A 207,729-nucleotide genomic window follows, 5' to 3' on the forward strand; every position below is an offset into this window, starting at 1 on the left:
GGGTGCATATGTTTTCCTGTGACTTTTTTTGTTCAACAGTATGTTCCTGAGCTTCATACTTGTTGATCTATAGAGTTCTAATTCATCATTTTCTTGGCTATGTAGCATTCTGTTTTATGAATACATTATAATTTATGTATCCAGTGAATTGAAGGACACTTAAGATGGTTCCAGTGTTTTTCCAACACACACAGTGCTGCTAGGAACTTTCTTGAGTATGTCTCCTAGGACACATATGCTGTGGAATTGATGGAGTTCATTCTTTACAACAATCGTATAAGGTATGTATAATTAGCCTCATTTTATAAAGTAATTGAGGTTCAGAAAATTTAAACGACTAAAGATAGGGCTCTAATAAGAGGTGCGAGGCTTTTATATGTTGAACCTCCCGTCTCTGAGAAGAGAAACTCAACCTCTGACCCATTTCCTTAGCAAAGAGCTCCTCTCTGGTCAGCTTCTACTCCCTGCCCCCTCTCCCCGCCCCCAATCCCTTCTCCACAGCATCCAACCAGTCCCTCCCTCCCAACCTCATTTCTCCTTGTCCCCTTCCTGTCCTCCCCACTACTGTCCATGTTTCAAACTGATGCTGACCATCCCCTGAATTAGAAACAAGAGCCAAGGACCTTATTTCCCACCTACTCTTCCCACCTTCCCTATCTCTCTGCCTCTTGCCCCCAGGCAGGCATCTCCCCTCCCCTTCTGACCACTCACACCTCTGCCCTACTCTGAGAACCCTGAATACTCTGTCTAGGATGCAGCAGATCCCTCTCCCAGATGGAGCTCTTTGAGCAAGGGCCTGGGTCTTTCATGTCTAGTTCCACAGCACCTCCAGAGGATTTCTCTGAGTGATGTTTATTTAGCACCTTCTATTTCATGTTACTAAGGACCTGTTTTATTCTCCTTTATCTTCTCTGGACCTTGTACAGAGTGAGTAACAAATATTTAATGAAAGGATTGATTTTCACCTAAAGCACTTCCTGTGCCAAGCCTGGATTAATTTCAGTTAATGTTTACCGACCCGTTTTAAAGTACCAAATGCTGTGCAAAGCCCTCCTGCTCTGGGCGAGTCGAGCCATTCTCTTCATCTCATCTTTCTAGTCTCAAGCAGAAGTTCCTACCCTGCATCTGTATCAACCCTACCTTGCTGGCAACAGCCTCCTCTGAGATATCCTCAAATTCTTTGTTGTTGGTTAGTCGCTAAGGCCTGACTCTCTTGCAACCCCATGGACTATAGCCAACCAGGTTCCTCTGTCCATGGAATTTCCCAGTCAAGAATCCTGGAGTGGGTTGCCATTTCCTTCTCCAAGGGATCTTCCTGATCCAGTGATCAAACTCATGTCTCCTTCTTGGCAGGTGGATCCTTTACCAGCTGAGTCACCTGGAAAGCCCATCCTAAAATTCCAGCCCCTAATCAAAAGCACTAACATTCCCACGACTCTTTCAAGTTTAGGCAGCACTGTCAGCCCCATTTGATCTGTTCAGTCATTCAGCACTACAGGTTTCATGATCTCCATTTTGCAGATAGGAAAACCAGAGTTAAGAAATATCAAGTCCTGGTCCACAGAGAAAGTCTCCAGAATTGAATCCAGCTTTTCTAACTTGAGAGCCCTTGCCTTTCCACTTTATTTAGCCATCTTTGCTATGAAACCTTTGTCGAGGCAATGGGAAGTTGACATGATGGAGAGGTGTGATGGGAAAAGATGCCAGCTTGGGGTAGATGCCAGCCTTTGAGTTTGAGTTTGAGTTCCCTTGGCGGCTCAGATGGTAAAGAATCTGCCTGCAATGCAGGAGATCTGGGTTGGATACCTGGGTTGGGAAGATCCCCTGGAGGAGGGAACAGCTACCCACTCCAGCATTCTGGCCTGGAGAATTCCATGAACTTACAGTCCGTGAGGTCACAAAGAGCTAGACAGGACTGAGCCACTTTCACTTTTCCATCATTTAGTAACTGTGTAATCTTAATCAAGTCACCAACCTCCCTGATTCTGACTGCATCATCTGCAAATGGGGCAGTAGCACCTACCTCTCAAAATTACAAGGATTCAGTGAAAAAAAATGTGTATAAATTGGCTTACATGTAGTCAGGCTCAGTAAACCTTAGTCCCTTACCTGGCCCTTCCCCCAATCTCTGTGACAAGTAACCCAATACTCCAAGTTCTGAGGTCTTTAGTATGTGCATACAGGGGACTGCTCACCCACAGAAGATGGGGACACTGAGTTCAAGACAAAGGACAAGTGCATATTAACTTCCTCACCCTTAGGTCCAGCTCTTTATGTTCCTCTGGTTGGTTGGTTGCCTTTTGAGACTTTTGAGAGCATACACGTTTGGGTTTGCCCATGGCTTTATGCAGTGTGGTTTTGCTACAGAGCACAGTCTTAGCATTCCTCCTCCCATAATGAATACTTCACCCCACCCACCAGCTACCAAGCTACAAAGGAGTTTGTGGTTCCCCGAAGCCCACATCACCTTCAGGGGATTTTTTTTGTAGCTGCTTTTCATCTCAGAAATTATTCCCTGCATCAGTCCATTTTTGAAGTCTTTATCTAAGTGCCAGTTCATATACCACACACCAGAAATGATGACTATCATGACTGAAGTTGGCAGTTACTAGGCATTTATATGTATGCAATGACTGTAAGTGCTTTATACACATGATCTCATCTAATCTTGATAAAATGTTGGATGGGTGGTTACTCCATTTCAAAGATGAGAAAACTGAGGATTATAAAGGCTTGGTGACCTGCTCAAGACTACACTAGTTGCAGAACTATGGTTCAAAACCTTGTTTGATTTTGAAGCTCAGAGTTCTTTCTTGGCCCTAAGAATCTCCCAAGTCTCTTAGAAACTCAGAAACAAACACCTCATTCATTACAAATGTCCCGTTGTTGTTTATTATAAAAATTACTTCTGGGGGCTTCCCTGGTGGCACTTTGGCTGTGGGTTATTTTAAACTGAAGGCAATCAAGACCCAGCACTTAAGACAGCTTTTTACCTCTCCCTTACCTGCATAAAACACTTTAGAAAGGGGGCATGTACTAAGAAGAGAGCTATTATCAGAGACAAGTATCTCATCTGCAAGACATATCTGCATGGCAAAGCAAGCACTTGTTTGTTAATTATTTGCTCTTCTTACCTTTCTGTGGATTGCTTCTGCCTGCCATACCACCACTTCTTTGAAGACCCAGATTCCTGTCCCTTTCCTTAGCTCAGGATGGTAGATAAACCTCAATTACCTAACTGCCTTTGAGTCCCATATATTTGCAAAATTTTTTTTTATTCCATTAATCTGCCTTTTTATTGTGGGGTTCTCAGCCAAGAACCTAGAAGGATAGAAGGAAATTTATTTTTCCTCCCCTACACCAGTTTTTGAAACCAGTCAAAATGTGTGTTAATTGTTCAGTCCTGTCCAACTCTTTGCGAGCCCATGGGCTGTAGCCCTCCAGGCTCCTCCACAGAATTCTCCAGGCAAGAATACTGGAGTGGGTTGCCATTTCCTTCTTTCTCCAGGGGATCTTCCTGACCCAGGGATTGAACCAAGGTCTCCTGGATTGCAGGCAGATTCTTTGCCATTAAGCCACCAGGGAACATACTGGAATATTTAGAAAATATAGCCAGTAATAAAAATCATTTCTAATCCCACTTTACACAGATACTTGTGTTAGGTAGTTAGAATAGGGAAAAGGAGTCCAGAATGGCAGTGGCTAAAAGACCTGGAAGGGAAAAGCCCATGAAAATAGAACAAAGGAAGGTCTGAGGACTGGAGTGAGAACCTCAGGTAAAACAAACAACAGTCCTGGCTGGCCCAATTTACATAAGACAGGCCCAGGGACAGAAAAACGTACAAAAAAGAGGAGCCAAAGCCCTCTTCTCTCTCTCTCTCCCACGCGATGGGGCAACCCACCGAGGTGGCTTTAATGTCCGTCACTCCAAATTTTTGTTGTGATGAGACAAAGAACCGAGGAACATACACTCGCCTGACATCTGTGGTGCCATGACTCGGATTTAACCTAGCTGAAACAACCTCCGCGCAGAAGAGGCCAAGCGCAGCAGGAGCCCAACTCAGTGAATCTCCCATGGTAGAAGTGGAACGTTAAGAAAACCCAGCGCAGGGGAAGGCCCATCATGCTGGAAACCGGGGCAGTGAAAAAAGAACTCAGCAGAAAGCCCATGCGGCTCAGTCTCAGATTCCAGAAGACCTCCGGTTAAGGTAGGAGGTCCTCGCTGCTATGGCTGGAGGGACATGCCTAACAAAATCTTAACTCCTTTACAATCTCACATTTCTTGTTTCCTCGAACCCCCTGCGAACAGGCTGGCGGCAGTGAGCGCAACTGAGGGACTCTGGAGAGGCTACTCTTCGGTATGTCCCAAAGGCACTATCTGCTGGGCACCAGTAGTGGTTACCCAAGCCAGTGGGGTTTCTTCTGTCCCTTCTCGTCTCTGTGCCAAGAATCAGGCCAATGGAAACTGTGAGCACCGGTCAGATATCTAGCAAATTTTCCAGCAGGCTATGAAGGGGATTCCTTGGCACGTTTTTCCCACTGCTTTTTCCCCCTGTCCTTCAGCTCTCTCTCCCGGGACACGAGCCCGACCAAAACCCAGGATGCCCGGCTCAGGCTCTGAGGTCTTACTGCAAAAATTCAGTGAGAGACAAAGCGATAAGTGGGAGGTGGATTTGCTAAGATTCAGAGAAAAGCGCCCATTCTACAGGGTACGGCCATGGAATGCAGCCTAAGTTTTGCAAGCGGGGCGAATTCATATGCTAATGAGCGGGAGGATCATCCCAGCCATTGGGGAACCACCCACGCCTCCCTCTTTCAACAGTTCCTTAGAGTTCTGCCACCTTTGGGTGTATCTTTTGGCTTATGGATTGGGGATTAAGGTTTACTCGAATTTGACTTGTCATGTTGGACCCAATTGATTTTAATCGGTTTACATTATGCCCTTGTGCTATGTCATTCTTCCAAATGTTGTGCTCTGCCCCCCACCCCCCCCCCCCTCCTGTTTCATGCTCCTTTCCTCAGCCCCATCCGGGCCTACAATGTTGCCTCTACAATCTACTAGAGGGATAACCAAAAAATAGCTGGCCTTGGGAGGGAAGAACTGTATAATATCCAACCCCTTAGTCCTACCTAGCACTGGTCACGCTGGAGACCTTGGGGACCCCCAAACTCCAGCCCGGGGGTCCCAGGAGGTCATCACGCCTTGACCTGCCTAAGGATCTGGTCCTCGAAAGGTTGTCACACCTCAGCCTTTTGGGGATCCGCTAGTCCCAAGGGTCCCAGGAGGTCATCACGCCTCGACCTGCCCAGGGGCCCAATTCTTGGGAGGCCATCACGCCTCAACCTGCCCGGGGATTCGATCTCTAGGAGGCTGTCATGCCTCAGCCTGCCTGGGGATCTGCATCCTGACCCGGGGATGCCTGGCTCTCAGGTTGCGACAGTACTGGGTAGGATAAGCTTCAAAAAGCCTATTAGCTTTTTCTTTTCCTTTTCCTCCCTGTCATGACTGTCTTTCAGATGGGAAATAACCGATCCACTTCCCGGCAGACGCCCTTGAGATGCATCCTTGATAACTGGAAGCTGTTCGATCCTCTAACTCTGAGGAGGAGTCGTTTAAAATTCTTTTGTGCCACTGCGTGGCCACGGTATCCACTGGGGGACGAGGAACACTGGCCCGAGGATGGGACTTTAAATTACAATACCATCCTGCAATTAGAATTATTCTGCAAAAGACAAGGGCAGTGGACAGAGATCCCCTATGTCCAAATTTTCTTCAGACTGAGAGATATGAAGGAACTCTGTCTTAAGTATGGGATTGTTGTACGCCTTAAAAGTGAGCCCCCTAGGCAAATGGTATTAGGCATAGGCAGCCAAGAGAAGGAACCCCCCTGTGGAGGCTCACCTCCCACAGCTCCCAAGTTGCCTGGTGCTTCTTCCTTGTATCCAAGCGTGCCCCCATACCCAGGAGCACCCCCTCCACAAAAGCCAGCTCCAGTATGTCCCTTAGTTGAAACTGGAGGAGAATTCGGACCAACCTGAGTCCATAAACCCTTCTCCCTCTTAGAGCTAAGACAGATCAAACAAGACCTGGGAAGCTATACAGATGACCCAGGCAAATATATAGATACGTTCCAACATATTACCTTGGCCTTTGACTTGACGTGGAAGGACATCATGGTCATATTTAGTCTGACACTGAACATACTAGGGTCTTAAAAGAAGCCCGGAGGTATGCAACAGGGCTTTACATGTCAAGCGATAGATACCCAGTAGGGGAAACTGCAGTCCCCTCCTCCGATCCTAACTGGAATTATAATGACCCTGAGCACATCTGGAAAGAGATCATTTTCTAATCTGTGTAAAGGCAGGACTGAAAGCAGCCCAGCAAAAAGTAATCAGCTATGCCCGGGTCTCAGCAATAACTCAGGAGCCCAACGAGAACCCCATTGCCTTCCTGGAAAGGCTAAAAGAGGCCCTCCAAAAGTTTACCAATTTGGACTTGGACTCTTACGAGGGATGGGTGATTTTAAAGGACAAATTCCTGTCCCAATGTGCATCAGATATCAGAATTAAGTTACAACAGCTACAGCAGCAGGACTCTGCTGCCTCTAGATGAGATGATCCAGACAGCCACCAATACCTTTTATAACGGCGAACAGGAGGAGGAGGCCAAGGCCCAGGAGAGAGAGAGAAGGAAAGAGACAAGGCATGCCCAGATGCTGGCCGCCCTCCAGGGAAGCCCTATGGCACACCCCGAGCCCTTGAAGGACAAGGCACGAGGCAAATGCCTAATCTGTAGACAGGCGGGACATTGGGCCAGAGTGTCCTAACCTTGACAAGTCTCCTAAAACGGCTTGCCACAAATGCCATCAACTGGGACGTTGGGTGGCACTCTGCCCTTGGGACCCAAGAGCCTCAAGGTCAAGCGCCAAGCCTTCCCTCATGATGGTTCAAGAGGACTGAAGCGGCCCGCTCTAGCCAGCCCGCCTGTCACAGATAACCATCACGGGGCTGGAGCCAAGGGTACAACTGGATGTGGCAGGTAGGTCCAAGAATTTCTTGGTTGACACAGGGGCTATCTACTCTGTCTTGATCTCCTACTCCGGAGCCTTCCCCTCCCAAACCTGTACCATTTTGGGTGCTACAGGAAAAGCAACTACTAAAAGATTCACCGAAGTACTTCTTTGTTGCTGGGATGGACAGATGTTTTCCCACGAGTTCCTGTGGTCCCTGAGTGTCCTACTCCCTTAATGGGAAGAGACATACTCACCAAACTGAGGACCACCCTTGTGATGGGAAGCTTTTCAGCCCCTAGGGCCCTACAGCTTCTGATTACTACTGAGGAACCCATTGCACCTCCAATAAAGAGAGAACAAAGACTATGGGAGGACAAAATTAGCCCCCAGGTGTGGGACCAGGGGATTCCTGGGTGAGCCCACCAAGCTGAACCGGTCATCATTGTCCTCCGAGATCCCACTCGGTTTCCTAACTGGAAACAATATCCTCTCAAGGAGAGGCTCGGGAGGGACTACAGCCTTTAATAAATAAATTCCTTGCTTTTGGGCTATTGGTCTTCACCAGTTTGCCATGTAACACCCCAATCCTCTCAGTAAAGAAAAAGGCGAATGGTTCAAGATCTCCGGATCATAAGTGAAGCTGTAGTCCCCCTCCATCCCACAATACCCAATCCCTATGCAATCTTGGGAGAAACCCCACCCAGTGCCAAGTGGTTTACAGTCTTGGATCTCAAAGATGCATTTTTTTTGCATACCACTGGCTAAAGAATCCCAATATCTTTTTGCATTTGAGTGGGAGGCCCCAGGAGAAAAACATCAACAGATGACTTGGACAGTATTACCTCAGGGATTCAGAGACAGCCCCCACTTGTTTGGACAGGCCCTTAGCCAGGATCTCCTAGATATGGACCTGGGACCTAATGGGAAAATATTACAATATGTAGATGACCTACTAATCCGCTCTCCAGATGAGAAAAGTGCCCAACAACATGCAATTCAGGTTCTAAACTTTTTGGCAGAAAGGGGATATAAAGTCTCCCGTGCTAAGGTACAGATGGTCGAGACAAAGGTCATTTACCTGGGAGTTCAGATTACACATGGGTCCAGGAGGCTGTCCTCTGATCAGGTACAAGGAATCCTCCAGTTGCCCTCCCCCACGACTCGAAAACAATTTCGAGCTTTCCTGGGGCTAACTGGGTATTGTTGAATCTGGATACCCAGATTCTATGGTCTAATTGCCCAGCCCTTATATAAAAGCTTAAAAGGACGAGATGATTCAATCCCACTGATGCGGGGAACTCCTCAAAAGGAGGCAGAGGCTACACTAAAACAGGCCTTAACTCAGGCACCTGCCTTGAGGTTGCCAGATCCAAAAAAATACATTCCAACTTTATGTCCCTGAAAGAGAGGGAGTAGCCTTGGGAGCGTTAACTCAAAGGTTGGGATCTGAGCCCCAGCCTGTAGCTTACTTATCCAAGAGACTTGATCCAACCACCCAAGGCTGGCCCCCCTGCCTTTGAAATCTTGCGGCTATTGCAATCATGATAGAAGATGCTTTAAAACTCTCCTTTGGGGGCAAACTAACTATTTTTACCAGCCACCAAGTAAAACAACTCCTAAATGGGAAAGGCCATTTATGGACGTCTGATCAAAGAATCCTCAGATATCAAGTAATACTGATGGAAAATCCAGGCCTCACTATATCCCCTTGTGAGATTCTTAACCCAGCCACCCTCCTGCCTACCCCTGAGGGCTCTCTCCCCTTTCACTCCTGTCTAGAAACCTTGGACCACTGGACAAAACCCCGAGAGGGATTGTCAGAAGATCCTCCGACCAATCCTGAGGAAATCTGGTACACTGACGGAAGCAACTTTGTCTTGGATGGAAAAAAAAGAGCCGGATATGCAGTAGTCTCCAATTTTGAGATCATAGAGGCTAAGCCTCTGCCACCAGGTACTTCAGCCCAATTAGCTGAGCTCATAGCCCTGACTCGAGCTTTAGAGCTGGGAAAAAGAAAAACAATAGCCATTTACACTGACTCCAAGTATGCCTTTCTGTAGCTACATGCACATGCAGCTATCTGGAAAGAAAGAGGCCATTTGACCACCCGAGGGTCCCCAATCAAATATGGCGATCAAATCCTTAGACTCTTAGAGGCAGTCCATCTGTCCACTGAGGTTTCAGTCTCCCACTGTAAAGGGCACCAAAAAGGGAGCACAGAAGCAGCACGAGGGAACCAAGCAGCTGACCAGGCAGCTAAGAGAGCAGCATAACAGAACCATGATCTAATAGGGACTGCCACCTTAGTTCCACAGACTAACTTGCCAAAAACTCCTTCATATACTGAAGGTGAGACTCTTAAAACTAAAGTGAGGGCTTTCAAGGAGATCATACGGGGTGGTTCCAAAAGGAGGGGCTCCTTTTTCTGCCTGGGAACCTCCAATGAAAGTTGGTTAATTCCTTACATGCCACCATTCATTTAGGGGAAAAGGCCCTCCAAAGATTACTAGAAAGGTCTTTCAGAGGAACAGGCTTCCAAACAACTATAAGACAAGTGGTCTCCTCTTGTCCTACTTGCCAATTAAACAACCCCCAAGGAGCTCAAAGACCCCAGCTGGCCCAGCCCGTCCAACGACGTGAGGCCTGTCCAGGAGAGGACTGGCAGATGGACTTCACTCAGATGCCAGTTTCACCTATTAGTCATGATAGATACATTCACAGGTTGGAGTGAAGGCTTTCCCACCCAAACTGAGAAGGCTGAGGAGATAGTAAAAAAAAACTACTCCATGAACTCATTCAAAGATTTGGTCTGCCCAGGTCATTACAAAGTGACAATGGGACATCATTTACTTCTAAGATCACCCAAGGAGTCTCTAAAGCATTGGGCATTACTTATTATCTCCATTGTGCCTGGAGGCCTCAGTCTTCAGGAAAAGTAGAAAGAGCCAACCAATTCTTAAAATCAGTGATAAAAAAGATAACCCAAGAGACCTCCCTAGGATGGAAGGAGGCTTTACCAATAGCTCTCCTCCGTACATGTATTGCCCCTAAGAAACAGGTTGGTTTTAGTCCTTAGGAGATGCTATATGGGAGACCTTTTGCTTATGTCAATGACCTCTTCCTAGATCCAGAGGTTCAGACCCTCCAGTCTTATACCATGGCCATTGGGCAATTCCAACAGGATATACGCTTATGGGGTATGAATCAGGACCCAAAAGACTCTAAGGAGTCACCACTATATGCTCCAGGGACTCAAGTCCTAATTAAAGTCTGGAAAGATGGGTCCCCAAAGGCTCAACTCCAGCCCACATGGAAGGGCCCCTACCCTGTAATACTTTCTGCTCCCACAGCAGTCAAGGCGCCAGGACATGACTCCTGGATTCACTACTCATGAGTCAAGCCATGGAAGAAAACAGAAGAGGACACTCAATACACCTGTGAGCCCCTGGGAGATCGCAAATACCTATTCAGAACTACAAATGAGTGCCCTTCTAATAAACAACCCCAAAATCTGGTCCCTGGGGATAAGATTTCTCAAGACAGCTCTAAAGAGCCAACACAGCTTGGCAGAAATAGTACTCCAAAACAGACAGGAAATAGATCTTCTGATCTCTGAACAAGGAGGGACTTGAGCCATCCTGGCGATGTGAATTTAGAATTGGCTAATACCCCTACTAGTCCTTGTTACACCATACTGATGCTGCTTATGATTGTTCCATGTACTGTCAATTGTCTAGTCTGTCTTGTCTCTGCTCAGGTCAAGCTATGATATGAAGCGCCAGTTCAACAAAGATATAAAACTACAGCCAACCATGGAAAACATCAGCCACCCTTAGATGGACACCGCTATAAGGACTCTGAGGCTTGAGACTAGCAAGAGGGGGAGGCCCAATGCCCCTCGCCATCCCAGTTCAGCAGGAAGTAGCCAGAGAGACCTCGAGGCCCCTATTCCCAAAGAATTGGGCCTCCCATCTCTTGAGGGGGGAATGTTAGGTAGTTAGAATAGGGAAAAGGAGTCCAGAATGGCGGTGGCTAAAAGACCTGGAAGGGAAAAGCCCGTGAAAATAGAACAAAGGAAGGTCCGAGGACCGGAGTGAGACCCTCAGGTAAAACAAACAACACTCCTGGCTGGCCCAATTTACATAAGACAGGCCCAGGGACAGAGAAACATATAAAAAGAGGAGCCAAAGCCCTCTTCTCTCTTTCTCTCCCGCGTGATGGGGCAATCTTCTCTTCGCGTCTTTGGATCGACGTGCCCTCATGCCTCAAAGATGGATTTTCCTGTTATTATCTAAATAAAATTGAGCTGTAACACTGATTTATTTAAGAGCTAAACACAGTCCATTCGAGACCTGAGAGCTATAACACAGTCTGTCCAAGATCTGAGAGCTGTGACCTGCCAAGGTGGCTTTAATGTCCATCACTTCAAATTTTTGTTGTGATGAGACAAAGAACCGAGGAACATACACTCACCTGACACTTGTATCTGCCTTTCTTTTCCCCCTGCCCACACGCTAAGAATGGGCTTTTATTTATACATACCGTTTTTGTAACCTGTTCTTTTTCTCATATTACAATCTTAGGACACATTACTTTTCGTGTCTATGAATATAGCTCTGATAATACTATCTGAAGCTCAGGTGGTTTCCAAGCCCTTTATATTTGGAGAATGCTGAGATGAACTTTCCTGAAGCGGGATTTGCAGCATCCTGTTGCAGCAGGAGGCAGCGACAGCGAGGGGTTCACGGCAGCACATAAGGGCGCTGGGAACCTAGAGGCCAGGGAGGGTCCCGGGCCAGGAGGCGGGCCGATGCTGGGCCTGGGCCGGGGCGGGGTTGGTGCCCGCTGGTCTCCCCACCACCAGCAGTCTGGCATGGCCAGAGCTGAGGTGGTTCCTGACTTGGATGGGTTCCTGGTGGGGAACTTTGGTTCTCCTCTGGCTCTAAACTCCGTGGCACCAGCAGGCAGGTGTCCCCGCTTGGGAGAGTTGCTCTCCCAAGCATGACCAGAGCTTGCTAGACTTCAGACGTCGGGCACCCATGGTGCAGGTCAGTCACTTTGTCGCTGAGGCCCCCAGGCTTACCAAGAGGCCTGGAGAGGCAGCCCTCATCAGTGAAGGTGGTGGACTGATCCAAGGGGACACTTAGGATGTTTCGGACCCCACAGTCTCTATTCTCTGTGTTCTCGATGACATCTTTTAAAAATATTGTAAAATAAGGCACTCACAAAAATAGAATAATATAACCAAATACCAGTCACAGCGTAGAACTTTCCTGCATTTCTTTCAGCTGTCTTGTTCTTTAGGCAATGAAGCAATAATATATATAGCTAAATGTCTCTGTTTAATCCTGCCTGATTCCATTCTATTCTCTCCCGACAGGTCACTGCCATCTTGAATTGAGACTCACCAATTTATCAACTCAATGTGTGTTTTTACACTTCTAGTACGTATGTATTTATCCACAAAAACAGATAGCTTGTTTTGCGTGTTTTAAGCTTTATATAAATGGTATTCTCCTGTAACTATTCCTGTATTTCCGATTTTCCCCCTTCAACTTTATGCTTTGAGATTCATTCAGTAGAACTCATGTATAATATTTCATTTTGTGATAATATTCTGACTCATTTAAATATCCTTCTGTTCAATAAACAATCACACAATGAACATTCTTAAATATGCCTCCTAATACCCAGGTGTGCTAATTTTTAGGATATAGTCCTAGGAGTGCATTTGCTGAATCATGGTGTATACACAGCTTCATTTTTGCTGTACCATACTCTCCAAAGTGATAATAAACCATTTTATATTCCTACTAGCAATGTAAAGTTCATACTGTTCCATGTGGTTGCCAAGCTTGATTTATTTTAATAAAGCCTTAAAAAGTTTCTTTTTTTAACCAAGTTCAAATTTCATCTCTTCCATTTTCTCTCAGTACACCTAAGTATGAATTATTTTGCCTCTCTAAGCCTGGATTTTCTTATCTGTAAAATGAGGATAATGATACTCATCTTGCTATAATGAGTAGGAGGACTGGATAAAAAAATGCATACTCAAATGCCTGGCTAAAATTTGATAGGTACTCTGCGAAGAATAGTAATAGTAATAATAATAAATGGTAAATTTGTGTTGAATTCTTGCTATGAGTCAGGCGTTGTCCTAAGTGCTTGAAGTTCGTTATTTCAGTTACTTGTAATAGCAACCATATGAGGTTGGTATAAGTATTAGCATAGTTTTTCAAGTGAGGGAGCCAAAGCAATACCAAACTATTGCTTATTGCTTGCTATAGTTCAAGTAAATAGCTCAAAATCACAGAGATAGTAAGAGTCACTGCTGAGAATCACTGAAGGGGAATCATTCATTCATTTGCCTGACAGCAGTTTGTGCTACCCTGTAAATAGTAATTGCTATTATTATTATTATGGCTTCCCTGGTGGTTCAGATGGTAAAGAATCTGCCTGCAGTACAAGAGACCTGGGTTCAGTCCCTGGTTTGGGAAGATCCCCTAGAGGAGGGCATGGCTACCCACTCCAGTATTCTTGCCTGGAGAATTCCATGGATGGAGGAGCTGTGTGGGCTGTAGTCCAGGGGGTTGCAAAGGGTCAGAGAAGACTGAGCAGAGTGACTAACATATGCATGCATTATGTCCATGAGGCAATGTAGAGGAGACAAAGGAGAAAAGGTCGGAGTGAGGTGACTTACTTTGTTCCTGGCCCCATGCTCGGCATTAGGGATGCACTTTCCTTGAGGTTGCCTGGAGTGTGGTTCAGTGTTTCTCAAGATTTGGTTTCTGGACCACTTGTCTGACAATAATGCTTGCTGCTTCTTCAACATGCAGATTCCCAGCTCTCTCCTCCTCAGAGAATTTTATTCTCTAGGTTTCCGGAAGAACATTATGAGCAGAGAATTCTGACTTTCTTGTGAGTTTGAGAGCCACTGAACTTGCTGGTGAGAAAGACAAGTAATAGATGACTACACTATAGAAACATAATAGTTTAAAAGGCAAGTCCTGGAAGATTTTCTGGAGGAAGTTTGGTCTGAGCTGAGATCTGTCAGATAAGAAAAAGTTATGGGCAGAAACGAAAGGGGAGATTCAAGCTGAAAGGAAAATGAGAGAAGTGGCTCTCTTAAAGAGTGCTGTAGGCTGTGCTTTGTCGTGTCCTACTCTCTGCCACCCCATGGGCTATAGCCTGCCAGGCTTCTCTGTCCATGGGGATTCTCCAGGCAAGAATACTGGATTGGGTTGCTATGCCCTGCTCCAGGGGATCTTCCCAACCCAGGGATTGAACCCAGGTCTCCCTCATTGCAGGTGGATTCTTTACCTTCTGAGCTACCAGGCAAGCTCAAGAATACTGGAGTGGGTAGTCTACCCCTTCTCCAAGGGATCTTCCTGATCCAGGAACAAACCAGAGTCTCCTGCATTGCAGGCAGATTCTTTACCAGTTCATTTAAAGTATTTTAGTGTGAGTGGAATTCATAATGAAGCAATGAGGCTGCAGAAATGGGCAGAACAGCCGCAAAGGTCACAAAGAACCTTGTTGGTCACATCAGGGAGTTTAGATGTTACCCTACAGGTAGTGGGAAATTTATTTTTTGGGGAGAGGGCATCCATAGTTTTGAATTTAAGAAAGAACCCTATGGCAGACACAGTGTAAAGAATAGGCTGTGGGACTGGAACAGAGCAAGACTTTGCTCAGAGCAATCAGGAAAGGCACAGGCAGTAATAACTAGGACTGAAATAATGGCAGGGAGAGAAGGTGGGAAGTAGACAGATAGAAGAATCCATATTCTTCTGTCAATGTATCAAAACACAATTTGATATGTCTGGATGGGGATAGGAAGGAGTTAAGACTTTCTTTAGCAAACTGGGTCAATGGTTGTGAATTTCATCAAAGAAAAAGAAACACCAGAAGAGAAACCAGTGTGGAGAGAAAATGACAAGATGGCTTTAGCACATAACGAATTTGAGATCCTTATGAAATACCCAAGTAGATAGGTGAAAATCCTGCTAGTTACTCACTCATTATCCTCTTCCCCTTCTTCTCTCCTAACAAAAGCCAGCTTTGTTTGGGACAGTGAAGTGCCCAGTTAAAACATCCACCCTCCTAGACTCTTGCTAGTCTTCCCAGACTGTTTATGGTTGGCCATACAATTCAGTTTTGACCAATAAGCTCTAAGTGGACATTGTTAAGTGAAGGTTCTGGAAAAACTATTGTTTTCCTGATAACAGTGTATGGCCCCAGCTGGCATTTGCCTTTCACCCTTGTCCTTCCTTCTCCCTGACTAAACTGACTGTGATGCTTGGACAAGATACGACCACTTTGTGACCATGATGATGAAGGCTCTGTGCTACGGGAGACAGAGGAGAAAGACAGGAGGATTTGGGCTTTGTAGAGCTGTTGTATGGCCCTGGGCTGTCTACCATCTGAGAAAGATAAACTCTAATTTAGTTAAGGCCCTGGGATTGGTTTTCTGTCACCTGCAGCAAAACATGATCTTAATATGATTCAAGGACTAAGGCTCTGGAGATAGATCTGGGTTAGAGATAACTATTTAGGTCAGCATCTGGATAGTAACTGAAGAGTATTTGGGTAGATACAAGAAAAGTAGGCACAAATAGGCACAAGTAGGCACCCAGATGGGCACAAATGTAAAAGGAATTCTTATGAGTTAAAGGACTGAGAGAGCTCAATTTGTGGGCAGTGCTGAAAGCAGGCATTCCTGTTCACAGTTCACTTGTTTGTTGTTGATGTTTCCATAGCCTCGTTCAAAACAAAACAATCAATTTAGGGCTACTCAATTCATACTTAATCCACATGAAATTCTATTCTGTAACAACTTTCAAGGTGCTTAAGCAAGGGCTGATGACTCTGGTCATAAGCATGGTGACTTCCTTCCCTGGGAGTGGCATGTTTGGGGCTCAGGAGTGGACTTGGTAAACCTCCATTGTCCTGTTTTCCCTGGAGCAAGTACCCCTGGAATTCCTTTTGGGAAGTTTGGAGCGAGGATGGCTGGCCCAGGGTCTGTGTTGCAATTTAACTGGATTGTCCTATCTTTTGTCAAGATTATTTGCTACAGTCTCCTAATTGATTTTGAGGCCAAACAGGTTAATTTCCTGATTTCTCTCTTCTCCTCACCCTGCCCCAAACAACAGCAACAAAATTCCCAAACCAAAAATCTATTCTCCCTAATACATGCAAACATGTTATTCTCACTCTTGAATACTTTTGTGGTCTCTAGAATAAAGCCTGAATGTCTTATCATAGCATAGTAAACTCCAATCTTTCCTTCCTCAATCCCTGATAATTGCTTCCACCACTCCTCCATCTCTGCACACATGGGCAGCCACCATGAATGTCTCATTCTGCCCACATTCCTCTTGCCCTTTCAAGCCTTGGCAGGCTATTTTCTTGCCCAATAATGCTTTCTCCATCTCCTGCACTCCGTCTCCCACACATACTCACTGTAACCAGAATAATTTGCTGGTCTTTCAGCAGCCGTGAATGGCTGGAAACCCAGGAGCAGGGTACTTCCTACTTCTCCCTCTATGCCTCCTCCCCATCCCCAGTCGCTCTTCAAATCCTGTTGGTTCTATCCCCTAAACATCTGTATATTTGTTCTCTCTTCTCTATCACTCCTGCTACTAACCAAATCACTGTAAATCTCTTAGGAGCCTCCATGTCTTCAATCTTTCCCAGTTCAATCAATCCGTCTTCCCCTCTGCACATTTACTCAGGTTGATCTCTTCCTTAAAACCTTTTTGCTCCCTAAGGAAATCATCCCAAGAGAACTCTCAATCCTCATTTTCTACATTCCAGGAGCAGAGAGAATTCAAATCCAGTGTTGGCCCACATCCCTTTCTGTCCTACACGGCCCCTCTGCTGAACGCCTGCAGGACCAGCCTGGCATGGGATTTAAGAACATGGCCTCTGGCACCAGAGGCCTAGATTCCAGGCTCTCCTCAGTTGATACAGCTGGGTGCCCTTGGGTGAAACAAATTTTTCAGATGTTTAGGGGATAGAATTTACAGATGTTTAGGGGATAGAATCAGTAGGATTTGAAGACAGTGTCCATTTCATTACTGGTGAATGAGAACTAAAAGTAGCTTTCATTCATGGGGTTGTTAGATTTTAGAAGGTAATGCTGAAAGTACTCAGAACAGTGTCAGGAAGAGCGTAAACCTTTTATGTGTTAACTACTGTAAGTGTTACACTTGACTTTGATTCTTTAAATGTGTCTGTTTTGTCCTCTTCTGTTGTCTAGAATAGTGCAGGACATAGGGCAGCAGATGGCTGTGGCCAGGGTATGGGAGCAGGGGACAGACTGTGAGAGGAAATACTGGGGGATTAGGGGCCAAGGAAGTTTAGCTACGTCAAGAAGTATGAAATTGACTTTTTGTCCTCTGTAATCCAAGTTTCGTTTTAGTGTTATGGGAAAATCGAGCCCAAATGTTCCCATCTCCCCTGTGCATGGTGGGCACTATACTGTGCTTCACCAAGGAGGCATTCTCTTCCCTTCAGAGTAATATCCTGAGATGTATTGATCTCATTCCATTCCCAGATACCATATTTAACAACTATTTTTTGAATTTAATCTAAGTGTGAAGTGGGTACTACTGCTTCTTCATTTGATAGGTGAGGAAACTGAGGCTTAGAGGGTTAATAGGACCAAATCACAACTTATTAAGAGATGAGTTTGAGATAAAAAATCATGTTTGCCACGTTGCAGAGCCAATACCCTTGACTGCTATGCCAGATTGCTTCATAAAAGTGGATTTTTTACTTAATCTGAGAAATATCCACAAATTTGCTCACATGCTAGGCCCAGTAATTGAGAGTTCCTTGGACTGAAAGGAGATCCAACCTGTCAATCCTAAAGGAAATCAATCCTGAATATTCATTGGAAAGACTGATGCTGAAGCTGAAACTGCAATACTTTGGGCACCTGATGTGAAGAACTGACTCACTGGAAAAGACCCTGATGCTGGGAAAGATTGAAGGCAGGAGGAGAAGGGGACGACAGAGGATGAGATGGTTGGATGGCATCACCGACTCAATGGATATGAGTTTGAGTAAGCTCCAGGAATTGGTGATGGACAGGGAAGCCTGGTGTGCTGCAGTCCATGGGGTCATAAAGAGTCGGACATGACTGAGTGACTGAACTGAACTGAAGGCCCAGTAATGGGCACTGGGAACCTAAGTTGAATATAAATGATCCTTTCTTTCCTTTGTTTAGTCGCTAAATCATGTCTGACTTTTTTGCGACCCATGGACTGTAGCCAGCCAGGCTCCTCTGTCCATGGGACTTCCCAGGCAAGAATACTGGAGTGGGTTGCTGTTTCCTCTTCCAGGGTATCATCCCAATCCAGGGACTGGACCCATGTCTCCTGCACCGCAGGTGGATTCTTTCCCACTGAGCCACCTGGGAAGCCCAGGGAACTCATAACTGCCTAACTAGTCAATAGGCAATGAGATCAAGTGTGGGAAATGCACCAGAAGGCAGAAAGCAAGGGAAGCACTAACTCTGTCTGAAGAGTGGGGCCTGGGGTTCCCACAGAAGTGTCCGTTAATTCTCAGTGTCTAGGATTGAGTGTAATGATTACAGTAATGATGCTCCTGGAAGCATAAGCATCAGCATGTGCGTAAAGCATTTATTAATTCTTATCATGTATTGTAACTGACAACATGAAGCTCCAAATTGATCTGTATTTTTAAATTCTACTTTGACAAAACATATACATGTCTATGGTGTAATAAAGCATACACACACACCCACACAGAGAAAAATGTTTGGCCATTTATATACTAAAATATTATCAGTGGTTGCTACCAAGTGATGAAATTTCAAGTGATTCCTTATATTTTTTATTTTTTATCCATTTTTTATTGTGTTACATTTTTATTTGTATAAATAAATTTTATATTATGAAACATAATTTTATTGTAGAAATGTAGATTGGTACAATCACTTTGGTAAATTATTTGGTGTTATCCAAGAAATTTGAAGATGCAAAGACACTTCCATTCATAGGTAATACATTAAAGAAATTTTTGCACATGTGTCAGATTTGTAAAAATGAATGTTCAGGGTAGAACTGGTTAAAATGGCCAAAATAGGAAACAACTTACATTCATCCTAGGAAAATGGATAAGTCCACTGTAATACCGTCATATAAGAGAAGACTTTAAAAAAATTTTTAAATTTTATTTCTGCTACCCACTAGTCATGTATATTCAGGCAAGTAATTCAACTTTCTTATACTTCAATTTCCCTAACTATGAAATTAGGGAGAGAATAGTATCTACCTCATAGGGTTGTTGTAAGATTCCAGTTCAGTTCAGACTTTAACTAAGTTAATATATATAAGGACTCAACAGAACCAGGCCCATGTAAATGTTTAATAAATGTTACCTTGTTATTATTGTTGTTATACTTTATTATTGTTATGATATTACTATAAATATTCCCAGAACACCAATTTTGTGTCAGGCCCAAGTGAGAGATTGGAGACACAAAAATAGAATGAGACAGGTTCTGTCTGGAAGATCAACTCCTAAACAGACTACCGTGAAGTGTGAGAAGAGCTATGGTGGAAGGAAACCCAGGGGCTGCAGGAACATAGAGGACCCAACCCAGGCTGGGTGTCTGGGGACTCTTCCCAGGGAAGCCTAGGGCTGTGTCCCCAGGTTGTGGTTTGTTGCACCTGGGCAATGCTCTAATATCCCCTACAGATAGGGGCTAGGAAGTGTTGATAGACAGTGACAGCCATGCCTGCACCTCAATGTAAGAGAGGCTAAGAGGTAGCATGTAGATCATAAGATCACTTAATCTGGTGAGCCTACACACTTAGTATTTGTAGGTTCAAATTTTCCTTTGCAGTTATGAAATTATGGCACAATTTGTATCTCATGTAGGAAAAATGAATAACAGTTGGGATTTCTTTAGTTGTCTTGGGAACTAGTACAAAGGTTTCTAGTAGGAATCTGGTTAAAGCTTTCAAAATTTGGATTCTCATTTGTTAGTTGAAAAATAAATGTAGGCATTGAAAATAACCTAAATATCCTGTAGTAAAGGGACCAGTAATATGGATATTTAATAATTAAGTAAATTGTGGTATATCTATGAAATTGAATATAACTTTTATATTTGGAGATGGAAATGGCAACCCACTCCATTATTCTTGCCTGGCAAATCCCCTGGCCAGAAGAGCCTGGCAGGCTACAGTCCATAGGGCCTCAAAAGAGTCAGACATGGGTTAGTGACTGAATGATAATATTTACAAGGGTTTTTAGCGGCATGAGAAATGCTTCTGAAAAAAATATAGTGTATAAAGTCATTGTTAGCACCAAATGAAAAAAATCCATACATAAAATGCTCAAAGAAAATATACTTCAATGTTGACAATGGTTATTGCTGGTTGGTGAGATTATAATGATTTCTTTTTTATTTTTTAACACTTTTTTGTATAGTTTCTAAATTTTTCAACATTAAAATGTATTTTACAGAAAGGTGTATTAAGATACAGCTCACACACCACACAGTTCAGCTATTTAGAACACTTATTGTGCAATTTAAAATATACAATTCAATGCTGGCTTTTTTTTTTTTCATATTTACAGAATTGTGCAACCATTACCACAAAATAATTTTAGAACACTTTCCTCATCCCCAAAGAAAACCAATGTGTAACTTTTAGCAGTCACTCCGCATTCCTACCCCCTTTTCAGCCGACAACTAATTTATTTTCTATCACTAATAGATTTGCCTACCTTGGATGTTTTGTATGAACAGAATCATACAATACGGACCCTTGAGTGTTTGACTTCTTTGGTGCAGTATGTTTTCAAGGCTCATCCATATTGTATCATGTATCAGTGTTTTGTTTCTTTTTATTGACAAATAATATTCCACTATATGGAATAATACTCCATTATATGGGTATTCTATACCCATAGGAATAACCAGCAGTTCCAAGAACCACCCCTTTAAGTTCAATCTGTAGAAAACAAGAGAAATGGGTAGATGTACCATATGTGCTGCTCGTCATCTCTCTGTGAGACATGCCAGACTTTCGTCTTAAGGGTGCAGATTTGGGTGTGAAACCTTCAGCTCCCTTCTGTCCTCTTACTTTGCTCCTGTATCTGGGGCTCCCAACTGAACAGACTGAGTCAGGACACCCTTCCAGGAGGGGTTGCCTCAGTCTTGGTAGAAATTCAAATAGTCCCAATTGCAGATGAGACTATTTAGAGGATCCAAAAAGTACATGAAGACTTTATGGGACTAACTTTCCTTTATGACCTTACTTGGAGAGATGTAATGTACATCTTGGGACATACGCTGACTCCTGACTCGAAGACTCGAGTTTTGGGGGTAGCTACCACTTTTGGAGTTGAATGGCTTGAATGTGAGTCAAGGGGAAAGAGGAAACACGAAATAGCCCTCCTCCCTACTGGGAGCCAAACATTTCCCACAACAGAAACACTTTGCCAGATATATTATTGAAGGACTCAAGTGAGCATGTGTTAAGACTTTAGACTATACTAAGTTGGCTGACATTGGAGGAGGAAATGGCAACCTACTCCAGTATTCTTGCTTGGAAAATCCCATGGACAGAGGAGCCTGGTGGGCTACAGTCCATAGGATCGCAGAGTTGGACACAACTGAGTGACTGACACAAATATGGGTAGTCATTTTATTAATTTATTCATCAGTTAATAGAATTTGCTTTGTTTCTACTCTTTCGTTATTGTGACTAATGCTGCTATGAACATCTTTGTACATTTTTTGTGGACATGTGTTTTCAATTCTCTTAGTATATACCTAGAAGTAGAATTGTTAGGTAACTCTGCTTAGCATTTTAAGGAACTGTTTTTCAAAGTGGCTGCATCATTTTACATAGCAGCAATATATGAAGGTTCCAATTTCTCCACATCTTTCTTAAATATTGATTTTATTAGAGTGTGTAAAGTAGTATCTGATTTTTATTTTTTATTTGCATTTCTAGTATGGCAAACATGACCATCTTTACATGTTTGGCCACTTGTAGTTTCAGTGCATGGACAAAGTTGCTCTGCAGCATGTGGGATCTTCCTGGACCAGGGGTCAAATCTGTACCCCTGCATTGGCAGGAGGATTCTAAGCCATTGGGCCACCTGGGAAGTCACAACAAAGATTTACTTTTATGTATATTCCTAAGAGTTTATAGTTTTCAGTTCAGTTCAGTCACTCAGTCATGTCCAACTCTTTGTGATCCAGTGGATTGCAGCATGCCAGGCTTCTTTTCCATCACCAACTCCCGGAGCTTGTTCAAACTCATGTCCACCGAGTTGGTGATGCCATCCAACCATCTCATCCTCTGTTGTCCTCTTCTCCTCCTGCCCTTAATCTTTCCCAGTATCAGGGCTTTTCCAATGAGTCAGTTATTCGCATCAGGTGCCCAAAATATTGGAGTTTCAGCTTCAGCATCAGTCCTTCCAATGAATATTCAGGACTGATTTCCTTTAGGATGGACTGGTTGGATCTCCTTGTAGTCCAAGGGACCCTCAAGAGTCTTCTTCAACACCACAGTTCAAAAGCATCAATTCTTCAGTGCTCAGCTTTTTTTATAGTTCAATTCTCATATCCATACATGACTACTGGAAAAACCACAGCTTTGACTAGATGGACCTTTCTCTAATGGCTCAGCTGGTAAAGAAGCCGCCTGCAATGCGGGAGACCTAGGTTCGATCCCTGGGTTGGGAAGATCTCTTGGAGAAGGAAATGGCTACCCACTCCAGTATCCTGGCCTGGAGAATTGTTAATCCATTTATAGTTTTAGCTCTTACATGTAAGTCTATGATCCATTTAAATTAATTTTTTAGGGCATCTATAAAAAAAGAATTTTTTAAGAAGGAATCTCATTTCAATTAGAAGGAATTAGAAGGAATCTCATTTCATTCTTTTGCATATGGATATCCAGTTGTTGGGCTTCTACGGTGGCTCAGTGGTAAACAGTCTGCCTGCCAATGCAGGAGACATGGATTCAATCCCTGGGTGGAGGAAAAGGCAACCTACTCCAGTATTCTTGCCTAGGAAATCCCATGGACAGAGAAGCCTGGTGGGCTACAGTCCATGGGGTCACAAAGAGAGTTGGACATAACTTAGGACCAAACAACAACATTTGGTTGTTACAACACCAGTTGAAAAGACTATTCCTTCTCTTAGCATCCTTGTTGAAAAATCAACTGACCATAAATTTATCATTTATTTCTCGAGTCTTGATTCTGTTCCATTGATCTACAGGTTTATCCATATGCCCGTACTACACTGTTTTGATTGGTGGAGGTTTGTAGTAAGTGTTGAAATCGGGAACTGTAAATCCTCCTTCTTTTTTGAGATAGCTTTGGTTGTTCTGGTTCCTTATATTTTCACGCATTGCATTAATACTGGGCTGAGGGGAAAGTTTTTTAGAAAAGAGAGAAAAGAAGATAGATATTGCTGAAGGATCTATGAAATCCACTTTGTGTTTTCTCAGTGATACTACTGCAGTTTACTTTTTCTCTTTATTGATTAGTTAATATTCCTTTTGGGCTTCTCTGGTGGCTCAGTGGTAAAGAATTCTGCAATGCAGGGGTTCAATCCTTGGGTCGAGAAGATCCCCTGGAGAAGGAAATGGCAAACTACTCTAGTATTCTTGCCTGGGAAATCCCATGGATTTCCATGGGTTTCCATGGATTTCCATTGGGTTGCAAAAGAGTTGGACAGGACTTATTGACTAAACAGCAACAACAACAAATAATTCTCTTAATTAATTGATTTTTCTCTCCTAAATTTTGTCCTGATCATGGTAGGTCCCCTCTGCCCCCAACTGTTAATGTGCTAGGTATTGATGTAGCCAAGGCCTCATCTTCTGCTTTGGGTCACTTGGCTGAGTTAGAGATTCTTTCCACATAACAGCTCCCACAACATCTTAATTTTTGCTTTACTTCTAGCAACAAGTATTAACACAGTCTACAGTTGTGGTATCTACAGTTTTTATTGCAATCTCAACAACAAATCACTTGTAGTATGTATTTCTGCATATTCATTTTGAATATACAAATATATATATTCATTTATAAATTATATATACTTATGATTATTATATATATTAAGAACATACTTGAGACAGAAATTTTAAAGGACAAGATAAAAAATGACTAGAAATAAAAGTTTTCCCACTCCTCAGTATTATTTCTCTCTTTAAAGACTGCCATCTTAGATGTCTTCTATTTACCTCCATGTGTTCCTGCTGTTGTTAAGTCCTGTCCGATTCTTTACAACTCCATGGATTGTAGTCTACGAGGCTCCTCTATCCGTGGTATTTCCCAGGCAAGAATACTGGAGTGGGTGGCCATTTCCTCCTCGGGGGAATCTTCCTGACCCAGGGATCAAACCTGGGACTCCTGCATTGTCAGGCAGATTCTTTAACACTGAGGCAGCAGGGAAGTTCCCATGTGTTCCTAGCATTCAGCCAAAGGCTGAGTACATAGCAGCTCAATGTCTGCTGTTCAAAAGAAAAATTTCGACACCCTACTATTTCTATGAAACACTCAACCTCTAGATTTGCACACTGCCAGTAAAGGTTCTGCATCTATTATCTGCTACAGACATTTTGTAGAGAGGCTGTAATATCTTTTACCTTTGATTACATCTTACATGACTTATTTCTTTAGAAAATATTAAATTGCAGTTGTGCCATCCTTAACTATACTCTGTGTTGCAAAGTGCATGGTCAGGCAGAATCCTGGAGGTAAAAATGGAAATCAGATTTTCAGATCAGGATGTATCCTTCACTGGAGGATAGGAACAAAGGTCAAAGGAGCGACTGGGGGTAAGAGTCAGGAGGGTTTCAGGAAGCCAGGTTCTAAAGGACCAGCGGAAACTTGTCAATGGAGAAGAGAGGAAGGCCGGCATTCCCAGCTGAAACGCAGGTGCAAAGGCAGGAAGATGGGAGTGGACCCCGTACATTCTGAGCTAGGGAAGAGTTTGGTGTAGCTGAACTCTAGGGGCAGGGGGCGTGCATTTGTGTTTTAAAAAGATCCCTCCAGCAGCTCTGCGAAGTATTAAGGTCTTGAAGCTGGTAGTAGGGGAGGCTGTGGGTTGCCTGAAGAACAGGGCACAATTATAGATTGCTAGATGGTGGAAACTTCTCGGCTTGGAAGCCCAAAGGGAAGCAGGCTTTAGCGTTCTGGCTGCACTGTTGTTTCAGGATCTCAAAGTGCCCCCTCCCCCTTCATTTTTCTGGGACCAGGATTTGTTGTTCCCGAGTGGCTCATATGGTAAAGAATCTGCCTGCGATGCAAGAGACGTGGGTTCGATTCCTGGGGTGGGGAAGATCCCCTGGAGGAGGAAATAGCTACCCACTCCAGTATTCTTGCCTGGGAAATCCCATGGACAGAGGAATCTGGCGGGCTACAGTCCACCGGGTCGCAAAGAGTCGGACACGACTGAGCGACTGAACTGACTGACACTTATACCTTTATCAGAAAATTACTGTTTGTTTCCTGGGAGTCCTCGGCGGGGCTGGAGTAGTCGGTTTCTGAGCTCCTCTGGAGGCCTGTGACCAAGTAAAGACACTGAGGCGCATCCCTGCACAGGTTTTATCAAGCCAGGGCTTGATTGAAGCCTTCATCCCACCCCCGCCTCAATAAAATCAACCGCCCCTCCTACAGAAGCTCAGAGGTTCGGATGGAAAACTGCCTCGGGGATGTCAGGAACGCCTAACCCACAGCCAAGGGCGTGTCTAGGCGGGGCCGGCGGCCCAGGTCACACCCCTTCCCGAGGAAGGAGGGGGCAGGGCAGTCCCCGGCCCTCGGCCTGGGCTCTGCGCCGGCCGCGGTGGGCGGGGTCTGTGGTCCGGCGGGTCGCTGACGGCGCCGGGCCCCGCCCCTCGGGGACGGAGGGCGGGCGGGACGCTAGACTAGCGCGCCAGCAGGGCCAGAGTCGGCCTGGGAGCCCGCGGAGCCGATCGCAGCCAGTGGAGCGCTTGGGCGGGGGCGGCGCGCGCGATGGCTCCCGCCGGGGACCGCGAGGGCTACTGGGGTCCAACGACCTCCACGCTGGACTGGTGCGAGGAGAACTACGCGGTGACCTGGTATATCGCAGAGTTCTGTGAGTGCGGGTGCCGGCCTGAGGCGGGAGCGAGGGAGGGAGGGCGCCGGTCTGAGGGGGAGACGCCGCGTGAGGAAGGCAGAGGGCGGACCTGGCCGCCGGGGGAGGCACCGGGCCTGGCCGGGGGAGGTGGCGTAGGGGAGACCGGGCCAGGGGACTGGAACGGGAAGATTGCGGAGGAAGGCAGCAGCTAGAGCGATCCAGAGTGGCGGGTGGGGAGGGCCAGTCTGGACGGGTTGAGGGTGGCCTTGAAATTGGGGGGCGGAAGAGAAGTGGAGAGCCCCTGCTGGACCTAAGGGGAAAGCCTGAGGGGCAGGGTTGGGAATGGGGATTCCGCTGCCTGAGGGGCGAGTGGGGACAGCCCGAGAAGAGCTCGGGACAGTGGGGGACTCTGCTCGTTTGAATGAGGGCCCGGGACACCTGCTCCTACTGTTGCTGTCACCACCTTCGTCATAAGGGCACAGGAGAAGGGAACAGGTCCTAGCTCAGTCTTCCCCCAAATACGTGAAAATACGGTCTTTGCCTTCCTCTTTCTCTGTTCCTGTGAGACCTCTTCGGTCACTTTACAGGGAACGGTTTTCCCCGTGTCAGATCCCGACCCCTGTCTGTACCCCCAGCCCACTCCCACCCGGGGTATCTTCGGTACCAGAAATCACCTCCTCTCGGAGTACGATCGTTCGGCTCTCTCCTTGCATCCGGAGGTAGACGGCAGCCTCTAGTCAGTACCTTCCGGCTCGTGCCAGGCTCCTAAGGGCACAAGGGTTCCAGTGCCGACTCCACCCTGCCTCCTCTCCGACTACCTGACAAAGGTATAGGTTCTTCTGAGGACAGTACTTGCACTGATTGCACCTACTGAGGACTTGGGAAGAATCTTCTTCCAGTTGCTGCCCCTGACTGGTCCTTTGGGGCTCTGCGTGTGTATTTCCCCAGATGGACGTTCTTGCCAGGCAAGGAGAGCTCAGGAAAAATCTGCCACTTCTTTTTTGTAGTTTACTTTCGTTAAGTTTTAAGAGCACAATATTTGATCCTTCAGGTGCCTGCTTCTGGCAAGGTACAGAGAATATTTTTTGGCTCACTATTACTGCCTTCTTTTAATTGGCTCAACTTTCTCAGGACAGGAAGCAAAACCCTTTTTTAGCTAACCTTCCCATTGTTGGGTCTTTTTCTCCCAGGCATGTGTTTGGCTTTGTGGGAAAGAGACAAGACTTTCATGTCAGCCAGCTGATCCTCCTTTATTATGTTCCCTGGTAATTGACTAGCATTTAAGAAAAAAAAAAACACAAGAAAACTGGTTGTTTTTAAGACTTTCGGTACCATTTTCTTTAAACTGTGATTTAGGCTGAGAGTTACTTTTCCCGAACTACTAGTTAAATTAATAATTTTTACATAGTAATAGATGGATATGGACAAAGGGATCATTTGTAGTGTAATTATTTGGCAGCTCAAATGTTGGAGAAGGAAGTGCTTTACATATTTGTTGTTAGATCACTTTGACAAGTCTGTACACGGTCCAGAGGAGGTCCATGAGAGAAGGGGCTTAAAATGTGCTTTCTGAACTAGAAATGTGTTATGTGGAAAAGTGAAACTCAGGAATCTTCAAATGTTGATTGGGCTGTAGTATAGAATAGATAAACTTCCTGTATTTTTCTAGAATGTGAAATTAGAGCCTATGGGTGGAAACTACTTGAAAGGGGAGAGATTTTGGTTCAACATAAGGAAAATTTTAAAGTTATAATCATTGAATGGATTGAATCGAGAGGTGGAGGGCTTTCTGTCACTAAAAGTGTTAAAACAGACCTTGCTAGGCTAACTCACATAGAATAGTTTAGAGGGAATTAATTGTTTGGTGGGCTTCGCTGGTGGCTCAGTGGTAAAGAATCCGCCTGCCAATGCAGGAGACTTGGGCTTGGTCTCTGGGTCAGAAAGATCTGGGGAGGAGAAAACGGCAGCACACTCCACTATTCTTGGAGTGTGGAAGAATCCTGGAAAATTCCATGGACAGAGGAGCCTGGTGGGCTACAGTCCATGGGGCTGCAGAAGAGTCAGACATGACTTAGCAACTAAACAATTGTTTGGTAGAGAAAAGGGATTGGCTTCAGTTGGACTTTAGGTCCTTTGCAACTTTATGGGTCAATATAGGTAATAATGACTGTTAGTTTAGAGTCAAGGATTAGAATCAAAAGAGAAAACTGACAGTTAAGTCATGTGAGATATGAGAGCGCAAGATACTGTTGTTCTGACAGATAGCTCTGAAAAATGGGAAATGGCTTTGGTTCTTAATGTCCTCAGAAGAGGAAACTCTGAGCAGACTAGGTATCAGGGAGTGCAGGAAGAGGATGAGTGAGTGTTGGCAGCCCTTTGCACTTGTACCATGGAAGAAAATGATCTGAAAGAATTTAAGGTCAGCCTTATTACCCAGTAAGTAGTGTGAATCTATTCATATCTGAATATGAGACTTTATCTTTGAAAAATAGTCTGATTAATAATGTGTTTGGGCTCCCCAGGTAGGAGCAGTGGTAAAGAATCTGCGTGCCAATGCAGGAGACATGAGCTTTGATCCCTGGGATTAGGAAGATCCCATAGAGTAGGAAATAGCAACCCACTTCAGTATTCATGCCCAGAGAATCCCATGGACAGAGGAGCCTGGTGGGCTACAGTCCATGGGTTAGGAAAGAGTTGGATATGACTGAAGCAACTTAGCATGCATGCACAATAATGTGCTTAAAGCGAAGCAACTTTATCATGATTAAAATATTTACAATAATGATAGAAATATTAATGATGATGATAATGGTGATAATAGCTATATATAAGTGCTTACTATGTATCACATTTTGCTAAGCACTTCATATATCTTATCTTTTTTGACATTTACTATAATTCCAAAAAGAAGGCATTAACCCTAATAAGTAATTTAAGGTTGCAAAAAAGTCAGGTAGAGATAATATTCAAGTTGAGGTCTGACTCTAAAGCTACTATACCATATTATTTCTATCATGTATTTATTGTTTTGCCCCAGCATGCAAGGGATGAGGACAAGCATGAAGTAGTATACTATCACAGATGACAAATAACTCTTCAGGAAGCCCATCTCTCAGCATTGGGTATGTGTGTTTTGGGTAATTTAAAAACAGGTTTGGGGAATTGCATGTAAAGATGGCAGCAGTTCTCAGTCACTAAAAAACTTTAAACACAATCTTCTTAACATCATCCAGTTTGAGTTCATGTTCCTTTTTTGTTTAAGTGGATTTTAACAAACACGGGAAAAGGTAGTTTCTCTCTTTTTTTCAATAGTTTTTTTTTTTTTTTAATTGATTAATTCGGTGGGGCTGGGTCTTAGTTGCTGCATGTGAACTCTTAGTTGAAGCAAGTGGGATCTAGTTCCCTGACCTGGGAGCAGACCCAGGCCCCTTGCATTGGGAGTGCAGAATCTTAGCCACTGGACCACTAAGGAAGTCCCTTTGATGATTTCTCTTCAGTTGTGAAATACTAAATACCTTGATGTGCCAGAACTTACAAGTACAGACAGTCCTCACTTTGCTTGTAGGGTGGGACAATACAAATGACTATGCAAGTTAAAACCTAGCTAATCAGTCTTAATACTCAATAAGAAAAGTTATGAGTGTTCTGTGACTTTTACATATTTTTGTCAAACGTTGTAAATCCTCATTGTTAGTCATAAATATATGAAAAAATAAAAAAAATATTAAAACATACTTTTTTCAGTCACTAAGTTGTGTCCGACTCTTTGTGATCCCATGGCCCCATGGACTGCAGCACACAAGGCCTCCCTGTCCTTTACTATCTCCCAGAGTTTGCTCAGACTCATGTCTATTAAGTTGACGATGCCATCCAACCATCTCATCCTCTGTTTAGTACACTGTAATTTAAAACATTAAAATCATTGAGAGTTAAAATGTTTTATTTCTTTGTCGAAGAACTTATCTAGAATAGCTTGAGTAGAACTTGCCTTCTTGTCATGTAACTTATGATACAGAATGAGTATTTTCTTCTGTGCCTTGGTGGATTGTCTTCATCCTTTCTAAGTTTGGATCACTTTCCAACATTTCATTCTTAGCACTTTCAATATTGTGGAATATTTCTGAGAGTTCCTTTAATGCACAGTTTTTGCTGGTGTCACTTCTGGTCCATCTTCATTCTTTTTTCACAACCAGTTTCTTTTGTAACTCCATTTATGTTTGAGTTTTTTTCTAACATGGTTACTTTTTAAAAAAATTATATTGAAGTATAGTTGATTAACAGTGTTGTGTTAATTTCAGCAAATGTGCAGCAAAGTGATTCAGTTATACATATGTACATTCTTTTTCATATTCTTTTCCATCATGGTTTGTCATAGGATATGGAATGTAGTTCTCTGAGCTATACAGTGGGACCTTGTTTATCCATTCTCTATATAATAATTGAAGTGAAGTCACTCAGTCGTGTCCTACTCTTTGCAACCCCATGGACAGTAGCCCACAAGGCTCCTCTGTCCATGGAATTTTCCAGGCAAGAGTACTGGAGTGGGTTGCCATTTCCTTCTCCTGGGGATCTTTCTGACCCAGGGCTCGAACCTGGGTCTCCCGCATTGCAGGCAGACACTTTACCGTCTGAGTCACCAGGGAAGCCAAGCCCATATAATAGTTTGCACCTGCTAATCTCAAACTTCCAATCATCCCTCCCCCACCCCAACACTATTACTTTTTTTTGTTTCTTTTCTGCACTTTCATCATTGTTGGCCTGTTCCATCTTTCAATTATCCGTTTTTGTAAAATGCCACGTATGTTCCTCACCGGGAGACTAGGAGGCAACTTAGCTACATGCTTTGCCCTCTGTACATGAACTGAAGAGCCAGATGTGCAGTGACTAAACACCAACAGACTTTGCCTTGGGCTAGGCTTATTCAAGCTAGATAGGTGTTGGCTCTTCTAACAGATTTGCTGCTCCTCTCCCCATCCTGTTCACAGGAACTGGGCAGAAGGGAAGCAGGGCAACCCTCAGTCTTTCACTGAGGGATGGGATTTATGATGGGATTCTCTTAGATCGGATAAAGGGATAAACTATCCTTTGTTGCCAGTGCAGCAGGAGACTAGAGAGGCTTTAACCAGCTGCCTCTGCCATACACATGTGCTCAGTTCAGTTCAGTCGCTCAGTTGTGTCCGACTCTTTGCGACCCCATGAATCACAGCACTCCAGGCCTCCCTGTCCATCACCAACTCCCGGAGTTACTCAAACTCATGCCCATCGAGTTGGTGATGCCACCCAGCCATCTCATCCTCTGTCGTCCCCTTCTCCTCCTGCCCCCCAATCCCTCCCACCATCAGGGTCTTTTCCAATGAATCAACTCTTCGCATGAGGTGGCCAAAGTACTGGAGTTTCAGCTTCAGCATCAGTCCTTCCAATGAACACCCAGGACTGATCTCCTTTAGGATGGACTGGTTGGATCTCCTTGCTACTTGTATCTTATTGCACACTTTTCCTTTCCTTTTTTCAGGCCCTTTCCTACTGTCTTCTCTGAATAGTGGCCTCTAGGAATTGAGCATACTTCAGGCTTCTTTTGGCCCTGGGGTTCTGTGGGCTTGGTGGAGGTGGTGTCCATGTCACCTTAAGGAAGATAGTCTTTTTCCTGAGTTATTGACAAGCAAACAGCACTGCCTCTGACTCGTGACTAAGAAACACCACTGAAGAATGAAGGCCAAATGGAGGGCCAAATTCATGGTACCAAAGGGTTTGGATTTAATGTATACAAGTCAGAGATGGCCAGTAAATTGTTTCAGTTGCTGTGATTTTGCTGTGATTTGTGTTTCAGTTGCTTCCTATTGCATAGGAAGCTGAATGTTAGGTCCATGAATCAAGGTAAATTGGAGGCAGTCAAGCAGAAAATGGTAAGAATAAACATCAACATCCTAGGAATCAGTAAACTAAAATGGACAGGAATTGGTGAATTTAATTCAGATGACCATTATATCTACTACTGTGGGCAAGAATCCCTTAGACAAAACAGAGAAGCCTTCATAATCAACAAGAGTCTGAAATGCAGTACTTGGGTGTAACCTCAAAAATGACAGGATGATCTTGGTTCTTTTCCAAGGCAAGCCATTCAATATCACAATAATTTAAGTCTATATGTATACATTGAATTGCAAGGAAGGGGGTACTTTACAGTGTTAGTGCTGGAAGAACAGCTAGCTGTTTGTATACTTATTTATTAATCATTGTGGAAAAACACATGTAACATAAAATTTACCATTGTAACCATTTTTCACTGTACAGTTCTGTAGTGTTAAGTACATTGACATCATTGCATAACCAATCTCTGTAACTCTCTCATCTTGCAGAACTGAAACTCCAAATCCATTTAACAGCTCCATTTCCCTCCTTCCTCCCTACCTACCCCTAGACCCTGGCAACCAGTCTTCTGCTTTCTGTCTTTATGAATTTATATAAGTGGGATCAGCAGTGGGGTTTTTTTTTTTTTTTTTGCAACTGGCTTATTTCATTTAGCATAATGCCCTTATGTAGCATTTTGTACCATGTATTAGAACTTCCTTCTTTCCAAAGGCTGAATAGTATTTCATTATGTGTACACTGCATTTTGCTTATCCATTCATCCACTGATGTACACATGGGTTGCTTCCACCTCTTTGCTCTAGTGAATAGTGAGGCTGTGACATGGGTGTACAAATATCTCTTTGACCCAAAAGTGGAATTTCTGGTTCATATGGTGACATTGCAGCTATTTTAACCTTTTTATTAGAAAAAAAGCATTTTATATCTTCTTATTTTCTTTTTTGGGCAATTTATTATTTTTCTTATATAAATTGTAGCTTAATACTTCTACATAAATTATGATTATTAGTATACTTTATCCCTATTTAAAATAGTCAAAAGCACATGTGACTCTCAATCAGAGGATATGTTATTGCACTGTATTGATTCATATGAGATATATAAGATAATATATTACCTTAATGTATTGATATAATTCTATTCCAAAGAAAAGCAGCATAATATTTTCATTGCAGCCTTATTTCAGATAAATTTGACTTTTGAGATATTGAAAATAGCCAATAGAAATAATAAAAGCTAACATTATAGGACACTTAATGTGCAAAGCTTTGTGTGTATATTATCTTATAAGAATGATTATTATAATCCTTATAACTCTTTTAAAGTTTAGGAAGGTTAAGTAACTTGCCCTAGGTCACAGACTATTAAGTGGCAGAGCTTAAGTGACCATCTAAGGGCTGTCTGATTCTAAAGTTATCCTCTTAACTCTCATACTGTCTTGCCTCCTTCCATTACTACTTTTTCAGACTTCAGTGAGTCCAGGGACCTCAGGTTCATAACTAGTGGTCTAACCTCATTTTATATATAAAGAGAAGAACCTTGAGAGGTGACATGATTTGCCCAAGATTATATTGCAAATTAGTTAGGAAACCTAGACCAGAATCCACATTCAGTTATTTCTCAGCATGGGAAATGGTAGAGCTGAGGAGGATGATGTCAGATGTTGTTGATGTCATATTGTTAATGAGTTACCAGGTCATAGGACTTCCTCAGAACAAAAAGCGTGCCTAATGAACTACTTTTTTTGTGGTGAAAATACCTAACAACTATAGAGTGCTTTACAGTAGTGCTGCTCAGATTTTCATGTGCATGTGAATTATCTAGAGGTCTTCTTAAAATGCATATTCCAGTATAGTAAGTCTGGAATGTAGCCTTAGATTCTGCATTTCTTATAAGCTATCAAGTCATTACTATCAAGTTTTATAAGCTATCAAGTCTGGAGATTATACTTGGAGAAGCAAGACTTTATAGTTCACAAAGCACTATTAATTCTTTTTTTCCTATGGGATGTAAGTGTTCTCCCTGTTTGTAGGTAAGAAATCAAGTTCAGAAGGATAAATGACTTCTTCAGGATCACAGGGCTGATACTGGAATCTAGGATTCTAACTTGAAAATCAAGTTAGGTGTTGATCACCACCCTCTTAACAGGCCAAAAACACTGCATGTGAAGAAAAGTTTGAAAATGATTGTTCTGGGTCATGAGCCAAATTGAATTTAAAATTGAACATATTACATTTTCATTTTGGAAACAATTTTCTTTTGTTCCTGATACCTAAGCCAAGCTCAAGCCAAACTATCTTTTAGACTTTGGTCTATATTTAGAAAGTTTTCTTAAATGAACAATGCAAAGAAGTAGAGGAAAACAACAGAATGGGAAAGACTAGAAATCTTTTCAAGAAAGTTGAAGATACCTAGGAAATGTTTCATGCAAGGATGGGCATAATAAAGACAGAAATGGTAAGGACCTAACAGAAACAGTAGAGATTAAGATGAGGTGGCAAGAATTCACAGGAGGACAATACAAAAAAGGTCTTAATGACCCAGATAACCATGATGGTGTGGTCACTCACACCATCAGAGACAGACCTCTTGGAATGTGAAGTCAAGTGGGCCTTAGGAAGCATTACTACGAACAAAGCTAGTGGAGGTGATGGAATTCCAACTGAGCTATTTCAAATCCTAAAAGATTATGCTATTAAAGTGTTGCGCTCAATATGCCAGCAAGTTTAGAAAACTCAGCAGTGGCCACTGGACTGGGAAAGGTCAGTTTTCATTCCAATGCCAAAGAATATTCAAACTACCATACAATTGTTCTCATTTCACATACTCTTAAGGTTATGCTCAATATCCTTCAAGCTAGGCTTCAGCAGTTATGTGATCTAAGAAATTCCAGATGTACAAGCTGGGTTTTGAAGAGGCAGAGGAACCAGAGATAAAATTGCCAACGTTTGTTGTATCATGCAGAAAGCCAGGGAGTTCAGAAAAACATCTACTTCTGCTTCATTGACCAGGCGAAAACCTTTGACTGTGTGGATCACAACAAACTGTGGAAAATTCTTAAGAGATGAAAGTACCAGACCACCTTACTTGACTCTTGAGAAACCTGTATGCAGGTCAAAAAGCAGCAGTTAGAACCAGACATGGAACAACTGACTGGTTCAAAATTGGGAAAGAAGTATGACAAGGCTGTATATTGTCACCCTGCTTATTTAACTTATATGTGGAGTGGTGGTGGTTTAGTCGCTAAGTCATGTCTGACTCTTGCGACCCTGTTGACTGTAGCCTGCCAGGCTCATCTGTCTATGGGATTCTCTAGGCAAGAATACTGGAGTGTATTGCCATTTCCTTCTCCTGGGGATCTTCCTAACCCAGGGATTGAACCCAGGTCTCCTGCATTGCAGGCAGATTTTTACCAACTGAGCTACAAGGGAAGCTCATATGTGGAGTATATCATGTGAAATATCTGGTTGGATGAATCACAAGCTGGAATCAAGACTGCTGAAGAAATGGCAACAACCTCATATATACAGATGATACCACTCTAATGACAGAAAATGAAGAGGAACTAAAGAGCCTCTTGATGAAAGAGGAGAGTGAAAAAGCTGGCTTGAAACTCAACATTCAAAAAACTGAAATCATGGCATCTGGTCCTATCACTTCATGGCAAATAGAAGGGGAGAAAGTGGAAACAGTGACAGAATTTATTTTCTTGAGCTCCAAAATCACTGTGGACAGTGACTGCAGCCATGAAATTAAAAAGATGCTTGCTCCTTGGAAGGAAAGCTATGACAAACCTAGACAGAGTAATAAAAAGCAAAGATATCACTTTGCTGACACAGTTCTGTATAGTCAAAGCTAAGGTATTTCTAGTAGTCTTGTATGGATGTGAAAATTGGACCATAAAGAAGGCTGAATGCCAGAGAATTGATACTTTTGAATTGTAGCGCTGGAGAAGACTCTTGAAAGTCCCTTGGACAGCACAGAGATCAAACCAGTCATTCCTAAAGGAAATCAACCCGTGTATTCATTGGAAGGATTGTTGTTGAAGCTGAAGCTCCAATACGGTGGCTATCTGATGCAAAGAGCCAACCTATTGGGAAAGATTCTATTGCTGGGAAAGATTGAAGGCAAAAGGAGAAGGGGATGGCAGAGGATGAGATAGATAGCATCACCAACTCAGTGAACATGAATTTGAGCAAACTCTGGGCAGTAGTGGAGGGTAGAGGAACCTGGTGTGCTGCAGTCCACAGGGTCTCAAAAAGTTGGATACAACTTAGCCACTGGACGACAACAACTATATTTAATAATTAGTTGTAATATAGTAGTCCTTCCTCATGTTCCGAGACCCTGAAGGGATGCCTGAAACAGCCCTATATAGTAGACCTTCCTTACGTTCCAAGACCCTCAAGGGATGCCTGAAATAGCTGTATATAGTAGACCCTTGAACAACACCAATCCTCTATATAGTTGAAAATCCACATACTGATTTACAGTTAGCCCTCCATATCCCTGGTTCATATCTGTGGTTTCAGCCAACTGTGGATTGTGTAGTATTGTAGTATGTATTTATTGAAAAAAATCCACATATAGTGGATTTGCACAGTTCTAACCTGTTTTTGTTCAAGGGTCAACTGTATATTTTATTTTTTTTCTTATATACATGTATGATAAAATCTAATTTATAAATTAAGCTCAATAAGAGATTAATAACAGCTAATAATAGAATAGTTATGATAATATACTGTAATAAAAATTATGTGACTGTGGTCTCTCAGAATATCTTATTGTACAGTACTCACCCATATTGTTGTGATAATCTGAGGTGATAAAATGCTTACACATGATGAGAAGGCATTGTGTCTTAGTGTTAGGTTACTATTAACTTCTGATGTTTCTGAGAATGAGATTTATTTGCTTTGCATGATCCTGGATCATTGAACCATAATGACATTGATGGTTGAGGATCTCAGGTGGGATAGAGCAGGATAGGGTGAGATTTCATTGTGCTACTCAGGTTGCTGCACAGTTAAAAACTTATGAATTGTTTATTTCTGAAATTTTCCATTTAATATTTTCAGACTGCAGTTAACTATGGATAATTGAAAGCTTGGAAAGTGAAACTGCAAATCAGAATACTGTATTTGAAGGCTAAAGTACATTTTGAAGTCTAACCTTGATTTAGCATTTACCTAGGTTGTCCAAGATTTTAACTAGGGAAAATTGTAATTTGGTAGCACTTGTTGGAAGAAATGATGTATTTATTTATTTTTAACCGAACAGTAATTGAGGTTTGAGTAAATAAGGAGAACAAATAACTCAAATTGTGATTTGGGGAACTTTATTAACTAGAATAAAGAGAATAGTAAACATTTAAAGTTTTGTTGAGTGCACTGTTATTTCAGGTTGAAATTTTAAGTTGCTTCTTTGATTTTGGGCTTCTTTCCTTTCCTTTACCAACTGTTTCATAGTGGGTGGGAGAAAAAAACCCTTACCTGGAGAGTTTGAGATAGTGCAAGAGAGTGTTTTAAAAGAAGTTAAGGCATGAAGAAACATTTTAGGACTCAGAAAAATGATTGATAGCAGAAGCAGTTTATGGTGACATGAAACCTTACATGTTTTACTGTGAGGAAAGTATTTCACCTGATAAAATGACTTGAAGTCAGAATCAAAATCCTGACTGAACTTTCTGCCACTGAACCTGTGTCTTTGGCAAATCACTTAATCATTCTTTCTACCATTTTTCTTTCTATAAAATGAGAAAATGAATATTTGGTAGGGTTATGAGAATTAAGTAGCATATGTGAAAGCACACAGGGAAGTGCCTGGCAAATACTAGGTGCTAAATAAGTATTAACTGAATTGGAATCTAGTCAAAATAAGTTTAAAAAATAAATCCTTGCTTTGTTATAGTTGTGACCTTCTTATCTGTGATGGTTAGTTTTATGTGTAAACTTGACTTGGCTAAGTATCCAGTTATTTAATCAAATACTTCCCTGATAGCTCAATTGGTAAAGAATCTGCTTGCAATGCAGGAGACCCTGGTTCTATTCCTGGGTTGGGAAGATCCCCTGGAGAAGGGCTGGGCTACCTACTCCAGTATTCTTGGGCTTCCCTCGTGACTCAGCTGGTAAAGAATCTGCCTGCAGTGCGGGAGACCTGGATTCGATCCCTGGGTTGGAAAGATCCCCTGGAGAAGGAAATGGCTACCCACTCTAGTATTCTGGCCTAGAGAATTCCATGGACTGTATAGTCCATGGGGTTGGAAAGAGTCAGACAGGACTGAGCGACTTTCAATTTCACACTGTTTAATCAAATACTGATTTAGGTGTTGCTGTGAAAGAATCTTGTAAATGTGGCTAACACCTACAGTCAGTTGACTTGAAGTAAAGATTACTGTTAATAACATGACTGGGCCTTATTCAAACTATTGATAGGCCATAATAGCAAACGCTGAGTTTAGGAATTAGGGTGGGGAAGTTAAGGGGCCCCCAGGTGGTGCAGTGGTAAAGACTCTGTCAGCAAATGCAAAGGTATTGATCTCTGGGCTCAGGAAGATCCCATGGAATAGGAAATGGCAACCCACTCTAGTATTATTGCCTGGAAAATTCCATGGACAGAGGAGTCTGGCAGGCTACAGTGGGTAGCAAAGAATTGGACATGACTGTGCATGTGGGGAAGTTAAACCTTTACTTGGGGATGAATCCTATTTGAACACCCACCTTGGAGGAACTTCCCTACTTAAACCCTCTTCCCTTTCTTCCTTTGTTTATTTGAATATTTTGTCAATATACCAAATTTTTAGATGTTTTCAGTGGGAAGGTTGGTTGGAGTATCTAGTGTGCCACATAGTCTTAACCCAATTTTTTTTTTTTAACCCAATTGCTTTTATATCTGCATTTCCTTTGTCATTTGTAGCTGCGTCCCAGTCAGTGGATACCCAGAATTAGATGCTTCTTCTGTTTCTATTTGAAGACTTTCTACTGACTGAAGAGTAAAGGCCAAATCGTAATACAGCATGAAAAGCCCCCCTTTTTAAAAAAAAAGTTAATATTTTCACAGGTACAGCAAAGTTAGAAGAATTTTGCAGTGAATAGCCTAGACCCTAACAATAATGTTTTAGTATACAGTACTTATTTTATCATGTTTATTTATCCATTCCATTCTCCATCTATCAGTTCGTTTTTTTGGGTACATTTCAAAGTAAATTGTAAACATCTGTACACTTTCCCCTAAAATACCTCAATATGTATATTATTAAAATTCAATTCTTACCAGAAAAAATAAAAGTGAATCTGTAGATCAAAAAAAAACAATTCAATTTTTTGTTTTTTCTTTAGATGTAAAATTTATATTCAGTGTAAATGCACAAATCTTATGTGTGTTTGCTATATTTTGAGAAATGCATATATTTGTATAATCCAAACCCCTATCAACATAGAGAACTTTACCATCAAACATGAAAGTTCCTCATGCTCCTTTCCTGTAATTTTCACTGTCACCTTCCTTCTTCTCCAGGGCAACCACCTGTTCTGATGTTTTTCTTCACCATTGATGAGATTTGTTCATTCTAGGACTGTATATAAGTGGAATTATATATTAAATATATAGGTATTATATACTATATATTTTATATATAGTATATATATTAATAATATTTGCTATTTGGTGTAAAGCTTCTTTTACTTCCATAATGTTTTTGATAGTCATTGTCTCGTTGCATGTGTTGGTAGTTCCTTTTTATTGCTAAGAATATTCCATTGTATGATATTAACACAGTTTATCTATTTTCCTGTTTGTGGACACCTGGCTGTTTTCAGGTTTGAAGTGAAGTGGAGTGCAAGTCACTCAGTCGTGTCTGACTTTTTGCGACCCCATGGACTATACAGTCCATGGGATTCTCTAGGCCAGAATACTGGATTGGGTAGCCTTTCCCTTCTCCAGGGGATCTTCCTAACCTAGGGATCTAACTGAGGTCTCCTGCATTGCTGGCGGATTCTTTACCAGATGAGCCACAAGGGAAGCCTGTTTTCAGGTTTGGGTAACCATAAAGCTGCTGTATACATTCTTGTACAAGTCTTCCTGTGGATATATTTTCATTTCCCAGAGGTAAATACCTAGGATTGTAATAACTGGGCCATAGGATAGTCATATGTTTAGTTTTATTAGAAAATTTCAGAACTTTCCTCAGAATGGTTAGTGTTTTTATTCACAGCATTTGATCCACATTTTTTTTTCTTCATTTTTTAAAAATTGAAGGTAGTTAATTTATAATGTTGTGTTAGTTTCAGTATACAGCACAGGATTCACTTATACATATATATTATCTTCAGATTCTTTTCTATTATAGGTTATTACAAGATATTGAGTACAGTTCCCTGTGCTATACAGTAGGACCTTGTTTACCTATTTTATGTATAGTAATGTGTACGTCAATCCCAAACTCCTAATATACCTTCTCTCCTTCCCCACTGCTATCCCCTTTGTTAACCATAAGTTTGTTTCCTATGTCTGTGAGTCTATTTCTGTTTTGTAAGTTCATTTGTTATCATTTTTTCACATGTAAGATTTCACATGTAAGTGGTATCCTATGATATTTGTCTTTCTCCTACTTCACTTAATGCAATAATCTCTAGATCTATCCATGTTGCTACATATGGCATTATTTCATCTTTTATGTGTGTGTATATATATACATATATGTGTATCATATCTTTACCCATTCATCTGTTGATGGACATTTAGATTGCTTCCACGTCTTGGCTATTGTAAATAGTGCTGCTGTGAACGTTGTAGTTTTCGTCTTTTCTGGATATGTTCCCAGGAGTGGGATTGATTCTGGATAATATGGTAACCCTGTTTTTAGTTTTTTAAAGAACCTCCATACTGTTTTCCATAATGGCTGCACCAGTTTACATTCCCACTAGCAGTATAGGAAGGTTCTTTTTTTCTCTACATCCTCTCCAGCATTTATTATTTGTAGACTTCTTGATGATGGCCATTCTGATCGATGTGAGGTGATGATACCTCATTGTAGTTTTAATTTGCATTTCTCTAATAATTAGTGATATTGAGAATCTTTTCATGTTCCTATTGGCCATCTGTTTGTCTTGTTTGGAAAAATACCTATTTAGGCCTTCTGCTCATTTTTTGATTGGGTTGTTTGTTTTTTTGATGATGAGATGTATCAGCTATTTGTATATTTTGGAAATTAAGCCCTTTTGGGGTTTGCAAACATTTTCTCCCATTCATTAGGTTGTCCCCCTATACACATGTACTTTTTCCAAGCAGACAAGAGGTCATTCTGGCTTTGTTGTCTGATATTCTATTGATCTGTTGATCACTGAAGTTGATTCAATTAGGCTTGCCAATCAAATGGATGTTCTTTGTTCTCGCTACTATAGGAATGCCCAATTTAAAGCCTGCCAGTTGAAGAGAATTATGACCTTGATTAAGGATGACTATTCTTTGGTTAAGAGCAACCATAATTAAGTAAACATTTGGCCCCGTTTTGCCCTTACCTCAGCTTGTCTTCTTTTTATTGAGAGGTAACCACTATCTTAATTCAGTGTTTCATTTCCTAGCCTTTTACCACTCATGCATTCCTAAAAAACACAGTTTAAGTTTGCTGGCTTTACTTTTTATGTGAGTGAAATTTTGCATATGTATATATATATATATATATATATATATATATATATTCTGCATCTTTTTTTTTTTTTACTCAAATTGTGGTCCTTAGTATCATCCATGTTCCTGAGAATTACTTACATTGATAAGTTAGATAGTTGATTTTTTTCTTAACTGTTGTTTAGAATTTCACTGTATGTGCACAAATCCTTGGCTACTTCTCTGTTTAAGAGGTAAAATTTAATTATTATATCTTCTTCTGAGTATGGGCCAAATTTAGTACCTTGCTTCTAATAAAATAAATTAGAAATAATGTGATGAAACTTTGCATACTAGGTTATAAAAGGCATGACTACTTCCCTCTTGTCCTCTTTCTTGGATCACTCATTCTGGGGGAAGCAAGCCCTCATGTCATGAAAAGTCTATGTAGTGAGGAGCTGAGGCCTCCAGCCAATAGCCAGGAGAATTAGCCATCTTGAAAGTTGATCTTCCATATCCATTTAGGCCTTCAAAGACTTTGGAGCTGGCCAGCATTTTGACTGCATCCCCAGGAAAGATCCTGAATCTGAACTGCTTCCATATTTTTGAAGCAAATTATGTGATGTAATAATTGTTTGATGTTTTAAGCTGCTAAGTTTTGAGGTAATCTGTTAAATAAGATAGATAATACATCACTTTTTATTTAAAAAGCCTAATGGGTTGTGTTATATCTGTAAATCAGTTTGGGGAAAACAGACATCTTAAAAATATGAGTCTTATAATCCACCATCTTTTATTTCTCCATGTATGTAGGTCTCCTTTAATTTCTCTCAATAGTTTTCATTGTGGAGGTCTTAAACATCTTGTTAAATTTATTTCTAAGTGTTTTATATTTTTTGATGTTCTTATAAATTGTATTTTTAAGATTTCATGTTTCTCATTGTTTGTTGCTAGCATAAACATATAAAATTGATTTTTGTTTATCATCCTTCTATCTGTACCTTGCTAAACTTGCTTATTAATTTTTTGTCTCTAAGTAAACAATCATGTGGAGAAGGCAATGGCACCACACTCTAGTACTCTTACCTGGCAAATCCCGTGGATGGAGGAGCCTGGTGGGCTGTAGTCTTTGGGGTCGCTAAGAGTCAGGCACAACTGAGTGACTTCATTTTCAGTTTTCACTTTCATGCATTGGAGAAGGAAATGGCAACCCACTCCAGTGTTCTTGCCTGGAGGATCCAAGGGACAGGGGAGCCTGGTGGGCTGCCGTGTATGGGTCGCACAGAGTCTGAAGCAATTGAAGTGACTCAGCAGCAGCAGCAAATAATCATGTAATCTGTGAATAGAAAGTTTTACTTCCTTCTTTTCAATCTTTTTGCATTTTTTTTCTTGCCTTATTACATGGGCTAGGTCCTTCCAGTACATTGTTGAGTAGAAGTGACATGAGCAGAAAGCTTTGTCTTTCCTCCTTTAAGGAGAAAAGCCTTAAGTGTTTCATTATTAGATATGATTGTTTTTTGTTGTTGTTGTTGTTGTTATTAGATAAACTCTAGGGGGTTTTTTGACCTCTTGTTGAGGAAATTCTTTTCTTTTCCTGACTTGCTTGAGTTTTATCATGAGTAGGTTTTGAATTTTGTCAAATAGTATTCTATATCTATTGAAGTGATTTTGTCTTCTCTGTTAACATGATGAATGACATTGATTTTTTTTTTTTTCACTGTTGGACCAACTTTGCATCTCTGGCCCATTTGGATATGATGTATTATCATCTACATCTATGTCTGGGTTTGATTTGCCAGCACAGTTGCCCCTTAAACAACATGGATTTGAACTGTGTGGATCTACTTTTATGGGGATTTTTTTGTCCAGTGAATATATGCTATAGGACTGGAAAAGGTCAGTTTTCATTCCAGTCCCAAAGAAAGGCAATGCCAAAGAATGCTCAAACTACCGCACAATTGCGCTCATCTCACACGCTAGTAAAGTAATGCTCAAAATTCTCCAAGCCAGGCTTCAGCAATACGTGAACCATGAACTTCCAGATGTTCAAGCTGGTTTTGGAAAGGCAGAGGAACCAGAGATCAAATTGCCAACATCCGCTGGATCATCAAAAAAGCAAGAGAGTTCTAGAAAAACATGTATTTCTGCTTTACTGACTGTGCCAAAGCCTTTGACTGTGTGGATCACAATAAACTGTGGAAAATTCTGAAAAAGATGGGCATACCAGGCCACTTGACCTGCCTCTTGAGAAACCTGTATGCAGGTCAGGGAGCAACAGTTAGAACTGGACATGGAACAACAGACTGGTTCCAGATAGGAAAAGGAGTACGTCAAGGCTGTATATTGTCACCCTGCTTATTTAACTTCTATGCAGAGTACATCATGAGAAACGCTGGGATGGAGGAAGCACAAGCTTGAATCAAGATTGCTGGGAGAAATATCAATAACCTCAGATATGCAGATGACACCACCCTTATGGCAGAAAGTGAAGAGGAACTAAAGAGCCTCTTGATGAAAGTGAAAGAGGAGAGTGAAAAAGTTGGCTTAAAGCTCAACATTCAGAAAACTAAGATCATGGCATCCGGTCCCATCACTTCATGGTAGATATATGGGGAAGCAGTGGAAACAGTGGCTGACTTTATTTTTCTGGGCTCCAAAATCACTGCAGATGGTGATTGCAGCCATGAAATTAAAAGACACTTACTCCTTGGAAGGAAAGTTATGACCAACTTAGACAGCATATTAAAAAGCAGAGACATTACTTTGCCAACAAAGGTCCATCTAGTCAAGGATGTGGTTTTTCCAGTGATCATGTATGGATGTGAGAGCTGGACTATAAAGAAAGCTGAATGCTAAAGAATTGATGCTTTTGAACTATGGTGTTGGAGAAGACTCTTGAGAGTCCCTTGGACTGCAAGGAGATCCAACCAGTCCATCCTAAAGGAGATCAGTCCTGGGTGCTCGTTGGAAGGACTGATGTTGAAGCTGAAACTCCAATACTTTGGCCACCTGATGCGAAGAGCTGACTCATTTGAAAAGACCCTGATGCTGGGAAAGATTGAGGGCAGGAGGAGAAGGGGATGACAGAGGATGAGATGGTTGGATGGCATCATCGACTCGATGGACATGGATTTGGGTGAACTCCGGGCGTTGGTGATGGACAGGGAGGCCTGGCGTGCTGCAGTTCATGGGGTCCAAAGCGACTGAGCTACTGAACTGAACTGAACGAATAATGTGATAACCTTAAATTGTATACTTTAACTTGTCTTATAGTACACTTCTGTTGGTAATAAATTTTGTCAACTTAACATTTGTCTGAGAATGTCTTTTTTCACCTTCCTATTTGAAACATTTTTGCAGGGTGTAGAATTCTTGTTGAATAGTTATTTTCTTTCAGCAGCTAACAACTTGTTAGATTGTCTTCTAGTTTGGATTTTATTTATTTGTTTGTTTAGGGAGTCATCATTTATTACTGTCTTTATTCCCTTCACCATTTTTCTTTATCTGCTTTTAGAGTTTTCTCTTTTATCTTTGATCTCAGTAGTTTATTGTTATGTTCCTTAGCGATAATGTGGTGATGTTAATGGTGGTTTGTGTGTGGTAATCTTGCTTGAAGTTTCTTCATCTTCTTAGGCCTGTGGATTGATTTTTAAAAAAACAAAATTTGGAGTATTTTAAGGCAGTATAGCTTTGATATTTTCCTACTTTGTTTTCAGTTTTCTCCTTTTTCTAGTACTTCAATTATACTTGTGTTTTTAAATAATCTTTTACAAATTTATTTATTTAAATTTTTAAATTTATTTATTTGGCTGCACTGGGTCTTAGTTGCGGCATGCAGGATCTCTGGTTGTGACACATGGGCTTGTACCCAGGCCCCCTGGGTTGGGAATGCAGTACTGGACCAACAGGCAAGTCCTATACACGTGTTAAATAGTTATTATCTTACTTGTCCTTTGATTCTTTTTTTTTCTTGCCTGTTTCTCTTTGTGCTTCAATTTGTATAGGTTCTGTTTCCTTAGTTTCGGGTACACTGATCCTTCTGTTAAGCACATACAATGAATTTTTAAATTTCAGATGCTGCGGTTTTCAGCTCTAAAAGTTTCATTTAATTTTAAAAAATAGTTTATGTATTTCTCTTTGTCGTACTCATGTTTTTTTTTTAAAATCCTTGAACACATTTGTAAGAGGTGTTTTAAATCCTCATCTACTAGTTCTGCTGTTAATCATGTCTAGGTCTGATGTTTTTCCCCTGGTGTTGGGTCACATTTTCCTGATTGTTTGCATGGAAAGTAATTATATAAATATGTTCATCTATAGCTATATCTGCTTAGGGAAAAAAAAAATACCTTGAAAGCAATCTCCAGTGTAAAGAATAGTTTCAAGTACAATACAAATAACTTCTTTTTGAGCCATTTGAAGGTATGTCACCAACATAATCCTCTGTTAACTACCCCTCATAATTTATTGAATATTTCCTTCAAAGAAGGATGTTGTCCTACAATAACCACAATACAGCCATTAAAATCAGACAGTTAACATTGATGTATTACTGCCATCTAATCCTATAATCCATTTAACTTTTTTTTTTTTTTTTCAGTTTTCCCAAAAACACCCTTATGAGCAAGAGTATCTAGTCCAGAATCACATGTTACATTTAGATCTCATATCTATTTAGTTTCAGTTTGTCTGGAATAGTTCCTAAAGTTTTTTTGACCATTATGACCTTGATATTTTTAAAGATGATATGCCAGTTTCCTTATAGAATGTTTGCTAATTTGCTTGCAGTCTAAGAACACCTCCCTTCACCAGGATTGGGTTAGTTGTAATTCTTGCAAAGGAAAAAACTCTTTCCTCAGATCAGATTAAGATTTTAATCTGATCAGACTCTCAAAACCAGAACCCTTGAATTTCTAGGTAGAAATTAACTCAGCACACATACTATGCATCTTAATAATCAATAGAACCTCAAAGTAACTGCAAGAGGAAAGAAATCCTTACAGTTCTGTTATGCAGTTGTCTTGCACGCCTTCTAATAACCTGAAGATTCTCTCAGTATAAACAGTTTGAAGTCATAGTTCTGAACAGTGTAGAAACAGGCAGGCTCCTCAGAGGGACCCCAGTGAAGGTTATTTTTACCTTTTTCTGCTTGCTGTTATCTGAGCCCCACCTTGAGCCATTCTTCTTCAGTTGCTGCTCTCATATTGGTTGATCTAAACACTAATTGTTGAATTAAGTAAACAGCAACCCTCAAAACTTTTAGAGTAAGAAATCCATTAGAAATCACAGTTTTACTTTTAAGTGTGAAGGGAGAAGGAGAATCCCAAAGCTCTTCTAACAGAGAAATATCTCAAGTATTTGTCTTTTAAAAATGAAACTCTAAACAAGTAACAAAAAATATTATCAACAGGACAGCAGACCAGTAGGTTTATCTCTGATGGTTGGGTATGGGTCTACCATTTTATTATTTTTATGTTAGTTTTCTCTGTTCTTTCTTATTTTAATTTTTTTTTTTTTTTAACTTTCTGAGAATTTTAACTTTCCTTTTCCTATTGGCATTTCATCTGTAGTATTTATTTAGTGGTTTCTTGAGGGATACAGTGTGTATCCTTAACTTTTCACTGCCCACTTCATGAAAAATTTAGGAATGTGTAGAATAAGTCAGTTGTATAGGTCCACATCCTACTTTCCTTGTTTTTGTGCTGCAGGTTTTTGTTTTTGTTTTTTATTTCTAATCTGTTATGGGCTTCCCTTGTGGCTCAGCTGGTAAAGAATCCGCCTTCAATGTGGGAGACCTGGGTTTGATCCCTGGGTTGGGAAGATCCACTGGAGAAGGGAAAGGCTGCCCACTCCAATATTCTGGCCTGGAGAATTCCATGGACTGTATAGTCCATAGGGTCGCAAAGAGTCCTACATGACCGAGCGACTTTCACTTTCACATGTGCTTTGAACAATATGTTAAAAGTAAGAAAGTTGCAAGTAAATTGAAAGAAAAAGGCATAATATTAACTTTTGTACTTAGCTGGGGGTTTACCATTTCTAATGTTTTTCTTTCCTATCTGAGGATCTGTATTTGCTTCTGGTATCATTTCCCTTCAGCAAGTCTAGCATCTTATGTCTATAAACTTATATCTTTAACCATATTTTAGAAAAGTTTGGTCAGTCTTTACATATTCTCTTCTGCTTCAGTCTCTCTCTCCTATCATTTGTTTCTAGTTCAAGTCTGTTGGACTGTTTGATGTCATCTAACAGGCCTTTTAAGGTCAGTTCATTTTACAAAAAATATTTTTTTCTCTCTCTATGCCTGTGCAGATTGGATAATTTTGATTAATCTGTCTTCAGGTTCACTTTTTTCCGTGTCATTTTTTCAGTGAATAATTTATTTCGGATATTGCATTTTTTCAGTTTTAGAACTTCCATTTAGTGCTTTTTAAAATCATTTCTACTTTTCTCCATGAATTCCCTCTTTTCATTATTGTTAGCATATTTTGTTTTGTCATTGGTTTAATCTATTGAAGATTGTTATTAGATCTGCTTTAAAGCCCTTGTCTGCCTGGGTGATCTGGGGGTTCATCAGTTGATACTCTTCTCTTAGGAATGTGTTTCATTTTCCTGGTTCTTCCTATAATAATTTTAGATTTTATTAAATTATTAAATAATTTAAAATAAATTTTTATTAAATTATATTTTAAACTATATATTAAATTAAATTTTAATTAAATAATTTTATTAAATTATTAAATAATTTTAGATTTTATTTTGGATAGTAAGAATGTTAAATTGTGGAGATTCTGGGTTTTTTGTTTGTTTTTTTCCTGGTGAGTATTGTTTCTTTGGTTTTATTTGACAGTTGTTTTGACTGATTTGAGTTGAACTGTAAATTCTTATTTTTTGGCCATTGTTTCTTTTGCCTTTAGCTGAACTTCTTTCAATCTGTCGCGTACATGTGAGGTTCTCTAATGGTACAAATATAAGCAGACAGAATTTGGAGATAACCTTCTTAGTGTTGTTCCCTTTAAGGATTTCTCCATTCTCTTCAGTGGTCATGTTTCTTCTGACTTCAGTTTCTTGGTTTCCCAGGCTAGAAAGCCTGTAGTGTTATATTCTACTGCTCTTTGTGTGTTGTACTTTGCCCAAGGCCGAAAGCTGGGTAAATAGGAACTCGCTTTGTACAGCTCCCCTTCTTTAAGTATATACTCTCCATTACAGTCTGCTTCTCTTGTACTCTCCAGTGCTTTCATGTAAAGTCTCTCTTAGTATTATTCCAGATTTTACCATTTTTATGAAGAATTAGACAGTAAGATCTTACTCTGTCATTACTGAAAACAGAAATGTATTATTACATTTCTCTCCTCTTTATTTTCATGTTTTTCTTTAGGTTCTTGAACATAGTTACGATAGCAGGTATAAAATTTTTGCCTGTTTCAGGGGACTTCTCTGGTGGTCCAGTGGTTAAGAATCCACCTTGCACTGCAGGGGATGTGGGTTTGATCCCTGGTTCAATTCAGTTCAGTCACTCAGTCGTGTCTGACTCTTTGCAACCCCATGGGCTGCAGCACACCAGGCTTCCCTGTCCATCACCAACTCACGGAGCTTGCTCAAACTCTTGTGCATTGAGTTGGATGATCCCTGGTGGGGGAACTAAAATCCCATGTGCCATGGGGCAGCTGCTCCTCCTGTGCCCTGAAGCTGCTGACCCTGTCTGCTCTAGAGTCCGTAACTCAAGCATGTGTGCTGTGACAAAAATTCCCATGTGACCTGATGCAGCCAAATAAATATTTAAAAAAAAAATCTTTGCCACTTTCGTTGTCACTGTCATTTCTAGGTAGTTTCTTTTGACTGATTTTCTTGCTTTTTAAACTTAAATAGCAATTTTTTTTGGATGTTGGAATTGTAACTTGATGTTGAATGACTAGACTGTTTTTGTTGTCTTCATTAGAAGGGTGTTTGACTTCTTTTTGGCCAGTGATTAAATTTCTGGTCAGCTTATCCTTTCATGGCTTGTTTTAAAACTTGTTTTGGGGTGGGTTTAGAGCTGTTGTCTTTACTCTTTAGCTAGTTTTGCTTCATTACTGAAAACAGGACATTTCTGGGATCCCTATTGAATGCCTTAGGGATTGAATGCATTCTGTGTGATCTCTCTTCTGTCTGTGCTTTGTTAGCTGTTCGTTTACAGCTCTATAGTAGTTTTCCCCCGAGTTGTTCTTTTCTCTGCCTAATGGAGTCTCACTCTGTGCATGTGCTGCTTAGTATTCAACAATAGACTCAAGAGGATCCCTTGTAGAGTTTTGGACCTTTTTCTCCGCAGAGCTACCTCTCTCCTTTGGTATTCTGTCCTCATAATCTTAATGTCTCTGTCTTTCTAAAGTCTAATCTCTGTCTCCTCAGTTTAATGAGATGGCTGTACTGTGTTTGAATTTCCTTTTCTTACACCATGGTCTGGAAAGTGTGTCCTCCAAAAAATTGGGGTAAGCTTAGCACTCACCTCATTTGCTTCCCTTTTCTCAAAGGTCACATTTCTGCACTACCTTGTTGTTCAGTGACTGAAAGAGTTTTTTTCCTATCTTCCGACCTCTTTTCTAGTTGTTAACAGCAAGGGAAAGTCCAGTCCCAGTTACTCTATAATGGCTAGATGTGAAAGACCCTTAAATTATTGTAGTGTCCTTATGTCTGTTAGTGCTAATGTTTACTTGTTCAAACCACTTGTGGTATTAAAATATTCTGGAACCCTGCTGATTTGGTGGTGAGGGTGGTGTGGAGAGTAGGATGAGAAAAGTTGCTTTATTTTTCAAACACTGAGATGGGTAGGTTGATGAATTTGATAATTTCCCCTATATTATTCTGTTAGTTTTTAAGTGTTTTGAAGCTCTGCAGTTAAATTAGACACATATGTGATTAGGGTTATGATATATTCCTGGTATACTGGATCCCTATTTTTATAGTACTTTTTATTTTAAAGTTCTATTTGTCTGATATTATGATAGCAATACCAGCTTTTTCTTCCCCTGTAGTAGTTATAAATTATCTTTTTCATCTTTTTATCAACTTTTCTACATTCTCATTTCTTATTTGAAACTCTTATGAACAGAGTGTATCTGAATTTTATTCATCCCTGTATCTTTAGTACTTAACATGATACCTATCTTTTATTGGGCAAAGAATACATGTTTTATAAATGATTCAATTGTTAAAGTGTATTAAAGAATGATGTGAGTAAACTCATTCATGCTAGGAACTGAAGGGAACCAAAGGAATTTATTTTTCAGGTGATATATTCAACAAATATTTGTCGAGCATGTACTTTATGTCAGACATTTATTTAAAGGTACATATTTGTTTAATTAGGGCTTCCCTGGTAGCTCAGATGGTAAAGAATCTGCCTGTAATGTAGGAAACGTGGGTTTGATCCCTGGGCTGGGAAGATCCCCTGGAGAAGGAAATGGCAACCCACTCCAGTATTCTGCCTGGGGAATTCCATGGACAGAGAAGCCTGGCAGGCTATAGTCCATGGAATCGCAGAGTTAGACACAACTGAGTGACTAAGCATTAGTAAGGTATTATAAGACACAAACATGAAAATGATTGCCACGAAGGAGGAATTTTTTTATTACTCACAGTCCCCTAGAAGCTGAAGACATAACACATTGTGCAGTACCACATGAGGAAGCACCAGGGTCAGTCTGGGGAGGGGAGGTTGTGGAGGCGGGGATGTGGGTGAGAGCACTTATTGTGGTTTAATTTTGTGGAATATTGGGGAAAGGAGTGGGCAAGGTAGGGTAAGCCGGTCTGGGATAGGTAGGTTTGAATACTTTCAATGGGCTCTGGGACTTAGGGACCATTTGTAGTTGTCTGGTGCATGGCCCTGAAGTGATTAAGGCTGGGGAATAGTGGCCTGGAGTCTGATAAAGGAGGTGGTTGGGGTTATTGGCTCCGGATTGTTTGCTTTGCATATAAAAGATATGCTTACAGGCAAATAGTATGCTAACTAGCCAGCCCTGCAGAGACGGCAATGGCAACCCACTCCAGTACTCTTGCCTGGAAAATCCCATGAACAGAGGAGCCTGGTAGGCTGCAGTCCATGGGGTCGCTAAGAGTCAGGCACGACTGAGCGACTTCACTTTCATGCATTGGAGAAGGACATGGCAACCCACTCCAGTGTTCTTGCCTGTAGAATCCCAGGGACAGAGGAGCCTGGTAGGCTGCTGTCTATGGGGTCACACAGAATCGGACACGACTGAAGCGACTTAGCAGCAGCAGCAGCTAGCCCTGGGAAGAACAGTCCTACCCAGGTCAGCAAGACCCCACATACCAAAGCAGAAATTACAAAAACCAGAAAACATGGCTATTACAAGTACTAATGCATTCTAATGAGGGAAGATGACAAATACATAAGTGAGTATATTTTAATAAATGGTTTCTAATTGTGATAAATGCTATTAAGAAATAAAACAAGGTAATAGGCATGCTGCAGTCCATGGGGTTGCAGAGTTGTCACGACTGAGCGACTGAACAACAGTATGAGAGAGAATGGCTCGAGGACTTCTTTAGAGAGGGTTATGAAGGAAGGGTTCCCTGTGTTGGTAATATTGGACATAATACCTAAGGAATAAGAAGGAATGTGAGGTTATCTGGGGTTAGTGACGTTCAAGGCAGTTTTGCTTATGGCCCTGAGAGTGGAATAATAGACTTGGTTTGTTTTGAGGAGCATTAGGAAGGCTAGTGTTGGAACAGATGGGCAAGAAGAATAATTAGAAGAGGTAGGCAAGGTTTTGACTTTGTAGTTTTGACTTTGTATTGTTGATTTTGTAGTCCACAATAAGGTGTTCAGCTTTTATTTTATTTGTGATCAAAACCCTTCAGAAGGTTTTAGCCAGAGAAGTAAATCTTTCTACACTCAGTTCAGAACAAATCTGTACAGTACCATGACAATGACAGTGTAACATGTGGGAGATATATTAACATGTTACAGTTACATGATTAAAAGTGAAGATGTTATTAAATTGGGAATGTTTTCATGAAACAGTTATTTTCTGAAGAGAATATTAATTATGGAGGGAGACTAGGATTGGTGAAGAATGAGGATGAAATCAGAAAGAAAAATCCAACAAAGCAGGCCTATGTGCTGTGGTACCCTTACTTTTTAAACATAAAGCTTGTTTTCAAGAACAACATATAGATAAAGTTTAAATTTTAAGAACGGTCAGAATAAACTGAGAGGAGATATAAAATAGCTATAAAAGTCAGAGAAGGTCATTGTCCTCAACTTCCTTTGAAATATTTTCAGTAAAAGATTGGAGGATTAAAGCTAAATTAGTTTTAAGAAAGTATAAACATTATGAGTAGGTGATGAGAAAGCAAAGGAAAACTCAAACAGATGTGCAGTAAATTTACATGCCTTGTATTAGATGCATCAAGAAAATCATCATAAAAAGTCATATAATTCATTGCCAACATTGCATTTTTAAATATTTCACATTCTGTAGGCAATATGTGTTTTTGTTGGTTTCTTAAAATTAAATTTTATTTCAGTAAAAGAAATGATTTTTATGAAATGGTTGGCCACATGTATTTCATATTAAGCTCTTTCGCAGAAAAGATATTTTAATCAGTGCCTTTAAAGACTAAGAGAAAAGTAATAAGCAAATTCAAAGACATGACAGTAAGCATAAGAATAAATCCTACTTGTATGAAGTTCTCTCTTTGTGTCTTGTTTCAAAAGTTTTTAAAGGATTCAAGCCTTTTGATTAGTTATACACTTAAGAAAAAGAAAGAATTAGTTAATGGGATTTTGAGTCACTTTTAAGCATTCTGATAGTCCTTACTCTTCCTTTCATGAAGGGAATTCTCTGGTGGTCCAATGGTTAGGACACACAGCTTCCACTGCAGGGGGCCCAGGTTCCACCCCTGTCATGTATACTGCCTGTCTTACTTGTTATTGTCCTCTGTTAGAATAATCTTTCTTAATTATATGGTAAGCATGCTGTGTAGGTATTTTCATGAAATTTTACTATATCGGCTGTGAGTTTGGTACAATGGTTTGTTTCTTTAAGAGGTAAGATCAGAAGGGTACTAATTCAAGAAATGACTTGAAACTTAAGCCGTATATTGAATTTATGCTTTAGAGAGAGAGAGAGTTTCTTTTGCCTGGCATATTTTTTTTCCAGGTTTTTACTTTCAGCTATTCTGTGTGTTTTAGGTGTTTGTAATGTAAATAGCAGGTAACTATTTCTGTTATTTTAAAAATTCAGTCTCATTCTTTTTCTACTATATTTACTCTGGTTACTGATACATTTTTTATTTCCACCTTTTTAATGCTGTTTATTTATCCTAATTTATAAGAATTTTTTCTTCCCTATATTTTTTCACTTATCTTGGCATTGGTAGGCTTTAAAAAAAAATTATTTCCTTCTTTCCTCTACTGTTTTGAGAGTTACTGGTTTGTCCCAGTTCTATTCTGAAAAGAAAGATCGATAGCACTAAGTCGTGTCTGACTCTTGCAACCCTATGGACTGTAGCCTGCCAGGCTCCTCTGTCCGTGGGATTCTCCAGGCATGAATACTGGAGTGGGTTGCCATTTCCATCTCCAGGGAATCTTCCTGACCAGGTCTTCAGCATTGCAGGCAGATTCTTTACCAACTGAGCTACGTGGAAAGTTTTTTTAAATGCATATTTGACTTAAAGGCAAACTTATCTCTTCTTTTTAGAGAACCTCCTTTAACTTTGAATATGCTCCTCTTAACTTATAGTCTGTTGTTTTGCAGTATTTAGTTCCACTTTGTATTAGTCTTCATTGCTGCATAACAAATTACCCACAAATTTAGTGGCTTAAAGGAAATGCATGTTTATCTCACAGTTGCTGTAGGTTAGTTGGGGCTGTAGTCTCACCTGAGGCTTGAAAGGGAGGACTCCATTTAGAAGAATCTGCTCCCTGTGGTTTTAGAAATGAGGTATCCGTTTCTTACTGGATTTTGAATAGTGGTTACCCTTAGCTCCTAGAGGCCATCCTTATTAATTTGTCAGATTGTTGTTGTTCAGTTGCTAAGTCATGTCCAACTGTTTGAGACTGCATGGAATGCAGCATGCCAGGCTTCCCTGTCCTTCACCATCTCCCAGAGTTTTGCTCAAACTCATATCCATTGAGTCACTGGTGCCATCCAACCATCTCATCCTCTGCTGTCCCTTTTTCTTCCTGTCTTCAATCTTTCCTGGCATCAGAGTCTTTTCCAGTGAGTTGGTTCTTCACATCAGGTGGCTGAAGTATTGGAGCTTCAGCATCACTCCTTTCAATGAATATTCAGGGTTGATTTCCTTTATGATTGACTGATTTGATCTCCTTGCTGTCTTAAGAGTCTTCTCCAGCATCACATGGGACCCCTTAAGATAAGCAACCCCCTAAATAGTAGCTTGCTTCTTCAATAGCAGCAAGGGAAAGAGAGCCTCTAGCAAAATGAGTGCTACAATCTTATGTAATGTTATCACATACACATAATCACATCTATCTTGTCACCTTACTGTATTCTGTTGGTTAAAAGCAGTTCACAGGTTCTGTCCACTTGCAGGGTTACCCAAGGGTATGGTATGCCAGGGGTGAGGATCATGGGACTGAGTTTCAAGTGATTGTCACACATCTTGTTTTTATATTTCCAAGTGTGGTAATTGTTTTTATTGTTTTATTTATATTTTTTTCTACATAGAAGAGCTTTCTTGTTTCTCTATGATAGTGGGCAGTTAATTTTCTGCTTCACTTAGCTACTGTGTGGGTTGTCTCTCAAGCATCTCAGATCCAGTTCCCACACATGTGTGGTCCAGTGCTTCATCTTTTATTCCTGTGTGATCATTGAAACTCAGCCTCTTATGGTACTGAGTCAGGCATTTCACTGTGTTACCTTTTTCCCTTGGTAGGAGAGTCGTACCCAAATACCATATTGATTTTCAATTTACTCTCATTTTTCCTCCTCTTGGAATTACCTTTTTATTTCTTGGGAGCTCAGCTGTGCATTTAAAAATACACCTAATTCAATATTATTCAGCCTATCTAGGTGTTTGTAAAGAGAGGATTTTGGGGTTGTCTGCCAAATTGCCCAATAGCTATTTATTTCCTTTTAACTAAGGATTTATATATTTAAAAACTGGAAATATTATTTACTGTATATGCATATAAATTTGTATATAAAATAAGAACTTCAGGTGTCAGTATAGGCACACATAGACTATAGAGTTGAGAAATATAGAGCATGAAGACTTTCACAATCTAGCTCTGGATGACTTTTCTGATGTAATCGCTTGCCTTTTTAAACACTTGCACATTATGCTTCAGCAATATAATTCAGCTTTTATTTCCTCAAACACAGAATTCAGCTTCATGGTTTCATGTTTTTGCATACACTGTCTTTTCTGTTTGGAATGTCCTGCTTTATCCCTCTCATCTCTCTTTACTTGGTTAATTCAGCCTTATTTTTTTTTCTTCTAAATTCACTTTTTCTCTTTAATGTTTTTAATTGCTATATATTTTCATTTTTAAAGGTTCTCTTATTTGTTTTTCAAATCTGTGTGGCAATTTTTGATGATTTTTTTTCCCTTGGTTCTTTTTGTTGCTTTTATTTCTCTAAACATACTAAATGTACTTATTAAATATTCTGTGTCCATTAATTTCAGTATCATTCATCTCTGCTTATTTGTTTTTGTCACTGCTTCTTTTACTCATTGATTTCTTTATGGGTACACTGCTTCATGTGTTCTTGTGATATTTGACTATGAGTTTATTTTTCTGGAGACTTGGGAAGTCTCTGAAGCCATGTTAAATTATAAAGTTTGTGAGGGCAGGGACCATAGAACCTTGTTCATTGCTGTATCCCAGGCCTTGTTACGTGTTTGTTGTATGAGGTTTTCAATAAACATTTATTGAATGATGTGTGTACACTTCATACAGTATTGTGATTATTTATTTATATGTCTATATCTTCTACTATTTTGATAATGCCTCAGGTTAAAAAGTTTTTTAACTCTAACTTTGTATCCACAGCACTTAACATAGTGTCTAATGTAGATTACATTTGCAGTAAATGTTTATTAAACGAGTATGGAATTGTTTGGCATATTCTGCCCATTGTAATCTATAGAATAAAAAAGATTTGTTTTGCCTGGTTGTCATTCTGAAGCCATTTTGATAAAATGAAGAATACTAGAGAAATGATAAATCAAGTCAGGTAACCGGTAATGTGTCATGATTGATTAAAATAGAACCCTTTTTCAAACTGAACTCCAAAACCAGAACTTTAAGACCAGTCACTGAAGGCTAATCATACCATCAGCTATTCAGATACTTACTGATTTCAAGGCATTATGAATATACAAAGTATTCAACCAACAAATATTTACTAAGTACCTACTATATGTGTATTTCTTGGCAATGTCATATGATGGATTTTTTTCCCAATAGGTTATGTATTAGCTAGAGTATAAGTTTTTTTTATTTTTTATTTTTTTTGAGTATAAGTTTTAAAATGTGAAAAGATAAATAGCAAAAAAGATAAATGATTCATTACACCAGTGAAGGAATTGTTTTTAAGATAGCATCATTTCTTTATTTTTATGGAGTACAAATGAATAAATCCTGTACAGGTTCAGATGAATCTAGGATAGTTGCCAGAATCAACGTGGTTTGCTTCCCTCTTAAAAATTGTTTGAGTAGACCAATGCTCATGATTGTGTGTGTTTTTTTAAAATCTTTTTCCTTCTTTTTTTCTTTTTGCATGATGTGGTATGAGGAACTGCTTTCATTAAAGAGAAATGGCATGAGATTTAATCTAGATATTCCTATTTAGGAGTAAATTGGGCAAGTTCTTATTCTTACTGTGTCTCAGTTTCTTGATATCTAAAATAAGAATGGTAATGCCCAGCTCACAAGGTGATAATTTATATTAAAAGAGATTATGTAAATAAAATCACCAGGATAATTCCGGATATACAAGTTTAATAGATTTTGGTACGCTGTTTTGTTCTTTTTCTTTTATTACCTAATTTGTGTGAATTTTTTCACTATTTCATTCTCTTTATTTTTTTCACATAAAATCAAAACCAAGTTTAAAAAAAATTAGTGTTTAGATTAAAGGTTAATGGGGAAAACCATAGAAATATTAGTTATATGTGTGTATGGGTATAACAGCACTGCTATTTTAGTTGGATCACAGAGAAACCTCTATTTGCTACATGGCACACTTGTCTTGGCTGACCTATCTCATTTTCTCTGGTTTTCTTTAAAGCAGGTTTTTTCAGACCTTTAAAAGCTGACACTTGGGCAATGAATACCCTGGAAAAAAGTCTAGTTTCAGTGGAACTTGGCCCAAAGGATTCAGATGGAACTAGAACAGTTCATTTGAGAGATTTGGGATTTAAAAAAGTTTTGAAACTTGTGTTTTACAGTGTTTATAATTTTTTCCTTACTGCTTAGGAATTTAGCTCAAACACTGAGAATTTTAAGTTAAATAAATTGAATTCATAAACTTATAGTTTTGATGCATTCTTTTTAAATTTTTTATTTTATTTATTTTTGGCTGTGCTGGGTCTTTGTTGCTGCTTGGGCTTTTCTCTAGTTGCAGCAGGCGAGGGCTACTCTAGTTGTGATATGCAGGCTTCTCATTGCTGTGACTTCTTTTTATTGCAGAGCACAAACTCTGGGTCCCCTGGAGGAGGAAATGGCCACCCACTCCAGTATTCATGCCGGAAAAATCTCATGGACAGAGTAGCCTGGTGGGCTATAGTACATGGGGTTGCAAAGAGTTGGACATGAGTGAGTGGCTGAACATGCATGCATGCACAGGCTCTAGAGCGTTGACTTCATTAGTTGTGCTCAATAGTTGCGGCTCCTTGGGCTTTAGAGCACAGGCTCAATAGTTGTGTCACAGGAGCTTAATTGCTTCCTGGATCAGAACCTGTGTCTCCTCCACTGGCAGGTGGATTCCTTATCACTGAGCCACTAGGGAAGCCTTACGTAATGTATTCTTTTGGGAAAAAAAAGGTTAGTTTCTTACACTGTTCACCATAAGATACTATTAAACATTAACAACTAATTATACATTTTCAAAAAATTCCACAACTCACATAGCTTTTCATGTTTTAGTTCAGTTCAGTCACTCAGTCGTGTCTGACTCTTTGCGACCCCATCAATCACAGCATGCCAGGCCTCCCTGTCCATCACCAACTCCCAGAGTCCACCCAAATCCATGTCCATTGAGTCGATGATGCCATCCAACCATCTCATCCTCTGTCGTCCCCTTCTCCTCCTGTCCTCAATCTTTCCCAGCATCAGGGTCTTTTCAAATGAGTCAGCTCTTTGCATCAGGTGGCCAAAGTATTGGAGTTTCAGCTTCAACATCAGTCCTTCCAAGGTACACCCAGGACTGATCTCCTTTAGGATGGACTGGTTGGCTCTCCATGCAGTCCAAGGGACTCTCAAGAGTCTTCTCCAACACCACAGTTCAAAAGCATCAATTCTTCAGTGCTCAGCTTTTTTATAGTCCAACTCTCACATCCATACATGACCACTGGAAAAACCATAGCCTTGACTAGACAGACCTTTGTTGGCAAAGTAATATCTCTGCTTTTTAATATGCTATCTAGGTTGGTCATAACTTTCCTTCCAAGGAATAAGTGTCTTTTAATTTCATGGCTGCAATCACCAAAATCAATTGCAGTGATTTTGGAGCCCAGAAAAATAAAGTCAGCCACTGTTTCCCCATCTATCTGCCATGAAGTGATGGGATCAGTTGCCATGATCTTAGTTTTCTGAATGTTGAGCTTTAAGCCAACTTTTCCACTCTCCTCTTTCACTTTCATCAAGAGGCTCTTTAGTTCCTCTTCACTTTCTGCCATAAGGGTGGTGTCATCTGCATATCTGAGATTATTGATATTTCTCCCAGCAGTATATTCCAGCTTGTGTTTCATTCGGCCCAGCATTTCTCATGATGTACTCTGCATGTAAGTTAAATAAGCAGGGTGACAATATACAGCCTTAGAAAATACTAAATTTAATTACTTGTTTCCATTTTATTGATTCACAAGCTGACTGAAAGAAATGAATGATTTTTGTTTCATTTGCCAAAACTGTTTAAATTTACCCAGAGGTTAAAGATACGTTATTCAATAGATGTTTAAGAAGCATATTTATAACCATCAGTTAGAAAGAGAAGTAGATCAACTATATTTCAATTTAAAAAAGAGAGAGGGAGAAAAAAGAAAACCTAGGACGTTTAAGTAATTTTACTTTAAATGATAAATTATTAATTATTATGATACCCAAATAATTATTATGGTACCCAATTATCAAATAATTATATGATACCCTTTACTTAATGATTTTCATCTTGTGGATTTTTAAAACAAAAGATGAAATAACACATGTAAATCCAAATCAACAGAAGAATAAGAGAAATATAGAGTAGAAAGAAAATAAGTTACTGTACCCTTGCATTTGAATACTGACTGCCTTATTATACAAGCTGCATGATTTTATATATATATTAGGACAAATTGCTTAATTTTAATTTTTACTTTCCTTAGCTGTCAAACTGAATTACAAATATCTCATAGCTTTGTTTTGAGGATCAAATTAGGCAAAGTAATAAATGATCTTATACACTCTAAAGTACTATTTAAACACTGTTTAATGGCTTCCTTAAGAATTTAGAATATCAAATTATGCACTTATTCAAGCTTTCTTTTCATCCATGAACTGAAAAAGTATTCATTTCTCCCCTTTAAACTGTCTCACTTTTTCACTAAAACTGTAAACTCTACCTAACACAGTGCCTAAGCCCTATAATAGATGCTTGTATATTTGTGGAGTGAAGGGATAAATATGTTCAGCTTCTTTATATCAACATTGTATGTTACTGTTAACCTCTTTAATAGATTAATGCTGATGTCTTTGTGACTTGTTTTAGGAAACATTTATCTCAGGATACAGAGATATTACCTTAAATCCTCAAATTACAGCATAGTCATGTACAGTTGACCCTTGAACAACGTAGAGGTTAGGGCTGCTGAGCCCAGCATAGTTGAAAATTCCTCTATAACTTTACAGGTGACCCTCCTTATGCAGAGTTCCTCATCCACAGATTCAACTAACCATGCATTGTATAGTACTGTAGTACCTATTTATTGAAGAAAATCAGTGAGTAAGTGGCCCTGTGAAGTTCAAACCCATGTTGTTCAAGGGTCAGCTGTGATTGCTGCAAACACTGGGGTCAGCCTCTTACCGCCAAGAGGCCTAGACTAGGCTTGAATCTAGTTCTGCCCCTAACTGGTTGAGCTCCTGTAGACAAGTCATTTAATCTTTTGTGCCTGAGTTTTTCTAGTATAAATGGTGAGACCACACCTCTACAGGGTCTCGGGATTTAGTGTTAGTGGATGTGAAAGTATTTATAAAATGTAGAAAATTTTGTTTTATAAAATGTTGACATGGATATAAGCTAGGTCCTGTGGCTTATTTTTATATACACAAAAGTGTGTAGAAAGTATTATTGCAAGATTTCACAGGTTTGGATAGTTGAAGGACTCGCCTGCATAGAGTGTATTTACCTAAGGCTTTTATTTAAAGGCAAAGGATATGGTGCAGCAAGAGAAAGACAGCAGACAAGCATTGAGGATGTGGGGAATGTCAAAGGAAAACTCAAGATCCTGATTTATACACATGTCTATTTCATCTCTGGATTGAACCACCGACATCTGTGTGATAAGTTTTGGGTTCAGGAGCACTCAAGGCAGAAGATCCCAGTGAGATATTTTTATGTCACTCTGGTCATATAGTCAAGGTAGGCAGACTAATGAGTTCTATCAGGTAGAAACCATCAGTGAACACGGATTCAGAGGCCACCAGAGCAGTTTTAGACTCTAAGCAGCACATCATTAAGTCCAACTGATCTTATCTTGTCCAAGATCCAGACATCCAGGTGTTTCCAGCAATAAGGGTAGAGCTTTCCTAGTCCTGCCATAAATTGACTCTGTCCTACACAGTTATGTTGGAGCACCCACTGTGCACAAGGCATATGCTGTGCCTTTGGCGTACCAGGAAGGGGAAGACAACTAGAGAGGTCGGAGATTAGTAAAGAAAAAAAATCAACAAAGTGATACTGGCAGTTAGAGGAACAAGCGGCTGATTCTGTTAAGGTGTCTGGTGGAGATTTATTTAAGGCTTCACAAAGGAAATAACAATGTAGATAGTTTTAAATGATGAATAGAATTTTTTATCCAAAAATGAATAATCATAGTTTACCTGTCAGTTCTTATAAATTGACATTTCATGGAAAAATTGAGATCACAACTCAAAATAGTGACACAGATATTTTTTCTTAAGATGACCATCATGCTTTAAAATCTTTAGTTCTTTATGCAGATTCCCATTTCATTACAGAGAATATTAAAAATTGCATGTTAGATTTAATGCAATTAGTAATTTTTATTATTTTTATCAAAGTAAAAAGCATTAAAGTCTTCATGTAAATGAAAGCCTTCATCAAAGACATTGCTGACTGAAACTGCTTTTTTAACACTCTCCCCCCCCGCCCCCCGACTTATTGAGGTATAATTGACAGATTGTATATATTTAAAGAAGTTCCCGGTTCAAATCCGGGTGCCCCCTTGCCTACTTTTGGGCTTCCCAGATGGCTCAGTGGTAAAGAATTCCCCTGCCAATGTAGAAACCCAGTAAACACGGGTTGGATCCCTGGGCGGGGAAGATCCGCTGGAGAAGGAAATGGCAACCTTCTCCTGTATTCTTGCCTAGGAAATCCCACCTGGTGGTGGGCTGCAGTCCATGGGGTTGCAAAGAGTCGGACATGACTTAGCAACTGAGCACGCACACATATGTTTAAAGTTCAACATGATGATTGGATACCCATATATATTGTGAAATGATTACTATGGTCAAGTTAATTAGCACAGTCATCACTGCACATGAAACTGCCTTTTTTGCAAAACTGAATGTTCAGTGGTGGGGAAGAATACAGTATGTGGTGGGGAAGAATATAGTATAGTTTGGTTGCTACTGCCCTGATTTGAGCAAAGGTGCCAGCAGGTGTACCCAGCATTGCCCTTGTGCCATCAGTGCAAATGTCAATACAGTGAATAAAGTAAATAACTTTCAGTATTATGAAAACACTCATGATCACTTATTTAGACTATTGCTAAAGTGTCCTCTTTGTCCCCTTCCAGTCTGTCAGGCATATCTTAAACTTACTTGTCTTTTTGTCATTCTTCTCCATCATTTGCTCCCTCTGGGATACAGTTCAAATTTTTTTACAGTTCTATACGGAGATCACAAACATGTTACCTATGTTTATATTGTTGTGCTGTGCTTAGTCACTCAGTCATGTCTGATTCTTTGCGACCCCGTGGACTGTAGCCTGCCAGGCTCCTCTGTCCATGGGGATCCTCCAGGCAAGAATACTGGAGTGGGTTGCCATGCCTTCCTAGTAGCTTTTTCTCCTTACCCAACTTGCCCCCTGAACATAAGTTATTTCTCCTGGTTTCATAGGCACACCGTGTTATTTCTTGCTTTTGCACATCCCTATATTATCTCTGCCCTGAATACTGTTTTATGCATGTGTCTAACTCCTATTCACCCTTTAAGGCACACTCAAATGTCTCTTCTGTGAATTTTTCATCAAGTTATACTAGGTCAAGGTTTAATTGATAGCATTTTTATCAACCTCCATTATGGTATGTTACATTTAAAAAATTGATGCTATGTTCATATGAATTTTCTTTGTGAAAACAGCTTTTCTTGTTTTTCTTATTAGAAGTAATTATTTTCCTATTGTAGAACATTTTTAATAGGTCAGTAGATATTGATTACTTTCAATATGCCATGCACAGTGCTAAACCTGAGAGAAACAATGGTAAAGTCTTTTTAAAAAAATTTTTATTTATTTATTTATTTATTTGTGCTGGCTATTAGTTGTCACACTTGGGGTCTTCAATCTTCATTACAGTATGTGGGATCTTTGGTTGCAGCATGCAGACTGTTAGTTGCAACATGTGGGATCTAGTTACCTGACCGGGATTGCATCTGGGCCCCTGCATTGGGAGCTTGGAGTCTTAGCCACTGAACCACCAGAGAAGCTCTTTGTGGAGCTCATAGTAGATGTGGGGAAGTATTCAAATATGTTAACTCTTCAAAATATTGTGAAGGAAAAAATAAAATACAGAGAAGCTGAAAAAAAGAAAATGAAAAGCACCAGTAATCATTGTAACCAGCATCATGTTATAAAATGAAATTGAGGGCTTTTCTGGTGGTTCAGTGGTTACGAATCCCTGCTCCCAATGCAGTGGGCCTGGGTTTAATTGCTGATCAGGGAACTGATAAATTCTGCTGCAACTAAGAGCCCACATGTTGCAACTAAAGTTTCTGCATGTCATAACTAAGACCAGGCACAGCCAGATGAATTAATTAAAAAAAAAAGAAATCGGTAAAAATGAGACCTTACTCAAGCAGGTCCATGATGCACAATTTCACTGCAGAACCAGGTGGCTTACATTCCATGGTACTAGCTCCTACTACTTTTCCACCTCACCCTCATCCCATACCTGTGGCCTTATGGAAAATTTCTTAAGACCAGTTAATTATTTGTTATATATTCTCCAGACTGTTCTATTTCTCTGTGTGTATATATATGTGCACATGCATATGTTTTAAATAAAAATGTGAATATATGTGATGTAATATTTTTGATGTGATTTTCTCACTTAACAAATTTATTGAACACTTGTTGTCTTTGCTCAGTTGTGTCTGACTCTTTGTGACCCCGTGAACTGCAGCACAGCAGGCTTCCCTGTCCTTCACTGTCTCCTGGAGTTTGCTCAAACTTGTGTCCATTGAGTCAGTGATGCCATCCAACCATCCCATCCTTTGTCATCCCCTGTTCCTTCTGCTTTCAGTCTTTCCCAGCATCAGGGTCTTTTCTGATGAGTTGGCTCTTCACATCAGGTGGCTGAAGTATTGGAGCTTCAGCTTCAGCATCAGTCCTTTCAGTGAATATACAGGATTGATTTCCTTTAGGATTGACTGGTTTGATGTGCTTGCAGTCCAAGGGACTCTCAAGAGTCTTCAACACCACAGTTAGAAAGCATCAGTTCTTCGACACTCAGCCTTCTTTATGGTCTAACTCTCACATCTGTGCATGACTACTGGCAAAACCATAGCTGGTTTTTTACATGTCTTTAAAAAGTAATTTAGAAGATACACTTTTTCCATTCTATAGGAAAGTGAATGTGAAAGTGAAGTCGCTCAGTCGTGTCCGACTCTTTGCAACCCCGTGCAGTGTAGCCCACCAGGCTCCTCAGTCCATGGGATTCTCCAGGCAAGAATACTGGAGTGGGTTGCCATTTCCTTCTCTAGGGGATCTTCCCGACCCAGGGATCGAACCCAGGTCTCCTGCATTGCAGGCAGATGCTTTAACCTCTGCTTACCTTTAAATTAAAAAAAATATTGAACCTGCATTTCTCTATCAAAAGTGAAACATTATCTATTGACTTACTGCTTGTGAAATAATACTCTCAGCATGCATTGTTCTTTAACTTTTCACTTACTATACTTTTTATCATACAAGTCAAGGTAAGAGCCTGAATCTGGCAGTGGTAGTGAGCATGGATGTAAGGGAACTCTACTCCAGTGAGCATTCCCATTCTTTGTCCATTGTCCTTCTGCTTTCTGTGATAGCTAGGATGCTTCTCCACCCCTTCATATTTTCCTTTCCTTCTACCCCGACTAGAAAGACTCTTTTATATATATGAAGCATGTATACAGCAAACACCTGTGTACATGTACATAAATAAGGATTTCACTGAAACACTGTTTAATAGAAAAACATAGGAAACAGCCTAGAATGTCCATTAAAATGAGAATAGATATGTAAAATTTAGTATATTCCTATAATAGCATACTGTACAGTAATTTAAAGAAATGAACTAGAGCATCCTTCAAACTGTCTAGTGGATCTCTCAGTTATAATTTTTCTTAATAAAAACTATTGGTGGGGGGCTTCCCTGTTGCTTGAGTAGTAAAAAATCTGCTGCCAATGCAGGAGACACTGGTTTGATCTCTGATCCAGGAAGATCCCACACGCAGCACAGCAATGAGCCCGTGCGCCACGACCACTGAGCCTGTGCCCTGGAGCCCGGCTCTGCCTCGCGAGCAGCACTGCAGTGAGAAGCCCACCCGCGGCACCTGGAGAGTAGCCTCTGCTGCCACAACTGGGTAAAGCCCGGGGAGCAGCCAAGACCCAGCATAGCCAAAAATAGCTAACTAAAAACTATATAAAGCAAAACAAAAACTATTGGTGGAATGATACATACAGAGTTATTCTATTTAGGTAAACATCAAAAACACAAAGCTTAAACTATGTTTATGGACATATATGTAAAATAACTTTTTAATGAATTTCAATAATGCATATCAAATTAACACCAGCCATTACCTCCGGAAGTCTGTAAAGGGAAATTGAACTGGCGAGATCGATGACTTTGACTTTATCTGTAATATTAATAGTTTATTCCCTTTATTAAAATAAAAACCTAGAGGCAGACAAGACAAAATATAAGCAGTGATCAGCTCTAGGCAGATGTGTTGGTGCCCTTATTCTTTTTTCTGCATTTTAAAGTTTCTGAAATTAAAGTTTATGCTGTGTAGCATGACTCCCTCTTTTCTTCACCTATTCCTAGAGAAGGAGTGGATCAATAATAATGTTTTTTATGATATAGATTGGGCCAGGAACCAGTTCTTATAAGAAATACCACTACTTGCTGTTTAGCAATTTTTGTGTTGTTACCCAGTAATTGCTTCTGCATTTGAAAGTCTTCTGTAAACTACAACTCATCAGATATGATTTCAAATGAATCTATTGTGAAACCTGTGATATTTATCTAACTTGCTGTGAGTGGACTTGCTGCTGGTATGATTATATCTGTTTCTGTGGTTACCTCTTTCATATTGTTGCCAACAAGGATAACAATCTCATGTGGTGACTTTGAGTGCTTTCATTTTTTTTTCTTTCTTCGTTTTTAACTGTTCAGATTTACAAGACTGTTTTCAAAGAAAATAAGCCAACAGTGTCCAGATTTATGAAATTATTGTTGCTTATCATGATACTGTTGTTTAGTCACAAAGTCATGTCCGACTCTTTTGTAACCTCATGGACTGTAGCCTGCCAGGCTCCTCTGTCCATGGGATTTCCCAGGCAGGAAGACTGGAGTGGGTTTGCCATTTCCTTTTCCAGGGGATCTTCCTGACCCAGGGACTGAACCCAGGTCTCTTGTGTCTCTGCATTGGCAGGCAGATTCTTTACCATGCATGATCAGGGAAGCCTTTAACCATGGTATACCAACTATAATTTTCACAATAAATATTAGAATAACCATTTCTTATTCCTATTTTTAAAGATTATATATAGATTCCAATGAATCTATTACTGTTTTTTCTAAGAAATGATTATAGGTGTATATTTTTCTAAATTCTTTCACATTATTAGAATAAAACTGTTATATCTTATTATAGAATAAAATCTTAGGGGAAGAGGTAACATTTGTTGTGTACCAACTCAGTGTACTTTTGCAGCATTTTATCATAATGATAGGTATTATGCCTAATGTACATATGAGGAGATTAAGCCTTAAGGTTGTTAAATGGGCTGAATAAACTTTTCATAAAATATATTATTAATAAACAACATGAAAAATCTATAGACAAAAATAGTTCAATAATCCAAAGAAATATAATGATATATAATTTTTCATCTCTTATATAAGAGATTGTATTGTTCAGTTTTAGGGTTTTATACTGTGACCATTCACCCTTACATACTGCTAATAGGAGAATACTTGTTCCAATCATTCTGGAAAGCGGCTTGGATATACTCTCTTAACAGCATATATAACATACAGCAGTGCTAATTATATTTATCATATGTGTATTACATTCCTATATGATTTTGCGCTAGTGGTAAAGAACCTGCCTGCCAATGCAAGAGATATAAGAGACTCAGGTTGGTTCCCTGGGCAGGGCAACCTACTCCAGTATTCTTGCCTGGAGAATCCCATGGACAGAGGAGCCTGGTGGGCTATACAGTCCATAGGTTCTCACAGAGTTGGACATGACTAAAGCAACTTAGCACACACATTATAAAACAGTCATCTTATAATGAAGTTTGTACCTTTTCTATTTTTTTTTTTTTGTACCTTTTCTATTAATTTGTTCTTAAAGTATAATTGATCTACAATGTTGTGTTAGTTCCTGGTATACAAACAACATAGTGATTTGATTACTAGACATTTCAAAATGATAAATCTAGTTACCATTTGTTACCATACAAAGATATTAAATAATTACTGGCTTTAATAATCACCACACTGTACATTTCATACCTGTGACCTGTTTATTTTGTAACTGGAACTTTGGACCTCTTGATCTCCCTCACCTATCCACACCCTACCTCTCCCCATCCTTATTCCTTCTGCCAACCGACTGTTTGTTCTTTTATCTATGAGTCTGTTTTTGTTTAGCTATGTTTATTCATTTGTTTTTTCAGATTCCACATGTAGGTGAAATCATACAGTATTTGTCTTTCTCTGTCTGACATATTTCACTTAGCATAATACCCTCCAAGTCCATTCATGTTGCACATGTCAAAATTGCAGTCTTAATCACTGTGTAGTAAGTAGTTCATTGGGTGTTTGTGTGTGCGTGCATCTTTGTGTGTATCTCACATCTTTTTTTTTTGTCCACACCATTCGGCTTGCCAGGATCTCAGCTCCCCACCCAGAGATTGAACCTGGGCTACAGAAGTGAGAGCCCAGAATCCTAACCACCAGCCACCAGAGAACTCCCACATCTTTTATATGGTTTGATTGTTTTGCATGTATTAATAGCTGTCCAATTTCCCCCAACACCATTTGAGAGGCTGTCTTTTCCCCATTATATAGCTTTGCCTCCTTGTCATAGATTGGTTGTCCACATAAGTAGGGATTCATTTCCGGGCTCTGTTCTGTTCTGTTGGTCTATGTGTCTGTTTTTGTGCTAGTACCATGCTGATTTGATTACTGTAGCTTTGTAATATAGTTTAAATCAGGGAGTATGATAGTTCCAGCTTTGTTCTTCTTTCTGAAGATTGTTTTGGCAATTCAGAGTTTTTGTGTTTCCATACAAATTTTGGAATTATATGTTCTAGCTTTGTGACAGATGCCATTAGTATTTTGATGGATGTTGCCCTACATCTGTAGATTGCCTTGAGTAGAATGGTCACTTTAACAATATTAATTCTTCCAACCCATGAGCATGGTGTATCTTTCCATCTGTGTTGTCTTTAATTTCTTTCATCAGTATCTTATAGTTTTCCAAGTACAATTCTTTTACTTCCTTAGTTAGATTTATTCCCAGGTATTTTATTCTTTTTGATCTGATTGTAAATGAGATTGTTTTCTTAATTTCACTTTCTGGTAGTTCATTGTTAGTGTATAGAAATGCAACAAATTTCTATTTATTAATTTTGTATCCTACAACTTTACCAAATTCATTAATGAATTCCAGTAGTTTTCTGGTGGTGTCATTAGGATTTTGTGTAGGGTATTATGTCATTTGCTAACAGTGACAGTTCTACTTCTTCTTTTTCAACTTTGATTCTTTTTATTTCCTTTTCTTGTCTTGATTGTTGTGGTTTGGACTTTAAAAACTATGTTGAATAAAAATGGTGAGAGTGGCATCCTTGTCTTGTTCTTGATCTTAAAGGAAATGCTTTCAGATTTTCACCCTTGAGTAAGATGTTAGCTGTGGGCTAATCATATATGGCCTTTATCACTTTCCTTTAGGGCATTTAAAGAAAAAGGTTATAGAACCCTAATCACTCATTTTTGGTGGAGGAAATCCCTGAGTCTTGATCAGAATAACTTGGAGGTAGTGTAACAGCCATTTTTTTCCCCTTGTGCCTAATATACATGAGAATAAGTTATTTTAAAAACATTGTTTGCATGTTTTAAGTCAGCTTAGGAAAATTTTTATGCCATTGTAAAAAACTTAAATCATAAATTATGGATGGGTGTCCTTGGTAAGATTTTAATAGTAATAAGTAGCTTGCATTTTTATTAAAGTTATAAAATGCAATTTTATAGGACTTGTACATTCATGACTTTTAAGAGATGCATTTCAACTCTAAGTAAATGAAAAATTATAGTGAAATTAGTCGTGAAGAATAAATGTTAAATTAATTTGAGGGTAAAGAATGGCTCCATTATATCATAGTTGAATTGCATCTAAAATAATGTCACTTTGGTTTTAAGCACCTTTACTCTTTTGTGAATTTGTTACTAGTTTGATTTGTGTGAGGGCAGTCTATCTGGTTTTCCTTTGTATTCCCTTACAGTGCCTTTCAGAGTAGATGCTCAGTAAGTATTTGCTATTGAATGAATGGGTAAATGTAAGGCAACTGCTCTTAAGAAATTTAACTTAAAGAGATAATACATAAGTATCTATATTCTGATTTAGTGAAAAGAGCTGTCTGTGGAAGACAGTTTATGCTAAGTGCCAGATGAAAGATTAGAACAGTAAGTGCTATAAGAAGAGAATGATCATTTTCAGTAGGATGATTAGGCAAAACTGACTTTATTGAGTTGAGCCCTGCAAAGAAACTTTTAATCAAAATGGAGAGGAAGTAGGGATTATAAAAAATCTTGATTTCATCAAATGTTTCTTGAATGAGTTTAAGACTATGTTATTTCCCTTGTCCTCCTGACTCTCTTCTTCTCTACCATGCTTATTTGTTAACTATTAATTCTCACTGTTCAGCTCTCATCTTTGACCCTTTTTGAAAGCAGTCTTGTGTACAAGTAATGCTCTTTTTGAGTTTCCCTTGTGGCTTAGTGGGCTTCCCAGGTGTCGCTAATGGTAAAGAACCCACCTGCCAATACAAGAGACGTAAGAGACACGGTTTTGATCCTTGGGCCGGGAAGATTCCCCTGGAGGAGGACACGGCAACCCACTCCAGTATTCTTGCTTGGAGAATCCCATGGACAGAGCGGCCTGGTGGGCTATAGTCCGTAACATCACAAAGAGTCAGAGAGACTGAAGCAACTTAGCATGCACTCACGGTGGCTTAGTGGTAAAGAATCTGCTTGCAATCCTGGGGACATGGGTTCAGTCCCTGGGTTGGGAGAGCCCCTGCTGAAGGAAATGGCAACTGCCTCCAGTATTTTTGTCTGGGAAATCCCATGGACAGAGGAGTATGGTGGGTGACAGTCCATAGGGTCGCAAAAGTTGAGCACAACTTGCCAACTGAACCACCACCAGCGCTCTTTTTGCTCTTCTTTCCCACCCTATAACCGCTGTCTTGTTAGGCAAGAGTTTACCTGAGCTATAATTGATAGGAGCTCCCCAGTTCTTCTCTCATGTCTTTACCACTATGTTTTTGGCCTTTCTTCCCAAATCTAAAATGTACTTCTTCTTGAATTTAATGTGATTATTTCCATTTTTATAATATGTAATTTTAAAATATTTTTGTTATAACTTAAATGCAATAAAGTGAAAGTATAACTGAGATTTTTTAAAAAATAATGTGAAAAAAGTTTTCATAAACTAAATAATGTTTTGAAGCTACTATATGTACTGCAGAGAAAATAAGGTGCTCTTGTATTGATAATGATAAATACTTACCTTTCCTTCTTTCAAGACAGGTCAAGTGCTACCTCCTTACTGAAGCCCTTCTTGGGTTCCCTCTGTATACTGTTTGTGCCCTTTCATCCTGCCATTCTCCATTACTAGCTGCTTATCTGTTTGTCTTTCCTACTAAATTGTGTGTGTGTGTATATATATATATATATATATACACTTTCTCAGGACAGGAACCAGGGTTGCAAACCTTTCTTCCTATTTCCTGACTCAGTGCTTTGCCCATAAAAAATTCTTAATGAATATTTGTCAAATTGAGCTTGCTTTGTGTTTATCACTTTTTAAAGTAAGACAGACCTGTATTGGTTTTTTGTTTTTATTCTGATATCTGTCTTAATTAAAAGCTGCTAAGAAGGGACTTCCCTGGTGTTCCAGTGGTTAAGACTTCGCCTTCCGATGCAGGAGGTACAGGTTTGATCCCTGGTCAGGGAGCTAAGATACCACATACCTTGTGGCCAAAAAACTAAAACATAGAACAGAAGCAGTACTGTAACAAATTTAGCAAAGACTTTAAAAAAATAGCTGCTAAGGAGCCCCTGTAACATACACACACACACACACACACACACGCACACATACATGTATATTTTAAACTTGGTGAATCAGAATACTCGGCTCTCCTTGTTATTGGTCTGGATTGGAAGACAGACTTTCTCCCTTGTGACAACTGTTCTTGAGCTGATTTAAGTACTAAGACAATTCCCAGGCAGCACTTAATTTTTAGCACAGCAAGATTGTGGAAGTTCCTATATAATGTTCCATGGATCTTTCTCGTATCAGAAATAATCTTTATAATGTGTTATTTGGTTGTATTTATTTTTATAATTTTAATTATTTAAATAGTATTTTCCTGTGTTTTATAGGTCAAGAAACTAAGACTTAAGCATAAATTGCCAAGTTCACACAGAAAGTGGTAGTAGGTATGAACAGAATGTTGCCTTCTATAATTGAGATTAAATGAGTTGATCTCCCTTTTTCCAGCTCCAAAGACTCTGAAGCTCTGAGAGTCTTTAACATTATTTGAACACTTGGATAGGCAGTAAAATATTTGACAAAATGAACTTGCTTTGAGGAAAGTATCGGGTTGCTTTCAGCTCAAACCGGTAACTGCTTTCATCTAGCTCATTTGCTGACTGCTCAGGAGGGCTCCTCGGCAGTGGCAGTGAAGCAGTATATATCACTTTTTAAGCTTCACCAGGTTTTAATGGTTCTATTTTTTCACCCTTAGCTCTGGGTGGTGGTTATACAATTGTAAATACAGCTGAGCTCTAAATTGTCTACTCCGTTGCCCCAGGACTCATGTATTTTGCTCAATTTAGGAGCCTTTTTAAGACTGCTGAGCACGCTGCCTCCACCTACTGTCATGCTGAAGCTACTGCATCTTCATTCAGCATTATTTCAAACTTAACTCTTTTGCACATTACCTGTTTCCCCTGACCTTCTTTCTTATACTTTTGATATTTGAGTTTTCTTATCATTTGCTAAAAGATGACTTTACCGATTAATAAATTTTGAAATTACTGAAATGTTGTCAGCCTCACCCATAATTTGTATTGAGAGGAGAATTCATAGATACTGTATTTCAGAGTATAAAAATACCACAGTTTTTAGAGTTTAAAAAATCCCTTTTGTCCGTATCCAAACAGGATTCCCTCTAGAAAAAAAAGGTTTTTCTTACTTTAATGTTTTAGTACACTATTGTGTGGTATATGAATGAATCTCTAGTTTTATTTCTGGGGGGAAAAACCCTGTTTTAATTGAATTTTCTGGAAGCACCTCAAGCTCAATTAAACTCTTAGTAGAAGAAATTTAGCCTTTATTTTCTATCATTTATTTATTTTATTGATATCTTAATTTTAAATTATAAAAACAGGAGATAACCACATTGTAGAAAATATGAAAAAAAAATTCATTGCCTTACTATCTTAAAACTCTCTTACTTTGGTGCTTGGAGAACCATCACCAAGCATAGTTTGGCCCAGCAATAATAAACATATGTTTTGGTAAAAACATAGTTTTATAATTGTTATCAATAATAGTTATCAGTATATTATCTCTTAGATCTAAATTCATCATTCATTGCGTGTTCTGTGAAAATGGACTTGTGCGCTTTAAATTTGTTTCCTTTGCCAACTAGCCAGATGTTAAATTTTGTCAGTAGAGGGCGCTGGAGAGACATTGCAAGAGGAAGATTTTCCCTTCCTGGTTCTGGTGTGCTGGCTTGGTGGCTTCTTAAGTGCCTGACCCTTGCACTGTAAGTGTTCATCCAGCTTCTGTCCCACACAGTGCCCAGATCCTAAAGCTTACGTGGCTTCTCCATTGCCAGCTCATTCACTACTGCAGTCAGCAGCACCAGTGGCCATTAGCTTCCCACTCCAGGTGATCACTTTTCCTTGGCATCCTAGAGGGCAGATTAAGGACAAGTTCCTAAGGGTGTTTGATAGTCACTGTTGCCATCTCCTGTTTGACAACTTCCAATTTACCTTGATTCATGGCCCTAACATTCCAGGTTCCTATGCAAAATTCAGACTTAAATTGAGGAAAGTAGGGAAAACCACTAGACCATTTAGGTATGACCTAAATCAAATCCCTTACTATTATACAGTAGAAGTGACAAATAGATTCAAGGGATTAGACCTGATAGACAAAGTGCCTGAAGAACTATGGATAGAGGTTCCTAACATTGTGTAGGAGGTGGTGATCAGAGCCATCCCCAAGAAGAAGATATGCAAAAAGGCAAAATGGTTGTCTGAGGAGGCCTTACAAATAGCTGAGAAAAGAAGAGAAATGAAAGACAGAGGAGAAAAAGAAAGATATATCCATTTGAAGAATAGTGCAGAGAGATAAGAAAGCCTTCCTAAGTGATCAGTGCAAAGAAATAGAGGGAAACAATAGAATGGGGAAGACCAGAGATCTCTTCAAGATCATTAGAGATACCAAGGGAACAAAGATAGGCATGATAAAGGACAGAAATGGTATGGACCTAACAGAAGCAGAAGATATTAAGTAAAGGTGGCAAGAATATACAAAGAACTATACAAAAAAAGATCTTAATGACCTAGATAACTACAATGGTGTAATCACTCACCTAGAGCCAGACATCCTGGAGTGTGAAGTAAAGTGGGCCTTAGAAAGCATCACTATGAACAAAGCTAGTGGAGGTGATGGAATTCCAGTTGAGCTATTTCAAATCCTAAAAGATGATGCTGTGAAAGTGCTGCACTCAATACGCCAACAAATTTGGAAAACTCAGCAGTGGCCACAGGACTGGAAAAGGTCAGTTTTTATTCCAATCCCAAAGAAAGGCAATGCCAAAGAATGCTCAAACTACTGCACGGTTGTGCTCATCTCACATGCTAGCAAAGTAATGCTCAAAATTCTCCAAACTAGGCTTCAACAGGACGTTAACCAAGAACCTCCAGATGTTCAAACTAGATTTAGAAAAGGCAGAGGAACCAGAGGTCAAACTGCTAACATCCATTGAATCATTGAAAAAGCAAGAGAGTTCCAGAAAAACATCTACTTCTGCTTTATCGGCTACAGTAAAGCCTTTGACTGTGTGGATCACCACAAACTGTGAAAAATTCTTCAAGAGATGGGAATACCAGACCACCTCACCTGCCTCCTGAGAAACCTGTATTGCAGGTCAAGAAGCAGCAGAACTAGACATGGAACAACAAACTGGTTCCAAACTGGGAAAGAAGTATGTCAAGGCTGTATATTGTCACCCTGTTAACTTACATGTAGAGTGCATCATGCAAAATCCTGGGCTGGATGAAGCACAAGCTGGGATCAAGATTGCCGGGAGAAATATCAATAACCTCAAATACGGAGATGACACTGCCCTTATGGCAGAAAGTGAAGAGGAACTGAAGAGTTTCTTGATGAAGGCAAAAGCAGAGAGTGAAAAGGCTGACTTAAAACTAAACATTCAAAAAGCACAGATCACAGCATCTGGTCCCATCACTTTGTGCCGAATAAATGGGTAAACAGTGGAAACAGTGACAGACTTTATTTTTTTGGAGCTCCAAAATCACTGCAGTTGATGAGTGCAGCCATGAAATTGAAAGATGGTTGCTCCTTGGAAGAAAAGTTATGACCAACCTAGACAGCATATTAAAAAGCAGAGACATTACTTTGCTGATCACGGTCCGTCTAGGCAAAGCTATGGTTTTTCCTGTAGTCATATATGGATGTGAGAGTTGGACCATAAAGAAAGCTGAGTGTTGAAGAATTGATGCTTTTGAACTGTGGTGTTGGAGACGATTCTTAAGCATCCCTTGGACTGCAAGGAGATCAAACTAGTCAATCCTAAAGAAAATCAATCCTGAATATTCACTGGAAGGATTGATGCTGAAGCTGAACCTTTGGTCATCTGATGCAAAGAGCTGACTCATTAGGGAAGACCCTGATGCTGGAAAAGATTGAAGGCAGGAGGAAAAGGGAACAATAGAGGATGAGATGGTTGGATGGCGTCGCTGACTCGATGGACATGAGTTTGAGAACACTCTGGGAGTTGCTGATGGACAGGGAAGCCTGGCATGCTGCAGTCCATGGGGTTGCAAAGAGCTGGACACAACTGAGTGACTGAACTGAACTGAGCCAATCTTTTGGACTTCCCAGGTGGCACTAGTGGTAAAGAACCCACTTGCTAATACAGGAGACACAGGAGACACAGGTTCAGTCTCTGGGTCAGGAAGATCCCCTGGAGAAGGGCATGGCAACCCACTACAATATTCTTGCCTGGAGAATCCCATGGACAGAGGAGCCTGGTGGGCTACATTCCATAGAGTTGCAAAGAGTCAGATGACTGAAGCGACTTAGTACAGCACAGCCAATCTCTCATTACTACAATTCCCTCTTATAGTTAATGATTCTTTATAGTAAACTTTCCCTGTTCAAATAACTATGGCTTGTCTCTCCTGATTGGACCCAGACTAATAGCATTTTTAACCCAAAATTTTCAGTCTGTGATAAGTTTTTGTACATTCTTTTTGTTCAGTAAATTTATATTAGTATGTATTTATCCTCTTATTTACAAAGTCATTTCATATCTATTATTCTTTAAATTATCTTTTTAAAAGCAACCTGTTATTCTTCTTGGTTTAAAGTCTTAGCTTCTGTTTAATCTTTTTGCTTTTGTGGTTAATTGTTTTTGTGTCCTATTGAAAAACTCTTTGCCACTCTAAGGTCATGAAGATGTTCTCCCATGTTTTCTTCTAAAATTATACTATTCTACCTTTCACATTTAGATCTGCAGTACATCTGGAATTTATTTTTTGTATAAGAAATGTGAGGTTGGGGTCCAGATTCATTTTTTTCCCCATGTAAATTAAATAGCCAGTTGATCCGTTTACCTTTATTGAATACACTGTCCTTTTCATACTGTATTCAGGGTCATGTTTGTCATAAATATAGTGGCTAAATTTTAGTTTGTTCTTGGAATCGTATTTGTTCTACTTCTTTATCTTCTTCTTAATAGGCCTTGATATCTAGTTGTATAAATATTCTAGTTTTGTTGGTACACAAGATGTCTTGAATCAAGTTTAGAATCAGGTTATCAATTTGTCCCCAAAAAGCCTGCTGGGAGTTTTATTAGTATTATATCTTGCACACCTTTTGTTAGATTTATACCTAGGTATATGACCTGTGTTGAGGTTATTGTAAATTATATCAGTAGCACCACAGCTGCAGTTAGATTGTCAGTCTAACTTGAGTCAGCAATGTCTTTAATTTAATACTGTATTTCCTTAGCTGTATATAGCGATAGGGTAGGTGTAAAATCTGTCTTATCTGGATGCCCATTTGTACTCAAATACACAGTCAAGTAGAAAGAAAGAATTCATCAGGAGTACAGACAAAAAAGGAAGTCACGTACAAAAAATTCAGACTAGCTTTAAAGTTCTTCATAGTAATATTCAGTCTGGAAGACAGTATAATAGTACTTAAAAACTTTTGAAAAAAAGACACCAAAATTTTATAACTAAGTTATCTTTTGAGTATAAAGCAAAAGACAATATTCTCAAGCGCTTAGGAAGTAAAGGAATACAGTACCTATAAATCCTTGAAGAAACTGCATGAAGATGAATGATGAAATCTAAACAAGTAAAATGTTTTTTTTAAAGGCAAAATGGACCGCTCTTTCAGAAGCATTGGTATAAGCTGCTTTTTCCGACTCAATTTTTGCTGTTATCTTTGAGGTTTATTCTGAGATACTTTTGCTTTTTACCTTGAGAATTTATTTCCTCTAGTAGATATTCTGGTTGAAAATTCTTAGTTTCATTTGTCTGAAGGTATCTTTATTTTGCTTCAATTTCTGTAAGAAATTTTTGTTGAGGAGAAAATTACTGTCCTTTAGCACCTTGTAAATATCTTTCCATCATCTTTCTAAGAAGTCACCTACTTAATTTTTGCTAAAGGCTAACTGTGTATCTTTAAGTGCATATGTGTGTGCTCAGTCACTCAGTGGTGTCCAACTCTTTGTGACCCCACGGACTGTAGCCCGCCAGGCTTCTCTCTCCCTGGGATTTTCTAGACAAGAATACTGGAGTGACTTGCCATTTCCTTCTCCAGAGGATCTTTCCAACCCAGGGACCGAACCCATGTCTCCTGCATCTTCTGCATTGGCAGGTGAAATCTGTAGCACTGAGCCACCTCCTTTTAATTTAAATTAATATTGATTAATCTCATTATCTTCTTGTGCTTTTTCTTTTTCTGTAGGGAATACAGTGAGTAACCTGATTATGATTTTACCTCCAATTTTTGGTGCGATGCAGAGTATTAGAAGTGGACTGGAAAAGCGGTACATTGCTTCCTATTTAGCACTCACAGGTATGTATAACACTTCATCTAAAAATGATGTAAAAAAAAATAATGTACAATATTCAGTTGGTTTTTCTTATTCATTCCTAAAATTGTTTCTTGATTTCGTGTTGTTTATTACACAACTTGAGCATATTCTGAAACTTCTGAATTAAATTACACAAATCTTGCCAGTATTTGAACTGTTTTGAGTAAATTAAAAAAAAAAACAACAAGATATTTCAAGCATCCAGAAAAGAACAAGGATAATATAACAAATATACCTATGTATGAAAAGGGAATGTAACCTTCTTTATTCAGAAGGGGGCAGTCTCAAACTAGGAATCTTTTAAGTCCCCCCAAACCTTTACTCTTTCCATAAAATAGACCCCATCAAAGTCAGTCTGCATCTATGCAGTTACTGTAATAAGAAAACAGAAAATGAGAATCAATACCTTTTGGCTCATGGTTATGCTTTTCCCACTACTAATTATAAAGCAGAAAGAAACTGCAGTACAATATTCCTAACTGAATTAGCCTCAAACCAAAAAATGGATAAAAATTTAAAAACTAATAAAATTAGCTTTAAACACCAATAAAAATTAATTAAAAAATATTAACTGAAATAGCTTCCTCACCTCCCCAAAGAAATAAAATTAAATTGATTAAACTTAGGAAAGAAATGAATCCTGAATTACAATGTGTTGAGTATTTAATAAAGACTATTTAAGAAAGGAAAAAGAAAAAGAAAGAGACACAGCAAGAGAATGAAAATGAGATAAAGAAATAAAGAGTCAGAGAAAAAGTGAGATGGAAGACAAGCAAAGAAGATTCAATATGATTGTAATTGAAGTTCCTGAAAAAGGAAAATAAAACAATGATACAGATCTTATATATAAAACTATAGTTTTAAAATTAATTTGAAAGATGACTTTTTGAAAATGGAAGACCTGAATCTAGATTTTGAAAGGTGCATTTTTGTATTGTAAAACTGACTTGGAATGGTCAACTCTGAAAAAGACTAGTAAAATTACTGGATTTTAAAAATAAAAATTAAAAAAAATTCTCACAGCTCTAGGGAAAAAGACCAGATTACTCATAAGGGCAAGAAAATTAGGCTGGCACTAGACATCAGCAACATAAAAAAGAAAAGCATCAGTGTAACTGCATTTTTAGTGCAAACCAAGGATTTTATATTCTAACCAAATTGTTTTTCAGGTATCCAGGTTGTGGAAAAACAGTTTTAAACATATAAGTACTCTTTGAAAACTGCACACATGACTCCTTCCAGATGAATCCATGAGTATTGCTCTGTTTAATTTAGTAGCTGCTAACCACATGTGGCAGTTTAAATTTAAATAAGTGAAAGTTAAATAAAATGTAAATTTCAGTTCCTCTGTCACATTAGCCATGTTTAAAGCACTCAGTATCCATATGTGGCTTATGGTCGCCACATTGGGCAGTGCAGGTATAGAACATCACCTTCATTACAGAAAGCTCTACTGACTGTGTTGACTGGAGAATGATGTTCATTCAACTAGGAGAAAACTAGGCAGACTTGGGCAAAATGTCTGATAATGAACTTTTAATACATTTAACTATAAATCTAAGATTAAAACAATGATGGGATAAGAACTGAAGAATAGTGTATGGACATTATATGGTCTAGTGAAATAGAATAACAGATTTTAATATGCTACATTCAGTACAAGACAAATGGGGTGAACAAAATATATCAACCATTATCTGGAAGACCTAAAGAGCATAACCGATAAACTCGATCTTATGGTTTTATGCTGAAGTTTACACCCTGATAACAGAATATACTCTCTTTTGAAGTACACACAGAACATTTATAAAAACAGTAAGTTCTATTAAGTAGAAATAGTAAAACAACATCCTCTGGTCACAGTGCATCCATGCTAGAAATTAACAACAAATTCAAACCATAAAAAAGATCTTGCTCTTTAAAATTTTAAATCTTCTACTAACTCTTGGTTGAAAGGGAATATAGAAATGGAAATTACAGGATTCCTAAAATACAGTTGCAACAAACAGTTTGCATATCAGAATCTATGGGGATTTATATAAAGCCACCATCAGAGGATAATCCATAGGCTTAAACAATAAATAAATAGGCTTAATAATAAAAGACAAAAATGAAAAGTGAAAAATTAATTAAAATCTCAACTCTAAAGGCAAGGAAAAAACCATAAAATAAAGATAAAAGCAGAAAGTGACAAGATAGAGAACAGAAAAACGTAGATCTAATTACTGAATCAAAATCTATTTTTTTTTAAGAAAAAAGTAGACAACTAGCTAACTTTAGAAGAAAGAAGCAGGGACTTCCCTGGTAGTCCAGTGGTTAAAACTGTGCTTTCAGTGCAGGGAATGCTGGTTTGATCCCTGGTCAGGGAACTAAGATCCCACATGCCATTTCGTACTGCCAAAAATAAATGAACCAATAATTTTTTAAAAAAGAAAGCAAACATGAACATTGAAATAAGAAATGGGGACTTCCCTGATGTTTCAGTGGTTAAGAATCTGCCTTCCAATGTAGGGAATGAGGGTTTGATCCCTGGTTGGGGAACTAAGATCCCACTTGCTATGGGTCAACTAAGCCCACATGCTACAACCAACACCTAGTGTAGCCAAAAATAAATAAATGAATAAAATATTTAAAAAAATAAGAAATGACAAAGAGGAAATGTCCACTGAAACAAAAGAATAAATTTCAAAACCTCCATGTAAATGAATAAATGTAGAATTGGCTAATTTCCTAGGAAAATGCAATTTGTCAGAATTGATCCAAAAGATAGAAAGCTTTATCAGACTAATTTTTATTTAGGAAATAGAGTAACTTATTAAGGAATTCCTCTGCAAGCATTGCTGTGTCCAGATAGTTTTAAAGAGTTCTAGTAAACTTTCAAAGACCAGATAGTTCCAATACTACATAAATTTTTCCAAAGCATAGATAATGAAAGAAGACTTCCAAATTCTTTTTATGTGGCAAACAACCTAATAAAATGCCATAAAGATAAATTTAAGGACTAATATCGTGATTATCAGTGCAAATATCCTATGTAAATTATTAGCAAACCAAAGGATCAAACTACTGATACATATAACATCATTAATGAACCTAAGAAACGTTGTGCCAAGTGAAAGGAGCCAAAAGATGCAAAGGACCACATTGTATGATCCTATTCATATGCAATTTCTAGAAGAAGCAAAATTATAGAGATAAAGAGCAAATAATTAGTTACTTGTGATTTAGAGTGTATGTTGACTGCTAATAGGCATAAAGAAATTTGGGGGTTGATGGAATTCTCACAGAACTGGACTGCGATGATGGTAGCACAACTCTTTAAATTTACTAAAACTTAAAACTGTACACTTACACTGAGTGAATTTGATGGTATATCTCAATTCTTGTTTAAAAAATAAAAACAAGTGGACACAGGACATGGAGGAATGTGCACACTGTGTGAGAGAAGAAGGGATGTTTAGTTCCTACATCTCAGAGGTGGTGTTGAAGGAAGAAAGAAAATAGTAGAGCAGAATAAATATATATAGAACATTTTAAGTCAGTGATAGCATGTATAGGTACTGAGACTCTTTTCCAGTAGGATGCAGCTACTTTTCCTCTTGTCCTTGACAAGTAGAATCCAAACAACCACTCCTAATTGTTCAAGATTAGGTAAATCTTATTTGTCTCTGATTTTGAGAATTTTTTATTCTCTCTTGCAAGGATCTGTGTCTTTTTTATATATAGAGAGAGGAAATCTATCCTTTAAAATTTTATTTATTTATTTATTTTTGGCTATGCTGGGTCTTCATTGCTGTGTGGGCTTTTCTCTAGCTGCAGTGAGTGGGGGCTACTCCCTAATTGCAGTGTATGGGCTTCTCATTGTTGTGGCTTCTCTTGTTGTGGAGCATGGGCTCTAAGCACGTGGGCTCAGTAGTTGCAACTCCCAGAGAACAGGCTCAGTAGTTGTGGCACACAAGCTTAGTTGTTCTGTGGCATGTGGGATCTTCCCTTATCAGGGATCGAACCTGTGTCTCCTGTATTGGCAGGAGAATTCTTTACCAGAGCTACCAGGGAAGCCTGGATCCATTCTTTATTAAGTGATTTCCTTTACAAGTTAAAGACCTCAAGTTATTGTTTGATCTCTGTACAGATATGATGATTTGAGAAACTATTTTACATACAGTAATCTGCCCTCTTCTAGTATTCTTGTGACTATGTGGAGGAGCATAACTTCCTAAATTATTTTTTCCTGTAACCTTCTTCTAACTGAAGAATGTTAGGGGATAATTTTTAGACAGATCTCTTTGTTATCAGTATCTCTTCATGGAAAGTCATCCTCATAGAATTCATTCTCTGAAGTTCAGAGAAAGCCCATGAGCTCAATTTCTTTCTTTTAATTTCTTTTCATTATATCACTAATATATGTTAACAGATCCTTATCCATATCCTTGGAACCAAGATTATTTCTGAACTCAGATTGTTTTTTAATTCTAGAAAATTAATAGACTATGTTTGCTAGTATAGTATACTAAGCCCGCTGAAACCTGGGACAGCACCCTGCAGATGAACATATCCATATTGCTGCTTAACATGGAAATATTCACACTAACTAGGCTTAATAATCACTATAAATAGCCTCATTTCCAATTACGTCAGGCTTTGCTATCAAATGAATTTGTGACAAACTTAAAGAACAAAACATCTTCTGGTTTTAAAAGTTTTTTTTGGAGTTGTGTTATTAAACAAGCTATGTAAATTTATCTCTCTGTTGTCTTCTTTTAAAAAGTAGTAAGTAGTAAACAGAATGTAGTCTCACATTAGGGAAATAATACACCAAGACAACTGGAGTTTGTCTCTAGAATGGAAGATAATTCAAATTTAAGAGATCCATTAATTCTATTTACTATATTAATTGATTTAAGAAGAAAAACTACATGATTATCTCCATAGATGTTGTAAAAGCCATTGTCAAAATTCAGCAACCATTTCTGATTTAAAAAGAAAAACTCAAGGAAATAAGAATTCACAAATCCTGTCTTAACATGATAAGATACACAGATCCATCTTGAAGCTAGCATTAGGAATAGAAGCATTCCTAGAAGGTCAAAACAAGGCAAGTATGTCTTTCTCCACCACTATTTAAAGAAGTATTAGAGGTATTAATCAATGCATTTCTGTGTGTATTTATGACCAAAAATCTATAATAATTACTTAATTGATATGAACTTTTTGGCATTGAGGGAGATTTTGCAAAAAGAATTGGGAACTTTGATGTTGTGTAGAAGTATATTAGGAGCAGATTGTCATGAGGGTCATTGTGTTCTGGCTCAGAGCCTATTTTAGTAATTTTTAAAATTTATTCAGCAGATTTTTACTAAGAATCAGTTATACCTAGTTATGTGTTAGGTATAACTCTGAAGCGTCCCAGGTGGTGCTAGTGGTAAAGAACCTGCCTGCCAATGCAGGAGATGTAGGAGACTTGGGTTTGATCCCTGGTTGGGAAGATCTCCTGGAGCAGGTCATGGCAACCCACTCCAGTATTCTTGCCTGGAGAATCCCATGGACAGAGGACCATGGCAGGCTACCGTCTTTGGGGTCACAAAGAGTCGAACATGAATGGCTGAAGTGACTTAGCACACACATAACTCTCAAACCATTGTTCATTGGAGCTTAGAGTTTAGCAAGGGAAACAAATTAATCTGATAAATTTATAATTAAGTGTGCACTAACAGGGGCTTTCCTGCTGGCTCAGCTGTAAAAGAACCCGCCTGCAATGCAGGAGACTCGGGAGGAGTTGCAGGTTCACTCCCTTGGTCAGGAAGATCCCCTGGAGAAGGAAATGGCAACCCACTCCAGTATTCTTGCCTGGAGAATCCCATGAACCAGCCCATGGGGTCACAAAAGAGTTGGACTGGACTTAGCAACTAAACAGCAGCAACAATGTACCAACAGTGTGGTGTTATGATGGAAAGGTACCAAGTACAGTGAGGAAGAATGAGGGAAGGTAAGAGTGAAAAACATTACTAACATCCCATGTCCCTGAGCAACTGCCTGGTCTTCTGGTAAGCCAGATTTCACTTTAGTCCACCTGCCTGGTTATAATTGCTTTGGAACTACCCAATCCCTTTATCTTTTTCTTTCTTTTTGTTTATTTTTCTACTATATTATATCCCAAATATGTACATTTTATGAAAGGAAGAGATATTCATAACAGATCAATGGAAAAACAAAAAAATGTCCTCTCATTATTTTTCTAATAGATCTCAGTAAAACTTGCTGTTAAAAAGAGAGGGATTAAGAACCTAATGCTTGTTTTAAAAACACTTTAAAAATCAGCCCTGTATTGGTTTTCTACTGCTCCTCTAACAAAGTACCAAAAAAAAAAAAAAGGGTAAGTTTATTATTTTGCAATTCTTTAAACTAGAATTCTGATACAAGTCTCAGTTGGCTAATGTCAACATTTCTGTCCTTTCTGAAGGCTGTCGGGGGAGAGCCTGAGTTCCTTTCTGAAGATTGTAGGGGGAGAGTCAATTTCCTTGTCCTTTCCAGTTTATGTGGCTTGCCCACATACTGTCTTCTGCATCTTGACTTGGTCTCTTTTCCTCCATCTTCAAATCTAGTAATTTTTACATCTCTCTGACCATTCTGCCGTAGTCACATCTTCCAAAGTTTCCTGCTTCTGAACACTCAGATGGTTAAGTTGTACACTGTTTCCTCACTGTGGTCAGACGTCAAATGGATCAAAAGAGATGTGTATCAGAACATATCTGTAGTCTGTTGTAACCTTGAAAAAGTATGGTAGTATACCAAAATATTTGAATCAAGAAGTTCCAACCTGGTGAAATTGTTTATATGCTTGAGAGACTCTTTAAACCATGGTAAAATGCTGTGAATATGAACATCTAGTTAGAAAATTCTAACTAGATACATTGGTGCATTTGACCTCTTTATCTGATTCCATTACTAATTTGACTGCCTAAGTTTTTACTACGTATAGCCATAACCATGTCGGCAAAGTTGTTTTTCCCTGTTATTTGTTTTTCGGAATGCTGTAGACAGTTCCTAAAAATGTGAATTTTATTTTCACTTTGATGTCTCAGACTTTTTAAGGGAGACTGCGATGAAATGTTGGCTGAATCACCCTTACATTAATTAAATATTTTATTCTCTGTGTGATTGAATCAATTAATTTGCAAAAGAAAGAAAAGGACAATGCTTAGATTCCTTTCTAAAATATTGTCAGAATTTCTAATGTGTATAATTCAAGGCTCAATGAGTATTGTTTTGCTTTAACACATTTAGCATTTGTTTCTTAGCTAAAAGAACTCAAGTTTCCTGACCTTGAATTTCTTATTTGTGTCAATTTGAATATGTTACAAAGTATGTACTTGCTGATAAATTGTAGCTTGTCACTGGTGAAAACTGACTTACTAGCTAAATTTTACCAGTGTTCTCTTTAGGCAGTGTGCCTCTTTTGATTCAACCATTTTTTCTCTTTGAATGAGATAACCTATTTGAAAATCTATATTCCTAGGCAAGTTGGTCCTAACCTGGACCCTCTGCCTTACTAGTCTCATTTTCCATAACTCTCACACATGTACCTTATACTTGAGCTGTATCAGCCTATTAGCTGTTTTTAGTACTGTATATATTTTTATATCTCTACCTTTAACCTCTTAGCTGGTGAACTTGGCATGTATGTCAGTCAGGACTCAGTTAAGTGTCATTTCTTCTAGAAAGCCTTCCTTTTAAACCTTCCTCAGCCCCTTGATAGAATTAGATGACCCACTGAATATGATGCATATCTTTATCACAGCACTTAATGCATCATATTGTATTATCTGTTTACTTTTTGATTTTCTCTTAATACTCATTAGTAGTTAAGAGGAAAAGTAGCAGAACATGATGTTGGAGAGATTTAGGCATGGGCCAGATCACGTCAGGTCTCACCATAGGCCAGAGTGAAGAGTATGGATATTATTCTAAAAGCCAGTGGAGGGTTTTAGCAAGAGAGTGACATGATCCTATTTGTGTTTTTTAAAACATCTCCCTGAGTATCTGGGGAGAATCTATTTGTGGACAGTAAGAGTGCAAGCTGGAAAACCAGTCAACAGAGACTACTGCAATGGCCCAAGTGAGAGGTGATAATGGCTTAGACTAGGATAGCATCAGTGGAGATCGGAGAAAAGTGGATATTCAATTCAGTTCAGCCGCTCAATCGTGTCCAACTCTGCGACTGCATGAACCGCAGCACGCCAGGCCTCTCTGTCTATCACCAACCCCCAGAGTCTACCCAAACCCATGTCCATAGAGTCAGTGAAGCCATCCAGTCATCTCATCCTCTGTCATGCCCTTCTCCTCCTGCCCTCAATCTTTCCCAGCATCAGGGTCTTTTCAAATGAGTCAGCTCTTTGCATCAGGTGGCCAAAGTATTGGAGTTTCAACATCAGTCCTTCCAATGAACACACCCAGGAATGATCTCCTTTAGGATGGACTGGTTGGATCTCCTTGGCAGTCCAAAGGACTCAAGAGTCTTCTCCAACACCACAGTTCAAAAGCATCAATTCTTCTGCACTCAGCTTTCTTTATAGTCCATCTCTCACATCCATACATGACCACTGGAAACACCATAGCCTTGACTAGACGGACCTGTGATGACAAAGTAATGTCTGCTTGTTAATATGCTGTCTAGGTTGGTCATAACTTTCCTTCCAAGGAGTAAGTGTCTTTTAATTTCATGGCTGCAATCACCATCTGCAGTGGTTTTGAAACCCAGAAAAATAAAGTCAGTCACTGTTTCCACTGTTTCCCCATCTATTTGCCTTGAAGTGATGGGACCAGATGCCATGATCTTAGTTTTCTGAATGTTGAGCTTTAAGCCACCTTTTTCACTCTCCTCTTTCACTTTCATCAAGAGGCGTTTTAGTTCCTCTTCACTTTCTGCCACAAGGGTGGTGTCATCTGCATATCTGAGGTTATTGATATTTCTCCCAGCAATCTTGATTCCAGCTTGTGCTTCCTCCATCCCAGCGTTTCTCATGATGTACTCTGTATAGAAGTTAAATAAGCAGGGTGACAATATACAGCCTTGATGTACTGCTTTTCCTGTTTGGAATCAGTCTGTTGTTCCATTCCAGTTCTAACTGTTACTTCCTGACCTGCATACAGGTTTCTCAAGAGGCAGGTCAAGTGGCCTGGTATGCCCATCTTTTTCAGAATTTTCCACAGTTTATTGTGATCCACACAGTCAAAGGCTTTGGCATAGTCAGTAAAGCAGAAATACATGTTTTTCTAGAACTCTCTTGCTTTTTTGATGATCCAGCGGATGTTGGCAATTTGATCTCTGATTCCTCTGCCTTTTCTAAAACCAGCTTGAACATCTGGAAGTTCATGGTTCACGTATTGCTGAAGCCTGGCTTGGAGAATTTTAAGCATCACTTTACTAGCGTGTGCACTAGAGTGCAGTTGTGCTGTAGTTTGAGCATTCTTTGGCATTGCCTTTCTTTGGGATTGGAGTGAAAAGTGGATGACTCAGGATGTATTGTGGAGTTAATGCCTATTGGACTCATTAATGGATTAAAAGTGGGAGTTGGAAAAAAGGAAAGATTTTCAAAGTTTCTTTTTAGGTTTCCAGTTTGGACAACTGTGGAAAGAGAAAATCTGGCATTGTTTTGATTATATTGAGTTTGAAATGCCTGTGAGACATTAAATGAAGAGCTAAGTAGGCATTTAAATACATGGCATTGGAATTTTAGAGGTGAGGTGTAGACATCATTGTTATAATTTGAAGCCATGGGAACTGATGAGATCACCAAGAGGATGAATATATTGAGAGAAGAAAGCCCAAAGAGAAACATAAATACCACAGGTTCATCACCCAAAGGCAGAATCTGGCATCCTGACATGTTTTAATTGCCATATTTAAAAATTTTAAATGCTTTAAATTAATTTCCCACATTTGAAAATTGAGAGTTCCCATAAAAATTCAGATTTTTGCTTTCTCTTGAATAATTTGAAAATGCAACATCACTAAGCCTATATTTCTATGTAGGGGCAATCAGTCTAAGCTCTGTTCTTTAGTATGGTCTGTCCAGTTGAGCACAGTCTCTACACCGTTTCTTGTTTGTTTTTTTAACTTAGCATGTTTTAGTCAAATATCTCTCTAGGTATTTGAATTTACAGACCCTGATTTACATGTTAAGCGTAGAAGGAGCCAACCAAGGAACCTATGAGGAAGCAACACCAAGATAGGAAAACCAGCAGAACAAGATGTTACAGAAAACTAGAGCGGAACATGTCTTGCTTATTAAATACTATTAAGAGATTGAGGAGGATAAAAGAAAGGCTTTTTCAGTGGTGTGAATAGTTTTGAGGAAGGGATCAGAAAGAGAGGTAAGGAAATAGAGGCAGTTCTTTTGAAAACTCAGGAAAGTGAGGAAGCACAGGTAAATGGGACAGGAGGTATTAGGGACTTTGTGAACAGTCCATTAGTCAGGTGGCGATGGTTGATACAGGAGAGAAAGGTGATAAATGACATGAAGTACTTAGAGACCAGGTGGTGCCCTAGACCACAAGAGCCCAATTGGCCTTTGCCTGGAAGCGGCGTGCTGCTGTGGGGACGGAGGGGAGGAGCGCCCTGGGCCTGAGGTGGTGGCAGCGCAGAACACTAACCCATAGCAGCGAGAATCAGCAGTGCTCACGCAGAATCAGAGTGTTGTTTTAGGGTAAATATTTAGACTCAAACTGTATGTGTGTACTGTGTTTATACAGTCTGCCTCACTCTCTCTGCCTGTGAATCTCTCTAACTCAGATGTTACCTTGCCAGGCAAGGCTTTCTGTTCTATTGTCCACATTATTCCCAAATAATATTTTTTTCTCTTTGGTACTCATTTATTTCTCCTGTTATATTTTATCAATTCGTTCCTAACATTTCCTCTACTAGTCATACACATATTCTTACTTTAATGCGAAATGCTGGATCATGGAGAAGGAAAAAGAAAAAAAGGAAGAAAGGAAAAAAAATCAACCAGTCACCAAACACTTAATAAGTGTTCTCTATGCCTGGTTCTGTGCTAGGTTCTAGAGATTCTATCAGTTCCAGTTCAGTTCAGTTCAGTCACTCTGTTGTGTCTGACTCTGCAACCCCAAGGACTACAACACGCCAAGCCTCCCTGTCCATCACCAATTCCTGGAGTTTACTCAAACTCATGTCCATTGAGTCGGAGATTATTTAGTGAGCTATAGAAACCTGGACCATACTTTGTCTTAGAATCTTTGAATTTAACAGTGATCTTTCACATTTAAGGTTCAACAAATCATTGATAGGCCTTTAAAATACCAGCACACAGGTACCAGCACACCCACTGAATCAGGAGTTTCTGGGACAAGGGCCTAGCATTTGTAAAGATCTTGAGGCAAAATAGTGTTCTCCAAAAACTGAAAACTACTGGTGTAGCCAGACGTTATTTCTTAGATGCCTTGTATGGTTGACTTAACTGGGGCGAAAACAGAGGAAGATTTAAGTTAGGAGGTGCCATTTAAAATGGATCTGGCAGGCACTGCTCAGGGGAGGGAACAAGAGATATGAAAGAGGGAAGCCAGAATGGAACAGGGCTACTCATGTCTCAAGAAGGTTCTGCTTGCTGCTTGCCCAGTAAATCTTGCCTGCTTGAGTTGTAAAAACAAATAAATAAAATGGATTTGGGATATACACTGAAGTATTAAGGGGGACATGATGCATCCAATTTACACAGATGTTTCAGAAAGATAATAATTTATATATGCATATGTAAATTATTAAAGTTGGTAAATCTGAATAGAGCATTTACAGGAATTCATTAGACTATTCTTTCAACATTCTAAAGTTTGAAATTGTTTGAAAAGGCAAAAGCTGAAAGGAATGAAAATCGCAAAATAAATTGGATCTAGAAGTTACATGCAGAGAAGGTAATGGCACCCCACTCCAGTACTCTTGCCTGGAAAATCTCATGAATGGAGGAGCCTGGTAGGCTGCAGTCCATGGCGTCGCTAAGAGTCGGACATGACTGAGCGACTTCACTTTCACTTTTTACTTTCATGCACTGGAGAAGGAAATGGCAACCCACTCCAGTGTTCTTGCCTGGAGAATCCCAGGGACGGAGGAGCCTGGTGGCTGCCATCTGTGGGGTCGCAGAGAGTCGGACACGACTGAAGTGACTTAGCAGCAGCAGAAGTTACATGAGATTTCAGTAAGCAGAGACAAAGGCTAGTGGCAGGTGGCGGTGGTGGTTTGGTCAATAAGTCATGTCTATCTCTTGCAACCCCATGTACAATAGCCTGCCAGGCTCCTCTGTCAGTGAGGTTTCCCAGGCATAAATACTGGAGTAGGTTGCTATTCCCTTCTCCAGGGGATCTCCCCAACCCAAGGACTGAACCCACATCTCCACATTGTAGGAAGATTCTTTACTGTTGAGTCACCAGAGGCAGGTAGGATTGAATAATGAAAGGGGTAAGTATTCCAGGCCGAAAGAACAGGGTAAGCAGTGAACAAAGGCAGAACAGATTAGAAGATGATAGTGTTGAGATGAGAGAAGTAAGCAGTCAGGTGTAACTGAACTACAAGTTCAGTAAAATGAACTGAATGGAGCCAAATTACAAAACTCCACATATGCCTTGCAAGGAGTTTAGTCTTTATCATTAAAACTAACAATCATCAAGTGGGATGCTCATTCCCCAGGTAGTGAGAAAAATGATCTGTTGGGGCAGGAAGAAAGCTAACTCCTGTTTGTATTTATTTATATCATTTTTTTAAATTTCTATTTTACATGTTTAAAAATATATGTAGTATTTTAACACAGCAGTGTGTATACAATTTATAAATAAATGCACATATATGGAGTTCCTAAACAATTTTTTCTTGCTATCAAAGTAAGGAAACTACTCCTGTAAACATTTTCCTGCTTTGTAACCACAGTAATATTTTTTAATGCAGAAGTTAGCCCTGTTAACATGTGTGTGCACTTATGTATTTGTGTATGTGGATGTAGTTTTCAACAACTTACTTTGTGTTTAGGATGAAGTTCAAATCATAGCATGACTTTAAAAGCTCTTTTCAGTTTACTGCCTGCAAATCATGGCAATATTCTCACTGGATGCAACAATGTTTATAGTCGAAGCCAAGCTCTTTTACTTCTTTGAGTGCATTGTCATTCCTTTATGTTGGATGATCCTTCTACATAGAATGATCTCATTTTTAAAAAGTTCTTTTCACCTATTTAACTCCAATTTGTTCTTCTTCTAGTCCTAGCTTATGTGTTACTTCTCCTGATATCCCTCTTCTGACTCACTAGACAAGGTAGTAACCCCTTTGCATAGACTCCCTTAGCTTTGAAATGGCCTCTCTCATATTTTCAGTGGCTTCCTAAAAGTTCTTAGGACAGGAAACATTTTACCTCTTATTCACTCCTTTGTCCCAATGGAAATGCTTGGAATGTTGGTAAAAGTGAAAGTGAAGTCGCTCAGTCGTGTCCGACTCTTTGCGATCCCATGGACTGTAGCCTACCACGCTCCTCCGTTCATGGGATTTCCCAGGATTGTTCATAGTTCAGTTTAATTGAGTTCAGTCGCTCAATCATGTCTGACCCTTTGCGACCCCATGGACTGCAACATGCCAGGCTTTCCCTGTCCATCACCAACGCCCAGAGCTTGCTCCAACTCATGTCCTTTGAGTCAGTGGTGTCGTCCAACCATCTCATCCTCTTGTCCCCTTCTCCTGCCTTCAGTCTTTCCCAGCATCAGGGTCTTTTCCAGTGAGTCAGTTCTTCACATCAGGTGGCCAACGTATTGGAGTTTCAGCATCAGTCCTTCCAGTGAATATTCTGGTTTGATCTCCTTGCAGTCCAAGGGACTCTCAGGAGTCCTCTCCAACATCACAGTTCAAAACTTTCAGTTCTTCGGCTCTCAGCTTTCTTCATGGTCCAATTCTCATATCCATACATGACTCCTGGAAAAGCTATAGCTTTGACTGGATGGACCTGTGTTGGCAAAGTAATGTCTCTGCTTTTTCGTATGCTCTCTAGGTTGGTCATAGCTTTTCTTCCAAGGAGCAAGCATCTTTTAATTTCATGACTGCAGCCACCATCTGCAGTGATTTTGGAGACCAAGAAAATAAAGTCTGTCACTGTTTCCACTGTTTCCCCATATATTTGCCATGAAGTGCTAGGGCCGGATGCCATGATCTTAGTTTTCTGGATTTTGAGTTTTAAGCCAACTTTTTTACTCTCCTCTTTCACTTTCTTCAAGAGGCTCTTTAGTTCCTCTTCATTTTCTGCCATAAGGGTGGTGTCATCTGCATATCTGAAGTTATTGATATTTCTCCTGGCAATCTTGATTGCAACTTGTGCTTCATCCAGCCCTGGCATTTCACATAATGTACTCTGCATATAAGTTAAATAAACAAGGTGACAATATACAACCTTGATGTACTCCTTCCCAATTTGGAATCAGTCCATTGTTCCATGTCCTGTTCTAACTGTTGCTTCTTGACCTGCGTACAGATATCTCAGGAGGCAGGTAAGGTGGTCTGGTATTCCCATCTCCTCCACTAGCTTTGTTCGTAGTGGTGCTTCCTAAGGCCCACTTTACTTTGCACTCCAGGATGTCTGGCTCTAGGTGAATGATCATACCATCGTAGTTATCCAGGTCATGAAGATCTGTTTTGTATAGTTCTGTGTATTCTTGCTACCTCTTCTTAATATCTTCTGCTTCTGTAAGGTCCATACCATTTCTGTCCTTTATTGTGCCCATCTTTGCATGAAATGTTCCTTTGGTATCTCTAATTATCTTGAAGAGATCTCTAGTCTTTCCCATTCTATTGTTTTCCTCTATTTCTTTGCACTGATCACTTAGGAAGGCTTTCTTTTCTCTCCTTGCTATTCTTCAGATGGATATATCTTTCCTTTTCTCCTTTGCCTTTTGCTTTTCTTCTTTTCTCATATATTTGTAAGGCCTTCTCAGACAACCATTTTGCCTTTTTGCATTTCTTTTTCCTGGGGATGGTCTTGGTCACAGCCTCCTGTACAATGTCATCAACCTCTGTCCATAGTTCTTAAGGCTCGCTGTCTATCAGATCTAATCCCTTTAATCTATTTGTCACTTCCTCTGTATAATCATAAAGGATTTCATTTAGGTCATACCTGAATGGTCTAATGGTTTTCCCTACTTTCTTTAATTTAAGTCTGAATTTGACAATAAGGAGTTCATGATCTGAACCACAGTCAGCTTCTGGTCTTGTTTTTGCTGAGTGTATAGAGCTTCTCCATCTTTGGCTGCAAAGAATATAATCAGTTTGATTTCGGTGTTGACCATCTGGTGATGTCCATGTGTAGAGTCTTCTCTTGTGTTATTGTAAGAAGGTGTTTGCTATGACCAGTGTGTTCTCTTGGCAGAACTGAAAAGGCTACTTACTATATGATTCCAACTGTATGACAGTTTGGAAAAGACAAAACTGTAGACAGTAGAAAGATCAGTGGAGTAGAGATCAGTAGAAAGATCTCTTGCCTGGAGAGTCCCATGGACAGAGGAGCCTGACGGACTATAGTCCATGGGGTTGCACAGAGTCAGACATGACAGAGCATGCACACACACATGTGAATTGCATCTCAGTAAAGCTAATACATTTTAGCAAAAATTGGTGGTTTGCTTTCTAGTGGCAAAATATAAAATATTGTATGGAGAGAGGTGATATTCTGTTTTATTTCTTTGCACTCTAAATGGAGTTTCGAAAGGAAATAAACTGTAGAGGTTTTTTGAAAGATCAGGCTTTAATGTGATATAATAAACAGTGACAAGAGAATATTTTGAAACATTTGGATAAAAACAACCCTTGAATGAGACATAGATTAAGTGGCCAGTCTGCCTTTCAGGATAAATAGTCATCCACCTCATTTTTATTTTTTTACTTTATAGTATATTATGTGACTTTAAATAGCTCAAAAGGTTTGGTTTTTTCTCCTGCCATTAATTTATCTAATTTTCTGATTTCTCCTTTGAAAAAGGACAGCCACCATCCCACTTCCTCATTTCCTTAGTAAGATGAGTTCAGTAACTCTTTACTTCTCTCATCTCATTTTGAGCACTAAAAAAATGTGATAATATCCATACTGGTTCTTTTTTAAAGAGTAACAAAGCGTTTGAAATCTTTCTCTAATGGTTTTGTTCAAATGATTTGATAACATCCACATTTACTGTGTTTGTTGGGCTAATGGCATCATTCTTGCTTTCTCTGGCTTCTTTCGTAAGCCCCGTCTTCTCTGCTCCTATGGTAGTGTGTGTGTGTGTGTGTGTGTGTGTGTGCGCGTGCGCATGCCCGTGTCGCACTCTCGGTCATGTCCACTCCCATGGACTGTAGCTCCTCTGTCCGTGAAATTTTCCAGGCAAGAATACTGGAGCAGTTTGCCTTTTCTTTCTTCAAGGGATCTTCCCTACCCCGGGATCAAACCCATGTGTCCTGCATCGACAGGCGGGTTCTTTACCAGCTGAACCACCAAGGAACTTCACTTCATGCATATCTTTTTTTTCTCCCCATATCTCCACTTACTGGTATCTTCTGTTTATTGGCCTGTCTCTTCCATTAGCCTGTATGCTTCATTAAGGCCAATGATTGGATCTTACCTTTGTACCTCAGCGTCTGTAGTTGAATTTGGCAAATAGAAAGTACTCAATAAAGGCTTATTGAACTGAGCTTCATCACAGTAGTAGCTGTATTATCAGGTGTAATCGGGAGTGATATTTATTCTGTTAATTTTTAAAGAGTCAAAGCTATAATTATTGAAAAAATATATACCCATCTTTAAGTTTTATTTTAATTTAAGCATAGTGGTATAATCTTTGACAATGATTTGATGCAGAGCATGGCCTTTGAATATAGTACCCTAATTATAGTTCTGATAGTCTTTTTTGCATTGAAAAACAAACAGAAAATTTTAAAACTTACAATGAAAACGATTTATTTAAAATAGAAGCACTTGGAAAAAACTTTGAGGCATGAATACAGAATTTTCCCCAGTTTGTAACATATATCCACAGATATCAAGAGCAATTTTTATTAGCAACTCAATTTTATTAATTCTGTTTTAAACATTTCTTGAAATATTTTAAATAGTTTTTATAGAAACAGTAGCTGTCTTTTTGCAGTCATATTTCTGTTAACTAAATGCAGTGGCATTAGCAAGTTTCGGAACAAACAGACATAACTGATTGGTTCTTATTAAGCATATACTTCAAGTATTTGGATTAGAAATAGGAAGAAGTACTGAAGAGTAGCTAACCAGCTCTGAGCATTAAAGCTTACCCCTCGCATCCATAATACATTTTATGCAAAAGAATGGAGAATATTGATTAATTTAGTAAATCACTTACTGGAGGGAATTTATGAGAATTTATGCTTGTTTTTTTTTCTGTTCCAAAATTTCATCAATTATAGACAGAGCTTAGGCAGGGTCTGGTATATCTTTCCACAGGATTTCATAAATTTGTTCTTAAAACTCAGTGCTTTAAAATGTATTATTGTCTTTTCAAGTCACTCTGTCCCCGCACAAAGAATTTCATGCTAATTGTTTTTTTTTATTTGTTTGTTTTAATTTCAGTGGTAGGAATGGGATCCTGGTGCTTCCACATGACTCTGAAATATGAAATGCAGGTCAGTAATGACAAAATTGACTAAATGCTTATTTCTCTTAGTCCAGAGACAGTTCACATTTGAGGAAAGAGCAAATTACTAGATGATGATATTGAGACAAGAGAAAAAAGATGAGATCTGTAGTCCCTGGAGTTTTTACTTCAGACCAAGGGATCCAGGTTGAATAAGTGAAGTAAAGAGGCAAGCAAAGAAGTGGTCCAGAGAGAAACTAAGCAAGAGCAGTATGCGTTTTTGACCACCTCTGTTATGGCATGTATAGCTTTAGAGCAGGATTGGAAAGTAAAATGCCATACAGACATCCTGGTAAGATAAAATCAGTTCACCAAAACAATGTATTCTTATTCTTAGCTGCCTATGTTCCCTTATGTCTCTTTTATGGCATCCAGTTGAATGGTCTGGTTCCTTTAACTAGCAGGGTTTTAGAGCTATGCAAGGATTTATATTTACTGTCCTCGCCCCAAGGGGGCCATATAGGTTGTCCTGAATCTTTTAACCTCTTTATTCCCCATTGCTAATCCAGAAGCTTCTAGAATAACACCGTCCAATAAAAATATAACGTTGAGGTTCATGTTGAGGTTTGACAGCAAACAAAAAAATTCTGTAAAGCAATTATCCTTCAATTAAAAAGTAAATTTGAAAAAAAATATAATGTGAACTACTTGTACAATTTCCAGTAGTCTCCAGTAGTCACATTTTAAAAAGCCACATTAAAAAGAAATAGGTGTAATTAATTTTAATAATATATTTTAACTCAGTATATCCAAAGTATTGCTATTATTTCAACATGTGATTGATATAAAAATCTATTAACGAAATGTTTCACAGCCTAAAATTGGATATATATTTTACACTTGCAGTGTATTTCAGTTTAGATTACTCCAAATGCTCAATAGCCGCATACGCCTAGTGCCTATTGTATTGGATAGCGCTAATCTGGAAGGATCTGTTTATATAACAGCCTATGAATTACTAATTACAGCCATATTAAAATATAAGAGTGACATCTATAAAACTAGTGGCATATAATCTTCAAAAGTATCCATGGTCATAAAATGAAAAGACCGAGGAACTGTGCAAGATTGAAGGAGACTAAAAGGACATGAGAAGTGAACGCGCGGTGTGATTCTGGACCGGACCCTGTGTGTGTGTGCCTGTGCTTATACTTACGATATTATTGGGACGCTTAGAAAACTTAATGGGGTCTGAGGATTTTGTAGTAGTAATTAACCTATGTTACTTTCCTGATTTTGTTGGTGGTATTGTGGATATGTAGGTGCGTATCTTTTTTTATAGATGTAATTCACATATCATAAAATATACCCTTTTAAAGCATACAAGTTGTTTTAAGTATACTCACAAAGTTGTGGAACCACCACTACTCTCTAGTTCCAGACTACTTTCATCACCTCAAAGAGAAATCTCATTTCTACTAGCAGTCACTCCCCATTAATTCCTCCACCTAGCCCTTGACAACCACTGTTCTACTCTCTCTCCATGGATTTGCCTATTCTGTACATTTTATAGCAAATGGATCATACAATATGTGGCCTTTTGTATCTGAGCTTTTTCACTTAGGCCAAAATATCATTGTTTAGATATGGCACATTTTGTTTATCAGTTTATTAATTAGTGGATATTTGGGTAGTTTTTGGTTTTTGAACATAATGCTGCTATCAGCGTTCATATACGAGTTTTTGTGTGGATGTATGTTTTCAGTTCTCTTAGGCATATGTTTGGGAGTGGAATTTCTGGGTCACACGGTAGATAACTCTATATTTAACCTTTTGAGGAGCTGCTAGATTGTTTTTCTCAGTGACCGTACCATTATACATTCCTGCTGGCAATTTTCCGTATTCTTGCCAGTACTTGTTATTGTCTGTCCTTTTTTTTTTTTTTTTTTTTTGTCTGTCCTTTTAATTAGAGCCATCCTAGTGGGTGTGAAGTAGTATCTCATTGTGGTTTTCTTTTGCATTTCCCTAATAATAAATGAGCATTTCCTTGGTGGCTCAGTGGTATATAATCCACCTACCAAGCAGGAGATGCAGGTTCAGTTCAGTCACTGGGTCAGGAAGATCCGCTGGAGAAGAAAATGGCAACCTGTTCTAATATTCTTGCTTGGGAAATCCCATGAACAGAGGAGCCTGGTGGGCTACAATCCATGGGATCACAAAAGAGTTGAACACGACTTAGTAACTAAACAACAACAGTAATAAATGATGTTGAGCATTTTTTCATGTGTATATTGACCATTCATGTATCTTCTTAGGAAACATATCTGTTCATATCCTTTTGCCTATTTTAAAATTGGATTATTTGCCTTTTTGTCATTAAATGGTAAGAGTGCTATATATATTCTAGATATAGACTCTTATAAAATACATGGTTTTATAACATTTTCTTTCATTCATGAGTTGTTTTTTTCATTTTGTTAATAGCATCCTTTGAAGCAAAAAAAGTTCTCAATTTTGCTGAAGTTCATTTTATCTATTTTTCCCTTTGGTTGCTTTTGCTTTTGATATTATATCTAAGGAACCTAATCCAAGGTCATGAAAACTTAAACCTATATCTTATTCTAGGAGCTTTGAGCTTTGTAGTTGTAGCTCTTACATTTAGGTATTTGGTCCATTTTTAATTAATTTTTGTATATGGTGTGAGGTACTCGTCTAACTTCATTCTTCTGCATATGGATACCCAGTTGTCTCAGGTCATTTGTTGAAAACACTGTTCTTTCCCCACTGAATTGTCGTGGCATCCCTGTCAAAATCAGTCAATTGTAAATTTATGAGTTTATTTCTTGACTCTTGATTCAACTCTTGGTTCAGTTCCACTAACCTATATGTACCTTGATTCACGTAGATTTGTAGTAAATTTTGAAATTGGAAGCTGTGAATCCTCCAAATTTATTCTTCTTTTTAAAAATTGTTTAATCTATTTTTGGTCCCTGGCATTTATCAAGTTCTGCAAAGTTAGTTGGGATTTTGAAAGTCAGTCAGTCAGTTCAGTCGCTCAGTCGTGTCTGACTCTTTGCGACCCCATGGACTGCAGCACGCCAGGCCTCCCTATCTATCACCAACTCCCGGAGTTTACTCAAACTCATGTCCATTGACTCGGTGATGCCATCTAACCATCTCATCCTCTGTTGTCCCCTTCTCCTGTTGTCCTCAATCTTTCCCAGCATCAGGGTCTTTCAATGAGTCAGTTCTTAGCATCAGGTGGCCAAAGTATTGGAGTTTCAGCTTCAGCATCAGTCCTTCCAGTGAATATTCAGGATTGATTTCCTTTAGAATGGACTGGTTGGATCTCCTTACAGTCCAGGGGACTCTCAAGGGTCTTCTCCAACACCACAGTTCAAAAGCATCAATTCTTCAGCACTCAGCTTTCTTATAGTTCAACTGTCATATCCATACCTGACTACTGGAAAAACCGTAGCTTTGACTAGATGGACCTTTGTTGGCAAAGTAATGTCTCTGCTTTTTCTTATGCTCTCTAGGTTGGTCATAGCTTTTCTTCCAAGGAGCAAGCATCCTTTAATTTCATGACTGCAGTCACCATCTGCCATGATTTTGGAGCCCACCAAAATAAAGTCTGTCACTGTTTCCACTGTTCCCCATCTATTTCCCATGAAGTGATGGGACCAGACGCCATGATCGTTTTCTGAATGTTGAATTTTAAGCCGAATTTTTCACTCTCCTCTTTCACTTTCATCAAGAGGCTCTTTAGTTCTTCTTCATTGTCTCCAGTGGAGGCGTGGGTCGGCGATGACCTGCTGCTTTGTTGGGGACACTGAGTGAGGCAGTATGTGCATGGGACCTTTTGAAGGAGGTCGCCATTAACTTCTTTACCTCCACCATAGTTTGACCCCAGGTAAATAACAGGGAGGGAACACAGCCCCACCCATCAGTAGAAAATTGGATTAAAGATTTACTGAGCTTGGGGGCCATCAGAACAAGACCCAATATCCCCCTCAGTCAGTCTCTCCCATCAGGAAGCTTCCATAAGCCTCTTATCCTTTTCCATCAGAGGGCAGACAGACTGAAAACCACAATCACAGAAAACTAACCATTCTGACCACATGGACCACAGCCTTGTCTAATTCAATGAAACTATGCACCATGCCATGTAGGGCCACCCAAGATGGATAGGGCATGGTGGAGAGTTCTGACAAAATGTGGTCCACTAGAGAAGGGAATGGCAAATCACTTCAATATTCTTGGCTTGAGAACCTCATGAGCAGTATGAAAAGGAATTTTGAAAGAGATTGCATTAAATCCGTACTTTGGAAAGTATTGCCGTCTTTATATTAGGGCTTCCAATATTTGAACACAGGGTATCTTCTCACTTATTTAAGTCTTTTAATTTTCTTTCAATGATGTTTTATAGTTAATGTGCAAGTCTTGACTTCTTTTGTATAGGTATTATATTCTTTTTGATGCTATAAATGAAATTGTTTTCTTAATTTCATTTTCTGATTTCTCATGCCTATTGTATAGAAATAACAATGATTTTTGCATATTGCTCCTATTCCTGCAGCCTTCTTGAACTTGTTTTTACCTCTTACAGTTTTATGTGTATATGTATATGGATTCGTTAGGGTTTTTTGTCTGTATAAGATCATGTCATCTGTAAATAGAGTTTTACCTCTTCCTTAGCAATTAAATGCCTTTCACTTATTTTTCTTGCCTAACTGCCCTGACTAGGACTTCTTGCACAGTGTTTTATTTTTAATTGAAATATAGTTAATTTACATTATTATGTTAGTTTCAAATGTGCCACATAATGATTCCATATTTTTACAGATTATATTCCATTATAAATTACTACAAGATAATGGCTGTGGTATGCTATGTATCTTTGTTGCTTATCTATTTTATATGTAGTAGTTTGTATCTATTAATTCCACACTAATTGTCCTTCCCTCTTCCTCTTTGGTAACCACAAGTTTGTTTTCTATATTTGTGAATATGTTTCTGTTTTGCATGTATATTCATTTGTATCCTAGACACTGTTGAATAGAAGTGGAGAGAACAGACATCCTTGTTTTCTTCCTGATCTTAAAAAGAAAGCTTTCAGGTTTTCACCATTAATTATAATATTAACTTTATTAGGCCAACAAAGTTCTCTTCTATTCCTAGTTTTAGTGTTTTTATCAAGAGAAAGTGTTGGAATTTTCAGATTTTTTTCTGTATCTCTTGAAATTATCATGTGGTTTTTCTTCTTTATTATATTAGTATGGTCTAGTATGTTTATTTATTTTCATATATCAAACCAACCTTGCATTCCTGTGCTAAATTCCATTTAATCAAGGTGTATAATCTTGAGTGAATATCCTTGTAGGAAATGTGCACTAAACTACTTTGGAGTTGTGGAACCTCATGTCATGGCTGACTCAAATGGTTCAGGGAGAAGAAAATTATTTGTATTGTACTTTAAACAGAAAAACAGTGGACATATACTTTGACCCAGTAATTGCACTCCTAGGATTGCTTCCTAAGAAAGTAATCAGAAATACAGAAAAGATGTTTCACAAAGATATTTACCACAGCATCACGATGAAGAATTTTAAATGATCTAAATGTTTAACAGTAGGAAGATTTTTGGAATTCCCTGGCAGCCCAGTGGTTATATGGCTCAGCACTTTCACTGCTGACACCTGGGTTAATCCCTGGTTGGGGAACTAAGATCCCACAGGCTGTGAGACGTGGCCAAACAAAAGAAAACAACAATTTAACAGTTGCTAAATATGCTGTGATATACCTAAAGTAATATTTTTTTTTTGCTTTTTTAAAAATTATATTTATTTTTATTAGTTGGACGCTAATTGCTTTACAGTATTGTAGTGGTTTTTGCCATGGTAACGGTAACCATATATGCAAAACATAAAAAGAGACACAGATGTACAGAACAGAGTTTTGGACTCTGTGGGAGAAGGTGAGGGTGGGATGTTCTGAGAGAACAGCATTGAAACAAGTATACTATCAAGGGTGAAACAGATCACCAGCCCAGGTTGGATGCATGAGACAAGTGCTCAGGGTTGGTGCACTGGGAAGACCCAGAGGGATGGGATGGGGAGGAAGGCGGGAGAGGGGATTGGAAGGGGGAACACATGTAAATCCATGGCTGATTCATGTCAATGTATGGTAAAGTAACATTTTTGAAGACTGTTTACATGGGAAAATATTATAAAGATGTAAAACTTTGTAATATGATATCAATTTTGTAAATAATAATGAAAAGACTAGGAGGAAGTACATTTTGCCTCTCTTCTTTCCCCTTTTTACAAAGTTTGTAATCTGTGGCCCCCAATTATAATAATTCTCACCCATCCATATAGATATCCTTAAAGCCCTTACCTCTTGCTTTTTGAGTAATATTTAGCCCAAATCAAGCTCCATTACCTGCCTACTATGTGCCTGAACTGAGTAGCTAAGTATTGCTCATAGAAGGCACATCCCTTTGTTGAGTGACCTCACTTCTAAATTATTAAACAGAAATTGCAAATAAGCACCGAATGCCACAAAGCAGTGCAATTACATTTCCCTCATAATTTCACTTCCCAGAACCATTATTTCACACCTGTTTCTTTTTTTATATTTCTTTTTACATCTCTTTTGCCTCATACCCTGTGCTCCTTGCTGATATCTTCTTCAGTATTTCATTGAGAATATAGACAGAATCAGTCAAGAATTCCCTCATCTTTCTATCATTACCTTCTTCTTCCTGTTACTATGGAAGCACTATACCAAACCTGTCAAAGTCCAGTGTCACCTTCTTGGGGCTCTGAGTTTATCCCCTCCCACTCAAAAGACTTCACTCCTCTAGTTCCATACCCCACTCCAGTCTCTTGCTCTGCCACAGTCTTTGGAAAGTCACTACATTCAGTCATTGCCATCTGCATCAAACATCCTCAAATAGTTCCTATGTTTTTAAACATTACTCCTCCACTGACCTTTTGTAAAACTCTAGCTATTGAATCAGTGTTCAGTTCCTTGTCACATCAGAACCACTTGATTTTCTCCTCTCTCTACTCAGTTCCGTTCAGTCACTCAGTCATGTCCGACTCTTTGTGACCCCATGGACTGCAGCAAGCCAGGCTTCCCTGTCCATCACCAACTCCCAGAGTTTACTCAAACTCATGTCCATCAAGTCAGTGATGCCATCTAACCATCTCATCCTCTGTCATCCTCTTCTCCTGCCTTCAAATTTTCCCAGCATCAGGGTCTTTTTTTCTGTCTACTCACCTGTCTCTATTTCCCTCCCATCCCAGTTAGGCATCTCTTCCCTTTGCTTCACAGAAATTGCTGTTGCCAAAGTCAACAGTGACCTTCATCTTGCCAGATGCAATATACATTTTTATCACCTTATTTGACCTCTCAGTAGCATTCTATACAGGACATGGTGATCAAAACCATCCTCAAGAAGAAGAAATGCAAAAGGGCAAAATGGTTGTCTGAGGAGGCCACACAAATAGCTGAGAAAAGAGAAGAAGCTAAAGGCAAAGGAAAGATATACCCATCTGGGTGCAGAGTTCCAACGAATAGCAAGGAGAGATAAGAAAGCCTTCTTTAGTGATCAGTGCAAAGAAATAGAGGAAGACAATAGAATGGGAAAGACTAGAGATCTCTTCAAGAAAACTAGAGATACCAAGGGAACATTTCATGCAAAGATGGGCACAATAAAGGACAGAAATGGTATGGACCTAACAGAAGCAGAAGATATTAAGAAGAGGTGGCAAGAATACACAGAAGAACCATACATAAAAGATCTTCTTGACCCAGATAACCATGATGGTATGATCACTCACCTAGAGCCAGACATCCTGGAGTGCGAAGTCAAGTGGGCCTTAGGAATCATCACTATGAACAAAGCCAGCGGAGGTGATGAAATTCCAGCTGAACTATTTCAAATCCTAAAAGATTATGCTGTGAAAGTGCTGCACTTAGTATGGCAGCAAATTTGGAAAACTCAGCAGTGGCCACAGGATTGGGAAAAGGTCAGTTTTCATTTCAATCCCAAGGAAAGGCAATGCCAAAGAATGTTCAAACTACCGCACAATTGCACTCTTCTCACACGCTAGCAAAGTATTGTTCAAAATTCTCCAAACTAGGCTTCAACAGTATGTGAACTGAGAACTTTCAGATGTTCAAGCTAGATTTAGAAAGGGCAGAGGAACCAGAGATCAAATTCCCAACATCTGTTGGATCATCAAAAAAGCAAGAGAGTTCCTGAAAAACATCTACTTCTGTTTCATTGACTACACTAAAGCCTTTGACAGTGTGGATCACAACAAACTGGAAAATCCTTCAAGAGATGAGAATACCAGACCACCTTACCTACCTCCTGAGAAATCTGTATGCAAGTCAAGAAGCAGCAGTTAGAACCGGACGTGGAATAATGGACTGGTTCCAAATTGGGAAAGTAGTGCATCAAAGCTGTATGTTGTCACCCTGCTTATTTAACTTATATGTAGAGGACATCATGTGAAATTCCGGACTGGGTGAAACACAAGCTGGAATCAAGATTGCCGGGAGAAATATCAGTAACCTCAGATATGCAGGTGACACCACCCTTATGGCAGAGAGAGAAGAGGAACTAAAGAGCCTCCTGATGAAAGTGAAAGAGTAGAGTGAAAAAGTTGGCTTAAAGCTCAACATTCAAAAAACACAAATCATGTCATCCGGTCCCATCACTTCATGGCAAATAGATGGGGAAACAACGGAAACAGTGACAGATTTTCTTTTCTTGGTCTCCAAAATCACTGCAGATGGTGACTGCAGCCATGAAATTAAAAGGTGGTTGCTCCTTGATAGAAAAGCTATGACAAACCTAGACAGCATACGAAAAAGCAGAGACATTATTTTGCCGACAGAGGTCCATTTAGTCAAAGCTATGGTTTTCCCAGTAGTCATGTATGGATGTGAGAGCTGGACTGTAAAGAAAGCTGAGTGCTGAAGAATTGATCCTTCTGAACTTTGTGGAGAAGACTCTTGAGCATCCCTTGGACAGCAAGGAGATCAAACCAGTCAGTCCTAAAGAAAATCATTGGAAGCACTGATGCTGAAGCTCCAATACTGTGGCCACCTCATGGGAAGAACTGGCTCATTGAAAAAGACCCTGATGCTGGGATAAATTGAAGGTAGGAGGAGAAGGGGGCAACAGAGGATGAGATGGTTGGATGGTATCACTGACTCGACGGACATGAATTTGAGCAAGCTCTGGGAGTTGGTGATGGATAGGGAAGCCTGGCATGCTGCAGTCCATGGTGTTGCAGAGAGTCAGATACTACTGAGCAACTGAACTGAACTGAACTGAGCATTCTATACAGTGTTTACTTTTTCTTCATGAAACAGTTATCTTAACTTCCTGGTTTTCCTTGTCTTACGGAAAACAAAATTCCCGTAGCTTTCTTCCTTTACTGACCACTCTTTTGCCCTGAGCCACCTTCTCTGTGGGCTTCCCTGGTGTCTCAGTATTAAAGAATCTGCCTACTAATGCAGGAGACATGGGTTCGATCCCTGGTCTGGAAAGATCCCCAGGAGAAGGAAATAGCAACCCAGTCCAGCATTCTTGCCTGTAAATCCCATGGACAGAGGAGCCTGGCATGCTACAGTCTATGGGGTCACAAACAGTTGGACATCACTCAGCAACTGAATAGCAGCAATCTTCTCTGTATTCCCTGCTAGGTGATCTTATACAATCTCATAGCTTTGAATGTGATCTATACACTGATGATTCAAAACATCTTTATTCAGTTCTGATCTCACCTCTTAGCTATAGATTTGTGTATCCAAGCATGTTTGACATATCATAGACATCTCAACCTTTAACATGAGCAATACACAATTCTTTATTTCTTTTCATAACTGTTCCTCTCTGATGTTCCCTTGTGATGCCCTCACCCACCCATTTGCTGAATGGAAATGGGAATGGAAGCATCCAAAAACCTGGAGTCATCCCTGATTTCTTTCATTTCCTCATCCCTCATATTTAATTTGTGCTTCTGATTTTAAAGTATACCTAGATCTGCCTACTCTCCCTGTTTTTACTGCTTCTACCTTAGTTTAAGAAATCACCATCCCATTTAGTTAATCACACAAGTGAATGATAAAAGAGTTATATTGAAATATTAAATTATAGAAACTCGTGGTCTATGGGTTTACAGGCAGCTGTATTTCTCTCTGCATTTCTGCATTTAGCAAGTTTTCTACAATAAATATGAAGTCCTATTGTGATAAGAAAAATTCATGTTTATGTTTGTTTTAGAGAAGAGACTTTAAAGACTCCAGAGGTGCTTTGGTGGAATAATAATAGTAACAAACCAGTCAGAATACCTTTCATCCTAAAGCAGACTGCCTCCTAATATTAGGGATATTTAACTCAGCATTGAGTTTTATTTACGTGGTAAGATTATCATATTTTCCAAAGATGTTTACATCCACATATCCCATCCCACCTGCCTTTCTTACAAGGTACCATTGTCTCTCCTCAAGAGATGGAATCTTTGTTTGTTGCCCTTGAATACTGGGCAAGACTGTGACTATAGATTCAAAGCTGTGTGACATCCAAGTTTGAATCACAGAAAGCAATACAGCTTCTGCCTAGTCTTCCTGGGATGCTTACTCTTTGAACCCAGCATCATATTGTAAAGAAGCCACTTGCAAGGGCGAAATGTAGATTTCTTTGCTGTACCTCATGTGTAATCCCCAGACTTTAGCCAGCATCAACTGCCAGAAATTTGAGTGAGCAAATCTTTGGATGATTCCAGCTCCCAACCTTTAGGCTATCCCAGCTCACACTGAGTGAAGTAGAGATGGACTGTCCTCTCTCAACTCTGCTTTAAATGCATATGAATGAGCAAAGTAAATATTGCTGTTTTAAGCTGCTGAGTTTTGAGGTGGTTTTTTAATACAGTGACATATGACCAGAATAATTTAAAAACTTCTAGTCTAAATCTTTACATGCACTATTCTCTGACATTGCCTTAACACATGTTTTCTAAGACTTAGATAAATTTTAAAATTTCAAGGATCATTCCTGCTGTCCATTGTTCCTAAAATGTTTGCCCTGGAAGTTAGTGTGTGTGTGTCTTCCACACATGAGGAACAACTGGGTCAGTGTGCTTAGACAGGATATCAGACAGGACTAGGTATCTGAGTTGGGGGGTGCTGATGTATAGGCTCCCCATCTATGTGCTGACAGGAATATTGCATCGAGTTCTAAGCCCTGACCTGGCTATGTATTCAAATGAGAGACCCCAGAATGGTGAAAGAACTAAAAATCTCGTCATGATGCCTGAGGAAGAAACTGGGAATGTTTAACCTGAAGAATAGAAGATATGCTCAGTTACCCACCCTCAGCTGTGTGCACCAGGCTTTCTTTTTGCATTTGTTTATGTCTGGCCTCTCTCTTGTGGACTATTCCAGTTTGTCTTTTAAACTCTCAGGCAAAGTGGTAGCTCCTCTAGGAAGCCTTCCATGGCCCCAGGGTGAGATTTGTACTCCTCATGTGCTCTTTTATAACACGCTTCATGCATCTGTATTACTGCCCTTATCCATGTTATTTTATTTATATTTATGTGTCTGACTTCTGTATCAGAATGTGAGTTACCGAGGACCAAGGACTGTCTAGTTGACCTTGGTATACTTATCCCTTGGGTCTTGCATGTACCACAACATAAATGTTTTACAAATCAGTATTTAAGGTTGATACAAGGAGTATCAGGTTTATTCTATGTGGTTCTAGTGGGGTTAAAGATTGAGCCATCTTGCTCAACATAGGGAAGAATTTTCTTAGCCAGTAGATAGTAAGGGCTACCTTAGAAGATCTCTACCTTAGAAGAGTCCTCTGTCTTTAGAGGTTCTCAAGCACAGGCTGGACAGACACTTTCATTAGTTAAAAAAATTTTTTTTGATACCTAGCTAACAGGAATGCACAGGTAAAGATTATATATAATCCTTCTTTCAAGAAATCTGTGTTCTAGGATTAAAGATAATATGCTAGTGAATGCAATGATGGAGGTATATACAGGGTGCTATAGAAAGTGATTGTTAGGGCGGGGAGGTCAGAAAAGGGATTTCACACAAATTCAGATACTTGTTTGAGTTAAATTGTCAAAAATGAATAGGGATTTGCCGGGCCAACTGGAACTCACAATTGTGAGTAGGTTTGGCTTCTCAGAGCACTGAAAGCAGTACTGATACATTATGGTTGTGGTCGTGCAGTGGGAGGATGGATGTGGTGATGATGGTGATAGCGCTACCAGTAATAACAGCTAGCATTTGTTACATTATTGAGTACCTGCTCAGAGCAGGCATTGAACTAAGTGGAAGGAGATGTGGTTTAGGGAACTAACCACAGGCCCATCAAAGCCTCGTGGACTTTATTCTCTGTGAGCCATTATTTTAACCTGCATTTTGAGCAGAGGTGGGACACAGTTTGATTTGCTGGTAAACTTGGTTGTTGGCAAGATTGTCACCAGGATAACATCACATTTGGATGGATAAGATGGCCTTTGATCCTGAGATCTTTGGCACTATGTTTTTGTCATTATTATCATACTGTTTTATCAACTTCATGGACAAATTTTACATATGCTTTATTTCATTTGCCCTTTTTCTACACTATTGTGACTTTATGTGCTTGCCTAACTGGGCAGAAATGAAATATGACCCATTTTACCAATGATTGAGGAGGAAGGAGGAGTCGTCAATATTGAAGGATTTATTTAAATAGCTTCTCCATTTTCTTAATGTAAACATAAAGTGATCATAAATATTCACTGCACGTTCTCCCTGTCTTGTCTTCTTCCAGGATAAATTTGGCTTCACAATGTTAGGCCGTTATTTGTTAGGCGCAATCGCTGAAGCGAAGTAAAAAATAGCAGAGTTGCCACATATATGCCTCTGGTGGTCAGCAAACCATTTCACCAACCTGAGCTTAGTTTGTTGTAGCTATAGAGAAAGTGGAGGCCTGTTTTTATTCCTGCCCACACTGAGCACAAGCAGTTATTGACAGTTCTGTATTAAGAATACTTTAGAGCTAGAGTGATATTTTCATTAGATTTATTGTTCCTAGGTTGCTGCTACATGGGTTCCAGTTCTGATTCTACCATTTTACTGGCTATTTAAGCATAGTCATGCCAGTTAATCTTGCTGAGCCTTAATTTTCTCATTTATATAATTGGTCTAATAATACCTGTAGGAGTATTATGAGGATCAGTTGATTGGCATATGAAAGGACCATCCTAGGATTTGTTAATTAAGTGTCTAATAAATGTTCATTTCCTTCCTTTTTCTTCAGTCAGTCAGAATGTTTGAACCACCATTACTGATCCATGGTTAGTGATTCATTCCTATAAGTAGTATTGAATTGTGTGTGCCCTCATGGAGGCTTTTACTGACTCCTTCCTCGTGGTCATTGTGTCCCGTTTTTGTGGCAGCCAATCAAGAGCAGTACATTTAGGAGTAGGATTAAGGACAGCATTATAGAGAAGGGGTAGAGATAATAGGTGTGGGCAGATGGCCTTCACATAAGGGGTGTAAAGTACCAACCAAAGGACAGTTTAGAATCATAGAACCTTAATATTAAAAGAGATTTTAAAAATTTAGTCCAAATTTATACATTTTAGAAATGGAAGAATAGCCTGAGAGAGGGAAGGTTATCTGACTAGAAGTTAGGGACAAGATTAAGACCCACATTTTGTTTTGTTTTGTTTCATTTTAGGACTTGATCTTGCGTTGATGACTGTAGGAGCTTTAAGTTTTTAGGAGACTTCTCCCAGGTTTTCTTTTCATCTATTCACTCATTCAATTCATTCTTTTATGCTTTCACTAACTGATATATAAAGTTACTGATAATCCTGAGGAGGGTAAAAATTGAAGAATTTTTTTCTTTGTGTTCTTCTGCTATTTCTATGTATTCTGTACTGAGCATATAATATGTTTGATGTTAGTGGGAAAATGCTAGTAAAAGAATATTCATGTATTTCAACTAAGTAAAAATAATTATATTTATCCTAGAAACTAAAACCAAAGAAAAATGTTTGTTCACTTATAACTTTGTTTATAATACAAAAATAAAAATAGCTTAAATGTTAGGTAGTAATGTAAGCAATATCAGACTTTATAATATCAACAGCAGATGTTCTGGTTATAAATAAATACTACCCTTCTTTCTCTTTTGCTCCCTATCTCAGTGAATGAAACCACCTTACATCCAAAACCCAAACCAAAAACCTGTGATTCATTTCTAATTTCTCCTGCTTTTCTCACCTCTAGAAACTCTAAAACCTCTTGATTCAACTTCTGTATAATAACTCTTGAATGCATCTACCTCTGACTCTCTCCATCTGCCTCTGCCTTAATCTATCATCTCCAACCTAGATTCCTGTAACTGGTGCCTATTGATGTCCCTGCCTCCCCCATCACCTTTTGTCACTGAAATAGAAATACTCTTATCTTTTTCCCTTCTGAGCATTCTTCACACATACCTGATCTGACGCCACATATTTACTACTATACTATTCATCTCAGTGGAGAAGGAAATGGCAACCCACTCCAGTATCATTGCCTGGAGAATCCCAGGGACGGAGGAGCCTGGTGGGCTGCCGTCTATGGGGTCGCACAGAGTTGGACACGACTGAAGCGACTTGGCAGCAGCAGCAGCAGCAGTCATCTCAGGCTGCCATTACAAAATGCCATAGACTAGATGGCTTAAACAATAGATTTTTATCAGGGTATCAGCAGGATCAGATCTGGTGAGAGAGCTCTCTTCCTGGCTTGGAGTCAGCTACCTTCTTGCTAGTTTTCTGGTGTCTCTTCTTAGAAGGGCATTAATTCCATCATGAGGGCCCTGCCCTCATGACCTCATCTCACCCTGATTACCTCCCAAAAGACTCATCTCCAAATACCATCAGATTGGGGGTTAGACCTTCAGCATATGAATTTGTGTTTGACACAAACATTCAGCTCATAACAGCTTTATTATCTTCTGTATTCTTGATGCCCTGGCACATGAATATACAAGGGATAGCCAATTCTTAGATATAGCAAAACTACTCAGCCTGAGCTGTGCCTTTTATATGCAAACTAACCAATTCAGAACCCATTCTCTAAACTACCTCTTACACTCGAGGAAGCAGTATTTCTCTGCCCTAATCGTTTTAGTGCCAGGTACCTGATAGTGCCAGCCATGAAATCAGAAGACAATTGCCTCTCAGCAGGAAAGCAATGACAAACCTAGACTTTGTGTTGAAAAGCAGAGACATTACTCTGCTGAGAAAGGTCCGTGTAGTCTTTACAATGGTTGCATACTGTTGTGAGAACTGGACTGTAAAGAAGGCAGAACACCAAAGAATTGATGCCTTCCAACTGTGGTGCTGGAGAAGACTCCTGAAAGTCCCTTGGACAGCGGGGAGATCAAACCAGTCAATCTTAAGGGAGATCAAACCAGTCAATCTTAAGGGAGATCAACCCTGCATATTCCCTGGAAGGACTGATGCTGATGCTGAAGCTCCAGTATTTTGGTTATCTGAGGCACACAGCTGACTCACTGGAAAAGTCCCTGATGCTGGGAAAGATTGAGGGCAGAAGGAGAAGAAGGTGTCAGAGGATGAGATGGCTGGATGACATCACTGATATAATGAAAATGAACTTGGGCAAACTCTGGGAGATGGTGAGGGACAGGGAGGCCTGGTCTCCTGCAGTCCATGGGGTTGTAAAGAGTTGGACTAGGCAACTGAGCAGTAACAGCAACAACCAGATAACTAGAGATAACGCCCATATCCTAGAGCCCCTTGAAGCTATTCAAATTAGTCAATTCTAAACCTGCTTACCTTCCCTTGCCTTGCATTTCTTAGGGAAATGGCTATAAAGGCTCTTGCCCATACTTTCCTCTTGCCCTTTCTGCCTCCTGACTGACCCTGGTGCTTTCCTGTGCTGCTCTGCATGGCAAGGAAGTTCTCTCTTGGGAACTGTGAATAGCAAACTATCTTTTCCTTCTTTTTCTTTTTGAAGGGGGAAAGTTCCCCCTTAATTTTCACCTCCTATTTTGTTTGCTTGCTTGTTTTTGACCTTGCCACAAAGCTTGCAGAATCTTAGCTCCCCGACCAGGGAGCTCACTCAGGCCCCAGTAGTGCAGAGTTCTAACCAGTGGACCACCAGGAAATTCCTTTTCAGTGGCAGTCATCTCCTGATCTATTGGCTTCACCATACCTGAATAATAATAAAATTTATATTACAAAACATACTACCACAGTGCTGTGAACTGAATTGTGTCCCCTTAAAAATCACATGTTGACTGTTTGCAGATGATAGGATACTTACATAGAAAATCATAAAGCAACATCAGAAAACTATCAGAGTTCATCAATGAATCTGATAAAGTTGCAGGATACAGAATCAATATATAGAAATCTGTTGCATTTCTGTGCACTAACAAAGAAATATCAGAAAGAGAAATTGAAATAATCCCATTTACTATCACAACAAAAATGTTAAAATACCTAGGAATAAACCTACCTACGAAGGCAAAGCTTCCTTGGCAACTCAGCTGGTAAAGATTCTGCCTGCAATGCTGGAGACCTGGGTTCGATCCCTGGGTTGGGGAGATTCCCTGGGGAAGGGAATGGTTACCCACTCCAGTGTTCTGGCTTGGCATTCCATGGACCATATAGTCCGTGGGGTCGCAAAGATTTGGACACGACCAAGTGACTTTCACTTCACTTCACTTCAGAGAAGCAAAAGACATGTACTTGAAAACTATAAGAACGTGATGAAAGAAACTGAAGATGACTCAAGCAGGTAGAAAGATATACCATGTTCTTAGATTGGAAGAAACAGTATTGTTAAAATGACCATGCTGCCCAAGGTGATCTATAGATTCAGTGCAATCCCTAACAATACATTTTTCACTGACCTGGAACGAAAAGTTTAAAAATTTAAATGGAAATACAAAAGACCCATTTAGATGTTTAATGTAAAGTCAGTAGATACTGGTTCAAAACTTAAAGGAATCTTCATAAAACTGGTGGTCGATTTACCTGCAGCTTGTCATTGTGTTATACCAGTGTTTTTGAACATTTAAAGGTGACTCAAGTGAAAGGTTTTGGAGGCAACATAATATAAAAGAGTCCCTTCAAAATCTGGCTCTGGTACTTATTAGCATTGTGATCTTCGAAATGTTGCTTAAACCATCTAAGCCTCAGTATATTCATCTTGGAATGTAGGTAATAGTTCCTACCTTAGGATTGTGCAGATTAAATGAGATAATGTGAAACATTTGATCATAATACCTTGCACAAATGCTGTCATTTTCATTATTCCAATATTTTACTGGAATATATCACTTTGCATAAATTCTCTTCCTTCTCCCTAGAATGCCTTTTTCTGCCATCTCACTTCATTTCCTGCCACCATCTTTTCTGGCTACTTTTGCTTCTTTTTCGGGAATATTTGCTGTATATTTAATCACTTATTTTTTCATTCCTTCTACCGCAATAGAATGTGAATTCCCTGAGGCCAATTATGTGATTATGTCTTGTTTTCTTCATATCCTCAGCTCCTAACATGTTGCCTCGTGTATAGTAGTATATTATTAAAGAATTCATTAAATGCATATCTAGTGAATAAATTCTATAGGATTGGTTTAAGGATTAGCTTAAAGATTAGAAATACACCCTTCCCGCCCCCCCACCCCCCAAAAAAAAATTATCATAACACTTAGCTGGCCACTGTCCAGCTTGTAGTTTAATATATAGTAGCTATAGTTGTTACTGTTGCTAATAATATTATTATTTTTCAGAGACATACTTTGACGTCACTTACATTAACTGACTTCCCCAGCCATTACTATCTCTTCTTATATATGAGTGGTTGTTCAGTTGCTCAGTCATGTCTGACTCTTTGCACCACCATGGACTGTGGCATGCCAGGCTTCCCTGTCCTTCACCATCTCCTGGAGCTTGCTCAAACTCATGTCCATTGAGTCAGTGATGCCATCCAACCATTTTATTTATCTTAGGTGCTATAGGATGAAGAAAAAAATGCAAAAGAATACTGAAAGTACCTATAACCTGTATATGGTGGACATCATTCCTTGATGGAGGCATGTTAACATAGTTTATGATGCTGAATGATCCAAGCTGAGCAGTGAGTCAGGCATCCTACTTAAGTATGTACATTAAGACAGATAGATGGCTAGATAAGTTCATTTGTTCAAAAACAGTAATCTAAATATACATACTGAGATCTGGTTTCCTCGGTGTGTATGCCCAGGAGTGGGATTGCTGGGTCATATGGCAGTTCTATTTCCAGTTTTTTAAGGACTCTCCACACTGTTCTCCATAGTGGCTGTACTAGTTTGCATTCCCACCAACAGTGTAAGGCAGTTCCCTTTTCTCTACACCCTCTCCAGCATTTATTGCTTATGTAGACTTTTGGATAGCAGCCATTCTGACTGGCGTGTAATGGTACCTCACTGAGGTTTTGATTTGCATTTCTCTGATAATGAGTGATGTTGAGCATCTTTTCATGTGTTTGTTAGCCATCTATATGTCTTCTTTGGAGAAATGTCTGTTTAGATCTTTGGCCCATTTTTTGATTGGGTCATTTATTTTTCTGGAATTGAGCTGTAGGAGTTGCTTGTATATTTTTGAGATTAATCCTTTGTCTGTTTCTTCATTTGCTATTTTTTCTCCCATTCTGAAGGCTGTCTTTTCACCTTGCTTATAGTTTCCTTTGTTGTGCAAAAGCTTTCACAGCACTGTTTATAATAGCCAGGACATGGAAGCAACCTAAATGCCCATCAGCAGACGAATGGATAAGGAAGCTGTGGTACATATACACCATGGAATATTACTCAGCCATTAAAAAGAATTCATTTGAATCAGTTCTAATGAGATGGATGAAACTGGAGCCCATTATACAGAGTGAAGTAAGCCAGAAAGATAAAGACCAATACAGTATACTAATGCATATATATGGAATTTAAAAAGATGGTAACAATAACCCTATATGCAAAACAGAAAAAGAGACACAGATGTACAGAACAGACTTTTAGACTCTGTGGGAGAAGGCGAGGGTGGGATGTTCTGAGAGAACAGCATTGAAACAAGTATACTATCAAAGGTGAAATAGATCACCAGCCCAGGTTGGATGCATAAGACAAGTGCTCAGGGCTGGTGCACTGGGAAGACCCAGAGGGATGGGATGGAGAGGGAGGTGGGAGAGGGGATTGGGATGGGGAACACATGTAAATCTATGGCTGATTCATGTCAATGTATGGCAAAAACTACTACAATATTGTAAAGTAATTAGCCTCCAACTAATAAAAACAAATGAAAAAAAAAATAAATATACACACTGAGAATAAATTAGATGATGATAAATATGAGAATTAGTAAAATGTATTAGATAATAAAAGGTGACCATCTTAGTCATTCTGCTGTTTTATTTTGGATTTGAATAATAATTGCAGCTCTACAGTATTCAAGTCCTATTACCTGTCTGTTTCTTTTAGCTATTGGATGAACTCCCAATGATCTACAGCTGTTGTATATTTGTATACTGCATGTAAGTATTTACATTTAAAATTTATTTACTTGATATATTTTAAAATTCATGTTTGTTTCATAGGGAATTAACTAATGCAGTTATATTACTAGGAGATTAAAACAGTGTAGAAGATTATAACTTTTGTGATTTTAATACAGAGTATAATATTTTGGAAGTTATACTAACAATGTTTATGAGTTTGTGTGATCTCAAATATATTATCCAAAATCCATAACATTTTTCTACTTTGTACCTTGAATTATGCAGGGCAACAAGTCATCTCTAAATTTTCACAGTTGTACAAGATAAATGGATATTGTCCTCATTTTATCTAAGAATATAAGCAGAGCTTATGCTGCGATGACTTGCTTAAGGTCATGCAGTTAATAACCTACAAGTTTAATAAACTTAACTTTTAAAGTATACCCACTGTTCCCTAGTATTAATACTTCAAACTTGTCTGAACCTCTTATGTGATGGTTACCTGATTCTTTTCAACCTAGTCATCATTGCTAGTTCAAGAATATCTTCTTCTAAAGATACGTAAAAATAAAAAGAGTTTTCATATGTATACCTATGGCTGATTCATGTTCATGTTTGACAGAAAACAACAAAATTCTATAAAGCAACTATGACCAACCTAGACAGCATATTAAAAAGCAGAGACATTACTTTGCTGACAAAGGTCTGTCTAGTCAAAGCTATGGTTTTTCCAGTAGTCATGGATGTGAGAGCTGGACTATAAAGAAAGCTGAGCACGAAGAACTGATGCTTTTGAACTGTGGTATTGGAGAAGACTGTTGAGAGTCCCTTGGACTCCAAGGAGATCAAACCAGTCAATCCTAAAGGAAATCAGCCCTGAATATTCACTGGAAGGACTGATGCTGAAGCTGAAGCTCCAATACTTTGGCCACCTGATGGGAAGAACTGACTCCTTGGAAAAGACCCTGATGTTGGGAAAGATTGAAAGCAGGAGAAGAAGGGAACGACAGAGGATGAGATGGCTGAATGGCATCACCGACTTGATGAACATGAGTTTGAGCCAGCTCCGGGAGTTGGTGATGGACCGGGAAGCCTGGCGTGTTGCAGTACATGGGGTCACAAAGAGTCAGACACGACTGAGTGACTGAAATGAACTGAAAAAATAGATAAATTTTTAAAAAATTAAAAATAGTTTGAAAGAATATATTATTAAAAAGAACTCATCAGAAACTGTTTCTGTAAATGACCAGAAATAATTATTTTAGGCTCTCTGGGCCTGTGGTCTCTGTTGCAAGTCTTCAACCTCTGCTATTGTAGCATAAAAGCAGCCATAGATAAGCTATAAATCAATGGGTGTGACAGTGTTCCAGTACATTTTATTTGCAAAGTCAGGCTTAGGTTGAGAAACTGGTTTTTGCACTGTGGTTTGCTACCCCAATCTAGAAAACTATGTCATCAGCCCATCTGTGACAGTGCAGATTTGGGCACTTAGAAAACCTAAGATAAAAACATGGAAATTCTAGCCATTGTTTTCTGAAACCTATTAAGACTGAGACTAGGGTCTGTGCTCTCCTTGACATTGTTTATTGATCTATCTTTTCTGTCAAAACTATATTTATTGAAAGTAAAAGTAACAGTGAGCATTGATAAACTAATATCCTGATACACCTGTATCAGGTGTATGAGACAATTTGCATGAGACAAATTGAGAGCAGATAATTTAATAGAATTTTCCAGATGAGTACTGTAAGGAGGAGAGAGCAGAAGATGCCTGCTGTCTTCCCTTAGTTGACATCAGGTGTCTGTAGGCAGTGTGGATTCTCTAAGATGAGTGTGTGGTTGCAAGGAAATGATGGGCACCAGTATACCCAGGGCATGTATACACATGGCAAAACAGCATTCTGTTTGTTTTCCTAGTTTTATATTCTAAAACAAGTTTCTCTCTTTTTTCTTTTTAAGGTTTGAATGTTTTAAGCCGAAGAACTCTGTAAACTACCATCTGCTTTTTACCTTAGTTCTCTTCAGTTTAATAGTAACCATAGTAAGTCATATTTTATTTCTAACAAATTAAGCATGTGAGCTGCCATTTATGGAGTTTGGTACATTTTGCTTCTAGTGTTTGCCTCATGCTGTTCAAACTGAAATATTTCTAAAGGAAACTCCCTTATAGATATTGCTTCTTTGTTTTCTATTCTATTTAGGTGTTATTTCTCAACAAAAAGTTGAAACAATTTTTTTAACCTTTTTTTTTTTAACAGGAAGTGGGAAAAGTCAAAAGGCAGATATTCAGTAGCAATAGAAAGCAATTAATGATTAACTTTTCCTCATGGATGAACATATTACCTCCTATTTGTTAAAAAAAAGAAATTGGCTCTAATCTTTAGGACCTCCTGTGACTATTTTAATGCCTAACCTTTTCCAAATAGGTTGAGATAGCTGATCACTTCTGTGTGCCAGTTCATCTGTTCCCACATTTCTAGTACTACCTATAACCTGACAACTACCAAATCCACATCTTAAGCCTTAGAGTTAGATATCACTAATATCAGGACCCTCAATCTCAGCACATTCCAAGTTGTACTTACTTACCCCTGCCCCATGATACAAACCTACTCATTATCTTTCCTACAAAATCTGCTCATGCTCTAAGTTGCTTGTCTTGGTTAAAGTGAAAGTGAAGTCACTCAGTCATGTCCGACTCTTTGCAACCCTGTGGACTGTAGTCTACCAGGCTCCTCTGTCCATGGGATTCTCCAGGCAAGGATACTGGAGTGGGTTGCCATTTCCTTCTCCAGGGGATCTTCCCGACCCAGGGATCAAACCCGGGTCTCCCACATTGCAGGCAGACGCTCTACCCTCTGAGCCACCAGGGAAGCCCTGTCTTGGTTAAGGACCTACTAAATACTCTCTGTTATTTAATAACTATGGGACTTTGGACAAGTTACTTAACCTCTTGAAATTTCCTCATTTGTAAAATGAAAATAGTAATAAACAACAACAACAACAAAAAAGAAAATAGTAATAAACATACATTTCATATTAGTTGTAAAAATTAACCCTTGGTACATAGTAAGGACTCCATAATTCTTTTGCCTTTAAAAAAAAAAAAGCCTTTTAAGAGCCTTGCTCTTCTGCATTTCTTCTGTTACTAACACTGAGAATCTGAAATTATGTAAAGGGAAATTAGTATTTTGAAATAGCAAATTTCAGAGTTTAAAATCATTCTGCCTTATTAGAGTTTAGAGTTATACATATATAAATGTTTCATACACATCTTACTATTAAAGCTTTCTGGTTGCTTAAGGAAATGATCTACTCTTGTAATGAAGGAACTTCCTCCAGGAATAAGATGTTCTGTAGCAAATTGTAAAATTACATAAAATTTGTGAGATCAGCAGTATGTTAAATGAGGCTATAAAGATGTATAAGAATGGTCCTTTCTGCCAAAAAGTTTATTGCCTTGTAGGGGAGAAAAGAAACTAATAAATGCCGTAACGTTTATACATTGACAGTCTGGTAGAAAGAAGGATGAGTGGTGGGTTCTGCTAAGCAGAAAAAAAACTCAGAAAAGACTTCAAGAAAGAAGTAAAATTTGAGCTGAATCTTAAAAGATGAGTGTTTACCAGCAGGGGCATTTGCTAACACAGTGAAGCATGGCATGTTTAAAGATACAGAAGCATGAAACTAGCCTCTTTGGGGTAGCAGTATACTTTTTGGAGCCTAGGATGAGAAAGAGACAGGAAGATAGGAATAAGGCCAAACAGAAAGGCTAGAGCAATGTCATGGGAAGGCTTTGAAATTTGGACTTTGTCTTGTAAGTGATAGGAGTCATTTCAGATTTGTGATTTAAATTTTGACTCCTCTCTACCATGTCTTTTTAAAGGTGTACTCTTACAGGGCAATAAATGCATACAATAAGTGGGCATTGAACTTAATCACCCACATGACATTGGAGCCTGAAACTAGAGTTTGTGTAACTGAAAATGTTTCTCAGTGAATGCACTGAGATTTTTGCACAGAGAATGCAGTGATTTTTGGAAGCAGAAGAAAGAACAAGAAATTTATTTTAAATGTTTTCACTCATTAGCATATATTATGTGCTAGAGACTTGCACATATTTTGGCTAATTATTGCTACCTATTATTATTCCCATTATCCAGATAAGGAAAAATGAGTCTTTTAGTTAAATGACTTGCTCAGACATGTAGCAAGTAAGTGGCAGTTTAAAATTTTACTGCTACAGAGTAAAGTAAGCCAGAAAGATAAAGAACATTACAGCATACTAACACATATATATGAAATTTAGAAAGATGGTAGTGATAACCCTATATGCAAAATAGAAAAAGAGACACAGATGTACAGAACAGAGTTTTGGACTCTGTGGGAGAAGGCGAGGGTGGGATGTTTCGAGAGAACAGCAAGTATATTATCTATAGTGAAACAGATCACCAGCCCAGGTGGAATGCATGAGACAAGTGCTCGGGCCTGGTGCACTGGGAAGACCAGAGGAATCGGGTAGAGAGGGAGGTGGGAGGGGGGATCGGGATGGGGAATACATGTAACTCCATGGCTGATTCATGTCAATGTATGACAAAACCCACTGCAATGTTGTGAAGTAATTAGCCTCCAACTAATAAAAATAAATGAAAAGAAAAAAAATAAATAAAATAAAATTTTACTGCTAAATCCAGTGTTCTTGCTATTGTGAAACAGATGTGCTGCAGGGATTGTCAGCATAACCTCTTCAGCGCTGATGAGTATTCATGCATCTGTGCTTCTCCCTGATGCTCATGCAGAGGCCAAGAGGCCAGAGTAATCCACAGCAGCTGTGAAATATTTAGTTTACCTTGAAGAAGCTCGGGCTTCCCTAGTGACTCAGCGGTAAAGAATCTGCCTGAGGTGCAGGAGACATAGGTTCAATCCCTGAGTCGGGAAGAGCCCTTGGAGAAGGAAATGGCAACCCACTCCAGTATTCTTGCCTGAGAAATCTCATGGTCAGAGGAGCTGGCGGGCTACAGTTCCTGGGGTTGCAACACTCAGACACAACTTAGCGACTAAATGACAACAACATATTAGGAAGCTAGCACTGGCACAGACACACCTGTAGGTAATAGCCCTTTTGTGGCAAGCCACATAATCTGATTGGTTTTACATGGCTGGAGTCAGTTCTAGGAAGGAAGACGAAGGAAGCCAGAGACGTATGAGATTTGCAAGGTAGCAGGTATAGGTTTTCTTTCCCCTTCATAAGGCACTTCTTTCACATCTATTTCTTTTACTCTTTTTCAGGTTTACCTTAAGGTAAAGGAGCCTATATTCCATCAGGTAATTTTTGAAAATTATTACACATTTTATTACTTAACCTGCTTTGTATTTTCCTTTTCTAGTATATTATATGCATATACAACTTATGGAAATGAAATGGTGGATACTCTAGGAAAGAACAGTGTTTAAAACAGATTGCAAACAAGTTCCTATAGGAGATGTAAGCAAAATAGAAATACCAAGAACATTAATGCCCAGGCTCCACTAGCTGTTTTTAGACAATCATGCAGGTGCAGCATTGCTCTTATAAGCACAAAAAAACAGGAAATATTATTCACATGCACATGTAAACAGTCTTTTTTATGACATTATCTTCTAGAAAAGATATGGGGAAAATACTCAAGAAATTTTCAGTCTAACATATATGAGTTGGGAGGTTATTTATATCAAGAGAAACAAAGAATAGAAACTTTGGTATAAGAAATAGTAACTTACGTGCATCCTAGAATGAAACTAGAGTAAAATGAGGATGAGATCCTTAATAAAGACAGCTATTGTTTATTGAGTGGTGTGATGTGCCTGTCACTATGCTCATTACTACATAGACTTTAATCTCCACAGCAGTCCTAAAAATTATGGATTATTGTCTACATTTTAAGGAAAACAAGCTCAGAGATATTAGGTAATTTGCCCCATAACATTACACAGTTATTAAGGGGCAGAGCCAGGATTCTAACTAGATTTGTTTGAATCCTGTCACTATTTTTTTAACAAAGCAGGATAGATAAAGATACATAAATAAGCAAGGAAGCACATATTCCAGAAGGATTAGAGGCCTTATACTCTTAGAATATTTTGTGTTTATATTAAAAAGTAAATGTTCCTGTAACCTTTTAAACTAAAACTAGACAATAATCATCTGAAATATGTTTTTTAAAGAAATAAATCCACATTATTGTGCCTAGGTTTTTTCCATAGGCCAGCTAAAAGTGGATGTCTAAAAGTAGATGCTATTGGGAGGAGGGCATTCTCACTTTGCTGTTTGTTATAACTTGAAGTGATGTCTTTGTATATTTATCCCTTTATTAGAAATATTTATTAACACAGTATAAAAATAAACTAAGTTTATGTGAAGAATGCTTCAGTTTTTATAAACTTCTTACTTGAAAATTTTGAGTTAATCTTTTTAAGTTTATGACCACTCACTTTTCTCTTTTGTGTTTTTTACTTATTTAGTACTGTGTTTTGTAATAAAAGGTACAGACTATTCATGTAACTTTCCATGATGCAATTTCCTGTGTTTTTCCAATAATATTTTCTTCTCTGTGTAGAGGGAAGATAAATAGATATCTGTGTATGCTGATAGAGGAGGATGAAAACTTATAATTATGACTAATGTCCTAGGCTTAGAGATTAAAAATCAGGATAGGGAAATAAAGAAGTAGAGGAATGCTAGATGAAGTGGATAAGCAATCTGAAGGTAGGGATTCATTCATTCGTTTGTTCGTTAGATGTTTGCTATATACTTTCTAAGTACCAAATTCTGAGCCTGATGTTGGAAATAAAGAGGCAGTAGAGCACAGACTTAAGATCTAAAGTCAGGCATAACTGAATTCAAACTAGTCTTTCCTACTTACTGTATAAGTTACTTAACTTTTTTGAGCTTTGGTTTCCTCATTATTCAACAAACACTTTTTAAGTACCTTCAGTATACCAGGTTCTGTACTAGGCACAGGAGATATACTAGTGAGTGAAATGATGAGGTCTCTGCTCTTATAGAGCTCAATAGATTGCATCTCTAAAGTTGGTATAATAATCTCCTAAAGTTGTCTAAATTTAAATGAAATAATGCATTTAAACCTAGCATGTAAACACTCAGTAAATGTTAACTAGTATTAATATATGACATGGCTGTTGGTCTCAGAACTCACTATCTGATCAGGATGATTAACTTGTAAAAATGTATTTGTAGTATATACATTTTATAATAAACATGTAAAAGAAGTACTAATGCAAGCAAGGACACAGTCTATCTACCTAGATGACTCAAAATAGAATTACAAAATATACTTATTGTATGTAGCTAAATAATTGCTTTCTTTGGTACTGAAGAGCAATAGTAAGGAAAATGGCTCACTGTTTTGATACAGTAGTATTCCTTGCTACTTTATAAAGTTTTATTTAGAGAATTTAGCCTCAGATGTCTGATCTAGAGTATCCTATTCTGATCTGTTAAGTAATTAGAACTGATACTTTCTATTTATGGCTTTAAAAAAAACCCTATCCCTAGTTGTCTTCTGAGTGTCATTTTTAAGAAAAGAGACCTTCTTATTCTGAGAATCTTCTAATTGTCAAAGTTTAGAGTATTTTTCTTTCATATAATTGTTGATGTTTTTATTTGTAGAAACTTAGGAAAATTGCTTTGGAATTTGTAAATGGACAAATTGTTTTGGAATTTGTGACAAGATTTTTCAAAATCTTAAAAATAATGAAAAAGGAAAGCAGAACAATGTGGTTTAACCTAAAGGAACTCTGACTTAAGGCTGGGATCTTTATTTCTTGTCATTTTGATTTCTTAAAGTTCAGAATCTCAATATCTTGCTATTTTATTATCCATCAACAAATTTCTTGCTGTACTCTCCAATATTGTATTCTCCAATATCTTTAGCTGTAAAATGTTCAAAACAAGGATATGTGCTATTTCATAAAGATTATATAAAAATAATTAATATAATGCAAAGCACAAGGCAATAAGCGTAATAATACTGTGTAATACTAAGAGTACTTAGGAAGATGTAAGACGACATGCATAAATTTCTGCCTATGATGATCATGGAAAGCTTCTGAAAGAGATATTTGAGTTGAGCTAGAGAAGAAGTAGTGATAGTAGTGATTTGTGTTTGCTTATTCACTCAGTCGTGTCCGACTCTTGCGACCCTATAGACTGTAGCCCACTAGGCTCTTCTGTCCATGGGATTCTCCAGGCAGGAATCCTGGAGTGGGTTGCCATTTCCTTCTCCAGGGGATCTTCCTGACCCAGGAATCAAACCCAGGTCTCCTGCATTGCAGGCAGATTCATTACCTACTGAGCTACAAGGGAAGCCCCATAGTAGTGATAGTAAAAGTAAAGTACCTGTCGCAACAAGGATGATTGTCTTGCTAACCAGATTAACTTCTCTGAGGAAGAATATACTGATAACAGTTCTACTTTATTGAGTCCAAGGTGATCCATACATATCTAAAAGAGAGCCAAATGCTATTTATTTAACTTGATGGCCTTGCGAAAGATAATATTCAAATCACATAGCTGTCACATTCAATAGAAACACCAACATGTCTTAAGCAGGAAAACAAAAACAAAAGCATACATGAGAATAGATTAAATGGACATTTAAGAAATTATTTAACCCTTTTAAAGAAGCTAATTAAACAATCAGTAGTTGAGTATCTCAGATGAGATCTCATCTAATGTCTCAAAGAGTACTGTTGCTTAAAATCTTCTTGCCAAAGTAGATGTCTCCTAAAGATTGTTTCTAGGCATGCCATATCAGTATTTTATTACTGTGCCTTCTAATTTGACACTCAAGGTTTGCAGGAAATAACACACTACGTAAACAATTTGAAAAACAAACTTGGATTTTTAACATTTTTAAATTTTTATTCTATCATGTTTCATTTGTGCCATTTTGTTACAAATTAGAGTAGAAGGATATATAAGCATACTTGCAAAAGAAGCTGACTTTTTTAGTGTCTACTAAATATTGTGCTAAATATTGTATATTCTTTCATATATAGTTTATATAGATTGACTTACTCATTATATTATTAAAATATCAGCAAATCTGTTTAGGAATTGGAATTATCTTTACTTTATAGATGAGATAACTGAGAGTCAGAAAGGTTAAATAATTTGCCCAGTGTTCAGCTTGTTGTTTGCAGAACTAGAAATTGAACCCAGATCCTATTTTTCCCCCAAACTCATATTACTTTTATGATATGTCCCTATAGCTGATTACTTTGGAATCTAGTTTATTGTCCGAAAGTTCTGTTTTTCAAAAGAATGAAAAGTACTATTTAGATTTTTGTGCAATAGTGAACTTGGAAGAATGTGAAGACCAAATATATAAAACGTAGGGATAGCTGTGCTTTTCTTTAAACCTCAGTTCAGTTATCAATTAAAAAAACTGCCCAAAGTCAAATATAAGTGAAGTACTTTGGGAATAAAAAGAGATTAAGTAATTTTTATAGAAAGATATTAGGAAGGCTTCACACAGGAAATGACATTTGAGGAGGGTGTATTTGACCATGGAACTCTTTTTTTTTTTTTTTCTTCATTGAATATCTCTTAATGTCCCTCAGCACAGTGGTATTATGGGGTCTTATTTGGGAAATCTTATGCTAAATACAAGATCATGTAGAACATGAGAAGAGAAAGAAGAATGGAACCAAATTGTGAATCATTGACTGTCATGCTAGAGTTTGGAATGTGTTTTGTCATTGATAGAGGCATAATAACTTTATAAGATCTGTTTCAGATAATTTTGGCAGTTGTATGTAGGCTGGATTAGAAGGCTGTATAGTTTAGGCAGAATTAAGATTTTAAACTAGTTCTGAATACCTACAAAAACTATGTTTTTACAGAGTCTCATTGCCTTATGAGTCTTATGAAATTACATTACAATTAAAAAGTAGTATCTGCACTTAGCTTACTACTATTTAAACTATCATCTAATTATGTAGGAAGCACCAGCCTTTTAGCCTTATCATATGAGAATTGTTGTTCAGTCACTAAGTCATGTCCTGCTCTTTGCAACCTCATGAACTGCAGCATGCCAGAGAATAATTTATACTATTAACTCCCAAAATAAAATGCCTCTTATATGAGTGTTTTGACTATGATTATAAAAATATGAAGCCACAGTCACCTAGTTCAGTCCCTTCATTTTACAAATGAGAATCCAAGAGTAAGATGAGTGAAGTGACTTATTCTAGCGACTTATATATTGAGACAGTAATCAGGTGGTAGAAAAATCTGGATTCCCCTCACTGTAGCCCTTGGCTTTTTCTGTTAGAGGTTCTCTTTACTATGTTTGGCAATTGAATGAGTTCATTACAAACTCCAAATGCCTAAATCCCATTACCTATTACCACCATAGGTTCCCACTCACTGGGGCTTTGTCCACAAATCCCTACCTGACCTCCCACCCTCATAAATGTTTCTTGACCACAGATGAGCTGAGTGCCTTTCTCCGAGAGTGAAAGACTTGAACTCACTCTGGGCATTCAATGTGAAGCTGTTAATTATTCCAGCGGGTTACTATGGAATTCTTTATTGTCTAAATGTCTTTTACTTTTAAACAGTATCAGAATTACAGAGAAGCTGCAAAGATGATAAAAAGAACTTTTCCCCCAAACCATGTGAAAGTTTTTTGTCAACATGTTGGAACATGATGACTTATGATAGTGTCTACTAGACATTTCCATTGTGTAATTGTTCTCTGTCCTTTCATAATTAATAAGAACTTGGTAGTAAAGTACTTTGAGACTTATGAAAATACTCTTAATTATCAAACTTTGAATTTATTTATTTTTATCTGTTTGGACTCTCTCTTATATTCCTACTTTATACAGTATTTACTGATTTGTAATTATCATGATTTTTTTTGGTATGTCATGATTTCTTTGATATAAAGAAAAGGTGGCAAGGATACACAGAAGAACTATAGAAAAAAGGTCTTCACGACCCAAATAATCACAATGGTGTGATCACTCACCTAGAGCCAGACATCCTAGAATGTGAAGTCAAGTGGGCCTTAGGAAGCATCACTACGAACAAAGCTAGTGGAGGTGATGGAATTCCAGTTGAGCTATTTCAAATCCTGAAAGATGATGCTGTGAAAGTGCTGCAGTCAGTATGCCAGCAAATTTGGAAAACTCACCAGTGGCCACAGGACTGGAAAAGGTCAGTTTTCATTCCAATCCCAAAGAACGGCAATGCCAAAGAATGTTCAAACTACTGCACAATTGCACTCTTCTCACACACTAGCAAAGCAATGCTCAAAATTCTCCAATCCAGGCTTCAACAGTATGTGAACTGTGAACTTCCAGATGTTCAAGCTGGATTTAGAAAGGGCAGAGGAACCAGAGACCAAATTGCCAACATCTGCCGGATCATCAAAAAAGAGTTCCAGAAAAACATCTAGTTCTGCTTTATTGACTATGCCAAGCCTTTGACTGTGTGGATCACCACAAACTGTGGAAAATTCTGAAAGGGATGGGAATACCAGACTACCTGACTTGCCTCCTGAGAAATCTGTGAGCAGGTCAGGAAGCAACAGTTAGAACTGGACATGGAACAGTAGACTGGTTCCAAATTGGGAAAGGAGTATGTCGAGGCTGTATATTGTCACCCTGCTTATTTAACTTATATACAGAGTACATCATGAGAAATGCCAGACTAGATGAAACACAAGCTGGAATCAAGATTTCTGGGAGAAATATCAATAACCTCAGATACGCAGATGACACCACCTTTATGGCAGAAACTTAAGAAGAACTAAAGAGCTTCTTGATGTAAGTAAGAGAGGAGAGTGAAAAGGCTGGCTAAGAACTTAACATTCAGAAAACACAGATCATGTCATCCGGTCCCATCACTCCATGGCAAATAGATGGGGAAACAATGGAAACAGTGACAGACTTTATTTTTGGGGGCTCCAAAATCACTGCAGATTGTGACTGCAGCCATGAAATTAAAAGACGCTTGCTCCTTGGAAGAAAAGCTCTGACCAGCCTAGACAGCCTATTAAAAAGCAGAGACAAGGTCCGTCTAGTCAAAGCTGTGGTTTTTCCAGTAGTCATGTATGGATGTGAGAGTTGAACTATCAAGAAAGCTAAGCGCCAAAGAATTGATGCTTTTGAACTGTGTTGTTGGAGAAGACTCTTGAGAGTCCCTTGGACTGCAAGGAGATCCAACCAGTCCATCCTGAAGTAAGTCAGTCCTGAATATTTACAGGAAGGACTGATGCTGTAGCTGAAGCTCTAATACTTTGGCCGCCTGATGTGAAGAACTGACTCATTGGAAAAGACCCTGATGCTGGGGAAGATTGAAGGTGGGAGGAGAAGGGGACGACAGAGGATGAGATGGTTGGATGACATCACTGACTCGATAGACATGAGTTTGAGTCAGCTCTGGGAGTTGGTGATGGACAGGGAAGTCTGGCGTGCTGCAGTCCATGGGGTCACAAAGAGTCGACACGACTGAGTGACTGAACTGAACTGAACTATCATGATATCTTTTGGTATACAAATTGTCTCAGATTTTGCCAGTGTAGCACTTTCAGGCTGGTATCTGTATCCTTTTGACCTGTTCCCGTTAATCTTTGAGTATGTTTTACTTTTTGGCACAAGAAGATGTTCTTGACTCATCTTGTTCTTTCCCTGCCCCAGGCCTGATCTCCATGGAGCCTTGGTTTCTTTTATTGGAGAATGGAATTTAGAAACCAGATCCAAGTGCTAGATATGTGGTTACATATGTCTTTCCTCTATTAGACTGAGTTATTTGAGGTCAGAAATAGGGTATCTTTTCATCTTTGAATGACGAATGCCTAGTCCAATGTCTGTCACACAGTCTGTGTTCAATAATTCGTGGTTGTTTAGTCACTCTGTTGTGTCTGACTCTTTTGTGACCCTGTGGACTGTAGCTCACCAGGCTCCTCTGTCCATGGGATTTCCCAGGCAAGAATACTGTAGTGGGTTGCCAGTTCCTTCTCTAGGAGATCTTCCTGACCCAGGAGTAAAACCTGTATCTCTTGCATACCAGGCAGTTTCTTTACTGCTGAGTCACTCAGAATTCTCATTCAGTAAGTACTTGGTAGAAAATAAAGTGGCCGGTTATTTGGAACTCCCTTCCATGTTTTTACTTGATCCACAGAATAGACCATAATGAATAAGTCATGGAGAATGTTAGCTCTGAAGAAATACTGAATGTCAGTCTCCCTCATTATCAAAATAATTATTGTATATCTACAGTTTTTGACTTCCCTGCTGGCTCAGACTGTATAGTATCTGCCTGCATTGTGGGGACCCAGGTTCAGTCCCTGAGTCGGAAAGATCCTCTGGAGAAGTAAATGGCAACCCACTCCAGTACTCTTGCTTGGAAAATCCCGTGGACAGAGGAGCCTGGTAGGCTACAGTCCACAGGGTCACAAAGAGTCAGACACGACTGAGCAACTTCATTTCATGTCTCTTCACCTCACAGTTTTTAAGCTCCCACGCTATAGCCTCAGCCTATTTAATTTGCCCTCTTTTACCTCTCTGTTTCATCTGTCTACAAATCTTTCCACATAGGCGTCTTAATGCCAAATCACAGAAGAAAAAATTGCTTTTCTGCCTTGCTCAAGAAATCTTTCTTTTTACTGATAAACAAAATCACAGCATGCTTTTTTCCTAGGCTTCTTAGGGATAAGTACCAGGTCTCAGCTTACACACAGTATATTTCAATGATGCTTTAGCAGCGAGAAAATGCAAATACTATTTTTATTATACTCTTTGAAATTTTGAGATTGAAAAAATTATTAAATATGGAGAGATATGAAAATTCCTTATAGAAATATTTTTAAATGAAAAATTGTAGAGAATGGAAAAGTACATTCTGTTATTTTTTTATTTAAAAATGAATAATCTTACAAGACTCTTGAGAGTCCCTTGGACAGCAAGGAGATCAAGGCAGTCAATCCTAAAGGAAATCAACCCAGAATATTCATTGGAAGGACTGTGGCTGGAGGTGAAGCTCCAGTACTTTGGCCACCTGATGCAAAGAGCCAACTCATTGGAAAAGACCCTGATGCTGGGGAAAATTGAGGGCAAGAGGAGAATGGGGTGACAGAGGTTAAGATGGTTGGATGGCATCCCTGACTCAATGGACATGAGTTTGAGCAAACTCTGGGAAATAAGTGGATAGGGAAGCCTGGCGTGCTGCAGGTCATGGGGTTGCAAAGAGTCAGACATGACTTAGTAACTGAACAACAACAGTCTTTGAATATTCATAGAAGAAAGGTTATGTGTATACTTCTAGCTCCAAGAAAGCCTAGGAAATCAAGCTTTTATAGCTGGACATATCACCATCCTAATAAAATCAGTCTTTTATAAAGACAGAGGCAGGAGTAGATACTGAGTAGGCCACTATGGGGTCTGCCTCAGGTTCCTAGGGGAGAATAAAAATATATAGGATATATAGGATAGCCAGGCCATGGACGCAACCTAGATGTCTGTCAGCAGACGAATGGATAAGAAAACTGTGGTACATACACACAATGGAATATTACTCAGCTATTAAAAAGAATGCATTTGAATCAGTTCGAATGAGGTGGATGAAACTGGAGCCTATTATACAGAGTGAAGTAAGTCAGAAAGAAAAACAGCAATACAGTATATTATCACACATATATGGAATTTAGAAAGATGGTAGCAATGACCCTATATGCGAGACAGCAAAAGAGACACAGAGGTAAAGAACAGACTTTTGGACTCTGTGGGAGAGGGCGAGGGTGGGATGATCTGAGAGAATAGCATTGAATCATGTATATTATCATATGTGGAATAGATCGCCAGTCTAGGTTTGATGCATGAGACAGGGTGCTCAGGGCTGGTGCACTGGGATGACCCTGAGGGATGGGATGGGGAGGGAAGTCGGAGGAGGGGTTCAGGGTGGGGAACACATGTACACCCATGGCTGATTCATGTCAATGTATGGCAAAAACCACTATAATATTGTAAAGTAATTAGCCTCCAATTAAAATAAATAAATTAAAAAAATATGTATAGGATAGAGATGTTTGTGAAGAAAAGAAAATTTATTTGGAAAATCCCCATTGTACTTCCAGGATATAGGTTGTTATCCACCATTAGATATGTTTAACATGCTCTCTGAATAATCCATTTCTTTTGATTTCTCTGTGCTGATGATTTGTAAATCTGTTAATTAAGCTCAGTTTTTTCTTCTAAGATTAGACCCAAATATCCAACTCCTGTTACAGATCTCCACTTGGCTATCTAACTGACACCTCAAAGTCTGAACATACACAGAAATAAAATAAACATTTTCATCCTTTGTCTTTGTTTTTGTATTATTCTTTAACCCAATAAACAGTTTTAACTATGCACTCAACTGCCCAAGTCATAAACCAGGCCATCATAGATGTTCCCAACTTTTACTTACTCCCATATCAAATTGATTATCAGTCAGTTTGACACTTTTAGTAATTTTGATAAGCCTTAAACAATTTATACCATACCTTAAAGTTGTTCTAAGCCCTAAATATCTCCCTAATCTATCCATTTTTCTCCTTTCCCATTGATATTACCCTAATTCAGGCACCGTGTCTCACCTAGGTCACTACAATATCTTGTCAGTGGTCTGTTTTCCATTAATCTTGCCTCCTAATTCATTCTCTGTCTAACATGACAGGGACATCTTTCTAATATATGAGTGATCATATTGAGCTACTGCTGAAACTTTTATTGAGTTTGCATTGGTCTTTACATAAAGTCCCAACTCCTTAACATGACTTGTAAAGCAGATTTGATCTCTGCTTACCTTCTAACTTCATTTTCCTTGCTCTTCTCTCCAATAAGTATGTCCTAGACAGCATTACTTTTTTCTAGTCCCCACAATGTAAGCTATGCCAGTTACTCTCTTCCACCTTCTTTTAATAATGTTTTTTATTACTAATAATTCTTATCCTACTAATGCTTCTGTTATAAAATTAAACATATCCTCCAAAGTCTTTTTTTCTTTCAGTTTTATTGAGACATAAATTACATACAGCACTGTATAATTTTAAAGTGTATAACATAATGATTTGACTTACATACATCATGAAATGATTGCCACAGTAGGTTTAGTGAACATCCATCATCTCATTGAGATACAGTATATTAATGAAATTAAAATCATTTTTCCTTGTGATGAGAACTCTTAGAATTTACTCTTATCAACTTTTACATATAACATATAGCAGTGTTAATTACATCTCATGTTATACATTACATCCCTAGTCCATGGAAGTCTCTTTGATCTGCATAAGTTTAGATTAGGTGGCCTTCCTCTGTGCTTACAAAATGCTCTGTTCAGTCCCTGTCACAGAGTTAAAATACTTCATTTTAACTGCATGGTTACTTATCCCTCTCCTCACTAGGTTGTAATTGCAGGGATCATGACTTTTCTATTCACTGTTATTGCAGCATAGCTACAATTACTGATTCAGGTGGGCAATCAGTGAAGTGAAGTGAAATTTGCTCAGTTTCGTGTCCAACTCTTTGCAAGCCCATATACAGTCCATGGAATTCTCCAGGCCAAAATACTGGAATGGGTAGCCTTTCCCTTCTCCAGGGGATCTTCCCAACCCAGGGATTGAACCCAGATCTCCCACATTGCAGGTGGATTCTTTACCATCTGAGCCATAAGGAAAGCCCAAGAACACTGGAGTGGGTAGCCTATCCCTTCTCCAGAAGATCTTCCTGACCTGACCCAAGAATGAACTGGGGTCTCCTGCATTGCAGGCAGATTCTTTACCTTCTGAGCTATCAGGGAAGCCCAGGAATCAGTCTCTAATAGACTTTAATCTAATACTGTGTTTATTTATTTTTATTGTAAAATACATGGTAGAGGATACAACAAGTAGAGCATTTTCATCTTATCAAGAAATTCAGAGCTATCCTTATACACATACATTGTGTATAAGATACACATTTTGCCCTCTCATTCACATATGTGTATACATCAGCCAGGTTTGAAAGCTAAGAGTAATGGAAGTCACTGTAATGTGTAGAAGCAACAGCCCCTTTTTTCTTTCTTTTCTCCCCCCCACCATTCTTTATTATGGGCATCTTTTATACTGTTCTCATGTAGGCCCCAAGCCTGCAATGTGTGCGGTTCTTGACAACAAAAGCAGACACAACACTCCTCATTTATTTTACCTGTTGTTTTCAAGGCTGAGAGACTTGAGGTCATTCTCAACCAGGCCCTCACCATTCCAGGCTGTATATTAACCCTTTACTCATACCATTATCTCCCCAGGGACTAGTGCAATGCTCAATAGATATGGTTGGATTCTATGTAGTAGAACACAACTAGTAGGCAAGAATCATAGCACGGCCTTAAAGAGAGTTCAAAATAGAAACGTTGAAAGTGAAAGCGGAAAAATATATATCATGCAAATGCTAAGCAAAAGAAAATATGGTATAGTTATAATATCAGACAAAACAGGCTTTAAGAGGGGAAAATATTTCCGTTGATAGAAAAGGATTACTTTGTAGTATTAAAAGTGTTCAATTTGGAAAATTATAATTTAAAATTTGTATGTACCTTTAATATATATAATACCTCAAAATATATAATGAAAAAATTGACTAAACTAGGAGAAAAACTAGAGAAGTCTATAATCTTAGGTGACTTTAGTGCACAATTATCAGTACCTTATAGAAGATACAGAAGACAAACGATATGATTAAAAAATTTGACCTATAGAGCAAATGTAAAATATTGCACCCAACAATTCCAGAAACACTTTATGGTCCACATTTACAGAAATTGACCATATACTTGCTCATACAGTAAGTCTTAACAAATTTCAGATGACTGTAAGCAGAATATAATTTCTGACTATAAAGCTATTATATTAGAATTTAAGTAATATAATTTTAAATAACATGGATCAAAGAAATCCTAGAAATTGGAATTGAATTGAATCAATGGAAAACAGTTTGACACTTATAGTAATTTTGATAATAATATGCCCTCTGATCCAGCAACTACATCCCTAGGTACATACTCTGGAGAAGTTTTTGTATGTGTGCAGTAGAATGTGTGAATAAGAATGTTCGTAGCATTGAAAACTAGAAATAAACCAAAAATGTCCATCAGCACAGCAATGGGTAAATAAGTTGTGATATTTATTTATGTAACATCAAAAGTGATTGAACCATGGCAACATGTAACATAACTGGATCTTAAAAGACAAAAACAAATGTATGTAATGTTATTCTATTGTAAATTAAAATTAAAATTTCAAAAACCTAGTATTTAGGAGTGCATATTTAGGAAACCAGTTTAATTTAATAAATATGTAAGGAAAAGCAGGAAAATGTTTATAAAAAATGTCAGAGGGGTTTTCTCTAAGGAGTAGGGGAGAGAGTTAGACTGGGAAGAGACAACATATATCTTGACCTGGATGATACCCAGCTATTGGCTTTATAAATATTTGTTATGTTATACCTTTATATTCTATGAAGTTTTCTTGTATTTAATAATTCACACTTTTAAAAGTTAAATTTTCCCACTAGTTTCAGGTTTCCAAAATACCTATCCAGTGCTCAGTATAGAAGAGAAAGAGGTTAGTTGTTGGAGCCAAGTCTGAGAAGATGTGGGAACATATAGAATAAAGAACGCAGGGGAGTGGACTAACCTCAGTCAAGAAGAAATGGGCATCTGTTTCTTTGAAAACTAGGAATGGGAGAAAGGATACAGGGAGAGGATGCAGAAACACTTAGGAGGAGAGTTTTAAAAAGTTCAGATATATAAGACAGGAAGTAGAATCATTTGCTAAAAGTGAACCTAACAAAAAGGGAGGGATATCTGGGGAGCATGAGGCAGAAATACACCATTTGTTCAAGTTTCAGCAGGTATTTAAAATTTCTTGTAACCATTCAGAATTCAAGTTTATGTGGGACTTCTGATATTGGTTATTCACAAGCAAGATCTTTCCTCACAGGTTAATATGACTCTTAATTATTTAATTATATTAATACATATGTTCTTTAACATGTAATGAAAGATTATAAATGTTTACATTTAACTGGGAGGGCTATTTTTGTAGGCAAAATATACTTCCATTGCCAAAGAATAATGATCTTACGAACTTCATTTTTCTTTTCTTCTTCAGGTCATGTATGGAATGTTGGTCTTCACTTTAGTGGTTCGATCTATTTATATTGTTACATGGTAAGTAGTTTGGATCATCAAGAGTATACTTAGGTGGTAAATCTATAGCCTAAATTGAAATAACTCATAAAATCCAACTCCAGAAGGGATATTGATAGAAAACTTATAACCGAACATTTATTATGGTGTATTGCAAGGAATACTAATTCTTTAAGCAAGTTGTTAATAGGCATCTTGTGAAAGCAAGACTTTTAAAATTAAAGAAATTTGAGGAAAGCTGTGTATGATGGCCTCCTTTTGAGTATTTATAATGTACATGAGGATATTAAAGGTCTTGAAAACGCCTACAGTAGAAAGGAAAATAATTGTTTTTATGTTTCTCAAACTACTTAACTAAGAAACCCTTTTTGCAGAATATGTCTCAAGAAAGGCTGTCTGTGTCACAGAGAAACAGTGTTCCAGAAAGATCATTTAGGAAGTAGGCATAAACTTTATAGAGTTTGTGAAAAATAAAATAAGTATTTCATGTGAGTACCTGACATAGGGCCTGGCCATATAGCAATTGCTCAGTAAATAAGTAGTATATGATTTATGGGTTTGTTCCTTTTTTTTTTCCTCTTTTATTTAAACTTTCTATTTTGAGATAATTGTAGAAACACATGCATTTGTAAGAAATTAAATAGAGATCATCTGTACTCTTTACCAATTTCCTCAAGTGATAATGTCTTGCAAAACTAGTCTACAATATCATAACAGGATTTGACGTTGACAGAGTCAAGATACAGAACAATTCTATCACCCTCTGTTGTCTTTCTGTAGCCACACACACTTTTGCTCCTACCCCATCCCCTCACTACCTATCCTTAACCCCTAGCAACCACTAATCTGCCCTTTGTTTCTCTAATTTTTTCATTTTAAGAGTGTTATATAAATGGAATCATACAGTATATACAACCAGTGGGATTGACCTTTTGTATTCAGCATAATTCACTAGAGATTGATACAAGTGATTGAATATATCAGTAGTTCACCCCTTTTGTTGTGGATAATATTTCATGATATGGGTGTACCACAGATTAATCATTCACCTGTTGAATGACATCTGAATTTATAGTTTTTTATTTCTAGTTTCACTATTACAACTAAGTCTGCTATGAAAATTTGTTTGCAGATAAGTTTTCATTTCTCTGGAATAAATGCCCAGAATGCATTTACTTGATTGTATGATAGTTATATATTTAATTCTTTTTAAACCTGCCAGACTGTTTTCCAGAGTGGCTGTTATGTTTTGCATTCCCACCAGCACTGTATATGTGACCCATTTTCTCTGTATCCTTGCCAATGTTTGGTATTGTCAGTATTTTTAATTTTAGCCATTCTTATAGATATGTACTGATATCTTATGATATCTTATTGTGATTTTAATTCTCATTTCCCTAATGGGTATTGATGTTGAACATATTTTCATGTGCCTACTTGCCATCTATATATCCTTTTTGGTGAAATGTCTGTTCATGTCTTTGTCTATTTTCTAATGAGATTGTTTCTCTTTTTTTCCAGTTGAGTTTTGAGCATTCTTTGTATATTGTAGATACTAATCCTTCCTCAAATATGTGGCTCACATTTTCTCACAATTTGTACTTAGTCTTTCCATGCTCTTCACGTGGTCTTTCACAGAGCAAAAGTTTTTAATTTTTATGAAGTCAGTTTATCAATTTTCCTTTTATATATCACACTTGGGTGTCCAGTCTAAGGACTGACTCTATGCCTAACCCTAGGTTTTCCCTTGTGTTTTTACTAAAAGTTTTGTATAGTTTTACATTTTACGTGTAAGTTTATATTTATTTTGAGTTAATTTTTATATAAGGGTAAGGATTAGGTTGAGGTCCATTTTTTAGCCTTTAGATATCCAGCTACTCCAGGACCACTGTTTGAAATGGCTATTTCTTCAATGAATTGCTTTTGCACCTTCCTCAAAAATCATTTGAATATATTTATGTGGATGTATTTCTGAGTTTTAAAATTCTATTCTACTGATTTTGGTGTCTATTCTTCTACCAATTCTATACTCTATTGATTACCGTACCTGTAGAATAACTCTTCAAATCATACAGATTGATCCCTCTCACTTTTCTTTCAAAATTGTTTTTGCTATTTGGATTTCTTTGCCTTTACATATAGGTTTTAGAATAATAATGTCTATATTTAAAATCTTATTGGGATTTTGATAGGAATTGCATATTGCATTAAACCATCATATCAATTTATGAAGAATTGATATCTTTACTATGTTGAGTCTTCCAATCTGTAAACACTATGTGTCTTATGTGTCTCTTCATTTATTTGGATAATCTTTGATTTCTTCCATTAGCATTTTGGAGTTGTGATTTTTTTTTTTAACCATGGTATTGTATTTTTAAATCTTGCTGTCCAAACATTTATTACGTATAAACACAGCATATTAATAATAGTACCAGAGAGATCAAGATGGCAGAATAGAAGGACATGGAGCTCACCTCCTCACACAGATACGTCTCACAGAACAGTTCTTATAATTACTACTGAACACTGCAAAAGAGCTCATACAACCAAAGCTGCAAGAAAGTTCACCATGTAACTGCATAAAACAAAAGGGAAAAAAATACAGAATTGGGCTTTGACCTGCACCCTGGGAGGGAACTATGAAACAGGAAAGATTCCCTCATCCTGGGAATGTCCTTCATCAGTTGGGAGATCAGTCAGGACAGAAAGGGAGCATCGGAACGTCAAAGGAGCGTACAGCAACTGGCTTGTGGCAGGCAAAACAGAGAGAGACCAGTACAGAAGATCTGACCACCATACTGCACTCCCTAGCCTGAGTCATGCATCTGCTGTTACATGCAGGGGCTGAGTGCTGAAATTTGGGCTTCAACAGACAAACCTGGGGAGAGGACTGGACTGGGGTTGGCTGTACAGAGATAGCCTAAAGAAGCTGGAGTGTGGCCCAGGCCACAACTGGGGGTATGTACAAGATGGAGCCTACGTCCACCATAGAAGCCCCATTGTTAGTGCACACACAAACAGAAGGGAGGGGCCCTGCCATAGAAAACTTATTTTCCTCTTTGCTCACTGCAGGCACAACTCCCCCTCTATGAGCCCTGGGAGCTTGCAAGCCCTGGCAATTGGCCATACACTGAGGCAGGGCTGAAATCTGGGCTTGCAGCTTTGTGACTGATGGATTTACAACACTGGTGCCTTTGTAAGTTCAGTGCCTGTTGGACATCTCAGTGGATTACTTGTGCTCCTGAGCCTGGAGTGGGTCCAGATTTAGTAGCTGTTGGCTTTGTGGGCATGTAAATGCAGAGGTGGGCCAGGGTCTACACTGATTCCATAGTTCCCATGGCAGTTCCAGGGGAGTGTTACAGCAAGTCCCAGTGCCTGACTTTGGCAGATCTTGGCCAATGGCTTTTGAGCACGGCAGCTGAGGGACATTCATACTGATTGCCTGCATTCCCATGACTGAGGCGGGGCCGAGGGTAGTGCCAACAATGGAGTACTTTGTGAGCCCACACAATGGGTGGCAGATGACACCACAGAGCTCACATTCTGGTGGACAGCTCCTGTGGAGGAATACTCAGTGGTTCCTCTCCCAGCAGAAGCATGCCAGTTCCATGTACCCCACACTGAGTTTTGAATTGGATCTGGGGGTTTCTACTCCAGCAACTGGGGAGCAGATCCTGCCCCTGACAGGGCCGTGATAGCCACAGAGTAGAGAGGAGGCCCCAGTCAACATACAGTGCAGGCTCTGGTCACCACAGCACCAACCCCTAAGAAAGGAATAAGAGCCAGCACATACTGAGGAAAGACATGGCAGGCATCCATACTAAAAAACAAACTTTGCACCAAAAATATTAGTCTCATACAGGCTCCACAGGAATGTGAAAGTTGCTCAGTTGTGTCTGACTCTTTGTGACCCCATGGGCTATACAGTCCATGGAATTCTCCAAGCCAGAATATGGGAGTGGGTAGTCTTTCCCTTCTCCAGGGGATCTTCCCAACCCAGGGTTTGAACCCAGGTATCCTGCATTGCAGGTGGATTCTTTACCAGCTGAGCCACAAGGGAAGCCCAAGAATACTGGAGTGAGTAGCCTATCCCTTCTTGAGTGGATCTTCCCAACCCAGGAATCAAACCAGTCTCCTGCATTGCAGGTGGATTCTTTACCAACTGAGCTATCAGGGAAGTCCCTCCACAGGAATGTTCCCACATAAAAACAGCCCTTAAAGACCACAGTAGATAACTGATCCTCCTAAATTCATAGAGAAATAGAGGTAAAAAGAAGCAGAGGAAACACTGCCAATTAAAAGAACGAGAGAAGTCCCCTGAAAGAACAATAAAACAGACCTCTCCTGTCTACTAGATCCCAAGTTCAAAAAGGAGGTAGTAAAAATACTGAAGGAATTAAGAAAGGCTATCAACAGAAATGTACATCACTGTAACATGGAACTAGAAACTATTAAGGGGAATCAGTTAAAACTAGAAAACTCATTTGCTGAAGATGAAAGCCAAGCTGAAGGCAGTGAATAGCAAACTAAATAATGCAGAAGATCAAATAAATGATCTGGAAGATAGAATAATGGAAATTACCCAATCAATACAGCAGACAGAAAGACTAAAAAAAAAAAAAAATCAATATATGAGACCTTTTGGATAATATAAAGTGAGCCAGTCTGTGTATTATAGGGATCCTAGAAGAAGAAAAAGGAAAGAGGGTTGAAATTATAGTTGAAGAAATTATGCCTGAAAACTTTCCAAACTTCAAGAAGGAAACAGTAGCCAGGCACAGGAAACCCAGACAAAGAGAACCCAAACAAACCTACACCAAGACATGTTATAATTAAAATGGTGAAGATTAAAGATAATGAGGTTTTTAAAGGCAGCTAGAGAAAAACAAAGAGTTAGTTATAAGGGAATCCCCATAAGGCTCTCAGTTGATTTCTTTACAGAAACATTCCAGGTCAGAAGGGAGTGGCAATATATATTCAAAGTTCTGAAAATGAAAAGCCTGTAGTTTGGGATACTCTACACACCAAGATTATCATTCAGAATAGAAGGATAAAGAATTTATCAGACAAACAAAACCTAAAGGAATATAGTAGTACTAAACCTAACCTAAAAGAAATGTTGAAAGGTTGTCTGTAAATAGAAGAGAAATAGGGAATTCCCTAGCAGTCCAGTGGTTAGGACTCAACACTTTCAGTGCCGGTCCCAACTTCAATTCCTAGTTCTGGAACTAAGATCCCACAAACCATGCAGCATGGTGTAATTAAATATATACATACATAGAAAAGAAGCAAGAATCTATAGGAAAGAGAAAATCACGATTGGAAAATCACTTAAATAAGGCAGTACAAAGTTTAAAAACAAAACAAAACTTTGTGAGAGTAGTGGTAACTGCAATGAACAGCAAAAGGATAAACATGAAGATGTTAGAGACAACATCAAAATCATAAAATGTGGGAGAGGGGAGTAAGAAAACGTAGGATTTTTTTTTTTTTAAGCCCATATGAGTACCAGTCTCAGGCAAGTTAGATACATTAATGGATTAATATACTTGAAAAACAGAGTAACCACAAGTAAAAAAACATAATTGATACACAAACAACAAAAAGAACTCAAGCATAATACAAAAGAAAGTTATCAAACTACAAAAGGAAAAGGGAAAAAAAAGGAATAAAGAAGAAATACAAAATCTACTGGGAAGCAAGGTTTTAAATGGCAATAAATACATACATATCAATAATTACCTTAAACGTCAATGGACTAAAGACTCCAAATATATAAAGTGGCAGATTGGATGAAGAAACAAGAGCCTACAATATATATGTTGCCTACAAGAGATCCTTTTTAGAGAGAAGGACACACATAGATTGAAAAGTGAGAGAATGAAAAAAATATGCACTCGGAAATGACAAGAGAGTGAGAATTGCAATACTCATATCAGCAAAATAAACTTTAAATCAAAGGCTAGAAAGAAAGATAAGAAAGGACACTAATGTTAAAAGGATCAAAAGGGAAGAGGATTTTATACTTTTATGCCTCTACTATAGAAGAACCCGAATACTAACAGACAAAAAGGGAGAAATTGATGAGAATACAATAACAGTAGGAGACTTTAACACCCCACTGACATCAGTAGGCGTATCTTTCAGACAAAAACTCAGTAAGGCAACAGAGATCCTAAATGGCACAATAGAGAAGTTAGACTTAATTGGTTTTTTAAATTTTCATACATCTTGATATGGTGACATTACATAAAAACAAAACCCAGGATACACATTCTTTTTAAGTGCACATGGAACATGATCTAGGATAGACCACATACTAGGACACAGAACAAGTCTCACCAAATTTAAGAGGATAGAAATTACATCATGCATTTTTTCTGATCTCGGGGACATGAAACTAGAAATCAGCCATAGAAAGAGAAACAAGGGGAAAAAAAGTTACTAAGGAACATGTTGCTAAAAAAACCAGTAGGTCAACTTGAGGAGGAAATTTTAAAATACCTTGAGACCAATGTCAGTGAAAACACAACCATTCAAAATTAAAAATGGGATGCAGCAAAAGCAGTCCTAAGAGAGAAGTTTATAGCAATATAGGCCTTCAAAAAAAAAAAAAAAAAAAGAAAAGAAAAATCTCAAACAGACTAACCTATCATTTAAAAGAATTAGACAGAGAAGAAACCTAAAGTTAGTGAAGGAAGGAAATAGTAAAGATGAGAGAGGAAATAAAATAGAGATTAAAAAACAATAGAAAAAAATCAGTAAAACCTAGTAAAGATGAGAGAGGAAATAAATAAAATGGAGATTAAAAAACAATAGAAAAAAAATCTGTAAAACCACAAGCTGTTTTTTTGAAAGGATAAACACAATTGACAAACCTCTAGCCAGTTCACTGAAAAGAAGAAATTCCCAAATAAACAAAATAAGAAGTTAAAAAGGAGAAATTATATCTCATATCACCACAGAAATACAAAAAACATAGGAGAATACTATGAATGTTATATGCCAGCAAATTGAACAACCTAGAAGAAATGGATAAATTCCTAAAAACATGCAACCCACTAAAACTGAATCAAGAAGGAATAGATAAATTGAACAGACTTACTACTCGAAGTGAAATAGAATCTGTAAAACAACAAATATATACCTCCTTGCAAACAGAAATTCAGGACTGAATGGCTTCACTAGGGAATTCTAGGACCAAGCATACAAAGACAAATTTGTACTAGTACTTCTCAAAGTCTTCCAAAAGAGTGAAGAAGAAAGAAGATGCCTAAAGTCAGTCTTTGAAGCCACCACCACCCTGATACCAAAATCAGACAAGGACACTACCAAAAAAGAAAATTATAGGCCAACATCACTGATGAACAGCAACACAAAAATCCTGAACAAAATATTAACAAACCAAATCTAACAGAACCTAAAATAGATCAGATACCATTATAAAACTGGAGTCATCCCAGGTTACAAGGATGGTTCAATATAGTAGGCAAATCAATCAATGTGATATACCACAGCAAAAGACAGAAATCATCTCAATAAATGCAGAAGAAGCATTTGATAAAATTCAACATCCATTCATGATAAAATTTCTCACTAAAGTGGGTATAGCGGGAACATACCTGAACAGAATAAAAGTTATTTATGACAGATGTACAACCAGTGTAATACTCAGTGGTGAAAAGCTGAAAGCTTTCCTGTTAAAATCTGGAACAAGACAAGGTTGCCCATTCGCACCACTTCTGTTCAACATAGTATTGGAAGTCCTCACCACAGCAGTCAGATGGGAAAAAAGAAATAAAGGTATCCAAATTGGAACAGAAGAGGTTAAACTGTAATTATATGCAAATGATTGATGTTATATATTGTTGTTCAGTTGCTCAGTCATGTCTGACTCCTTGCAACCCCATGGACTGCAGCTTGCCAGGCTTCCCTGTCCTTCACCATCTCCCGGAGCTTGCTCAAACTCAAGTCCATTGAGTTGGTGATGCCAGTCAACCATCTCATCCTCTATCATCCCCTTCTCCTGCCTTCTGTCTTTTCCAGCATCTGGGTCTTTTCCTGTGAGTTGGCTCTTTGCATCAGGTGGCCAAAGCATTGGAGCTTCAGCTTCAGCATCAGTCTTTCTGATGAAGATTCAGGGTTGATATTATACATAGAAAAGCTAAAGACTTCACACAAAATCTACTCAAACTGATAAACAAATTAAACAAGATATAGTAGCAGGCTACAAGACTAACATACGTAAATCTGTTGCATTTCCTTACACTAACAATGAATTATTAGAAAGGGAAAGTAAAATAGCAGTCTCTTTTAAAAGCACATTGAAAAATCAAATACTTAGGAATCAACCTGATGAAGAGGGTTAGAGACTTTATATGCTGAGAACTATAAAATGTAGTTAAAAAGAACTTAAGATGATTCAAAGAAATGGAATTACATCTCATGCTCTCAGTTTGGAAGAATTAATATTGTTAAAATGGCCCTACTACCCAAAGCAATCTACAAATTTAATGTGATTCCTATCAAACTACCCATGATAATTTCCACAGAACTAGAACAAATAATCCTGAAATTTATGTGGAAAGATAAAAGACCCAGAATTGCTAGAGCAGTTCTAAGGAAACAGAGCTGGAGGCATAGCCCTTTTAGACTTCAGACAATACTACAAAGGTACAGTAGTCAAAGCAGCATGACGTTGGCCCAAAACAGACCTATGGATCAATAGAACAGAAGAGAGAGCTGAGAAATAAGCCCATACACCTATGATCAATTAATCTTTGAGAAATGAGGCAAGCATACACAATGGAGAAAAGATAGTCCCTTTAGCAAGTGATGCTAGGAAAGCTGGACACCCACATGTAAATCAGTGAAGTTAGAATACTTCTCACACCATACCCAAAAATAAACTCAAAATGGGTTATAGACATGGCTTTATAAGACATGACACCATGAAACACCCAGAAAACAACACAGGCAAAGCATTCTCTGACATAAATCATGCCAATATTTTCTTAGGTCAGTCTTTCAGGTCAATACAAATAAAGATAAATAAATGGGACCTAATCAAACTTATAAGCTTTTGCACAGCAAAGGAAACCATAAACAAAGTGAAAATACAACCTGTCAACTAGGAGAAAATATTTGCAAACAGTGCAACCAACAGGCTTAATTTCTAAAGTATACAAGCAGCTTATACATCTAAATAACAAAAAACAAACAATCCATTCAGAACATGAGCAGAGGACCTAAATAGTTATTTCTCTAAAGAAGACATCCAGGTGGCCAGTAAGATATGAAAAGATGCTCAATATTGCTAATTGTTAGAGAAGCACAGATCAAAACTTACAATGAGGTATTTCACCTCACATCTGACAGAATGGCCATCATTAGAAAGTCTAGAAATAATAAATTCCAGAGAAGATTTGGAGAAAAGAGAACCCTCTCACACTGTTGGTAGGAATGTAAATTGGTACACCCACTTGGAAAACAGTATGGAGGTTCCTTAAAAAACTAAAAATTGAGTTATCCTAGGATCCAGCAATCCCACGTCTGGGCATCTATCTAGAGAAGACTCTTAATTCCAAAAGCTACATGCCCCTTGATTTTCATGGCAACACTGTTTACAGTAGCCAAGGCATGAAAGCTACCTGAACATCCCTCAACAGATGAATGGATAAAGATGTGATATATATATACACATATATAATATTCCACTGTATATATATATATATATACACAGAGAGGAATATTAAAAAAGTATATAAAAAATGAAATAATGCCATTTGCCACAACATGTATAGACCTAGAGATTATCACATTGAATGAAGTAAGTCACAAAGAGAAACAAATATATGGTATTACTTACATATGGAGTCTAAAATAGGACATAAATAAAAAAGGACTTATTTACAAAACGAAACAGACTCACGAACATAGAAAGCAAGTATATGGTTGCCAAATAAGGGGGCCAGAGGGATAAATTAGAAGTTTGGGATTAGCAGATATAAACTACTATATATAAAATGGATAAACAACAAGGTCCTACTTTATAGCACAGGAAACTATATTCTGTATCTTACAGTAAACTATAATTGCCTCATAGATCAGTTGGAGAGTGTCTCTTCTTTTTCTACTCACTATGAGAATCTGTAAGACTGCAGTTATTTCTTATTTTAATGTGTGGTAAACATTCTAGCAATGTCATATTTGCATACAGATTTCTGACTACTGACACAATTTAATTGTTGTTATTGTTAAGTTGCCGTGTCATGTCCAACTCTTTGCAACCCCATGGACTGCAGCACACCAGGCTTCCCTGTCCTTCATTATTTCACGGAGTTTGCTCAAACTCATGTCCATTGATTCGTGATGCCCTCCATACCATCTCATTCTCTGTTGCTCCCTTCTCCTGCCCTCAGTCTTTCCCAGCATAAGGATCTTTTCCAGTAAGTCAGCTCTTTACATCAGGTGGCCAAAGTATTGTAGCTTCAGCATCAGTCTTTCCAATGAATGTTGATTTCCTTTAGGATTGACTGGTTTGATCTCCTTGCTGTCCAAGGGACTCTCAAGAGTCTTCTCATGTGTGTGTTAGCCATCTGTATGTCTTCTTTGGAGAAATGTCTGTTTAGTTCTTTGGCCCATTTTTTGATTGGGTCATTTATTTTTCTGGAATTGAGCTGCAGGAGTTGCTTGTATATTTTTGAGATTAATCCTTTGTCTGTTGCTTCATTTACTATTATTTTCTCCCATTCTGAGGGCTGTCTTTTCACCTTGCTTATAGTTTCCCTTGTTGTGCAAAAGCTTTTAAGTTTAATTAGATCCCATTTGTTTATTTTTGCTTTTATTTCCAATATTCTGGGAGGTGTGAAGTAAGCCAGAAAGATAAAGACCAATACCGTATACTAACGCATATATATGGAATTTTAAAAGATGGTAATGATAACCCTATATGCAAAACAGAAAAAGAGACACAGATGTATAGAACAGACTTTGGGACTCTGTGGGAGAAGGCAAGGGTGGGATGTTCTGAGAGAATAGCATTGAAACAAGTGTACTATCAAGGGTGAAACAGATCACCAGCCCAGGTTGGATGCATGAGACAAGTGCTCAGGGCTGGTGCACTGGGAAGACCCAGAGGGATCAGATGGGGAGGGAGGCAGGAGGGGGGATTGGAAGGGGGAACACATGTAAATCCATGGCTGATTCATGTCAATGTATGGCAAAAACCACTACAATATTGTAAAGTAATTAGCCTCCAACTAATAAAAATAAATGGGAAAAAAAAAAAGCCCAGCATCAAAAAACAAAATTAAAAAAAATTAATTAAAAAAAAAAAACCAAAATAGAGTCTTCTCCAACACACTGTTCAAAAGCATCAATTCTTGGGTGTTCAGCTTTCTTTATGGTCCAGTTCTCACATCCATACATGACTACTGGAAAAACGATAGCTTTAATTAAGATAGACCTTTGTTAGCAAAGTGATGTCTCTGCTTTTTAATATGCTATCTAGGTTGGTCATAGCTTTTCTTCCAAGGAACAAGCGTCTTTTAATTTCATGTCTTCAATCACAGTCCACAGTGATTTTTGGGCCCAAGAAAATAAAATCTGCCACAGTTTCCATTTTTTCCCCATCTGTTTACCATGAAGTAATGGGACCATATACCATGATCTTAGTCTTTTGAATGTTGAGTTTTAAGCCAGCTCTTTCATTTTCCTCTTTTACCTTCATCAAGAGGCTCTTAAGTTGCTCTTCGCTTTCTGCCATAAGGGAGGTATCATCTGCATATCTGAGGTTGTTGATATGACCTTGTTACCTCTGGCCATTGGCAGAAATTCTGACACCCCAGTAGGTCTACTCTGATACCACCACAGTGAGGAGAGAGAGCATCTGGTTATTACCACATGAAGATGGAAGTTCAGGCTCCCCACATGGTCTCCACTGACACTGCAGGAAATGGAGAGCTTGTTACTTCTGAGTGGGGAAAGTTCCAGCCTCTCACTGCTTGATATTAGTATAGCAGGAGGTTGGGGTACCTTCTTTGGGCCTGCTTAGGAATGAAGTCTAGGCTTCCCATTCAGGCTTTGAGGATGAATGGAGGGTGAGGCTATCGTTTTTTCTGTGGTGTATGGCTATAGAATAGTGATTATTGTGTAAGCTTTCTATCATGCTAGATTGCTTTTTTCTTGTTTCTTTGGAGAGAGAACAGTCTGTTTTTTTTTTATTGTGCCTAGTGGTATTTCTGGCTTGCTAGCTTCTTCAGTTCCAGCTCTCAAGTGTCTGAGGCAGAAAGAAAACACATGTAACTTACCACAGCAGCATTTAAATGGTATAGATGATCTTATAGCAAAACAGAAAGCAACACAGACCTAGAGAACAAACATATAGACACAAAGAGGGCAAGGATAGGGTGGGATGAATTGGAAGATGGAGATTGACCATATATACACTATTGACATATATACACTATTGTATAGACAACTAATGAGAACCTACTGTATAGCTCAGGAAACTACGCAGTGCTCTGAGATGATCTAAATGGGGGAGAAATCCAAAAAAGAGGGGACATATGTATGTATATAGCTGATTCACTTTGCGGTACAGTAGAAACTTAACACAATATTGTATATCAAATATATGTCAATAAAAATTAATTTCAAAAAACCCCAGAAAATTATCAAAATAAAGAAACTCAATGGATAAGTTTAAAGTAAATTAGACCTTTGAAGAGTGAACTAATTAAGTGGAAAGACACATCTAAAGAAATAAGCCAGAAAGCATCACAGAGAAGTAACATGTCTAACTGCAATTCCAAAGGGAGAGAATAGAAAAAATGGAGAAGGAAGAGATATTCAAAGAGATAATAGGTGAGGATTTTCTAGTATCCTTAAAAGATAACTCCTCAGCTTCAAAAACAATGTAATTCCCAAGCAAGATAAATGAAAGAAAGTTTTTATCAGGTAAAGCGGGTGTAATAGATTAGTTCATTCAATACTGTTTCAGCCTCCATCAAGTGAGCTTTCCTGTAATGTAGATGCTAAAAGGCTAAAATGTATATTTTTCATATTTCCTTTGTAGGTAAGTTTTAAAATACATTTAGATTTTGCTAATCACATGTATTCACATGAGACTTGAATTCAGAACCAAGTTAAACGGGGAGGAGAAGTGGTAATATGTAAGGAATCCATTTTCTTATATGAATCTAGGCTGTGCATTGTAGCTCTGGAGCAAATGTGTGATAGCAACTTCCTGAGCTGTGATTTATAGCTAAGATGGTGTGATGCTGGATGAAACAGTCCAGAGGCTTTCCAATTCTCCAGGTTTGTAAATGTGAAAAAGAAAAAAAAAAATTCCTTTGGCAAAATAATTCTGTAGTAGTGTTCAGAAGTCATTTCTGGAGTGTCTAAATCTATTCAGTGTTTCTTTTGGAATTGAAACAATTTATTTTCTACTTTAGATAGAGATATTATCTGCAGTTGAATCCTGATTGACACCTGTTTTTAAAAAGCATACTAAAAATACTGAAATGCAATGACAAAGATCCTAAAAAAATCCAGAGATAGAAAACATTACCAATAAAAGAATAACATATAGTCTACAGTAGACTTATCAAGAGCAATACACATGGTAGACTATTATCTTCAAAGAATTGAGAGAAATTAACCATCAAGTTAGAATTATATATCCAAATATCTTTCAAGAACCAGGGTAATATAAAAACATTTTGAGATAGAAAGGAAGAAATTTTACTAGTTTACCTTCTTAAAGATGTTTATTAGAAGGAAGAGTTGAGACACAAGAAAGAAAAATGAAGAAGAAAAAGTGAAAAATGTGTGGGAGTATCTAAACAAAATATTGTGACTTTAGTGATATCTAGTTTGAGAGATTTTTAAAAAGGAATTAAAATGATGTTAAAATAACAGGTGAGATACAGGAGAATACTCTTAATTACATAGTTCCCAAGGTCTTTATTTGAGGATACGATATAGCCAGTGATTGATTTTGGATTTTACATGTCCTTTTTTGGTAACTACTAAAAGCAGATGGTGATTGCAGCCATGAAATTAAAAGACACTTACTCCTTGGAAGGAAAATTATGACCAACCTAGATAGCATATTAAAAAGCAGAGACATTACTTTGCTAACAAAGGCTCGTCTAGTCAAGGCTATGGTTTTTCCAGTGGCCATGTATGGATGTGAGAGCTGGACTGTGAAGAAAGCTGAGCGCCGAAAAAGTGATGCTTTTGAACTGTGGTGTTGGAGAAGACTCTTGAGAGTCCCTTGGACTGCAAGGTGATCCAACCAGTCCATCCTAAAGGAGATCAGTCCTGGGTGTTCATTGGAAGGACTGATGCTGAAGCTGAAACTCCAGTACTTTGGCCACCTCATGCGAAGAGTTGACTCATTGGAAAAGACCCTGATTCTGGGACGGATTGGGGGCAGGAGGAGAAGGGGACGACAGAGGATGAGATGGCTGGATGGCATCACCGACTCGATGGACATGAGTTTGAGTAAACTCCGGGAGTTGGTGATGGACAGGGAGGCCTGGCATGCTGCAATTCATGGGGTTGCAAAGAGTCGGACACGACTGAGCAACTGAACTGAACTGAACTGAAAAACAATAATTGATTTCATAATTTCAGCTACAAAAAGATGAAGGAGTAAATGGGATTATAAAAACTGAATCCAAAGAAAATGAGAAGGGGAAAAAGGGAAGCAGAGAAAAGTGAGGAAAAATACAAAGCAGAAAGTGAAGGGGTAGAAATAATTTAAAATATATCAGTAATCCCAGTAAATATAAATGGACAGAGCTAAACAATTAAAAGACAAAGGTCCCAAAATGGAAAAATCCGGGTATCTCCTATTCATAAGAAATATGGTTAAAACATAAATACATAGTAATTTTGAAAGAAAAGGGTATAAAAAATACATACCATACCAGTATTGACTAAAAGAAGCCTGGACTAGCTATTTTAACAACAAAGAAATTTAAGGCATTATTCACAACAGATGTGTTCATTACGTTGTTATTAAAAGGTTCTATTTACCACATTCCAAAAAGTGGCAACTCTAAACTTGTATGGAAATTTTTAAACAAAAATTGGCAGGATTACAAAGGAGAAATAGGTAACCATTTTACCATGATGAGATATTTTAGCCCAGTGCTTAGACCAAAAAATAGGAATAGGCAAAATTTGAGTAACGTTACAAAATCATTTTATATACTTAACAAGTAAAAAATGCATGATCTTTTCATTCATGGAGTAATTATGAAATCTACCCAAACTAGCATTAAAGCAAAGATCAACAGATTATAAAGAATTGGTGTCATGCATAGCACGTTCTCTGACAATTAGTTAAACCAGATTTAGTCAAAATAGCACATATATTTGGAAACTTATAAGTACACTTGTAAATGAGTAAAAAACGTCATAATAAAAATATTGAAATACTTAGGATGTAAGCAAAATGAGAATAAACCAAAATAAGATGTAGCTAAAGTGGTTCTTAGAGGGACATTTTTACATTAAATATTTACATTAGAAACAGAGAGTCTGAAGAATAATGAGCTAAGTATTTGAGTAATTAGAAAATAGATCTATAGAATAAACCCAAAGAGAAATGAAGAATGATACTGATAAAAGAAATTAATGGGGGAAAAAAACTACTGTATTGAAGATCAGTAGGTATCTAATTTTGCTCCTTTCTGAAACACTATGAAAACTAACAAAATAATTTATTTATAAAGCATAAACCCACAAGTTGAAGACTCAATAAAATTTTAGAAGCTAAAAAGTAAATGGATTCCTGCTAATTGCTGTAACTAACCCAAGAAAGCCAAATTCTAAGCCAAGAACCTCCAGTTTACATCAGAGAATTTTCTCAAGTATCAAGCCTTAGCAGCAACAGACAGTTTGGTGAAGGAGATGGAGGAGGGGTCTAAAATAAAGGGCATTGATTAAAAGCTTTAAGAAATGGTTATATGCTTAGGTTCCCTCACCCAACTTCATGCCATGAAAAAACTGCAGAAGTCTACAGATTTAATCTCTGGAAAGGGTGAACAGTGTGTCTACATTGGGTTTTGCCAGACACAGTTGAGCATACAAATGCCATACTGAAATCAGGTAAATTGGGTGACCTTGTGCTTTATGAATGCTGACTGCAAAAACGTCTAGACAGAATATTGAAAGAATCTTCTTATTGAGTATATGAGTAGCCTAAAAGGCCTTATTGGTATTGAGGGTTCCCTAACAATTGACCCAAGAAAATAGCCCTACAGTAAAGGTTACTAGTCTAAAGGCTACAACTGAATACTTGCTTGGGACCACCTTTTTAGTTACTTACTCTTAAGAATGAGGAGACAGTGCCAGATGTATGATGAATACATTCAATATGAAAGAGGCCAAAACAAATAAGGGAGAAAAAAATCAGCTTTTTTTTTAAAATCAGCTTATTATAAACAACTTATACATGAAGAAACTTTAAAACCAACAAAATGACAACAAATACTATAATTCATTAATATTCTTAGGAATATAGTATATCTATGAATCAAGAGTATAATGCTATAAAAAAGAACATTCAGAGAATCCCCCAAAAATGGACATTAAAAATATAATAAAAAGCTGAAATGAATATTTTGAAAGATACAGTTAAAGAAGACATTGGAATTCTTTCTCCTGAACACAGATTGTGATTGTCTTATGGTCCCTGAGCCCCCATACCCGTTCACCAGCAAGCGTCCACCACAGGAGAGACACTGAGCTTATGTTATGGTTCAGAGTGAACAGGACAGCATGGGGCCTCTTGGCCTCAGGACCCTTGGACCCACTCACCATTTGCTGTGGACAAATAGCAAGTGTTTCCTCAAGTCCGTGGTCCCTGGGTGCCATCAGAATGGTGGGAAAGAAATGGAGAATAGAAGGAACTCAATAGGGGTTCTGATTTCAGGACCAGCATAAAAAAGGGAAGGGGTACTGTGTAAGGGAAGGGAAGGGAGGAAATTATCACCAAAACAATTCAAGAAAATATCCTGTAATTGAAAAATAAGAGTTAATAGATTAAAAGAACCTACTGTGTGCTTAGCACAGTTGGTGGAAATAGACCCATGCCAGTTTCAGAACTCTAGACAAGGACAGTTCTACAAGCTGAGAGTCAGAAAGTAGATACAATATATACAAAGGATCAGGGATCAGAATGGTTTTGGACTTGCCAAAGGAAAACTGGAAGCCAGTTACAGGATAATACCTAGCCAAACTATTGATAAAATATGGTGACAGAATACATTTTCATACATTCAAGTTCTCAAAAAAAAAGGGGAAAAAAAACTTACATACCATAAACTAGTGCTCAGAAACCTGTGGAAGGATGTGTTTGACCAAAATGAGAAAACCAGAAAGGAGGAAGACATAGGAAACAAGACATAGAAAATCCAACACAAAGAGGTGAAGGCAATTCCCAAAGTGAAGGCAAAGGGAAGGGATTTTTCAGAGAATGGCTGTCCACTAGACAGGCAACCAGTCTAGAGTGAAGGAGTGTGACTCCAGATACAGATACGTTGAGGGTCTTCTGTGTTACACACGCTTGACCTGATAATATACAAGTAGTCTGTCCCCAGAATCTTACCTGTACTTAGCTTGCTTGGACCATGTGCTGATGAAGTTCTTGCTCTCTCTTACGTGCCCTGCTACCTGGATAACCAGAGACATTCATTTCACCCCACAGAAGAATTTTGCTTTGAATTACTTCTGAGAGCCGAAGATTGGCCCTGGTAAGTAAGCTTAGAAGCAGAAAATAGAGAGTATCTCACCCCTAGTGACCACTTCCCTGTCATATCTCAGCACCTGGCCCATCCTGCAGTTCTGCCAAATGCCTTTACTCTGTGCTTTCTGGGACTCATTCTTGCCTCCCTCACATGGGAAAGTGATAAACTCTGAAAAGCTGAAGGCATACTATGACTTTTTTTAAACTCGTCTTTTCTGAGAATCTTCATCAAACTATGGCAATAATGTCCCTTCTATGTGCAGCCAGATTTGTGTTTTTCTGATGACATTTTTTTTGACCGTGTGGGGTCTTTGTTGCTGTGTGCGGACTTTCTCTACTTGCAGCGTGTGGGCTTAGTTGCTCCACAGCATATGGAATCTTCCTGGACCAGGAATCAAGTCCATGTCTCCTGCATGCAGGCAGATTCTTAACCACTGGACCACCAGGGAAGTCCCTGATGATTTTAAAGTTAATAACACAATTCATTTGTTTATCTGCAAACCCTGGAGGAGGGCATGGCAACCCATTCCAGTATTCTTGCCTGGAGAATCACATGGACAGAAGCGATCCCAGTCCATGGGCTTGCAAAGAGTCAGACACAATTGAGCAACTAAGCACAGTTAAAATAACAGAATATTTGAGAAAATCTATTCTCGTCATTCACCATATTAAAAAATAAAGGAGAAAAACTATGTGATGATAGCAATACATTCAGATAAAGCATTCCATAAAATTCAGCTATTATGATCCAAAACAAACCAAACAAAACCCTTTACAAACTCAATAGAAGGGAAGTTTCTTAACCTGTAAACTACAGCATCTACCATATTTCCATGAAATGTTTTTAAAAGTTACCTTTAAAATCAAGACTAAAATAAGGATATACATCGTCACCACTTCTGTTCAACAGTGTATTGGTGGAAGTCCTATCCAATGTAGTGTTTGCAGATGATATGATCACATACAGAAAATACCACAAGATGTGTACCACAAGATCACTAGAAGCAATAAGTGAAATTCAGCAAGGTCATGAGGTTCAAGTCCGTATTCAAAAATCATATTTCTATGTACCAGCACCAAACAAGTGCATAGTAAGTGAAATTGGTAAGTGAAATTTTTGAAAGCATAATTTACAGTAGCATCAAAAAACATCAAATATTTAAAGATTAAATTTAGCAAATATATGCAAGCTGTATATATTGGAAACTGTGGTGAATAAGTTTTTGCTGAGCCAAATTAAAGAAGACCTGAATACACAGAAGGACTGTACAGAAAAGATCATGACCCAGATAATCACGATGGTTGATCACTCACCTAGAGCCAGACATCCTGGAATGTGAACTCAGGTGGGCCTTAGAAAGCATCACTACAAACAAAGCTAGTGGAGGTGATGGAATTCCAGTTGAGCTATTTCAAATCCTGAAAGATGATGCTGTGAAAGTGCTGCGCTCAATATGCCAGCAAATTTGGAAAACTCAGCAGTGGCCACAGGACTGGAAAAGGTCAGTTTTCATTCCAATCCCAAAGAAAGGCAATGCCAAACAATGCTCAAACTACCACACAATTGCACTCATCTCACATGCTAGTAAAGTAATGCTCAAAATTCTCCAAGCCAGGCTTCAGCAATATGTGAACTGTGAACTTCCAGATGTTCAGGGTGGTTTTAGAAAAGGCAGAGGAACCAGAGATCAAATTGCCAACATCTGCTGGATCATCGAAAAAGCAAGCGAGTTCCAAAAAAACATCTATTTCTGCTCTATTGACCATGCCAAAGCCTTTGACTGTGTGGATCACAATAAACTGTGGAAAATTCTGAAAGAGATGGGAATACCAGACAACCTGACCCGCCTCTTGAGAAACCTGTATGCAGGTCAGGAAGCAACAGTTGGAACTGGACATAGACCAACAGCCTGGCTCCAAATAGGAAAAGGAATACGTCAAGGCTGTATATTGTCACCCTGCTTATTTAAGTTATATGCAGAGTACATCATGAGAAACGCTGGGCTGGATGAAGCACAAGCTGGAATCAAGATTTCCGGGAGAAATATCAGTAACCTCAGATATGCAGATGACACCACCCTTATGGCAGAAAGTGAAGAGGAACCAAAAAGCCTCTTGATGAAAGTGAAAGAGGAGAGTGAAAAAGTTGGCTTAAAGCTCAACATTCAGAAAACTAAGATCAAGGCATCTGGTCCCATCGCTTCATGGCAAATAGATGGGGAAACAGTGGAAGCAGTGTCACACTTTATTTTGGGGGGCTCCAGAATCACTGCAGATGGTGATTGCAGCCATGAAATTAAAAGACACTTACTCCTTGGAAGGAAAGTTATGACCAACCTAGATAGCATATTAAATAGCAGAGACATTACTTTGCCAACAAAGGTTCGTCTAGTCAAGGCTATGGTTTTTCCAGTGGCCATGTATGGATGTGAGAGTTGGACGATGAAGAAAGCTGAGCACCGAAAAATTGATGCTTTTGAACTGTGGTGTTGGAGAACTCTTGAGAGTCCCTTGGACTGCAAGGCGATCCGACCAGTCCATCCTAAAGGAGATCATTCCTGGGTATTCATAAGAAGGACTGATGCTGAAGCTGAAACTCCAATACTTTGGCCACCTCATGCGAAGAGTTGACTCATTTGAAAAGACCCTGATGCTGGGAGGGTTTGGGGGCCGGAGGAGAAGGGGACAACAGAGGATGAGATGGCTGGATGGCATCACTGACTCAATGGACATGAGTTTGAGTAAACTCCAGGAGTTGGTGATGGACAGGGAGGCCTGGCACGCTGCGATTCATGGGGTCGCAGAAGTCGGACACGACTGAGCGACTGAACTGAACTGAACTGAACTGAAGTAAATAGATGTATCATTTTCATGGATTAGAAAACTTCAGTGTTATTAAGATGTCAGTTCTCTCCAAATTGATCTATAGGTTCAATGCAGTCACAACAAAATCTCTGCAGGCTTTTTGGTAAAAAGTTTGTGGCTTTTTAATTTTTTAAAATTTTTAAAATTAATTTAAAAATTAATTTTAATTTAATTTTAAATTTTATTATTTTATTTATAATTTTATTTATTTTATTTTATAATAAATTTATTTTATATATTTATATTATTATTATATATATTATATATAATGTATATAATATATAATATAATATATATAATATATATTATATATATTGTTTTATATATTTATATATTTTATAAATTTATTTTATAATAAAATAAAATTATTTTATTTATAATTTTATTATTAAAATTTAATAAATTTTAAATTAATTTTAATTAATTTTTAAAAATTTAATTTTAAAAAAATTTTTAATTTAATTTTTTAATTTTCCAAAAATTAAAGTTTGGGAAACAGTTTCTGAAATTTACATGGGACTGCAAAGGATCTAGAAGGGCCAAAACAGTTTTGAAAAAGAACAACAGAGAGGCTTATCTACAGAACGGAAACAGACTCACAGATGGAGAGAACAGAGTTGTGGTTGCCAAGGCAAGATTAGTGTGGGGAAAGGACTGAGAGTTTGGAGTTAGCAAATGCAGGTCACTATATACGGAATGGATTACAAGTCCTACTATATAGCACAGGGAACTATATTCAATATCCTACAATAAACTGAATTGAAAACAATATATGTATGTAACTGAATCACTTTGCTATATACCAGAAACTAACAGAACATTGTACATCAGCTGTATTTCAATTAAAAAAATTTTTTAAAGAATTAAAAAAAAGACGTGAAAGGCAACTCACAGACTTGGAGAAAATGTTTGCAAAATATATATCCAACAAAGGATTTATATTTAGAATATATAAAGATCTCTTGAAACTTAATAATAAGTAACAGTTTTTGTTTTTAGTGGGCAAAGATTCAAAACAAACTATCAAAGAAGATATAGGGATGGCAAATAAGTACAAGAAATGATGCTCAATAACATTTATCATTGAGAAATAAAAATTAAAGCCACAGTGAGATACCTCTATAAACCTATAGGGCAACTAAAATGAAAATGACTTATATCATAGCAAGTGTTGGTGAGGTTGTAGAACAAAAAACTCTTTTACCCTGCTGATGGGAATGTAAAATGATACAGCCCCTTAGTACTGATTAAACAGTTTAGCTGTCTTAAAAAGTAACATTTACCTGCCAGACAATTTAACTATTCTCCTATCTTTTTACCCAAGGGAAATGAAAGCGTATACCCATACAAAGAGGTATTTATGAATGTTCATAGCTTCTTTTATTTGTTAGAGCAAAAAAAACCTGGAAAACAACAGAAATATCTAACAACATTTGAACAGATAAACCATGGCACATCCATATAGTGGAGTACTACTCAACAGTAAGAGGAAATGAGTATTGATATACAACAGCATGGATGAATTTCAGAATAATTATGCCAACTGAAAGAAGCCATATAACAAAGAGAATATACTGTATTATTCCATTCTAAAACATTCTAAAAAATATATAAACTAAGTTTTTGGAGGTAAAGGGTAAAGCTATAAAAAAAAAGTACATTAGCTACACCTGTTATTTTGGGTAACTCACCAAACTTCAGTTTCCTCATCAGCAAAGTTAAAGAAGTGTTTATTTGAAGATTGTATTCATATATGTGTGTTTATTTGAAAATTATATTCATATGTGTGTGTTTATTTATACACATTGTGTGTATCTAATATACTGTAATGCCTGACACAGAGCTGGTGACTCCATTAGTGTTTTTTCTATTCCACCAGCCCTCTACCTCTTCCAAGGAACTGATTAAGTTACAGGGTGCTTTCAGATTACCTTCTTGATAACATTTAGCAAACTCTTAGTGGCACTTTTCTTCCTCAGTACCTTTTAATGGCTAAATGTAATGGGCAGATGTATTAAAGAATTTAATCATTAGGTTTGCTTTTAATACTTAAGAAAACATTTCCCTCTCATGACATGACTTGACAAAATTTGATTTTGTTCTTTTTTTTCCCTCCACACAGGGTTTATCCATGGCTGAGAGGGCTGGGTTACACATCTTTGGGTGTATTTTTATTAGGATTTTTATTATGGAACATAGATAACATCTTTTGTGATTCACTGAGGTAAGATGTATTTTCAATCTTTGAAAAATGTTTTTGGAATTTGTTAAGCAGAGCATTTCATAGGCATATAGAATTATTAGTGCACTGAAGTGATTTTTTTCCAATCATTGCAATAAAAAATATATGTATAGCAGAATGAAGCAGGGCAAAAGCTAATAGAGTTTTGCCAAGAGAATGCACTGGTCATAGCAAACACCCTCTTCCAACAACACAAGAGAAGACTCTACACATGGACATCACCAGATTGTCAACATTGAAATCAGACTGATTCTATTCTTTGCAGCCAAAGATGGAGAAGCTCTATACAGTCAGCAAAAACAAAACCGGGAGCTGACTGTGGCTCAGATCATGAACTCCTTATTGTCAAATTTAGACTTAAATTGAAGAAAGTAGGGAAAACCACTAAACCATTCAGGTATGACCTAAAGCAAACCCCTTACCATTATACAGTGGAAGTGAGAAATAGATTTAAGGCACTAACTCTGATAGACAGAATTGAACTATGGATGGAGGTTCGTGACACTGTACAGGAGACAGGAATCAAGACCATTCCCAAGAAAAAAAAATGCAAAAAAGCAAAATGGTTGTCTGAGCAGGCCTTACAAATAGCTGTGAAAAGAAGAGAAGCAAAAAGCAAAGGAGAAAAGAAAAGATATACCCATTTGAATGCAGAGTTCCAAAGAATAGAGAGACAAGAAAGCCTTCCTCAGTGATCAGTGCTAAGAAATAGCGGAAAACAATAAAATGGGAAAGACTAGATATCTCTTCAAGAAAATTAGAGATTTCAAGGGAACATTTCATGCAAAGATGGGCACAATAAAGGACAGAAATGGTATGGACCAAACAGAAGCAGAAGATATTAAGAAGAGGTGGCAAGAGTACGCAGAAGAACTATAGAAAAAAGATCTTCACAACCCAGATAATCACAATGGTGTGATCACTCACCCAGAGCCAGACATCCTAGAATGTGAAGTCAAGTGGGCCTTAGGAAGCATCACTACGAACAAAGCTAGTGGAGGTGATGGAATTCCAATTGAACTATTTCAAATCCTGAAAGATGATGCTGTGAAAGTGCTGCAGTCAGTATGCCAGCAAATTTGGAAAACTCAACAGTGGCCACAGGATTGGAAAAGGTCAGTTTTCATTCCAATCCCAAAAGAAGGCAATGCCAAAGAATGCTCAAACTACTGCACAATTACACTCATCCCACATGCTAGTAAAGTAATGCTCAAAATTCTCCAATCCAGGCTTCAACATTACGTGAACCGTGAATTTCCAGATGTTCAAGGTGGTTTTAGAAAAGGCGGAGGAACCAGAGATCAAGTTGCTAACATCCTCTGGATCATTGAAAAAGCAAGAGAGTTCCAGAAAGACATCTATTTCTGCTCTATTGACTGTGCCAAAGCCTTTGACTATGTTGATAACAATAAACTGTGGAAAATTCTGAAAGAGATGGGAATACCAGACCAGCTGACCTACCTCTTGAGAAATCTGTATGCAGGTCAAGAAGCAACAGTTAGAACTGGACATGGACCAACAGACTGGTTCCAAATAGGAAAAGGAATGCATCAAGGCTGTATATTGTCACCCTGCTTATTTAAGTTATATGCAGAGTACATCATGAGAAACACTGGGCTGGAAGAAGCACAAGCTGGAATCAAGATTTACAGGAGAAATATCAATAACCTCAGATATGCAGATCACACCACCCTTATGGCAGAAAGTGAAGCAGAACTAAAAAGCCTCTTGATGAAAGTGAAAGAGGAGACTGAAAAAGTTGGCTTAAAGCTCAGTATTCAGAAAACTAAGATCATGGCATTCGGTCGCATCACTCCGTGGCAAATAGATGGGGAAACAGTGGAAGTAGTGACAGACTTTGTTTTCTTGGACTCCAAAAATCACTGCAGATGGCGATTGTAGTCATGAAATTAAAAGACGCTTGCTCCTTGGAAGAAAAGCTATGACCAATGTAGACAGCATATTAAAAAGTAGAGAGGTTATTTTGCCAACAAAGGTCCATCTAGTCAAGGCTATGGTTTTCCCAGTGGTCATGTATGGATGTGAGAGTTGGACTATAATGAAAGCTGAGCACAGAAGAATTGATGCTTTTGAACTGTGGTGTTGGAGAAGACTCTTGAGAATCCCTTGGAGTGCAAGGAGATCCAACCAGTCCATCCTAAAGAAAATCAGTCCTGAATATTCACTGGAAGGACTGATGTTGAAGCTGAAACTCCAATACTTTGGCCACCTGATGCGAATAGCTGACTTATTTGAAAAGACCATGATACTGGGAAAGATTGAAGGCAGGAGGAGAAGGTGTCAACAGAGGATGCGATGGTTGGATGGCATCACTGACTTAATGGAGATGAGTTTGGGTAAACTCTGGGAGTTGGTGATGGACAGGGAGGCCTAGCACGCTGCATTCCATGGGGGGCGCAAAGAGTTGGGCATGACTGAGTGAGTGAACTGAACTCAGCTAATAGCACAATAAAGTTAAATTATGGGAACACTTGTTTAAATTACCTAAAAATTTGAACTTAAAAATATTCCATAACATATGTAGGGATTTTTGTGCACACATCACAGTACTGTACAGTTAATCAAATATTAATACTGACTGTGCTCAGTTGCTTCAGTCCTATCTGACCTTCGCAACCCCATGGACTATAGCCTGCCAGGCTTCTCTATCTAGGTCTTTGAAATCTGCCTAATCTGCTTTACTGAAGAAATGTTCACTGGAATTTGAATCTTGGGTCTCTAGGCTCTAGTTGTCACCTTAGACACCTTCTGTCTGGGCCTCAATTTTCATAAAATGAACATGTTAAGTAGGTTAAACTAGTTTCCTTCCAACTCAGAATTAGCTGATTTAATGGTTTTGTGTAGTCATAGACAGCAAAGGAATGAATATATTGAATAATACCACAGAGAGGCAATCTGCAAAATTCAAACTGGGAAATCTATAGAATGAATGACCTAGTCTCTAAAGTAAATAAATTGCAGGGGGGGGGGGGGAGGGGGAAATGGAGGAGGAACGTATAGATTAAAAGAGACCTGGAGACTTCCCTGGTGGTCCGATGGTTAAGAATCCACCTGCCAATGTAGGGGACATGGATTCAATCCCTGGTCCAGGAAGATCCCGTGTGCCATGGGGCTAGTAAGCCCATGCGCCACAACTACTGAGCGAGCACTCGCCTGCGCACCCTAGAGCCTGTGCTCTGCAAGAAGGGAAGCCACTGCAATGAGAAGCCCGTGCACCACAACTAGAGAGTAGCCCCTGCCAGCTGCAACTGGAAAAAGCCCAAGCACAGCAACAAAGACCCAGTGCAGCCATAAATAAATGACTTTTTTTAAACAGAGAGACTTGCGACTTCCCTGGTGGTCCAGTGTTAAGACTCTCTGTTTTCAATGTAGGTGCATAGGCTTCTATCCCTGGTTGGGGAATTAAGATTCCACATGCCACCTGATGCAGCCAAGAAATGAGAAAATAAAATAAAAGAGACGTAAGAGATACATCAACCAAACTCCAAAGGAATGTAATTACTTTTTTTGGATCTTGATTGAAACAGACTTGTGTTTAAAAGAATCTGTATGACTTTTATGATCAGTAATTGAATATCAAATATGATTAGTAATTGAATTTCTGATTATATTAAGGGATTAGAGATATACTGAAATATTTAGAGATAAAATGATATACTATCTAGGATTTGCTTCAAAATAAATAATATGGGAGGAGAGAAGCAGATGAGATCTTAGATGATACAAGATCAGCCATATATTATAATTGTTAAAAATAATTTATAATTGTTGAAGCTGGGTAATGGGTACATTATTATTTTGCCTATTTTTGCACATGTTTGAAATGTTGACTTTAAATGCACACAAATAATACATCTTGCTTAGAAAACTAAGATCTAATTGAGTGGTTCTGAATCAGCAGTATCCATCAGAACTCTCACTGGAGCTTTTACAATGCAAAAGTAAGTCATTATCCTCTGGCTGAGTCCTCTTTGTTTCTGAGAAACAAAGTAGGTTCTTGAGATGTTTGAAAAACTTGTGGGGATATCTGGAAAATAATTTGGTGTTTCACATTGAATTTCTCTGCTCTGATAGACAAGAATATTAATATAATACACACTTCATCACAAGGTCTGGAATTTGAGGCTCAGCTGTCCCACTAGCTGAGTACTTGGGCAACTCAGTAATCTCTGAATTTTAGGCTCCTAATCTGCAAGACACAGCTTTTAACAACCACCTCAAAGACTCACTATGAAGTGAAACTTAGCAGGAAACACTTGGTCCATAAGGTGTTAATAAATATTACCTGAAAGAAGGGTTCCATGGACTAGTAGTTTACTTGAAAAAACTGATGATAAACTGTTTAGTTATGGTAGGACTTTTTACAGCTGTTAATCTGTTAATATGCATTACAAATCTCCTAAAGGGCAACAAACTATGTACTGTTGCCTACATTTATTTTGACCACAGAGTCATTTCTTCATGGAACGTCTATCAGGAATACCATTCCTCAAAATACACTTTGGAAAACAATACAGCAGACAAAAGGAAATGAAATAATTGCCATGTTTGAGAATAATGTTTCAAAATGCTTTGATACTATCAGCATTAATTGTTAAATATGAAAAATAATCGAATGCTTATTTTTCCCCCCTTCACACAGGAACTTTCGAAAGAAGCTACCACCTGTCATAGGTGTTACCACACAGTTTCATGCATGGTGGCATATTTTAACTGGCCTTGGTTCTTATCTTCACATCCTTTTCAGGTAGGAAATAGAGACTTTTTAATCCTACTATTGGAGTGTTTCTTTCTTTACTCTTCAAATAGAATGTGTAAATATAAAACGTCAGAGACGCAATCAGAGTGATCTTAAACGAGTCCCTTCCTCTCTCTGAAGCTCTGTTTTCTTATCCTGAAAGGGTGACAGCTGTATAACTGACCTCTGGCACATGATCTACATTTTAAGTAGATCATTCATCTCCTTTTTCAGTGCAGTAGGATATAAACATTTCCATTTCTTGTTGAACAGCATATCTTTGTTTATAGAACAAATTTAAGAGGGAAAAAGCAGCCAGATCCCCTGAGCAGCGACTGAGAAAGCATGAGTACATATCTGAAGTCACCAACTTACTTTTTCTCCTTCCCTGAAACAAATTGGTTGCCACTGTTTCCCTTATAAAGAATTTATTGGAGGTCAGCCACTTACAGCAAAAATGAAACCAGAATTGTTTGTGTTCATCCTACTCACATAATATGTCTGTATTACTCTTTCTTCCCTTACCAGAATTTATTTTTCTTCACAGCATTTATAAACAGTTATATAAGGGTTTACTTGTTTACCTGCCCCAACTAGACTGTAAGTTCCTTGAGAGCAAAGGCTTTATTTTATTTGTTGCTACTCCCAAGTGCTTAAAATAGTGCCTGTCACATAGTAAGCACTCAGTATATGTTGCTAAATGATTTAATGAATAAATGTTATCATAGTGATCTCCTTACCAGAGGATCAGTTCAGTCGCTCAGTTGTGTCCAACTCTTTGTGACCCCATGGACTGCAGCACACCAGGATTCCCTGTCCATCACCAATTCCCGGAGCTTATTCAAACTCATGTCCATCGAGTCAGTGATGCCATCCAGCCATCTCATCCTCTGTTACCCCTTCTCCTCCCTCTTTCAATCTTTCCCAGCATCAGGGTCTTTCAAATGAGTCAGTTCTTCTCATCAGGTGGCCAAAGTATTGGAGTTTCAGCTTCAGCATCAGTCCTTCCAATGAATATTCAGGACCAATTTCCTTTAGAATGGATTGGTTGGATCTACTTGCAGTCCACGAGACTGTCAAGAGTCTCCAACACCAACACCACAGTTCTCCAATACCACAGTTCAAAAGCATCAATTCTTCTGTGCTTAGCTTTCTTTATAGTCCAACTCTCACATCCATACATGACTACTGGAAAAACCATAGCCTTGACTAGACGGACCTTTGACAGCAAATTAATGCCTCTGCATTTTAATTTGCTATCTAGGTTGGTCATAGCTTTTCTTCCAAGGAGCAAGTGTCTTTTAGTTTCATGGCTGCAGTCACCATCTGCAGTGATTTTGGAGCCCAAGAAAATAAAGTCTCTCACTGTTTGCATTGTTTTCCCATCTATTTGCCATGAAGTTATGGGACCAGATACCATGATGATTTCTGAATGTTGAGTTTTAAGCCAACTTTTTCACTCTCCTCTTTCACTTTCATCAGAGGCTCTTTAGTTCTTCTTTGCTTTCTACCATAAGAGTGGAGGTTATTGATATTTCTCCTGGCAATTTTGATTCCAGATTGTGCTTCATCCAGTCTGGCATTTCTCATGATGTACTCTGCATATAACTTAAATAAGCAGGGTGACAATATTACAGCCTTGACGTACTCCTTTTCCTATTTGGAGCCAGTCTGTTGTTCCATGTACAGTTCTAACTGTTGCGTTTTGACCTGCATACAGATTTCTCAAGAGGCAGGTCAGCTGGTCTGGTATTCCCATCTCTTTAAGAATTTTCCACAGTTTGTTGTGATCCACATAGTCAAAGGCTTTGGCATAGTCAATAACACAGAAGTAGATGTTTTTCTGGAACTCTCTTGCTTTTTTTGATGATCCAACGAATGTTGGCAATTTGATCTCTGGTTCCTCTGCCTTTTCTAAATCCAGCTTGAACATCTGGAGGTTTATGATTCATATACTGTTAAAGCCTGGATTGGAGAATTTTGAGCATTACTTTACTAGTGTGTGAGCATTCTTTGGGATTGCCTTTCTTTGGGATTGGAATGAAAACTGACCTTTTCCAGTCCTCTGGCCACTGCTGAGTTTTCCAAACTTGCTGGCATATTGAGTGCAGCACTTTCACAGCATCATCTTTCAGGATTTGAAATAGCTCAACTAGAATTCCATCACCTCACTAGCTTTGCTCGTAGTGATGCTTCCTAAGGCCCTCTTGACTTCGCATTCCAGGATATCTGGCTCTAGGTGTGCGATCACACCATCATGGTTATCTGGATCATGAAGATCTTTTTTGTATAATTCTTCTGTGTATTCTTGCCACCTCTTAATATCTTCTGCTTTTGTTAGGTTCATACTATTTCTGTCCTTTATTGTGCCCACCTTTGCATGAAATATTCCCTTGGTATCTCATATGTTTAATGTCAAATTCATCTCAAGAATTGAGCGAGCTTAACTATTTGTAGAAAGGGGAAGAAAATTTTCCTTTGAACCAATGTGAAAATTTATTCAAATGAAATTTTAGAATACCTTCTCAAAATAACATTTGCATCCCACCTACCTAGAGATAATCTGTTTAGGCAACTTGAATTATCTAAAATTTAACTACTTGAGAATTACATAAAAAGAACTTTTGGGCAGCTCAATAAGAATCACTGATTTCATACCTTGAAGAGCTCAAGGTTATTAATTACGGAAGAGCTTTAAAAACTCTGGCTCTATGTATACTTATTTTAGTTTGCTACTCTTACTGCATTGATTGTTTAGATTCTGAGCCCTTAGCATATTGGAAATATCTATTTAAGAAGAAGGGTTATGGCAGGAAATGTTTGGGAAAACTGACAAATGATAGAAAAGGAGAACCAAAAGTGTCTAGAACAGACCCAAGAATTAAAAACTCGGTTCTGTAATGTTGGAGTCCTTTAATGGAGGAACTTGCTGCTCCGGAGTCAACAATGACAAAGTGAAAGAAGGAAAGAGGCTAATATTCCCAGGGTTATGCAGCTGGCTTTCGCGTTCCAGGGAATCAGCCAGAAATAGAGAGAGAGAGAGAGAGAGAGAGAAAGAAAGACACGGGGACCCAAGCTCTGATGGAGCAAAGGTGATTTAATCAACATGGTGTGGGCATATATACTGTCTTACAAGGTAGTTATTCTCAGCAAAGATAAAGATTAAAATTCCAGTCTTAAAGGGTTGTAATCAATCACTTTTACCATATGGTTCATAAGAAGGAAGAGGGTATTTATCACCGTATTGAAAAACTAACAAAGGAAATGTCTGGATTCCTCAGCCCTGAGAAAGGCTTGCTTCTCCTCTTAATTTCTGAATATTCAGGAATTAATAAGGAACAGAGGATTCAGGACAGATCCAAAACAGTACACAGGAAGCCTCCTGTTAAGTGCTTCCTGACACTGTAACACTCCCCAAGAAGTCCCAAGGACATTACTGCAGTGGAATATAATATATCAATGAATTTTTCTATAAATATTCAAGAAGAGATGAAATTATACTCAATATATCCTATTTTGAAAGACTAGGGTTTCCCACTCCCCCTCCCCTTTTCTACGTTTTCCTTTCCATGTTTTTTTTTTTGTTGTTTTTCACTTTCTCCTTCTGTCTTCCTGGTGTGGAAACCTTTCAAGGAAATAAGGCAGCGAGGGGGAAGCAGTGCTGTGCAGAGGTACCAGCATTCAATGTCCAAGGAATAGGGAGTGAGGAAAAGGGGTCAGTGGTAGTAGCATGCTGAACTCCTCTAAGAAAATCAAGGTGCTGAGGATGGGGCTTCTGTGTGGGACGGGAAGCAGGACAGTGAGAGGAGGGGATGGATGGAGGAGGTAGCTGGAGTTGGGAAATGGGTTACTTTGGACAAATAAATTAACTGATTAAACAATAAGTAAATATATTGAGAAGTTAACAAGAGCCTGATTTCTCCACTGTATTACAAGGGATTTAAAAATATGAAAAGAGGAAAAGATAGAAGGAACTCTGAGGGGGTTAGATTGGAATGAAAAGTTTTGGTATTGGACATTTCCTGATGGTTCAGTCATTAGGACTCTGCTCCTTCATTGCTGTGGCCCAGGTTCAGTCCCTGGTTGGAGAACTAAGGTCCCACAACCTGTACAGTGGTGCTGCCATAAACCCCAAAAACGCACTCAAGAATGTGTGACATACACACATACACTCAGATGTATTCAAATTGCAATCTATTGAATAAAATAGGAAGCTGTGACTGCATACTAATATAAATAAATGAATAAATAAATGAGAAGGGAAAGCTCTTCCTTACAAAAGAATGCCGACTAATAAATGCAAAAGGAACAGTAGAAACAAATAATTACCATTTGGGAACTATCTATTGGATATATGATAGATAATAGTTAACAATTGATCTCTGGCTGATAGGCAAAAGTTTGATGAGGAACACATAATTCAGAATTATTGAACACTCTTATGAGTATTATGAAATACTCCCATGAGTCTCCCCTACTAAAACACTAATACAGAGAGGAAAATGGTGAATTTACAGTGAGGAAAACTAATAGCAACCAACTTTCCTACATCTAAGGTTGGCATTGCCCATGATGGGGCTGGTCACTATAGTGTGACTCCTGATACAGTGCACTGAAATGAGTTCAGCATCATTTCTGTGGTATTCCTGCCAGAGTTGCAAGGCCTGTGTCTGGTCATGAAAACACTGATGAAATCATGTTGAAGGTATTTCTACAGAGTGAAAGTCTTGTAAGACCATTAAGTTATGGGAGACAAAGAGCTGAAGAATTATTGAGTTAGGAAATGATGGTGAAGACATGACATGGAAACTAAATGCAGTGCATGTTTCTGGATAAGACCCTGAATCAGGATGGAGAAAAGAAATTGTTGAGACATTCAGCAAAATTTAAATTGTTTTGACTTGGATGGAGTACTTTATTAATATTAATTTCCTGGTTGGAACAGTATTATAATAATTTAGGAGAGTGTTCTTGTTTTGTGGTGATACACAATGAAGTATTTAGGGCTGATGGCCATCATGTCATATAATGACCCTGTAGGAAATAGATAAATATGCACATACATGTACATTGTGTGTTTTTGTGTATGGGTATAAATATAAAACAGATGTGGTTAAATGATAACAATTGGGGATCTGGAATAAGGGGATACAAAAATTCTTAATCTTTCAACTTTTCTGTACGTTTCAAACTTTTTAAATTTAAAAAACAAAAATGAGAGGAAGGCCTGGCCTCTTGTTGTGAAGAGGAGGCTGAGTACACATGTATGCTGAGAAATGTGAAAACTTTGTAAGGTTACACATAAGCTGTTAAATAACAGCAGTTAGCTCTGAGCTGAGGGTCAGGAATAGGAGACAGATCTCCTTTTTCCTGTACACCTTTTCATACTGTTTGAATTTTTAACCAAATGCTTGTATTAGCCTTTCAAAAAATAATTTAAAAATAAAACAGTGGGGTAGTTTATATAACCCTTAAGTGAGCTACAGTAATATTTTTAAACTCTCTTTATTCTTTAGTTACAGTGAAAATGGTATTGCCATACATTACTTGTCAGTGTAAATTGGTACAATCCATTTGGAAAGAAATTTGATGCTACATATGTTGATGAAAATGAAATGTTTATATTTTTATCACAATTATTAGCTTTCTCAAAATTTATCCTAAGGAAAAAAAACCTTGAAAAATGAAAATGTATGTCGACACAGAAAGTTTTATCACTGTTATTTAATTTAGCAAAAGAAAATAATAGAAAAATAAAATATCCAATAGTTAGGAAAAAAATCATAAAGTAAATCATAGCATCTCCTTTATTCAGCCATTTAAAATTATAATATGAAAATTTTATGGCAGCATAGACATTTTTATTTTTAAGTGAAACGAAGTCATGTATATAAAATTATTAAACCAGTGTAAAAATTCATTTGTATGGTGACACAGTTTAAAGTAAATACACAAAAGTTGAAGCATTTTGATGAGATTTGGTGGCAAGATTTTGAGTTAATTTTTTTGTTTTCTAGGAATGTTAAAATGTTTTCCTATTTTGTTTTTAGAAGACAAGGAAGAATATAATATATTCTAGATATATTTCACTCTAAATAACTAAAATAAAAGAAACGTCAATGTTGTAAGTTTTAATTACATGGAAATTTTGATTCTGTAGGTCCCTCATTGAAGGGAACATGTGAATAATGATGTTTCAAAGGGACAATTTGAGAATTTAGTAACATGATGTACTCTAAGACTTAAGTCTTGTACAGAAGTTTGAAAGAAAGAGTAACACAGTAGAGTAAAAAATATCTGAGTTCAGATCTTTACTCCTTTACTTCATAACTGGCTAACAATCTTGAGCCAAGTTATTTACTTAGCTCTAACTCTCCATTTCCTGATCAGTTAAAATAAGGAAAATACTCTTTTATTCCGTAGATTGTTGAAATGATTAAATTCAGTGGGACTTTCATTTGCAGTGATGCCAGCCTAGGATATTCAGACAGATTTCCTACTAAAACAATAAAGAGTGTTGGATAAAATATTAAGAGCATCAAATGTTGACAATATTAAAAGAAATGTTACAGTCTAAAAGAAAACAGGTACCTAAAAAGGAGAACCACAGCTGCTTTGGACTGGAAGGATTTTTGTCAGTCCATCAATTCTGTGGCCTCATGGAACAAAGGAGACAGAAGTCAAGACCTAGAGCTAACCAAAGAAAAGGAGCCAGCCCAAAGAAGGGAGTCTAATGGAAGACTTTTCTACATCCAGTTGGATGAATCAGAAGTAAGCTCACTCTATACTCCACCCCTAAAAGACTAAAAAGTAAGTTGCTTTGAAACTGAGCAGAGGAAAAAAAAATAGTAAATTAGGGGAGAGGAATATGTTTCACAGAAGTGGCCATCAGACATTACTCACACAAATTTACAGCCATCTACCAATCAAGACCTTAGAAATAACCTAATATAACTTCCTCATTTGATGGTGAATGAAACTGGGGCCCAGAAAGAAGTGACTTGATCACTGGCCAGTTAGAGGACAACATGTTGGATAATCATTAGATGGCACCTGACTTCAAATCTTGCTTCTAGCATTTACTGGCTGTAGCACCTTGAATGAAATATTTGACCTTTTTTGAGACTTTCTCATATGCAAAACAAGAATAATACCTATCTAGTAAGGTAATTTAAAAATGAAGTGTGTATAAAGCTCTGGGTCCAGTGCTTGCCCACATGTTGTAGGTACTTAATAAATAGTTGAGAGTGGTAGAAGGAATAGCAAGGGTTGGAATCCAGGGGCAGAATTCTCTGCCCCAGTCTAGGACTCTTCACTAAAGAGAAGAGAGAATATGGTAGCTTCATTTTAGAGATTAACATCTGAAAAACCATCTAGGTAAGTTTATATTATTATAGTCTTGGACAGCAAGGAGATCAAGCCAGTCAATTCTAAAGGAAATCAACCCTGAATATTCTGCAGAAGGACTGATGCTGAAGCTGAAGCTCCAACACTTTGGCCACCTCATGCAAAGACCCAGCTCTTTGGAAAAGACTCTGATGCTGGGAATGATTGAGCGCAGGAGAAGGGGCAACAGAGGACAAGATGGTTGGATGGCATCACTGACTCAATGGACATGAGTTTGAGCAAACTCAGGGAGATAGTGAAAGACAAGGAAGCCTGGTGTGCTGCAGTCCAAGGGGCTGCAAAGAGTTGGACACGACTTAGTGACTGAATAACAACAAAAGTTATATTCTAAGACAGTGCAGTATTCTTAATATATGATGTCTCTCTTCACAATTCCAGTTTGAGGTACAGTAGGATGGTATAGCCACACTAAATTACTCAAAGTTACCATGTTCTTTTTCATTCTCTTATTTAAAGTAGGAAATTTTTCATGCTATAAAATTACGTTTTGCATATGTACTCATGCTGTATATTACTATTCAAATACAATTAAATAGTGTACATAAACTATGTATGTTGTAAGTTATACACAGTTTAATAAGTTTTCAGGAATAAATTTAACTTTTTGCTGTATGGACTGATATTAAAATCTTATCTTTAGAGGTGACTCATTTTAAAGAATGCTCTGAAGAAGTGATACTTTCCGGTTATTTCACACCTATATTATAATCTTTATAGAGTTGATAATAACCATTTCTAAAATGTTCTAGGGATACTCTACCTTAATTCTTACTACCACATATCTTCAGAGATGAAACTGGCAATCATGACATGAATCACATCAAGCATGAGTGGAATACTCCCTACTACAAATATCCTGAGTGTCCAGTGCGAGAGTTGTTCATTTCTCCGTCTTCCTTAGTCCTTTGCCAAGTATTGTGCACAGAGTAGATTCTCAAAAAATGGTTACTAAAGTTCATTTATCAGTGCTACTTTTTCTTTGTATATACAGAGGCAGTGTGGTTGAATTTGTCAATAAGCCAGTTTACATGAATTAAAAATTTGTCTGTACTTATTTACAAAACAGACGTAAACTCACAGAGATAAAAAGCAAATTTATGGTTACCAAAGGGAAAAGGGGGTGGGGAAGGAGGGATAAGTTAGGGCTTTGGGATTAACAGATACACACTACTATATATAAAATAAACAGCAAGGATCTACTATATAGCACAGGGAACTATATTCAATATCTTATAATAACCTTTAATGGAAAATAATCTGTTAAAGAATACACATATTTGTGTGTGTATACATATATGTATGTAAAATCACTTTGCTGTGTACCTGAAGCTAATACAACACTGTAAGTCAACTATACTTTAAAAGAAAAAAAATTATCTGAAAACCTCTTCCCTCTCCCCTTTTCTTTCAGTTTATATACAAGAACACTATATTTGAGATACAGGCCAAAGGTGAAGGTAAGTCTCCTTCCCAGGGAGTTGTGTGTAAGTGTGTGCTGAAAGAGGAGGTAATGGGAGGATGGGATGGAGGCAGAGGAAGGGGATGGGGTGGAAAGAGTACAGGCTTTGGAACCAGATGCTCTTGAATCTTCTGTCTTTGACTTACTGCTTTATGACCCTAGGCAAGTCTCCTTTCTTCAAGCTTTAGTTTCTTCAGCAATAAAATGGAGCTGTTAATAGCTAAGTTGAAGAGCTGTTTTAAGCATCTGAGAGAATTTAAATGCCCAGCTCCATGCTTGACAAAGTAGATGCTTAATATATTTAAATAAGTAAAAATTGTTTCTGAGATACGGCGCAGACCTGGAAAGAATATGCTGTGCTCTGATTATTAATACGAGGACAACCACTAACAAACCACTGTAGTCATAGCCCATGACTTCTTTTTCAGGGATAACATGGAACAATTTTATCTTCTTTCATTTTGTCCTAACTTGTTTCCAAACAGTTTCTCTTCGGAATCTGGCCAGTGATCCTGTTTGAGCCTCTCAGGAAGCAGTGATGAATTGTTACACCAAGAAAATAAAATAGCACGTACCCTAGGCCTAGCCAAACAAACAAGGAAATAAAGATCTACATGTTCAAACAGATGTATTATAACCATCACAGCAAAGGAGTGACTTTCTGACATGCTGCCAGCCACACAGAGAATGAGGAATGGGACTTGTTGGATGTTTAGCTTGTGTCTTTATCTCATTTGTCTTCCCTCTCCTCACCCTCACCCTAAGATGTTTAAAAAGAAACAGACATGATGTGTATGTATACACGAATGCTGAAAGTATTGGGCTTCTCTTAACAGGTTAACAGTTTATGCTGATCATAGGAAGTTAACTTTTTCTCTTTTTTGACAAGGCTTGCATATGAACTTTTCTTAATATTTGATTAAATAATGAAAACAGTCAGCTAAGGGCTGGCAAAACCCCATACCCAGTTGGCCTGCTATGAGGCAGCACTTAGCTGAGTCAGCCTTGATTTATATTTTTGTCATTATCTGCCTCTGTGCTGGTCAGAGTGTTCTAAGCAAGCTCAGACCTGCCACTGGGTTCTGTACTTGTCACATTCCAGGTTTATGGTGGGCGCTGGAGTGTCTCTGTGTGGTCACAGCCCAGTGAGGTGGGGGGGTCAGTCATCTTCTCCCCTCTATGAAGGCTGGCAGGACACCTGTAGAATGTTCCACCTCCAGCCAGTTACAGGTGGTTGCTCTGTTTCCTTTGATCTTTGCAGATCTTTAAGTTGTGACTGTTCTTATGGCTAGGCAAACATGATTGTTGGACTGACCTACTTATATTTCATCCTCCTAGAATAACTTATTTGAAGTTACCAGTAAATGTTGTTGTACTCTGACTTTAAAATTATGCAGTATTTTCCAGTTTTCAGAGAGTCAATAGTTATGCCCAGGGAAACGTATGGAGTTAACTAGAGCTAAAATTATCAGGATCCTATTTACATAAATCGCATTAGAATGCCTTCTCCTTCATGTTTTTCAAAGGAAATAGACATAAGGGTTGAAAACAGCTCTAACTTACTTGAACTTGTAACAGAACTACCAAAAATTAAAGTGCTAAGATAGGGCAGTGAAATCTCATTGTAAGGCAGCTAATTCTATTGGAGTTGAATGTATAACAAATTGAGTCACTTGTCACAAACACAACACCTGCCTGGAGTAAAAACTTGATGTGACCCCTTTGCTCATATATCACCATATTTGTAGCTCTGTACATTAGCATTTTTACAACTTTTTTGTGCTTATACATTATTATAAAATCCATATTGTTTTTATTACATGGTATCATTACCCCAGATTAAATTCTGAGCTACAGCTTCCAAAGGAAAGTCATTTTTATCTTATGCAAAGGTGTAAGACACTTCTGTTGTTTTTCTATTCTTCAGTAAGAAACTTTGGTACTAATTTAAAACCAATACAAATTTTGTTGTTTTTTTTTTCACCTGCTGACCTTAGTTTTAGTCCAAGTCCTATTTTCCTTACTTTAACATGCCAATTGGCTGGTACTTCCACCTACTTTTATGATCCTCCAGCAAGAAAAACACTTCCCAAAATATAAATCTAAAAGAACTTTGGTTGTGCCTTAGGAAAATAGAAACTAAACAGAACCAACACAAGCCTGTAAGACTATTCTTTCTTTTGCCTCAAGATTCTGGCATCTGGCTGCTTTTCGTGTGCAACTACCTAGGCTGTCAGCCATCTGACATTTTTAATAAGTCGGTTGTTTCACATCATTGTCTTGTTTGTGTCAGGAAGACACTGTGAGACTAAGGTTCTACAGTATTAAGGTCAGATTGAGTGTACAGAGAACATACCCTGACACTGAGGTCCTTTTGAGCAGTTTGTTTTGTTTCAGCCACAGCCACCTGTAATTTCTTGTTGAATAAAGTTGTCCGGGCAGCTTGGAGACTGTAACACTGTGGCCAGTTTTTCAAACACCCTTGTTTCTCCTGTGAAAACAACAGCATGAAAGCTCAGCAGAAAACATTTTAGAAGGGTTGGATGGAAAGTGGAGACTAAATCAGGCTCTTTAATTTTCTAAGTTAGTTTTTGTCTCACACCTGGCTCCCTTTTTAGCAATCTGCATATTGGCACACAAGACTTTGTATCTGTGCCATATCAAGTGTCAGTTTTACAGAAATACTGATGACCTTTGTGATACTGCTGAATCATCTTTGTTTCTATATGGCTTAGTTTTTTTTATCCCTTCTAGGACTTGGAGTTATATTATTACAGGGTTGGGTTATTACTCCTTCTCTTCCCTTTATTAACATTGTCTGCTCACTTCCTGTTCTCTTTCCTGTTAACTAGGGTGTACCAAAAGAAACCCGTTTTCTTCTGAGTAAATAATGTTTTGTGTACATATCACTTAATGTGAAAGGTGCTCATCTGTGAGCCCTATAGCAAATTGTATTTTAGAAAACAGTAGTCCTTTATGAGGATGCGAAAGAAGCAATTAGCTTGCACATTTTAATATCCTACCTCTGCTGCCCTTTTAACTCCAGAAAATTGAAGGCTATTTGACTCCTTTTAAGGAAAAACTAGGTGAAAGGTCATTATGTTCATCTGATTGGTCACTGTACCCACCCCTCCCAACTTGGTGCTTTCGTGAAACATTGCCACTCCTAAAATAATCTTTTAGCCTTGTGATATTATATAAATTAATTTGAACAGGATAAACATTTGTTTTTGAGTAATCCACAAATGAGAACCCCAAATAGTGCTATTTGGTTTAGAATTAGATCAAATATTATGGTTTAATTTCAGTACAGAATTTCCACGACTGGACTTTCCTTACACTGAGAGGGATTTTCATATACCAAGGGATGGAAGAGATGTGAGTCAAAGAAAATCAAGAGACCAAAAACTTTGGGTATACAATGCATGAACATCTTTAAAGGCCTGAAAACAAAAATTAAGTGCTGTTTTAATGCCAATACCTCCAGAATTTAGTTAGTGTCCCTAGAGGTGACTGTTGTTCAGTTGCTAAGCCGTGACAGACTTTGCAACCCCGTGGACTGCAGCATGCAGTCCCTGTCCTTCACTATCTCCTGGTGTTTACTCAGATTCATGTCCATTGAGTTGGTGATACCATCCAACTATCTCATCCTCTGTCGCCCCCTTCTCCTCCTACCCTCAATCTTTCCCAGCATTAGGGTCTTTTCCAGTGAGTCTGCTCATTGTATGAGGTGGCCAAAGTATTGGAGCATCAGTATCAGTTCTTCCAATGAATATTTAGAGTTGATTTCCTTTAGAATTGACTGGTTTAATCTCCTTACAGTCCAGGGGACTCAAGAATCTTCTCCAACACCACAGTTCAAAAGCATCAATTCTTCAGTGCTCAGTCTTCTTTACCGTCCAGCTTTCACATCTGTTCATGACTACTGGAAAAACCATAGCTTTGACTATATAGACCTTCGTCAGCAAAGTGATGCCTCTGCTTTGAGAGGTGGCTAATAATTTAAATTTTTCTTATGAGTCCTATGAGTTGCTCTTGAAAAAATCATCTGTTGCTAACTTTAACAGTTTTAGCTCTCAATTCCACATTTACATGACAAAAAAATTATTCTAGCCCTGTGGTTTATGATGTGCTACTGGATAAGCATTTATGTAAAACTGATGTTTCAAAGAGAACCAGTTCTAAATGGAATTTGCAACTAAGTAGCAATTTGCAGATCTACCTCTGTCTTCAAGTTGCTTCATTTCAGTGAAAATGAAAGTCACTCAGTTGTGTCTGACTCTTTGCGACCCCATGGACTATACAGTCCATGGAATTCTGCAGGCCAGAATACTGGAGTGGGTAGCCTTTCCCTTCTCCAGGGGATCTTCCCAACCCAGGGATCGAACTTGGGTCTCCTGCATTGCAGGCAGATCCTTTACCAACTGAGCTGTCTGGGAAGCCCGCTTCATATCAGTACCATGTTTGATCACTTTGTGTCATGGTCCGTGCATGGGTTGGAAAAGATTTTCCAGACATGAGGCAGAATGAGAGGAGAATAAAGTTTATTAGAGTGCAAGATGCTGTTAGAACAGCAGGGTGGCTCAAGGGAGAGCCCTTTTGCAGGCTAGTGGCCAAATTTTTATAGCCTCAAGACAGAATTCCTACTGGAACGGTGGCATTAGGTGATTGGTTAGGATGCTATCGGGAATATGGAGTCAGGGAACTGGCTGATTTAGATCTGGACGCCCAAGGCAACAGTCGCTATGGGGCTTGATCAGTTCCAGAGATTTTTATTCCATGACCTTGGTACAGGGCTCCATGGCTGTCTCCTTGGTATAGGGCTTCAAACTTTGTCTTATTTTTCATTGTCTAAAATTACAGCTTATTCATCATGCTGTAAATATTTGGAAATAATGACTAAAATTTGGCTAGAAGTCCATTGTGGAGGGGGCTAGAAGTGAACAGTCAAGACCCATCTGAATGAAAACTTCAATACTATTTTTGAAACAGCTGCACTTCCTTTAAGAATAAGGAAACTTTTATTTTATGTCTAATTGTAGTTACTAGATGGGGAGAAGCTGCCAGTATTGATGAGGTTTATGAGAGCATGTCCCTGGATTTGGTTTCTCCAGTAGTGAGGAAAAGCCTCTCCTCTGTCTGCCCTCTTAGATTCAGTTGGTGGTGGCCTGTGAAATAAACCGACAAAGGGCTGATTAGCAAGAGAAATGGCAAATTTTATTTACGTATGTAAATTGGAGTTCAGAGTAAAGTATGTTTTCAGGAAGAATTTGCAACTTACCATCTTAATAAGAGAAGGGGACTGCAAAAAAGGGCACTTAGGGGAAAACAAACGATGTTTAGGGAAAGATAAATAGGCCCTTGGGACAATAGGTGGGAGATATGATAGTTCTTTGACAGTGTTTTTAGATGTGGCACTGAAACTCCCAGGAGAGGATTTAAGAATTGTGAGTTAAGTTTTATTGGGGGCAAAATGAGGGCTACAGCCTAGGAGACAGCATTTTAGATAGCTCTGAGAAACTAGTCCAAAGAGATGGAGGGGAAGGTCAGTATATGTGTGATTTTGGTGAAGGGAGAGTACTTGGAACCAAGCACTTTTTTCCCCCTAGGTTTCTGCTACTCACAGGAAGCAGATGTCACCGTGAAGGATTTTAGTGCTTTTCTAGATATGAGGAAATAGAAGAATTGGGTGCATAACATTGGCTCCTGAAAATATCTAACTATCTGAAGACCTGTTCTGCCAGTTTTTCCCAGAGCACAGAGTCCCTCATTTCTGTTCTCCACCCTGAGCTCCTTTCAGGGAGCATTGAAAGTCAGCAATTACAGGAACACATGATTTAATTCTATAATCACCCCATTTCTATCAAAGATAATCAAGGTAAAACTGTTTTTGTTTGCAAGATGAGTCTAGTCTCATCAGACTTGGCCTGATTATTTATGTAAGTGCATAAGGAATAGTAATTGAAGACATAGACCTTTTGAACTTCTGTTAGGAATCCCAGCTGGGACTTTTGAAAACCTTGAGATTAGAAATCCAAGCTAAGAATTTGCTATTAGACTTCTCGTGCACGTGTAGATGAATACCTCCTTCTTCAGGTACCTCAAATAGCCTAAGCTTCCAGGGCCTGCCAGGAAGAGTCTTTCTTTTCTCACCTCTAGAGCTGAGACTCCTTTAAACCAGGTCCTGGGCCAGTTTTCCAAGAAGCACTGACTACTTAAAGTCAACCTTAGTTCCTTAAAACTAGTCATATTTATGCACACCATCCTCAAATATTACATTCCAGTCAAAACCTTGGTAATATAATTAGTGTTTCCAATTGTGTCCTGTTACAAGGAGAACAAATTCTTGTTTAATTTATTCAAATAACTATATTGCCATGAAAATAAGTATTCAATAAGTGTTTTCTCCAAATTTCTGAGGATTCAGTCAAGGAGAAAAGAGAAATGTTTTATTTCTGCTTACAAAGATATAATCTACTAAATTGCTCTAAACTCTAGATAGCTCAAGAGAAAAGGGGTCCCTTAAATCTAGAAGATAGAACATTAAAGAACCAGGAATATTCTAAGCAAAAGTCATAGAAGGAATCATTCTTCATTAGTCTGTTTAGTTCCATGTGATAAATTTAGGTCTTCCTTGATTTCCGTTAGCAATTTCATGAACCCGTGAGCTTCTCCATTAGTTCTGGAAATCTTTATTCAGTACAGTGGTATGATCTGAAAGTTATGTAACTCTATATAAAGTTATATAAGCCAGAGTACCTGTTATAGTCTTTTCCCATGGATTTCTGAGAAGGTATTGTTGAAAGTGAGTCCTGTAGCTGATTACCAGTGTTTTCAGGAAGGCATCAGAGTAAAACAGTATCTGTGACTGACAAAAGGTTTAAAATGGCTGTGGTTGAAGGTCTGATGAAAGGTCATTATAACGCATTTGAGAAGGAAATTTGGCTGTGTCTGTGACATTGAACATTTCAAGATAAGTGGAGTTATGATAGGACACAACATGGATAGCTATGACATTAATAAATTTCTAGAAATTTTTTACAGTTGCTAAAATAAGAACACATAGCCATAGAATTATAATCTAGGGAAAGTGTAATCTAGAAAGCATTATCACTTATTTGCTAATGCTTGCCAAGCAAAGCATTTATTTAACATATCAAATAAATCTAATTAGTTTAATACTTCTCATTTTACAAGGTGAGAGAACAAATCCTTTTAAGAGTTTCCAGGGGCCCTCTGGGAAATCTGAGTCAGAGGTCAAGAAGACTTCATTTAGAATTTGATTTGAAGAAGTTGTTAAAAGGTTTGAATGTTTAATTAAATAGATCACTGTGAAAAATTACTTAACCATGTGACCAAAGTGACAGTAATTATATTGTCTCATTAAATGCAAACCAATAATCTAAGAAACTTTGTCCTTAGGGAATTTCAACCTCTAGTTTTACATCTATACACTATTGAACTGTGTGTGTGTGTGTGTGTGTGTGTGTGTGTACTTAAATATAGTCACAACCTGAAAGTATAAAGTTGTTTTATTCAGTGGGAATGTTCAGGACTTCAAGGTTGGGAGAGAGCATCTCGATTAGAGAAAGTGCCCTGAGGAGGCAAGGGAAGGAGTCGGGTTATATAGAAGTTTGCAACAAAGCAGGGCAGGTAGTCCGAACATGAAAGATTTCTGTTGATTAAGGAAAACCAGATATCTCAAGGAATTTAGTGTTTTTCTATGTATGGGAAAACAAAAGCAGGAGATATGAAAAAAAGGTGGCAAGAATACACAGAAGAGCTATACAAAAAAGATCTTAATGACCCAGATAACCATGATGGTGTGGTCACTCACTTAGAGCCAGACATCCTGGAGTACGAAGTCAAGTGGGCCTTAGGAAGCATCACTACGAACAAAGCTAGTGGAGGTGGTAGAATTCCAGCTGAGCTATTTCAAGTCCTAAAAGATGATGCTGTGAAAGTGCTGCACTTAATATGCCAGCAAATTTGGAAAACTCAGCAGTGGTCACAGGACTGGAAAAGGTCAGTTTTCATTCCAATCCCAAAGAAAGGTGATGGCAAAGAATGTTCAAACTACTGCAGAATTGCACTTACCTCACACACTAGCAAAGTAATGCTCAAAATTTCTCCAAGCTAGGCTTCAACAGGACGTTAACCGAGAACCTCCAGATGTTCAAGTTGGACTTAGAAAAGGCAGAGAAATCAGAGATCAAATTGCCAACATCTGTTGGACCATAGAAAAAGCGAGAGAATTCCAGAAGAACATCTGCTTCATTGACTACATCAAAGTCTTTGACTGCATGGATCACAACAAACTGTGGAAAATTCTTAAAGAGATGGGAATACCAGACCACCTGACCTGCCTCCTGAAAAATCTGTATGCAAGTCAAGAAGCAACAGTTGCAACCGGACATGGAACAATGGGCTGGTTCCAAATAAGGAAAGTAATAAGTCAAGGCTGTGTATTGTCATCCTGCATATTTAACTTATATGCAGAGTACATCATGTGAAATGCCAGACTGGATGAAGCACAAGCTGCAATCAAGATTGCAGGGAGAAATATCAGTAACCTCAGGTATGCAGATGACACCACCCTTACGGCAGAAAGCAAAGAACTAGAGAGCCTCTTGATGAAAGAGAGTGAAAAATTTGGCTTAAAACTCAACCTTCAAAAAACTAAGATCATGGCATCTAGTCCTATCACTTCATGGCAAATAAACAGGTAAACAATGGAAACAGTGAGAGACTTTATATATATTTTTATATTTATATATATATTATATTTTCTTGGGCTCCAAAATCACTGCAGATGGTGACTGCACCCATAAAATTCAAAGATTCTTGCTCCTTGGAAGAAAGGCTATGACAAACCTAGGCAGTGTATTAAGAAGTGAAGACATTACTGACAAAAGGTCCATCTAGTCAAAGCTATGGTTTTTCCAGTAGTCATGTATAGATGGGAGAGTTGGACCATAAAGAAAGCTGAGCACCAAAGAATTGATGCTTTTAAACCGTGGTGTTGAAGAAGACTCTTGAGAGTTCCTTGCACTGAAAAGAGATCAAACCAGTCAGTCCTAAAGGAAATCAGTCCTGAAAATATTCATTGGAAGGACTGATGCTGAAGCTGAAGCTTCACCTGATGTGAAGGACTGATTCCTTGGAAAAGACCCTGACACTAGGAAAGATTGAAGGCAGGAGGAGAAGGGGACAAGACAGGATGAAATGGTTGGATGGCGTCACTGGCTTGATGGACATGAGTTTGGGCAAGCTCCAGGGGTTGGTGGTGGACAGGGAAGCCTGGTGTGCAGCATGGGGTTGTAAAGAGTCAGACACGACTGAGCAACTGAACTGAACTGAAGGAAAACCAGATATCCCAAGGAATTTAGTGCTTTTCTGTGTATGAGAAGATGCAAGCTTCTGGGCTTATTACTGAAATCATTTCTTTCATATGTAGCTCACCTATCTGGGGCCAGCATCCTGTTTCTTGATTTTATTACATCCTTAGTTCCTTGTTCATCATGGGGAAAGACATGTCCCATCCCCCCTGCCCTGCAGTCAGTAAATCTGGGGCCTCACCATTTTTTAGGATCATTGCAGCTAGGGAGTCTAACTGGGATTGTAGACATTGGAGGGTCCTCGCAGTTTTTTCTATGGATACAGCATTGTCGGTTGAAAGCTGCTGAAATTTATGTAAAGAAGTTCCCTCAGTGCAGCGCCTGTCAAACCAGCAGTCAGTCCTAATGCCAGAGAAATGGGGATAAGTACTACCATACGACCATCCTCTGGTGGGATGATACTGGTAAAGGCAAGGAGGTGGTTACTCCAGACCAGATCTATGTGGGGCGTGACATACCCTAGGGAGCAAGTTCCTGATCAAAAAGGTGACAGGGATAACATGAGTTTGCCGAAGTGGAACAGGATATCCATCTGCCTTACAAGTGGAACATGGTATAATGGAACAGGGGCGGTCCTTTAGCAGCTGGGAGGAGATCATCACCGCATTTGCTGCAAAACCAGCAGCAGTGAGGGCATTTTGTTCAGTTTCCCACCATAGAGTTAGGTTTTCAGGGGTGGGGACCCCAACAATGGAATAACAGAGGTCAGAGTTGGCTTGTCCAATTTAGAAACTAGGATGATCAGGTATGGTTTTTTGGTCGTCCAGAACAGAACATGGATTTTCCAAACTGGTTAACGGCATTCAAGGAGAGCCTTATGCTCAGGGATAGGTATAGCGTGTCAGTTCTGCCAGAACTTATAGTTCCCAGACTTTGGGCTAAATCATAATACCCTAGAGCAATTTCTAGATCCTGGTTTTCTCCATCAGTTCTAACAGTAAAGGTTACCCCACATCATGAGTTGTCTAGATTTCTCATAGACACCCCTGTTCAGGAGTCACTCTTGAGACAGATAGGGAAGGTTACTTGGGGGTTGTTAGTCAAGAGAGAAAATAAGGGCTTGGCTGGGATTGCAAATGTTATCATGGGAGTAAATACATACAGCTGTTGCTGATACCAAAGCATGAAGTTTTCTTCCCTTTTTGCCCAAAAGGCCAAACCACGACCAAGATGTGGTGCATTGGGTGATAGCATGTAGCTGGGCTGGAAGCGTGGGCCATTGATACCCTGGGATAGGTTGCACATAATCCCCAACTTATGCTGCTAATGCAGATCCAGCAAGGGGTAGTTAGGTTGAGTCAAGAAGCAGTGTGGTTTGCAAGCATATAAGCATCATTAAGGGAGGGATAAATAGCTGTGCAGGGAGGCATGATCAGGAAGAGGAGGAACATCATAGGATGATTTACTTATCTGAGAGAGATTTGATGGGGTTCTGCCTGAACAAGAGTTTGGGGTCTTCAACAGGTTCACAGGAATAGTTGTCCTCTGGTTTCAGAGTCTCAGTCCCCATCTCTCCCTCCTGTAAGCCATAGGGTTTTATTCTAGGATTGTGGACCCAGGCAGATAGACCTTTTACTTCTACAGCAGTTGAGGTTACTAGAACAACCTGATATGGTCCTGTCCATTCCTCAGACAGCTAGCTTGGACTCCCTTTCTCTTGCCAAGTCTTTACTAATACTTGGTCCCCTGGCTCTGCTTGGGGATTTTTCACGTCCTCCTGTGGTCTAGGGAGGATCTGTTCTCCATATCGTCAGGATTCTTGTTGAAACCTTCCCAGGTCAATTATATGTTTTAGGAGTGCATTGGTGTCCTCATCAAAAAATCATAAGAATGGGCATCCATATTTCATAAGGGCTTAATAATAATGGTCATTTGGGGGCTTCCCGTAACCTCATGAGAGCAATGGGTAGCAAGTGGATCCATTTATTAAGTGTTTCTTGACATAGTTTGGCCAGAGCCCTTTTAAGAGACTTGAGGCCACCAGGATGAATGGAGGCGGTATTTGATTCCTAAACCTGTGGCCAGGTTCTGGGATATCATGGCTATAAATGAGGGCCCATTGTTTCTCTGAAGTGATTGAGGCAGCCCAAACCTAGGCGCTATCTCCTTCAGCAGAGTTTTACAGACTTCGGTAGCTCTCTGTGTCCTAGTAGGGAATACTTTAATTCATCCTGTGAATATGTCAACAAAGACTAGCAAGTAAGAGAACACTTGGGTCTTTGGCATGAATGTAAAATCCACCTGCCAGTCCTCCCCTGGGTATGATCCCCAATGTTGGACAAGTTTAATTAGAGAGGGTAGCAAGGGTCTGGTTTTTGGATTATGTCTTAGGCAGGTATCACAAATCTGTGTGACATGCCGAACAACCTTAGCCAACTGGGGTAGAGTATGGGCTTGAGCAAGGTTTCCAGATTATCTCTTCCAAAATGGTACTTTTATGTAGGGAGTTAGTAATTTTCCAAACCTGAGAGTCAGGGAGTATTATTTGGGCCTGATCAGTCTGGAACCACCCATGTGACCAAAGCTCCCAGCCTCGCTCAGGATATCGGGAATGTTCCTCGGGGAATCAGGGTTTCCTCAGGGAAGAGGGACAGATAGCAGTGACGGGTAGCTTCCCTAGTGGCTCATTTTGACTCCTGATCAGCTTTCCTGTTTACCTGGGCCTCCTTTTCTTGTCCCTTTTGGGGACCCTTGCAGTGGATGACAGCTAATTTAGCAGGAAGTTTGACCACCTCTTGGAGCCTGAGAATCAGCTCTTTGTGTTTGATAGAGTTTCAAGTACTGAGCATCCCTCTTTCCTTCCAAATTGCTGCATGGGCATGCAGGATGAGGAAAGCATACTTAAAGTCTGTCTACACATTAATCCTCTTTCCTTCCCCTAATTCCAAAGCTCTTGTCATGGCAAAAAGTTAAGCTTTCTGAGCTGAGGTGCCTGGGGGAAGAGACCCATTTTCTCTAGTTTCTTCTAGGCTCACTATAACATATCCTGCTTGCCTCTCTCCTTTTTCTACAAAACTGCTGCCATCTGTGTACCATTCTTCCTCTGGGTCAGATAAAGGTGTCTCAGGTCAGGACAAGAAGGGTTTAAATTGTCTATGATTTGCATGCATTGGTAATCAAAGGGGAAGCATGGGGATCTGGCATTAAGGTGGCTGAATTTAAAGTCTGACAGACCCTTAATTTTATTTCTGTAGTGTCAAGGAGGAGGGCTTGATATTGAGGGAGACTTCCCCCTGTCATCCATCTATCCCCTTTAGTTTCCAAGATTGTTTGCTCCTGGTGAGGCATAGACACTGTGGTGGGCTGACCCAGGGTCAGCTTAGATGCCTCTTTAACCATGAGAGCTGTGGCCACTACTGCCTGGAGGCAAATGGGCCACCCTCTGGCCACCTTGTCTAGTTATTTTGAGAGGTAACCCACGGGTTGTAATACAGCCCCCATCATTGCCCTAACATCCCAAGAGTAGTTCCTACCCTTTCAGAGACATACAGCCCAAAAGGCTTTTCCAGGTTCGGGAGGCCTAAAGCTGGGTTTAGGCCAGTGTGATAGACTCTTTCAGGGCATTAAAGGCAACCTTGCAGGTCTTGTCCCAGTCAAGTGGCTCTTCCTCTTTCCCTCTTAATTTTTCAAATAGGGGTCGGGCCAGATTCCCATAACCAGGGATCCAGATCTGGCAAAACCCAGTCATTCCTAAAAATCCCCTAAGCTGTTTTTTTGTTTGGGGTTATGGGGTATTTAAGATGAGGGATTTCCTCTGAGGGTCGAGCATTCTTTTCCCCTCTTCTGTAATTATAAATCCAAGGTATCCTACTTGTGTTAAACTAATCTGAGCTTTTTGGGAGATACTCAATAACCTTTTTCATAGAGGAAATTTAAAGTTTTAATAGTATCCATTTGAGAGCTGGTAAAATCTGGGCTAGCTATGAGAAAGTCATCTACATCCTGTATTAGATTACTGTTTGTTAAGGTTAATTCCCTTAGTTCTCTCCCCAAGGAAGTCCCAAAGATATGAGGGCTGTCCCTAAACCCTTGTGGTAGTCGAGTCCAGCAAAGTTGTATGACCTCCCTTGTTCCCAGACCCCGCCACTCAAAGGCAAAGAGCTTTTGGGATTCGGAATGGAGAGGAATGCAAAAAAAAAAAGCATTCTTAAGATCCAAGACTGAGAAGTACTTAGCATTTCCTGGGACTTGGGATAGGAGGGTATACGGGTTCAGGACTGTGGGGTGGATGGGGACCACAGCTTCATTAACCACTCTTAGATCCTGGACCAATCGATGAGATCCTTCGGTTTCTTAACAGGCAAGATTGGAGTGTTACAGGGAGACTCGCAGGTAATTAGAATTCCAGTATTCCGGTATTTGTTAACTAATGGTCTAAGACCCTCAAGAGCTTCTGGCTTTAAGGGATACTGTCTTTTCCAGGGATAGGGAGCGTTTGGCCTCAGGAGAATCTTCACTGGTGGAACAAGTATGACTAGACCAGGGCTGGAGGCATCCCACACCTGGGGAATGATCTCATCTGAGAAAGGAAAGGACTCCTCCTTTTCTATGTCTGACGGCATATACTCAGACACCAGACAAAGGAAACTATCAGTCTCTAGCTTTCCCCAAGTCACTCTGGTCTGGAGGAGGCAAAGAAGGTCTCTCCCCAGTAGGGAAGCGGGGCAACCGGGGATGTATAAGAAGGGGTGGGCCCCTTGCCAGTTGCCCACCTTACAATGGAGGGGCTTAGTAAAAATTTTGCTTTGGGGTTCTCCATCTATCCCTGTCACCATTTTAGTCAGGGAGTCTAAAGGTCCTAATCAGAAAGAGGGAACAGAGAAGGCAGCCCTCCATGTTCAAGAGAAAGTTCACATCCTTACCTCCTATTTATAGAGTCACCCAAGGATCGAGAGAAGTGATCTGGATCTCACCATTTGCGGGGGTTTCTTGAGCTGCTAGGCATCATCAGTCCCAGTTGCCCAGGACTAACACAAAGGGAGCAGATGTAGGGGTCTTCATACGCCTTCCCTTAGGGCAATATGGACACTCCCCTTTCCAACGCCCATCCTCTCTGCAGTAGGCACACTGGGTACGTCTCAGCTGCAGTGGATTTCTAAGATCCTTTTTTCTTCATTGTTCTCCCCGTGACTCTCACACAGTGGTCGGATGAATCAAGGCCAAGATTTTAGCCTGTTGTCAGGCCAAGGCTTGGGTCTGCCTCTCTATCCTCCTAGCCTTTCAGGCCTCCTTTTGCTCCCTTTTGATTTCCTCCTCCCGGTCTCTATTCAAAAACACCCTATTTGCCTCCTCCACCAAATCAGAGGTTGAGGTCGCTGGTCCTTTTCCTAGTTTTTACAATTTTCTCCTTATGTCTGGGACTGCCTGGGTTATGAAGGAATGGGCCAGCAGAACTCTTCTTTCCATACTTTGTAGATCTGCCTGGATAAAGTTTTTAAAGGCTTCTGTGAGCCTTCGCAAAAAAAAAGAGCTGGATTTTCATCCTCTCCCTGTATAACCTCTTTTATCTTATTATAATTAATGACCTTCTGGACACCCCAGGTCCTTCCCTGTAGTAGGCAAGTAGTGAGGTATCTTAAGAATTCCTTTCCTGTCCTTGTATCGGGATCCAAATTTGGCTTTGCAGAGGGGACTGCCTCTTCTGCAGGGGGCTGGATTGACCTCCACCCGCTGTCTCATCAGACACTTTTCTAGCCTGATTTAGGATTCTAGCTTTTTCCTCGTTATTACAACATTGGGTGAGGATGACCATTATATCCTTCCAGGTGAGGGAGAAGTTAACACTAAGATGCTCAAATTCGTCTTAAACCTTTGGGGGTTCTCACAATATGAACCCAATTGTTTCCTACATTGAGTAATGTCTTGCATAGAAAAAGGAACATGAACATGCATACTTCTCCCCTCCCCATCTGGTACCTCTCTTAGGGGGCAGATTTTTTCTGAGGGTGACGTTTCCTTCTGTAGAGGACAAAGCTTACTTCCTGATCATAATTCCATGGGGGAAGCTACATACGGAGGTGGAGCTGAGTGACTTCCCTTCAGGTTCTGTGACTTCTGGGCTTGTCTGAACTTCCTTTCCCCATGTCCTCTCTGCCCAAGCTGAGGGGGTCAAGAGAAGGTCATGGGGATCTTCTGCTTCGGACCTTGCCAAAATGACTTTGCAAGAGCATTTATCAGGGTCTTCAAGCTTACATTTTTGCCTTTTCTCAGAATTCTGGTAGAAGACCATAAGGGCCTGGACATAGGGAATCTCCTTGTATTTATTCTCACATTTACAGTATAGATTGAGCTGCAAAATGGTATTGAATCCAAGTGACCCAGACTGGGGCCATTTTCCCCCTCCTCCCAGGGAGTAAGTAGGCCAGAATGAGTACAGTATTTGATAAGTTTTTTCCTTTTTAGTCCTTCCAATTGGTATCTCTCCCAGTGGGTCAAAAGACAACCCAGCGGGGTGTCTAAGGGGAAGTTAGGCTTATTTCCCATTTTGATGGTGGTATAGTTTATATCCCATTCCCAGAGGACCAGTACTGGGGTCAGTTCAGTTCAGTCGCTCAGTCGTGTCCAACTCTTTGTGACCCATGAACTGCAGCATGCCAGGCCTCCCTGCCCATCACCAACTCCCAGAGTTTACCCAAACTCATGTCCATTGAGTCGGTGATGCCATCCAACCATCTCATCCTCTGTCATCCCCCCCTCCTCCTGCCCTCAGTCTTTCCCAGCATTAGGGTCTTTTCCAGTGAGTCAGCTCTTCACATCAGGTGGCCAAAGTATTGGAGTTTCAGCTTCAACATCAGTCCTTCCAATGAACACCCAGGACTGAACTCCTTTAGGATGGACTGGTTGGATCTCCTTGCAGTCCAAGGGACTCTCAAGAGTCTTCTCCAAAATCACAGTTCAGAAGCATTAATTCTTCTGTGCTCAGCTTTCTTTATAGTCCAACTCTCAACATCCATACATGACCACTGGAAAAACCATAGCCTTGACTAGACAGACCTTTGTTGGCCAAGTAATGTCTCTGCTTTTTAATATGCTGTTTAGGTTGGTCATAACTTTCCTTCCAAGGAGCAAGCGTCTTTTAATTTCATGGCTGCAATCACCATCTGCAGTGATTTTGGATCCCAGAAAAATAAAGTCTGTCACTATTTCCACTGTTTCCCCATCTATTTGCCATGATGTGATGGGATCAGATGCCATGATCTTAGTTTTCTGAATGTTGAGCTTTAAGCCAACTTTTTCACTCTCCTCTTTAACTTTCATCAAGAGGCTTTTTAGTTCTTCACTTTCTGCCATAAGAGTGATGCCATCCGCATTTCTGAGGTTATTGATATTTCTCCCGGAAATCTTGATTCCAGCTTGTGCTTCTTCCAGCCCAGCGTTTCTCATGATGTACTCTGCATATAAGTTAAATAAGCAGGGTGACAATATACAGCCTTGACGTACTACTTTTCCTATTTGGAACCAGTCTGTTGTTCCATGTCCAGTTCTAACTGTTGCTTCCTGACCTGCATATAGGTTTCTCAAGAGGCAAGTCAGGTGGTCTGGTATTCCCATCTCTTTCATTTTTTTCCACAGTTTATTGTGATCCACAGAGTCAAAGGCTTTGGCCTAGTCAAGAAAGCAGAAATAGATGTTTTTCTGGAACTCTCTTGCTTTTTCGATGATCCAGCAGATGTTGGCAATTTGATCTCTGGTTCCTCTGCCTTTTCTAAAACCAGCTTGAATATCTGCAAGTTCACGATTCACATATTGCTGAAGCCTGGCTTAGAGAATTTTGAGCATTACTTTACTAGTGTGTGAGATGAGTGCAGTTGTGCGGTAGTTTGAACTTTCTTTGGGATTGAAATGAAAACTGACCTTTTCCAGTCCTGTGGCCACTGCTGAGTTTTCCAAATTTGCTGGCATATTGAGTGCAGCACTTTCATAGCATCATCTTTTAGGATTTGAAATAGCTCAACTGGAATTCCACTTATCTAGACCTTTAGCAAATACAGAAGGATGGTAGCCTTCCCACTGCACTTCTCCACAAGGTGGTTCCAGGGTGTATTTGTTAGAATGAAATATTTTATACATTTGAGACATTACTCACTTCTTAGTTGGATGTAATCATAGGATTTGTGTTTAAATATTTACACAATAAAGCATTTTTTTATACCAGTTTTACTAGATTGGCAACAGCCTGCCACAAAGTGCCAAAGACTTTGGAGAAAATTACATGATTTTGTTTTCATTATAGAGGAAATTCCATTACCTACTATAAAGTCCAAAATTCTACTTGCATTCAGCTTTTGAGTTGACTTCCAGAGAGGCGATCATTTTACCATTTTTTTTCTCTCATGCCATATAAAATATGTCATGTAGTAATTGTCGAGGAACTAATAAACTATCATGGTCAGGTACACTTTTTTTTAAAAGCAGAAGTTCAAAATCTTTTCCACAGTTAGTACTTGTTTCTTTTGGCTCTTTTAGGGCTAAATTGGTTAATATCAATTAATAAGTGAATTATTTTTAAGGAATAGATACTAGGTTGGTGCTAATGTAATTGCAGTTTCAGACCGTGATAAATTTTAAATCATTATAACTAAGTTCAAACACATCTTTATTACTCAAAATGGGAACCATTACAATCAACACATTTTTGCCAACAAGAAATATGTTTGCTTATTCCTATAGCAAAAAAATCCATGCTTCAGGATTTGACGAACTCTCGGGAAGCATTTTCTGCCTCCGGCTGGTTGTAAGAACATTTTCTCTGCAAAAAGTTATCAAGATGCTTGAATAAGTGGTAGTCAGTTGGTGCGAGATCAAGTGTGTTATGGTCTTCTGACAGACCGGAATCTGGGGACAGGAGGTGACGAAAAGAAGGCAAAGAAAAGGGGGACCCAAGTCTCTAGTGGAACAAGGGTACTTTATTCATGGCAGTGTGTGCTTATATATTGTAACACAAGGAAGCTTTAGGCAAAAAATGAAGTTAAGTAAAAAACACTGAAACCAGACGCATAACAACAGTAACTAAGGGAATAACAGTAGTCATAGGGCCATGACAACAGTAAATAGGGGAATAACAATCGTCACAGGACCAGAAGATAATCCATGTATTGGAAATAGGAACATGACTAAGTAGTTTTACAGAAAAGTAAACAGTTACTTAAAGGAATCCATGTATGTGTTCTGCCTCATGACCTCAGTCCTGAGAACTGCATGCAGCTCTGCTCATTCCTGTTTTCCAGCAACGGATAAGGAACAGAGGGCCCTTGAGAAACAGAAAATAACATATAGGATTCCTTAAAATTAAACATTCCCTGACAATTCTCCCTTTTTTATTATTTTTGTGAAAAAGGCCCTGACCAATTGAGTTTGTTTAGTGTGAACAATTTATGTTGAAAGGCATCAGTATACAACAAATATAATTACCAGGACAATTACCAATGTTACAGCATCAGACCCAATACTATGAATAATACTTTGGAGCCATCTTTGAGGGTCTAGCCCAGATAATTGACCAGCTAGCTATTCAGCTAAAGTTTCCAAATTATTGGAAGAGGGCAGACTTTTAGAGAATGTTTCAAAGATTTTCTTTTGCAGTAATTGTATATTTAGGGAAGCATTATCATGTATGTCTTGTAAGTGAAATTTAATTTGTTCTCAATTGTAAGCACTATAGTTGAACCGAACATGAGTGATACAAAATTGTGTAGAATTCCAATCACATTTTAGTATTACTTGTTTTTGTAAATCTATTAATTGATCTCTGACCCATTGGATGGCTGTTTTTAGTTCCTGTATTTTATCTTGAATTTCCTCATCTGAGCCTAAGTGGCCCATATAATATGAGCATCTTTGGTCCAATTTTGAATAAAGTTTTGTGTTTGAATTTAGGTTTGTAAAGCAGTGCCTGTGACAGTGGCAGTAGTGTAAATGGCTATTAATCCCAAAATGCCAAGAATTAACCATCCAATGAATCATTTAGATCACCAGAGTAATTTAGTGAGTAGCCAGGAGGCAAGTCCTGCCATGGGACCCTCTTTCCAGGGATTCATTTTTCAAAGAAACAGGAATTAAGTATACATTTTGTAATCTATACAAGTCACAAAATGTAGAGTCTTATTAAATTGTAAGTTCTCTATAGCTATAACAAAAGGAAGAGGAACACAAGCTTGTATAAAATATGAATGATTATAATGAAAGGAATAGTTACTATGAGTTGAAGAGCGAGCCCAGCAGAGCTATACCAGCCAAAGTCATGCCCGTCAGGGACCAGTGGTTGAAGCGCTCCTGGCCCTTTTGGCTCTCAGTTGCTGTATTGTTTTTGTAGTTTCACGAAAGTGTCCCAGCTGCAGTCCTCCTGTATCCAAGGCTCTAGGTGGTCATTTAGGTAAGTGGCCATCCAAGTTGTGATTTGACTCACCAATATTTGCATCTCCTTGTCTATGCTTTCTATGCATAGTGTCCCACCAAAGGGAAAAAAGGCCATAATGTGACCCCAGTTTACCCCATCCCGCAAGAGTTCATACATTACCTGTTCAAAGCTCTGATATGCTGTCCCTGGGGTGACGTGGAGCTGGGACGTCAGGTCACTGAATGTGTCTATTGGTACCTCAGTTCAAACTCATTGTCTGTCTCCCTCAGGGTCTGCTTTACTGTTGACATGGGGATCACTTTCCGGGCGTCCAGGTTCTGCTGTGGCCAGTGGCTCCATTCACCGCAGGGCTATCTGCCAGGTGCCAAGATGGGTTGTCATTGATGACATTGCTGCTGCTAAGTCGCTTCAGTCGTGTCTGACTCTGTGCGACCCCATAGACGGCAGCCCACCAGGCTCCTCTCTCCCTGGGATTCTCCAGGCAAGAACACTGGAGTGGGTTGCCATTTCCTTCTCCAATGCATGAAAGTGAAAAGTGAAAGCGAAGTTGCTCAGTCGTGTCCGACTCTTCACGACCCCATGGACTGTAGCCTACCAGGCTCCTCCATCCATGGAATTTTCCAGAAAGAGTACTGGAGTGGGGTGCCAATTGATGACACTGGGGGTTTCCATATCTGCTTCTGTCCCTTCTGAGGCCTCAGTTCTGTTCTTTTCCACGTCATTAAATTGACTCCAGCTATATCCTTTCTGGGAAACCTTGTAAGAGAGAAAGCAACCACCAGCTCTCGGTTGCTCTGAGATATTTTTACAATAAGGATGGGTTCCCCCAGTCTATTGTCTAAAATATCCTTAGTAAAAAGGGGGCTATGTATATAGGTCCAATAAGTATGATTAATTAATTCAGCTTGAGTGGGGCAAGCAAAAGCAAGCAAAGCAAGCATAGCAACAAAAATATTTTCCGGATTCCGAGGCATTCCCTGTTGAGAAACCAGATTTTTAGCTTGATTAGTAAGGGTTTTTGTTTATCCCTAGGTAAGGAGATCATAAGGTCGATGACGTTGACTGTGGCTTTTCTTGGTGATTTTTAGAGTCACCATGGCTTGTATTGGAATTTTTTCTTCCCCGGGAATTTGCCCGTTTTCTATTTTGAACACCAGATGCTCCCCTGAGGTGGATCTTTCAAAGAGGAAGCCAATTGATTTCATTGGAGCTATCTGGAGAAATACAAGCATACCCCTTTCCCTATGAGATTAATTTCCTAGATTTCCATTGTTTAGTTAGCCCGTCTTGATACCAAACGGCCAGAGGAAGAGAAGTGTCTTTCAATTCTTAGAAATGTTTTTCTGCTTATGTCAAGATAACTCCTTGTGGTAAGTTTTTAAAAATTTAAAACAAATAAAGCCGTATTAACAATAGTTATAGGATTAAAGAATATCTTGTGTTTGGAATCTAGTAAAGTCTGCTCTGTATAGAGAAGATAGAATTGTTCCTGTGTATTCCTACTTTTTAAATTTTTTTATTTGTAGTCTCAGTGTGTGAAATGGGGGAAGGTTGGTCCCTAATAATAGACTGTAATTCAAGAAAAAGTTGTTGACTAATAGATTGATTAGAATTTATGGTAGAAGTTTTTATTTTTTTTAATACAAAAACTGAATATGAGGAGTCAGAAATTATATTGATAGGGTAAGGATGTAGGTGAATAACCTGAATAAGAGCATATAATTCATTTTGTTGAGCAGAATGAAATTTAGTATAAAAGACTTTATATTCTTTGAGAGACCAAAATGAGGCTTTGGTGTTTTTAGTCCCATCTATATAGAAAACATCAGCTTGAGGTATAGGTTGTGATGTAACAATGTGAGAGATAATAAATTCAGTATTTTTTAAGAAATTTTAAAGTTCATTAGAGGGATAATGAAATGAAATTTCTCTAAAATAGTCTGAGAAGGCTTTTTTGAAATCGATAGAAGTTTGTAATGCATTTTCTAATTAAGCTTTATTAATAGGCAATATAATTTGGTGAGGATAGGAGCCAATTAAAGTCTTGTTTTATTTTTTATTGATAATTATTAGAGCAAATCAAGATAGGGCTTAAGTGACTTTGTCTCTTTAAAATGGTTATATATCCATTTTATTGGGTGTTCTTGCTGGGCAAGAAGTCTTGTGGGAGAATGGAGAGAGGGGAGTATAAACAACTCTAAAGGCAATTCAAGTCTAATATGAGTAAGAAATTGTTTTTGTATAATTCATTTTGTATTAAACAGAGTTTTTTTGTGTGTCTCTTGTGAAAGTGAATGAGGGCTATTTAAATCAGAATCTCCTTTTAAAGTATTAAATAGACTAGTCAGTTGATAATTTCCAATACCTAAAGAGGGTCTAATCCAGTTTATATTGTCTAAAAGTTTTTGAAAATCATTCAAGGTTGATAATTTATCAACATGAATCTGTGTTAGTTGGGAAGTAATATGTTGTCTATTAACAATAGATCTTAAGTAATGGTAAGGTCTAGAGGTTTGAATCTTTTCAGGGACAATGATTAATCTAGAGTCTTTTAAGCATTGTTGAGCTACGTCAGACATTTGTTGAGTTTTTAAAACAGATGGAGCATAAAACAATATATCATCTATATAATGAAGAACAAGAAAGTTAGAAAATTGTTTTCTCACAGGTTCAAAGGCTTTGGCTACATAATATTGACATATGGTGGGAAAATTTATCATTTTTTGAGGCAATATAGCCTATTGATATCATTTATGAGGCCCAATATGATTAGGAAAAGGAAGAGAGAAGGCAAATCTTTCTAGGTCTAGAAGGTGTAAAGGTATAGTAAAAAAGCAATCTTGTAAATCTATAAAAATAATGTCGGGGCGAGTCCGCGCTGGGGGCACCCAGTTGGGCCTCCCGGGTAGGCGTCGAGGTCTCGGGCACCGTCGCCCGAGCTGACCGTGGCCATGGGCCTGGGCGCCAGCGCCGAGCAGCCTGCGGGCGGCGCCGAGGGCTTCCACCTGCACCGGGTGAGTCGCCCCTGCGGCGCCGGAGGTCTTGGCGCGGCACCCGCTCCGACGCGCGGGAACGCCGGATCGTCGACCCGGGGACGGCAGCCGCGGGGTCTCGGCCCTGGGTGGCCTCCCGGGGGAGGGTTGTACCCCTTCCCGGTGGGAGCCGTCGCCGGGGAGAAGGCGCCATGGCACCCCCGGGTCCCGGCCCGCCTGCGGCCGCGGTCAACCCGGCACCAGCCCCGAGTGCCAGCTCTGCAGGAAGCGGGAGCGTTTCCTGGTGGAGTCGGGCAGCTCCGGAATGGCACTTGTCCCAGGTGGAGAGTGAACGCACCAGGTTCAGTCCGGAGAATTTGTGCACTTGTGTGAACACATTTATGATCGCCTGCTGTGCACTGCGCTCCATGTTGGGCCTGAGGAGAGATCCAGCTCAGCCCAGTCCCCGGCCGTCTTGGATCCAGAGAGTCGCCAACTGCCGGGGAGCCCGCCGGCTCTCATCCCACGCTTCTTGGGGTCGAAAGGCTTCAAGAGGTCCAAGACGAGCGAGAACCACACAGGGAAAGTGGGAGCGGGAGAGCAGAGAGAATGCGGCAGAGGGCTGGGGATAGATTTGCTGCAGGGGGAGGGTCCCCAGGGGAACACTGCGGAGAAGCGCGGTAGGGCCTCAGCAGAGAATGAGTCATCCATGTTGCCACAAAGAGGTCTGGATGAGCAGTCCCGAGGGAAGTGGAGATGGAGTTCCAGGGCCTGAAGGTGGGGAGAAGGGTCCTCAGACAGATAAGAGATGTGGGGTGATTAGTACCTCGGAGAGGGCGGGGCTGTAACAGAGATGAGAGGGTAGGTGGGTCTCTGTCTCCCGAGCGCAGGTGGGCCAGACTCCCTTTTCCCTTGTGCCCAGATGGATGGCTGCAGAGATAGGCGTAGCTTGTCAGTTTGGTGCCTTACTTTTGAGTGGTCTCTGTTATTGTCATTAACAACTAGGCGGTGGAGGGTTGGGGAATGAGAGTGGGGACTGAAGAGGTTTGCTAAAAGGAAAAGCAGAATGGCTCCAGGACCCAGAGGTAACAGGATTTGTGCTTGCCGATAGGCTTTCCCTAGTGGACACCATGGTGTGGTACCAGAGGGAAAAAGTGGACAGTGAAATGCATCCAGCCAGAAGGGTCTTCCAACAGGTTTGATGGAAAGCAAGTTAAGGCTGTTGGCAGGGCCTGGGGGTGGATGGTAAGAGTGAAGATAAGAAGGGCCTGTTGGAGAGGGACAGAGTGGAAAGTTTGAGGAACTGGGTCTTCATTTACGAAACATTTATTTTTTTCATTTCATACGGGCAGCTTTATTTTTTTAATTGAAGTATAGTTGTATAATTTTATATATGCATACAATATAGTGATACACAATTTTAAAAGGCTGTGCTCCATTTATAGTTATTATATAAAAGTATTTGCTATGTGCCCTGTGTTGTACAATATATCCTTATAGCCAAAAACAGTGACTTTGAGTACATACGCTATGGCATGTAGATTTCTGGGCACTGGAGATAAAGCAGTGAGCAGAAGAGACATTGTCCCTGTTCTTATAGAGCTTACATTCGGGTGCCAGCTGGGAGAGAAGGGAGCAGACTAGAAATTGAAATGTATGGTAGGTGGTGACCGTTGCTGGAGAGAAAAATAAAGCAGAGTAAGGGGTCCAGAGTGATGAGTGGGTGCTGTTTTGGATAGAGGGGTCAGGAAAGGCCTCTGATCAAGTCATGTTTGAACCAACACTCAGAAATAAGGAGTGGACAGTAGGCTAGGTGAAGTTTGTCTGGTCACTCTTGCAATTAAGTACCCTACATAGCTTTTTAATCTGCTTGATCATTTTCTTGCCTTCTTCACGTCATTGGTCTTTAATAGTTCCACGATAAATTTTTTCCTGTTTTATATATATATATATGTATATATCTATATACACACACATAAATATGTGGGGGAAGAGTTTTCAGGGCGGAGGGAGACGCTGAGGTGGGATTATGCTACTGGGCTTGAGCAGTGAGGAGGTGGGACTGGTGTGCTTGAATGGCCAGGCCCTTGTGAGGAGAGTGGGAAAGGATGAGGCCACATTGTGTGGGGCCTTGTGTGTCGTCCTGGGGATTTAGGATTTGATGCTGAGGTATGGTACCATCAGGAGGTTTTAAGTAGAAGTGTAATTTTGCCTCCTTAATAGTAAAAAGAAAACCGAACAGAGAACAAGTGGGCTGCTTTCTCTAACTGTTGGCCTTCCCACAGTGTGCAGAGCATGGGGGAGAAGTCACTGCCCTCGGCAGGCTGGTACAGGGCTGTGGGCAGGAGCAAGCTGTGGGTCGGATTTCCTGGGGTCAGGCTGCTGTTGAATAACTGAGTGCTTTTCCTTCCCTGTCAGTTGGGGGTTAGTGAGACGGTTAAATGACGGGGGAAGCGGGTGGTGCACTCGCCTGGCACCTAGCCAATCCTCAGAAGGTGTAAGCTGCCATGGTGCAGTTAGTTGCTCTAGGTGCCCTGATGGGAGATGGGGAGCGGGTTATGAGAGCAGCACCCGTGGTAGGCTGTGGGGTTGGGGGTGTCAGGAGCCCCCGGGAGAAAGCCAGAGGGGGCGCTTGCTGCAGGATTGGGGGTGCGGTGGGCGGCATCCCAGATGATTTCTGCTGTGGAGCCATAGCGGGCGACGACAAGGCCCAGGCCAGAGGCAGGGGAGTACCACCAGACCAAGGACAAGGCCACGGGAGTGAGGAGGTGGAGGCGCTGGGGGGCTGGGACAGAGCCTGCGCCTGCGCACTGGGGCCTGAGCCTCGGGGCCTCCTTGGTGACCGAGAGGGGTGACGGTGGGTGGAGGAGGGTACCGGGCGACCAGCCTGCTCAGGAGCAGCGGCCTGTCCCCAGGGGAGGTGGAGTGGAGTGGTCCACAGCAGGGAGGTGCAGCTCCCTACCCGCTCTCTCAGATGAACTGTCCTCCGATTCTGAAAAGCTACCTCTTCCCCAGACTTTCCCCTGAAGGGATGGCGAAGTGGGCTCCCAAGAGCAGCCCTCTGGGCGAGGCCAACTAGGGCTGGATTTGGGTTTCTGGGCTCCTTCTCAGTGGAAGCCGTGGCAGCTTCTAGAAGTGGCAAGAAGACACTCTGAGGGTACTGCTGTGAGGAGGGAGCCCTAATCCCAGGGGCAGACTGGCCTGAATCCACAGCCTCAGCGGTGACGGTTCCCTTCAATCTGGGATTGGAGGGCCTGAGGAGTGGCAGAAGCCACAGGGCCTTCCCCTCAAGTAGGCATCGAGAACCTGAGGCCGCCTGAGCCATGGGGGTTGCGGGCCTGGTTAACACTGGGCTTCAAGTGCTCACAGCCAAAGGCTGGAGGGCGTGGGTCCCACCTTCCATCCAGAACGGGGGATAAAGGCTGCATTGTCTAGAAAATTAAAAAAAAAGAAAAGAAAAAAAAAAAAAATAATGTCAGTTTTGAGGAATAATGGTAGGTAATGGAATTTTTGGTTGCAATGTACCCATAGGTTTTATAGATGTGTTAATTTTTTGAAGATTTGTTAAAAGATGCCATTTGTCAGATTTTTTTTTTTTTACAAAAATTGGAGAATTTCAAGGAGAACAAGATTCCTTAATATGTTTTAATTTCAAATGTGTATCGAAAAGTTTTTTAGTAGCTTCTAGTTTTTCTTTTGTAAGGGGCCATTGTTCTGTCCAAATAGGCTTGTCACCTTTTCAAGTTATTTTAATAATTGCATAGTTTGTTAAGTCAGTGGCCCCAAGGAAAAATGTGGAATATGTATTTAAGTTTGTCATTGCATAAGTAAATCTCCTTTTATTAAATTAAGAGGTGCATCTATCATGTAGGGTCATAATTTTGCTGGCCTTTTGGTCCCTCATATGGATATATTTGGACATTTTGATAAACCTCTTGTATTTTGGTTTGAGAAACTCCTGCAATTTGGCAAGAAATTTTCTGTATAGGCCAAGATTTGGCCCATAAATGTTTGGAAATAATAGTAATATCAGATCTAGTATCAAGGAGACCAGAACATTTTTTGCCATTAATTTTGATATATTTGGTTGGGTATATTCACATATTATTGATGTCCATAAGCGTTGTTTTTGATCTGAAATGTCAAATCCATCTGTCTGTACATCATTAGAGGAGTTAATAGAAATGTAAGATAAAGGAAGTAATTGAGCAATTTTGTTTCCCTTTTTGAATTGCCATAATATCTGAGATGACATCATAATTGGAATCTCTCTCTTATAATTTGAATCAGTTACTCTAGGGTGAACAGTATTGACCAAATAAAAGACCAAAGGTTTGTGGGGGTAGGAGTCTAAAAATTCCGGTAGGTATTTTATAAGGGACTATTTGAGGAAAAAGGAGAAAATCATTTAAAGCTGGTATATCAATGGTAGCATTGACGGATGTTGAGGGTTTGAGGGAAAAGATGGAGTTTGCCCCTGGTTTTTGTTGATGGGGACCCGGGGAGTCCCCAGTTTGGAGTTTCCCGAAATAGGCTTTCCTGTAATATCATATTTAGATTGACATTCTCTGGCCCAATGTATCCCCTTATGGCAATGAGGGCAAATTTTTGGAGGTTTTTTTAATAGTTTTAATTTTTTCTGTGTGCTTTTTAGGAGAATCCTTTTTTAAATGAGTTTTATCCCCACATGTAAAACATCTTTCACATCCCTTTTTAAAGGTAGCCACCATTGTTTCAGTTAACATTTGTATTTTTTTAGTTTCTGATCCTAAATTGTGATAAGCCTTTAAATAATCAATAATAGTCTTGATCTCATGAATTGGAGTGATAGCTCTTTAACATTTTTGGTTTGCATTTTTATAAGCAAGCAGCTTTTCTAGTTGCATTTTGGCCTCTTCTCTGATAACATTATGGGAAATAGCAACTTTGAATCTAGCTAAAAAATCAGCATAGGCTTCATTAGGTCCTTGAAATATTTTTGTGTAGTTATCTTCAGGTTTCCTTGACTTCTAGCCTTCCAAGGGGAACACAAGGTTGGGGTTTACCCATATCCATATGTTGGGCTCAAAATCTGGACCATCTTTATTGGGGTCGGGCGACTTAACTATTTGGAGTTTATATCTGGCAAGGTTTTGTTCAACCAAGGGCAGGTGTGTGGTGAAGGCTAGAAAGGACTCGTTTTTTATGTCCCAGTCTAGTAATCTAGAAAGCCTTTGTCATGAAGGAGAATGAGTAGATAGTGTTTTATCATAAATACGAGTATGTGTTAAAGGCTTATCATTGTCATTAAAGAAAGTACTGTTAGCTTTAGTGTCAAAAAGAGCCTCAGAAGAGTTCTTGTTAGAGTCATTTTGTCTTTGAGTTGAGAGGACTTTCAGTTTGGCGTTCATTGTAAGAGGAGGAGGAGCACTTGGGGCAGCCAAAGCAGGGCTGGTGGGATAATTTTGAAATATTTTATGTTGTTTTAATTGGGCCTTTTGTAAAGTTTTATCCTCTAATTTATATTCATGTAACAAGTGTTCTGCCTGTTGTCAAATATCAGGGGGGGCTAGAATTTTCTTGAAATGGCAAAATCATGACTTTAATGAGGGCCCATAAGGGCCAGAAATCTATTAGAATATTTTTCCCCATCTTGTGGTTCATTTAACATTCTTTCTAACTTGGTTCCAAATCTTTAAACCAAAATTGCTTTCATCAAGGAACCAGGGATTATGTTCAATTACCGTTTGGAGACAAGCCTCTAATCACTGACGCGAAACCGAAAGTCCTTGAACCTTAAATAAATGATGAAGCAAAGTAGAAAAGTGGTGGGGCTTTCCAGCCATTTGTCCCATAACCCTGCACTTACCGACCTCAGTAGGTCCACAATCACTCTGTCTGCTTGCCAAGGGCGTACTCCAAGTCCCTGTTCAGGTGCCACTTGTTATGGTCTTGACAGACTGGAACCTGGGAACAGGAGTCAAAGAAAAGAAGGACATGGGGGACCCAACTCTCTAGTGGAACAAGGGTGCTTTATTCATGGCAGTGTGTGCTTATATATTGTAATACAAGGAAGCTTTAGGCAAAAAATAAAGTTAAGTAAAAAACACCAAAACCAGATGCATAACAATAGTAACTAAGGGAATAACAATAGTCATAGGGCCATAACAACAGTAACTCGGGGAATAACAATCATCACAGGGTCAGAAGACAATCCATGTATTGGAAATAGGAACATGACTAAGTAGTTTTACAGAAAGTAAAAGGTTATTGAAAGGAATTCGTGTATGCGTTCTGCCTCATGACCTCAGTCCTGAGAACTGCATGCAGCTCTGCTTGTTCCTGTTTTCCAGCAACTGATAAGGGACAGAGGGCCCTTGAGAAACAGAAAACAACATACAGGATTCCTTAAAATTAAACGTTTCCTGACACAAGTGAATATGGCAGATGAGGCAAAACCTTGTGCCCAATTTGTTTAACTTTTGAAGCATTAGTTGTGCAATATGTGGTCAGGCATTACCATGGAGAATTGGGCCCTTTCTGTTGACCAGTACCAGCTGCAGGCATTGCAGTTTTCAGTGCATCTTACTGATTTGCTGAGCATACTTCTCAGATGTAATGGTTTCATCAGGACCCAGAAAGCTGTAGTGGATCAGACCATCAAATAGTGACCATGGCCTTTTTTGGTGCAAGTTTGGCTTTGGGAAGTGCTTCGGAGCTTCTTATTGGTCCAACCACTGAGCTGGTTGTTGCCAGCTGTCATATAAAAGTCACTTTTTGTGACACATTGCAATCCAATTGAGAAACGATTTGTTGTGTAGAATAAGAGAAGACGACACTTCCAAATGACGATTTTTTTGATTTGCAGTCGGCTCATGAGGCACCCAGCTTTTTCAGCTTTCTGATTTGCTTCAAATGTCAAACAACCATAGAATGGTTGACATTGAGTTCTTGGGCAACTTCTCGTGTAGTTGTAAAAGAATCAGCTTCAGTGACTGCCCTCAATTGGTCGTCAACTTCCGATGGCCGGCCACTTCGTTCCTCATCCTTAAGGTTCTCATCTCCTTTGCAAAACTTCTTGAATCACCACTGTACTGTATGTTCATGAGTAGTTCCTGGGCCAAATTTCTTATTGGTGTTGCAAGTTGTCTCTGCTGGTTTATGACCCATTTTGAACTTGAATAAGAAAATCGTTTGAATTTGCTTTTTGTCTATCATTTTCCTAATCTAAAATAAACATAAAATACACAGCAATAAGTCATTAGCAGAAAAAAAAAACCAAGAAATGAACATTAAAATGACATATAACCACATTTATTTAAGAATGTATTCCAATAGCAAATGGCAAAGTTGAACAATGCAAAACTGCAATTACTTTTGCACCAACCTAATAGTATCAATAAATTCTATTTAATGTATTAGAAGGCACTGTTTACTATCAAGAATTTCCATACTTCAGATAGTTCAGAGTCATTAATCAGTGTGACCATTAGATAAACTTTCCAAGCTAATATAGGGTTTCCCAGTTTCATCTTGGTACAGATATTTGTTCTACTAGCAATTATTTAATAAACATAGGTTGTTGTGAATCTATATGAGGAGCTAACCATTTTCAAGTGATCTCAGACTTGCTTATTCACTTTTTCTATTTGATTTGTCAAAGCCAGTTATTTTTTGAGGAGATGTATATTTTTATCTAATCTGCTATAATCTAGGCTATATTTCAGTGTTAATTACCTTGGTTGGGCTTCCCTGATGGCTCAGATGGTAAAGAATCTGCATGCAATGCAGCAAACCCGGGTTCAATCCCCAGATTGGGAAGATCCTTTGGAAAAGGTAATGGCTACCCACTCCAGTATTCTTGCCTGGGAAATCCCATGAACAGAGGAACCTGGCGGGCTACAGTCCATGGGGGTCACAAAGAGTTGGACACAACTGAGTGACTAAGCACGCACACACACATAGGTGAATGTATTTAATGATACAGTTTTGAATAAGACTTCTGGTGATATTTTATCCCTGGTTTATGTTTAATGTATCTATACATTTATATAAAAGCAGGCCCACACATTTAGTTGTATGGTTTGTGCACTGCACAATGATATCCAGTTGGGGAGAAGGTTAGTACAGCCCAAGCCTGTGCTCAGCTTGTCACTGTATTGCCTTGGAAGGGTTGCATCTCTCACAACACATTTTTTTCCAATTTCTGAGTGAAAGGGGCTGTATAGGTCAGCAGCAATCCTGTTCACGGGAAGGAAGTTTAGCAAAGCTGGGACTTCTTTTGTCATTAGTCTTAAATGATACTGCAGTAAATTTCTACTCCAAGTTTGGTAGTTTACAAGCTTAAAAGCTAATAGTTTTTTGTTTCTTTTTTTCAAGTTTATTTTTATTTATTTACTTGGCTTCTTCAGGTTCTAGTTGTGGCACATGGGATCTTTGTCGCATCACATGGAATCTTCCATTGTAGCACACGGGCTCTCCAGTTGAGGAGCATGGGCTCAATAGTTGTGGCGTGGGGGCTTAGTCGCCCCATGGCATGTGGGATCATCACTCCCCAACCAGGGACCAAACCCATATCCCCTGCATTGCAAGGTGGATTCCTAACACTGGACCACCATGGAAGTCCCTGCTTTTCAATTAAACATTCATCATCCATAAATACACAGCTTTTTTAACTTTAGGAGCTCTAGAGTAAATACATGAACCTTCCAGCTTCACACAATGTAGGGGGACATACATATGTCTAGGATCCTTTGGCAATGACCAAAGTACCTTATAAGATATAAAACAAATTAGAATTTCATATAACTCACCTAGTTTTCCAAATCACAGCTTTTCAAAATAGGCTTTCCTAGCCAAGTATGCATGAATTGATAGTTTCAGTTGCTGCTGACCATAGGGTGTTCTTCAGGTAGTCCCACCTAGTGTGTCAGGAAGGGGCAGCCTTGCCTGGATCAACAGACAGATGCTAGCCAGAGGTGAACCAGGACCCTTACCTGACAGAACACAATTTGGACGGTACTTTGTAAAAGGACGATGGGAAAGGAATTAAGATTGCTTCAATTCCACCTCTGAAGAGTACATACTTTTCTAAAGCCACCTGGCCACATACACCCCCTACACAGATGCATCATCATTTGATTTACCAGATTCTTATTACACTTACTCTGGGCTCAGTTCTGGCATGTTTGAGATATTTTTTCCACTTTTTCTTTTTTTTGCTTCAACCCTTGACTAGGATACAGAATGGATCTATCTGAATGACAGAGAAGTCAGAACCAGCCTAAATGGTTGGGTGACCTAGTCCCAAAATAAGGCTTGATTCTCAAAAGAAAATGTGGAGAAAGCATAAAAAGAGAAAAAGGATTCATTCATTTTTTTATAGATTGTTTTTTAATACTTATTTTTGGCTGTGTTGGGTCTTAGTTGCAGCATGTGGGCTTCCCTCCAGCTGTGTGCAAGCTTAGTTCCCCAAAGGCACGTGGGATCTTAGTTCCCTGACCAGGGATCAAACCAGAGTTCCCTGCACTGGATGGTGGATTTTTTTTTTTTTTTTTTTTTTGCTGCACTGGTTCTTCATTGCTGCAAATGGGCTGTCTCTAGTTGTGGGGCAAATAGGGGCTACTTTCTAGCTGCAGTGGCTTCTCTTATTGCAGGGCACAGGCTCTAGGGTGCATGGGCTTAGTTGCCCTGTGGCATGTGGACTCTTCCCAGACCAGGGATCAAACCCGTGTCCCCTGCATTGGCAGGCAGATTCTTTACCATTGGACCACCAGGTAATTCCCTGATGATTCGTTTCTTGAGCCTTACTATGTGGGGACCATGTGGCCCTGGGCCACCCAGTCAACAAACTTTGGAAAGCTGTGTCATGTTAGGTGCTAGGAATACAGTGAATAAAACAGACACCCTGCCCTATGACACTTATGATCTAGTGTCTAATAAATAATCATGCCAGTCATATTTGGGATGAGTGTCACAGAGGAAGGGTATAGGGAGCTCTGGGAGTGTGCCCTAGGAAACTGGAGAAGGGAAGACACTTGAAGAAAGGGTGGAGAATGGACTAAAGGGAGCCAGTGGGGGTGAAGGGACACCAGGTAGAAAGAGAATGCAGCAGCCTGAGTCAGAGATAATGGTGGGTAGGAGTGCTAGTGAGAGAAAAAAAAAATCAAATGTACCTGCGTCATACAGAAAGAAGAAGATTTGAGGGGGAGTTACCATCAAGTAAGTTTCGGATGTGTTGAGTTTGAAGTCCATGTGAGATGCATATCCTGTTGGAGAGCTTAAGGATAGTGAAAAATGTGGATCTGGAGGTCAGCTGAGAGATTTGGGATGAAGATATAAATTTGAGAATCAAAAGCACACATGGCATTTTGTTGTTGTTTTTTGGTTGCTCTGGGTCTTCATTGCTGTGTGTAGGCTTTCTCAAATTGTGGTGAGTGAAGGCTACTCTTTTTTGCAGAGCACAGGCTCTAGGCACACGAGTTACAGTAGTTGCAGTATGCAGGCTCAGTAGTTGTGCACACGGGCTTTAGTTGCTCCACAGCATGTGGAATCTTCCTGGACCAGGGATTGAACCCATGTCCCCTGCACTGGCAGGTGGATTCTTATTCCCTGTGCCACCAGGGAAACCTACTATACATGGTATTTGAAGCTATGTGAGTAGATTGCTCATGGAAGAGGGTATCAGACTGAGTCCTAGAAACCAAACTATTTAAGGACTAGTTAGAGGAATTTTGAACAACAAAGTCACCTCCTACCAAAGAGAATAATCAGTCACCTGAAAAGGAAGCCTAGGGTAAGGTTCTATGGTTGCCAGCAGCTGGGCTGGGTTCAGCTGTGGCTGTTGGCAGGGCTGGCGATGTGGTCCATCCTGGGGAATGGAGTGGAGTAACTGACCCAGCACTGTAGTGAGCCAGCGGGCTCCATATTGGAGCCCATTAGCATTAGTCCCCATGGAGTGCAGTTACATATTTAATGTCCTTGTTGGTGTCTAACAGCCTAGCTTAGGATCCTGGTCCTCCACTGAAGAGATGTCTGATTGTGTCCAAGTCACTTAAAACTAAATGTTGGATTATACATCTGTAAAATGTAGGACTGTCTTAAGGGTTAGTACCATGCTGTAGTATGAATCTTCAGTTCAGTTCAGTCTCTCAGTTGTGTCCAACTCTGCGACCCCATGAACTGCAGCATGCCAGGCCTCCCTGTCCATCACCAACTCCCGGACTTTGCTCAAAATCATGTCCATCGAGTCAGTGATTCCATCCAGCCATCTCATCCTCTGTCGTCCCCTTCTCCTCCTGCCCCCAATCCCTCCCAGCACTAGGGTCTTTTCCGATGAGTCAACTCTTTGCATGAGGTGGCCAAAGTATTGGAGTTTCAGCTTCAGCATCAGTCCTTCCAATGAACACCCAGGACTGAACTCCTTTAGGATGGACTGGTTGGATCTCCTAGCAGTTCAAGAGACCATCAAGAGTCTTCTCACAGTTCAAAAACATCAGTTTTTCGGTGCTCAGCTTTCTTCACAGTCCAACTCTCACATCCATACATGACCACTGGAAAAACCATAGCCTTCACTAGACAAACCTTTGTTGGCAAAGTAATGTCTCTGCTTCTTAATATGCTATATAGGTTGGTCATAACTTTCCTTCCAAGGAGTAAGCGTCTTTTAATTTCATGGCTGTAATCACCAGCTGCAGTGATTTTGGAGCCCCCAAAAATAAAGTCTGACACTGTTTCCCCATCTATTTGCCATGATGTGATGGGATCAGATGCCATGATCTTAGTTTTCTGAATGTTGAGCTTTAAGCCAACTTTTTCACTCTCCTCTTTAACTTTCATTAAGGGACTTTTTAGTTCCTCTTTTCTGCCATAAGGGTGGTGTCATCTGCATATCTGAGGTTGATATTTCTCCCAGCAATCTTGATTCCAGCTTGTGCTTCATCCAGCCCAGCGTTTCTCATGATGTACTCTGCATATAAGTTAAATAAGCAGGGTGACAATATACTCCTTTTCCTATTTGGAACCAGTCTGTTGGTCCATGTCCAGTTCTAACTGTTGCTTCCTGACCTGCATACAGGTTTCTCAAGAGGCAGGTCAGGTGATCAGGTATTCCTATCTCTTTCAGAATTTTCCACAGTTTATTGTGATCCACACAGTCAAAGGCTTTGGCATAGTCAATAGAGCAGAAATAGATGTTTTTCTGGAACTCTTACTTTTTCAATGATCCAGCAGATGTTGGCAATTTGATCTCTGGTTCCTCTGCCTTTTCTAAAACCAGCTTGAACATCTGCAAGTTCACAGTTCACATATTGCTGAAGCCTGGCTTGGAGAATTTTGAGCATTACTTTACCTAGCGTGTGAGATGAGTGCAGTTGTGCAGTAGTTTGAGTATTCTTTGGGATTGCCTTTCTTTGGGATTGGAATGAAAACTGACCTTTTCCAATCCTGTGGCCACTGCTGAGTTTTCCAAATTTGCTGGCATATTGAGTACAGCACTTTCACAGCATCATCTTTTAGGATTTGAAATAGCTCAACTGGAATTCCATCACCTCCACTAGCTTTGTTCATAGTGATGCTTTCTAAGGCCCACCTGACTTCACATTCCAGGATGTCTGGCTCTAGATGAGTGATCACACCATTGTGATTATCTGGGTCGTGAAGATCTTCTGTGTATTCTTGCCACCTCTTCTTAATATCTTCTGCTTCTGTTAGATCCATACCATTTCTGTCCTTTATCAAACTCATCTTTCATGAAATGTTCCCTTGATATCTCTAATTTCATTGAAGAGATCTCTAGTCTTTCCCATTCTGTTATTTTCTTCTATTTGCATTGATCGCTGAGGAAGGCTTTCTTATCTCTCCTTGTTATTCTTTGGAACTCTGCATTCAAATAGGAATATCTTTCCTTTTCTCCTTTGCTTTTCACTTCTCTTCTTTTCACAGCTATTTGTAAGGCCTCCTCAGACAACCATTTTGCCTTTTTGCTGTTCTTTTCCATGGGATGGTCTGATCCCTGTCTCCTGTACAATGTCACAAACCTCCATCCATAGTTCATCAGGCACTCTACCAGATCTAGTCCCTTAAATCTATTTCTCACTTCCACTGTATAGTTGTATAGTTGAAGCGTGGCAGCTGCAGCAGACCGCGCAGAAGTGTGGCTGAGGACAGCTATCCCTCGCACAAGGTCAGGGGTGACGACCGAGAGCGCCAGGCTGCAGTGGTGCAGGAGAGGCCAAGAGGTGCTACCCCACATCCAAGGAGTGGGGGCTGCACAGGCGCAGGAGGGCCAAGAGGAGCTACTCCATGTTCAAGGTCAGGAGGGGTGGCCGTGAGGAGATACCCCTCGTCCAAAGTAAGGAGCTGCGGTGTGCTTTGCTGGAGCAGCCATGAAGAGATACCCCATGTCCAAGGTAAGAGAAAGCCAAGTAAGATAATAGGTGTTGTAGAGGGCATCAGAGGGCAGACATACTGAAACCAAAATCACAGAAAACTAGCCAATCTGATCACACGGACCACAGTCTTGTCTAACTCAATGAAACTAAGCCATGCTGTGTGGGGCCACCCAAGATGGTCGGGTCATGGTGGAGAAGTCTGACAGAATGTGGTCCACAGGAGAAGGCAATGGCAAACCACTTCAGTATTCTTGCCTTGAGAAACCCATGAACAGTATGAAAAGGCAAAATGATAGGATACTGAAAAAGGAACTCCCCAAGTCGGTAGGTGCCCAATATGCTACTGGAGATCAGTGAAGGGATAACTCCAGAAAGAATGAAGGGATGAAGCCAAAGCAAAAACAATACCCAGTTGTGGATGTGACTGGTGATGGAAGCAAGGTCCAATGCTATGAAGAACAATACTGCACAGGAACCCGGAATGTTAGGTCCATGAATCAAGGCAAATTGGAAGTGGTCAAACAGGAGATGGCAAGAGTGAATGTCGACA

General features: G+C 39.1%; 1 protein-coding gene and 1 pseudogene across 1 annotated transcript; one reads left to right on the forward strand and one right to left on the reverse strand.

Annotated features, from left to right (window-relative positions):
* Window positions 1-25,950: 25,950 nt before the first annotated feature.
* On the forward strand, window positions 25,951-171,889 carry ACER3 (alkaline ceramidase 3). Its single transcript, XM_061150906.1, has 11 exons — window positions 25,951-26,145; window positions 78,026-78,136; window positions 95,762-95,814; window positions 115,327-115,379; window positions 117,303-117,384; window positions 120,630-120,665; window positions 134,546-134,604; window positions 157,338-157,439; window positions 162,121-162,225; window positions 171,035-171,080; window positions 171,568-171,889. The coding sequence occupies exons 1-11, from the start codon at window positions 26,043-26,045 to the stop codon at window positions 171,619-171,621; spliced, it is 804 nt and encodes a 267-aa protein (XP_061006889.1). The 5' UTR covers window positions 25,951-26,042; the 3' UTR covers window positions 171,622-171,889.
* Window positions 171,890-188,051: 16,162 nt separating this feature from the next.
* On the reverse strand, window positions 188,052-193,790 carry LOC133060942 (bcl-2-like protein 1; annotated as a pseudogene).
* Window positions 193,791-207,729: the final 13,939 nt, after the last annotated feature.

The sequence above is a fragment of the Dama dama genome, chromosome 1 (genome assembly GCF_033118175.1).
Source record: "Dama dama isolate Ldn47 chromosome 1, ASM3311817v1, whole genome shotgun sequence".
Classification (NCBI taxonomy): domain Eukaryota; kingdom Metazoa; phylum Chordata; class Mammalia; order Artiodactyla; family Cervidae; genus Dama; species Dama dama.

Excerpts from the sequence above, each read along its gene's own strand:
- ACER3 (XM_061150906.1), top strand. The coding sequence starts at position 26,043 with ATGGCTCCCGCCGGGGACCGCGAGGGCTACTGGGGTCCAACGACCTCC. Across the intron at positions 157,440-162,120 it reads ATCTTTTGTGATTCACTGAG|GAACTTTCGAAAGAAGCTAC; the intron begins GTAAGATGTATT and ends CCCTTCACACAG. Across the intron at positions 162,226-171,034 it reads TATCTTCACATCCTTTTCAG|TTTATATACAAGAACACTAT; the intron begins GTAGGAAATAGA and ends CTTTTCTTTCAG.